The 288,358-nt window shown below is 44.1% G+C and overlaps 1 protein-coding gene across 2 annotated transcripts; it reads right to left on the bottom strand.

The window, feature by feature from the left end:
* Positions 1 to 74,775: 74,775 nt before the first annotated feature.
* Positions 74,776 to 257,980, bottom strand: LOC122542971 (leucine-rich repeat transmembrane neuronal protein 4-like). 2 transcript variants are annotated; one of them, XM_087984191.1, is made up of 3 exons: positions 257,882 to 257,980; positions 255,634 to 257,162; positions 74,776 to 75,297 (listed from the first exon to the last, which is right to left on the bottom strand). In XM_087984191.1, the coding sequence occupies exons 1-3, from the start codon at positions 257,883 to 257,885 to the stop codon at positions 75,073 to 75,075; spliced, it is 1,758 nt and encodes a 585-aa protein (XP_087840317.1). In that variant the 5' UTR covers positions 257,886 to 257,980; the 3' UTR covers positions 74,776 to 75,072. The 2 variants fall into 2 exon arrangements, with proteins under 2 accessions (XP_087840317.1, XP_087840318.1); XM_087984192.1 differs by lacking the exon at positions 74,776 to 75,297 and adding an exon at positions 249,112 to 249,839.
* Positions 257,981 to 288,358: the final 30,378 nt, after the last annotated feature.

The following is a 288,358-nucleotide window of genomic DNA, read 5'->3' as shown; positions in this document are numbered from 1 at the left end:
ATGGGTTTTTCACAACAATTGACCACGGTTTGACATGGTCATCGTGAGGCACTTAATTCCAGATTTTGATTGAACTCAAATTCCACCATCTGCCTTGGTGGATTCAAATCCAGATCTTCAGGTTATAACTTGGGTCTCTGCATTAACAGACGAGCGAAAGTATCATTGGGCCATCACCTTCAGCAACTGTGAATAATTTGCTCTCCTCAGTATATGCTTAAAAAGTGATGGCCCCTTCTCAAACCCATCTTTCACCTGAGAAATGTGGAGCTCATCCCCCCCACTTGGTCCTCTCCCCTCAGTACAGGCACCTAGCTTTCAGAACCCCAGATTTGGTGTTAATTGATTGCTGCTACATGGTGATCCAGCCCATCTTCTGTCCTTGGGTGTGCCCCACTCTGCAGCCCTTGGAATTTCACTCTGACCCTTCAAAAGTTGCCAAGAAACAGGGTTGAAGTGAAGCATCTTGAGTTTAATGGCTTTGAGCACAATTTAATGCCCCCTCTGTGGATTCTGTAGGGGGTGGGAAATGTGAATTACCCATAAAATGAGCCACCTTCTTGGTTCACCTTCATTACTTATGGGGCAGGAAGTCCTGAGCTAATTGAAATCCTGATGGACAATACACTGGAAAGGATTGAGCTCCTCTGTTTTCATCAAGAATTTTCATCAGCATGTGAGGATCTAAAATTTTAATTTAGGCAACAATTATATGGAGATTTTTATTTACTCAAAATGGTTTCTCAATTTAAAACAATACAATGAAATGGCCTGTGAACCTGTACTGCTGATTTGCAGAACTAAGCTGAAATTCAAAGGTAAGAGGACAATAGAGTTTTCAAAAGCTGAAAACTGACACATGAATTGACCATTTGAACTAACCTTGAACCAGTACATGGCACACAATTTACGTAAATAAGATATCTTTTAGCATAGAATACCATTGGATTAGTCTGTCTTCAATCATGTCACCTTATTATAGTTGATTAGACTTTTCTTGTAATTAAGAACCCTTTCCCAGGAAATATCATTGGATTAACTTCCTGTAAATCATCGAGGAGAAAGTGAGGACTGCAGATGCTGGAGATCAGAGCTGGAATGTGTTGCTGGAAAAGCGCAGCAGGTCAGGCAGCATCCAAGGAGCAGGAGAATCGACGTTTTGGGCATGAGCCCTTCTTCAGGAATGGGGAAAGTGTGTCCAGCAGGCTAAGATAAAAGGTAAGGAGGAGGGACTTGGGGGAGGGGCGTTGGAAATGCGATAGGTGGAAGGAGGTTAAGGTGAGGGTGATAGGCCGGAATGGGGGTGGGGGCGGAGAGGTCAGGAAGAAGATTGTAGGTTAGGAAGGTGGTGCTGAGTTCAAGGGTTGGGACTGAGACAAGGTGGGGGGAGGGGAAATGAGGAAACTGGAGAAATCTGAGTTCATTCCTTGTGGTTGGAGGGTTCCCAGGCGGAAGATGAGGCGCTCTTCCTCCAGCCGTCGTGTTGCTATGGTCTGGCGATGGAGGAGTCCAAGGACCTGCATGTCCTTGGTGGAGTAGGAGGGGGAGTTGAAGTGTTGAGCCACGGGGTGGTTGGGTTGGTTGGTCCGGGAGTCCCTAAGGTGTTCTCTGAAACGTTCCGCAAGTAGGCGGCCTGTCTCCCCAATATAGAGGAGGCCACATCGTGTGCAGCGGATGCAGTAAATGATGTGTGTGGAGGTGCAGGTGAATTTGTGGCAGATATGGAAGGATCCCTTGGGGCCTTGGAGGGAAGTAAGGGGGGAGGTGTGGGCGCAAGTTTTGCATTTCTTGCGGTTGCAGGGGAAGGTGCCGGGAGTGGAGGTTGGGTTGGTGGGGGGTGTGGACCTGACGAGGGAGTCACGGAGGGAGTGGTCTTTTCGGAACGCTGATAGGGGAGGGGAGGTAAATATATCCCTGGTGGTGGGGTCCGTTTGGAGGTGGCGGAAATGACGATGGATGATACAGTGTATATGGAGGTTGGTGGGGTGGTAGGTGAGGACCAGTGGGGTTCTGTCCTGGTGGCGATTGGAGGGGCAGGGCTCAAGGGCGGAGGAGTGGGAAGTGGAGGAGAGCATCGTCAACCACGTCTGGGGGGAAAATTGCAGAGTTTGAAGAAGGAGGCCATCTGGGTTGTACGGTTTTGGAACTGGTCTTCCTGGGAGCAGATGCGGCGGAGACGAAGGAATTTTGGGCATATGGGATGGCGTTTTTACGGGGGGCAGGGTGGGAGGAGGTGTAGTCTAGGTAGCTGGGGGAGTCGGTCGGTTTATAGTAAATGTCCATGTTGATTCGATCGTCCGAGATAGAAATGGAGAGGTCTCGGAAGGGGAGGGAGGAGTCTGAGATGGAAAGTGAGGGCTGCAGATGCTGGAGATCAGAGCTGAAAATGTAAAAGTGAGGACTGCAGATGCTGCATCACGAAGGACTCAAAGCCCTCCGCTTCTTCCTTTCCCGCCGTACCAACCAGTACCCATCCACTGACACCCTCCTTCGACTGACTGAACTGGTCTTCATCCTGAACAACTTCTCTTTCCAATCCTCCCACTTCCTCCAAACCAAAGGAGTAGCCATGGGCACATGCATGGGCCCCAACTATGCCTGCCTCTTCGTAGGATATGTGGAACAGTCCATCTTCCGCAGCTACACGGGCACCACCCCCCACCTTTTCCTCCATTACATCGATGACTATATCGGTGCTGCCTCGTGCTCCCACGAGAAGGTTGAACAGTTCATCCACTTTACCAACACCTTCCACCCCTACCTCAAATTTACCTGGACCATATCACACTCCTCCCTCCCCTTCCTAGACCTCTCCATTTCTATCTCGGGCGATCGAATCAACATGGACATTTACTATAAACCGACCGACTCCCCCAGCTACCTAGACTACACCTCCTCCCACCCTACCCCTTGTAAAAACGCCATCCCATATTCCCAATTCCTTCGTCTCCGCCGCAACTGCTCCCAGGAGGAGCAGTTCCAATACCGTACAACCCAGATGGCCTCCTTCTTCAAAGACTGCAATTTTCCCCCCAGACGTGGTTGACGATGCTCTCCACCGCATCTCCTCCACTTCCCACTCCTCCGCCCTTGAGCCCCGCCCCTCCAATCGCCACCAGGACAGAACTCCACTGGTCCTCACCTACCACTCCACCAACCTCCATATACACCGTATCATCCGTCGTCATTTCCGCCACCTCCAAACGGACCCCACCACCAGGGATATATTTACCTCCCCTCCCCTATCAGTGTTCCGAAAAGACCACTCCCTCCGTGACTCCCTCATCAGGTCCACACCCCCCACCAACCCAACCTCCACTCCCGGCACCTTCCCCTGCAACCGCAAGAAATGCAAAACTTGCACCCACACCTCCCCCCTTACTTCCCTCCAAGGCCCCAAGGGATCCTTCCATATCCGTCACAAATTCACCTGCACCTCCAAACACATCATTTACTGCATCCGCTGCACCCAATGTGGCCTCCTCTATATTGGGGAGACAGGCCGCCTACTTGCGGAACGTTTCAGAGAACATCTCTGGGACACCTGCATCAACCAACCCAACCACCCCGTGGCTCAACACTTCAACTCCCCCTCCCACTCCACCAAGGACATGCAGGTCCTTGGACTCCTCCATCGCCAGACCATAGCAACACGACGGCTGGAGGAAGAGCACCTCATTTTCCGCCTATGAACCCTCCAACCACAAGGGATGAACTCAGATTTCTCCAGTTTCCTCATTTCCCCTCCCCCCACCTTGTCTCAGTCCCAACCCTTGAACTCAGCACCACCTTCCTAACCTGCAATCTTCTTCCTGACCTCTCCGCCCCCACCCCCACTCCGGCCTATCACCCTCACCTTAACCTCCTTCCACCTATCGCATTTCCAGTGCCCCTTCCCCAAGTCCCTCCTCCCTACCTTTTATTTTAGCCTGCTGGACACACTTTCCTCATTCCAGAAGAAGGGCTCATGCCCGAAATGTGTATTCTCCTGCTCCTTGGATGCGGCCTGACCTGCTGCGCTTTTCCAGCAACACATTTTCAGCTTGCTGTAAATCATGTCAACTTATTATATATGATTGGTCTTTCTTGTAATTGAGGCTGTACTATTTCTTAAAAAACATATAAATAATGTGTAATTTTCAAATGTAATTGCGCAACTTCACCACGGAACACAGAAGTTTCAATCTTTGTGTTGCTGGATAGAATTGCGTCAAGGTATCTTAATTCAATAAACTAATGACCCTTGCTTTTTGAATTCTTTGACTGATCTTGAACCAAGAGGCCCCTCTTGAGAGGTCTTAGATCTTCACATGGTCTCTTCTTAATTAGCTTAAGCAAATTCCCCGGCGTTGAAAATTTATTTTTACAAGTGTGGAGGTGCATTCCTTCAGGTTGCAGTTGTTGGATAATATTTTCAAATTAGGAAGTTAAAACTATTCTCCTTTTCTTTTTATGTCTCTGAATCCTGGGCTTAAAATCACCACTTTCACTACCATCTACACAAACATTGACACTCCGCCAAAGCTGTCAAATATCAACAACAAAAACAGAAATTGCAGCAGGTCCAGCAGCATCTGCAGAGAGAAATCAGAGTTAACGTTTCTGGTTGATTGACCCTTCCTCAAAATTGTGAAATACCAATATACAGTAGAAGGCATGAAGAAATAGATTAATAGAATGTTTGCACAGAGCTCTAATGGTGATGCAAATTGCTTCACACCACACTGTGCTTGCATGAAGCTTAACTATTTCACCCATGATAGAGTTAAACACAATTAAAGCTGACTATAAATGCTCTGAGTTTAATATCAAGTCTCTATTCGATTGCAGCAATTTCCCCTGATCAGTATTTAATTACAATTAAAGATGAAAAACATTTAAAAAATTCCAATTGCAGTGTTTTCTTAGTTGGAATGATCCAATATATATCTGTTACATGCACCATCTCCTGAAAATAATTGGATTTGCCTGTTATCAGATGCTTATTTCAAAACTCTAATTTAACAGGGAAGCAATTTTTGAAAGCAGGAATATCAGGCAATAAATGCAAAGAGCTTATTCAACCATTGGCTGGCATCTGTTGCAATATGGAAAACCCTGTAATGACTGTGAATATTGAAGGTTTACAGAAACACTGATCTGCTATTGCAAGTAGTACCTTCCTATATAATCATATGTAGAAGAAAATAACAAGCCTCAGCTTATTTCCAGTCCTACGGTACAGCCTGTAAGACTCTGAGTGTTTGATCAGTGTATTTGTGAGTTTGGAGCAGGGAAGGGTCAGGTGCTGCAATCTCATGTACCTCAGGATGACAAAGTGCAGGGAATCATTCGATCCATTGTTTGTGAACCAGCTTTCTAGTAGAGGGATCTAATTAATCCTGTACCCTTGCTGTTTGCCCACCACCTTGCAATTTTCCCTTTCAGGCGTCGAATTGATTCTCTGTTGAACTCTGCTGTTCAATGTGCTTTTACAAGAAGGTGGACATTGTCAGTCAAACCAACTGTTGTGTACGTTTTTATTCCTGGAATTCCTGGTTAAGATCATTTACTATGAGCCTGTGCCTTTTGGTTCTGACTTTTCATTGAATAAAAAGTTTCTACATATTGATTTCATTGAAGCATTTCAGAGTTTTGACCACTTGCATCAAATCTTCTCTTCATCCTCTTTGAATCTCCAGGCTTTGTGAAGGCTTAAATCATTCTAAATTAAAGACTTCGACCTTTATTCATGAGAGTTTAAAAGATTGAGAGGTGATCTTGCTAAAAGGGGGAGGCAGTGGACTGCTGGTATTGTCAATTAATCCAGAAATTCAGCTAATGTTCTGGGAACCCACCATGGTACATTTTGGAGTTTGAATTCAACGAAGAACCTGGAATTAATGGTCTAGCTGTGACCATGAAACCATTGTTGATTGACAGAAAACTCATCTGGTTCACCAATGTCCTTTCGGGAAGGAAATCTGTTATCCTTACCTGGTCTGGACTACATGTGACTCCAGACCCACAGCAATGTGGTTGAACTCTTAACTGCCCTCTGGGCAATTAGGGATGGGCAATATATGCTGGCTTAGCCAGTGAGATGTTTCTAGTAGTGGGGAGATGTCTAACTTGGGGGCATAGTAACAGAATATGGAGAAACTCAATTCAAACTGAGATGCAAAAGAATGTCTTCTCCCAAAGAATAGTGAATGCCTATAATCCTCGACCCCAGAGAGTTGTGGAGACGAGATCACTGAAAGTATTGATCAAGTTGAAAATGAAAGGAATGGGAAGATGTGGACTAAGGGCAGGTCGAGGGGATCAGTTTAATTTGGCCTCATCTTCGGCAGAACATCGTGAACCGATGGGTCCGTTCCTCTGCCGCACTGTTCTATATTCTAAGTTTGGAAATATCGGGAGTTTGAGAGATAAAAGGAGCTAGCGCAAAAGAACAGATGAGACAAACAAGAAGGCCAACATGACCTTGTTCAAAAGCAAGCCCATGTCAGAGACTGAGAGAAGAAGCATAGAGGGACATTCTGAGGCCAGGAGGTCATCCAGAATCCTATTAATTGTCTAAAGCATCCTGTCCTACTTGGAACAGAACGTTAAAGGTTCAGATTAACCTTAGCATTCACTGATATACCCACCTGAACCTGTGGGGATCAGCATTATAAAAAATATCAAAAACAAATGCTTGCAGTTGCAAAAGTGTTCAGCAAAATAAATTATCCCTTTGATGATAATATTGAAGCAAATGGAGCTGCAACATTTATTTCCCACTCAAGGGCAGCACAGCGGCTCAGTGGTGAGCACTGCCACCTCACAGCATCAATTCTACTCTGGAGCATCTGTTTGTGTGGAGTATGCGCATTTTCACTGTGTCTGAATGGGTTTCCTCTGGGTGCCCTGGTTAACTTCTGCAGTCCAATGATGTGCAGGTTAGGCAGATTGGCCATACTAAATTGGCCATCGTGTCCAGGGCTGTGCAGGCGAGGTGGATTAGCTGTGTGGAATGCAGGCTTACAGGGATTGGATAGAGTAGGGTTGGGTCAGGGTGTGATGCTCTTCAGAGGGGCGGTGTGGACTCGATGGGTCAAATTGCCTGCTATCCACACTATAGGGATTCTCTGAGGATTGTACGATCAATAAGGGTTAGGCTTGGTCTCTGGTTTGTGACGTGAAATATCACACACATGCACATATATATATCTCAATATCCTTTGCTTCTGATTTTAAATATTTGAATTTTGAACTAGTGGCATATGTGTTACTGTGCGTTTGAAAGGATTTCATTAATAACTGGGAAGTGTTTATGCATGAACAAAGATTTCTTTCAAAAAACAAAACTTCCCGGAGAGTAATTTTTATTTTTGTTTCCATTTGGAGAATTTTACCAACAAACAATGTAAGTAGCTCTGCTTGAGGCATCAGGTTAGAAGGCCTGTGATTTACTTTTTTAAAATTATTAATGAGGGATAATACTTACAGCTTGAAACAAAGAAGTGTTTGTGTTTCAGTTGAATAGCTTTACAAGGTCATGATTGAATGGCTGAAGCTGAGTGTGTGAGTAATTCATCCTGAAAAAGGGATATCATTAAGAAAGAGAAACCTTGGTGTTTGCTTAAATGTTTCAGACCAGAAACATTATTTGTAAACCCCAGCTGAAAGCTGAAAATATCTTGGCTCAGATAATCACAGCTGGGAATAAAATTACTGCCTCATCAGTCTCCTCCCAATCATCAGTAAACTGATGGAAGACGATATCTATAGTGCTATCAAGCAGTATCTGCTTAACAACAACCTGCTCAGTGATGTCCAGTTTGGGTTCCACCAGGATCACTCAGCTCCTGAACAAATCATAACCTTTATTCAAACATGAACAAAAGAGCTTAATTCCAGAAGCAAGGTGAGAGTGACAACTTTTGACATCAAGGCTGCCTTCAACCATGTGGTATCAAGGAACCCTAGCAAAACTGGAATGACTGGGTGTCAGGGGAAAAGTCTCAACTGGTTGGAACATAGGAAGGTGATTATGATTGTTAGAGATCAGTCATCTCAGCTCCAGGACATCTCTGCAGGAATTCCTCAGGGTCATGTCCAAAGCCCAACCATCTTCAGTTGTTTCATCAATGACCTTCCCTCCATCACAAGGTCAGAAGTGAGGATGTTCACCGATGATTGCACAATGTTCAGCACCATTTGCGACTTCTCAGCTCCCGAAGCAGTCCATGTTCAAATACAACAAGATCTGGACAATATCCAGGCTTGGGCTAACAAGTGATAATTAATATTTGTGCCACACAAATGTCAGGCAATGACCATATCCAAGAAGAGACAATCTAATCACTGCCCCTTGTCATTTAATGATGTTACCATCACTGAATTCTGCACTATGAACATCTTGGGGGGGAGGGGCCTCCATTGACCAGAAGCTGACCTGGACTCGCCACATAAATACAGTGTTGACAATGCAGGTCAGATGCTCGGAATATTGCAGTGAATCTCCTGACTCCCCAACATCTGTCCACCATCAACAAAGCATGAGCCATGAGCATGATGGAATATTTCCCACTTGCCTGGGTATAAGTGCAGCTCGACATCAGAAAGCTTGATACTATTCTCTACCACTGAAACCTGTCAGCAGCAGTGTGCATTATCTGCCACATGCACTGTGGAAATTTATCAATGATCCTCGGGCAGCACCTTCCAAACCCATGGCAACCTCCATCTAAAAGGACAGGGTCAGCAGATGTATGGGAGCACCTGTGCTTGCAGGTCCCTGTCACCATCCTGACTTGGAAATACATTGCCATTTCTTCACTGTCACTGGGTCAAAATTCTGGAATTCCCTCTGTGAGGGCATTGTGGGTTAACCTACAGCATGTGAACTGCAGCAATTTGAGAAGGCAGTTCGCCACCACCTTCTCAAGGGTGACTCAGGACAGTCGATTAATGCTGGCCCAGCCAGCAATGCCCATGTCCTATGAATGAATGAGAAAAAAATGGACGTCACACCTAAGTCAAAGCTTAAATGGTATCCAGAAGGGAATTCTATGTGCTGTTTGAGGAGTACATTGAAATCCTGTTGTGATTAATAGGATTAATATTGTTGTCATGTATTGCAAAATCGTTAAATGGGTGTTATTAGAATGTAAGAAATAGGAGATAAGAAATTAAAAAATGTTATCTGTAAATGGAGTCATAGAGTCATAGAGATGTACAGCATGGAAACAGACCCTTCGGTCCAACCCGTCCATGCCGACCAGATGCCGACCCAATCTAGTCCCACCTGCCAGCACCCGCCCCATATCCCTCCAAACCCTTCCTATTCATATACCCATCCAAATGCCTCTTACATGTTGCAATTGTACCAGCCTCCACCACATCCTCTGGCAGCTCATTCCATACACGTACCACCCTCTGCATGAAAAAGTTGCCCCTTAGGTCTCTTTTATATCTTTCCCCTCTCACTCTAAACCTATGCCCTCTAGTTCTGGACTCCCCCACCCCAGGGAAAAGACTTTGCCTATTTATCCTATCCATGCCCCTCATAATTTTGTAAACCTCTATAAGGTCACCCCTCAGCCTCCGACGCTCCAGGGAAAACAGCCCCAGCCTGTTCAGCCGCTCCCTGTAGCTCAGATCCTCCAACCCTGGCAACATCCTTGTAAAACTTTGCTGAACCCTTTCAAGTTTCACAACATCTTTCCGATAGGAAGGAGACCAGAATTGCACATAATATTCCAACAGTGGCCTAACCAATGTCCTGTACAGCCGCAACATGACCTCCCAACTCCTGTACTCAATACTCTGACCAATCAAAGAAAGCATACCAAACGCCTTCTTCACTATCCTATCCACCTGCGACTCCACATTCAAGGAGCTGTGAACCTGCACTCCAAGGTCTCTTTATTCAGCAACACTCCCTAGGACCTTACCATTAAGTGTATAAGTCCTGCTAAGATTTGCTTTCCCAAAATGCAGCACCTCTCATTTATCTAAATTAAACTCCATCTGCCACTTCTCAGCCCATTGGCCCATCTGGTCCAGATCCTGTTGTAATCTGAGGTAACCCTCTTCGCTGTCCACTACACCTCTAATTTTGGTGTTTTGTTCGTTCTATTTTATCTTTTTTGCATAAAATACTTCAGGTTTCTTGTTAGAAGCAAATCTGGCACATTGAATGTTTGTGTTTCAATAAATGACTGTCTCATTAAAACGAAAAAAAAAACCAAAACGGAACACGACCTATCAAACCACACTTCAGTCTGGGATCCTACTTGTGTGATAAAATATGAACTGGAATGGTAACAATGCTTGCTTGACTCACTGAGTCATTGAGAAAAGCTGTCGTACTGTGTGCTAATCAGGTGAAGGTGCCTTGACCTAATTTGGTGAGGATGATTTGTGAGCTTGGCTATTGACGTCAGTTCACACAGACATTGAAGCTCATTACTGCTGTTTTATTGAGTTGAGAGGGGTAAAGTCCTATTGTGGTGTAAGATAATGAGAGGAAAAGTGAAGTAAATCAATGGGTCTCATCCTTGGCTTTTAATTGTGTTGAAGTTCCAGGAAGAAATGAAGGTAAAGAGTGCGTGGGAGGTTTATATGAATTTGGACAGTTCAGAAATCCTTGAAAGCCCTGTGACCAGTGGTGTACCACAAGGATCGGTGCTGGGTGCACTGCTTTATGTCATTTATAGAAATCATTTGGTTGTGAACGTAGGAGGTACAGTTAGTAAGTTTGCAGAAGACACCCAAATTGGAGGTGTAATGGACAGTGAAGAAGATTACTTCTGATTCCAATGGGACCTTGATCAGATGGCTCAATAGGCCGAGAAGTGGCAGATGGAGTTTAATTTAGATAAATGTAAGGTGCTGCATTTTGGAAAAGCAAATCAGAGCAAGACTGATACATTTAATGGTAAGGTCCTTTTGAGTGTTGCTAAACAATGAGACCTGGAGTGCAGGTTCATCGTTCCTTGAAAGTAGAGTCGCAGGTAGATAGGATAGTGAGGAAGACGTTATGGTCAGAGCATTGACTATGGGAGTTGGAAGATCATGTTGCGGCTATACAGGACACTAGTTCGGCCACTTTTGGAATATTGTGTGCAATTCTGGTCTCCTTCCTTTCGGAAGGATGTTGTGAAACTTGAAAGGGTTCAGAAAAGATTTACAAGGATGTTGCCAGTGTTGGAGGGTTTGAACTTTCGGGAGAGGCTGAACAGGCTGGGACTGTTTTCCCTGGAGCATCGGAGGCTGAGGGGTGACCTTATAGAAGTTTATATAATCATGGGGGACATCGATAGGATAAATAGGCAAAGTCTTTTCCTTGGGGTGGGGGAGTCCAGAACTAGAGGGCATAGGTTTAGGGTGAGAGGTGAAAGATTTACAAGGGACTTAAGGAGCTATTCTTTCACACAGAGGGTGGTACGTGTATGGAATGAGCTACCAGAGGAAGTGCTGGAAGCTGGTTCAATTACAGCATTTAAAAGGCATCTGGATGGGTATATGAATAGGAAGTGTTTAGAGGGATATGCTGGCAAATGGGACGAAATTGGGTTGGGATATCTGGTCGGCATGGATGAGTTGGACCGAAGGGTCTGTTTCCATGTGACTCTATGACTCCAAGACTGAACTATTTATTTTGCCTTAAAAACATTCAACGAGGTTGCCTCAGCTACTTGACTGGACAGGGAAATCCGGATTCACAACTCTTTGGATGAAGAAGTTCCTTCTCACCTCTATCCTAAGTCTGCCTCGCTTTATTTTGAGGTTATGCCCCCTGAACTCTAATGTCACCTGCCAGTGGAAACAACCCTCCCCCCACACCCCTGCTTCTACCTTAGCTATATCCTTCATAATTTTATATGTTTTTACAAAATCCCTCCTCAGTGTTCTAAATTCCAATGAGTACAGTCCCAGTTTACTCAACTGAGCCCAGTATGAACATGCACTTTTATCTCAACTGACCTGAGACGGTTCCATGCAAATAGCAAACGTGTGTTCACTCCCCATTACTGATGTTGACATGTGCATGCAAGATCAGTGCAGGTCAGTTTGCGTGTTTGATTATGTCCTGTGCATGAATCTTTTATGGTGCCTCAAGAGAGTGTGACTCAAAGAATTGTTGAGAATTTATTTACCATTTCTCAACCTGTGCACATAAAATTCATTCAAGAGCCATGGAAGCGTGGGTTTTGTGACAGAGGAGTTAGAAGTCAGCAGTCCTGCAGGTTCAGAGGCAAATCTTCATCATGCACTGATTTGAACAAGGGGCACAATTTCACAGGTCAATGGGATCTGTATTTTGGCAATTATAATGCTCCGTAGTGTACAAAGTTTAGCCAGCTGAAATGTTGTTCAGCCTGATTCTTAGTTCCTGGTGTTTTCTGAATGTCAAAATTTATTCCAGTCATCTGAGGGTGTCACCAAGGATGTGATCTTTCGATTCTCAGCTATTTGTGATTCCTAGATTAGGTTCTGAGACCTTGGAGGAACGGAAGAGAAATGGAAACACTTGCCGAAGTATTTTACCACTCAGAGATGCTTATGTTGTTCAATGGCACTTTTTCCTTTCTGCTCCTCAAGTCAACTGCGGTAGTACATTATTATCGTGTGTTTGTGGAGAGAGTGGTTGAGATGATCACCTTTGGTAGGGATCATCAGTTGTATGTTCAATCATGGTCAGTAATGGGGTAATCAACTATGGGTCATCCATTGACAGTCAGGATGGGTCATCCATGATGAATAGATCCAAGCCAGACAGTGAAGAAAAGAATGAATCACAAATTTTTCTGCTTGTTCATTGGATGCAGCATTTTCCATGTTAGCTGTTATGTGACCAACACACTGTCATAACTGGCTCTCTTCAGTATATTGATTAAATCAAATTAAAGCACTCGGTAACAGAGCACAGTAACAATGCTCAAATATCGAATTGCTATTGTGTGGAAGCAGGTCATTTGCCCCTACTGACCCTCCAAAAAGCATCCAACCCAGACCTACCCCTATAACCTGCACTTCTCATGTCTCACTCACCTCGCTTGCATATCCCTGTGCATTATAGGCAATTTAGTATGGCCAATTCACCTAACCTGCACATATTTGGACTGTGGGAGGAAACCCACGCAGACACGGGGAGAATGTACAAACTCCACACAGACAGTCGCCTGAAGGTGGAATCCAACCTGGATCCCTGGTGCTGTGAGGCAGCAGTGCTAACCACTGAGGCACTGTGCAGCTTTGAATTAAATTCAGTAATTTAAATTGCAGTGTCAGTTCTTGGACTGGTGATGGGCTCCAGCTCCTGCGGACCCTTTGATCACCTCAACCATGCCAGTGGACTCTGGGTGTTCCCTCTACAAGATGAAACAGTGGAAAAAGAGGCAGCACGGTGGCTCAGTGGTTAGCACTGCTGCCTCACAGTGCCAGGGACCCAGGTTTGATTCTCAGCCTTGGGTGCCTATCTGCGTGGAGTTTGCACATTATCCCCATGTCTGCATGGGTTTCTTCTGGGTGCTCTGGTTTCCTCCCACAATTCAAAGATGTGCAGGTCAGGTGAGTTGGCCGTGTTAAATTGTCCCACAGTGGTCAGGGATGTGTAGGGTGGGTGCATTAGTCTGGGGGAAACGTAGGAGAATGGGTCTGCGTGTGTCACTCTTCGGAGGATTGGTGTGGACTTGTTGGGCCAAAGGGCCTGCTTCCATATTGTAGGGATCCTGAAAAAAAGTCATGTGGAAATATCCTCTCTGTGACATGCTGCTTGACCTGTTAATAGACACCTTGGGGCAGGCTGATCATCATTCTACTGCTTAGTTGAACCAATGAAAACAATGGACCTAAACGGATTACATTGAAAACCAAATAAGCAATTCAAGTTGATCTGTGATTTTGAGCAGAGTCCCTCTCCAAGGACACTTGCATGTGGACATAACCACGGAAGGTGGGTAGCCAGTCAGGTGTAAAGTCTAAACCATGGCCCATTGTCTGGGCCTGTTCTGAGTTCCTTCATAAATTTCAGTTGACCTGTTCAAATGTGTCATGTCACATCATTATTTGCTACAGTTGGACTTGAAACTGGGACTTGAGGTGTCTCTGAGATATTTTCTAATCAGTCTGTTCAGTCTGGAGCAGGTGGAACTTGAACCTGCGACTCCTAGTCCAGACAGAGGGACATGACAAGTGCACCACAAGACCTCCTGAGGTTAATCTGATTCTTTTATCAAACAATGTCCACCTCCTCTGTATCTTTAACAACATCAACCAACCATTAGCAATCCAGCGATATCTGTCTTGTCAGAGATTTCTGTTGATGCACTGGTAATGTCCCTATGTCTGGATCAGGAGGCCTAGATTCAAGCCTCACTTGCTCCGAGATGTGTGCTAACAGGTCTGAATGGGTCGATTAGAAAATGTCCATCTGTTGTCAGTCACAGGACCAGTCCATTCGCAATTATGCAGTGATTTCAATCTGGCCAGTAATCAGGGCCATCCAAGAGTAATCATTGATTGGGATCAGACAGTAACCTTTGTCTGTAATGTGGTTGTCCAGTACAGGTCATTCTGTGACCTCAGCCTGGTCAGCAGTGGTGGTCAGTCAGTGCCTTGTCGCCAGTCAGCCTTTGGGATTTGGAGTCGGATTTGCTGCCTCAGAGTTTGGGATGACATTGTCATTTGTGCCCATCAGGCAGCGACATCACTAGGAAGCCTGCAGATGGTCAAAACTTTGCTGAGAATGGGAGTGGAGCAGGGCAGGGTTTGCCTTGATGCCACCAGTTGAATGTCAAGCTTCCAGGCACTGTCTTGCTCATTGCACACCACCGTGTACAGTTGGGTGAGTTAACAGGTGGGCATCTGACATCGTTGAATGTAAGTCAGTGCTTTCAGAAAATGGTGAAGGCAAGATTGAAATTGAATAAAAATGTCCTGTATCATCAGAGTCTAAAACATAGGGTGGGGTCTACCAAGTTGGGCAAATAAACAGTGGTAAAATTTAAACATGTGACATTTCTTGGGTTTCAGACAGCAATCCGATGGTCAAATTGCCTGCAATTGAGATGAAACCAAAAATGCCACCCTTTCATGTTTATGGAGTAATACAAAACCATGTTCACCTTCTGATTGTTGACTCTTTATTCTAAATGCACACTTAGCACTGAATAAACTGATTTTACATTCCCAACGGTTCAATCTGCAGCCCAGGTGAATTATCTAGAAATTTTACTTTCTATTGTGTTGTGCTGTACTCAGCATGGTTGATTGTAATTCCACACCAGCAACCGAGGAAATAAAAGCAATTGGTGCAGTATCGGTCAGAACAGAATTGAGAAAAGATTTTTTTCAGTTTGGTATGATATGTTAACAGGGAATCTTCTGTTGTATGCAATCACACAGAATTTACGACATTGAATCAGGCCGATCTGCCCAGCTGATCTGTGCTCACATTTGCCCCATTTCACCCTTCTCCAACCTACTTTGTTTCATCCCCTAAACATGCCTTTTTCCTTTCTCCCTCAATTACTGAGCTAGCATCCAGTTAAATACATTGTTGTCAGTCACTTGAACTTGCAACTTGGTAGCAGATTTTACATTCTGTTCAATATTTGGGTGAAGAAGAGTCTTTTCAGTTCTTTGTTGGAAGTAAGACAATATGAAGAAGGTTGAGAACCTAATAGAGGTATATAAAACCATTAGGGGTATAGATAAAGTGAATGGCAGGTATCATTTCCTTAGAATGGAGGATTTCAAGACGAGGAGGCATATTTGAAAGGTGAGAGGAGAAAGCTTTAACAAAGTCATGAAGGGCAATGTTTTTTCTATAGAGAGTGGTTCATGTGTGAAATGACAATCTTATTTCTATGGACATGAGTCTTTGACTTCCCAACAAGTGGACTTATCGTCTTACCTTATGTACCTTCAAATATTTTTTAAAAAACTTTTGCATCCCTCTATTCTGTAATCTTTCATCCTATTAAGCTGTAGTCATACAGCACAGAAATGAACCATTCAGTCCAACCAATCCATGCTGACCATAATCCCAAACTAAGCTAGCCTCACCTGCCTGCGTTTGACCCATATCCCTCCAAACATTTCCAATTTATACTTATCCAGATGTCTTTTAAACATTGTAACTGTACACGCATCCACCACTTCCTTTGGAAGCTCATTCCACACAACAACTACTCCCTGTAGAAAAACCTTTGCCCCTCATGATTTTGTTAAATCTTTCTCCTCTCACCTTAAAAATATGCCTCCTAGTCTTGAAATCCCCCACCCTAGGGAAAAGACACCTGCATTCACCTTATCTATACCCCTAATGGATTTATAAACCTCTATAAGGTTCTCAATCTTCTTCATATTGTTTTACTCCTGGATTTAGTTTGTTCTTCCTCGTCTTTTTGCTTCAGTTTGTTGTACGTCTCTTTCCCTTGTCTTATTCTTCACATCTCTATCAATAACCACCCAGGCTTGACAATCCACTCCCCCAAGTCCTCAGCTCTTAATTTCCTTCTCCTTTTTTTTGGAACCTCTTGAAAAGCCACATCTTCAACCACATCACAGTCGCCCTTTCAAATATTCCCCTTTGGTTGGTATCTCATCGTGAAGCACCCTTGGGCGATTGTGCTTCCTTGAAGGACATATACAGTTGTTGACTCAGGAAGACATTTTTTTCCAAAGAAAATTTTTTTCCTAGGAATGGCAAAAATTCATTACTGAATATTTTGACTTGAAGATACAGAATGGACAATAAAATTCAAATTCTCAGAATGCAGAATGCTCCATTCTTAGGTCCTCCCATACATTTGCGTGGCTTAATATTTTCAGAATGCCTTCCACACCAGGCATGTAGCCTAAGGGCAAATCCTTTCACTTGGAACTACAGCAAGTACAGTAGGGTTATATTTGACCACAATGCAATTGGCTGTGTGGAAAAAAGTTTAATGCAGTGTTGATTGGTGATTAGAAGAAGGAAGACCAATAGATGAAACAAAGTACAGGTGTATGAATTGCTGTGATGAGGACATGACTGGGCTTAATACCTGAAAACTGATTATTAGAAGTTACAAAGAGCTAAGCAATGAATCAAGATTATCTCAGTCAGTTCACATTTTCCAATTTTGAATGCTCCTGACATGTCCCCAACTGGTCGCTTGTTCATTTCCTTTAGTGTGAAGAAGTTCATTCTGAAAGATCCCTTTGAAATTCATTTCTCATTGTTTCATATTAGTGACCCCATGCCCTGTGATCTGGGTTTTAATTTGTCTGTGATGGTCACTAATTTGAAAAAATGAGATGGGACCTCTCTTCATTTGGCTCAAGTTGTTGATTGAGCTAATTGTTGTCTTTCTGAACAGATTAAACCCTTCACAGTAGGAATTATTATTCCATGGAATAATATTCATGGAGAGGCATGTGCACCACCAAATCAGCACCAGGTGCACAAATGTGACTCCACTTTATCAACCTCATCCACAAGATCTTGAACATCGACCGTGACTCCGTGTGTAGTTAACTCGTCTCCGTGTCACAGAGTCACAGGCTCAAGTCCCGTGTTGAAGTCTTGAGCACAGAACACAGGCTAACACTGGGACAGACCTGCATTGTCTGAGACAGTGGCCTCAGATGACACCTTGAAACGAGACCTGTTTAAGAGAGAGATCATGTTTTCAATGCACTTTGGTGACACAACATCACAAGTTGTGCTGCAGGCTACTGGAGAGCAGTGCGCTGCTCATGGAGATTGGCTCGTGGTATATTTCTTGGTCAAAGGTGCAAATGAAAGACTGAATGCTTTCTCGGGTAGACTTGAATATTTGAGAGGTCTGTTCCAATGTCTGATAACTAAGGGGAAGAGGCTGTTCTTGAATCCATTCATTCTGGGTGAACAAGTTTTTCTAAACCTCTCCTCTAAACCTCTCTCCCTTCCCATTGAAAATACTCTCCCTCGTCACTGACCTTTCAACTAAAGGGAACATTGTGTATTTTTTTCAAACTCTGGAACAGTACGATGGTGCTCGACAACTTTAATGACCGGGCAATGTGTTTAATATTTTCTCCAGTGGAAGTAGTTGAAAAGCATGCCTTTAAGAGAGAGATCATGTTGAATGCACTTTGGTGACACAACATCACAAGTTGTGCTGCAGGCTGCTGGTGAGCAGTGCGCTGCTCATGGAGATCGGCTCATGTGGTATATTTCTTGGTCAAAGGTGCAAATGAAAGACTGAATGCTTTTACATCGAGGGGAAATTGTTTAAAATGAGCGTTGCCTGCACTTGGTACGGGTGGGATGCAGACAGAAAGCAATGTGAAGTTTCATTTTGTCCTTATGATTTGTTTTAATTGAAAATCCAGTTCTAAAAGTAATTATTTTTCTTCTGGGAGTGATATTTAAATCGCAAGAATTTTTGTACTTAGAAATAGGCATCACAGTTGGGATGTTATGAGCAGAGTGTGCAATTTTCAATTTAGACTTTGTATCCACCTCCTAATCCTCAGTGTAACGTAGGTGGAGTATTGACATAAAATGCATCATTGTAATTAAAGTAATTACCATAACATGCCCATTGTACCACTTCCTAACTTTACGGAACCTAGGGCTACCTGCTGATAACAGCTACAAGGAGACTGCCTCTGCAGTGAACACATTTTATATCCCAGGCCTTTTACATTATTTGCTTCAGCAACAGAGCTACAAGACAGTTGGTTGATGCTTGTTGACCACTGACCGGAGCATTCTCCACCCTCCAACATCTCTCTGTCGACTGGATCCCACAGTCTGCCAAGCACACTCACCTCCAACCCCCATCCTGCACACACCCCACCTCCTACACACCTCCCTTCCCTTACCCTTGGGTCCTGCCAATGTCCCTTAGCTCCCGACCTCATTACAGCCTTGGTTCAAGCATTGACAAAAGAGCTGAATTCCAGAGGTGAGGTGAGAGTGACAGCCCTTGATGTCAGGGTCACATTCGAACGAATGTGGCATCAAGGAGCTCTTGACAAACTGAAGACAGTGTGATAAATCTTTCTGCTGGTTGGAATTATCTGACACGTCAGAAGATTCTTCTGGTTATTGGAGGTTAGTCATCTCAGCTCCAGGACATCACTGCAGGGATTCATGAAAGTGGTGTCCTCGGACCAACCAACTTCAGCTACTTCATCAATGATCTTCATTATAAGGTCAGAAGTGGGGATGTTTGCTTCTAATTGAAATGTACAGTCCCATTCACAATTCCTCAAATACTGCATCAGTCAGTGTCCAATGTGACAAGTCCAGGTTTGGGCTGCTAAGTGACAAGAAACATTTGAATCACACATGTGTCACACATGGACCATCTCAGCTTGCTACACTGTGTAACTGACTGACTGAAGTGTTGGTCCTGAATGTATCATACTTGGACAGTCGGAGTCTGAATTTCAAACTTTTCTTCCTCATGTTGCTGAAATGAAGAGTTCTTTGACGCAAAGTCGAAATGTACATGGGCTTGGTAACTCCAACTAAATAATCCTTGGTCTCAGAGATGCCTCTCAAGTAATGTGGGTGCAGCAGAGACAATGTTGAGCTTTGCTGAGATTTTCCAAGGAAAAGCAATGAGTGGATAATCTCGTCAGAAAGTCCTTTCTCTTGGAAGGAGGAAACAGGCAGAATATAATGTCCAGTCATATTTGTCAAACCAGAATTTGAAAGTTTGCAACAATTTGTATGTGATGAGTGACCACCCCATCTTTTTCTTGTAGTGTCATGGATTTGGTTATTTTTGAAGACAGTACCTGCAAGATCGTGGAAATGTCATTATTCGCTTTGTCATTTTTGCCTTTTTAATACTTCTTTAGAACCCATGTTGGTCTTTCAGTACTTTGTTGGTCATCCATCTCATAAATCAATTCCCTGTTGTGGGTGTTTTCCTCCTGCATCAGTGTGAGTTGATTTTGGTGATATCCCTCCCAGGGGTATCATACAGCAGCTCCATTTCACTGTGTGCAGTGAATGCTTTGGGTTAGACTAGAAGACGAAGTCATCAGGACCTGAGTTGATAAGTGTGAGTGATTTTCTTTCTTTACAACAAAGTTCCTGATTGGCAATTATTGTGAAAGGTTAAAATGAAACTGGCATTTCTGTAGAAAAGATTAGGATAATGTTAGATCTGGTAGCAGACTTGGAGGTGATAAACACGGTAGATATGAAAAAGATCTTTATCATTTTTTTGCAGTGGAAGCTGAAATGGGTGCTGTAATGTAAATATATATAATATTAATAAATAAAAGGAAATAAAGAAGACTTGCATTTCAAGCACACTTTGCCCGACCATCAGCATCTCAAAGAACTTAACACTCAATGAGTGTTTCTGAAGTGTAGTCAGTGTTTCTATGTCAGAATCCAGGAGGTGGTGGTGTCATGGTAATGTCACTGGAACAGTAATCCAGAAAATCAGACTAATGCTCTAAAGACATGGTTTTAAATCCTCAGAAGGAAATGGTTAAAATTTAGCTTCACCAAAACAGATCTGGCCAAATGGTGAGCTAATGTGACCACTGTTGATTGTTGCATAAACCCATGTGGTTCACTAGGGAAGGAAAGCTGCTATTCTTACATGGTCTAACCCGTGCGGCTCCAGATCCACTACAATGTGACTGACCTTCAACTGGGAATGGGCAATGAATGCTTGTCCACTCAACGCTTCCCACATCCCACAAATGAATAAAAAATATCCAACAGGGAAGTTTGAAAATGCCTGTGCCAAGTGAATGGGTCCAATGTGGGACTCAACTCTGAGGCAAACAGAGCGGATTTGATGGGTTACTCTTTCTTGATTAAATCTGCTGTTGAAGAATTTTCATAAAGGCAAAGAGTTTTGGGAACAATAAGGATCATAGCTGTTTCAATATTGATGTTGAGTGTGTTCACAGAAAAGGCTTCAATCCCTTAGATGCAGGACAGTTTGGCTCCTGGCTTAATTTCTGCTCTTATCCATCAGAACTCTTAACAGGAGCTGATGAATGAACAAAGACATGCACTTAGTGACTAATGATATTAGTTGCAAAGAAATAGTCTTCATACATAATTTAATTAAGGTTAGATTTCTGTGACACAGTGACAGTTTCTCTGTTATTGTTTAATAACTTGTAGCTTTTCATGAATGTGCAAAGTACCTGAGGTGAATTTCCATTTGGCATTTTCTATGTTGACGGTCATGGGAAAGAACACTTTGTTGGAGTTATGTGAAATAGGCCAGAAGAGGCTGTCAAATATTGGCATGTTTCTGTGCCATAAATACGATGTAAAGATTTTAAGGGATGTGGAAGGCTGAGTGAGGTAATAATTTTCCTAGAGGTCTGGAGTTGGTAAAATTTTGTGACGTAAATGAGGAACTGTGTGTGGTAGACAGGCCGAGTTAAATAATTAAAAGTTGGTGATGGAGGGATGAAGATGAGAGAAAGGCTGACCACAGTGGTGCAGAATAGACCAGAACAGGTATGATGGTGGGTGATTGGTCACCTTAAGAAAGAGCGTCCTGTTGGCAAGAGTTGTTTCGTTTCTAAAAACGATAGAACACTTTTTTTGTGATATGCACAACACATTGCCTTTATTTGAAAATATCCAGAAGGTAATGCTGATTTGAGCAGGCGTAATTCTCACATATGTTAATCGGCTGATGTTCCTGCTCCTTTGTGCTGTGTGCATTTAGTGTGACTGTTGTGACATCACTGGGAATTGTACTTGTTTATTTTTGTCAGTTCAGCAGAATATCGTTAAATTAGCTATTTCTGCACCAGCTGAAGTCACTGTATTTCCTCTGCTGTTGTTGAGCAGAACATTCTTCCCCAAGTGTGGTGTTGTCTGCAAGCTGAGAATTTTAATGATTGCAACCAAATCTTTGTTTGCAGAACTTGTCAGTTGCAATGTGTTTGAGTTTATAACGTCTCCCATTTGTTTTGCATTTCTTTTGTTTCCTATAAATGTCTCCTGGGTTCTTGAAGATTAATTTTCTCCTGTCATGTGTGAGGCTGTTTCTTGTTCCAATCAATTTTCCTCTCCACTTTCCTTTAGGGCTTTGACACTTGATGAGGCTGAACTTCAGGGACATTGGACACCTCTGGTACCTTGTCTAATCTTATGGCTTTAGTTTTCAAAGCAGAACAGTTCATCTCAAGCAATTAAAACATCATCAACTGATTATACATGAAACTTACTACCTTGTGTTACTAGACCGCTTTATGATCTCAGCTAGCATTGCAACAAGACAAATCAGACCCAAGACTAAAATCTTAGAGTCATAGAGATGTACAGCGTGGAAACAGACCCTTCAGTCCAACCCGTCCATGCCGACCAGCTATCCCAACCCAATCTAGTCCCACCTGCCAGCACCCGGCCCATATCTCTCCAAACCCTTCCTATTCATATACCCATCCAAATGCCTCTTAAATGTTGCAATTGTACTAGCCTCCATCACTTCCTCCGGCAGCTCATTCCATACACGTAGCACCCTCTGCGTGAAAAAGTTGCCCCTTAGGTCCCTTTTATATCTTTCTCCTATCACCCTAAACCTATGCCCTCTAGTTCTGGACTCTCCCACCCCAGGGAAAAGACTTTGCCTATTTATCCTATCCATGCCCCTCATAATTTTGTAAACCTCTATAAGGTCACCCCTCAGCCTCCGACGCTCCAGGGAAAACAGTCCCAGCCTGTTCAGCCTCTCCCCATCGCTGAAATCCTCCAACCCTAGCAACATCCTTGTAAATCTTTTATGAACCCTTTCAGATTTCATGACATCTTTCTGATAGGAAGGAGACCAGAATTGCACATAATATTCCAACAGTGGCCTAACCAATGTCCTGTACAGCCGCAACATGACCTCCCAACTCCTGTACTTAATACTCTGACCAATCAAAGAAAGCATACCAAATGCCTTCTTCACTATCTGATCTGCCTGCGACTCCACTTTCAAGGAGCTATGAACTTGTACTCCAAGGTCTCTTTGTTCAGCAACATTCTCTAGGACCTTACCATTAAGTGTATAAGTCCTGCTAAGATTTGCTTTCCCAAAATACAGCACCTCTCATTTATCTGAATTAAACTCCACCTGCCACTCCTCGCTCCACTGACCTTTCTGATCAAAATCTTGTTGTAATCTGAGGTAACCCTCTTCGCTGTCCACTACACCTCCAATTTTGGTGTCATCTGCAAACTTACTAACTGTACCTGTTATGCTCACATCCAAATCATTTATGTAAATGACAAAAAGTAGAGGACCTACCACTTGTGGCACTCCACTGGTCATAGGCCTCTAGTCTGAAAAACAACCCTCCACCACTACCCTCTGTCCTCTACCTTTGAGCCAGTTCTGTATCCAAATGGCTAGTTCTCCCTTTATTCTGTGAGATCTAACCTTGCTAACCAGTCTCCCAATGCCTTACTGAAGTCCATATAAATCACATCTACTGCTCTGCCCTCATCAATCCTCTTTGTTACTTCTTCAAAAAACTCAATCAAGTTTCTGAGACATTATTTCCCACGCACAAAGCCATGTTGACTGTACCTAATCAGTCCTTGCCTTTCCAAATACATGTACATCCTGTCCCTCAGGATTCCCTCCAACAACATGCCTACCACCGACGTCAGGCTCACTGGTCTATAGTTCCCTGGCTTGTTCTTACTACCCTTCTTAAAGAGTGATCGATGATGCTTTGTATTTTGTTCCTAATTTAAGATTTCAGGACACAATACTGCATATTTGGTTTTAACAATAAACCTGAAATTTGTTAAATTAAAGGAGTGAAGATAAAATCGATCAAACCAAACACTTTACAGATAACACAAGTTGAAGGGTGAGCAAGACTTGGTAAAATTAAATCCTATTTAGTGCCACACAATCACTAAGAACAAACAAATGCCTTTTAATGATTACTGTCTCTAAACTAAAATTCTCACAATACAAACAGTCACATTTTCACTCCAGGAGGGCCTTCAGCTGCTTTCTGACATGCGCTGGTTTAAAATCATAGTTCTAGAAAGGCAACTAAATTAATTATTAAACCCTGTCATACACAGAGACATGAACTCACATGCCACTAGTTCAAAATCCAAAACCCTAAAATAACTGACCTTTACATGGATATAAATCAAGCGGCTTATGCTAGAGATGGGAATACTGACTCATTAGTTGTAATTGAATGAAGACATTCTCCAGTTTTGGACTTGACTGCTGGCTGTAGGTGAAGCTCAGAAATGGGCAGCATGGGAGTTTGATGCTACAACTGCCTGCCTTGTTGATCTGCAAATTCTGAAGCCAAATTAGCTCTTCAAAATGCTTTGATGGGCAGGGTGAAGAGAGCATTTTATTTCTAGGCTAATTTCCCCCATCCCCATTTGCCCCAGCCCACAAAACCTTGCCTGATGAACTGCTTTATGCAACTGCACAGATTCGAGAATAAAGCCAAGAACGTTGAGAAGCATCCCTCCAAAACGTTACGCTCATCTCGTACCATATAGTTATCTTGTCATCTTTTTAAAGAGGAATATTTTGGGAAATTTCCCTCCATCAGATTGTGTGCTTGATTATCTGTTTCCCAACTCGAGCTGCCTGCGAAAAGGTGGTGGTAGACTTTTTTCTTGAACAGCTGCAGTCCATGTGCTCCCATATTGGTGTTTGGAGTTGGACCATGTGAAGATGAACGAATGGTGACATTTATCTCATTGGTGTGACCTGGACATGGCATTTAGTGGTGCTATTTGCAAGCTCCCCTTTGACGTTTGAGGACGTAAATAAACCACGGTGAAACGAATGCTGCTGAATAAACCATGGCGGCTTGCAGCAGAAGCCCAGGACATTAGTAATGGAGTGGCTGAATGTCTGAGATGATTCATGAGGAGTTGATCAAATGGTGATAGGGAAGCTGAGGCTTTCTTGTCCTGGATGGTGTTGAGCTTCAGGAGGTGTGGAGATGCCTTCATCCAGGCATATGGGGACAGTATGATCAGATTTACAGATTTCTGTTTTGTTTGTGATGGAGATGTTTTGGGAAATAAGGGAGCAGCTGCTTGGTATCTCCTGACTAACTCTGAATGCTACACACGTCTGTGGCTTGTTAAGTTGGATTCATAATCCACGATTATTCCCAGGATGTTGACGGTGTGTTGCTTGGCGAACGTTATGATGTTAAATGTCATGGGGAGTTAGTTGCTCTCTCTCTCTCTCTTGAATTGGAGAAGACCATAATCTGGCATTTTGAAGGTAGAATGTCACTCACCTCTGAGCATTGCAATGCTGTGATTACTAAGACTAATGCTTGTTGTCTTTCTTATGGAAGTCGAGGTGAACACCATTGGCTCTGTCAGACCTCATCCAGATTGGGATGAGGGAAACTGAGGCATAAATGTTGTTTGGTCATATAAAGCTTGACTTGTCATCCTTTGCAGGAGAAATAGAGTTCTGAGAAAGGGGCCAGGAAAACAATGAAATGTTGATGTTGCTTTAAAGATTGGTGGAAGAGGGAGTTTTTAAACAGTACACGTCAGGACAAAATACAGGTAGATGGGAGACAGAAAAGCTTTGCGGAGTCTTGGTCTCCTTCTTTCAGGAAGGAGGTCAGAGTGTCAGAGGTGGTTTGGAGGTGGGATATGAGATTAATACTGGGGATGGATCTGTTGTCTAGTGAAGATAGGATAGATAGGCTATTATTTCCAGTCGAGTTTCAAAGAGGGGTTGACTTCTTTGAAATTTGTAAGATCCTGAACAGTCTTGACAAAATGGATGTGGGGAAGCTGTTTTGTCATGTGGGCCAGACCAGAATCAAACAAAACTGATAATTTGCCATTGTCCTTTGAGAACAGAATTGTGGCGATGGCATTTCTCTGAGCAAGTTGTGCAACCTGGGAATTCTTTGCCTCAGAAGTTGGCTGAGCTTTTGGAGTCGGAGAGATGTACAGCACAGAAATGAATCCTTCAGTCCAACATGGCCATGTCTGCCAAATATCCTAAACTAATGTGGTCCCACTTGTCAGTACTTGGCCATTATCCCTCTAAACCCTTCCTTTTAAATGTTGTAATTGCTCCAATGTCCACCACTTCCTCAGACAGCTCATTCCATACACACATCACCATCTGCATGAAAAGGTTGCCCCTTAGGTCCCTTTTATATCTTTCCCCTCTCACCTGAAACCTATGCCCTCCAGTTCTGGACTCCCGACCCTAGGGAAAATACCTTGTCTATTTATCCTATCCATGCCCATCATGATTTTATAAACCTCTATAAGGTTGCCCCTTAGCTTCGGACGGTACACGGAAAACAGCCCCAGCCTATTCAGCCTCTTCCTGTAGCTCAACTCCTCCAACCTTGGCAACATCCTTATAAATCTTTTCTGAACCGTTTCAAGTTTTGCTGCATCTTTCCGATAAGAAGGAGACTAGAACTGCACATAATATTCCAAAAGTGGCCTAACCAATGTACTGTACAGCTGCAACATGACATCCCAACTTATATATTCACTGCTCAGACCAATAAAGGAAAGCATACCAAACACCTTCTTCACTATCCATCTACCTGTGGCTCCACTTTCAAGGAGTTATGACCCTGCACTCAAAGGTGTCTTTGTTCAGCAACATGCCCCAGAATCGTACAATGAAGTGCATAAGTCCTGCCCTGATTTGCCTTTTCAAAATGCAGCACCTCACATATATCTAAATTAAACTCATCTCCACTCCTTAGCCCATTGGCTCATCTGATCAAGATTCTGTTGTACTCTGAGGCAACCTTCTTTGCTGTTCTCTACACTTCCAATTTTGGTGTCATCTGCAAACTTACTAACTATGCCTCCTATGTTCAAATCCAAATCATTGATATAAATGACAAAAAGCAGTGGACCCAGCACTGATCCTTGGCACACTGCTGGTCACAGACCTCCAGTCTGAAAAGCAATGCTTCACCACAACCCTCTGTCTTTTACCTTTGAGCCAGTTCTGTCTCAAAATGGCTCGTTCTCCCTGTATTCCATGTGATCTAATCTTGCTAACCAGTCTACCATGAGGAATCTTGTTGAACGCCTTATTGATGTCCACATAAATCACATCCACCGTTCTCCCCTCATCAATCCTCTTTGTTACTTCTTCAAAAACTCAATCAAGTTCGTGAGACATGATTTCCCATGCACAAAGCCATGTTGACTATCCCTAATCAGTCCTTGCCTTTCCAAACACATGTAAATCCTGTCCCTCAGGATTCCTCCAACAACTTGCCCACCACCGACGTCAGGCTCGCTTGTCTAAAGTTCCCTGGCTTTTCCTTACTACCTTTCTTAAATAGTGGTACCCATGTTAGCCAACCTCCAGTCTTCTGCCACCTCACTTGTGGCTATCTTTGAACCGAAATCTTTGAGGAGAAAGTGAGGTCTGCAGATGCTGGAGATCAGAGCTGAAAATGTGTTGCTGGAAAAGCGCAGCAGGTCAGGCAGCATCCAGGGAACAGGAGAATCGACGTTTCGGGCATAAGCCCTTCTTCAGGAATGAGGAAAGTTTGTCCAGCAGGCTAAGATAAAAGGTAGGGAGGAGGGACTTGGGGGAGGGGCGTCGGAAATGTGATAGGTGGAAAGAGATCGAATTCAGCACCGCCTTCCTAACCTGCAATCTTCTTCCCGACCTCTCCGCCTCCACCCCAGTCTGACCTATCACCCTCACCTTGACCTCTTATCACATTTCCGATGCCCCTCCCCCCAAGTCCCTCCTCCCTACCTTTTATCTTAGCCTGCTGGACAAACTTTCCTCATTCCTGAAGAAGGGCTTATGCCCGAAATGTCGATTCTCCTGTTCCCTGGATGCTGCCTGACCTGCTGCACTTTTCCAGCAACACATTTTCAGCTATCTTTGAACCATATATCTCAGCAAGGGGTCCAGCAATCACATCCATAGCCTCCCTCAGAGTTCTAGGGTACATGTCATCAGGTCCTGGGGATTCCTGATGAAGGGCTTATGCCCGAAATGTCAATTCTCCTGCTCCTCGGATGCTACCTGACCTGCTGTGCTTTCCCAGCAACACACTCTCGACTCTGGTCTCCAGCATCTGCAGTCCTCACTTTCTCCTAGATCCTGGGGATTTATCCACTTTATACATTTTAAGACATCCAGCATCTCCTCCTCTGAATTATGGACATTTTTCAAGATGTCACCATCTATTTCCCTACATTCTGTATCTTCCATGTCCTTTTCCACAGTAAACCCTGATGCGAAATATTCATTTACTATCTCCCCCATCTCCTGCGGTTCCACAAATAGGCTGCCTTGCTGATCTTTGAGGGGCCCTATTCTTTCCTTCGTTACCTTTTTGTCCTTAATGTATTTATAAAATCTCTTTCGATTCTTCTTAACCCTATTTGCCAAAGCTATCTCATGTCCCCTTTTTGCCCTCCTGATTTCTCTCTTAAGTATACTTCTACTGCCTTTATACTCTTTTGAGGATTCACTCGATCTCTGCTGTCAATACCTGACATCTGCTTCCTTCTTTTTCTTCACGAAGACATCAATTTCTCTTGTCATCCAGCATCCCCTACACCTATCAGCCTTGCCTTTCACCCTAGCAGGAATACATATTTGTGGACTCTCATAATCTCATTTTGGAAGGCTTCACATTTTCTAGCCTTCCCTTTACCTGCGAACATCCGCCCCAATCAACGTTTGAAAGTTCTCGCCTAATACCATCAAAATTGGCCTTCCTCCAATTTAGAACTCTAACTATTAGATCCTGTCTATCCATCACTATTTTAAAACTAATAGAATTATGGTCGCTGGCCCCAAAGTGCTCCCCCACTGACACTTCAGCCACCTGCTCTGCCTTATTTCCCAAGAGGAGGTGAAGTTTTGCACTTTCTCCATTAGGTATATCCACATACTGAATCAGAAAAATTTCTTGTACGCATTTGACAAATTCCTCTCCATCTAAACCCTTATCAGTTTGGCAGTCCTAGTCTCTGTTTGGAAAGTCAAAATCCACCCTATTATTCTTACAGATAATGGAAATTTCCTTACAAATTTACTTCTCAATTTCCTGCTGATATCGTGGGGTCTGTAGTGCAATCCTAATAAGATGATCATCCCTTTCTTATTTCTCAGTTCCACTCAAATAACTTCCCTGGACGTATTCCCAGGAATATGCTCCCTAAGTACAGCTGTAATGTTATTCCTTGTCAAAAATGCCACTCTCCTCCTCGCTTGCCCCCCCCCCCCGCCTTTCTATCCTTTTTATAGCATTGGGTTAGGTCTGAATGTTCTTAAAGCACAGGCAGATAGATTCTTGTTGGGCAAAGGCATCAATGATGTCAGGGGGCTGCAGTGGCAAATGGGAATGTAAAATTCGAAAGACACACAGATCATCCATGATTGGTAGAGCATGCTCGAGGAGGAATCGAATGACTTAATCTCCTGTTATTGTGCTGCGTTCAGATATGGAGAGACAGAGATGTTTCCAAACAGGAGTTGCCCTGCACTTGTATGGTACTGCTCAGGTTAGTGTGAGTCAACACTGAATTCAGACTATTACAAACAGACAGGCAAGAATAAGGGTAGAGCTAGACAGTCATTGTGACACAGAAGCAGACCATTCCGCCCCTTGATTCCATGCTGGCCCTACTCTGATGTATTTCTTTGGTTAGTCTTGAGTCTGCTTGTTGACTTAACACCGAAGACTCCTTTGTGCAGCTTTTTCTGGTACAGGCACATTTTGATTCAGTTGCAGATGCTCATTCTGCAAAGAACAAAGACATATACGAGGTTTTGCCCCAGTGAACAAAAACTTAGTCCTCAAATAACCAAATAAGTCTGTTATACCTGACCTTTTCTCATAACCCCTGGTTCCACTGCGCCAGTGATGTAATTTCTCCTTGTTAACTCCGGGCTACTCTCTTATTGTTACACGTCATGGATCTCCATGGGCTGTGGGCTGTGCATCTATGCAGGGCTCATCATCAAAGACACAGCATCCTGAGGAGCAGAAATAAGGTATATCAACACTGGGGCAGGAAACTTTATAAAGAGGAATTGCTGTGTTGAACACTTCGATTCAGTCCACAGTGGTAATTTTGAACTTCCAGTTGCCTGTCATTTTAATTTTGTTTTCCAATCCAGCTGTCTGTCCTCAGAGAGTCCTAACCTGTTCCAGTGAATGTAAGTTCCAGGGACAGCTTCCTATCTTAACTTGATGTACTATAGCCTTCTGGACTCAACAAACAGTTCAACAATTTCGTGCCAGACTCATTGTTTCTGTTTTATCTGATCACAAGTGCTGTTAATGATCTTGGGAAAGTGAGGACTGCAGATGCTGGAGATCAGAGTTGAAGAGTATGGTGCTCCTCAAATGCTACCTGACTGGCTGTGCTTTTCCAGCACCATACTCTTCGACTCTGCTGATGATCTTACTTTGCATTTAACTTTCTTAGCTATCAAAAGGTCAGCTCTGTTTTACTTCCACAGCTGCTGCCTGATTTGTTGAGGAGTTTCAGAATTTTATGTCAGTGTTATTAAGCTTCTTTTGCAAGCCTGTCAGTGCATTCCAGTATCAGTCAACCCTCTTTCTCAACTGCAAGGATGTTGGTCATCAGATGGTAGCAGACTTCAGTTTGGAGTGTTCGGTGATTTAATTGATCTGTGTTTGATTAAATCTGTCGTCTCTCTGATCGACCTTCACCAGACTATGTTGTTCAGGCTGGGACTCAAGGAACAGACAGCACACAGATAGTTCTGAAAGGATCAGAGCTTAAATAACTTGCCTGTGTGGTTTAGAAAATCATTTCAGCTTTGAAATATTTTTAAGTACTCTAAATGAATCATTTGTAGATTTCGAACTGGTGGCATCTCTCTACAACTAGGAAATAGTTTGGACATCTCAGCAATACAATAAACTAGTGCTTCCAGAAGACATGAAACAGGCAGCGAGACAGAGGGAAGTTGAAGAGAAATACTTAAACGATGAAAGGTTCGTGGTCTTCGGTTCGATGTTGACTTGCAAAAGGGAATTGACTAATAAATAGAAGGGGAAGAATTGCTGGATAATTGGGACCACACAGAGGGGGAAGTGAGCATAACCTACGGCTCTTTCAAAAATCCAGCACAGAAATGAGGGACCGATGACTCCTCTTTCTAATTCTGCCTGTTAGTAAATTTAAAAATGATGGCTACCTGTCTAACCTCTCAGTAAGACGCAAAGTTGATCCCCTGTCACTGTAACAGATATTGCTCCCACGACTTCTGACCAAACACAGGTCCCTGAGAGGTGGAAATATTTACGAAGCTCAAAGGAGGTTAATCCATGTTTTTTATAACTGTTCAGTCACCCGTATATTTTAGTGTCAGCAAGGCACATTATGATATGATAAATTATTCTGAAAGGATCTTGCTCCCCATTAATGGACAGAACATTACCCAGATGGGAACAGAAGAAAAGGCCATGACATTGCAGTTATCATTTCGCTGGAAGAAACAGCCCTTCTGTAATTGAGGTTTTAGTAATTAACTTGTAAAGGTTAAAGTGTGCAACAATCCTGATTTTTAGGTATGAAGTACAGACTCATTTTGAAGCATTACATATTGAACATTTTAATGTGAAACACTGCTGTGTTCTGTGAACATATGCTTTCTTCATGAAATACAGAAAGCACTTTCTTGCTCTTTCCCCTTAATCAACTCCAACAACTGCATAAATTTTATCTCCAATTTTATTTTTAACGTCAAGTATCCAATTTGCCACATGATTGAGAAGGGAGGACAAATCTCTCAAGCATAAAATCTGATGGTTTTATGATCTGTTGACCTACATAAGGCTGTGGAGTCAGTATGTCACAGGAACAGGCTATTCAGATCATCATAATCCCTCTCTGCAGTCATTGCGGGCTCCCATTGCTGTGGCAAATTTATTCCCCTCAAGTCCCCATCAGTTTTCCTTTGGAATCATTCATTATGTCAGTTTCCACCACCCTCAAAAACACTGCATTCCAGTTTGCTACTTACTGGGTAAAACAAAAGTTCTTCCTCACATTCTCCTCATGTATCCCTCGCTCAGACCTCTCAATCCATGTCCCTTCATTCCTGTGTTATAAATGAACTGGAACAATTGTTCTCTCTCTGCTGTCACTAATAAATCTATCAGACCCTTCCTGTAAGTTTCTCCTCAGTCTCCCGTGTTCCAAGGAACACTGCCCGGGATTCTCCAGCCTAATTTTGTAGCCAAAATCCCTCATCTTGGAGCCATTCTGCTAAATGTTCTCTGCAAACTGTCAAGGTACTACGCATCCTTGTTTGGTGACGAGAATTGGTTGTAGACCGAGCAGAGCTTTGTTGAAACCACCTTGTGTGCTTCGTGCCTCTATTTATAAAGCCTATTGTCCCTTAGGCTTCAACCACTGTCTTCTCATGTATCCTTCTGCCTTCAAAGATTGATGCAAAAGAATCCCTCGTCCCCTTGTCCTTCCGCACTCTTGGATCTTGTGACATTCAGCACTTCTGACCTCACTTACCATCGCCTCTATCAAAATGCATCAGATCTCACTGAGATGCCTGCAAATCTTTAGATTGTGGGAGGAAATCGGAGCACCTGGGGGAAACCCTCGCAGACACATTTTGTGCAAACTCCACTCCAAATTCCAACTCGAGTCCCTGGCACTGTGAGGCAGACTGTTAACCACTGAGCCAACGTATGGCGCCATAAGTGGAGACTTGTAAACTTTTCACTGTATTCATGTGAGGATGTGTGATAATAAAGCTAATTCTAATGTTTTGACCTGTCTGTCTTGTAGCTGTAAACTGTGATCATTGTCATTGTTTGCCTCAGCTACATCATCTGCTCATTCTAAAATTAAGTTTGTATTCTGATATCCAGATCACATTCTTGCATTTTGTATTTGCATGTATAATTTGTGGTCCTTGGGGAATGCAGGTATATCCCATTGTCCAGTCTAAAGAGGAAAAAAAAAACATTTGAAATGCCTCACTATTTGCTGTGACTCAACATATGTTTTTTTTGGATCCAAGTTGACAGTGACGCTTGTTCTGCAGTACTTTCAACATGATGTTGTTGAATACTTTCTTAAGATTCACATGGACAATTTCCATTACACTCTCTTCATCAATCTTCTCCGTCACTTGATCACAAAAAGATACTTAGTTAAACACAGTGGATATTTTGTGAATTAATGCTGTCGCTTTAATTAGTATAAACTTCTCCAAGTCCTGGTTAAGATTCTCTCACGTGATTTCAGTTTGAATTGCATGCGATGCACAGCACAGAGGGTAGAGCAGCGGCAGTGCCTAGAAGAGTTGGTTTCAAGTCTCACCCGGTCCAGAGGTGTGCCATAACTGTACTGAACTGGCTGATTAGGAAATATCTGAGACCAGACAGTGACACTGTTTAACGCGGTGTTGTAATGTCAGATATCACTTCTGATCTCCAACATGTCATAAATCACATCCTCAAATTAATCTGAAATGAGTCCATTTCACATTGATGTGATAGAGTCCCTGTGTACGGGCTAGTAGACCCAAATTCTGAAGAGCTTTTGCCCGAAACATCAATTCTCCTGCTCCTCAGATGCTGCCTGACCTGCTGTGCTTTTCTAGCACAGCGCTCTTGACTCCAGATTGAAGTCCCACCTATTTAAGAGGTGTGCAATTGCTTCTCTGAATAGGTTGATGAAAAGAATTATCTGCACAGCACAGAGGGGCTTATGTGTTACAGTGGAAATGTTGTATTACCACTGAGGCAGGAGTCATGGATTTAGGTTCTGCCTGCTCCAAGGCATGTAGTACTTTCTCTAAGCCAGTTGATTAGAAAATATCTACAGTGGACAACTGTTCACAAGTGGATCAAATGCACAGCACAGAAAGAAGTGTTCGGTCTCAAATTGACTGTGTCCCACCCAAATGGACAGCACACTGGCTCAGTGGTTAGCACTGCATTGGTTCCTAATGGAGAATGGGAAACCTGAATGTGATTATCTCTGATGTTCAGTTTGCCTAAGCTGTGACCATACTATTGGCTCTAAGAGGTATATTTTGACTTGGGTTTGAAACTGAGGTGCTGAGTGTTCTGCTGCAAAGCCAATTAAATAAACATTTTGTGGGGCCTGGGTTTTTTTTTAAGTTGGAAAGACACAAGCAGCCTGAAAGGTTGGGATCAAGCTTCCACGGAATCAGGTTTTTAGTTTTTGCTTTCTGCAGTTGCTGGGGTCTAGAAGCTGGTTGTGGAAGCTCTCATTCCTCTCTCTGTTACAGCTAAAAGCTGGAGTTCTCTTCCTGCTGCTAGAATTGCATGTGAGACAATCTATTTTGCTGAATTTGCCTTTGCCAAGGATGTGTTTATGGGATATCACTGTATTGAAACAGTTAATTAGTAGTAATTAATATATTACTTTGTTAAGCGTTTCAATCATTACAGTTAAGCCAATTCTTTTCTTTTCTATTTTTACCTGTAGTGTGAAAATAAAATGTGATGTGCTTAAATTTGAATAATTTGACCAATCAAATTGCACCTGACCTGTAATATCTTACACTTTCCTTTAAAATAATAAAATGCTAGGGTCAAGACTACCTTCTTCATATATTTTGGTGGGGTTTCGTCTGATCTGTAACGATCCCTACTGACGTTAGGAGACCAAAACTGTACACAATACTCAAGATGTGGATACTTGCAGCAAGATTTAAGTATTTTTATCTTGCATTCTTCTTGGCTCTGAGGTTCAATGCTGCCCTCACATCTGCAGAGGGTGTTGCAAACCAGTTACAGCTTCATCCCAGTCTGAATGGATGTCTTGAACAAACAATTATAAGAAAATCTAGAAAAGGCTGTAAGTTCTCAGCAAGCCTGGCAGTGGAGGCAGACAAACTGAGTTAACATTTCAGGTCAGTGGTCTTTCATCATTCCTCATGGAAGGTGAATCCGTTCAGGTAAAATGCTTATGCACCTGGCAGAGTTCCAGTTGAAGCATCACGGAACTAACTGTGAGGTCCACGGGACTTTAAGGTCCAGTTCAGATTGGCAAGAGCAGTCTCAGAGTTACTGTCAAACAATTGACGCGATCTGAAGAACACTGCGTAGTTCAGGAATGCAAAGAATTGGAGCTCAGACAGAATGCATGTCGGGCATTTGAAAGGGCCATATTCTCTGCGTGGCTGAGTTTCGTGTGACAGCAGAATTGATTGCAACAGAATCAAACCCGTGACCGGAATGAAACAAATGGGAAAACTTTAGTTAAAGGTTGTGTCTTGGCTTTCCTCAGGAACAATGAATCTCTGGTGACATTTTGAAAACTATGTTAAATGTGAGGTGAAACTTGTAAAGGTCATGCAGACTCATATGTAAATGTCTTAGAAGCTATGACATGTAACTATGTAACTGCTGCGCCACAGTTTTCACCAAGGTTGGACCAACAGATTCTGTTCAAGTCGATAAATGTACCGAAGGTTGAGGTGGTATGGAAGTGGTGGACCTCAAACAGATTGTAAATTAAGGAGTATAACTTTCTTTCGAACAAGAAATGGACCTTTTAATATCGCTCCATCTGACTGGGATATTCGTGCTTTCCCATCGTCAGCTTTTGTTCAGTGACTTACACTCCAGCCTCTGGGCCAGAAGGTGGTAGATTATCTCCCCAAAGAGTTGTGCTCCAAACCAAAGTTGCCATCCAAACACAGCAGTGGGTGAGTGCTGCATTGTCAGACACACTGTCTTTCAGCTGAGACATTAAGCCAGGGTGCCTTCGATGGCAGATGCTAACGATCCTAATGCTGCCTTTGTGAAGAGGAGCAGGGAACTTCACCATGCCTGGAGTTTTGTTCAGTATTTTTACATCAAGTGGCATCAGTTAACAGGAACAGATGCAACAACAGAACAGATTGGCTACACTCTGCAGGTCTGTTAGCCTCTGTGGGAAGAAACATTTCCACCCTTTCGAATTGAATACGACTTGTTCAGAAGTGAACTGAGAAATGTGATGGGCTTTGTGACACTGAAGTGGGGAAGGAGTCACATGGAAGAATGAACATAAATGATGCTTTGAGAAAAGAGAGAAGGTGGAAAAGATACAAGGAAGCAGAGGCAAAGGGAGCAGCAATGGTTGTTGTAAAGGAACAAAGCATTTGTCAAGAGTGAGTGGGAAGAGCAGCTTGAGAAACTCTAAAACATGAAAACCAAGATTAAAAATGGCACGTGGAAAACATAAATCATAATAGACAGACAGGATTCTGGATGAAATTAGTGTCTCATTGAGCTGCCCTTCTTTGCAGAGCTTCCTACTTTTTCAAATTTCAAATTTCAAATTTGCTGGTGACAGAAAGATATTCTCTCGTTGTTATTACATTGCTGTTTGTGGAACCTTTCAGTAAATTGGACTGCCTTGATTTCTACATTACAGCAATGACTATCATTCAAAAGCACTTCAGTAACTGTCAAGTGCTTTAGGATGTCCTTTAAGTTGTGATGATTGCTAATGCTACCTTGGGTTTGGCCTGGAATAAAGGGTTGAAAAGACTGTAGAACTCTTTGGTGTTGGTAAATACTAACTTCTACTTAAACATGCTAACCACACACAGGTCAAGATTTCACCTGTGTCACAGGTTGGCACAAGAAATCCCTATCTTGGGGTGTCATGCCACCTTAAAGCATGGCCCAAAGATGATATAGACCACTCTATTTGCAAAGTCTTGTGAAATCTTCATACTGCTTCACCCCCAAGTCTTTAACTCTACTCATTACCTTGCACCTTTTTATTTCTAGCTTTTCATCTGCGTAGAGAATACTATTATTGATGTATTTCTTTCTTTCCCTCCACATGCTCTTTTCTTTTCTGTTTCTTGTTTCTTTTGAGGAGTCAGTAAGTCACCACATTGAAATGTCGAAGGATTTGCATGGGTTGTGGATTAGAGGCAGAGGGGCAGCTGCGTTTGGCAGGGTGGAACCCAGACACTCAATCTCTGGTCTGAAACATGGTGAAAGTCCTTCAATCAAAGTGTAGTGAATTTCTGGAATTCTATTGTTGAGTATATTCAAAGACTGCCAATTTTAGACTTTTGGACTCAGAGGGTATCAAGTTATGTGGAAGCCAGAAAGTGCAGCTTCGGTCCACGGCCAGCTATGATTTCATGCAATGGGCTGTACATCTGGGCAGTCTGTGTGACTTACTGTTGCACAGATTCTGTTCTAAGGTTCTTTCACCTTTCTCCACCTCTCTTTTGATTGTGTTCCATCCCATCTACAAAACACCAGCTTGTATTTTTTTTGATGGCAGGCTCTTCAAATGTGCTGGCTGAGCTGAGTTGTGATAAGAAAGCCCACTGTGCCGGGAGTGGTTTTGACAAATCTGAATTTTTTTTGTGTTTGGATGCTGAAGTTTCTCTGCCGTTTGTTTTTTGCATAATTTGCAAAAGGTGAATGTGCTGTTATGCAGCATTTCGTTGTGCCACCCTGCGACTCCTGTTTAATGTTGGCAATTTTTGAGTGCATGTGTGAGATCCAGAAATAATCATCAAATCCCTACAGCGTGAAAGCAGGCCATTCAGCCCATTGAGTCCACATTGAATTTCCAAAAAGCATCCCACCCAGACCCATCTTCTCCCTTGTCCCTGTAACCCTGCATTTCCTGCAAGCTTATTCCCATAGCTAATCCATCTAACCTACACATCCATGGACGCTACGGGCAGTTTAGCATGGCCAAATCACTGACTCACACATCTTTGGACCGTGGTAGGAAACTGGAGCACCTGGAGGAAATCCAGTCAAACAATTTGCTTTAAATTTGGTCAAACAACTTGCCTTTAATGCTGCCCGTTGAAAGAGGAGTTTTGGTCAAAGCATTCGTTTCCTGCTGTTCCCTCAAAACAATCATGAGATGTTACTATCCTCTTAATATCAAGATAATGGTAAAACAAGTTTCAGTGTAATATGTTACTGATACAGCAACGTGTCTCACAATATGGCACACCAGCAAGAGTAGAAAACTATCATCATGACGTTAGTGCTTTTGGTTGTCAGAAGTGCTGGTATTTTCAATGTCACTTTGGCTCTGTCAATCCCTTGACCCTTGCACCCAATTTAAATGTAGAATTTACTGGAGTTTGAAACAAAGCCTCAGAAATAAATATTTTAGTGTTCTTGCGAATCACTTTTAGTCTGAATGTCATGAAACTTGAATTTCTACTTTGCTTGGCATGTATTGTTTGCACGCACTACTCCCACTCGTGACAGGGTGTATCTCTGTTTGATCATCATTCACAATGTTTATTCATCTGTATTTCAGGAAATTGTTTTGAGGCATTATTGTCACATTTCAGTCTCCCAGACCTTTGCACATCTGATCAAAATTGTGAACTTGTGCTGAACTTGATTGTACCCAAAAAGGCTCTTTCATTCATTTGCAAGGTCCTTACAGTGCACTGATGGTGCACAGAAGACAATTGTCTCTGTGTCCAGGACAACAGTTCTCTCTCCATCAGCATCAACAACAAGATTGCATGACCATTTACGTTGCATTTTGTCATAAGCATCTGCAAATTAAATTGGCTGCGGTGCTTCCCTCAAGAACAGGTCCCTGCGTTCATAGATAATTGCAGGTGAATGTGTTGTGAGACTTTCTGTGGGGAGTGATGATGCCTTTATATGGAAGTGAGTTTGGCTCTTTCCTGTCTTCGGAGCAGGTTTCAGTTGGATCTTTGTAGCACTGCAGGTTTCTCTTTGCTCAGCATGTGCGGAAGTTGAATAACGTCCAATTTCAAGTTACTTGGTACCTCAGGGAGAATATTGAGTGAAGTTTTTTTGTGAAATGCAATGCAGCAATGAAAGCTATTTTTCCACTTGCTGCTTTTTTTCTGTCTGCAGGCACAGTCTGACATTATGAGGCAACCATTGGGGAGAACATGGGAAATACATATTTCAGAATAATAAACCACTTAACAGAGTGCTCTACTCTGCCACACAACCCAGTCACTCTGTCCATGTATTCAGTTATTCAGCACATCACCCTGGTCACTTAATCCATCTAACTGATGACTCAATTGATTAACTTGGTCACTCAATCCATCTACCCAACTGCCCAATCCATGTCCCTGGTCACTTTGTCAATTGACTCGATTTTCCCAACCCTTCACTTTTGTCACTCTATCTGTCTGCCCAGCCATGCAACTCTTCTGCCTACTGTGTGCATTTATGTTCTCTGTATTGTGGAAAAAGATATTGAGGTACTGGTGAGGGTGCAGAAACAGAGATTCACAAGACTGATAGTAGAACTGAGATGTGAGACCTATAGGAAAACAGGAAAAAGGATTGGATCTCTTACAAGGTATTTGAATCTTTTAGCAAGATCTGTCTCTGAATACCTTTGCTGAGATTTCATTGCTTATTTATGAAACATTTAATTAGGTCACTGTTAATTTGTCTTTTTGGAGAGGTAGCAACTCCTTAAACATTGTGTCATTGCTGATATTGAGAGAAGCCTGAATCATTATTCTCATCTTCGTTGAGAATGTGCTTTCACATTCTGATCGATGAATGTTTGTGGGGTCTGTGCCTGGGGTGCAGTCTTCAGCAGCAGAAACTGGTTACGTTCATGCGTGCCACTGTTTTATTTGGACCATTGTGTTGTGGAGTAAACTGAATCTTCATTCAGAGCACATGGCAGAGTTCTTGTGGAGGGTGTGTGGAAATCTCCAATAATCTGAAGTCAACGTTTGAGTTGAACCTGAAATAAGCTTTGCTGTGAGCTAGTGTGGGTGACAATGATTATAATTTAAGGCACCAGGATTGTTCTGCTAGGAGTCGAGATTGGCTTTGTTTTCGGTGAAAAAACAAGAATGAGGATTGTGAGTTTTTCTCGTGTCAGCTCAGGTCAGACAGTGATTCGAACAGCCCTGACAACTGATTCATGACTTGTACAGATGAGAGTTATGTACACTTAGAATTCATATTGCTGAGATAAGATATATTCTGGCAAATATGAATTTAGATGCGATTCAGGTAATTCATTCTTTTAATATAAATGCTGGTTTCTTGACAGCTCTGTGAATAAGATGCCCACTATCGCATTAAACCTTCAGAATTGAAGTATACAGCTTAATTTCCCTGCTGGTGTTGAATTCTTTGCTATGTGTCTGTAAGGCACCACAATTGGCCTCAGTATCCCCTGGATAAGGGCGGGGTTAATTGGTTCCTGCTCTTATTTCCTTTCCAGCTCCATTTGCCTGAAATAATGCACACCGACACTTGTCATTATACGTAATTCACAAGAATGGCCATTTGAACGATTGAGTGGGAACTTTCTGATGAATGAAGACCAGACGAACGAAAAGCGGGTAATGTGCAATATCATATGCATTGATCAGGATTTTAAAGCAAAGAACTGTGGATGTAGGAAGTCTGAAACAAAAGCAGAAATTGCTTGAGAAACTCAACAGGTCTGGCACCATCTGTGGAGAGAAAGCAGAGTTAACGTTTGGAGTCCAGTGACCCGCATTCAGAACTCAGATGCTGTCAGACCAGCTTTTCCTGCAGCATTTTCTATTTTTGATCAGGAATTTGCTTGCTTTGTAACTTGGAATTTAACTTAATTTATTTTTCAGTGCTAACATTCCTCATTTGTGTTCAATTCTTGCCAGAGCAGAACTAATTGTCTGTTGTGGTCCCACATGCCCTGGTTGTTGTGTCGTGCCCAGTGGACTTTTCACTCGCTGTGTGTGGCAGCAGACAGGTGGGTCTTGGCAAGGTGTGTCACACTGATCAATTTGAAAAGAACAAGGTTCAGAACATTCCTCGGCTCCACTCCCCCAGAATTAGACACTCTCGCTCAGCACCTCTATTTAAAGACTCAACCCTGGCTATTTGTCTGTCCTGAGGTGGCTTGCACAATATTTTATTTGCCCTTTGATTTGCGTGAACACAAACTGAAGTTTAAATATCCTTCCCTTGAAAGGCCACATCCATCTCCTGAACTCTCAAGTGGACTTAGGTGAGGCAGAGGGTGTCCATATGGAACAGATTGTATGGACAAGTACATTTGTTACAGATTGGGCATCATCTTCTGAGGCAAGAATTTTAGAACAATGTAGAGCAACCTCGAGTCTGCACCTCACCTGATGCTTGGATGTGCTTGATGGGACAGCGCAGGGTCTGTTGATCCATGGTTAGCTCAATCAGCTGAACGGCTGGTTCGAGATGCACAGTGATTCCCAACAGTGTGGGTTCAATTGCTGCACCAACTGAAGTCACCATGAAGATCTCACCTTCTCAAATTTGTCCCTTGCGTGAGGGCATGGTATCCCTCAGGTTAAACACATGACCAGTTGTATTTCTCTGATGAGAGACAGCCATCTGGGACATTGCTGACATTACTTTTCAGTCTGGCATTGCTTGATGGGTGGTCAAGAGGGAGCATGACTTAGTGTCTGATTTTGCAGTAAGGATAGTCTGGAGGGATGATCATTCTACATTTAACTGTGATACAGCTAGTCTGAGAGTGCTGATACTCAAGGCTTGAGGTTTGAAGCATTCTATTTCTGGGCACTAACATGCTTCAACACAAACACAAAATGTGCAGAGACAAGATCAAGTACCTGCAAAACAGTTATGATTTATTGCGTTGCTGTAATTTTTTTTCCCCTTGCTGAGGATTCTTTTCAGAAAGTTGCTGCTTGAGCAGTGAATGCTGATGGATCTCCCGGGCGAAGTGGCTGAAAGGCCCTTTCAGGAAATTGTGCAAGGCAATGAGATTAACATCTGCTCACAATGTCACCCAGAATGCTTCACTGTCTGAAATACACCTTGATCTGTTCCCTCGCCATACATCCACCTCCAAGCTGGAATCTCAAGGGAGTACTTAAGCCTTGCAAAAGGGATAAAAGGCTGAATGTCAATGGGCCATGAAAATACTGACCAGAAAGGGGTGATTCCAACATGATACCTTAGGGAAAGGAGTTGGAGCAAATCCTTAGGTCATCTGAAAATAAAAGCACAGAACTGCTGGAAATGTAAAACGACTGAGTTCACAGCTGTGAAAGAAACATTTGGTTCATGAATGTGGGCAATCCCCTATCTGAACAGTTCTGATGACATGAGACTTATGTATCAATTTCAGGGTTGGGATTTCTCCAACAAAGTGCAACATTAATCACCTTCGGTTGACTTTATGATGGCCTTGCCGCCTTCAAGAAGTACAATGCCAGAAGCAAAGATGAGTATTTTGATAATGTCAGCAAATTCACTGGGAATAATCGACAATGCACCTTCCTTTCCCACCGTGGTAACTAATTGGTTATTGAGAGTCTTTCGCCACTCCCTTCTCCAGGCATCAATCATTGAATCTCAGAATCTTGAAACACATTGTTGCTGTCCTGGCTTTCTGAAAGAGCTGCCCATGTTAATCGTACAAACCAGTGTTGTGGTGGATAATTTTCCAAAATAATCTCTCAGGGAGCTCGAGGTATAGGTCAATGATCGTTTCTTGAACCAACATTGGGAGAGTCTGCCCCAGAAGAGATTCCGAGGTAGCACTCTAACTCAACAAGTATTCATCTGATATTGATATATTGTAAGTCAGGTAGATGATATATTTCTCGGACTCTGGAACGGTCTGTTTCAGACAAACACCTTGTTTTTCACATATTCCGCAAGGTGCCTGTTAACCTTGGTCTCACCACTCCCTATTTCCCCCAGATGCCATTCTACCTTCTCTCTGAAACCTGTATGGCATTCCCATCCTTGACTAAACCCCACTGCCTTTGCCTTTCTTGATGTGGTATGGAATCATCTTGACATTACATTTAAACATAGGTTCTCAGGGTTAATAATGATTCAGGCACCTTGCATTTTCACAGAAATTCTGTCTGCTGCTCACCATCCGAGTGTATTTGTGCAATACTCTTGAATAAGAATAAATTAGAATGAATCTTAAATGATTCATATGATTATTGCTAATGAAGTTAACTAAAATTGTTTACCTCATTCTAAGCCCAGCTTGAGCTTCATGTGGATTTGTGTGTTAAATCATGTCATGTCCACATTTCCCCTGAACAGTACCACTTTCTCAACATCTATAAACAAATTCCGTTCATATTCATTGATTGACTTAGCATTTCTGTCAGGTCATGCAATCCTCCTCTTCATGTGTGAAAAAAATGTTGCTCATTTTTTCAAAGATGTTTTTCAACAGCAAATTAACATGAGAGCACCTCTCTCAATTACCAAATCCCACATCATCTGTGAATAGATTCCAAACCCCATTGAGAAATAGAGACATCGAAAATAGGAGCAGGCCATTCAGCTCTTTGGGCCTGTTCTGTACTTCAGTTTGATCATGGCTTTATCATCTCACTCAGTATCCATTTCTGGCTTTCTCCACGGTACTCTTTAATCCTTTTAGTCCTACGAGCTATCTCTAAATAGGATTCTGTCTGTTCCTGATCCATAAAGGCACGAGCTAACTTTTCTCACTGATCACTAACGGAAAAAAACCAAAACTTTTCCCAGCTGCTTTGATGACATTTGGGCTGCTCAACAGCACATCTGGTGAGATGAATATTTTCTCCCAAACCGAATCTGCTTCTGACCTCTGACCTTTCTTTCCATGAACCACACAAGCTCAACTTCCTAAACGCTTCAGCAGTTACCTCACCGGGATACCTTACCTATTAATTTAGTTCAAGTCACATCTCTCTGAGTTACCTTAGCCAGATGCAATAAAAGGAGTTTCTGACCCTTAAAGAGAAACTGACTTCACAGAACAAAAAGCCATTTGCCTTTAATTTAGAAGCCAAGTTTCCAAATAGTAAGATATTGCAAGCTTTCATCACACTTGCTGGGTAGGTAATCTAAAGATACTTCTCAAGGAAAGTTTAATCAGGCCTTACTTAAATCCAAAATCTCTCCTTTAATTAATATTTCAGGTAGGCTGTGCTTTCTACATGCTCTTGAGTTTAATGTCTGTGGAAACCTTAATTTGTATTCAAGCTCTGGATTGGTTGCGAAATGAAGTCTGAAAGAACTGTGGATACTGTAAGTCAGGGACAAAAACAAATTGCTGGAAAAGCTCCAGGTCTGGCAACATCTGTGGAGAGAAATCAGTCAACATTTCTGGTCGAGCTCAGAGGAAGAGTCACGTGATCTGAAAAGTTAATTCTGATTCCTCTTCACAGATGCTGTCAGGACTGCTGACATTTTCCAGCAATTTCTATTTTCGTCTCGAGGATGGTTGGTTTGCCTCAGTTGTTTTGGTTTCCTTGAAGTCTGAAACTTTGGGGCTTCGAACGTAAGTCTAGGGTGACATTTCAGTGCAGTACGTCAGTGAGGACTGCCATCTTTCTGATTAAAACAAGGTCACACCATCCCAGTACAGTGGAGTGAAAGATTTACTGGCACAGTCTGAACAGAATTGTGTAAGTTTACTCTTGCCCTAGCCAGTTTACCACACTTCATGGGCACAATCCAAATTAAGCACCTCATCCAGTGAGGTTAGCATGGCCCAAACCCTTGCAAACTGCCTTGCTCCAACATCCTTCACCTCTGAGTCCCATCCGCCCCTCCCTCCCTCCAGGTAAACCCCAGCCAAGACCAAGTTTGTACCTCAGTAACTGGAATAGCATTTGACACTACCCGGCATGTGAGCACTTTCTGGCACACATAGCAGTGATGGAGATTTGTATTTACCATGCAAGTGGGTGATGGTAGCACCCACTCCTCTGAACCAGGAGGTCCAGGTTTAAGTTTCACCTGGTCCAGAGTTGTCTGAGGAGATTGATGATGAAATATCTATCCGAGCTGAAGCCTCTGACATTGAGCCCTTGACACAATAATGGAATAGGCGGTGAGCAGGTTGTGGGATGAGGGAGGGGCAGGGTCATGCTTTGTTACATGATTGGTACGGGTACCGTTGTTCCATTCACCTTGTTGCTGCTTGCACCCACTTCCTGTTAAATCTCCACACAAAATAGAGGTCATGCAATTGGAAGGGCAATTCATGTGAGCCACCTTTCGGCGTGCGTGCAGCATAACTGCGACATTTCTTCATTTTGACATCTTTCTGATGCAGAAAAACCCCAAACTAAAAATGAGACTTTTGTTTCTACCTGGCAAGTAAAGTAATGACAAGTGCTGGTGCTCGGGGATTCAACAACAAGCCTGAAAGCTGTTTATTCATAAAGTCTCGGTGAATTTGTTTTCCAATTTTCATGGCTTAGTGGATTGATTGAGGTGCAGGTGATTTACTTAGACGTGGGGAATTTCAGTTTCTTCACACAATGAACCAGCTGATTTTGGCTGAATTAATTTGAGGCAGGAGATTGATAGACTGCGATTCCGCTGAATAAGTTGCAAACAAAGCTGCTTTGGGGAGGTTCAGCAACAAGACCAAATGCAAATGCATTTACTGCTTATGTGACATTCGGGCAAAGAGTTGTGCAGTGCTCAGTTTTTGTTTTCCAAGACAAATAGTGACGGCACCAGCAGTTGGTTGAGATGGTGGCACAGTTACAATGCCACCTGACATAGAATCCAATCTGCAGAGGTGGCTTCACATTCATCTACAACAACTGGTGGAATTAAAATGCAACTTGTTGGATTGATTAAGGTGTAAGCGACTTATTGCAGTGTAGCCGACCAAAGCTAGTCTAATCATGGTGACCACATGAAGACTCAAAGATTGTTCTGAAAAATCCATCTGGCTTCATGGCTGACCTTCCAGGAAGGAAATCTGCTGTCCTTTCCTGGTCTGGCCACCACATGACTATGTGTCCACAGCCGTGGGACTGACTCACTCAGTCCTCTCAGAGGGCCCTAAGACACCATTCCATTCAGGAACACTTGGGGCTGGGCAACAGTTGCTGGTCCAGCCAGATACATCCAGGTTCCTTGAAAGAACACCAGAAGTGTTGTGTTTATTTATTCATGTTGAACTGCAGTTGATGTATATGCATTTAACATGAACCTCTTGGGACACCTTCAGCCAGTGCTTGCTGACAGTTGTGATTGTGCACGAGTGGCAGTTGGAAAACCCAAGCCCTCAGTCCCTGAGCCACTACGTCATCCTACGGAACTCTGCAAACATCATGCTTCAAGGAAATGCACAGGCGCAGCAAGGAAACACAACATTGAAAAAGTTTGAACAAGTTGGGAGTTTGGCACTGAGGGCAGTATGTCTGTGTAAGGACACAGTAAGGATATGAGGGCACAGGGAGGAGGAATGAAAAGGTAGTGAGGGAGTGAAGAAGCTATGGGGTGGAGGCAAAGACCGGGAGACTCTTCCACTCTTTCCCTTCTCACCCCCTTCTCTCCCTCTATCTCTCCTGCCCTTTCTCTATTGTTCACATCAGCCCATCTTTGGCCTGAGGAACTCTGGTTCCAACCTTTTGGTCTGGTCACTGATTCTGATGTCATTTTAATGTCGCAGCAAACCCAGTCTCGACATTTCCTCATCAATCTCCTCTCAATTAAGGTTGTGACTACTAGACGTAGCCTCCTTAAAATATGGCTGGCATTAATCTCCAAGCTACTGCAGGGTTCAACAATATAATGGACAGCTGTTAACCATTTCCTACAAAATTTTGTAACCTTGACTTTTAAGTGCTTGAGGTACAATTGATAGTCTATCTTGTTATAAGCCTTGAAGATTTTGGTAAATATCGCAGGTGGTTCAACAGAGAAGATATTCACATGCACTGTGTGTTTCTTGGTTTTTGAAGTGATTTATGATTGTCACATGTATCGAGGTACAGTGAAAAGGTTTGATTTGCCAGCAGTACAAGGAGATCATAATATACAAAGATCATAGAGTGATTGAAGAGAGTGAGGAATATGAAATTCCAACTGCAAAGAAGGTGTACTAAAAGCAAGATCAACATAAGATTTGAAACTTGAGAGGTCCACCCATCAGGGCAAAAGTGAGGACTGCAGATGCTGGAGATAAGAGTCTAGATTAGAATGGTTCCTGAAAAGCACAGCAGGTCAGTCTGCAACCAAGGAGCAGGAAAATTGACGTTTCGGCAAAAACCCTTCATCAGGAATGATTCCAGCACTACTCTAATCTAGTCCCTCCATCAGTCTAATAACAACGGGAAAGGAGCTGTTCTTGAACCTGGTCATACACGTGTTTCAGCTTTTGTATCTTCTGCTGATAGAAGAGGTTGGAAGAGATTAAAACCGGGCTGGGAGGAGTCTTTGCTGTTGGTGCCTTTCTGAGGCAGTGAGAAATGCAGATGGAGTCATTGGATTGAAGGTTGGCCTGTGTGATGGACTGGGCTGCATTCACAACTCTCTGTAACTTGTTACAGTCCTGGGCAGAGTAGTTCCCGTACCAAGCCGTGATGCCTCCAGACAGAATGCTTTGTCTGGTGCATCTATAAAAGCTTCGTACAGAAACTCAGAAGAATGCTTCCTTGTGTGAATGCCTGATGTCCTAACTTGTAAAAATAAGAGAGCAGGAGATAGTCTCATTGAGGTTCGGCAGCTGTTCCTCAAGAAAATACTAAAAAATGCTTGCCAGCGAAGGTGTCAGCCAGGGCTCAGTGGGAAGCACTCCTACCTCTGAGTCACAAGCTGCTGGGTTCAAATCCAACAGCAGGCTTGAACACAAAAGCCAAGGCTGCCACCCAGTGCAGTTCTGAAGGGATAAGGTTTTGCATTAAGTACTGTCCTTCAGGTAAAACTGAGGTTTTTGCAGGGGTGACAGATCCATTGGCACCAATTCTAAGAAAGGTTGTTCAGAAGAAGTCCTCCTGGACTTAAAACTTCAACTCTGTTTCTCTCCCTACAGCTGCCACCAAACCTGCTGAGTTTCTGCAGCATTTGGGTGAAGGATACTGCTCGTTCAGAAAACTGGTGCAGGGCTGAATGGCCTGATCTGACTTTTTAACAATTCTGTGACGTGTCAGTTGATTTGTCCGGACAATTAGCTCTGGCTGTCAGACACTGTGATGTCTGAAATGAGCAGAAGAATAAAGTTTGTGGACCAACTATATTGCAACCAAGTATTAGTCTTTCATTGTGTTTTCCACACCCGTTTTTCCTGTGCTATCCAATCTAGCGTCTGAGCAGCAAGTTCTGCAAGAGATATGGAATATTCAGCTTCAAGTTTTTCTTAATTAGCTGTTGAGTTGAAACCAGAGAGTAGTCTCCCTTTGTGTGTAACATTTCAGTGATTCTTACCATCACTTCTTTGAATCTTTGATTTAGTTAATAGTTTGTGACTTGAAGTGGTGAGGTCATCAGCACGGTTATAGATTACCATTCAAGACTAGACTTCATAAAGGTAGCTGTTAGCTGGGGGCCAGTTTCAAGTTACTAATCACTGAAAGATTCTGAAGGCTAAATGAACTTGAATGGCTTTTAAATACGAGGAGAATTACTTAAACTATTATCTTAAATTTGCAAATCATTAATCTTTATAATGGACTGCACCAATTTTTCATCTAAAGTGCATTTCGGGTAACATTTGGAATCATTAAGATGAAAGTTACTGCAAGTGGAGAACAGGCCTTTTGCATTGTCTCTCATTCTGGTCACGTTTGTGCTGGTCTCAATACAGAGCCAATCTATCCTTGCATTGTCCCTTTATACACAGCATGTGTTTGATAGGCAATGATGCTCCCTTTATGTTGATCCCCTAATGAATTTCACCATCTGTTTTGTCACCTTGTTGAAACTTAAGAGCTCTCGTTTGCAACTTCAATAGGTGACGCCAAGAAATATTATCCAAAGGTTCAGTGTGCATGTCAGTCTGCAGTGGGAAGATTTGAGCTCTGAGTTTAGGTGCCTCCTCTGAGTTGTCAATTCTTTACCTGAGAGCAAGCAGCAGGTTCCTGACTGTTTCTGAATGTTCTCCGGTGTTGCTTCAAAAGACCAGGAGGCCACACTGAGAGAAGAGGCTTTGCTGTAAAATTATCAAGTAAGTTTCCTGCAAACTTGGAGGACATGTATTTTATAGTGAAATAGCCAACAGAAGCTTCAGCATGAACACTTGGATTTCCTCTCCCCATTGGCTGTTGACTTTGCTGGGTTATTGTTCTTCGGATGTTGGCAGCACTTTGTTGTATCAGTGAGCCTCCTCTGCTTTATGGTTTTGAACTCTGACTTTGTCAGATTTGCACCAGTCTTGAGCCCAATTCTATCCATCTTAAATGCCCTCCAACTGTCCGACAAGAGTGGGAAAATTTGCATGGCCCCTGGCTAATTATTCCCCTCCATGCTCAAGAGCTAGCGTAAGCACGAAAACTGTGAGACCCTTCTCACATCCTCAGTTTGTGGTGGTTCATCCAACTGTCCGTCCACAGAGGGGACATCCCCTCAGCAATATGAACCATTGTTTGTCTTTCCACATGTATCAGGAGTTTTAACTGAGGTCCCAGAGGTGGAGGTGGGTTTTCCAGGGATGTGAATGAATCAGATCTGTGTTTCTTTTTAACATTCTTGGTATGGAATGAGAAAAGGGTCACTGGCCAGTTAATCCTGGACAGATTAAAGATTTCACGGATCTTATCCTCTCTTCATTGCAGTGCCTATCTGAACACCCAGATGAATGAACATTAAGTTTGTCATCCTACCCCTCCCTGAAATAATGGTCATTTGCTCATTAATGTTTCTGAGCATTTTATCCTCTTCTGCGGGATCTGAAGAAGTAACTACCTGCTCCTGGAATCTGTTTGGCTTGTTTGGTCTCTGGTTGGAAGGTGAAATGTCACATTGGCTTGAACTTTATTTTTTATTCCAATTGCCCAAGTTACAACTGTCTGTCAATTTGAACCCATGTCTCGTGCTGAAGACCTTAATCACTTTTGACTCTGAATCTGATGAAGCTTTTATCAGGGACGGTGCAACCCAGTTAATTCGTACGAGCTTCCGAGAATTTTCTGCTTCGATGAGCAGTTGTGCCTTTTCAATCAGAACAGAATTTGGACCAACAAAAAGTGTGAAGAAAAATCTTCAGTTGGTTAATCGGTTAACTTCTGACAGAGAATTGGATGTTATTTTTCCTTTAAAGGTTAAAATGTAGGGTTAGAGCTGAGATGAACAAGTTAATGTCCCAGAGTCTGATCCCTGCACTGATGACTACGCTTTCAATTCGCGGGAAGCTTTAATCTCTTGCTCCAAGCAACGGATCAATGGGTTTGTTGATCAAATGTGCTGGAATATTAAAGGTGGAATCTGTCACCTCAAGGAGAACTCAAAGTGTTGTTGTCCTGAGAAGCTGCTGAACTTCTCCATGCCTTTGACTGTGATGGTACCGACATGTGCTCAGTTCAGGCTGCAAAAGTATTTGAACCGTTGAATCTTTTATGCATGAATGAAAACTCCAGGTTGAACAGAATGCAGTCCCATCGCAGCAGGAACTTGGCAAGCTGGGCCCACTTAATTTTGGGACAGAGCCCCCTGTCAGTCTAAGGCAACCAGTTTGCACACAGCAAGGTCTCACAGGCAGCACTGTGACAGCGACCCAGTCTTTGTTCCAGGCATGCTGTTTGAAGGGATGCTTAGCCATGACAGTGGGGAGAGCCCTCCTTTTCTTCTTAGAAATAGATGGAAGCATGAGGTGCTATTTAGCGCTTGTCAGCACCACCGGCGGTGTGGCACTCCTTCAGTCCTGAGCTGAAGTGCCTACCTAGATATGTGAGCTTAACCTAATTTGGTTGGAACTGTTCAGCTGCAGAAATAGGGCAAGGTTGATATTATATTCTTGCTCTGTGCTGCACTCACTCATATGAGCTGAGGCAATCATCAAACCCCACAAGCAGCTTCAGTGTAGCTCCTGATGGATTGAGGATGAGGCCAGATAATGCTATTGTTAAGCCAGGCTGGAATTAATCAGCATGTTCCAGGATTCAGCAGGACAAAAGAACATCTGATGACATCTGACATTCTCTCTTTGAAACTTGAATAATACTAGTTGGGTAAGGCATTGGCTGATGACATATGCCTTCAAATGGTTAAGCACTTTCAGGAGCAAAGGGCTGGTATGTGGAAAACTTAGTAACAGGTCCAGAGAGTTCTGTGTGTAGCATTTATTTAGACCTTGATTCAAGGATGACTAGACTATCAGTTTTCCCAAGCATTACCCAAGGATTGATGAACCATGTGCCACAATGATGTCACATTCATAGAGTCATAGAACTGTGCAGCAGGTAAACAGACCCTTCGGTCGAACTCGTCCATGCTGACCAGATATCCTAACCTAATGTAGTCCCATTTGCCAATGCTTGGCCAATATCCCTCTTAACCCTTCCTATTCATTTATCAATCCAACTGCCTTTTAAATGCTGTAATTTTACCAGCCTCCTCAACTTCCTCTGACAGCTCATTCCATAGTCGCAGCACCCACTGTGTGAAGAAGTTGCCCCTTGAGGTCCCTTTTATATATTTCCCCTCTCACCCTAAACCTATGCCCTCTAGCTTTGGACTCCCCCCAATCCAGGGAAAAGGCTTTGTATATTTACCCTATCCATGCCCCTCATGATTTTTATAAACCTCAATAGGGTCACCCCTTAGCCTCCGACACTCCAGCAAAAACAGCCCCACCCTATTCAGCCTCTCCCTGTAACTCAAATCCTCCAACCCTGGCAACATCCTTGTAAATCTTTTCTGAACACTTTCAGGTTTCACAACATCCTTCCGATAAGAAAGGGATCAGAATTGCACACAATATTCTAAAAGTAGCCTTACCAATGCTCTGTACAACAACAACATGACCTCCCAACTCCTATACTCATTGCACTGACTAATTAGGGAAAGCATACCAAGCACCTTCTTCACTGTTGCTATCTACCTGTGACTACTTTCAAGGAATGATGAACCTGCACTCCAAGGTCTCTTTGTTCAGCAACACTCCTGAGGACCTTACCATTAAGTGTATTGGTCCTGCTAAGATTTGCTTCGACTCGCACTGGCCCTAGCTTTGGCTAGACTGATTGGACATAGCCACCTGTTGCATTTGCTGCACTTCATACATTTGTTTATTCAGATCAGGTGCGTGCATTGCATGCCAACTGAGAGGGTACGATGGCACAACAGTCCATCAGCCAAACAAGACTCTCGAGGTTACTGCAGTACAATTGATATTCCTCTATATTGCTCTGAGGCACATGTGGAGCTCGTGCAAGCCTTGAAATTCCCTGCCGCAATTAGGATTCGATCTCGTGGAGCAAGTCAGCAGCAGTCTGCATCGCTGTTGAATTCCTTCTCTCCCTCAGCGATGATTCATACAAAGGGGATTCGTTGGCCCAGTGGTATTATCACTAGACTGTTAATCCAGAAGCCCAGGCAATGTCCTGGGCACCTGGGAATTTGAATTCAATAAATATCTGGATAAGGATCTAGTGACTACTATAAATCCACTGCCAATTGTCAGAAAAACCAATCTGGTTCACTAATGTCCTTTAGGGAAGAAAACAGCCATCCTTACCTGGTCTGGCCTCCATGCGATCCCAGACCTACAACAATGGGGTTGACTCTCAACTGCCCTCTGGGCAATTAGGCATGGGCAATAAATGCTGGCCTAGCCAGCGATGCTCTCAGCCTGTTAAAAGAATTTTAAAAAACACGCAACATAGATCTGCACACACTTACACAAGAGCCATACTTGTCATGGAGCAAAAGCATCCTAGTGACTACGCGGGAGTATTACCTGACAAGAACTGAGCCTGAGAAAGACACATCAAAGCAGATGGTCTTAAGCTTGGCCAGAGTTTTTAAAGGGTACTTTAGAGTCAGGGGAGGGCAGGGACAGAGACATTTAACTGGAGAGTTCTGGAGAGTTCAGGGCTGAGGCAGCAGGAGGGTTGGTGGTGGGAGTGGGTGTCAATTCAAATAAAGGTATACACAAGAGACCACACTGGAGGAATGGAAGGATCCCTGTTGAATATCAGACTGAACAGGTGTTACTTGATTGAGTTCAGTGCCCACCATAATGAAAATAATGTTTGTGAGACTTGTTGGGAGTAAAGAAGGACCTGGTGGGAGGTTCAGCTGCATCCAGAATGCTCCAAACAGTCTCTGTCATAATATACAGGTCATATTCACCTGCAAATCAATGGTTTTCAATCAGTGTGCCATCAGAGGTGTCCAAGTTCGCCATGAAATTTTGCACAAAGGAATGAACATCCACCTAAAGCAGACATTCATCAAAAACAAAATTCAACCCAAGCAATAGCATGACTCATGAAACTCGTGAAAATTCATCATCCAATTGAAAGCAAGATGTCGGCCTTTTTATCCTGTACGCCCTGTGGTTGCAAACCTCTCTGGTCAGACCATCGTCATCCGTGTACGTGATGTTTCTGAGCGAGCAATGCAGCCAAGAAACGTGATCATGGCATGGAGTTGTCCGGCTCATTGAGGTGTGCTGTGTCACTGAAAAGGTTGGGAACAACTGCTGGAAATAATGATGAAACAGTCATCCTGTTGTTTATTCCAGGAGGTTCTTCTCGTTAGACCAGAAAGGTGGCTATCCTCATCCAATTCACTTTTGATGACCTTGGGCTTAAAGGATCCTGAGCACAGATATTTCCATAGGTTGTTGGGAGGGAAGGGATGATGGACATAAAGGAAGGGGAAAGTGATGGTGGAAATTCCTGATGAAGGGTTTATGCCCGAAACGTCGATTCTCCTGCTCCTCGGATGTTGCCTGACTGGCTGTGCTTTTCCAGCACTATACATAAAGGAAGGGGAGGCAAGGGCTCTTGCAGGAATTTGAACTCAAGAATAAGAATTTTAAATTTGAGGTTTTGATTGACCAGGTGCCAGTCTGGCTCAGTGAGGACAAGATTGCAGATTGAATAGAACGACAACCAGTGAAATGAAACCCATTTTGTTGGTCTGAAGTTTGAGTGATGGGAGGGTAAGTGTTTACCAGCCATAGAGTCAATCAACAGGCACGAGTTTATTAAAAACCCAGCTTGCTTCAAATGTAATTTTGTTCTGAAAGGTTTAAGAGGAGGGATACACAGGTCCAGAGATGCATTGCTGATATCAGCAATGATGTTATCTGACAGGAATAATAGGGCAGGGCATTAATAGAGAATTTTAGCTGAATTTGGTCTGGTATCTCAGATTTTATCCAATTTACTGCATTGTGATATAGCTAAATAAAAACAGCATGAAAATGATGATCTGTTTCTCCACTTAAAAATTAATCATGTATAATACTCAAATATTAGCATCTGCAATCACGTTAAGAATACCAATATAGTTTGAAAACTGCTTTAAATGTGCAGATACAGAGAGAGAGAGAGAGAGAGGGAGAGAGAGAGAGGAAAAGGGAGAGAGAGAGAATGAAGAAGTGAGAGGAGGCCAGAGAGAGGAGCTGACAGACAAAGATCAGGAGAAGGAAAGACAGAGACAGATGAAGAGGAACAAAGAGTGAGAGCGAGAAAGACACGAGAGCAGAACAGAGAGCAACAGAGAGGGGGTGAGGGGAAAAACAGTGCATAGCAATTGGATTGGAACGGAAAGAATCTTCCTCAACAGGTAAATCTTGAAGACAAATAGGAGTGTGATCAATTCAGAATATTCCAGCTTTCAACATCCAAACTTAAAAATTATTTATTAAAACTCTGTTCCACTTAACTTGGCTTTGGGTCAGTTGAACGTTTCTTGGTGCCAAAGGAAAAAAAAACCAAGGTTAACTTGACAGAATTGGCAACATAAGAAGATATGAATATTTAAAAAAAGGGAGCTGGAGGAGGCTATTCAACCCCTCACGTCTGTTCTGCCATTTAACAAGATCACGGTTAATGTGATTTGAAGCCCAAGTCCACATTCTCAGCTATCCCTGATAACCTGTCACCCCCTCTTCTATCAACAATATGTCCACTCTCCCTTAGTACTATTCAAAGACTCTGCATTCACCATTTTTCGGGAAGAATGGTTCAGAGACTTGGGGAGAGAAAATTTCACCTCCACTATGTTTTAAAGGGGTGACTGACAATGTCTGTATGTGGGATTTCCCTGAGGTAGGAAGTTGACTCGGAAGTGAATACTGCAGATGAAGAACACTTGGTCTGTTGAGTATGTGCTGGACATAGAAACTTGAAAAGACCAGGTTCCCTTGCTGCTCCCAGCCAGGTCGGTGATCTCTAATCTCCTGGTGGGAATGTGGGCAGTGGTTCAGATAAATACAGAAAGTGGGAAGTAAGAAATATTTGCTGGTAAGGTAGATACAGAATTTGAAACAGAGGAGGCAGAGTATGCACATGGCATGGCAAATACACCTATACACTAGAAAGAAATTCAATGTCATAAAATACTGAACATCATATAGGCAGTGCAGAGAAGGAGACAGCAGTGGAGCTATTGAGCTCTTTGCAGTCAGTGTGGTATCTGGGTTTGAGACGGTTCATGTTTGGACTATGCAAGTAGTATCTCTAATGACTGTTAAAGAGAACATGCAGAGAAGATATTAAGTGGGAGATTGATGGTGGTTATGGCATTTAAAGTCTTAGACACAGGTGCATTGTTCATTAGTAAATTATAAATCAGTTGGCGTTTGGACATAGCAAAGATTCCGATCCTATACTCACCAACTTGCAACAGTCAGCAGCTGAATCAGCAAATTAGAATGTTGCAGCTTGAATAACGTTTAATGTTGTTACTTTGGAACAAAGGAGGGGAAATAATCAGCAAGGATGCTGATGATGATCCTGTGATTCTGACTGTAAAATGCCTAATTAGGACTGAGACTGAGCTCAGCTGTCAAAAACCTGTTGTCACTGCAGTTAAATAAACCATTGATGTTTTTTGCTTTCTTTTCAAGCTATGCTTCAAACGTTTGGTTGTTCAACAAGGCCCGAAGATCTCTTCTCTCTAATCTGGTCAAGAGTACTATCATCCATCAATGCCTCCCCACACTTGTTGGACCATCAGCACTCATCTCCATGGGCACACCTCCTTTCCCTTACACACACAGGATCATCTCCCACCTACATCCTGTCTATCAGTTCTGAGGAAGGGTCACCAGATCCGAACCGTTAACTCTGATTTCTCTCCACAGCTGCTGCCACACCTGATGAGCTTTTCCAGCAATTTCTACTTTTGTGCACCATGTGCAGCATTTTGTAACTCCTGCACTGTCTCAGTGCCGTCTGGCATTTACTTTGGCCTTTCAGTCTAAAGTGAGCCAAAGTATTTACCAGTTAAACACCAGCTAAATATTCTCCACTGTGACTGGATAAATAGATAAATAAATGGATATCACATATACCTGAATAAATCATTGTCCTTGACTTATCAGAATGAATGGAAAAGGCATGTTATTGAATTACTCCCATCTGTTTGTCTGTTTCTATTATCTCAAAGATAGTCTCTCCTTCACAAGTAAAAACGAGCTGTTGAAAATAGTCTTGTGCTTGCACATGAGCCTCAAATGTTTTGAAATACATTATCTTGGAATCACTGGCTGACAATGCAAGCATGCAGAATGGGAGCAGATGTAGACTACTCGTCCCGCTGCAACACCTGATGAAGGAGCAGCGCTCCGAAAGCGAGTGCTTCCAAATAAACCCTGTTGGACTCTAACCCGGTGTTGTTTGATTTTTAACTTTGTACACCCTGGTCCAACACCGGCATCCCCAAGTCATTCACCTGGGCATCTGCATTATCAGCCCAGTGACAATACCACGATGCTACGGCCACCTTTCATTTATCTGCTTCTGTCTCAGCACAGGAATGCCTTGCCGCGTCATTTCACCACTCACAATTTTCGAGGTATCAACTCATGTTTGTTGTTGTGTGTGGCCAGATGAACCTCAGCGCGCTGGAGGGGGGAAAGACCAACCTTCCTTAAGGATTGGAATTGGTACTTGAGCGGCCTTGTTGGAAACTGCTGGAATCATAGACAGCCCAGGTCACATTGCTCAGCACCGGTGTGTTGAGCGCACTGGGGTTGTGTTGATGATATATCTTCATGCTGTTAGTGATACTAGAAACATGACTGAAGTATCGGAATGTGACATGTTGCTCTTCCGTCAGCAGGGCGCCTCCCCTGTGTGTGGGAACTGTTCTTCAGATTACTGGATTTCAGAAACCAAGCAACAAGTGCAAAATGGAAAATAAGCAGAGTTTCAGGACCCCTGAGAGTGGAGAGGGTTAACCAATTGTTTAGGTATCGGGAATTACGATTTTGAGGAGCATGCCAGGATTTTAACCCGCTACTTTTAGACTGCGTCCACTTGTGCAGATGGAGAACACGAAGTAAGAAAGGCGATTGGCCATTCAGCCCATCATAAGTGCTGCACATTTTATAGAATCTCTAAAATGCAGACAGAGGCCATTCAGCTCATTGAGTCTGTACTGACCTCCCGAAGAGCATCCCTCACAGACCCACCCCTGTATGGGTTGCCTTTTTAAAACTTTGGCTCACCCCCCACGCATTACAGGGAAATTTCACGTGGCTGGTCCACCTAATCTTCTCAGCTTTGGACTGTGGGAGGAAACCTGAACACAAGGAGGAAGTCCACGCAGACATGACGGTGAATGTGCAAGCTGCACCCAGATGGATACCTGAGGCTGGAACCGAACCAGCATCCCTGGCACTGTGAGGCAGCAGTGCTAACCACTGAGCCACCATGCCCTGTGCTTGTTCTTCCACCTCAGCACCCTTTTTCCTCATCAACTAGTATCCGGAAATCTCTTGATCCCTGTCCTGAAGAAATACTTAATGTGAATGAAATGCCACAGCCCTGAGAATTTCAAAGATTCACTGCCACCAGTTCATTCCCACCAGTTACGATGGAGGATAGAATTGAGGTTTTCAAAGCTGACGCAAGGTATTGCTGAGGTAAATGTTGCCACATCGTTCACAATGGTAAACAAGCCAAGCAACATAACGGTCACAAGGTGGTGAAGTATTGGCAGTAGAGGCAGAGAGCGTTGAACCCAATAGCTCTGTGCACCAGTGTTCGTGCTTCTCAGGACTCGTTCTACCTTTCACCAGCAACAGCAGAGAAATTCCGAGGATCTTCCACATGATTGGAGCTCAGTGAAGCAGTTTTCTGGAGTTTTGGGCAGGAAAGGTGGTATGTGGAGGCTGTTGGGTGAGGAGGTTCTGCAAAAAGGGTCAAGTGATTCAAACATGCCCAGCTGCAGAGGGAGAGTGTAAGAGTTCAGCTGTAGTTTTGTCACTGTGCTTTTTGTCCTTTGTAACCCACATCCGAATGACTGTGGAAAAATAATCAGGCTTCCATAGGAACATGCTTCCTTAGCACCGGATCTTCTTAATTTACAGATTTTCTCTTTCACATGCACTCGAGAGCTAATAGAAGCAGTTGCTGATTTGCAATGCTAATGTAACACTTAGGAGTGCAATGAGAATAACTAAGTTGTCAACACAGAGTCTAAGTGGGCTCAAGGGACAAATAGATATCGTTTCTAGAGGACCAGTGTGTGGACTTGGGATAGAGGCTTGTGGTCAGGAAGCTGCATTGATACTGAATGGTGTTCAACGTTTTCATGTGCTCTGCATGTCATTCTGTCTGTCTGTCCAACTGTTAAAAGTTCAACGATGGTAATTTTGTGAGTGTTCCTGACCGTCCATTTGTCTGTCCATGTGAGTCTATCCAACTGTCTATCCATGTCAGTCTGGCCATCCAGCTATATACCAATCTGTGCATCCGTGTTTGTATGCCTGTTTGTCGACTTACCTGTCAGTTTCTTCCTGTATCTCACATGCTTTTATGTGTTGTTCTTTGTGTGTCACATCACACTTGAAAGCTTTCAAAATTGTGAGTCTGGAATATTGGGCCAACAAATGTTGCATTTGAACCTACGAGTAATTAAGAATAGGACTGGATGAATTTGAACCAGAAACTGAGAAGTCCAGTGATAATTTCTTTCAGATGAGCCTTATGACCAGAAAACTTCTGATATTGATGTACCCAGGTGAATGATACCATATTCCACATTCCAAACCTTTTGATGTTATCATTTGATGCATTAACTCGAAATGTGAATTTTGCAAGGCTTCCTTTGTGGTCTCCAGGTAAACTGAAGCCTGGATCAAAAACAGAAGTTGCCCGAAAAACTCAGCAGGTCTGGCAGCATCTGTTACCATTTCAAATCCGGTGACCCTTCCTCAGAACTGCTTGAACTCAGAACTGAAGCCTGGGTTTGACTTGATCAGTAAAAGTAGTGCAATTTATAAGGGGTCGGTTTGTATGGATTTGTACAAAAAATGCAATAAACTCTCTACTTTAAGAAAAAATTGCTTGGATCTGCAGTGTGTTTCAGGATGCCATAACATTCTGAACCACTTCACTATCCATGTCATTTCAGAGTCTAGATTAGAGTGGTGCTGGAAAAGCGCAGCAGGTCAGGCAGCATCCGAGGAGCAGGAAAATTCCTGATGAAGGGCTTTTGCCCGAAACATCGATTTTCCTGCTCCTCGGATGCTGCATGATTTACTGTGCTTTTCCAGCACCACTCTAATCTAGACTCTGATTTCCAGAATCTGCAGTCCTCACTTTTGCCATGTAATTTCAGAAACAAGGCAGCCAACCTGTGCACAGTAAGAACTCACAAACAGCAAGTCACCATCATCCTTCCAGACTAGAGGGCTACTCTTTCATTAGAGACAGACAACTGGTGGTGATTTAACCTGAGGCCTCCATCTGTTAGGTGAGGGGATACTTTAAGAAGGAAAGTGTTTCAAGGTAACGTTAGCCAGTATTGGCATTACACTACTTTGCAAACCAACAGTCCAGCCAACTGAGCTCTGACCAGACAGTCTGTTTCAGTGAAGTTAGTTGAGAGACATTTGGCTGTGATACCAATGGGCTAGGACCTCTGTGTTGGTCTTGAAATTAGGTGGATGTGTGAAAAGCTATGGTCCTTGTGTCTCATGTGAAAGAGTGGTGCAGCACTGGGAGTGTCTGAGCAGGTTTCTACACTTGAGATTCTAGCTCCCATGCTGGGCAGCACAGTGGTTAGCACTGCTGCCTCATCGCATCAAGGGCCTGGGTTTGATTCCAGCCTCGGCCAACCGTCTGTGTGGAGTTTGCACATTCTCCCTGAGTCTGTGTGGTGTTCCTCTGGATGCTCCAGTTTCCTCCCAAAGTCCAAAGCTGTGCAGGTTAGATGGGTTGGCCATTCGAAATTGCCCAGAGTGTGTAGGCTGGCTGGATGTAGTAAATGCAGGGTATCAGAGATAGAGTAAGCAGGGGTAAGGTGGGTATGGGTAGGATGCTCTTTGGAACATTGGTGTGGACTTGATGGGCTGATTGGCCTGCTTCCACACTGCAGGGATTGCTATGAAATCCTGTTGTACATATGAATGAGGAGTAACATCATGGCTGATCTGTTTATGTTCCGAATTCCACAATCATACTCTCCCTGGAAACCTTTTATTTCCTTTGGTGACAAGAATCTCTCTACCTTTACCTCAAATGTACTCATTGACATCCCCTCCTCTGTCTGATGCAGAGATGTCCAAAACCCCGTGTCCTCATTTGTCCTGAAAGGGTGATTCCGAATTTTAAAAGTCCATCGGGACTCACTCATTAAAGGAAATATTCTTTCCACCTTGTCTCCACCATTCAGGCTCTTAAGAACTTCAGAGTCGAGAGTGTGGTGCTGGAAAAACACAGCAGGTCAGGCAGCATTCGAGGAGCAGGAGAGTTGACATTTTGGACATAAGCCCTTCATCAGGAATGTGTGTGTGGGGGCGTGGGGAGGGGGGTTAGTGTAAGGGGGATGAGAGATAATTAAGGGAGTTGGGAAGGCGATAGGTGAATGCACGTGGGGAGGAACAGTGATAGATTTGTGAGGAGGGTGGAAGGAAGATGGACAAGTCAAGGGAGCAGTGCCAGGTTGGATCTGGCACGAGGTGAGATAAGGAAACTGGTGAAGTCGACATTGATGCCATGTGGCTGAAGGGTCCAGAAGTGGGAGACGAGGTATTCTTCCTCCAGTCAAGTTATTCATCTCTCAACTCCAGTGAAGCCAAACCTGGACTGCCCAATCATTTCTCAGAAGGCAATTTGCTCACGTTAGGTATCATTCAATGAGATTAGATTCCCTACAGTGTGGACACAGGCCATTCAGCCCAATGAGTCCACAATGACCCTCTGAAGAGTAACCCAAACAGACCCATTCCCCAAACCTGTTCATACGCCTGACTATGGGCAATTTAGCATGGCCAATTCACCTGACCTGCACATCTTTGGATTGTTGGAGGAAACCCACACAGACACAGGGAGAATGTGCAAACTCCACATAGAGCGCCACCTGAGGTAGGAATTGAACCCAGGTCCCTGGTGCTGTGAGGTAGCAGTGCTAACCACTGAGCTACCGTGCTGCTTAAGCTGTCTCCATCCCAATTCCAATATATTCAAATCCTTCATTTAGTGAGGAGATTAAAACAGCACCCAGCATGCAAGATGTTATTGAGTAAAGGAGTTGGGATGTCATGTTGCAGCTGGGCAGTACAGTGGTTAGGCCACTTTTAAAAGATTACGTTCAGTTCAGGTCTCACTGTTATAAAATCAGAGAATCATAGAATTCCCATATGGAAACAAGCCATTCAGCCCAACACGTCCACACTGACCCTTTGAAGAGCATTATATCCAGACACATCCCCTCCCCTATCCCGATAACCTTGCATTTCCCGTGGATAATGTAATTCACCTAAATATCCTTTAAAACTATGGGTAATTTAGCATGGCCAATCCACCTCAGTTGCATATTTTTGGATTGTGACAGGAAACTGGCGCACCTAGCAGAAATCCATGCTGATGTGAAAAGATGTAAAACTTGAAAGAGTGCGAAAACGATTTGCAAGGAAATTGCCAAGGTTGGATGGTCTGAGCTTTACGCAGAGACTGAATAGGGTGGGACTATTTTCCCTGCAGCGTCAGAGGCTGAGGGTGTCCTTATAGTGGTTTATAAAATCATGGATCGGAAAAATAGACAAGATCTATTTCCCAGGGTAGGAGAATTGAAAACTGGGGGGCATCGGTATAGGGTGAGAGGGGAAAGAATTAAAAGGGACCTAAGGGGCAGCTTTTTCACAGAGTGTGTGTGTCTATGGAATGAGCTGCCAGAGGAAGTAGTGGAGGCTAGTACAATTATAGCATTTGAATGGTATCTGAATGGGTTCATGAATAGGAAGGGTTTAGAGGGAAATGGGCCAAATGGGACTAGGTTAATTTTGGATGTCTAGTCGGCATGGATGAGTTGGATAGAAGAGTCTGTTTCTGTGCTGTACATCTCTATGATTTTATAACACCAATGCACAGCATAACTGAAGCATCACATTGTTGCTTTTATCAAAGAACGAACTGTGGATGTTGGGGAGATCTGAAACAAGAACAGAAACTGCTGGTGAAACTCAGCAGGTCTGGCAACATCTGGGAAGAGAAAACAGTTAACGTTTTGAATCTGGTGACTGTTCATCACAACTGAGTCACTGGACTGGAAACATTATTCCTTACTTTTATGCTCAGTTCCTTTCATTGTAAAGGATCGCATCTCAATTCTCAATCACCTGCTGCACCTGCATTCTCACGTCTTGTGACTCATGCTCTGGAACATCTAGATCCCTCCAGGAATAAATGTCTCTCATTTGAGGGTGTTCATATATTCTCCCATCTGGACAGGATGCAAGGTAGAGGTTGACAATTCACTTAGCCATAGAACCCTGCGGACTCTGAGTGGTGTCTCATGAAGTAATGAAAAACTCAGGCTTCATTGACTTGGTTCCTGATGTGGTCATTAAATAAAGGGCCCAGATTGTCCATATGAGGCTGTGGACTACCACTCCTGATCGTGGAAATGATCTCAACAGTCACAACATTTGCTGAACAGACCACTGGTACATGTGGCATGCACTGGCTCAACTGAGCATGTGATGAGGGGGGAGTTGGGATTTGTCAGGTCACCCCAGAACCTGCTACGCCTCAGTGCAAGCAGTCTCCTGATAACTCAAGCTTGTTTGTTAGAAGAATTCCCAAATTGAAAAATTCCGGAAGAAAGGAGTAGAGGTTGGGGAATGAACCATTGCAACATGGAGTCATACAGCCCAGAAGGCGACACCCCGATGTCTTTTCTGATCCCAGCTTCCTGCACGTGGCCCATAGCCCTGCAGCTTACAGCACTTCAGGTTCAGATCCAGGTACTTCTGAGAAGAGTTTTCGATCTCTGCCTCCACCACCCCCTGCAGAGTAAAAGTTTTTCCTCACATCTCTAATCTTTCTGCCACTTAGCTTGAATCTATGATCTCTGCCAAGGGAAACAGGTTCCTCCTGTCGACTTCATCTATCGCCCTCACAATTTTGTAGACCTCAATCCTGTCACCTCTCAGCCTTTGCTGTTAAAAGAAAAACAGCCCCAACCCCCCCCCCCCCCCCCCCCCATCAATAAATCCCCATGGCTACAATTCTCCAGCCCCAGCAACATTCTCATTAACTCTGTCTGCACTTTGTCCAGAGCAGTTCTGCCCTTCCTGTTCTGTGGTGACCAGAACTGAAACACAATAGTTCAGGTGTGGCCTCATCATCTTGGGAGGATATGTTCAGAAAAAAGTCAATAAAACTGTTTTAGTCTTGATTTTTGTTTTTGCTGTGGCCTTATTGCCTACTCAACATTGGAGAAATTGGGATTGTTGAAGAGAAGGTTGACAGGGCTTTGGATGGAAGTTAAATCATGAAGGAATTGGGCACAGTTGATGTGAGAAAAATTGTTCCCATTTACGGAAGGGTTGGGAACAATAGAACACAGATTTAATGCAATTGGTGAAAGAAGCAATGGAGACATAGAGAGAATTTCTTTTGCAATCTGGATTTCACTGTTTCTGAGTGTGGTGGAAGCAAGTTCAATTGAGAGAGAATTGGATTATCATCTCCAAAGGATGAGCGATGAGGATAAGGCCATGGAAACGCCATTGCTTGTTCCTTCGGAGAGCTTGCACAGACACCTTGGAATGAATGGCCTCGTACTGTGTGCTATCACAATTCTGCAAATCGGTAATGGCGGTTAATTTGGATTGGGTGACAGTGATTTGAAGAGTAGGTTTCGCAAGTCCATGACTCACGAGCAATTTCACAGAGCAATCTCCACAATGTGGAAGCAGGCCATTTGCCCCATCGTGTGTACACCGATCCTCCGAAGAGCATCCCACCCAGACCCACCCTGTCCCTGTAACCATGCATTTCCCCATGACCAATCTACCTAACCTGCACATCTTTGGACTGTGGGAGGAAACCGGAGCACCCAGAGGAGACTCATGGAGACGCCGAGAGAATGTGCAAACTGTACACACACAATTGCCTGCAGCTGGAATTGAACCCGGGTCCCTGGCACTGTGTTAATCACTGAGGCACCTTGCTGTCCTTTGCACCATGCTGTCCTGTGAATGAATGAGGAAGTGATTTGTTCTGGAAAGTGGGGACTTTCCAGATTTCGTTCCGTTGTCCATGAGGAGTATTGAGAAACCTCCAAACGTCTTTCTTAACCCCTCACACCCTGAAATTGATTGCGGTATACTTTTTATTCGACTGCACCCCGCAGGGCACCAGCAATATCCCCTGGTTGAGCATGTGACCTTTTTGCCCCTCATTTCTTACCCCTCTTGCCCTTAGTGTTTCTTTCTTCAGTGATGAGATTTTTTGTGGATTGATGCAGATGGTCAATAATGTTGTGCAGTTTTCTGCTGTCCCTTGTTTCTTTATTTTTCCTGTGGGGCCCAAATTTACACACATTGATTTTTCAAGTTCCATTGCGGTACATAATTCAAAGACCTGGAAGAGCTGCTGCCCATGAAGTTTTTTTTTAATGCCAGATTTGTTAATCACTCATGTCACCTCACTGTCACCAGTGCACGCATACATGGCTGATAGATTTCTAGGTCAAGGTATCCAATCTGTAGGTGGTTATTGATCAGACATGGGGATCTCCAGGGGCATGCCAATAAATTCTGTATTCCTTCTGCATTCATCTGGGGAAGCAGAACGATGGTCATGCATGCTGAAATGTTTCCTGTTTTTAGAGCTAGAAATTAAAGTTCTTGGATTGTCACTGAGGCTATGACGTCAAATGACATTGGCCCAGCTGAGCTTAGTTTCAGGAACTCAATTAACTATGAGCGTCGTAAACCATTCCCCCTAGGGTTACTCAAGAGTGTTTGAAGGCAAGAGATAAATTGCCATTTCATTTTGAAACATGATGTGCAGAGTGTTGCTTTATTGGGCAAACGTTGCCAACTAAATTTGGAAGATGACACTCATCTGCTGTCCCCCCCACACCCACCCCGTTACTTCCATCACCACAGAATTCACAGTGTGATACACATTACAAGTTTTATACATGGGCTGCTCAGGCAGGAACAACACAATCTGTTGGCACTGTGAAGGGATGCATCACAGAAAACATGATTATGCCACATTACTGTCTGCTCTTGGAAGTACCTTTCACAACTTCCCCAAGTCCCCATCATTTGCCAAGTACTTGTCAACCTCTATCCTAAAAGGGACTCTGCTTTCACTGCCCTTTGGGGAAGAGAATTCCAAAGACTCAGGACTCTTAGTCAGAAAAAATATTCTCCCTCTGTCTTTGTCTCTCTCTCTCTCTCTCTCTGTCTCTCTCTTGAATGAGTGGCCCTTAATGTTTAAATAGCAACCCCTCATTCAAGATTCTCTCACAGAAGGAAACATCCTCTACTCCCACTTTAAAAATGGGTTCAGGCAGTGGCACTGGATAAACTACTCCACCCCAGGAAGCAATTCTCCATTTAAATATTTTCGGGGAGTGTGTGCCTCAGATTTGGTTGATGGCTGGCCAATCTGGAGAATTCTGTCAGCTAAAAGGTGGGGAGGGTGGAGTGGTGGGGACTGTACAGAAGAGATTCGTGCTATTTTGTTCCAGCATTGCGAGTGAATCAAGCGCAGCAGGAGTGCTCCTCATTCTCCACACCGTGTCCCAACACCCCCCAACATCCTCATTTCTCCACCCACCCAACCCATCCCAAACTAATGTGCTTCTTGATTCCCAAAGCTGAGATGAGGCATATTCCTCATCTCTCACTGCATTGCAGTCTGATGTGCTCCTCAATCTCTGACCTCCTCCCGCCACCTTTGTGATCTTTCTTCTCTCCGTCCCATCTCAAGGTGCTCTCTCCCCTCCATTGGCAACTCCCTCCGTAACCCTCGGCCCATCTGACTGCAAGCTGTGCCCAATACCACCCTGCTTCCCTCCTATAAACACTGCAGCCTAGTGTATATGGCAGGGAATCAAAGAGCATGTCTCTGTTCTGGAGACCAGTGGGAACAAGCTGGTTTTGTGTGTAGGTAAAAACAATGACTGCAGATGCTGGAAACCAGATTCTGGATTAGTGGTGCTGGAAGAGCACAGCAGTTCAGGCAGCATCCGAGGAGCAGTAAAATCGACGTTTCGGGCAAAAGCCCTTCATCAGGTTTTGTGTGTATTTAGGGGTTAACACTGTTTATATAATTTATCAGTGTGGCAGAACTTCGATGCATTGTTTTCTTTTTGGCTATGATGCATGGCCTATGAAAAATGCTGCAAAGAATATCTCACTATGAAAACTCTTCAATCAGCCTGTGGGGAAATTGTAAGCAAAGACGTCCATTAAGGTGTCAAATTGCTGTATCCAGCTACTGATAAAAGCAAAGTGATTCTGAATAACTCCCTTCAATCTATAAAACTGAACGCCTACAAGCAATTTATAATCCATTAAGTTGAACTGTCCCGGAAAGCCAGTGAATAGCTTGAACAGGTCAGTTCAGGTAATGTAGGAAAATTGTGTGTTTAACTCAGTTTCTCAACTCCCCCCCGCCACCACCCCTCCTCACACTGAGCAAACTCTCAATTTTCCTGACGATTGCAAGAGGCAGTGAGCATGCAGAAATGTGACTAGGAATCTGGTAGGAGGCTGATGAAGAGGTTGATAATTACTGTTCTGTGAGGATTGGCCTCACCAACCCCACAGGCACTCTGAGTATGGCTACCGTGAATCGGTGGGAAGCTCCCAGGATCTCGCTTCTGGATTTCACCAGCTTGTCAGACACGTATCTTCAGAGATGGTTGCTGTGCACATGAGGTAGCATGCACAGTTGGCTTGACATGCTTACAACAAATAAGGCTCCTATTCATTATGGCCCCACTCCAACTGGCATTTTAATTACGACTGAACAAGCCATCAGCCCCAGTGTTGTTGATGGAAGTGTAATGGAGCTGCTGTGTGGCCATTATCCATCTGGGCTTTCTGTTCTCTTCAGTAAAGTAGTACCATTGTAGTTCCAGATCATTGCCCTGGAACTTTATGACCTCTGAAACTGTAGCATCTGCAATGGCTTGATTCTGTCGTTTAAACGATTGTGTACCTCATCACCACAGCCACTCTGTTGAAGAAAGAAGGGAAGACTTTAAATAAAAAGCAAAGTTGTAATGTAGACACATTTCACAGATGATTTGGACACAGCAAGATCCCAGTATTGCCAAATGAATTAATAAATGTGGATGGAGCGAGGAATGCTGCTCAGGCCAGCAGGGGACCAGCTTGGTGTGTATTGCAATCTATACCACCTCCCTGAACTGAGTCAGCATCGTGTATGCAATGTGGCTTCCATGATAGTGCAGGCCCTGCTCGCCTCGTCTGCCAACATTGACTGACGTCTTCTGCATCACGGTCTACGTTGCACTTCCGTGTGACACTACTGCAAGAAAGATACAGCACTTGGAGTCTGAAATTGGAAAGGCAATCCGTAGATCAGGAACACAGAGTCCGTGACAATCCTTTTCAGTTTCGAGGAAGCAAGTCTTCTGATTGTAAGTCAGGGATGTTCTCTCCTTCCTTCCTTTTGACTCTCCTTTAGTCAAAAGCATTTGTGATGAAGAGTAACGTCACTGGCTGAGGTCACCATGAAGATCCCACTCTCTTGACTTCACCAATTGTCTGAGGCCTGATGGTCCTCAGGTTAAACTCACCACCAGCTGTCTCTCTCTCTGATGAGAGCGCAGCCCGTACGATGACTTTACCTCATCAAAAATAATCTGTGTTTTTCAAAAATGGAATCTTTCATGGCTTTTGGGCAGCTCCAAAGAGCTCCGGAGCTGTTGCCATTTGTGATGCGGATGTGATAGTAATGGAGGAAATACGTCTTGTTAAACTGTTCACAGGAAGCTTTCACAGACAGGTGACCAAATAATCAGTTTTAGTGATGGCTCATTGAGGAATGTACCTTTTCTGAGACAAGTATCTGTGTGGATATATTTGATAGATGTGTGTGTACAGTCACTGTGTACACCAACATTTAAGTTATTAACAGTCAAAATATTTGGTAACATGAAACCAATTGACAGTGATCCTCATTGCTTATCCTGACACTTGCTTTTTAATTGCGTACATGGTCTGTGCAAAGTTTTGAAAGCATTGGAAAAATGAATGCTCCTCTCAGCACTGTTCCATTTCCTGCTGCCCTTCACCGTCACTCAAGCAGGCTTTCCAATGTGCCAATCTCCTGTCAATGGTTCCGATTCTGGAGCCACACTATTTACGGTCGTCATTTGACCCTTACAAGTATTTAATGGGTGATGCAGAACCATTATTGAAGGTTTATTTCTGAGTGCAGTAACTGTGAATGCACCGGAGCCTCAGCAAAATACAGAGAGCAAAGCTGTGTGAAGCTGCAAGTACTTTAGCAAAAGAGAAGGTAGTAAAAATGGATGAATCAATGATGCACTCGATCAATCACACCTTTAGTGACAGAGGCTGAGTAATTAAATGATGAGAATGATCCAGTGCAGTGATCAATGAGTGTGTCATTTCCTTCCTGGAGCCATTGACCAAGATAATGTGACTGGGCTCTGTGAGGTTTAAGACTGGAGAGAGAGAGAGAGAGACTCCATAATCTCAGGGCATTAAAACTGGAAGTATTGGGGAAACAAAGTAGAACGCGTCCTTTGGTTTTCACATTTATGATGTCCCGTGCTCTAATTCAAGTTACAATAAGGAGAAAAAAAGTACTGTTTTTTCATCTTTCAGAAGTTCCAATTTGGTGTACAATAGTGTTCAAAGCCCTTAATTAATTGATTGTGGGTTCAGACCTCCAGCACTTGGACTAATGCTGAGAGTGTTTTTTTATTGGTCCATGTGATCAGGGTGTCGCTGGCTAGGCCAGCATTTATTGCACATCCCTAATTACCAAGAGGAGACAAGAGTCAACCACATTGTAGATCTGGAGTCACTTGTAGCCAGACCATGTAAGGACGGCAGTTTCCTTCCCTGAAGGGCATTAGTAAACCAGATTTTTTTTTCAAACAATCATCACTGGATTCATGATCATCATTAAATTCTTAATGCCATTGTAGGATTCAACCCCAAGTCCCCACAACATTACCTGGGTCCCTGGAATAATAATTGTGCGATAATACCACGAGCCTAGTGTCTCCCCTAAATATTTGAGAGAGTGTTGCATTGATAAGGGTGTCTTCAATCAAATGAAATTTAAGCCAAACCCTCGCCAATCTATTTGGGTGGCTTTTATGAGAGAGAGAAATCATTGATCTTCACAATTCTTCTATACCCAAGCCCCTTGCCCTGCTAACCACCTCCTCCTCCTCCCCCTGACATCATCATCTGACTCTGAAGCGATTGTAATATGGCTATAGGTCCAATGAAACATAATAAAGCGTCCCAGAAGAAGGCCGTTCAGCCAATCATTTGCAGTATTTCTTTCCAAGGAAAATCCAGTTCAGTCCTACCACTGCCCTCCCACCCAATTTATCCAATTTCTTGTTAGGGAGGAAGTGCATCTCAAATTCTATTTGCTTATTGACCAGTTTTTCCTTGAGTCATCTCTGGTTCATTTTCCATTCAACTTAAATCAGGTTAAGTTGGTGCTGTCTGATCAAAGGTCCTTAATTTCTATTCATTCTTCATAAACCATCCATAATTTTATACATATTGCTCAAAGATGCTCAGCTGCCTTAGCTGTTGGAGATTCTGCTTTTGCTTCCCTGTAGTCTCTCATCCCTGGAGCTGTTCCAATGAATGCCTGCACTCTTTGCAAAGCCTTCTAGTTTTCAAAATATAAAACAAGGGTCACCGTGCAGTCAAATCGCTTCAGCTAGTTCGAACAAATCATCATCTTTGCTTTTGTACTCCATGCCTCACTTAATAAATCTTATCAGAATCTCAGGTTTCACTATGTTACAGCTGGCATGTAAGGATGTCAACCAACTGCACACAACTTGGTGTTCATATTCAGAAACCTGTTCCGTTTCTTCAATCTCACCCCAATGTCAATATGATTTTTTTTGACAGCCCTTTCCTTTTCCTTCAGAGTCTCCCTCCAAGGCATGGATTGTTCCAAAGTAGAACTTAATCACTGTTCCTTCACTGTCACCAGGTGAAATTGCTGCAGCTCTTAGCACTGTGTGCTAAGCTGACACAACATGAATTGTAATAACTCTTGTAGGTGGCTCATCACCACCTTGACAAGGACAATGAGGGATGGACAATAATTGTTAGCCCAGAAAGCATTGCCCACATCCTGTGAAAGGATTTGCAAGCAGATGATTGGACATGGACTCAAAAAGGAAAATTGAAGACTCCCAGGAAGGAGCAGGCAATGCTGTCCCAAGGGTTGCTGTGTCCCAAGGGTTAGCACAAGGCAGAATGGGCTGAACAGCTGCCTCCTGTGCACATTTGTCCGTCATGGAAGAGGTGTTGATAATTCACAATGCATCACTGAGGTTGGGATTTGGAAGGCTGTGGTGGAGAGCAAATGCAGAAAGAGCCAAACACTTGACAGTATTTTGTTGATTTGGACTGCAGCAAGTGGCTGAACAGGATGAGTGACCAAATGTCCCTGTCTTGTCCCTGTCACGTGTCTGTTCATATAAGTTATTGCATTGTGCCACTTGAGACCTCAGGTTGGTCTGGATGGCCTGTTATGAAAGGTGTTCTGCACCTTCCTGAATGCTGTGAATCGAAATTGTTTTCTTGGATGTGGCCCTCAAGTCAGGTTGATGAACAGTCCCGGAGCAAATAAAATTCTCAAATACGAGATGTTTCAAACCTTGTGTTCCTATTCATAACCTATTTATTGCAGACACAAGTAAACCATGACTTTATTTATGACTTATTATAATTATGGAACAGTTTCAAATCTATTCATTTTCTTTGGTTTAACAGTATCGTACTTGGCAACAAAACATCGAATCAAAACTGTGATCTCCAACAGCAGTGGTCAAATTAAATAATAATCAGCATCTCCACTTCAAAAGCACTTTGTTGGCTGTGAAGGCAGCCTGAGGTAATGAAAACACTATTTGAATGCAATTCTTCCATTTATTTTTAAGCAGTGGCTTTTCTTCCATTATAACCCTCACATCTCGTGCTGGCTGAGCAACCAGAAAAGCAATTGGCGTGTGAGCTTTCGTAACGAAGGGACTGTGGGATAAGATTGAGGAACGTCCATTGCAATTGTTTGGGGGGGAGGGGGTGGTGGGTGCTTGCTGAGACCACAGCTGGGTAACAGCACCATTCTTTTACTGTCGCTAGGCCAGAATCGACAAACTCCCTTCTGAAGAGGACTGTGGGTGTCCCAAAACTGCAGTTCAGGAAGGCAGCTCACGACCACCATCTCAAGGACGATTCTGGGGAGTGACGGAGGGTGCAATCAAAACTGGCCTGGCTAGCACTGTCCACGTTCTATGAACGAATTAAGCGCAAGTGGTCAGTTGTGAGATGATTGCAAAGGTGATTGCGGTACAGCAGGTGGGATTGGGGAGAGTGCATTTGCTGCTTCAGGTGGGAGTGTTCTCACCTCCTGTATGGTATGGATGAGGTTCTGCAAGTGCAAGAGGAAACTGTCCAATCCATTTTGACAGCATTGGCTTTTGGAAGAGCCCTCAGCCATTCATGTCTCTGGTGTTTGACAGATGAAATCGGAGTGGAGAACCCTAACCCAAATTTCCAGATTTTTGTCCCTGTTAGCATGGTGCAAATATTCTGGGCATCTTGTCCTGCCCTGACCCAGTTGGGGAGCGTTACGTTCGGTGGCAATGACTTTGGTGATGTCTTCATTTGCCATAGATTTTTCCCACAGTGCTGTAAGGTTGACAAAAGAGAAATGCCCAGAATGCAATGGGTGCTACAGTTTGCAACCAAATATCCCAGACATGGAGTTCATGAAGGCAGCTAAATACAAACTCTAGCAACCTGTGGATTGAAATTTTGAGTAGAGGGGAGGAGCTAAACCCAGGCTGCTATCTTTGATTGGGATGGGTTGCATATGTTGACCTGACTTCGGTGCTCAACAATGGGGCCAGTTTTGCACTTGCTTGCAATTTTAGGCTGTGTGACTCGCTAAACCCCAAATCCATCTGCCTTTCCCAATTGTCCCTTTGAGCAGGTAGCAAAGATGTTCTCCACCCATCAGCCCATGATGGAGGAAGAGGAAAGGAAGTGGGATTGGACCCAATTGGGTTTCTGATTTGTCCCGTGTTGAATGGTGTTCGCAGTGATTTCAAACCTCATTATGTTGGATAGAGGCACTGTGACATATCAGGTGAACCTCATGTCAGTGATGTGGATTCCTGGGTGGATCAGCCAAAGCCACATTGTGAAAAAAAGCTATCTTCCTGAAAACGTCAGCTGGAGAGCTTTGATGTAGCAGAACAGGCCGAATCGAAACCACTGTAATCAACAGCACTGATCACATTCACTAACTGTTCCTCATTGCAGTAGCTGTCAAGTGTAGACTAGGTGCTTTTCCACCAGATGAGCCAGGTTAGATGGAGTGAATGGATTCTGATCATTGTTTTAAATTGGTCAGATTCTCACTGGGAGTAAGAAAGGGATATGATTGCACATTCTAGAATTCCAAGGGGACTTGTGAATGTCAGCATGTTGGACCTTCTCCAGAATCTGGGCTTCGCTTGTAGGGGAACTTGCTTAAAATTGGTCAGCTGAAATTAAATTTCCTTCAAGTTTTCACCGGGTGGAGTAGGATCCTTTGAGGGAAAGTGAAAGTAGTTGGATTGATTCGTGCAAATGAAAATGTAATTGCTTCATTCCACAATGTTAAATAAGCAGTTTGAGGTAACATTGGAGTGTATTTGGCATTGTCTGGGAGGAAAAGCTAACATTGATGGCAAAAGCTCTCCACCAATGCAGATGTTCAATTTTCACTTCTGGGTCTGCGACAACCGGGTGGTTGGTTATTGATTTCTCCAAATTGTCAATCAGTCCATTATCATTGGATGGTGTAACAGTCATCAGCCTTTCCATCATTTAATCCCACCTGCCTTCCAGCCTAAGGACAAAACTTTGCTGGGGTCCATTCTTCCCCTTTCCCCTGTTTCTGTTCTTTCTCAAAGCAGGTCTAACTTTTTTGATGATAAGTCACTGCCAGATCTGCTGAGTACTCGGGACATCTTTGGTTTATCTGCTTGGTACATATCAGGGAGTGGGGGTATGATTAGCTCAGTTGGCTGGCTGACTGTTTTGTGACACCAACAGCATGGGTTCAAATCCTGTCCTGACCAAGGTCAACATGAAGTTGCACCTTCCCATTGTTGCCCCTTGCGTGATGGGTGGTGACCCTCAGGTGAAGCGTACCACCTCTCATCTCTTTCCAATGAGGGGATAGCCCAGTAGTCCTAGGGGTGAATGGTGATCTTACCTGCTCGATAGAGAGTGTTTGTTGTTAAGTATTCTCCAAATGGTAATTGGGTGTAAAGCAATTTGTGATTCAACGCACACAAGTCACTCAGGCACATCACCCATTTGCTCCCTTCCCACAATCCAAAATAGCAATTTATAAATCAATCTGGGGGGATTAAATTAAGAGAAAGTGAGAACTGCAGATGCTGGAGATCAGAGTCAAAGACTGCGGTGCTGGAAAAGCACAGCAGGTCAGGCAGCATCTGAGGAGCAGGAGAATCGATGTTTCAGGCATAAGCCCTTCATCAGGAATCAAAAAAAATTAGCACAAGATATCTTGACCTCGTTGTTGCTTTGAAAAGTCAGCCAAAAGAAAAATTACAGGTCTGCAACTCTTCTTCACAGTCAAGGATAAAGCACTTGTCTGATTCAGCCAGTAATTAATGCCAAAATATGGGTCAAGTGACCACCCTCCCATGAGACGGCCAATCCATTAAAACCACCTCCTTTGAAATGAACATCCGATATACCTCCCAGGTGTTTGAACTGACCATGAGGAGGAAGGAATCACCTTCCTCACTGGATGGCATGGTTTATTGCTGAACCTTGCTGGGTTGGTCAAAGAGTTCTACAGCATGGAAACAGACCCATCGGTCCAACCGGTCCATGCTGGACAGAATCCCAAACTCAACTAGTCCCACCTGCCTGCACCTGGCCCACATCCCTCCAAACCTTTCCAGTTCACCTACTTATCAAAGTGTCTTCTAAATGTTGTAACTGTGCCCACGTGCAAAAAAAAAGTTGTAAATTTTTCCAGTTGAGATGCATATCACGTTCTTTCACATGCAACAAGCCACACACCATATTCGGCCTCATCTAACTTGACGCACTACACGAGAATCTGAGACAATCTGACTCCCGCACCTCCACACCCCCCTTGGTCACCTTTATTCTGAAGTTGGCCACTAGGTCATTCACTAGACATATGTGTGTCACAGACAGATGACAACTTGCATGATCTCCAACCTGACCGACAGCACTTCAGCTTTTGTTTGGGCTAAAATCAATGATATTCCAAGCAACCCTCGCCATTACTGCTTTGGTGAAACACAGCCCAACTCAAATCTTGAAAATTAGACTTCTGGTTTTCCAACTCAAGTCCCCTTGTTGGGGAAAGCATGACAACGAAAATAGTTGACCCATCCTTTACAGTTTTTAGTTTATTTTCTTAAGAACATCATGAGCAGAGTCTTATATTTACATCATCAAATACCAAAGCACAGAAAATCAGGAGGATGTCAAATCTCTGAAGTTTAGCAGTTGTGATTTATTTTAATGGCCACAGATAGTTCAGAGTTGTATGTTTTTAGTTAAAACTCAGCGAGGACCATTTGTCTTAAACTTCCTTTGTCTCTTTGTTCTTCCAGACTGGAGCATTTCACCCCCAAGAGTCAATCAACCAACAAGGTCTCTTTCTATGGTGAGTGAGGTGGTTCAAGATGTATGTTCGGTATAGCCGAGCGAGCCACTGTGCTAATGACGTTCCGACTCATAGCTGGTTCCAAGTTGCTGGACTCCGGTTCCTCCTGTCGGGGGGTCTCGTACCGCTTGTGTATATGAAGAGTCTGATGTGCTTTGCAGTACCCAACCAGTGGCTGATCGTAGTTGTAAAAGGCTGTGATGTTCATGGGCAGTGCAGTCTGTTAGAGAAGAGAACACAAGAGCATGTTAGTTTCATCACATTCCACCTTAGGCACAGAGGTGAGATGTTGTTTCATGCTTCAGATTATTTCTGTATCTGTAACCGGGGGAGGAGAATGAGACAGAAGAGAAGGAGGCCATTTGGCCCATCACATTTGTGTCAGTCCTCCGATAGGATGACCCAGTTAATATAATTCTTCTGATCATTCAAGACCAACAATATCCACGGGGTGACAATCCCAATTTTTTTAACTCTCTGATCACTGCTAGTTCCAAACTTTTGAAGAAAGGAGACATGCTAACCTTCAAGTGCTTAGTATTATGAAAATTTCTGTACCCAGTGAGCACAAATTTTAGTTCAGGAGAGTGGACAGGTTGTTTCGAATGAATGAATTCACGCAGATAGTTTGTGAATGTACCTGCCCAAGGAGACTGAAAGTGCTCAGAAATGGGATTTATAAATGAGCAGTGAACTACAAGAAAAGGCTTGCATTTTTGTCACACCTTTCATGAAGTACGTCTGAAGCCTGGTCACTGTTCTAAAATCGGGGTTGTGGCAGCCAATTTGCGCCCACAGTGAATTTTACCCAGCAACAGCCAACGCTGTGCTGCCAGAAAACATCGATGGAACAGATTATGTGGTCTAACCCTGACCTCATGGCTTTTTATGGGCTTGCTGTGCACATCACAACAGTGAATTTCACTTCAAAAACATTTCATTGTCACTGAAGTTCTTCAGATTGTCCTGAGGCTGTGATGTTAGAGTCAGACAGCACAGACACAGACTCTTCTGTCCAATCAGTCCATGCTGAACATAATCCCAAACTAAACTAGTTCCATCTGCCTGCTTTCTTATTCATGTACTTATCTCCATGACGTTTCAACGTTGTAACCATATCCGCACGCACTACTGCCTCTGGAAGTTGATTCCACACATGAACCACTCTCTGGAAAAAGAAAATTGCCCCTCGTGTCTTTTTTAAATCTTTCTCCTTTCACCTTAAGATATATCCCCTCGTCTTGATATCCCCCATGCTAGGGAACAGACAGCTGCCATTCACCTTATCTATACCCCCCATGATTTTATAAAACTCTATAAGGTGCATCGTTGGAAATTGTTATTAAATTGTTTTCTTCAGTATTGGAGAGGTTTCACTCAGAAACTTTAGAACACTTGGGTCAACAGTAAATTGAAGGCAGGTCAGGGCTATGGAGGGAGAAGGAGTATGCTTATAGTGCTCATTGCTAGGGGCAACAGGTCATCATCCAAGGAGGATATGAAATGGCTCTAATTGGGCAGATGTCTCATGTCAAATTCCTTTGTCCCAACTTTATTACTCGCCTTGTGTGTTGACTGGTAGAGTGAAATGATTAAACCTTGAGTGCCTCCTCAGGTCTAACCTCTCCTTTCACAAAATCCTCCCTCAAGGGTGTGTGCTGTTGGCCAGGCCATTCCAAACTGACCTCCTCTCAGTCTCCCCCTCAATGGTCTCCCATGGCTAATGGCTCCACATTGCCCACATCTATCTCCCCCTTCCTGCCCAAACACTCCCTTTCTCTAACCATTTCCTCCACTCTCCTCTTTGTTATGGACCGGACCAAATCCCCTCAAAATGTATTAAGAAGGTAGCCTAGATCCTAACTTTTCTTCATTTGAAGGTAAATGTAAGGTGTTGTGTTCCAGATACAATTTGATTGGTCAAACTACTCAACGTTAAACCAAACACAATTTATACAACAAAATACAACAAAAAAAAGAACTTGTTTAGCTGTAACTCGATTGGAAAACTTAACACAATAATAGATGAGTTATCTACTAAACAGTAACTGTTCCAAAATAACATCCCATAAATACACCCTTGGCAAAAGGCAAATTTAAAAAAACAAATTGTCTCAAATGCAACTCCAACAACTCAGGAGGGAAAATACATCAAGAGGAAACTCTGGGAGAGAGTGTAGCAGGTAGAGGTGCATTGCAACAACAGATCCAGCAAGAACTACTACTGAAAACTAAAAAAACTAAAAATCCTCGTTCTTTGAGATTTGACCACACCCATTCAGGCTGCCTCTATTGTTCCAACTTCAAAGAAATCCAAGAACTCACAAACTGAGGGCGGCACGGTGGCACAGTGGTTAGCACTGCTGCCTCACAGCGCCAGAGACCTGGGTTCAATTCCCGACTCAGGCGATTGACTGTGTGGAGTTTGCACATTTTCCCCGTGACTGCGGGCTTTCCTCCGGGTGCTCCGGTTTCCTCCCACAGTCCAAAGATTTGCAGGTCAGGTGAATTGGCCATGCTAAATTGCCCGTAGTGTTAGGTAAGGGGTAAATGTAGGGGTATGGGTGGGTTGCGCTTCGGCGGGTCGGTGTGGACTTGTTGGGCCGAAGGGCCTGTTTCCACACTGTAAGTAATCTAATCTAATCAAACTGTTTACTTTCACACAAATTGCTCGGCACCTCTGCTTCAATGTTTATCTGAAAAGATACAGGAAAAAATGGCCCCTTTAAGTCATAGTATCATCACACCTTCTCCCCCCCCCCCCCCCCCCCCCCCCCCAACCCTATCTCCAAGCACCTTGGTGTTTTCTATTCAACCAGAATCTTTTTATGCTGTTTGTTGAATCCAGAAAGGGGGCAGAAAATAACAGGCATGATTGTTGGGGGGAGGGTTGAGGTGTTGACAGGGAGCGTGTTTGATTGGGTAGCAGTGGTCTGGAAAGGGGCCAGGAAACATAAGAACGGCCCATAACTTACTTTCTCTCTGTCTCCCTCTCTGTCTGGCCCGGGGCACACACTGAGGCGAAGGGGCTATTGATGTAATCTTATAAGCAAACCCGTGACAATATTTCAAAACAGTTCACCTTTTGATTTTCATTTTCTTAGTTCTGTCATGGAATTTATGAGTAGGGGCAAGTCCATCATTAACTGCCTGTCTGTAATTTCCACCGTGAACTGAGAGACTTGTTTCAGAGGGATTGATATGTCATTAACATTGCTGTGGTTCTGGAGTCATGTGCAGGCTAGACCGGATCAAGGTAGCAGATTTCCTTCCCTGAAGGGCATTACTGGAGCTAAGTCTGTCAGACGATCAGCCATGGTCTTATTGAATGGTGGAGCAGGCTTGAGTGGCCAGATGGCTGACACCTGCTCTCAGTTCTTATGTTCTTCTGTATAACAAACAACAGTCACCATTCCTGAATCGAGCTTCATATTCCAGAATCATTGATAATTTATAATCAATAATTATAGTTATTGATTGAACACAAGTTCTACCAGCTGCCATTTTATCAATTTAACCATAACAGGAGATGATATTAACTGCTTTAAAGCCCTGCTTAACTCTGTCGAAAAAAAACAAGATGTGGAGGTGCTGGTGTTCGACTCCCTGTTGAACTATAACTTGGTGTTGTGTGAAACAAAAAGCAAGTGTTTGTGATCTCTACCAGCTGCCATGGTGGGATTTCAACGCGTTCCTGAGCTGCTGGTGTGCGAGCCCAGTGATGTTCCCATTATACCTCCATATTGCCTTCCCACCCACCCCCACTCACCCACCTCACCCTTTATTTCTGGGTGTGAATGTGATAACTGGGTCAGAGGGAGAGGTCTGGCATTCTACTGTGCTGAAAAAAGGCTTCAGAGGCTGCAATTGCACAACACATTCCAGACGGGACAGGGAGCCACGAGAATTTTATCCCATGTCGGGGTGGGGTGGGGGCGTTGATGGGTTGGGGAGTCAGTGGGTGGAGGAGAGGAGGGACATGCGGATTTTTATTGTGGTCCTTGACAAGAGGTGATGGCAAGAACAGAAGAAGGTTTCCATGGGAGGTTATGACAGGACGAATGACAAGACAACAAGGCTTGGGACAGTGGAGAGACTCAGCAGGTCTGTGAAACAAAGTACAGAGTTAACATTTCAGGTCTGCTATGACTTGTCAGCTGGCGAGTCAGGTCAAGACATACCCAAATGGTGCCTTTTATATACCCAGCATCCTTCACTGCAAAGTGCTTTGGGTTTTGATTTTTAAAAAAATTAAACTTCTAAGTATCTCTCTCGGAATCACTGAATTACACTTCAATAACAATATACTCCTTCAGCGTAATCTGGCAATTAATGGTGTTTTATGAGCTATTAATCTTTTATTGCTAATCTAAGCATTCATGCTTATCATCTAGTGTCTGTCATCTTTAATTAGACATGCCAACTGATTTTTCAATTAAAATATAATTGACGTTTGAGTTTTAATTGCATTTTTACTTTGTTTATCAATTTAAGCGTAACAGGAGATAAAAGAATCAGACCTTGTTGTATTCAAAGAGAGAATACGCATGATATGAACAGCTTAAAAGTCTTATTTAGCTCTGTTGAGAAAAAAGGAGCCAAGTGTTTCTGTGGTCTCACCCATCCCTATCTGTGAAACCTACTCCATCCCTTCACTCTGATGACGTGCTCTAATTCTGCTTTTTCGGACCATCCTCTGCAAGTTTAGTTGCAACTCCACTTTTGTCTTGTTCTGCCTTGAGTTGCCAACATCACAAACTTTGCAATGTTCTCTGACTGTTGACCTCGCACCCTCCTCCTTGAAGATGCACCTTGAAAGCTAACTCTTCCGGCAAACGCTGACACCTCCTAATGTGGTTTGACGTCAAATTCTGTTTAACAATGTGCCCGCAAAGCCCCTTGGGATGTTTTCCTGCATTGTGTTGGTTCCACATAAATGCAGTTTATTGTGGTAGGTGCACTCTGTCTTGGATAGTACTAAAAGCAGGCGGACTTAATCTAACAAAACAAAATAAAAACTACGGATGCTGGAAATGAGAAACAAAAGCAGAAATCACTGGAAAAGCTCAGCGATGGTGAAACCATTTGTGGAGAGAGAGATCAGAGTTGAAGTTTCGGGTCCTGTGACCCTCCCTCAGAACTGAATTTAATCTCACAGTCGTTCTGTTTCCCTGTCCAGACTTCAGATGCGTTCCAGTAATTAGATTACTTAGAGTGGAAATAGGCCCTTCGGCCCAACAAGTCCACACCGACCCTCCGAAGAGCAACCCACCCAGACCCATTTCCCTACTTTTACCCCTTCACCTAACACTACGGGCAATTTAGCATGGCCAGTTCACCTAACCTGCACATTTTTGGATTGTGGGAGGAAACCGGAGCACCCGGAGGAAACCCACACAGACACTGGGAGAATGTGCAAACTCCACACACACAGTTGCCCGAGGCTGGAATTGAACCCAGGTCTCTGGCGCTGTGAGGCAGCAGTGCTAACCACTGAGCCACCGTGCCACCCATAATGGGAATCAAATATCAGGCAGATTGGATAGCAGGAAGTTTCCTTCTCCCCAGAAGACTCTCCTTGTTCCTCTTCCCCTTACTCCATCGTTGTAACCTTATGGCCTGGAAAAATATGGATTTTATTTAAAAAATTTTCAAAGAACATCTCCTTCTTGAGTGCATCTGTCTGAGCTCATTGCACTTGATTAGAATGACATTTGCTGAACAATTCTCTGCATTGTTGGAAGCAGACCAGGCAATTAGGAAGGCAGATGGCACATTTGCAACTATTACAATCTGTTGGAGTTGAGGCTTGAGGGAGTTGTGCTGAAACTGAATAGGGATTTGATAAGACCACACCTGGGTTGGAGGGATGGAGATAGACCAAATTTGATTTGAGTTGATGTATTGTTGTCACCTGCACCTCAGTACGGTGAAAAGTTTTGTTTTGCTGTGCAGTGTAAGCAGATCATCACGTGAAAAGATCATAGAATGACAGAACAGAGTGAGGAATACCAAGGTATGGCTGTAGAGAAGGTGCACAAAAAGCAAGATCAACATTAGATTTGAAATTTGAGAGGTCCATTCAGAAGTCAGTATTTTTAAGAAGTTACAAATGATCTTATTAGAGCAAAAATCTCTTCGTGTTGGTCATGACAAGCCTCTGACGGGGTGTTTACCTCGGCTTGGGAGTCCCAAAACAAGGGTCATCATCTCAGAATAAGGGCTCATCCATTCCAGATTGAGGTGAAAAGAATCTTTTTCACTCAGAGGGTTATGAATCTAAGGTATTCTCTATCCCTAACAGCAGTGGATGCCCAGTCATTGAGTACATTCAAGACGGAGATTAATGGATTTTTGCGCACCAAAGAAATCAAGGAATCAAGATTGGGTGGACAAGTGGAGTTGAGATAAAAGATCAGTCATTGTCGTATTGATTGGTAGAGCAGGTTGGAATGGCTGCATCATGTGCTCCCACTTGTATTTTCCAGGTTGTCAGCATTTATACAGCTCCCCTTGGAAATGGTGCAATTGATTCAACTTCAATCACTGCTCGTGGTCATATCATTACTGTTCTAATTACCCTTTATGTCTTCTCCTCTCCCTCCAATATTGCTTTACATCGAGCCTCTGTAAGGCTCTCAACAATGACCCTTCAGTAACAATGAACTGATCAGTGTCAGTCCGTCAACTGTGCAGAAGTTGTGTGCAACTCCAAAAATATCATTCTCCACATGGTGGGCGGCATAGTGACTCAGTGGTTAGCACTGCTGTCTCACAGTGCCAGGGACCCGGGTTCAATTCCCGCCTCGGGCAACTCCCTGTGTGGAGTTTGCACATTCTCCCCGTGTCTGCGTGGGTTTCCTCCGAGTGCTCCGGTTTCCTCCCACAGGAGGAAAGATTGTGCAGGTCAGGTGAATTAGCCATGCTAAATTGTCCATAGTGTTAGATGTAGGGGAATGGGTCTGGGTGGGTTGCATCTTTGGAGGGTCGGTGTGGACTTGTTGGGCCGAAGGGCCTGTTTTCACACTGTAGGGAATCTAATCTAATCATAGCTCCACAGATGCTGATAGACCTGTTCAGTCCCACAAACAGCTTCTGTTCCTAAAACAGTGATAACAAACTTTTTGCTCTTTATTCTCTCAACCTTTTCAAAATTTTCAATCCTCTCCTTAGCTTTCCCTGCCTCAGATGTTTGTTAAAATCTAATTATGGTGACACTTTCCAATCTTTAATTTCACCCCAGTGAATCCACAGCCGCAGTTCTGATATCCCCTCTGACGATAGGCTTCACACACTCCCACCCCACCAAACTGCGCACAGTTTTTTCACTGTTCTTGTGGGCTGTGGAATAAGGTTTTCATTATGTACTTGAACAGGTATCGATGCTTCAAACTGCACCAGAACGATATTTGCACGAGTTAACAAAAGTTGAGATTTGCTAACATTTTGAAAAAAGAGGTAGCCAAACACTAATTTTGTTTGTCCTTACCACAAACTCTGTCACAAAAAGTTAAGTGGAAGCTCAATAAAGTTCAAAAGAGATGTGAGGGGTAGGCTTTTTAACACTGGAACGCACTGCAGAGGTGGTGGAAGAGGCAGATACGATAGGATGTCCAAGAGACTTTTAGGTAAACACATGAATATATATGGAATGGAAGGATATGGACTAAGGGCAGGCAGAAGGGATTAGTTTAATGTGGTGTCATGTTTGGCATAACATCGTGGACTAAAGGACCCATTCCTGTGCTATATCGTTCTATGTTGTATGTTTCATGTTCTAAGATAGGAGTTGTGAAGGATTAATGGCCATGACAATGGATTGTGCTGGCAAATTGGATCTTGCAGGATCTGGGTTGCTAAGCAAGCATTTCTTGCTCATGCCTAATTATTAAGAGTCAGCCACATTGCTGTGGGTCTGGAGTTCCATGTAGTCCAGACCAGGTAATGATCGAGGAATTCCTTCCCCTAAGCTAATGACCGAGTTAGGTTTTTACAACAATTAACACTGGTTACATGATTAACATTAGATTTGCTTTCACTCCAGATTTTTACAGAATTCAAATTTCCCCACCTACCACAGTGGGATTCTGACCCAGTCTCCAGGATGTGAACTCAGGGTTGTGGATTATTAATCCATGACATTCCCACCATGCCATTATCTCCCCTCGCGTGATAGCATAGTGGTGCTGAGGCAGAGCTGTATTTTGGATGTGATGCTTCGCCGAGATGTGGACTGCGTTCTCAGCCAATGAGAAACAAGGTGCTTGTCCTGATGCCGTGTGTTAGGTCACCTCCCACCCAAGGGAACACAAACAGTCCTGTCATGCAGGTCAAAGTTGTTTGTGGGATCTTGCTGTGCACACAATTTCCCCAAATTCCAACACTGCTCAAGTGGGTTGATTTGTCACAAAGCTGGTTCCTTTTTTCTAAAAGCTGATCCTTTTCTCAAGGATACTGTGTCCTTGTTTTTTTTTCAGAGGGGACGTGAACCACTCAGGCTCTGAATCAACTGGTTTGGTACAGAGATGGAAGGGTATTAGGAGGCCTTTTTGATTATACGTAAACAGATGAGACTTTTGGCCAAAGCTTTTATGTTTTAGGAGTGACCTGTATAATGAAAGGGGAGTGGTCAGTCTTAAAAACTGAAGTCTTGCTAGTCAGCCAGTGCAGCAGGAGTTGTGTTTGAAACAGGCTGCTGAACTCTCTCTCCTTCTGCCCTTCTAACTTCAACCTGTAAGCCTTTGTTTAATTTTTACTGTGTTTAAGGGGTTTGTTTATTGGCACTGTTGTGTGTTTTCAGAACAGCATGATAAGTCTAGTTTGGATAGACTGAGTTCTGGGGGTATTCTGTATTCTGTTCTTTGCGTTTCATTCAGTGAATTTTGTGAATAAATTTTTGTCTGTTTTAAAACCCAGTAGTCAACCTCACTAACTTACTCCGGGTAACTTTCACTGTACACCGACCGAAACAAATTGCAAAGTTACAGTCTGGGCTGCCTGCTTGAGAATGTTTTGAGTGGTTTGGCCTAGTCCATAACAAACCGGTGCCACTGCACTTTTGAGAAGCCTGGTTGTTTGCAAAAGCTCCACGTGAATATAATGACAGTGACAACAATTTCAAGGTCCTTCGCCTGAAGTCAAGCAGTCTGCGACACTTGGTTACTCATCAAAGGTGTTGCAAGTCCTACTTTATTGGAAGTCAGTCTGTACAATTTCCCTGCCATGTCCTCTGTTCAAGCCAAGACGACTCCAACCAGGAGAAACATTAAGCTGCTCATTGCCTCTGATGTTACATAACGTTGCATCGAGGCGCTAGAGTCTTTCTGCAGTGGCTGAGTTTCTCTATTCGGCTGCAGTGTGTAAACTGGAGAAGCACTGGTCGGCAAGTGGCGATAAGTCACCTTCACTTCCTGAGTCTGCAACATCCGAAATACATTGCACGACAAGACTGAAAAGGTTACAGAAGCAGAAACAGCTCTTATTTTAAAGTAAATCCTGTTTTGATCCATTCAGCATTGCTGCAGGATTTACAGTATGCTCCGTGGGACTCCTTGGTTACCATTTCAAAAAAATATCATAAATCAAACTATGTTCCTCAGGGACATGTGGATGTGAAATATTGTGAAGATGCTCAATTTCAATTAGCTGCGAGTCAGCACGTTAAGCTGAATATGACAGCACTCTAAAATTGGTTATGTTCTTCACAAGTGTATTTTAATAATTGGTTTAAGAGTATAAGAAATGCTCACTTGGGAATGGAAATGAATGCTGAAATAATTCAATTAAGTCAGGTCTCTCTTACAGTTTAAAATATTCCTGTAAAGATGAATTCCAATCCACAAATCAAGCACAATTCCAGGTGAATTTGCTGTACAAAGCTTCAGTGTTAGACTATGACAGCAAGTCACTGCAGTGTTATGGACCAAACCAACACTCCTCAAAATAAATCAAGGAGATAACCCAGCCCCTTTTAATTCAGCTTAAAGTCAAATGTAAGATGCTGTGTTCCATTTGTGATTTGATTGGTCCACCACTAGACTTTAAGCAAAGCGTACTTTATCCTTAGAACACAGTAGTAATACAAACGAAGAAAGAAGAAATAGCATAACTTAAACTCTATTGAAATAATTAATAACTTAATTTAACTACTACTCATCGACTGTTCCCCATTAGAGCAACATTCCACTGGACGCACCCTTGGTAAAGGCAAATTCAGCAAAACAGAGCTTTCTCACATGCTATCTCTGCTCCAGACCAGAAGAAAGGAACACCGTAACAAACAATCCAGCAGCAGAGAGCTTCTTTACTGCAGTAAAGAGAGAGCTGTATCCATCAGCTTCAACAGCCAAGTCCAAATCGCAACTGAAAGCATAACTAATACCCTGGCTCTGTGTGAGCCTGACTGCACTCCACTCCAAACACTCAGGGATCTCAAAGTTACTGACTGCTTCTGAAGCAGATGTTCTGGTACCACAATGGAAAACCTCGCTCTAAGAGATACAGCACAGAACAAATCTCTGTTAAAGACGCAGTACCATTACAGCTGTGATAAGTTTTGTTGGAAAAGCTCAGTGCTGTCTCAGGCATTCCCAGATGTGCCATCTCAGAGAGGAGAAGATGCACTCCTCCCTCAGACAGTTCCCATGCTATTGTCCAAATGGACTTTGATTCAAAATATTATCAGTGGTTTGGCCACACAGAACTTAAGTATAGCTGAAGAAAGACATGTTTGCCAAGGTTCTGCGTCATTTTCTCATTTTGCACTCATTTAATGCAATGTTTCAATGACCAGGAATCCAGGACAGTCTCGCGATAAAGGCTAGGCCTTTAAGGACAGAGATGAGGAGAAATCTCTTCATCCAGGGACTGGTGAGCCTGTGGAAATCTCTGCCACAGAAAGCGTTTGAGGCCAAAACATTGATGGAGTTCCAGCAGGATGTGGATGTAGTTCCCAGGACTAAAGGAATCAAAGGTTATGGAATGAAAGTGTGACTAGGGTATTGCGTAGGGTAATTGACCAAGATCATAATGAATAGTGGAGCAGGCTCAGAGGGACAAATGCCCTAATGCTGCCCTTCGTTTCGATGTTTCTAATGAACAGTTTTGATCTCCTCATTGAGTGAAGAAACGTAAATATGTTGGAGGTGATTCAAGAGGAGGTTTACTGGATTGACACCTGGAATGGAGAAAGAGAGGACTGCAGATGCTGAAGAGTCAAAGTCGAAAAGTGTTGTGCGCTGGAAAAGCACAACGGGTTAGGCAGCATCAGAGGAGCAGGAGAGATGACGTTGTGTGCATAAGTCCTTCATCAGGAAATCAGGGTGTTATGCCTGAAACGTGGACTCTGCTGCTCCTTGGAGGGGTTGCCTGACCTGCTGTCCTTTTCCAGTGCCACACTTTTCAACTCTGACACCGGGAATGAGCAAGTGATCTGGGAGGAGAGATGAGTCAGGCTAGGCTTGTTTCCAACAATTGAGAGGTGATCTTGTTGAAACATTGAAGATCCTGAGGAGAGTTGAGGGGCATGGATGCTAAGATGGTGTTTCCTCCTTAAGAGAGATTCGAACAAGAGGACTCAGTTCAAAAATAAGGGTGTTCCAGTTAGGATGGAGATGTGGAGGTCTCTTTTTGTTTTCCTTTTAAAGGGCCCTTGGTCTGTAGAACACTTGCTCAAAGAGCAGCAGAGGCTGGGCTGCTGAATACATTTAAGTCCGAGTTTGATTGAGATTGACAGGGGAATCAAAGGGTTCGGGGGAATGGGATAGACAGGAGAGTGGGAGTTGAAGCTGCAATTAAATCAGGCATGATCTTATCAAAGGACAGAGCATATTTGAGGGGCTGAACATCCGACTGCTGCTCAGAATTTGTACATTCTCATGGACAAGGGATTTGCAACACTCCTGACATGCTGACACTGAGAATTTGAAACGTAAGAAGGGTTTTAATTTGTTCAGGCTGGAATTGGGCTCCCCCCCACCCCCACCCCCCAGAGGATTTGAATGCCTTGAAAATAAGGTTCCAATGCCTTTTAATTGTGTTGCCTCACCTTCTTTGGAGAATCTGGGCTCGACCTTGTTCTTTTCAAACTGGGGCTGTCATTGCTATTTTCCGAATTCTGATTATGTTATTCACTGCTGGGACATATTTCTTCAGCTTTTAGCAGTTATCGCTCACTCCTGAAAATGACTTGAACCCAAGGGCAGACATCAAAAAATATGTCTTGGACAAAATTCATGACTTTTAACACATTGGTGTGTCTGAGTTGATGCGGACAACGATGTGAATTTTATTTTTCACACGAGGTAAAGTGTATTAGGCCTCAGGGAAAGACTATCCTTGCAGTCGATGGAGAGTTCTTCAGAAATCGCCTGCCCCATGTTGATAGTTATCATATCATATGAATATTATTGGCTAATTATGTGGGTTTTCATGCTGATAGTTTGTAAATTTTCTGATTACAAATACTATTTGGAGAAACACGGGAGTCAAAATGGCACCACATCTTTTTTTCATCTTAATTTGTACTACTTTTCCAAATATAAACAAATAGGTTAAATTTTGAATGCTGTAATTATCACCAAGATTTTTATTCTTGTTGTTAGCAACTAAAACATTGTTCACAGTTTCAAGGTACTGTTCAGAAATGCCCAAGTTTAATGCTTCATAAACACTGGCTGCTGGATCGGAAATGTTGATTTGGGTTTCTCTCTCCACAGATGCTGCCAGACCTGCTGAGTTTCTCCAGCAAATTTCTATTTCCATTTGCAAAGCTGTTGGGGCACGGATTTATGATCTCTACCATGTGCCCTTCTTTATCTCGAGACAGGACTTTGTCCCCAGATTGGGTCAGCCCAATGAGTTCGAACTTGCATTCCTCCCTCCAAGAGAGCCGCAGATTTCAGGTCAGGGACCCCCAACAAAAGGGCAGCCATGGTGGCTCAGTGGTTAGCACTGCTCCCTCACAATACCAGGGACCCGGGTTCGATTCCACCCTCAGGCGACTGTCTGTGTGGAGTTTGCACATTCTCCCCGTGTCTGTGTGGGTTTCCTCCGGGTGCTCGTTTTCCTCCCACAGTCCAAAGATGTGCAGGCTCGGTGGATTTGCCATGTTAAATTGCCTATAATGTTGTGGGGTGTGCAGACTAGGTAGGTTAGCCTTGAGAAATACAGGGTTACTGGAATAGGATATGGAGTGTGGGTCACTCTAAGGTAGGTCGGTGTGGACTCAATGGGCCAAATGGCTTGTTTCCACATTGCAGGGATTCTATGATTCCGTGATTAATCACCTGGTTTTTATCCCTGTTCCTATCACCCTCAAGCCATGAGCAACAACGCATTTCGCATTCCAGATCAGAGCTTCCATTTCTCTTCTGTCTTCGTGACATCACTTGGTCTCATTGCTCAACCAGCTCCCTGTGTTGAGCACAGTAAAATCACCGTTGTTCTTGCAGACAATAGGGCTGCTCTCTCCTTGTAGAGTGAGAGGCAGAGAGAGAGAGAGAGAGATGAGTGATTAGATTACATGATTAGATTACATTACAGTGTGGAAACAGGCCCTTCGGCCCAACAAGTCCACACCGACCCGCCGAAGCGAAACCCACCCATACCCCTACATTTACCCCCTACCTAACACTACGGGCAATTTAGCATGGCCAATTCACCTGACCCTGCACATCTTTTGGACTGTGGGAGGAAACCGGAGCACCCGGAGGAAACCCACGCAGACACGGGGAGAATGTGCAAACTCCACACAGTCAGTCGCCTGAGGCGGGAATTGAACCCGGGTCTCAGGCGCTGTGAGGCAGCAGTGCTAACCACTGGGCCACCGTGGTGGTTTAACTTGAGGGAGAAGTTGAGAAAGAGGTGACCTTCATGGTCACCTCAGCCAGTGTGGGAATTGAACCTTCCCTGTTGACGTCACTCAGCTTCGCAACCCAGCTGTCCAGCCAACTGAGCTAACTGACCCTCCCCCCCCCCCCCCCCCCCCCCCGCATCCTTCACAAAGTAGCAGAATGTCAAAATTAGTACCCTCTAGGTCCATGACCCTATTAAATCTCTGAGCACTGTAATTCTGGCCTCTTGAAGCCATGTCTGCCATCCTTACTGTCAAGCTGAGAGAGGTCCATGTTGCAAGCTGGAGATACTTGCCTACTCTGAGCCAAGATCTGAACCGTCCTTTGAGAGGCAGTGGAAAATTTCTCAGCTTTTAAGTTCCCTCCCCAAAACTCTCTATCTCACTATCCCTCTCTCTCACGCCATTTCGGGTGCTCTTAAAACTCTCTCTCTTTGACCATGCTTTCGGTCATCTGCTTGGGAATTTCCTTCTGAGGCTCAGTCTCAGACTTTGCTTGATATTGGTCCTGCCAAGGATGTGAAGGGCAAGGGGATGTTTCATTGTGTGAGTGACGCTATTTAAATGCAAGTTGTTGTTTGGACAAAAGGGTGAAATATTTGGAAACTGAAATACACCTCAGAAGATGAGCAGACAACTAAGATCTCATCATTGGCCAAGAAAGAAGCCACAATAATCAGGATTCCTGAAGAAGGGCTTATGCCCGAAACGTTGATTCTCCTGCTCCTTGGAGGCTGCCTGACCTGCTGCGCTTTTCCAGCAACACATTTTTCAGCTCTGATCTCCAGCATCAGTGGGCGGCACGGTGGCACAGTGGTTAGCACTGCTGCCTCGCAGCGCCAGAGATCCGGGTTCAATTCCCGACTCAGGCGACTGACTGTGTGGAGTTTGCACGTTCTCCCCGTGTCTGCGTGGGTTTCCTCCGGGGGCTCCGGTTTCCTCCCACAGTCCAAAGATGTGCAAGTCAGGTGAATTGGCCATGCTAAATTGCCCGTAGTGTTAGGTAAAGGGGTAAATGTAGGGGTATGGGTGGGTTACGCTTCGGCGGGTCGGTGTGGACTTGTTGGGCCGAAGGGCCTGTTTCCACACTGTAAGTCATCTAATCTGCAGTCCTCACTTTCTCCTCCAATGTCCATCATCCCTCATCTTAAGCTAGTCTGGATTCTTATCCTTCTTGTGAAGCTGAGATAGTTCCTTGGCCACTCTGAGCAAGCAAAGGTTTGAGAGCTGTTGTCAAAAGCAGTTGGAAACTTTATCCTTGCATGAGTAACACTGGATCAGATTAAATTCAAACACAGTTTCTAAACACAAAAGAACTCTATGCATTCACCTCTCTCTTTCTTTTTTGGGCTTTCCTATTCTCCTTGGCACTTCCCTTATCCTGTTGGTCCATCATTGATAACAGTGCTTGCAATCACTTGGACTCTTGTAAGTGACCTTTTTCACTTTATTTTTTTTTGAAATTCTCCTCAACATCCTCTCATTTCTTTGACCATGCCTTGGTTCACATCATCTCGCCACATTCTCCATTCTCAGACCATAAGATCACAACACAGAGGAGTAGGAAAAGGCCATTCAGCCCTTTAAGTCTGCACCTCCATTCAAGAGCGTCATGGCTGATCTGACACTCCTCATGTCTACCCATGATTCCCTGACTGTTAAAGAATCTATCTCAGCCCTAAACATATACAAGGACTCTGCCCCCAGAGCTCTCTGGTAAGGAGTTCCAAAGACTCTCAAACTTCTGAGAGATGAAATTCCTTCTCTTTTCAATTTTACATTGGCTCCCCTTTATTCTGAGACTATACCCTCTGGTCCTTGACTCTCCCAAGAGAAACATTCTCTCCGCATTTACCCTGTCAAGCCCCTTTCTTTCATTCATGGGACTTGGGTGACACCAGCTGGGCCAGCATTTATTGCCCTGTAAGAAGGTGGGGGTGGCGGGGGGATGGTGAGCTCCCTTATTGAAACACTGCAGTCCATATGCTGTAGATAGATGCAGAATGTGCTGAGGGAGGGAATTCCAGGATTTTGATCCAGCAGCAGTGAATGAATGGTGATATATTTCCAAACCGGGATGGCGAGTGGATTGAATGAGAATTTGCAGGGGGTTGTGTTCCAATGTATCTGATGCCCTTGTCCTTCGAAGTACAAGTGGTCGTGGGTTTAGAAGGTGCTGTCTAAGGATCTTTGTACAGTTGCACTCAGACTTTCCGACCTTTAAACTCCAAACCCCTTGAATTCAGGCCCAGTATTCCATTAACCTTTCTGATTACCTGCTGTATCTGTGCACCGGCTTTCTGTGTTTTGTAGGCCCCAAGTCCCTTTGTTTTGTAGCTTTCTGCACTTTTCTCCAGTTAGATAGTTTTGTTTTCTCTTCATATTATACTCCATTTGCCAACCTTTTGTCCACTTAACCTATTAATAGCTCACTTTAAGTTGTTAGTATCTCTTTCACAACCTATCTTTCCATCTACTTTTGCAAATTTGGCTGCAATACATTCACTTATTTCTGCCAGGTCATGAGTAAACATTGTAAACTGTTGTGGTCCCAGCACAGATTCCTGTGGATTTCCTTTGGTCACAGGTTGCCAACCTGAAAAAGCATCCCTTATCCCCACACGCTGTATCCTGCCCATGAGCCAATTCTCTATCCATGCCAATACATTACCTTGAAGAGTACGGACTCTTATCTTATGACTTAACCTTTAGAAGTCCCAATGCCACACTCCTATAGGTTTAAAAACAGAAATTGCTGGAAAAGCTCAGCAGGTCTGGCAGCACCTGTGGAGAGAAATCAGAGCTAAGAGTTACCCTTCCTCTGGTTCACTTCTGTTCATTCCAGTTAAGACTTCCTTGAAAAACTAACAAATCAGTCAGACACTCCTTACCTTTCATGAAAACATACTGTGTCTGCTTGTTTTGATTGTGATTTTCCTTGTGTTCTGCTATTACCTCGATCAAAATTGACTCCAGTACTTTTCCAACAATAGACTTTAGGCTAATCAGCCAATAGTTACCTAAGTTTTACTCCCTCCCTTTTTGAGTCAGAGTGTCACTTTTGCAGCTTTCCAATCCAGAGTCCAAGGACTTTTGGAAAATGACAAACAATGCATCAACGATGTCTGTAGCCATCTCTTTTCAGAGGCAAGCCTTCACGGCCAAGAGATTTATCTTCCATCAGTTCCATTAGTTTGTCCATTACTACATGTCTCGTGATTGTAATGGTACTTAAGTCCTCCCTGTATTCTTTCACATTAGTGGGATGTTTGAAGTATTTTCTAACAAAAAGACTGATGTGAAATATCTCTTTAATCCTTCTGTTAGTTCCTTATTCCCCAAATCGGTCTCCCCAGATTCATCTGCAAGGGGCTTCTCTCCACTTTGATCTCTCTCTTTCTTTTTATACAGCGGAAGAAGCTCTGATTGTTAGTTTTTATATTCCTTGCTGGTTTCCCTCTCAGTTTACTTTCTTTGTCTTTGTTACTTTTTTTGTCCTCTGTTGGGCTCTGAATTTATCCCAGTTTTCAGGGTTATCACTGACTTTTGTCTCCTTTTATGCTTTTTCTTTTGATTCTCTGATTTTTTTTCTCCTGACTTTTAAATCTCAGTGAAGTGCTTCAGGGTGTCTTGCTTCACACATTAAAGGAGAAGAACTGAGTGGAAATTGTTGTTCCATCACCCAATCTCTGCCAGACATCTTCGACTCTACCTTAGCCCCATTGATCTGTTTTGCTCAACTTCAGTGAAAACAGCGCAGGTGATGTAAAACTAAACAGCGGTCAGGGAGCCAAAGGTGCTAACTTGTGCTTTGTGGGCTCGGTGCTGGAGTTAGAACAAATTCAATTCAATTCAATTCATTTCAATAGAGCATGGGAACAATCTGTTTGGCACATTACGCCTACACTGATCCTAGTCCTTATTTAGACCAGTTACTTATTGCTCATGCACGGTTTCTTAGTCCTTATTTATTGCTACTTATTGCTCATGCACGGTTTCTATCCATCTGTTTGCCTACCGTTCATGTGTCTCTTAAAAAATACCTTAAATGTTGCTGATGTGCCTGCTTCCACCACCTCCACTGGCAGTACTTCTTACGCCCACCAACCGCTGTGTGAAAACTTGTTCCTGCACTTCTCCTGTAAGCGTTCCCCCTCTCACCTTGATACTGTGTCCTCTTCTGTTGGCCATTCCACAGGGAGAAAAAAAAACCTCTGACTGTCCTTCCTATTCATGCCCCTCACAATTTTGTAGACCTCTGCCAGGTCACACCTCTTTTCAGTGAAAACAATCCGAGTCCATCCAACTGTTCCTCATAACTGAAACCCTTCAGATGAGTCAACATCCTGGTAAATCTTCTCTGTGCTCTCTCAAAGCATCCACCTCCTTCTGATAGCGTGGTGACCAGAACTGCCAGCAATATTCCAAATGTGGCACAACTGAAGTTTCGTACAGATGTAATATAACTTGCCATTCCACGTCCCAGCCAATGAAGATGAGCGTACAGCATACAGCAGTATGCCTTCTTGACTACCTTATCCACCTGTGTTGCCACTCTCAGGGACCTATAGACCTGTATACCCTGATCCCTCTGTATTTCAATGCTGTTAAGGGCTCTGCAATTTGTTGTATAATTCGCACCTGAATTTGATTTTTCAAAATGCGTCACCTTGCATTTGTCCAGATTAAACTCCGTCTACTATTTCTCAGCCCAAATCTGCAATCTATCTATGTCCTGCTGTACATCCCCTTGACAAATGACTAGAAGACAACTTCAAATGTAGTATGTAATTTAATAGCAACCTTGCAGCCTCTGTGAACCTTAATTTTGAATAGCCTGAACTATTATCAACACTGTAGGTTGTTATCTGTGAATGAGAGTGGGGACTAATCACAATGTGTGACATCCACATGCTTTTTACAAATGATTTGTGGTTGCGTAGTTGTGGGTGCAGTGAGAGTGAGTGTGGGGGGGGTGCTGACCAGACTGTTTTGACGAGAGTGTTAAAGAGCAACAACATTATATTGTTGGCCCCTGATGGTTCTCAGCATCTTCCGCCTCGGGACCCTCCGAAATGACTTGGAAGATCTCACATGAGGCAGTAGATGGACTATTTACTGACTTGCACGTCACTGTGCAGTGTCTGGTCACAGCTGCTGAAATGCCTCAAGTTCATATTCTTCTTAACTCCCCTGTAATGCGAGCCAGAAAGCTCAGAGGCATGTTGGAGGCAGAAAGGATTGTGTGTTCACACAAGACACCCTCAATAGTGAACAGACTCTGCAACCTGGTGTTTGGGCTTGTCTATTGGGATCACTTGGGTTAATTACTGGAGTAGAGTCACCACATGTGGCCTTCACCTCTAAAAGTATCTACCTTCAGGGGCTTTCCTTTCTTGTACTCAAAGACTCAGTGGATAGACACTCTCCCCCTCTTGATCAGAAAGGCTCAAGTCCCACTCCAAGAATTTGAGTGCAGGAGTATATGTGGCACTCCAAACGAACAGATTACCTGGTCGTTTTTGTGTTGCTGGTTGTGGAAACTTGTTGTGTGTCAGTTGGCTATTCTATTTCCAACAATGACTACATTTCACAAATACTTCATGTTGTCATCATTGTGGGTCTTAGTTGAGGTTGTGCACTTACATAGGATCGATACAAGACTCTCTGGGTGAATAATTTGTTAGTGAACCTTGTCATTACTGAAACATTGACTTGCAACTTTATGCGGGATGAGGCTTTGCACGTTCAACCATCACATGAACTCAGTCATGTGATCTTACATCACTGATGGTGCAGACTGTCAATTTACATATTTAACATTTACCCTTTACACTACATCTCCCTCCATGTTCATTGATTAATCCTTTATGCTGCATCCCCTTCTATATTAGGGCATGATCTACATTCATCGAATCATAGAATCCCTACAGTGTGGAAACATTCGGCCCATCAAGTCCACACTGACTCTCTGAAGAGCATTCCACCCAGACCCACACCTGACTCTATCCCTACAACCCTGCATTTCCCATGTCTAATCCACCTAGCCTGCACATCCCTGGATACAATGGGCAACTTAGCGTGGTGTATCCACCGAACTTGCACATCTTTGGATTTTTAGCCTGTGCATTCTCCTAAGCAAAGTGCTGAGGCGGGTCCTTGAGGTGCTGTATAAATGCAAGTACGTTATTTCTTCCTCATTTCACTTGTAGGTTTATATTATTTAGGGAGCACCTTACTTGGATATTCCAGCTCTTTTGGAGATTTGGCGGAGTCTAAATTTGATTTTAAACAATTTACTTCTTCATCTCCCGCCATCATCTCCAACTTCGGAGGTGGCTTGACCTGAAGACATGACTGTTTCTCCGGCGTTCTTGAATGACAATAATTCAGACGTATGAATATCTGAATTAATTCAACTTATCTATTAACTTTTATCTCCACTGGGACCTGCCTCTGACTAGAATGGTTAAATACCCATTAATAACCTTCCACGTCAAACACAAGCAGCTAAGCTACACAGATCTAGCGGCACTGATTGATCTATGATATTTTTGGGAGCTCAAGCTGCTCCACCACAAAATGGAATTGCGGTGCATGGATAGAATAATGTTAAGAAAAACAGAGACTCAGAAAAAGCATCAACCGTGAAATCTCTCCTGACATAAAATGTGTTCTTCAAACCAGGCAAGTAATTGACTTTAGGACACAACATGAACACACTGACCTGATTGTTGCTTGCATGTTAAGTACTTAAACATCACAAAAAAAAGAAATGTCTGTCAGGAGAAAAAAATGCTGTTGGACGCTGGGGAAATATCGCTTGGTTAAATGACTGCCTTCCCATCGAATGCTGGTAACAGTAATGTTACAATGAATGAAATTGCTTTTATCTTGAAAAGTGAAATGTGAGGGGGCCAGATGATGGCCCCTCAAGAAAATGATTCATGTTCTCAGATGCAGAATTGCCCAAGTGTGTCGCTCCACATTATAGGTTGTGGGTGTCACTGCGGTGCAGTGGCATCGTCCCTGCCTCTTGGTCAGAAGTCCCCGGATACAAGTCCCACCTGCTCCAGCGGTGGGTCACAACACATGGAAATAGGTTGATCAACAGTATCTATGTCATGGCATGGGAATATTTGCGACAGAGATGCACACAGCTCATGTAGCATAGACAACAAGAATAGAAATTGCTGGAAAAGATCAGCAGGTTTGGCAGTGTCTGTGGTGAGAAATTAGAGTTAACATTTCGAGTTGAGTGACCCTCCTTCAGAACACATGGCATAGAATCAGGTCATTTGGCCCGACCAATCCATTTATACTGTAGTGGTTGGTATTAGGTGGAGCTGTTTGATTACAAGGTTCTTGATTGGGGTTGTTGTTAACCTGGGTCACTTCGGAAGCCCTGGCCAAACAATATAACTACGGGATTACGTTCGAGCCAGAGTGTCCCTGGAGAGGGAGCACATGGTGTCCACCAACACCCTTGAGCTGTTCAGGGAGAGGTGGGCACCGCAGGGAGTGGAGTGCATTATTTCCCCCTCCAACTCTATTTTGATTTAATCCCTGACCTCCCCTTCACTGTTTGATTACACACCATCGCCCTTTGATGTGAAGGGCACTGCTTGTCACTGGCCACTCGGTTGTTTCCTTTCTTCCTGCTGGTGGAAATTGAATAAAGATTCGTGCACCTTGTGTCTTTCACTGCGTCTCACACCTGCACACACACAACATGGGTGCTGGGGAAAATATAAGCGCTATCGCAGTTCAGCGGGTAGTATGGGGGTAAAGTAAAAGAATATATAACCAGGAGATTTACAGTCTCCTCAGTTTAGGGTACTGACTCTGTGAAAAAAATATATATAACCAGGGGATTTAGAATCTCCTCAGTTGAGGGCAGTGACTCTGAGCTGGCTGTCTACAGCCAGTGTACTGTGCACAATCACCTGATGAAGGAGCGTCGCTCCGAAAGCTAGTGTGCTTCCAATTAAACCTGTTGGACTATAACCTGGTGATGTGTGATTTTTAACCAAGTAAATAAAGGGGGGCTCGGTGATGGGAGACTGACCTCTGTGCAGTTATTTCAGTACTGCAGTCAAGTGTCCTCCCAATATGCTCACCTGAATCTATCAGTGTAACTCTCCATCCTTTTCTGCTGATTTCCTCCAGCCAGCAATGCCTCACATACCATGAAAAAAAACAAGAAAAAGTATCACTGGATGTGATTATTTTCATCACCACATTGTTGTTTGTGGGAGCATGATATGAAAAGTGTTTGTGACGCTGCAGGAGCGACTACATTTCAAAAAGAAAGGGGAACTGTCTCTAAGCTCATGCAAGGTGCCACGCCAATGCAAATCTTCCTTGCCTAAACCTCGCAGTCCAGATTTCCTGCTCCTGTCAACACCTGTCAGCGCTGGTGATGCAGGAACACTTGCAGAGTGAGTTTGGATGACCCTGAGGATCTGAACCATCGGCAGCTGTCAGGATAACGTTAGGATGAAGAATCCCATCCTGTTAAGTTCTGCAATTGTTGGGAGGCTCCCTAAAAAGAGCAGAGAATAATTCATGCTAATAGGAAGTGGAGATAACATTTCAGTTGCTGGGCACTGCACTTACAAGTTTCAAAGGTTACACTTTGCATTCATTTGTACACCCACTGACTGAATTATTTTGATTGAGTCTATGTAACAGTGGCTCGTTTCCAAGGCGACTAACGTACTGGTGCTGTTAATGTTGAGTTGCACATCAGCCAATTTGTGTTTTATTGTGCCACCTCCCCCATCCCGATCGTCCATGAAAACAGTGCAGGTTAACTTGCAGTGAATCCAGCTGCACTGTGGTCTGCCTGCATTCTGTCTTCCATTTACTTCGTTGGCCTTTCGAAGGAGTAGGGCAGCAGCTCCTCCAAAATGCACGGTCCCCGACAAAGATAAATGGTGCGCTAAATGCCTTGCTCTTGTAAATATTGACTACGCATTCCTATCAAGTTCCCTGGCAGAAAGGCGCAACACTTTTGACCCTGCATTAATTAATATAATCGAGGAGATAATGTTCCCTGACCTTCTATGTCAGCTATGATTTTGTTTGTGTACTGCTTTGGTTTATTGTGGCAAATAGTGATAATGAGGCTGATTGGCAAATCTTTCACAGAGGTCAGAAAATTCTTCATTTTTTTGTTCATTAGTCTGCCCTGCTGTTTTTCGGACATTCTGGAAGCCTCCTTTACTGTTTTATCTGCGTCCACAAGAGTTTATGGTGAGATTGGAAACCATCTGGGCGGGATTACTCTAACCCAAAATCACTGTTGTCTGACTCCACCACAAGACTGCTGTCTCATTAGAGGGATTAGATTAGATTCCCTACAGTGTGGAAACAGGCACTTCGGCCCAGCAAGTCCACACTGGCCCTCTGAAGATTAACCCACCCAGACCCATTTCCCTACTGCACCTAACACCATGGGCAATTTAGTATGACCAATTCACCTGACCTGCACATCTTTTGGAATGTGGGAGGAAACCCACACAGACACAGGGAGAATATGCAAACTCCACTCAGACAGTCGCCCGAAGCGGGAATTGAACCCGGGTCCTTGGTGCTGTAAGGCAGTAGTACTAACCCCTAAGCCACCGTGCCACCCTAAGAAAGAGAGAGGGAGAGACAGTTGGTGGTTGTTGAACCTGAGGGTCACCACGTCTCAGGGAGGGGAAGAGGTTGAGAAGGAGAGTCCTTCACATGCTGTTGCCGTCACCATGGATCGCAAAAGGGCTGTCCAGCCAACTGAGCGAAACCCACCCCAATTCCAACACAAATGGAACATGGAAGTGAACGTAGAGTTGTGGAGATGTACAGCATGAAAACAGAACCTTCGGTCCAACTCATGCATGCCGATCAGATATCCTAACCTAATCTCGTCCCATTTGCCAGCAATTGACCCATGTCCTCTAAAACTCTTCCTATTCATGTACCCATCCAGATGTCTTTCAAATGTTGTAATTGGACCAGCGTCCATCACTTCCTCTGGCAGCCCATTCCACACACACACCACCCTCTGGTGAAAAAATTAGATCCTTAGGTCCTTTTTAAATCTTGCCCCTGTCACCTTAAAACTATTCCCTCTAGCTCGACACTCCCCCACTCAGGGAAAATACCTTGTCTATTTACCCTATCCATGCCTCTCATGATTTTACAAATCTCTATAAGGTCACCCCCCTAGCCTCTGATACTCTAGAAACTCACTGACCCAGTCTGTCCAGTCTTAGAGCCAGAGGCACCGGCCCTGTGAGGCTCAGCAGTTTTATTTTCAGTTTGTAAATTTGGTTTCAGGTTGTTATTCACGCAGAAATGTTTCAATTTGAAATGCTTTCTTGAGGGGATTAATGCAAGAGGGAAGAAGTGTTCACAGATCTCTTGTGTTGTCTCAATCTGATTTCTGTCAGAAGTGTTGCAAACAAGGCAAAATTTGAAATGCTCCACTTGTTTTGGTATCACTGCAGCTGTGGATAAAACATATAAATCATTTTGAATTACTTGTTTCCGGAGAGGATGCGCTTTGGCGTGGTGTTGATGGGTCGAGCCAAATTTTGAAAGATTTTGTGAACTACTTCAGTTGCGACTGGACAGGATTGATAGCTCTCCATTCTGATATTGAAAAGGTTTGTTTTTGTGAAGTTTTTTTCTTCCCAAGGTGAAAGTATTTTTATTGCTGGAGAATGACACAGGTGACGCGACCAATTTATTCTCTGTTGGCATTGAATGAGGAGCTGAATACAGATTGGCAAAATTTGTTTTGCCTTGGACAGAAGGGTCCGTTGGTTAAAAGTTTTTATTTCACCTGTTACGCTCCCTGACATTGGCTGCTGTCCTTGCAGCGTCACACTTTGGGGGCATACTGAGGCAGTCTGCATTTTTACCTTAGCCTCTTTTTTCTCATTCATCAGGCAGGTTTTGTGATGTGCTGTGTACAGTCGGTCTGCAGCATGGGAACAGGCAATATATCCCCATTGGTAGCTCCTCTCCTCCTCCTCTTCACGCCACCCTATCAGATTCTCCTACTCCAAAAAGAATCCTCGTGTGTTTGAGAGATCACCTCGTCTATAAGCACCCTGGGTAGGGTCACTTCCACAAGTGGAAGGATTTATGCCACTTCAACCTGGCAAATCTTTTGATTGTTTTAACAGATATTCATTTTATTTTCAAGTAATTTTCTCATAGGATCATGCAGCATGGAAACAAACCCTTTTGGTTCAACCAATCCATGCCGACCACGTCCCCAAACTAAACTGGTCAAACCTGTCTGCATTTGGACCATATCCCTGCAAACCTTTCCTATTGATCGACTTATCCAAATGTCTTTTAAACATTTAAACTCTACCTGCATCCACCACTTTCTCTGGCAATTCATTCCACACAAAAATGACTGTCTTTTTTTAAAAAAAAAATTGCCCTTCACATCTGTTTTAAATCTTCTCCTCTCACCTTAAAAATATGGCCTCTCGTCTTGAACCTTTCCACCTTCGGGAAAAGCCCTTTGCTCTACACATGATCTATGCTCCTCATTATTTAATAAACATCTGTGAGGTCACCCCTCAGCCTCCTATACTCCAACTAATAATGTCTCAGCTAAGCCAGCCTATTCTTATAACTCAGTCCCTCCATTCCTGACAACATCTTGGTAAATCTTTTCAGTTTAACAATATCTTTCCTATAACAGGGCTCCCTAACCTTAACCTTAACCCTAACCTAACCCTAATCCTAACACTTTGTGGGCGGCACGGTGGCACAGTGGTTAGCACTGCTGCCTCACAGTGCCAGAGACCCAGATTCAATTCCCGCCTCAGGCGACTGACTGTGTGGAGTTTGCACATTCTCCGGGTGCTCCGGTTTCCTCCCACAGTCCAAACCTGTGCAGGTCAGGTGAATTGGCCATGCTAAATTGTCCGTAGTGTTAGGTAAGGGGTAAATGTAGTGGTATGGGTGGTTTGCGCTTCGGCGGGTCGGTGTGGACTTGTTGGGCCAAAGGGCCTGTTTCCACTCTGTAAAGTAATCTAATCTAATCTACTCTAATCTTATCACACACAATACTCCAGAAGAGGTCTTACCAACCCCAACATGACATCCCAACTCAAAGATCTGATCAATGAAGGCTCAACAGTTTCTTCACCACCCTGTCTCCTTATGACACAAATTTCAAAGAATGATGTGCTGGACCCCAAGGTCCCTTTGTTCTCCTTCGCTACCCAGAGCCTGGCCATTAATTGTACAGTCCTGCCGTTGTTTGTTTTCTGAAACTGTAATACCTCACATTTATCTATCTAACACTCCTCAGCTCATAGACCCAATTGATCAAGATCTCTTTGTAACCTTTTATAACGACTGTCTGCTATAACACCAATTTTGGTGTCATCCCCAAACCTAGTAAGTATGCCTCCTATATTCTCATCCAAATCACAGGTATAAATGACAAACAAAAGTGGACCCAGTACCAATGACTGCGGAACATCATTGGTCACAGGCTTCCAGTACGAAAAATAACCTTCCAGCATCACCCTCTGTCTCCTGCCGTAAAGCCAATTTTGTATCCAATTAGCATCCTGAATGCCATGTCATCTAACTTTACTAATTAGTCTACCACGTGGAACATTATCACAGGCTTTCGTGAAATCCAAGTAGGCAGGTTAAACATCTTCTTTCGAATCTGGTTTGAGATGCACTTAATGGTGCTTTCTCGGTGGGTTTTGTGTGTTGAAGACTTCTCTGTAACTGCTGCTGTGTCCCCGCAATGAAAAGCCACACCCAGTGTGATAACAGGTCCATGTTAGACCAGCGTCAGTCAACTTGTGCCAAAAGTAATGTGGTTAGGTGCCTCACAAGTTGTTGGGATATCGCATGTATCTCCAATCAGACAAGGATGACCAATTCTAGAGATTGCGGTGGTGATGTCAATGCTACATCACATCTGTTGCTTTTCTTCAATAAACCTATCAGCTCCATCTTGAACATCTGTTGTTACACTTGGATAATCCAAGGGAAAACTCAACCAGCCTGAGTCCAGGCAACACCAATATCTGTGATAGATTTGCAATAACATTTTGTTGCTGTGTCAATCATGGTTTCAATAAGAGCCCAGACTCAGCGTTCATGTTGTGACAGTTAAAATGATTGACAAGCCCAGAGAACACATCAAAATAGCAGACTGAATTTTAAACAAAGCTAATCAAGTGAGATCAGGGAAGGAGTTGGAACATTATGGTTGGGTTTGGAACCTGGAACTGAGTACCACAGCGGCAAGCAATAAGAGGAGAAAGTGAGGACTGCAGATGCTGGAGATCAGAATCGAGAGTGTGGTTTTGGAAAAGCACAGCAGGTCAGGCAACATCCGAGGAGCGGGAGAATCGACCCATCGCGCATAAGCCGTTCCTGATGAAGGTGCTTTTCTCGTACCACACTCTCGACACTGCAAGCAATAACAACAAGAATTGGGTATTTAAGCCCTTGGCCTGCACCACCATTTGTTAAGATCACAGCTGACCCGATTGTGATGTTAACTCCACTTCTGTATCAATCTTTGCCCTTGTAGATTCAAAATCTGAATACAGACATCTCTGTATTCAACAACCCGGCTTCCTCTGCTATCCATGCTTAAGAATTCAAACGATTCATTGTCCGCGGAAGAAATTTATCCGCATCTCCCTCTTAAATGGGAGACCCCTTGTCCTGAAACTGTGGCTCACCTGATCCAAATTTCCCCAGACAGGAAACTTCCTTTCAGTATCTAATCTGTCAACCCCATTTGGATTAGTCAACCCCTCACATTCATAAACTCCAATGGGCATCCTGCTCAAACTTGCCCTGCAACATAACTGCTTCATTGCAGAAATCAACCTGTTCCACTTAATTTGAAAGAAAGTTTGAGTCCTACTTAACTTCCATTTCTTCAGATGATTCCATCTGTCCCCGACGCACTGAAAATTTGCAACAACCTGGCACCCCAGCGAACTTGAAAATGAAATAATTTTGTTTGCGATTGTGGCATCTCCTTTTCATTGGATTTTCTTGACTTATTGTCACCACTGGTACGCCGACATTAACAATCTGAGTGATTTAGACTAAGGGTTAAATAGGGAAAACATGAAGAGCAGGCTTCAATTAAAGGACCTTGTATGAGCTGAACCTTATGATTCCAAGAGGATGGTGCCAGCAGGAATCTATCAACAATAGTTAGCGCGATCAAAATGCTCTTGACAGATCTTGCAGAGAGTTTGACAGACAGGAGGTGCCAGGCACTGACAGGGGAAATGACAAAGCAGCAAGAACATCTATGATAAGATTAATTGTCCCCTGACTGGGTGACAGAAAACACAATGATAGTATAAGCCTATGACCTAGAATAGATATTGTTTCCTTTTTTTAATGAAGTAAGGTTGGAATTTGGATAATGAGAGCAACCTTTGGACAAGATCCCGCCTTTTCCTGTGTTCCTCAAAGTTATTTGGATTAGCCCTCAAATATGTTCCCTGTACTTGAATAATTGATCAAAGACCTGTCTTCGAGGCTCTGCTGGTAGATTATAAGAAGTAAATGCAATGCAACAACCACCCACAGTTGATTACTTGTGTCCAAGCTAAAACCAAGAATGTCTGTGGCTGAGTTCGTAGAAATCTGAGGGCAGAGACTGAGAGAAAGTATTATTGGGTTGGTGAGAGATGTGGGCCAATATTGTAGGATGTGGGATCAAATATAACGTTAAAAATCGCACAACACCAGGTTATAGTCCAACAGGTTTATTTGGAAGCACTAGCTTTAGGAACGCTGTTTCTTCATCAGGTGATTGTGAACTATAAGATAATAAGACCAGAATTTATAGCAAACATCTACAATGTGATACAACTGAAATTCTATATTGAAAAAGACCTAGATTGTTTGTTACATCTCTCATCTTTTCGAATGACCATGTCTGGTTTCAGTTCTTTAATATGTAAATCCCAGAACTTTTTTAAAAAGTTACATTCGCAAGTGCACTTTAACAATATGGTGTCATGTTAAAGTTCACTTAAAAAGTGTCATTTACATATGAAAGAACTGAAACCAACATGGTCATTCAAAAAGATGAGAGACTTAACAAACAATCCAGGTCTTTATCAGCATGTAATTTTAGTTGCATCACACTGTAAACATTTGCGATAAATTCTGTGTCTTACAATCTTATACTTCAGAATCACCTGATGAAGGAGAGGCACTCCAAAAGCTAGTGCTTCCAAATAAACCTGCTGGACAATACCCTAGTGTTGTGTGATTTTTAACTTTGTACACCCAAATTTGCACCCAAATTGGGAGTAAACATGACCTTTTTGTTGAAATGTGGAATGCATAACCCATGTGCAAATCAACTCTGATAGAATCGTCCTCCACTCTTCACATGATCCTACATCACTGCATGATGATGAGGTGCATAATTTTATTTACATGCTCACATTAATCCATTCACACACCAAAAATTACGTTCATCAGTGGAACAGATCTACATCAAATGCAGCTGTAGATCTCTCTGAAGCCATTAAATTGTGGGTTCATTTACCACTCAAGGCACTTTGACCCCAAGATCTTAGCTGACACCCCACTACTGTACTGGACTTTCATGGTAACCCCAAAGGATATCCATCTCTGACACTGATTCATGGCAATTTGGAACAAGTCCCTGCATTTTGACAGCTCCTGTTTTTGGACAGCCTGGTTTTCAGTCACTGTGCATGACTTCCATTCTGTTGTGTTCTTTGAACTCATCTACAAATATATAACTGCATTGTACCCCTTTATGCACCCTGACTGTTAGCATAAGGTGCAACTGCTGCTGCCTTTACGCGACAAATATTATCATTATGAAATCACACCACTTTGTTCTGACCTGGACCATTTCCTTTCTGCTGCACATTATTCACTCTGTGAATGGATCACTGACTTGTACCAATCTGAGCCACGACTACTGCATTTTCCATACTATGTACATAATAGTCCATTTTTGTGCATGTGTACACAAAGCTAGCTGAGTCAGGGGAGAGTATCTGCATTTTCTATCAGGGCTGATGCACAGGAAATATGGAATGTTTCTACATCCAATTTGTAAGAAGCCTGGATAAGTGGGTCAAAGCCGAACTCTCTCATTGTGAGTGATCGATTGCAGGTTGCTATTGCGAGGCAGAGGTATTATGCCTAAGAAACCTTGTGCAGTAGAAAGCTCAGCTGCAAAGTTCACAGACAGAGAAGCTAGCAGAACTGAAATTGCACGCTTGATGATGGCTGCTTTCTGCTATGCTTCCTGCTCCTTGGCCTGCAATTACATGGGCGGAGAAAGGAACAAAGCATTTATTTTTGTAATGATAAACTTTTATTTCAATTCCCCACACACTCCTTGCACTTTGCAGCACTGAGGGTGCAGCTCACCAAGAAGCTCATACTGACCCACAGATTTCCAGCGATGTGAACTGACAATGACTGGCCTCTTTCCCTTCCCACCCATTGTCAATTCCCCACAATGCGAAACAGTGGAATGATGAAGAGTGGAGAGAAACAGGAGATAACAAGGAGTGCTGAAAGTCTCAGGGGGAGAAACTTGTACCATAGTTCTGGCAATGTCCCATTGAATATTGACCTGTTCCTCAGTTTCATACAACAAATGACTGTATGCTTCAATGGTTTCTGTTCAGACTCCAGATAAGCTCATCTGCAGGTAATCCTGTACAGGAAAGCAAACTGGGTCTCTTTTCATTGGGAAGAGAAGTCCATCAGGTTTATCTTTCATGGTTTAACCCAGCATTCATTGCCCCAGAGAATGGATAAGAGTCAACCACGCAGCTGTGGGTCTGGAGTCACAAGTCGACCGGACCAGGCAAGGACGGTAGATTTCCTGTCCTGAAGGACTTTAGTGCATTGGATGGGTTTTTACAACAATCTAAGGGAAGGCGACGACATCATGGTGTTACTGGTGGACTATTAATCCAGGGAGGTAAAAACAATGACTGCAGATGCTGGAAACCAGATTCTGGATTAGTGGTGCTGGAAGAGCACAGCAGTTCAGGCAGCATCCAAGGAGCTTTGAAATTGACGTTTCGGGCAAAAGCCCTTCATCAGAAATGGACCCAGAACTGCTCTGGCTGATGTGCCACTGGCTGCCATTACGCCAAATTTTTATTCAATTCACATTTGACCGTCTGGCAAGGTGAGATTCAAGACCGTGTCTTCAGAATATTAACCTGGGGTTCCACTTGTCTGCTTTCTGTTCCTGAATAATTGATGCCTATTCAAGTGATGAAAGAACTAGATAAAGTAGAGAGAAAGAGAGAAAAAAAAAACATGTCTCCATTTATGGAAAAGATCAAAACTAGGGTCTGTTCATCTAAATTAGCCACCACAAAATCAGGAAAGCAGGAGCAGTTTCTTCATACAGATATGTGGTGGTGAGAACGTGGAACCTCCAGAAACAATAGGATTGAATTAACACTGTTACGTTTCAGGCAGGGCTGGATCATTACATGGGGGAGAAGGTGTAGGTTTATGACTAGAAGTGAAATGAGGAGGGCTGAGAGATGGCTGGAATGGAGGGCAAGCATCAAGAGGGAGTAGGTTGTGACGAATGGTCTGGTTTTAACCTGCGCAGACTGTGTAGATTGCAACAAGTCTGGCTCCAAGTGCTGACCTCCTAAGCAAGAGCACCCAATATCAGGTGGAAGATTCACGTGCAGCACCCGCCTCTCAAGAACTGACCTTCACAAGCAGCAGTGAAGGAGGAAAGTATAACCTCCATCAATTGTCCCCTATTTCTTGTGGATGGATTGATGCCAGCAACAGGCTTCGTAACAAATGTGCCTGGGAGAAGGTGAATGGGAATTTTCCAGGCTTTAAGGGGATCTGTTATGAAATAACACCAAGCAACAAAACTTGAATAAAACCAAGAACTGCAGGTGCTGGAAATCTGAAACAAAAACAGATATTGATTGAGAAACTCAGCAGGTCTGGCAGCATCTGTGGAGAGAAAGCAAGGCAGAGTTTAATGTTTCGGGTCCAGTGACCCTCTATAAAATTTACTTTTGATGATTTACTTTCAAACTAAATAAAAGGTGCAGATGGGTGTAAGAACAACGGAATCTGACATGTATCTTTGGGTTGAAGCATTTTGTGAGTTCAGTGCAAGTTTCTCACACCAGCTCCCAGCAGTCAGTGTGCAGAGCCAAAGGGATACAATACTTCTTCATCTGGGGATGTACCTTTCACTGAGGTATCATTGCTACAGATGATTAGACTGTTTATCATTAAGCATGTCACGAAGTCCCATTGTCCCATCTCCTTATCTCACATCTGATGTGACACTCCAGTTTCATATTGTGACAAGGAAATACACACCAGTCATCAGTCTTGCGTCTCTAAAGACATGGAGCAGTGTAGTCCACTCAATGATAAGCTTAGAGCAGAAACTATAAAGCATCAAACTGTTCATTATTTCTAGCTGAGCAACAAACCCACAAGCCAAGAGAGCAAAAAGACCAGAGTTATGATATGAAGCCAAATCCTCATGTCGTATATGCATAGAGCATGTTACATAGCCAATGTTAGACAAGGTTAGAGAAAACAAACCACTTAACTTTGACAATTAGCATAGCACTGACCATCCCCTGACCCAACTTCCAGCGCTCTCTCCCTGCCCCCTCGCCCCCAACCTCAAACTTATCCTAAGCTCCCTTTGCATCTCAGAACAACCAATTTTCCCCCTAGTTGCACTCAGTTAACACAATAGAAACTAGGGAAGGAATCTCTTCCATAATCTCACAGTAGTTGGTGAGGAGGTGAAACATAGGTCTTGCGTTTCTAATGGGCCTTTCATGATTTCCTAAAGTGCTTTGCAGGCAGCTTTGTCCTTGAAATGTCATCAGTAGTGAAGGGTTTGAGCTACAGGGAGAGACTGAATAGTCTGGGGCTGTTGTCATAGAGGAGAGAGTCAAAGAGATGTACAGAACGGAAACAGACTCTTCCATCCAACTTATCCATGCAGACCACATACCCCAACCCAATCTTGTCCCACTTGCCAGCACATGGCTCATATCCCTCCAAACCCTTCCTATTCACATACCCATCCAGATGCCTTTTAAATGTTGCAATTGTACTCGTCTCCACCAATTCCTCTGGCAGCTCATTCCACACATGCACCACCCTCTGCGTGAAAAAGATGCCCCTTAGGTATCTTTTATATCTTTCCCCTCTCATCTTAAACCTATGCCCTCTAGTTCTGGGCTCCCTGCAGCGTCAGAGAATGATGGCTGACCTTGTGGAGGTTTACAAAATCATGAATATGGTGAATAGCCAAGGTCTTTTTGCCAGAGTAGGGGAGCCCAAAACAAGAGAGCATCAGTTTCAGGTGGGAGGGGAAAGATATAAGTGGGACCTAAAAGGGGCAACGTTTTCCCCAGAGGGTGGTGCGTGTATGGATTGAGCTGCCAGAGGAAGTGGGTGGAGGCTAGTACAATTGCAACATTTAAAAGGCATCTGGATGGGTGTATGAACAGGAAGGGTTTAGAGTGGTATGGGTCAAATGCTGGCAAATGGGACAGGATTAATTTAAGATATCTGGTTGGCATGGACGAGTTGGGCTGAAGGGTTTGTTTTCGTGCTGTACATCTCTGTGTCTCAGTCGGAGACCTTAGTTTCCACCTGGCAAGATGCGAAGAGTGGATGAATGTGACCTGGTCATTTGATGGCTGGTCAGTCATGTGAATCAGAAGAGAACAGTTGCCAAAATCAGGAAGCAACCTTGTGCTCAATCAATCAACCGGGGAATTGCATGCAGAGGCATTAAAACACACCAGCAGAGTTGGGGAAGGAAATAAAATTGCTGCAATCCTCAACTTGTTTTTGCCGCAGCCTCCAAACGCAAACCCACTTTGCAATCGCACACCCATAATTTTACTGACGTGCTCAGAGGCAAGTGGCAATGATTGAGGGAAGATTGCTTTTAAGCTAAAATTGACTATGTATGAAACAAACTGAAGCCAACTGTTTAAATCATGCAGGATAATGTCATTCAGGTCTTGTCATTGATTGTGATGCCCTTTCAACACACTCCTATCTCTGTCAGTACAAAAAGGTTAACCGTGAAAGTATTGTGGTTTCGCGTGTGTGGTGTGACTGGCTTGGATCTACTGTTACCGTCCTCATTTTTAACTCTTCCCCGTTTTGATAAGCTGTACAGAGCGTGCTACGCAGTTGTGATAATTCTGTTGGCAAAAGGGTTGCATGGAGATGATAAAGTTTGTAAGTCTGTTGCCACGGGCTGCGCTGAAAACAAAACTGTGCATGAAGTCATATCACAACTGATAACCTTGGACTGTACTGACGAGACATCAGAATAACCTGTGACATCTTTATTAAGATTTAGTGCTGTGATACACCTCCAAGTTGTGTCAAGTGAATGCTTGTCTGCCTGCAGGTGCGGGTATCAGAGAATAAAACATGACAACTCAAATCATTTGTCATTCTTGTTCCTCACTGGATGCACTGACTCACCAGGCCACACCAGCCTGTCTTCAAACTCCTTTCTTTCTTTCCTTCATAAGATTCCTCCACAATTCTGCATTGATATGGAGAATCTCCCTGGGATTCACATTTAGAACCCCTATTGTACAGATAGAGGCCATTTGGCCCGTCGAGTCTGCACTGACCTGCCAAACAGCGTCCCACCCACACCCACCCTGTCCCCATAACTCTGCGTATACTATGGCTAATCCACTGAGCCTGCACATCTGGTTGACACCAAACCTCCAAAGAACATCCCATCTAGACCCAGTCCCCTACCCGATCCGTGTAACCCCACATTTACTGTAGCTAACCAACCTAGCCTGCAGATTCATGGACACCACGAGGCAATTTCCCATGGCCATTCCACCTGACCTGCACATCTTTGGACTGTGGGAGGAAACCAGAACACCCAGAGGAAGCCCACGCAAACCCGGGGAAAATGTTCAAACTCCACGGAGGCAGACAGCCACCCGAGGTTGGAATCGAACCCAGGTCCCTGGTGCTGTGAGGCAGCTGTGCTAACCACTGAGCCATAGTGCCATCAAATATCATATTTCTGCATTACATCCAAAGCTCCATTCCATTCAGCTGCTCCACATGACAAGCCCAAATGACCTATGTCCCTTATCAGACACCCAGCCCTGTCAGCTTTCTTCTTTAAAACATGCCACCATCCCTCGCAAAACAAGAAAATGAACTCTCCAGCACTCACTTCCCTCCAGTACTTCCTTCATGCTCAGCCTCATCTACACCTCCACTGTGATACTGCTTGGAGAAACAGACATAGTGGAGACCCAGTCGTGGTTCAGACCACAAAATTCATTCTGAGCTGAGCCAGAAATACAAATTACTGGGGTTGAGGGAACACAGCGGGTGGAATTGGATGACACCACAAGCCAAGCTGTTTTGTGTGGACTCTTGCTGTGCCGTATCATGCTCTGATGCCCATTCCAAAACAATTTTGTGATTTTGTTTAAATGAGGAAGCCAGTTTTGGATTTGGAACTGAAAATTGCCAAGTTGTTAACATTGGCATAATTTTACTCTGCAATTTATGGGATTGAATGATTCAGGGCAGTGACCTGAAAGATACAAACAGGTCACGTTATTTACTGAATGCCACAGCCACACTCGCGACCAGATAAAACCCATAAACAATGCCACAAGAGTTATTGACCATGTCTAATTGACTCATTCAATTAACTAACCCTCATGTCTATGTATGGGATAGATTGGGAGAAAATGTTCCCAGTGACAGGAGGCTCAGTAGCTGGACGATAAAGATATAAGATAATTGGCAGAAAAGCCATGAAGAAAATGACAAGAAATTGTTTTGCGCTCTGAGTTGTAATGGTCTGGAATGTACAGTGGTGCCTTTGAGAAAGAAGTTGCACAGTTCTTTGTAAAGAAAACATGTGCGGACAAATAAGTGAAGGACATGGGAATCAACTGAATTGGAAAGCTCTGTCAATGAGTTGTTACAGGCACAATGCTCTTAAGTGGCTTTGTGCAATTCACTTGGAACTGAGGTGAGAAGTAATGTCTTCAGGTTGAGAAGAGATTTAGAGAATAGATTGAGAAGAATGAGGGGGATCCTGCAGAAACACATAAATTGACAAAGGGAATCGATAAGGTAGAAGCAGAAGGGTTGTTTTCACTGGCTGGTGAAATTAGAACTGGGGGGGGGGCATAGCTTCAAAATAAGAGGGCGCAGATTTAAGAGTGAGTCAAGGAGGAAATTCTTCATCTAAAGGGTTGTGAATCCCTGCCCATTGAAGAAGTTGAGGCTACCTCGTTGAATGTTCTTAAGGCAAAGATATGTCGATTTTTGAACAGCAAAGGAATTGAGGGTTATGGTGAGTGGGTGGGTAAGTGGAGCTGAGTCCATGAAAAGGTCAGCGATGATCTTATTGTATGGTGGACCAGGATCGATGGGCCAGATGGCCTACTCCTGCTCCTGTTTCTTATGTTCTTATGCTTTTATGGTACGTTGAAGGGTAGGATTCTCTACCACAAACGGTTGTGGTTGGTCTGGCATTCAGAGTTCAATTGTAATTGAAAATATTTGGACGGGAACAAAATCGAAGAATGTGGGGATACTACAGGAATGTGGTGCTGAGGTGAAAAAGCAGCCATGAACGTACTGACCAGTGAACAAAACCAAAAAGGTTTCAGGTAGTAAACCATGTGAAGGGCTTGTCATATGAGGGGCTGTTGAGGATTCTGGGTCTGTATTCGTTGAGTTCAGAAGGATCGGGGGGATTTCATTGTATCTTAAGAGGCTTGGAGAGAGTGGACGTGGAGAAGATATTTCTACTAGTAGGATAGACTCATACACAAGGGAACAGCCTCAGAGTGAAGGGACGATCTTTTAGAAGTGAAATGAGATAGAATTTCTTCAGCCAGAGGATGGTTAATCTGTGGAACTCATTGACACAGAGGGCTGTGTGGGCCAAGTTATTGAGTGTATTTAAGACCAAGACTGATAGGTTTTTAATAGTTAGGGGATCATGGGTTACAAGGAGAACTCAGGAGAATGGGATTGAGAAACATATCAGCCATGATTGAATAGTGGAACAAACTTGATGGACCGAATGGCCTAATTTTGCTCTTCTGGTAAATCCGACTCTTATATCATGTACTGTCATTTACAAATACGCATTATTTTATGTCTCTTCACTTTGCTGAAGGTGTCACAAATAGTTTGGATGAATCTCCAGGGACAGTTGTACCTATAAGAGCAGCTACCTTCTGGACCAACACCATTGAGTTACACCAGAGACACTGAGACTTAGAGGTTGGTACTGGATCACATTCACCTCCCATCAGACCTGAACAGGAGCTTGTTGTAAAAGGGCCTTGGGACCCTGGAGCAAAAGTGTGATGATGTCACAGAGCTGTTCTGAACTCGGCATAAGTAGTGCAGAATTGGTGGAGTTAAGAAAAGGAGAGAACAACATATGGACATCCTGGCAGAAGCCTGAGATCTAGCCCGGTGGTTGTTAGATTGCTGCTCAGAGACCCGTGTGGAGTAGATCAGTAAACAATGGATGGTGGAGTTCATGAACTATTTTCTGAGAATGTAGCATTAAAAATAGAAGCCTGGTATGTTTCTGAATGCCAGAGGTGTTGCAATGTTTAGTCTGAAGACATAATAAACAATGCTTCAAAGGAGCCCAAGCCAAAAGGCAATTCTTGAGCTTGCCTTCTCCTCAACCATTCAGTGTTGAACCCAAACACATGTACCTGGGCAGAAGATCACACAGCAAATGGGAGAAGGATTAGCAAATATGACAGCCATTTCCATGACTCACAAGAAGATGCATCTCAGCTGAAACTGCAGCCATATAAATAAGTTAATAAGATATCGGAGCAGAATTAGGCCATTCAGCCCATTGAGTTCCTCCACTCAAACATGGCTGATATGCTCCTCCCTCCCATTTTCCTGCCATCTCTCCATATCCCTTCAACCCATTCCCAATTATAAATCTCTCTAACTCCTCCTTAAATTTCCTCACAGTCCCAGCATCTACTGCACTCTGGGGTAACAAATTCTACAGATTCACAACCCTCTGTGCGAATTTGTTTCTGCCCAACTCTTGTAACCTTTTAAACTTGTAACCCTTATCCTAAGACTATGACCTCTCGTCCTAAAATGCTTCACAAGAGGAGGCATCCGCTCCACGTCTGCTTTTTGCAGCACCTTTTATCATATTGAATGCTTCGGTTTGATCTCCCCTCATTCTTTGAAATTCCAGAGAGGAGAGGTCTAAGCTGTTCAATCTCTCCTCATACGACAAACCCCTCATCTCTGGAATCAATTGAGTGAACCTCGTCTCAACTGCCTCCGATGCCACTACATCTTTCCTCAAATAAGGGAACCAAGATTGTGCACAGTACTCCATGTGCGGTCTCACTAATACCTTCTATTGTTGCCGCAATACTTTCTTACCTGTATGTTCTATTCCCTTAGCTATAACATTCCATTCCACTCATCACCCAGGACAGCTTCACTTAGATTGTTTAAAACCACTTCAAGGAGAAAATCAGTGAATAGACTGCAATCCAAACATGAATCCTTCCAGAACCACTGCTGAATTTGGCAAACAGAGGTTCATCCTTAAACAACCCTCCTCACAGTGGCTGTCACTGTAGTGGAGTCTGGAATTAGTAAATGCTTTTTGCAACAACAGGAACAATTTCATTATTCCCTTCAGGGTGACTCCCACTGTATGTCCTGGTCTGCCTTCTATTTTGTCTTGATTAAATTTGACAAGTTCCAAATTTGCATTGTTCCAAAACCAGAGGGTTGTACTGTGCTTGTATTTTGTTTTGCAAAAAAAAAAGATTTCTCGCTGTGTCCTTGTGAGGGGCAAAAAGAATGTTGTAACTTTGTTTATTGTTGAGTTGCTGACGGGAGTGAAGTTACTAATGTCAACTCATGGACCAAGTAACCTTTGGTGATGGAAGGTTTGATTGCAGGCTCCCCAGCTTGATGACTTGAACCTTGTTTTATTCAGCTTTGTCACTTTTTCTGTGATGATGATGTCACTTTAAAAGGTTATTTTGTCCTTTTTCTTTGAGGAGAGGTTGTAAGGCAGAAGTTCAGAGCTGTCTGCTGAAAACACCACTTGAGGAAACAGCCTGGGAGGCCTGGGATTATTTTAATGTAGCCTGAATGAGTGTGGCCAGCAGATCAGGGTTTCTGAGCAGCAGCAACAGAGTTAGAAGCTTCAGTGAATGTCTCCTGGTTGCTACTCTCTTTGAATTTTCTCGATTTCTTTTTCCCTCCTGGATTGGAGAACTGCATGTGAGAATCTGTGTCTAAATTTTCCTTTCTTTTCCCCAAGGGGTGCCTGTATGGGTTGTTGCTATATTGGAACAGTTAATTAGTAATAGTTACTATACCTATTATTCTGTTAAATTTCCAATAAAGCTACGTTGTTCTAAATTCCTTTTTCTTTGTTTGTGTTTTAACTACAGTGTTTAAACAAATTGTATTTTGCTTCATTTTCAGTTGTTTAAGCAGTGACTTTGCACTGGGAACTTCATATCTGTCTTGAAACTAAGAAAAAGTTAGGGTCTCAGCTACCTTAGTGTGAATATTTTGAGGAGGTCTGGTCTGGTCTGGTCCATAATATCTTCTAAAAGTCTATATTGAAAATTACTTATTTTAAAATATTAAAACATTAACATCAGCAAACCCATCACTTGTTCCTTCAAGGTGGCTGGGTCAAAATCCTGGAAATCCCTCTCTCAGGACATTGTACATTTACGCACACTAAATGAGCAGCAGTGGTTCAAAAAGGTAGCTGACCACCACCTTATCAAGGGCACTTCGAGATAGGCAGCACATGCTGGCCTGGCCAGCAACCCTTATGTCCCCTGAATGAATAAAATTCCTTTTGCACTTCCAACACGAGCATAGTTTCAATTCTACGTGCTCCATCTTTGATAGCAGTTCCTTCAGTGGCAATCCTCCTCCTGCCTGTCAGCTATCATCAGCCGTCTGCTTAACCCCTGGAAAAGAGCCTCAGCCAGTCCGTAAACCCTTTCATGTTCAATGACTGTGCATTATCCACCCTATCTTTACAGCTTCTCTGTCAATGCAATGAAAGTTGTCGGGTCTGATGATTGCAGCTCTAAAGCAATTTCTAAAACGTTGGGTGGTGTCATCAGTCTGCAGAGCCATGACATATAATTTAGCTAAAGTAGATTTCAAACCAGACCTTACAGTGCATTTCAAAATACATTATTGTAATTAAGCACTTGGGTTGACAGTTGCAGCCTTCACGCATTTGGATCTTGAAGTAGAGAGTTCCGAGACCTTTATGTGTGGGATGATGATTTTTAAAATTTAAGGAAGGATGGCGCAATGAATGAGCATTTCTCAACGTCTGAACAGAAAATGCATTTGTTTGAGCCACTGTTCCAAATGAAAATCTCTGCCAACTTGGCTCAGTGCTGGTTGACCTTTCAGCCTGTTTGGTGACACTTACTGAGGTTGGGCGCTGGGGTGGTGGGGGAGCGGGTTTGTCCAGTGTGTTCTGCAGCATTTCCTTCCGCATGTCTCAGGATGGAAAGTGGACTCACTCGTCAGAACTGACATCAGGACCTCCCCTGGTTTCATCAACACAGGTGCACGGTGCAATTCCCCGAGGCACTGCAGCTTAATCACGTGACACAAAACCCACATCGGACCCACACACCTGAAGCGATGGTTCAGTCCCCTGTGTCAAGCCGTTTTCATGGTTCCCCTGAAACAAAACTGCTCGTTTATTAGCATTGCTCTGATCTGTCAATTTGTTGCAAGGGCCTTTTCCTGACTGTCAGAGTTCCTTCAGAAACCTCCGGGATTCTGTCGTGGCTTGATTAGTTCGAGGACGTTTCCCCTGATGGGAGAATGTAGAACAAGGGAGCACAAATTAAAGAGAATGGGTATTGGAGTTGAGAAGGAATTTCCTCTCTCAGAAGATCATTAATTTTTACTCAGTTCCGACTAGATTTTCTTAACAGCCTATTGGAATCGTTGAATTTTAAGAACAGTACCAGCTCCCAAAAGAGCTACCCAGCTCGCCCCATTCTCCAGTCCTATCTTTGCCATCTTCTCACTTCATCGCTTTCATATATTTATGCAGCTCTCTTTTGAAACCTCATCTGGAATCCAATTCCATCACTATGCCAGGCAGAGCATTCCAAACCCTAACAACTCTGAATGAAGAAGTTTCTCCTCATCTCACTCCTCACTCTCTTGCTGACAATGTTGAAATTGTGACACGTCGTCACTAATGCAAATTTCACTGCTGTAGCCCAAGTGTGAAATTTCAAAAGAAAATCATTTACTTGAAAATTGATGTTGCTGTAGCTCCATTCGCTACTCTCTGATCAGAGAGGGATGACTGGTGGTGAATTAATTGGATTAGATTCCCTACACTATGGAAGCAGGCCCTTCAGCCCAACAAGTCCACACCGACCCTCCAAAGAGTAACCCATTCTCCTACATTTACCCCTGACTAATGCACCTAACACTATGGGCAATTTAGCCTGGCTAATGCACCTGATCCGCACATCTTTGGATTGTGGGAGGAAACCCACACAGATAGGGGGAGAACGTGCAAACTCCACACAGCAAGTCGCCCGACACGGGAATTGAACCCTGGTCTCTTGTGCTGTGAGGCAGCAGTACTAACCACTGAGCCACCATACTGCCCCAGTCAGCAGTGACTTACTCACCAGCACATTTATTGAGGTTAAGCATGAGAAGTAGGGACTTCACAGTGACGTGAGCCAGTAGGGGAACTGAACCCACATTTGTTGGCATTACAAACCAGCATCCAGCCACCTGGGCTCACGTATTTGTTCCCAGGAAGACCAGGGCACAGTCCAGAAGCAACATGTACCAACCATGCCCAAGTTGCATTGAAGAATGAATAAAACTCTATGATGACAGCTGCGTGGCAACTTTGACAGGATCACAAGAATTGGATGTGTTTCCACAGAGTATCACAGAAAGAAGTGGATGCTAGGTTGTTGAGTAATGCAATTCAAGGTTGAATTGTGCAGTCGTTTTACTCACGGTGAAGTCAAAGGTTCGAGGTAGGCCTAGAGGCCGGGGGTGTGGGGGAGGGCAGATGTGGGGGAATTGGGGGAGGGCAGATGTGGGGGGAGTGGGGGAGGAGGTTGGTGGCAAGCAGGAAAACAAAGTTAAGATTCCTAGTGAGATTTGTCTTGATCTGACGGGATGGTGGATCAGCCACAAGGAACAGATGACTGATTCCTGTTTCTTCTTCTCTAATATTCTGGCCAATGTTTATCGTTCCAACTGTTGCACCAGACTCAAGCCAAGTTGAAAGGGATCGTAGGTCAAGGCATAAAACTACAGATCTTCCCAGTTCCTTGGAAGACCATTACTAAAGTCTGTTTATCAGCAGTTGGAAGTCAGCAGCTCTGCCTGAAGTTATCTGTTTGACCTCACCATCTTGCTCAATGAGTGACTGGACTTTTAAAATAAAATATCGTCTGTAGGAAGCACTGTGAAACGTGAATAGGATGGAAAAGCAGCTTGATGACCAGCATGGACGCAATGGGCTGAAGGTCCATTTTCCACACTGTAGAAACTCTACAATTTGATGCTGTGGGTATTGCTGGCTAGGCCAATGTTCATTATCCCAAGTCTAATTGTCTTGGAGAAGGTAGTGGTGAGTTGCCACTTTGCACTGCTGTGGTGTAAGTGCTCTCTGGGAGGGAAGGAAGGAGTTTGATCCAGCAAAAGTGAAGGAACTGTCATTTCCTATTGAGTCAGTACAGCGTGTGGCCTGGTAGTATGCCCAGGCATCTGCTGGCCTTGTCCTACAAGATGGTGGAGGTGGTCTATTGATGGGATCAGCATTAGCCATGTGTGTACTGATGGTCTCAGGGTCAAATGATTAAATAGACAGAGCTGGAACAGAGCAAAAGGTCTTAATCAGCTGAGAGGACGTATGTATCTGTGAAACTTAAGATCTTTCTGCAAGTTCCAAGGATTCCACCCATGTTTCTTTGGGACATCAGAGAGAGCAAAGCATAGGTTGTGTGTTCTGCTAAAGGAGCATTGGGAGTTTGCTGAACAGCATGTGCTAATTGTACATGTTTCTGTCACTGGGCAGAAGGAGCAAATGGTGGAGGTCGTTCCACATATCAGCCTTGTCAAGCTGCACCCATTGGAGAGTATCCTATCACACTCCTGACTTGTGCCTTGCAGATGGTGGACAGGCTTTGGGGGGGATGAGTTCCTCACCATGGAAATCACAGCCTCTGTCCAACTCTTGCAGCCTTGGAATTTGTTGGCCATTCCACTCAAACCCAGTCCACTTGGACAGCGTAAGCATGTGGCCAGTTAATTAGACATGCTTCCCGCCTGAACCATTCCAGTGCTTCTCATCTAGGATATTCAACCTGTGTTGTAATGTCATGAGTGCAGATATCCATGTGGAACAATACGCAAAGAGTCATTCTGGCTGAGCAATCTTGGATCGATGGTTTAGAGACTCAGCATGTCCCCAGTTGAGAAAGTACATCGACACAGTTTGTTGAGTTGTCATGAAATACTGTGTGCTGCAATTTGAGTCAGAACAGTCTGCTGATTTTATTGAAGTGGGCAAGGTTAAAAGGGTTCAGGATGCGAGTGCTTATGCCTGTGGGCAGTTGCAGCACCTGTTGAGTGCACAGCAAGATCTCACAAATAGCAGTGAAGCAAGTGACCAGTTAATCTACTTTTGGGTCTGCACTTTGAGCGCGAGTTCTGAATTGTCCTACAGAGCTGACAGGCCGTATGAGCTGAATGCCCATCACCTGTGTTATTAAATGTTGGAGTGGACTTTGTGCTTTGGCCAATGTCAGCAAATGGGATGTAAATTGCATGATTTTAGCCCAGATGACATTGATTTGAGGTGAATTTACTGAAGACCAGTGCATATGAGCAACATTTCTCTCGTCATACAGCTGTCACAGTTTTAGAAAAAGTTTGCATTTGGTCACTGTCCGTCTTTGTTCCAACTGGATTGCTGCGTTTCTTGACCATGTAGGTCTCAAGTGATAAAGATCTTCAGCACAGACAAAACTCCTTCAGTCCATAGAGTCTACACCAGTCAAAAACAGCCACCCAAGTATTCTAATCCCAGTTTCCAGCACATAGTCCACAGCATCATCTGCCTTGTCACTATAAATATACTTTAAAATAGTTCATCAATGTTTTGAAGGTTTCTGCCTCCACGACCTTTACTGCCAGTGAGTTGCAGATGCCCACCATTCCCTGGGTGAAAAATAATTCCTAACATCTACTTTAAACCTTCTGCCGCCTCACCTTCAATGTATGCTTCCCTGTGCATTCATCCTTCCATCAGAGGAGAAGTTTCTACCTGTCAACTCTGTGCCCCTCAATTTTATTCACCTCAGTCATGTACCCTCTCAATCTCCTCTCCACTGAGGAAAACAACTTTGGTCTGTCCGATCTCTCTTTGTAACTGAACCTCCCCCAGCTCAGGCAACATTCTGGAAAATCTCCTCTGCACACTCTGTAGTGCAGTCACACCCCTCCAGTGACACAGATTCCAGAATGCACACAATTTTCTTGCTGTGGAATAACCAATGCCTTATACATTTCCAGAATAACCTGCCTGCTTTAAAACTCTCTGTCTCTCCTCATAAAGACAAGTATCCCAGGCGCCTTTTTAATCACTTCATAAACTTGTCCCATTACCTTTGGGTGACAGTGGACATGCACACCAAGGGTCCCTCTGATCCTTAGTGGTTCCCAGGGACCCTCTGTTCACCATGTATTCTCTTGCCTTGTGTGTCCTGTCTAAGTGAACCACCTCATAATTATGTGGATTGAATTCCCTCTTTGCCATTGAATGACTCCTAAATCAGCCATTCCTCTGTCCTCACTCTCTCCAGGAAGTGCGACCTGACAGGTAACAGCAAGAAATGGAAAACTTTCAAGCCCAGTGCAAACTTGATTTTGGGGAGCTCTTGTCTGGGTGAATCAGCAAACCGGGGACAAGTTGATGTGCAGCCCAGGCACACTGAAGGACTAAGTGGTCTTGGTTAGATGGCCATTTCTATTGTAAGACGTTATATTTTCATAAGTTTACAGTGCAGTGGTCACTGCTGTCTATTTTGCAAATGTTATTGGAAAAAGAACAATATTTGCATTACAGGACCATGGAATGTCACAAAATGGTCTATACCCACTTGCATAAGCAAACTGCTAATTTGCATCCATTACTCTGCAAAATGAATATGAGTCCTGAATCATATGTCCTGATGGGCCAAATGTATCTCTTAAGGCTACCAAGACCTCACAGGTATGAACTGCCTTTGACAACAGAAAAGTCAACTGAATGACTCAGACAGGAATGCAAGCGACCAGGCCATGATGAAAAACAATCAAAGATTTAAGTGAGATTACACTGTTGTGAAATTCGATCTGAAGTGGTGCTCTGAAACTTTGCTGGTGAATTAAAACTTTCATGGTCAGAGAATGCTGAGAGTTGGGCTCATAGATCTCCACACTCTGGTTCTCAGGATTGATTCGGGGAGTACGCGGTGCTGCACTTGCCGTGCTAAAGGTCAAATGTATCCCTCAGTATGCAATGGACCTTGGCAGGTAGCCCGTTCAGAATTGGGAGCTTTATCCCATCGCAAGGCTAACTCCATGAATAATATCAGAAAATGCAGGCAGTTGGAATCATTGCTCACTCATTCATGCTTTGTGGAGGACTCAGGTTTTGACGAAATGTCTACAGGTGTAATGTGACGCTATTTCTTTTTTCTTGCCACCTTTTGTAATCTGAAAATGTGTTGCTGGAAAAGTGCAGCAGGTCAGGCAGCATCCAAGGAACAGGAGAATCAACATTTCGGGCATAAGCCCTTCTTCAGGAAACATCACCTGGGGTGCTGTGCTTTCCAACTCAACTGCAGCCTCTGACATTTGACCTGGGGCTGCAGGCAGAACAGCTCTCTGTGTATAAATGTACTGTGTGAGAGCTTATAAAATCATGGGGGATAATGGATAGGGTGAATAGCCAAGGTCTTTTTCCCAGGGTGGGGCAGTCCAAAACTAGAGGGCATAGGTCTAAGGTGAAAGGGGAAAGACTGACAAGGGACCTTAGGGGCAACGTTTTCACACCTCAGGTGGTGTGTGTCTGGAATGAGCTGCCAGAGGAAATGGTGGAGGCTGGTACAATTACAGCATTTAAAAGGCATCTGGATGGGTGTAAGAGTGTGTCAGAGAGAGAGATGTGTGTATGAGAGAAAGACATAGGGTGTATGTGAAAGAGGGGGAGAGATGTGTGTGCAAATGTGAGAGTATGAATCTATGTGAGAGGGAGATTTTGTTTGTGTGTTTGTGTGTGTGTGTGTGAGGGAGAAATGTTTGACATCAAGAGACAGAGGTGTGTGTCCGCACTTGAGAGAGTGAGAGTTGTGTGTCTGTGAGAGTGTGTATCTCAGAGTGAGAGTGTGTGCACGTGAGACTATTTTATTCCATTTCCAATTTCTTGCTCTCCTCTTTTGAAATAAAAGCTTTGCTGTCTTGTCGTTTCACAGGGACAACAGACACTCCCCTTTGACTGTCAATCCATTTGTACCAGTCTTTCTCCTGACTATTATTGTGACCCCTTTGTAATCTGCTTGTTTTGAGTGTTCGCTGTTCTATTCTCAGCAAAAGAAAAGCAAGTGTGTTTGCAAGCTCCCTGTGTGACAAATGCTTTATCCCTGGTGGCAGTTGTTTCTTTAAATGAAAACAATTATTATGTGCTGGGAGATGATAAATAAACTGTATCGCTACTGCTGTCGTCAAGCAGGGTCAGGGAGATACTTGTTTTCAGCTGTAAATGACTGGGCATTCTGTGTGGAGGCAGAGAGGTCTGTGGAGATGTTCCTGCAGGAGATTCAAAACTCCATCCTCCTAGTGGCATTTGGTTCTGTCGTTGAGAGTGCAAACATCACAGATGTCTGGTGGACTCTGAGCTAAATTCTGTAACTTAACATCACCTGGGGCGCTGTGCTTTCCAACTCAACTGCAGCCTCTGACATTTGACCTGGGGCTGCAGGCAGAACTGCTCTCTGTGTATAAATGTACTGTGTGAGAGCTTATAAAATCATGGGGGATAATGGATAGGGTGAATAGCCAAGGTCTTTTTCCCAGGGTGGGGCAGTCCAAAACTAGAGGGCATAGGTCTAAGGTGAAAGGGGAAAGACTGACAAGGGACCTTAGGGGCAACGTTTTCACACCTCAGGTGGTGTGTGTCTGGAATGAGCTGCCAGAGGAAATGGTGGAGGCTGGTACAATTACAGCATTTAAAAGGCATCTGGAAGGGTGTAAGAGTGTGTCAGAGAGAGAGATGTGTGTATGAGAGAAAGACATAGGGTGTATGTGAAAGAGGGGGAGAGATGTGTGTGCAAATGTGAGAGTATGAATCTATGTGAGAGGGAGATTTTGTTTGTGTGTGTGAGGGAGAAATGTTTGACATCAAGAGACAAAGGTGTGTGTCCGCACTTGAGAGAGTGAGAGTTGTGTGTCTGTGAGAGTGTGTATCTCAGAGTGAGAGTGTGTGCACGTGAGACTATTTTATTCCATTTCCAATTTCTTGCTCTCCTCTTTTGAAATAAAAGCTTTGCTGTCTTGTAGTTTCACAGGGACAACAGACACTCCCCTTTGACTGTCAATCCATTTGTACCAGTCTTTCTCCTGAATATTATTGTGACCCAGTCACTACTGGACTAAGGCAAACTACAGATGAAGGCCGAAATAAGGGCACTTTGTTTTGAAAGGCTCAATACCATATTGGGCAAAGTATTTATCTATTGAAACAATCCAAAAATGTATTGCATGGCTCAGTACAGGTGACACACAAGTACCATGTTTCTGAATTCTGAATGGGAGTTAGGACAACGAAAGGAGACTGAGAGAAAAAAACTGAGCATGTTCTTAAATTTTGAATGGGCTGTGGGCACTTGAAGAAATAGTACTTGATGAACTCTGACAATGGCAAAACATGAGACAGCGACAAAGATCATTTGTTTATGAGATGGTGAATCAACAATTCAACTTCCCATGGACAATCCCACAACAGGTCAAGTTGACAAAGGAAATACCCATAAGGCTATCACTTGGAATCTTCAAGGTGCATCTTCAGATTATTTCCTATTCAAACTTTTCATTATCAGGGTGACCATCTCAAGAGATCACACCTGGTTTATGAGCACTACCCTTTAAAATGTTGGTAGATGATGGCATTGGTATAATTCAACACAACTAAAGCATTACTAATCCACAGGAATGCACCGTGATTGTCAGAAAATCTAATTTTACCTGTGTGAAATTAGACCCACCACCTTATCGGTTATAACGCAATATAAGGAACATCCAAAATCGCCACTGAGGAGGAAAAATATTCAAATCTCTTTCGATGATCACAAGCTCTTCATTCTTACAGTACCTGTTACAGATTCCTCAGCCACCTGGATGTCCCATTGCTATGATGCTTCCCATTCACTCAATATCCCATTGTCTTTGATCATGCTCTTCCATCCCTCCCTTAAATTCCCACAATTCCTCTTCAGCTCACTTTATGTGGTCCAGTCAAGTGCATGTTGGGAATGCATGCAAAGAACAGTTCAACAAAGCAAAATGTTGCACAAATCTAGTTTTGGTTCGATTAAAGAGACATTGAGGACTGCACCACAGCTGCTGTTATCTCCAACACATGTGCCTGAACCCAGTACTCTGTTCACAAATCATTACAGCACTGAAGGAGGCCATTTGGCCCCTTTACCTGCAATGGTTCTATCTAACCTGCTGTTATGTTATATTGCCAAAAGTATGTTGACTTGCCTGTCTTCCAGCAGCCCTGCTATTTTTCTTGGTGAATGGTTCCCAGAAGATAGTCACTCTTGGCTTTGCCATGACGCAAAGACCAGGTTAACATCCCCAAGCCCAAGACAGTTGGTATTTTCAAACAACCAGCCAGCCCATCTCCCCCTTCTCTCTCCCTTCAGTGAAAGATAAAACACAAAATGCTTGACGCCCTGTACAGACCAGCTGTAGTGGTAGTGTGTGAAACCGAGTTAATCAGTCAGATGGGTGACTGATGGAAGGTCACTGAACTGCAATGTTCACTCTGCTTCTCTCTCCATGGGAGCTGACAGACCTGCAGAGTACCCACCTCTCCACCATCTGCCTATGACTTATCTTTTGTGCCCTTTGCAGGTCAAGGCCATCAGTCACCTGCAGTTTCGAAAACTCGATGATCCTTTCTCATGCTTAAGTCCAGACAATGAGTGTTGGACCAGCTGCTCAACAAAAGGAGATTATGAAACTTTTATCTGCTTCTGTCCACATTCTTGGATTTCCCCTGAATGGGTTGCTGGGAGTGATCTGGAGTGACAACGTCGGCTGAACTTTCTATTTTTTATTTATCAATCTGATCAGTGGCAGTGGCTGAGATTGGCACAGACCTAGGAATCATTCCCTCGCAATTGAGAAAATATAGGAGAGATGAGTGAGCAAATTTAACATTTTATGATTATTTGTGAGCATGTTATTTTCTTAATTGCTGTTAATAAATACAAATCCAACAGCTGGGATGTTAAAACTGCTCATATTAATGTTGTACTCTAAAATGACACATTAACACACTGGATGAGGATCAATTCTGTTTTGCTTTTCCCAGCTTGTTGAATATTTTTCTGTTTGTCTGCCAATGCACAGGAGCTAATGAGGATCGCCGAGAGAGTTGAGGAGCTCCACTATCTAGGGCAGAGAAGTTGAAAGGAAGGATAATTATATATGATAGTATATATATCTATATCAGTGGCATCTTAAACTCAATGCACACTCTTTGTTCGGATACCATGATTGTTGTCGTTTTGGAAATGCACTGGCCAGCAGGAGTCCCCTTTTATCAATTTTACTGAAACTTCCCTCTTCACTTTTCAACATGCACCACCATGAGCCTTGGTCTCAAAGCTGAACAAAAAAAAGGTTGCAAATAATCAAGAAATGAGATAAAAAGCTATGCGACAACAAAGCAGGAACAAAGTATTGAATGAGATGATCAACCGTAACCATGATTAGTCATTGTGGGTGGCACAGTGTCTCAGTGGTTGGCCCTGCTACTTCACAGCACTAGGAACCTGGGTTTGATTCTAGCCTCAGGTGATGTCTGTGTGGAGTCTGCACATTCTCCCCATGTTTTTCTGAGTTTCCTCCCGCAGTCCAACGATGTGCAGGTTAGATGAATTGGCTGAGCTAAATTGCCCATAGAGTTCAGGGGTGTGTAGATTGGGCACATTAGCCAGGGGAAATGTTGGGTAGTGTGTCTGGATGGGATACTCTTCAGAGGGTCAGTGTGGACTTGTTGGGCTGAGGGCCTGTTTCTACATTGTAGGGATTCTAATTATTGAATGGCAGAGCAGGGCTGAATGGCCGCCTCCTGTTCCTATTTTCCATTTTTATCCAAAATATACAGGACCTTCCCTGGTATATCCCAGTGTACATCGCAAAGTGGGAAACACACCAATTTGCACATAGGCAGCTCCCACACACACAGCGACAGGATAATGACAAGTTAAGTTCTGCTCTTCTAAATATTAATGTGGGATGTTTTAAATGTCCATAACCAGGCACACAACATCTCAGTCAGAAAGCAGCACTGTGGACAGGACATCAGTCTTTCAGGAATTAGAGAGTTTCTTTGATGCTGACAACTTCTCAACTGTATGTGTGGTCCTATTGGACAAAAACAACAATAGGCTGTCTTTGAGCAAAGCTACCCTGAACACACATCTATTCATGGGTGCAGCCAATCCTCTTCCACTGTTTGAACAAGGAAACAGCGTAAATACTACATAAAATGAGCTTCTGTAACTTGATTTAAAACTGCAGCATCTCTTTCTACATCTTCCTTTGGTCTAATTTGGTGTTCTCTTCCCAATTTCCTGGAATTTGTAGAAAGACAGAACTGTAGCAAACACAGCATTGGACAAACAAGCAAAAAAACTCGCCACCAGGATGCACGAACATCAACTAGCCACAAAATGACCCAACCCAAGGAAACTCAAACATATAAATAGAAAGTGGGCCACACCGTCAGTGCTTCATTCAGAGGCTCACTGAAGATGTTACCTAGTATGGTGACAGAATGTCTGAAAATGGAACCTTCCAGCTCAGCAAGCCAACCTACATCCAGAACCTCAACCTGAGCTACAAATCTTCTCAAAGCTTGCTAAAGACAGAGCCGTCAGAAATTCACACCAAGTGTGCAGGTTCAATTAGGCAGGGTCTCCAAAGCAATCAATCTGGGGAAACGTTTCAGGGAACAACCTCCAAAAGGCTCATGGATCTGTGCCTGTGGATATGAGACACTGGTGGTTGAAGTGCTTCTCTTGTGAGAAGATTGATCAAAAACTGCTGGAAGCTGAGTTCATGGAAAATCCACATGTTTGCTCTGAAATTCTTAGAAGTCAGGAAGAAGAGAGCTTCAAACACCACTTGCATCAATGCCAACAAAACAAGCAACTTTAAAGTGGAGATGACATGTCCCTTCACGTGGGCTTGAGTATCTGTGAGGTTGTTGTTGGGGGTGGAAGCATTGAAACACGATTTGTGTGAAGACAGTTTCAAATGTAGACCAGGTATAATTACTGTTTTTTTTCCCTTTTTATGTGCGAAAATCTTTGTGTTCTTTTGTGAAACGTATATTGGCACCATCTTGTGAATGTGACTGACCTTCATGGTAAACAGAAGAAAGAAAACATGGTCAATTAAGTCAGGTTTCTCTCTCAGATCTGACTTGGTCGGGATTGCTATCTGCTGGGAAGATAACAATGAACATCATCACATTTTGGGAGCACAATTTGCCTGGTGTATTTCCTAGTTTACAACAGCGAATTTATTAGTATTTCTTGGCTTTCCTACTTTGAGGCATATGGTGGTTGTGAAAAACATACTATAAATGCAAATCTTTATTTCTCCATCTGATAGAAAACAACTCATAGATGATAAGCATACATTTAAGATGAATTTTATGAACAATTAAGAACCATAAGAAGCACATCAGTGGATGCACTTTTATCTTACTGTCACTAACATGGGAAAAGAAATGACGCTGGGTGTCTTGGGAGAGGGTGGCATAACAGCAGTGTCATTGGGCTTGCAGTGCAGAGATTGGAGCAAGTACTTCTTTAAAAAATCATTTGCAGGGTGAGGGCATTTCTGGCCAGGCCAGCATTTATTGCCCACAGGGCTATTTAAGAGTCAACCACATTGCTGTGGGTCTGTAAGCTAGATCAAGAAAAGATGGCAGTTTCCTTCTCTGAAGGACTCCAGTGAACCAGATGGATTTTTCCAACAATTTACAATGGATTCATAGTCATGATTAGTCTCTTAATTCTTTTTCCATTGAATTTAAATTCTACAATCTGCTGCAATGGGATTCAAACCCAGATCTCCGTCCCTGGATTAATAGTCTAGTGATAATACCACTGGGCCATCACTTCCCCCATAAAGCAGCATGCAATTGAGACATGAGTTCAAATTCCATCACAGCAGCTGCTGGGGTTGAAAGCTCTTCTTCTCCAAAGTGACCATGAAACTATCACTACTATTCTAAAGTCTTCATCAAGTCCACTCGCATCCCTTTGGAAAGGAAATCTGCTGTCCTTACTTGATCGGGACGACAGGTGATTCCAGATCCATTATATCATGGCTGATTTTTAACTGAGCTCTTCTCAATTAAAGATGGCAAGTGCATTCTAGTCTAGGCAGTGAAACAAACTTCACCCCCCAAAAAACATGCTGACCTACTTAATATCACACAGCAGAAATGCAACTGGTGGGACAACGTACTGACACTGGCATTGCACCTGAGGTGAGTGTCCTTCAACTGTTGCTCATCTAATCCCATCGGGACTTCCTTCCCCCTTGTGCATTTATCCAGCTTCCCCTCAAGCCTGTCTGTGCTATTCATCTCAACCAACTCCTGATGTAGCAAGCACAATGTTTGAAACGCACCACATGCAAAGATGCTTCCCCTCAACACCAGATGAATGCCCATTGTTCATGGGACGGGAACAATGAAAATAAATTGCATTGCACCCAGTGTTCAAAAGGAGGGCTATCAATAAGCAATTGATCATGAGTAGAGTGCATTGCAAACCCATTTTAAAAAGATGGATCAGTTGATTTCTTCAATTAAAATCGATGTGAGCCTGGGATGCAATGCAATACAGAACTAAAAGCTAAAACTTATCTCGATTACAGTCAAGTTCACTCATAATACCTTGGTCACAGCACAATGATGTATCAGTAATCTTTATCCATAAAAGAAAGGTTTTGTTTGGCAAAGTCAATCCACTCAGCATTGAATTTGCTTCAAGCCCATGAAGTATTAGATTAAGAGGAATGAAGGAACGTAGGCAATAATCCTAGTTTTATCTTATTCTCTCTGCCTTTGATTGAGATGAGGACAGGAAGTAGGTTTAAAGAAAAAGGTTCCTTCGCAATTAATCAAAACTGTCAATCAGAATTGAGTTCACAGGCATAAAGTCAGGTTTTCTGCTTCAATTATCCTGCCTTTCACTCACAGCAGGAACAAATCTTGCACCACTGTTGGAATGGCCATTATAGATAATGTCTTGTCAGCTACAACCTGACAGCAGGTAGTTGATAGCGCAGTGATCAATATTTATTATTTCTCTCACCCAGCTTAGTTCTTTGTGACATGGACATTGACTTAAACACTCCAAAACTATTCTGTCTTGACAGATGACTGTTTTTATACCCTGTATGTGTGTTTCCTGGATGTGGTTTTGTGTTCCTCTCACCCCAAGGCAGAGAAACAGTGGCAGCTCCTGAGTGTCTTGGCCTAGGTTTACAACAGTTACGTCGAAAGGCTAGAGGTATCAATGCCTCAAAAAGATAGATATTGCAGAGGTCATTATCAGATGTAACAGGACACATTTCCAGCATGACAGCCATCACAATTCACAGTGCTCCGCTACAGTCTGAATAGACTCGGGATTGTGTGAATTGAAAGCATACACCTTGTTATTATTACATATCCATTTTCTTTGAGGATGCAAATGGCATAATTTCCATTCAGCTGCAGCACAATTAAATGAAGCAAATAGCTCCTTGAATCTGCTCGGATGTTGTGCCTGGTGCTCTGAAAACAACCTGATTTACTGCACTAATCGACCCGATTTTCTGCCAACTTAGTGCTTTATAGCCGTGCCCACTTGCAACTTTGTTCACGCTGACTGGGCTCAGCTCTTCATGGGAGCCTTACCCTCAAAAAGGAAAGGAGCCTTTCATCCCAGCGGCTGGATTTCAATAGGTGAAGTGCAGTTCTCCAGAGCACTTAATCATTCTTTTGGTTGTAGCGATCTCACGTGGGTTGCACATGACAATAACAATTGCTAAAAAATTCTGATACCATTGTATCGGAGGTGGTGTGGGGATGAAGTGAATGATTTTGCAAATTTCTGGTGCGGTCTAGTGTTCATTGGCATTGCATTTAAAGTAGAGGGTCAAATGGACTCAGACAAGACCAGCCTGGTCTTTGACCTCAAACACTGTTGATGTAGACTCCATTCTGTCAATGGGCACGTGGAGAAAATTCTGTCCAACCTCACAAAACCACTGGAGTTGGTGCACACTCCAATACAGCATTAGCACCATGTAGTGTGAAACTCGAAAGGGTTTGGGAAAGATTTACAAAGATGTTACCAGAGCTGGAGGGTTTGAGCTGTTGGGAGAGACTGAATAGGCTGGTGATATTTTCCCTGAAGTGTTGGAGGCTGAGGGGGTGATCTGGGAGATGTTCATAAAATCATGCGGGGAATGGATAGGGTGAATAGCCAAACGTCTTTTCCCAGGGTCAGGGAGTACAAAACGAGAGAGCATGGTGAGAGGGAAGAGATTTCAAAGGAAACTGAAGGGCAATGTCTTCGCACAGAGGGTGTATGGAATGAGTTGCCAGAGGAAATGGTGGAGGCTGATACAACTACAGTGTGTAAAAGGCGTCTTGATGGATATATGAAGAGGAAGGGTTGAGAGGGATATGGGCCAAATGTTGTCAAATGGGACTAGATTAATTTAGGAAATCTGATTGGCATGGACGAGTTGGGTTGAAGGGTCGATCTCTGCACTATGCAGCTCTATGACTCCTAAATTAACCCATGCAATGACCATGCTTTGGTTTATTTTGCATTTACTCTTGGTCAAGAAACCTTCCATGATTTCATCATCCATTTAGAAATGGCTGAATGGATTGACCATTCTGTGTGCCCCTCCTCGTGTGAGGGGAAAAGATGGGCTCCCCTACACTGGAAAAATAATCAACTGTTTTCGGCTGGGATGGCCAAATGCAAAAGCTGGCTTTAGCCTGCTCAGTATGTATGCTGTTGGAATCATTGCAAAAAAAAACCTTGCAGATCATTGCAATTGTTTGGTTATGATGCTCTGTTGCTCCTGTATTTCTTGCTGTTTGAATCCCATTCATCAAAATTATGTGCTCCATATCCATGCTCTCTGCTGAAATGAAGGCAATTTGTCAGCCAACAATCCTTGTCTGATAAAAGTCTTTGAACTCCGTCACCCGCTTCTCATTCTTCTTGCTGTTTCTTAAGCTTTTCTTTTCTGGAAGGATTAAACATGTTCAGTTTCCCTCCCACCCCATCAAGAAACTAGAAGCAATGGTTTCTGAGAGTCAGTGAGAGATGACTATTTTCTCTGAAAAATGGAACTCGGGTGAAAGTCCAAATGACAACTGATCAAAGGGATGAAGCGCAAAGGGAGCTGGAACAGTATCTTATGACTGGCACAATGTCAGCCTTCTCCCTGGATGGATTAGTTTCATGAACTGGTTCAGAAATGTTTTACCCAGTCCAGGATGTGTGGGACTAGAATCCAGACTTGTCTTGCAGAGAGGCCGAGATATGAGCCCTGTGCTATAGGATACCTGATAGCATAATTTTATTCTTAATTGATAACATCTGGAACTTGTCCAATGACTGACCCTCCAATGCGTACCTGGCCAGCTTCCCTCCATAAAATTAAGATCTTGGAACACTCTGTCACCCAGTCCTTATGAACACCAAAGCCTGCTACCCCTGTGTTTGTTGACCGAGGTTGGTCTGTGACTAACAATGCCCGATTTTACATGTCCCCATATCCCAAATCGCCAAAACTTCTTCCCCCAAAACTTTTCCTCTCTCGCTCTCTCTCCATCTCTCTCCACCATTAAGGCATTCCTCAAAACATACTGCCTTGAGCAAGCTTTTGTCCTAATGCCTCTTGATGTAGCTCTGTTTTCAAATTTTGCAGATTGTTGCTCAGTTGTTGAGCTGTTTAAAATGAAGGTGGTCATGGATTCACTTTAAATGTGTCTGCTGAGCTCTTGGTGCCAGTCCTGACCTCCAGGATTCTTGAAGCCAGAAGAGAGAACATTCAGCCAGTGTACCCAGTCCCACTTCCTAACTGGTGAAGCCCTGCTGAGGAACATAGAGAAACGGCAATCGTGATCTATTCGTTCACCTTCTGACATTGTGGCCATCATACCACGCAAGAATAAGGGAGTCCTGAGATAATGGAAGTCATGAGATGAGGTGGTGTCATTAATAGACATGTTACTGGATTCCAGGTGCGCAGATTGAGTACATGGGTTCAAAGTCAAAAAGTGTGGCATTGGAAAAGCACAGCAGGTCAGGCAGCATCCGAGGAGCAGGAGAGTAGATGTTTCAGGCATAAGCCCTTCCCGCATCCCTGATGAACGGCTTATGCCCGAAACGTCAACTTTCCTGCTCCTCGGATGCTGCCAGACATGCTGTGCTTTTCCAGCGCTGCACCTTTTGACTCTGACATTTCAACATCTGCAGTCCTCACTTTTTCCTACATGGGTTCAAATCCCACCAGAGGAGCTGAGGGTGGAATTTCAATGCAGCTCCAAAATCTGGAACACGAAGGTAGTCTCAGTCACCATGATGGCGAAACTATTTTCATTGTTGGAACAATCCATCTCGTTCACGCATGCCCTTGAAGGGAAGGAAGTTGACCATTCCATCTGAGTTTGGCTGACATGTGACTCCAGTCCCAAATTCATTTGGTTGATTTGAAACTATTAAGGGTAATGCCCATTGAATCCACTCAATACAAGGATAATTTCGGATGGGCAACACATTTTGGCCTTGCCTAGCAGAGCCCAGTACTCCTGAAAGAATGAAAATAACATCAATCTTCCTCAGCTCATTTGTCACAATAAAAGCAATGGTGAAGAACTTTGGGAACTGAAAGGAACTTTGGGAAATGAAAGAGAAACCTACAAAATTCCAACAGGACCAGGCAGGGTCAACACTGGAAGGACGTTCTCGATGAACGGGGAGTCCCCATCGCGAGGTCGTCTTCTAAGGATGTGGGGTAGGTCGTTCGGGACTGACGTGAGGAGAAACTTCCTTACCAGAGAGTGGTGAACCTGTGGAATTCTCTGCCACAGAGAGTGGTCAAGACCCGAAGCATGTTTCCAAGAGGAATGTTGGAAAATGTTCTGAAGGCTGAAGGGATCAATGAATTTTGGGAGAAAATGGGAACAGACAGGGTATGGGTTGGAGGAGCAGGAGTTGGCAATTCAGCCCTTGAGCCCGCGTTGCCATTCGATAAAACTGTGACCCTTATTTCAGCATTAACTCCACTTCACTGCCCGCTCCCCATAACCCTTCAACCCTTTCCTGACTCAAACCCTCTCCATCCCCTTAAATTCACTCAATGGCCCAGAGTCCATCTGCGGGCTGGTGCAGGGAATTTCCCTCTGAGGCAAATAATTCTTCCTCATCTCTGATATAAAGAAACCAGGAGTTGCAGGTGCTGTAAATCTAAAACAAACATCAATAGGAATTGCTGGTGAAACTCAGCAGGTCTGGAAGCGTCTACGGAAAGAAAGGCAACAGTGAACGTTTTGAGTCCAGCGAGTCTTCTTCAGGGTTCTGAGTACATCTGTATTTCACACCTGCCACCCCTTAGCCCAAATCTGTGACCTCCCATTTTTAGGGAAACATCCACCCTGCATCTACTTTGTCAATCCTTTTTCACCTCTTGTCTACCTTTTGTGTCAAGTGGCAGGGTAGGCTTGAAGGGGCAAATGGCCGCCCTCTGCTCTTACTTTCTGTGTGCCTACGTCGCCTGAACTTAGCTGTTCCTCCCAAACATACTGCCAAACAAGTCATTCCATTTTGTTGCTTAAAATTGCCCTTCTGCATTAACCCAGTATGTTAATCTGTGAGAAGCAAATGTATATGCATGTGACCACGTGTTGAACACGGAAAGGTCAGGGCTTTGCTGTAAATTAGCAGGAAACTCCTGTTAAATCATTAGCTTTGATGTATTTTCCCCTGGCAGAATCATTAAACAATTTCTTCGAGTGAACATTCTCAGTTGCCTTTGTGTGTGAGACAGCAGTAACTGGAAGTCAGATTAATTAAAAGAAAGAGGTGGATGATCATTTATTACAACCGGTTAAGTGGTCAGAAATGCAAGCCTGGATTCACAACACGTGCCAAGTGGCTGAAGCCATCTATCAGAAGAGTCAAGTTGTTTAGAGCAGGAAGAAAGAAATGACCAGCCAGTTCATAGGCGTTAATAAATAAGGTGTGCCATGAGCAGAGGAGGTTGGGAGAGATGACTTACTTGTGGTGTACAAGAGGGGTTTGGATAGGGTGGACAACGAAGACCTGTTTCCATTTCAGAGAGGTCGGTTACTAGGGGACACAAATTTATGATGACTGGTGGCGGTATGGAAGGGGAAAAAACCATTTCACCCAGTCGGTAGTTTGTCTTGAGTTTGCTGCCCACTTTGATGATTGAGGTGGAACCTGGATCTGCTCCTGAATTTCTGAGACCTGCAAAGATATGGACCAGGTGCTGAAGGTGGGCTTAGAATGCACAGTGTCCCTTAGGTTAAATCACTACCAGTCCTAAGGCAGCCCCACAATCCTCTGGGATGATGGTGACTTTACTCCATGGTCACCTTATATGTTTGATGTGGGCTTTGCTTCCTGCAGGGTGTATGCATGATGTGGACATGATTCCATTGTCGAAGTGTTGAAGAAGCCAACAGAGGTTGACTGAAACTTCAAATTATGTACAAACATAACAATCAGAGGGTGTGAGTGTTTGAGCTAATTTATGCTCTGAGTTTACAACAGAGGAGCATGTTTTCAGTAGAGTGTCATGTTTCAAGTGACCCTGGGGGAAAACATAGGATGATATCTTTATGTCCTTCGGTGACATGATATGATGTGGATGTAAGCATGTTTCTGCGAGGTATACTGGCACACTGTTGTTATGGACCAGATCAAACCCCCTCAAAACATATCAAGGAGATAGTCTAGACTCTAACTTCTATCTTATTTAGAGGCAAGTGTAAGGCGCTGACTTGACTGGTTAAACTACTTGGCTTTCACCACCAAAGCGCACTCCATTCTTACACCACAACTAAAATAATCAAATAAAAAAGAATTGGCATAAAGTTAACTCTGTTACAAGGTTTAATAAAATAGTGTATTATTTAACGAGTACTGATCAACTATTCTAATGTGGCAGCATCCCATAAACACACCTTTGGCAAAGGCAAATTCAGCAAAATGGATTTCTGTCACTGGTGATCTCCTCCAGACTAGGAGAAGGAACACTGACAGAATGAATCCAGTAGCAGAAAGAGAACTGTATCTAGCAGCTTCAACTTCAAAACTCCAGCTTCAGCAACTGAAAGCAAAACTAGAACCCTGCGTCTGTGTGAGCCTGACTCCTTTTGGCTTCTTTTGTCTGATTTTTGAAATCCCCAAATCTATTGACAGGCACATTAACACCAGGATAACAACGCACATGTTCAAGAGAACTGGAACAGACAAATCCTTCTTAAAGGCACATATCATCACACCATGAGACATTGCGCAACATTTTTTTATATCCCTTGACCTGTGTTCAGCTTAACACACATCTGATTTCTCTCCACCCAATGTTTTAATTGTCCTTCTTGCATCTGTGCTGTCAGCATTGATGACAAGGAGGACACCCTCCCTCACTTGAATTTTCTTCTCACTAATGGAGCAAAGTTAAACTTTTCAAGTCTTTCTGTGCAACTTCTGTGCCTATTTCGTTTACGTCACTGAAGAAGTATTTGCCACATTGATATTTCTAACTCACATGGATCACTTGAGGAAAATATATATTGTTTGGAAACCCAAATCCAAAACCGACCTATCGTAGTCTTCGAGAAACCTTTTCCACCTGCTGTCTTTGAACTCAAGCCCCTTGAGCGGCCCAGTTATAATTGTTCCTTTCAGTGCCTTCCATTGCCTCAATTCCAAGCTCATGAAAACCCCCAGTGTGCTTCTCTGTCTCTCTTTCCTCTTTCAGCACACTGCTAAAAATCTACTCCTTGGACCAATCTGACAGGCTTTTGCCTGAAACGTCAATTCTCCTGCTCCTCAGATGCTGCCTGACTGGCTGTGCTTTTCCAGTGCCACACTCTCAACTCTGATCTCCAGCATCTGCAGACCTCACTTTCTCCAATGTGACTGAAAGTCTCCTTGTGTGACCTGGCATCAGATTTTGTTCTGCACTGCCCTTGGGAAGCACCCTTGTGATGCTTATGGTCAAAGGCACCATATGAGTATAGACTTATGTCGTTTCAAGGCAGGACACCCAAAACTGTATGCTGTGTTCCACGTGTGATCACCAAAAATACTTGTAAACTCAGCGTTTTGTGTTAGGAATTGTACAAACTTTCCCTTGGGTTAATCAAATCTAATCTCATCTTCCCTAATCTAATTAACATAATATTGCCAATGATGGGCTTTGGGAGCACAGTGTAGTGCCCCTAGCTCTGAGCCAGAAGGGCCCAGGTTCAAGTCCCACTTGCTATACAAGTGTGTCATAACACACCTGAAAGTGTTGTGATTGCAACGAGGTTGGCCAGGTGGATCCAATTGACTATGAGATCCCCAACTGGGGCCATGAATCTGGTCCAATCCAGGATCCCTGGTTAAGGATAGAAACAGGAGTGTCAGGATTTCTGCTCACTCTTAGAGCTAGCTCTGAGCTAGCAGGGTCAGTGCAATGTACTGTGCATGTTTAAATATAGGGTGACGGGATACCAACCTCTGGGAAATTATTTCAGAAAGCATGAGCAGCATTCAAGAAGCACCTGGACGAGTATATAAAAGGACGGGAATAGAGGGATTTGGATCCTGAAAGTGAAGGCAGTTTTAGTGTGGAAGGGCAAAATGTGTTGGCGCAGGCTTGGAGGGCCAAAGGGTATGTTCCTGTGCTGTATTGTTCTTAGTTTGAAAGATTGATTTAAAAAGTAATGTAATCAATGATCACTTTGGTAGGGCAAGTTCAACCTGCATCTGCGCTCACCAGGGATGTAGACCAAAGAAATGGGCTGTTTGTAATATCACACATACCCGCCTCAGGCGACTGACTGTGTGGAGTTTGCACGTTCTCCCCGTGTCTGCGTGGGTTTCCTCCGGGTGCTCCGGTTTCCTCCCACAGTCCAAAGATGTGCAGGGTCAGGTGAATTGGCCATACTAAATTGCCCATAGTGTTAGGTAAGGGGTAAATGTAGGGGTATGGGTGGGTTTCGCTTCGGCGGGTCGGTGTGGACTTGTTGGGCCGAAGGGCCTGTTTCCACACTGTAATCTAATCTAATCTAATCTAATACTAAACATGATGTTCTCAGGACATTGGCGCCTGGGCTAACTTAAGCTATTAGTTCACAACTTAAGAGCATGTTTCTTCAATTGCTGGAAGTACTGACTCCTGGAAGAAGCAAGAAAATAGGATTAGTGGCTCAAAGGTGGGTATTTGAGGAAATCTTTGCCTTATTTCCCATGGGAACTAGCAAGGTTAGGAGCATTGCTAAGCCATGTTGCAGTTCTGCAACCAGTAAATGACACAGTTAAAAATCACACAACTAGCTTTTGGAGCGCTGCTCCTTCATCAGATGTTTGTCCATAACCACCTGATGAAGGAGCAGAACTCTGAAAGCTAGTGCTTCCAATTAAACCTGTTGGATTATAACCTAGTGTTATGTGATTTTTAACTTTGTACACCCCAGTCCAACACCGGCATCTCCAAATCATGAGTAAATGACACAGCATGGAAGGATGTGGACACTTCAGATGCTGGAGATTAGAGTGAAGATTAGAGTTGTGCTGGAAAAGCACAGCAGGTCAGGCAGCATCCGACATTCCTGACGAAGGGCTTTTGCCCAAAACGTCGATTTTCCTGCTCCTCGGATGCTGCCTGACCTGCTGTGCTTTTCCAGCAGCACTCTAATCTTGACAGCATGGAAGGAGTCCAGTCACCCATGATATCTGTGCTGATCCTTTGACAGAGCTAAATGTACTTGGAGCCCTCATTCCCCTCTACCACAAAAAAAATGCTGAAGTACTGAAGTGCACAAAGTACCTGTCGTGATAACGCCATTTTTTCTTGTCCAACCTAGACAACATCCACAGTTGACACAAAGACTCATTCCCTCGAGAAAGCACTTCCTGAACACCATTATTCACTGAACCACAGAGATTTCAAATCGCGATGAAACATTAACTTCTAACAAAATCAGATATGATCCTGAAATGCATGCCAAATTGGACCATAAAAATCAAGATGTGCCCCAGCAGCCCATAGCACAAGGGAAAACATTTTATTTGAGAGGTATTGTGGGCGGTACCTTGGCACAGTGGGTGGGCGGCACGGTGGCACAGTGGTTAGCACTGTTGCCTCACAGCGCCAGAGATCCGGGTTCAATTCCCGCTTCAGGCGACTGACTGTGTGGAGTTTGCACATTCTCCCCGTGTCTGCGTGGGTTTCCTCCGGGTGCTCCGGTTTCCTCCCACAATCCAAAAAATGTGCAGGTCAGGCGAATTGGCTATGCTAAGTTGCCCGTAGTGTTAGGTGAAGGGATAAATGTAGGGAAATGGGTCTGGGTCAGTTACGCTTCGGCGGTTCGGTGTGGACTTGTTGGGCCGAAGGGCCTGTTTCCACACTGTAAGTAATCTAATCTAATCTAATCTAAAAGATGTCCTTCAGGAAGTCTTAGAAACTTCAATTTATTTTCGAATGGCATTGGGCAACGTCCAATGGGGAAACAAACTGATTTACTGCCTATGACGTTTGTGTCAAGCCTTGGCACAGTTTCTCAAAAAAAAAGCAGTTCTCTTGCTGACGCCAACCACTTACCAGAAAACCAGCTCATAACAGCGGGGAGATGACTGGCCAGGTGTGTGGGGACAGTGTTGCCTGCGGGACGAATGTTGGCCAGAACACCGACAGACCTCTCTGCTGCTTTAGTTTTGCTGCACCTTCCATGCTGAATGTGGAAATTGCAGCCATAGCTTAATGCTCTCTCCCAAACAGTGGTGTCATTGATGGAGTGCCACTTCCTGGTTTACTGCACTTGAGGTCTATTTTTGACAGCAGCTGTCCCTTCTCTGCCTGACTTTGTTCTGTGCTGATGCCACACACCATGGGAGGCTGAGTGGCTGAAATGATGCACACTTGCCTACCTGCGATCTACTCGGAGAAAGTGAGGACTGCAGATGCTGGAGGTCAGAGTCATGAATGTTTGGTGCTGGAAAAGCACAGCAGGTCATGCAGCATCCGAGGACCAGGAGAATCGACATTTCAGGCAGGAGCCCTTCATCAGGAATGAGGCTGGCAACCTCGGGGATGGATAGATAAATAGAAGGGGGGATGGGGCTGGGGAGAAGGTAGCTGAGAGTGCAGTAGGTGGATGGAAGTGGGGTGAAGGTGATGGGTCAGAGAGGAGGTGGGAAGGAAAACTGACAGGTGGGATAGGCCATGGGGATGGTGCTGAGCTGTATGGTTGGAACTGGGGTAAGGTGGTGTAACCTGTGATTTACCCCTAGTCAGTGACAAGTTCGAGGTTAAGCAGAACCAGTGGGCAAATAGAGGGTGATGAGAGGGAGAGAGGGTTAGCGGGGAGTGGTCAAGGGGTTAGATTTAAGGAGGGCTAGTGTAGGCAGTGGGGAGTGAGGTAGGATAGTGGGGGGAATGAGGGAGTTTGATAGGGTAGAGCGAGGTGGAGGAGCCTTGCCTGTGTTGGAGAGTGTGGCGGTTCGTCTTCCAGACAGGACTCCTCAAAAAAGGGGGAAGGGTAGAGAGACACCAGCTGACAAAGGATGACTTACTAAAGCTTTTTTGGGTGGCACAGCGCCAGGGATCTGGATTTAATTCCCACCCCTGTGTGGAGTTTGCACATTCTCTCCGTGTCTGTGTGGGTTTCCTCCGGGTACTCGGGTTTGTCCCCCAACGCAAAGATGTGCAGGTTCGGTAAACTGGCCATGCTGAATTGCCCATAGTGTTCGGTGCATTAGTCGGGGGTAAGTATAGGGTAAGGGAATGGGTCTGGGTGGGTTACTCTTTGGAGGGTCAGTGTAGACCTGTTGGGCCAAATGGCTTGTTGCCATACGGTAGGGAATCTAATCTAAAAACCATTGCCTCCAAACCCTCGACTGGTGAATTGATGTCCGCACCACCAACACCAATGCCTTTAACTGCAGAATCCCTCCTGGTTGCGAAGCTCCTTGCCTCACGTGTTGTTGCTGTGGGTCATTTTGTTGGGCAAGGTGAACTTCAGGTGATTATGACCAACCTACAATGGCGTAGTGGTGTTATCGCGAGGCGATTAATCCAGAGACTCAGGATCAAATCTAAATTTGAGTTCAATTTTAAAACTTACAGCATTAAAAGTCTAATGATTATTGTCAATTGTCAGTAAAAACCCATTTGGTTCCCTCCAGGATAGGAAATTGTCATCCTTCCTTGGCCCGGCGTACATTTGACTCCAGACCCAGTACAATATGGTTGACTCTTTACTGGACAATCAGGAATGTGCATTAAATGCTAGCCCAGCCAGTGACATCCCCACATCATGTGAATGAGCAAAAAAAGCATCTCGAGAGCAGTTAGGATTTCTGATCCGGAGAAAACTAAAAGAACTGTGGATGCTGCAAATCAGACACCAAAACAGAAGATGCTGGAAAAGCTCAGCAGGTCTGGCAGCACCTGTGAAGAGAAATTCCTCAGAAGGTCATGGGACCCGAAATGTTAACTTTGATTTCTCTTCCCAAGTGCTGCCAGACCTGCTGAGCAGCAGAGTCAAAAAAAAAACTGCAGATGCTGGAATCCAAAGTAGACGAGCTGGAGGCTGGAAGGAAACAGCAGTCAGGTCATATTCACCTACTGTGTTGACCTGTCAACACTCGCTGTCTCCCCACCCATAACCTTCCCCCTCTCTTTATCTGCAGCTCTCCCTATCCCCACCTCCATTCCTGAAGAAGGGTTATACCTGAAACGTTGACTTTTTCACCTCCTGATGCTGCCTGTCTTGCTGTGTTCTTCCAGCCTCCTGTTTGTCTATTGCTGAGTTTTTCCAGCAACTTCTGTTTTTGCTTCTGCTCCAGCGGTAGGGATACTACCATTGCAAACACAAAAAGGCTTATGAAAGGCGAGATTTGGATGACAGGCACAAATCCATGCCATACCTGGTTGCCGTTTCCATCACTATCTCGTCCAACCTGTCACATCGGCAACGTCGCCCAGGCTCCTATCTCGTAAGTAGGTCTTTCTCAACAGACCTGAGTTGATGATTTGGGGGCTGTAGGGAGAAGAATCTCTATCCTTCACTTGCTGATCAATCCTCCGCCCTCCTGGTATAAATGTAACATCGCCATTGTCCCAGAGGACCATAGGATTGCTTTTTTTATGAGAGGCAGACTACTAGTGATATGTTCAACTTTGAATGTCACCATGCCTCAGGTGAGCGGTGAATTTGAGAAGGTGAGATCTTCATGGGGACCACAGCTGGTGTGGGAACCCGCATTGGAGGCATCATTCTGCTTCGCAAACCAGCCGTCCAGGCAAATGAGCTAACCAACTCCCACTCGAGCAGTTTAACCATGGATTAACCTGGCTGAGATGATAGAGAGCAAATGTTCGGAATCAGAGTGATCTCCTGGATTAATTCCCATTGCCAAAACCAGAGTATGTTCGGTAGGGGATGTTGGGAGTTTTCACTTGTTTTGGACAGGAATGCTTTCCCCAATTTGGAATGTTTTTTTAATCATGTGGTTTTGGGTGAGATGGTGAGATTATGTACTGTGACACACAAGGTGTGGCAGTCAGGTGTGGGACAGGATGGATTGTCAAGGAAGGTCATCAATGGCCCGTCATTGCATCTGTGTTGGCTGTATGACTTACAGAGCACTAACACTGAAGATAATACACACACAGAATTGGTGCCTGCTCACAGCATTGCCCAGATTCAGCTGTCAAACCAGAGCACATTTAGTTCCCAGAGCTGAACTGTGGGTCACAGTCTGCAGTGTAAACATGGGTTTTGTGTGGCTTGGATCCCCAAAGGCGAAATTCAACAGTGTTAGTGTGAATTCAAAATCAATCTTTATGTTCCATCCATTACGAGGTGACTGGTCACGGGGTTAGAATTTGCAATTACTTTCTGGAGCGAAAAGCAAATTCAACCAGCATGTCCAAAACATAGAGTCATCGAGATGAACAGCATGGAAACAGACCCTTCAGTCCAACTCGTCCAAGCTGATCAGATATCCTAAATCAATCTAGTCCCAGTTGTCAGCACGAGGCCCATATCCCTCTAAACCCTTGTTATTCATGTAGCCATCCAGAAGCCTTTTAAAGGTTGTTTATTACCAAACTGCACCACTTCCTCTGGTAACTCATTCCCGACACACACCATCTTCTGCATGAAAGAGTTGACCCTCAGGTCCCTTTTAAATCTTTCCCCTCTCACCTTAAACCTATACCTTTCAGTTTTGGACTCCCCTACCCTGGAAAAAAGATCTAATCTATTCATCGGATCTATGCCCCTCATGTCTTCAGCTTTATTTTGGATCTTGGTATTTTCTGTTGAAGTGTTGCCTCCAAAAAAACAGCAAACCTTGAGATGACCCTACCAAAAATATGTTGAAATTGTTTGTGGTTGCAACAATTTGAAAGATAACGCAACTCTCATTTGGCATCAAATGTTACTGTTTGGAGCAAATGAAATGGCAAGAGATGTTAAAGCGCTGGGTGCGATGTTAAATCATCAAAATGAAGTTCTCCAGTTGACATCAACACTCTCACATCGGCATCAACTGAAAGCTCTCCAGGGCATCAAAAGGGAGCTCCCATAGGCATGAAATTGACAACAAATGCAATCTGCAATTTATGAACTGACAAAATGCAGTAGAAAATTAATGGGAAGTAGGATTTGAATTCATTAATTTTGGTTTTGTGCAAAAAAAACTTTCTACTCATCATAAAGCCAATAATATCATAAGAAATTGTAAAAACAATAAACAATAAAAATGATGACAGCCATAAAAAAACTATGAGAACTATAAAAACTCAGATAACTATAAAATGAATGATAATCAGAAAAGCAGTGGTAACCGTAAAAATGACGATAACCATGAAAAATTGCAAAGCCAGATCCCCATTAATTCCTAATTGGCCGAACGCCTCTCATTAGGTGACCCCAGTTGTGCTGGGTGCGGCAACACTCATGAATTTGTGTGGCCCCTCATGATGGAGTGATTGAGCTCTGACTCTCATTTTCCAGGCACTCCAACTTTTGTTGTGCTGTTGCCTCATGAACTATCCAAAGATAACGTTTGTGATCAGTTCCGTACTTCAGCTTCCCTCCTGCTCTTCCACTGACTTGATATTCTCGGTCTGCTGTCCGCAGTTTCTCTGCAGCTCCCAGCATCAAAACCAGATTTTCTCCTAGGTTTAAACCTAACACCCCTTTGACACTACTTCCTGTCCTGAGCATGGTCTCAGAAAGCTTGGCCACAGCTGTGTTGGCATTTGGAGTAGGAGATCGGGACAGTGTATGGCAGGTGTGTCGAAGAACCAGGGAGATTTGGGAGGCGAAACCATGGAGACTTGGGAAAGAGACGAGGGAAACGTGAGGTTGTTGGGGTGGGGAGAGACCTGGGACAGGGGTAGACATCAGGAAAAATCGGGGAGTGAAACCAGGGTAGCTCAGGGGGAGAAAACTCAACAGAGAATCCAAGAAAAAGAGAGATGGGAGTCTGACGGAAAGAGATTGTGGGAGAGAGATAGAAATATGGTTGTGTGGGGAGGAGAGAGAAAAATGTAGGTGCCAATGTGGAGAGGGAAGACATGAATGGATTCTGGGTGTTGTGGGAGGTGAAAGAGTGGGTTGACAGATCCAGGAGACCTCAATCAGCTACGAACACTTGGTGAAGGGGATTGAGGCCTCAACTCAGTCAAGGTGGGAGGACATTTCACTTTAGTACCTACTGGTTGGTAATGTTGATGTCAACTTATAATTCCTATTTCTATAATTCCTGTAAATTCCTGTTGTGATTTCAGTCTCCATGCATTGAGAAGTTTGACCGGAATAAAGATAGTAGAATGATGTTTCATAATGGACATGGACAGGTGGATACCCACAGAACTGGACTGGAAAAACAGAAGTGTGCACATATATGTTTGCATCTGGACTACATGGCTGAAAGTGTGTTGCTGGAAAAGCGCAGCAGGTCAGGCAGCATCCAGGGAACAGGAGAATCGACGTTTCGGGCATAAGCCCTTCTTCAGGCTTATGACCAAAACGTCGATTCTCCTGTTCCCTGGATGCTGCCTGACCTACTGCGCTTTTCCAGCAACACACTTTCAGCTCTGATCTCCAGCATCTGCAGACCTCACTTTCTCCTCTGTACTACATGGTCAGTGTAGTGTCCATTAAACAGTCTGCTTTGTCGGTGGCATGTTTGTTGGGACAAAGAACAGTGCATGGTGTGAGATTGTTGATGTTACCTGGTGGAACGTAGTCAAATTTAGTCCTTGTGATTGTTGAGTTTTTCACATGATTGTTTTTGGTTGGCTTCTCTTTGCTGAAGGGAATTAAATGATGCAAGCCATAACTATTTGAGTGCTGTGAGATTCCACATCTTCTGAGTTGGTAACAGTGCTGCCATGTGATAAATTAGGAGAAAGTGAGGACTGCAGATGCTGGAGATCAGAGCTGAAAAATGTGTTGCTGGAAAAGCGCAGCAGGTCAGGCAGCATCAAAGGAGCAGGAGAATCGACGTTTCGGGCTTATGCCCTCAAAATAAGGTGGAGCAGAGTTAGGACTGAGGTGAGGAGGAACTTCTTCATCTAAAAGGTTACGAATCTGTGGAATTCCCTGTCCAGTGAAGCAGTTGAGGCTACCTCATTGAATGTTTTTAAGGCAAAGATAGATAAATATTTGAACAGTAAAGGAATTAAGGATTACAGGGAGTGGGCGGGTAAGTGCTGCTGAATCCATGAAAAGATCAGTCATGGTCTTGTTGAGTGGCAGAGCAGGCTCATTGGGCCAGATGCCCGACTCCGACTCTGATTTCTTATAGAACAAAGAATAGTGCAACAAAGGAACAGACTGTTCAGTCCTTCAATCCTGCGCTGACACATTTTGCCCTTCCATACTAAAACTGCCTTCACTTCCAGGATCCACATCCCTCTATTCCTTTCCTATTCATGTACACATTCGAGTGCTTCTTGAATGTCACTATTGTGTCTGCTTCCACCACCTCCTCTTGCAGCCCGTTACAGGAACTCATCTCCCTTTGTATGGAAAGACTTGCCTCCTATGTTCTTACGTTCTCATGAGCATTCTTCAGATCCCACTCCCATCAGCATTTGACATCATTTGCTTCAAACACCTGGACTCATAGAAAATCTTTTAGGGTCATATTTTCTGCTCAAACATAACCATTCGGCTATCAGTTGTCATCAACTGTACTCATGAGCAATTACATACTGTTAACATTGCAAGCCTTTATCACATGGCAGAAAAATGTGTTGTTGGAAGAGCGCAGCAGGTCAGGCAGCATCCAAGGAGCAGGAGAATCGACGTTTCGGGCATAAGCTCTTCTTAACATAACCTCACTGTATTTAAACTCCATCCCTCTAGCAAGAAAGGACAGTATTCTATTTGCCATCTTAATAAACCGCTGCATCTATAAACCAGTGTTTTGTGATTCATGCACTAGGACACCCAGGTCCCTCTGCACAGCAGTACGTTGCAATTTTTCACCATTTAAATAATAGTCCGTATTATTATTATTCCTACCAAAATGGATGACCTCATATTTCCCAACATTGTACACCATTTGCCAGACCCTTGCCCTCCCTTCAAGGGCTTATGCTCTCCTGCTCCTCAGATGCTGTCTGAATTGCAGTGCTTTTCCAGCGCCACACTTTCTGATCCTTGCCCACTCACTTAACCGATCTACTTCCCTCTGCAGTTTAGTGAGTTTTTGAGAATATTTGTAGCTCAGGTTGAGGTTCTGGATGTAGGTTTGCTCGCTGAGCTGGAAGGTTCGCTTTCAAACGTTTCATCATCATACTAGGTAACATCTTCAGTGAGCCTCGGATGAAGCACTGGTGGTGTAGCCCGCTTTCTATTATGTGTTTCAGTTTCCTTGGGTTGGCGATGTCATTTCCTGTGATGATGCAATTGCCTATGGTGATGTCATTTCCGGTTCTTTTTCTCAGGGGGTCGTAAATGGGATCCAAGTCAATGTGTTTGTTGATAGAGTTCCAGTTGGAATGCCATACTTCTAGGAATTCTCGTGCATGTCGCTGTTTGGCTTGTCCAAGGATAGATGTGTTGTCCCAGTCGAAGTGGTGTTCTTCCTCATCCGTATGAAAGGATACTAGTGAGAGTAGGTCAAGTCTTTTTATGATGAGTTGATGTACAGGTATGCTGGTGGCTAGTTTTCTGCCTGTTTGTCCAATGTAGTGTTTGTTACAGTCCTTGCAAGGTATTTTGCAAATGACATTAGTATTGCTTGTTATCTGTATAGGGTCTTTCAAGTTCATTAGCTGCTGTTATAGTTTGTTGGTAGGTTTGTGGGCTACCATGATGCAAAGGGGTCTGAGTCGTCTGGCAGTCATTTCCGAAATGTATCCTGCCAGATAACACAACCATACTGTCATTACTCCTTCTGATGGGATTCCCAGCTATGAGATGATCAATCATTTCTAACTTATTACATAGGACCATATTGAGAACAGCTTCCGCCCTCATGGGTTCCATTACATGCTGTTTGAGGAAACTACTGGGGATCCATTCTCTGAACCCGTCCTCAAGGCTACCTTAACTGACTTAGTTGGACCAATCAATATGTAGACTAAAATCCCCCATGACAATTGCAGTACCATTTCGACATGCATCAGTTATTTCTTTGTTTATTGACTGCCCCACCATGATGTTATTATTTGGTGGCCTACAGACTACGTCAATCAGTGTTTTTCTCCCTTACTATTTCAAATTTCCACCCAAATTGATTCAACCTTTTTCTCCATCGAACCGACGTCATTTCTCACTGCCGCCCCGATGTTGTCCTCAAATTATCAGAGCTACACCACCTCCCTTTCCTTTCTATCTGGCCTTCCAAATAGTCTGATGCCCCTGGATATTTAACTCCCAGTCGTGACCACCCTGCAGCTATGTCTCTGTAATGGGCATGAATTCATACTCATTCATGATGATTTGTGATGTCAACTAATTTACCAGGTAAAGTGCCCTCATGCTAGTTTTTAATGCTTTCTTCTTGAATTGTAACACCTTCACCAGAGGAACCTTTGTTTTCAAGCATTCTCGCTCTTTTCTGTGACTATGTGGTTTGCACTAATCTAAGTGCTGCACTGCTCAGCTGCTTCTTGCTTTTTATTTACTATCTTGATTCTCTTTTCCCTTAAGCCCTCACTGATTATAGCTAACTCAGATCCTCCACTTCAGTTCCCATCCCATTGCCAAACTAGTTTAAAGACCACCCAACAAAGCTAGCAAAATCACCCGCAAGAATGTTGGTGCCGTCGCTTTGGGTAAAGACTGTCCATCCTGAACAGGTCCTACCTTGCCCAGAAATGGTCCACATTATTCAGAAATCTAAGGCCCTCCCTCCCCAGCCACGTATCAAACTGCCTAGTCTGCCAGTTCCTAGCCTAAATAGCATGTGGCACAGGTAGTAATCTGAAGATGACTACCTTTTGAGATCCTGGTTTTCAATTTGGCTCCAAACTCCCCAAATTCAGCCTTCAGGACTCCATCCCTCTTCTCACCTATGCCATTGGTACCAACTTACCAAAGTTGTCGATTGTGGAAGATCTAAGAGTTCTCCCTGTATTAGACATTCTCCCACAGAAATAATGATCAAAACCACATTAACTGGCAAGTCAGTGTGGGATGTTTGCATTTGAAGTGGTTCCTACATTTATCCATGCGACAAGGAGTCACTACGTTTCAGAAATACTTTATTCTGAACAAATCAGGAAGGCCTCGTTACAGCGACACAACTTGTTACCTGTCTACACCACATGTGAAGCTTTTGAAATCCATATTAAGTGATGGAAATATTCCTTGTTATCTTTGAGCTATTGTTCTTGATGTAGCTCTGTTTAATTTTTAACATGAGCTTCAGTTAAGTGGTAGATGTGTTTCAGCTTCGTGGGGGCCTGGATGTCTACCAAGGGGTTGAAGAACATTAATTCGATTGAGGGATTCATAAAACCTCAATAAATAGGAACCAACTGAGCTGTTAGTGTTTTATATTCATTAACTGGATCCCAAAATTGAATTACACGCGCACATTGCTCTGCATCAATTTAATCTGGAATGTGAACGTTTGTTGCAAATTGACAGGAGTGCTTAGATTTTATAGCCTAAATTATTGTTAAGGTCAGCTTGGCCCAGCTGGTGTTATTATCCTCATTGAAGGTTGTGAAAGAAACCCATCACATTGGGGTGCTGATGATATTACTTAGGCCGATGCTTCAGTGTGCCGCTGAAGTGATATAACATTATCAGTGGTCCTGGTTTTTAAAGGAGAAAGTGAGGTCTGCAGATGCTGGAGATCAAAGTTGAAACTTTATTGCTGGAACAGCACAGCAGGTCAGGCAGCATCCAGGGCACAGGAGATTCGACGTTTCGGGCACAGGCCCTTCTTCAGGAATCCTGGTTTTTAAAGACATGAAACCAAGGTTCTTGTCTTGCTGTGTCATTGACTTGGATGATGTTCAATCTGATGGAGCCGATTTGAAGATGACCAAAGAGTTGTTCTCCTCTTTTCAGTCCCAATCTTCTTTAGATGAAGATGATAAGAAAAGAACTTAACTCGGAAAGTATTGCGGTGTGGTGGATGACTGCAGTGTGAATGCATTTCTCAGCATGGCAGTTAATATTCTTCAAACTGAAACATTATGAACATCACTTTTGCAATGTTTCCAGGTGCTCGGGTGTAATGTGGATGCAAATCTCAAACTTTACTTCCTGATTATTTTCTTTACCTCACTTTATGCCAGTGTGTTTATTCTTTGGGTAAATGTTTTGTTGAGAACTTTTTTCCAGTGAACGTGCCTGGATGAAGGTTCAAGCAATGAATCAGCGACAAGTGAGATTGAAACCAAGCTTGAGTTCCTCAACCTCACGGACAAAATTTAGAAATGCAGAAACTAGGAACAGGAATAGGCCATTCGGCCCCTCGAGTCTGCCCCACCAAAAGAATGATCATGGCTGATCATCCAACTGTCTGTCTCCTGTTCCTGCTTTATCCCCATACTATCTGATACCTTTAGCCCTCAGAACGAGCTACCAGAGGAAGTGGTGTAGGCTGGTACAATTACAACATTTAAAAGGCATCTGGATGATTATACGGATAGGAATGGCTGAGAGGGGTATGGTCCAAATGCTGGAAAATGGGACTAGATTAATTTAGGATATCTGGTCAGAATGGATGAGTTGGACTCAAGGATCTGTGTTCATGCTGTACAGGTCTATGTCTCTGTGACTCTATATGTGTGTTTGACCCATTCTTGAAAATGTTCTGTGCATTGTACTCAATCGCTTTCAGTTGCAGAGAATTCCACAGGCTCATCCCTGTTTGACTGAAGACATTTCCCTTCATGTCAGTCATAAATGGTCTACTTTGTATCTTTGAGACCCCTTGTTCTGGACTCCCCAGCACTTGGCAACATCCTTCCTGTGTTTATCCTGTTGAACCCGATTAGAATTTTATAGATTTTAATGAGATCCCTCCTCATTCTTCTGAACTCCAATGAATATAGTCCTCGGCGATCCAATCTCTTTTCAGATGTCAGTCTTGCTATTCCAGGAATCAATCTGTAGCACTCCCTCCACAGCCAGAACATCTTTCCTCAGGTAAATCTCACAGGTCTTATCCGAACCTTAGAGACCCAGCTGCCCAAATGCCAATACTTTCAAATCAAACTGTTGAGGGATGTTATAACACTACCACTGTGCCACAAGAGCGTCTCACTTTGTACTTGTACGGGCAAAAAGCTGATCAGAACCCAGCAGCTGGTTGTCTTAACCAAAACAACTATTGGAACAGACATTAACAATGTGATTGACTGGACATGAACACAACTCTCATCCTAGGGCATGCTGGGCAGAAAGATGGAACAGTTTGGACGGAACAGCAAGATAATGCAGGTTCTGAGTTCTGAATGCCTTTTGCCAAAGGGAATGCAGAAAGAACCGAGATTCTGACCTTCCCTTACGTGAAGCTTGCATGCAAAAGATCTTTTCGACATTTGCAGGCATTAGATTAGATTCCTTACAGTGTGGAAACAGGCCCTTCGGCCCAATCAGTCCACAACAACCCTCTGAAGAGTAACCCACCCAGACCCATTTCCCTCTGCCTAATGTACCGAACACTATGGGCAATTTAACATGGCCAATTTACCTGACCTGCACGCATCTTTGGACTGTGGGAGGAAACCGACACAGACACAAGGAAAATGTATAAACTCCACACAGACAGCGTCCTGAGGCTAGAATCGATCCTGGGACCCTGGCGCTGTGAGGCAGCAGTGCTAACCGATGTGCCATCATGCCGCTCCAAGATGAATATTTTGAGAAACATAAGATATGCACATGAATATAGGGTAAGGACACTGGGTCAACATGAGCAGTGATTGGTCCTTGAGTGTTTCTGGATGAGACATTAAACTAGAATCGGTCTCTGGCTTCACACATTGATGTAGATGTTCCTCCTTGTAATGTTTCAAAGCGGAGGTGGTGGATTTTTATGATGATGTGGATAATATTTGTCAACCAAACAGCATTCCCAAAAACATTAGCTCAGAGGTACTTATGTTGCTGCTGTGGGACATAGCTGTGCACACATTGACTTCCAAATTTCCTTGATTGCCATAGTAACTACACCTCAGATGTACTTAATTGTCTTCAAAACACTCAGGGATACTCTGAGGCTGTGGGAGGTGCGACAGAAATGCGATTTTAAAAGAAAGTGTATTTCTTGGCCCTTTGAGATCCCCGCACAGACTGAGAATAATGAAGTTATACAGCTTGGAAACAGACCCTTTGGTCCAACCGATCCACGCCAACTATAATCCCAGTATGTACTTGTCCCACCTACCAGTGCTTGGTCCATATCCCTCATGTACTTATCCAAATGTCTTTTAAATATTGTTACTGTACTTGCATCTACCACTTCCTCTGGAAGTTCATTTCACACATGAATCACTCACTGTCGAAAATTTACCCCTCGTGTCTTTCCCCTCTCAACTTAAAAATATGCCCCTCGTCTTGAAATCTCCCACCCAAGGGAAAACGCACCTGCCATTCACTTTATCTATATACCCGATTATTTTATAAACTTCTCTGAGGTCATCTCTCAAACTCTAAGCTCCAGTGAAAAAAAGTCGTAGCCTATCCAACCTCACATTAGAGCTCAATCTCTTCATTCCCGGCAACATCATGGTAAATCTCTTCTGAACCTCTCCAGCTGAATAATATCTTTTCTATTAAAGGGTGATTTGCACTCGACACAGTACTCCAGAAGTGGCCTCACCAACATCCTGTACAACTTCAACATAATGTCCCAATTCCTATATTCGGAGGTTTGAACAATGAAGGCCTCTGTCTGTTCTGCACCACTTACAGGTGTACAGTGAACCTTGGCTATTTTATCCCATGAAACAAGTTAATTGTCCAGTGTACCTGCCAAGATCCCCTCATTGTTAGTCAGGCAATCAAGACAGAAACATCAACTAATGTTCAATTCAACCTGTTGAGTTCCCTTAATTGGAACAGCTGAAACATTCTTCCTCCTGTTCCAGGTTACTTTCTATTAATATCAACAATTTAAACCTAATCTGTGCAGAACACATAGTGACTCTTATCTAATTAATGGGATTACATTTAATATGCACATTATTGAATTTGCAGTTCATTTGCTATAATTATGTATATTGTGGGAAAAAATATTTTTCAGGGAAGTAAAAGCATGGTCACGGCTTTTTTAAAAAAATTCTCAGGTTGTGGGCATCACTGACGGGGACAGCATTTGTTCCCCATTCCTAATTGCACTGGAGAAGATGGTGGCGAGCTGTCTTCTTGAACTGTTGTAGTTATTCTGTGTGAGACCAAAATGCTGGTATGGAAGAGAATTCCAGCATCACTCCCCAATGAAGGACTGGTTGAACAAGTCAGCATGGTATGGGCTTGGAAGGGAACTTGCGGGCAGTGGTATTCCCATGCCCTTGTCATGTAGATGGTTGATGGTTGCACATGTAAGTGTGGAAGGTTGTTGGTGAGGGAGTCTTGGTGAATTGCTTCAGTGAATCTTGTAGATAGTGCAGAGCCCTTCCCCTGCACATTGGTGATGGAAGGAGCAAGTGTTGAATGCGGTGGATGAGGTGCCAGTCAAGAAGGATGACTTTGTAAGTCTTGTTGGAGCAGTATTTATCCAAGGGTAAGTGGGAAGTATCCCCTCACATTCCTGACTTGTGTCTTGTAGATGGTGGAGAGGCTTTGGGGAGTCAGGTGGTAAGTTATTTGGTGCAGGATTCCTAGCCTTTCTTGTGCTCTTGTTGCCACAGTTTTTAAGTTGCTGGCCAGTTTCTCTCAGAGCCATACAGCACAGAAACAGATCTTCGATCCAACTCATCCATGCCAACCAGGTTTCCCAATCTAAGTTAGTTTCTTTTTGCCTGTGCTTGGCCCATATGCCTTTTTAGTGTTGTAGCTGTACCTGCATCTACTGCTTCCAAATTTCCTTGATTCCACATACGAACCACCCTCTGTGTGAAAACGTTGTCCTTCAGGTTCCTTTTAAATCTTTCTCGTCTCAACTTAAAAGTATGCCCTCTGGTTTGAACTCCCCTACCCTCGGGAAAAGACCTTGGCTTTTCAACTTATCTCTGCTCCTCGTGATTTTATCAGCCCCGATAAGGTCACACCTCAACCTGCGACACCCCAAGGAACAAAGCCCCAGCCTATCCTTACAATTCAGTCCCTCCAGTCCCAGTATTCTGGTCAAGGCTAATCCCCAGAAGGGTTTAGTGAAGGTAAAACCATTGAACGTCAAGGAGTGATTGTTAGTTTCTCTTTTGATCTCAACTGCTGGTACAACTGTTGGAGCTTATACCCTAATCTCTCAGTCCAAAGATGTACAGGTTGGATGGATTGGCCATGCTGAATTGCCCATAGTGTCCAGGGATGCTCAATTGTCCATTGTGTCAAGGGATGTGCAGGACAGATAGATTAGCCAGGGGAAGTGGAAGGTTACAGGGATAGGGCAGGGCTCTATGGGGGGGAGGGGGGAGGGGGTTAGTGTGGGTTTGATGAGCCGAATGGCCTGGTTCCGCACTGTAGGAATTCTATGATTCTAAGATTCAGCTTTGTTAAAACAAGAGAGCGCCAAGGGATGTGATGGGCAGGAACCAAATCTTAAAGCCCCACATAAAATGTTCACAAAATCAGAGGGCAGAGGGGTTCATGAGGCACTTATTTAAGTTCTGTAGTATAAATAAAATAAATCCCCAAGAACGACTCGCACATATTGCCAATTTGCCACTTGCTTTTGGAACCTCACCAAGCCCCTCCATTACATTATGGACTGTAATCTCTGCTGTCCTTTCCGAAAACATGCTCAGCAAAAACCCGCAAGCAACAAGACGATGAAACCAATTTTTTGGGTGCTAATCTTCTGAGGTGACAAAGGTGTTCCATGGAATCAGCAGCCGTCTGAAACGCCCAAAAGAGCCTTGTACTCAGGATTGCACCGTCAACAATACATCACACTCTTGACAGTCAGTGTTAATCCTGAGCTCAAATTTCTGGTCTGGATTAGAACTCATCTGACCCTAAAGCCAAGGGTTTCAATCACGTTCGAGTGCCAACACAAGGTACATTGAAAGAGACAGCACTCTTGAGGTCAGCAACACTCAAGGATTAAAATGATAATTGTTGAGTGTAAACAGGTGCTTGCTTTTGTTGAAAAGAGCATGTTTCCAATCGGGGCAATAAACATCGATCAGGCTTTGTCAGAAAGCATTGAAGTTTTCTTGAATATATTAACTCAGCATTTAGAATAATTTTAATTCTCAATTCTGTCTAGTACTCGATCCTCAGTGCAATTTAAATGGTAATTCTTTGTGGTGGAGTTTTGTGCAATAATTAACAAATTATGCCTATAAATGTGTTGCTTATGTAAAAAGTGTGGTGCTCATCCACAAATTTATGGTGCTCACAGTGTTTTTGGTTGAGAAAAGAATTATAACAATTACCTTTGTTGATTAGCATGCGAAACAATTATTGACACAGTGCTCTGTGCATAAAACAAATCGAATTTATTCCAAGGTTGGTTCAGATTTGACATGGTGCTTTCAGAATGCCAATCTTTACTTCTTTACATTTAATTGTGTCACAGTCATCTTGGTTACAACTGGACCCACTCGCAACCTACTGCAGCACCTGTTTTAATCCACAAATGATCTATGGCCCTGATATCCCAGTGCACCAGGTTTACTTTGTCCATCTTTGCATTACTTTTTAATCCGTTGGCGTCCCTTCAGAGGCATCAACTCTTGATGTGCAGGAGCTTGTCAAGTCGTTATGCTCTATTCCAATGAGGCACTGCCTGCAATAACGTTGCATCAGTGTATCAAAGGTGAAAAATGATCACGGGGGTCCCACGCAGCCTGGTTGAAGATGCAGGCTGAGGAAGTGAAGGAAGCTCCCGCCTCGCTTGGTACAAGACCCCCCCAAGATCGGCCGTCCAATCACACACTTGAGGCATTCGCGTTTTGAGTGAGTGCGTGAAAATGTTAACTGCTGCTCCTGACAGTTAGTAATGGAAGGATAGAACGTCGACTGAATTCGATGAAGTGGAGCTGCCAGCGTTGGACTGAGATGGACAAAGTCAGAAGTCACACAACACCAGGTTATAGTCCAGTAGGTTTATTTGAAATCACCAGCTTTCGGAGTGCTGCTCCTTCCCCTGGTGAATTTGAAGCAAGAGTATGTCCTTCAGCCCTTCAACTCTCCTCTGCCACTTATTAAGGGTATGGCAACTCTGATTTTGACCCCGACTTTGCAAATGTAATATTTGCAGTGTTTCGTCTATATATAGAGAACTAGATAGGTTTCTCTGTCTACAATATTCCTGGTGTTGTTAGACTCTTAGAAAATATTTAAGCAGGCTGCAGATGGATGTAGAACTGGAGCATTACTGGAACACATCTTACTTGCCTTAGTGATTGGAGCAAGGGCAAGGTGGATCTCATGGGCACTGAATTCCTTGATTGGGGTTGTTAACCTGATCCAATTCAGGAGCCCTGGCTGACACATAGAAACAGGAGTCTCAGAGAGTCTCCTCACTCTTGGGACTGGCTCTGAGCAAGTTAGTCAGAGCCGATGTACCATGCACTTTTAAACAAAGGGTGACTTGATGACGAGTACCATCCTCTGTGCCGTTATTTCACTAGGGTTAAATCTTCTGAGAGGCTGGATGGGATACAAAAGCACGTGATGTTTTGTCTCTGTGTGTAATGATGCACAAAGTCTGCGTTTAGCATGTGAAGCAAAGAGAATTAACAGACAGACTACCCAAAATCCAGTACAACAATTGACTCTCTAGACTACGCCTCAGTCAGCGTCAGACGAGGTGGTCATTGGCACATGGTTGTTAGTGGGAGCTCGCTGTGTGCACATTGTCTGACACCTTTCCAATACGCCAGAAGTGAGGACACTTACAAAAATAGATTGCCAGCTGGGAAGCAATTTGGGGGGGCCCTGAGGAGGTGCCATGAATTCCTCTTCCTCAGTAACATACAAAATTTTGGTTACTTTCATCAAGCGAAGGACCCATTGTCTTACTTGGGCAAATGACTTGTCCTGGGTGACAGCAGGCACTGGAGAAGCCAAATGTTCACTTGATGGCCAGTTGAACCTGGGTGTTAGATTCTGTCCAGCAGGTTGCTCTGCTGCCACTGATGAGATGACCCCAGTGGGCCAAATGTGTCAACCTTCTGCACATCTGCATATCTACTTCTATTTGTCATTGAACCTGGGACTAGTACCTGCCATCTTGTCATCTGTTTTGTGTTTCCACACAGCCTTCAATTGCCTTCTGTGTGTTTTATTCCTGCCTGGCACTTGAATTTGAGTTTGACTTTTTTTGTAAAGTGTACTGAGATACAGCGAAAAGTGTTGTTTTGCGTGCTTTACAGGTAGATTGCTGCACACACAGTGCACCAGGACAGCAGAACAGTGTGCAGAATTATAAGTCATTCTGGTACAACACATGTTTCATGAATACAAATTGGCTATAACGCAACTGACAAATTGCAGATGCTGTTTGGTTAACACGATCTTTCTACAGCGTGATTTTTTACAGTGTTTTTCCGTAACAAGATTTTATGTAGCATGATGTTGCAGAGGAACGCAATTGTCATGTTACAGCACAATGATCTGTGCAGAGTATTACAGCCACAGAGAAAGAGATCAAGGTTAACACACTTGAGAGTTTTCCTTGCATCTCTCAGGTTTTGCCAAGGTCATTTAAATGCAGAACCACCCCCCACCCCACCCCACCCCTGCCCAACCCCGACAGCATTATGGGTCTACCCCAGCACACGGGACTGCATTGGTTCAAGAGGAGAGCTCATCACCACCTTCCCAAGGGCAACGAGGGATGGGCAATAAATGCTGGGCCCAGCCAGAAATGCCAAGGTTCAATGGGAGAATGAAAGCAATAATATACAAGGCAATAAGATACCATTTGGTTCAAGTGGTCCATGCTGGTACTGATGTTCTGCACAAGCCTCCTCCTGCCCTCTTACTACCTCATTCCCTAAATTCTGAACCTTTCAAATATTTTCTCCTGCATGCAGGAGCTGGCACTCAGATGGGTATATCTCTTTAAAATCCCATGTATCTGGATGTAGAAGACCTTACCTACCACGGAAAATGACTCTGATCTCCACAGTCTAGTTTTGGCCTCTTTCTCATGCACCGGTCTCCCAGGTCCTAAGCTGGCTTGTTTTATGTGGCCGTAAGTTTAAACAGCACTAGACAGAGGGTAGTTCTGGTTGAAGAAAATCGTGCTTGCAATGAAAGTCACTGTTCATGAGATGTAACTGTGATTTAATTAATAGTGTGACAAGAATTTGGGGTCACTTACTGTTTTCAACATTGCTACGTTAGGTCTTTCCCAAATGCACATTCTGAGTGCCCTCTTGACATATCCCAAACACACAATCTTATCTTTTCAACTGTTCTTCTTCTCATGAGAATACATCCCCCAAAATCTGTTGATTTTCAAACAGAAGTGTTTGAAGATATCAATCCTGATGCCAAGTGGTATGACCCTTGAGCTTACTATTCCTCTTCAGTGGTCTATTTGGTCCCCTCCAGCAACATCATGATTTTTGGCCACTCAGTTCTATTGAGGAGTGCAGGAAGGATCAACCTTTGCATACTCATCCAGGGTTGAACTGGTGCTGGGACTGAACTGAAGCAGGGAGCTGTGATGAAATGAAAGCAAATTTAGGAAGTGCTGGAGGCTGGTACAGTTACAGCATTTAAAAGGCATCTGGATGGTTATATAAATAGGAAGGGTTTGGAGGGATATGGGCTGACAAGTGGGAGTAGATTAAGTTGGGATATCTGGTCAGCATGGACGAGTTGGGAACGAAGGGTCTGTTTCCGTGTTGTACATCTCTATGACTCTTGACTCTTGTGCTCTTAAGTACCCATAGATTGCAGGATGAAGGAATTAACCAGAAGAGCAGAAACGGAGCATTCAGCCCTACTAGTCAGTGTTGGTTTATGCTGGATGCGTGAACCCTGACACACCTTTTCATCTCGTCCAATCAGCGGAACCTTCTGTTCTGTTCTGTTCTCTCTTGTGTCATTACACCCTTTAATTTCCATTGGCTGATGGTTCTTTGGTGATCATTGCACGGCAGTGTGTGAGTGTGGGGGTCTTTCAGAGGAGTCATTCTTTGTGTGAGCACTGCCTAATACACACCAGCTTGAGTTCAGAAGGAGTGTGGCTGTCTCCTCCCTCTTCCTGCTTAAGGTGCTCCCTCACCATCAGGTGATTCAGGCCTCTGTACTGTCCACCACACATGAAGCAACGTTTGTATCTTTCCAAGTCAGGATGGTATGAGGTGGCTGCTTCCACGTGCTTGATACTTTCTACTTCTGTGCGTGTGGTTCAGGCCAGGGGTTCTGGGCAAATTGGGTTGCTGTCTACAAGAGGTAACTCCAGCCTGATGAGCCTTCTATTTTCTGTGATTCCTTGATAATGGTTCCACTACCAAATACAACACATACAGATTCTCAAATACAAAATAACAGTGCAAATAACAACACTCCTTCCATGAAGCTGGGCCTTCTGAGTGCAAATGCATTTTTTTCCAAGAGAGACGCAGTTTACTGGGACATGTCCAAATCTGATTAATGATACCTTGCTTTGAGCACGTTGGAATTATAGCTTTGTCAGCAATTCATCAGCAAAAGATGGAGCATACCTCTCAGAATCCACTTCTTTTAATATCAAGGATCAAAATAAGTGGGTGCCAAAAGATCATTTTGAATGGTTGATTGTTTTTGGGGGTGTGGGAAGAGCCATGAGAAAGGGAAAGGCAGTGCTTACTGATCTGCTCCTAATCAAAGAGCTTTCTTCATCTCACTCCTTCAAAGCAATGTATATCGGTCCTGCAGCTGAAGAACATGAACCAGAAAGTGAAGTTGTTGAACATTGATCTCTTGTCAAATGTCTCAGTGGATTTAAAGCTTGCTGTTTAAAGGGTTGTAGCAGGATTAACATTTCCACTGTTTGAATTCACTTGCTGACCAAAAGATCAATACAAATTGTCGTACAACGGAAATCGTCTGTGAAATGATATGAGAAGTGTGCAAAGATGGAGATGTGACATCTGCAGTCACATGCTGTTGATGCACTGAGAAGTGCATTACACTGGTGAGAGAACTAGAATCTGCATTCCGCATTTGAGCATTAAAATAGACGAGATTGTTGGAACACCAGAGAATCAGACAACAGATCCGTTTTGATAAGGCAGAGACAGAAATGCAGCAGACTCAGAGTCATCTCACTCTTGGCTGAAAGAATATATATCTATGGGCAGGACCAAATCCCAATACTAAGGCCACAGTATCCCCGAGGATAGAGCAACTTTGGGTTGTACCCATGGAGTTTGATCACGGGGTAGCTCAGTGGTCAGCACTGCTGCCTCACAGCTCCAGGGACTCTGGTTCGATTCCCCCGTGGGCGACTGTGTGGAGTTTGCACGTGCTCCCTGTGTCTGCGTGGGTTTCCTTCAGGTGCTCTGGTTTCCTCCCACAGTCTGAAGATATGCACGTTAGGTGAGTTAGCCATGGGAAATGTGGGTAGGGAAGGGGGTATGAGTCTGGGTAGGATGCTCTTTGGAGGGTTGTTGTGGACTTGCTGGGTTCAAAGGCCAGCTTCCGCATTGTAGGGAATCTAGGATGGGCAAGCAACATGTTGGCTTTGTCTGCTGGGGGTGGAATATCCTGAGCAGATTTCATACTGGCCTACATAAATCGGTCCCACGTGTAACTCATCCATTAGCAGCAGGAAATTCTAGAGTTGATCCACAAGACTGTGGTAAGAGGTTTGCCAGTCTCAGGTCTGCTCTGTGAGAGTGGTGTGCCCTGAAACCTGGAAGAATGGGAAACACTCGGCTGATCAAAAATAACTGCAAAGAGAAAAACTGAGTTAGCCTCTCAGGGCAGTGACAATTCTTTCAAAATTGAAAAATCTGGAGATACTACAGGTTTTAAGCTACTGCAGGGGTAGGGGAAAGAGGTAGCGAGTTGGGTTCTGAGTTGGGGGTGTAGTGTGTGGGAGAGAACCAAAGTGAAAGTCTGTCACAAAGCCCCATCACTGCTCACTTTGCAGGTTCTGATGTGCTGTCTGAAAGGTTAACTCCATCCCTGTCTCTCCACAGACACTGCCTCACCTGTAGAGCTTTCATTTCCGATTTCCGAATTCGCAGTTGAATCTAAGGTAAGCAGTTGATTTTCTTATCTTGATTCACCAATGGATAATGGGGCCTGGTGTCCCAGCCTCTTCGTGTGGGTGTGCACGCACCATCTGTCAATGAAGCTATGACTGAAGTTAACACAGCCTGTGACACTGACTGATAAAATGCTTGGAATTATTGTTGAAATTTGTGCACGAAGAGTGGGCACATGTGTGATCTTTTGCTGATTGAGCAACACTCACAGAACTGATTCCCAGCAAACGTCAACATCTTTGCAGAATTGAGAAGCCAAAAGCAACCAGTTTCCAATTTGAAATTTCCAATTTCCTTTCCAGTAGCAAGGAAAATGCACCATCAACTGGGTCATGGTGGGTCTTGGGTTGCAATGCACCTGTCAGCAAAGATTACTGAAAGAATAACAAGGGTCAAGGTTGATTAGCCTTCAAGTCCCTGATCACTATAAAGTTCTCTCTGCTGTTAAATGCACCTCTTAGAGAAGCAAGTACATGGGCTGTTTTTTTTGTGCAAGTGCACGTATGGTTATAACATACATGTATCATTTCTCTGATGTTTGAGCACTGCACAAGAAAAATGTAAATGTCATGTTTATGATCATGCTGACTAGAATTGTTACTTGGACGCAAGATGTTGTATTTAACATTTAAGCCCTTGATTTACATTGTGCGAATATCAGGGATCAAAGTACATTATCAGATCTGTTTGCAACTCAGTGGCGTCATGTAGTTGAAACAACATCTGTAGAATCTCATAAATTGCAACTTGTTATATCCTCACTTTTGGATTAATGTTCCTTTGAGAGATCAAAATGCAAATGAGTCAGTTCTCCACATATTATCACATGACCATTGGCCACAGGTTCCCTGCACTGTAACCCTCAAGGCACAGGCTGTGACTGGAGATTACTCTGCTGTGTGTTTGAGATAAGTTATAAGTAAAGCCACTAGAAATCTTAAATCCACAGACCTAATTTATGTTACATTAAAATGACAAAACAACATTATTACGCGCGTAACATTGGTATTTGTGTGGTGCCATTTTATAGCCTTAGTTGTTCCCAATGAGAAAATATGCAACTTAATTCTGGAAGATAGTGTGGAGCTAATGCAGAGAAGTGAGAACTTGAAGGAAACTGGAACAGTCAGTGGGGATGACCATTTTTGTATTGTGTTGGCAGAGTATAACCTGCATATTTGTGAATCATAATTGGTTTCTGTGTTGTGAACGTTCTGTCTGTTTTTAGTTGTGAGAATGGACACCCTTGCTAAACGATTCTCCTTCCGTACAACACAGAGTTATTGAAAAGCCTACTCCATTAATCTTTCCCGTCTAACTATCTGAAATGCTGTGTTCCACAGAAGTTATCTTGATGCTTGATAATATAGTCAGCCTACCAAGGTAAATGATAATGCTTTGCATTGCAAAGAAGGTAAGAAAACAAATGAGAAAGCCTCTTGCTGCTTTTTGAGGTGTGGTGACTCCGTTGTTTAGTTTCCCCTGGTGAAGTCTGAAGTAGGGCTATTTTTATGTGCCCTCGTTGCAGTATTCGTGCTGAAGTGAGATTATTCCTCAATTCAGCTGTTTTCCTTCTTCCCCCGCACACCTCCCCAACATCTCCCCAGTCCCCCAGCACAATGCTATCCACTCAGTTCACATTGCATATTTCATGGATGCTGGTAATCAACCATACAAGGTAAACATATAAGATGTTTAGAGGACTTGACAAAGTAAATGAGGAAAGCTTAGTTACCCTTGTGGGAGAGTCTAGGACCAGAGGGCATAATTTGTTGCACGCTAAAGACAGAGATTAATAGAAATTTCTTCTGTCAGAGGGCTGCGAATCTGTGGAATTGTTTGTTGAGGGTGCTTAGTTCAGTACAATGAAGGCTGAGACCAACAGATTTTCAATCAATTACACAATTGGGTTTTATGGGGAAAAGGTGGGAACATAGAGTTGAGGATTATCAAATCAGCCACAATCTCATTGAATGGAGAGCAGTGGACTGAATGACCTACCTCTATGTTGTCCGGTTTTGTGCAAACTCAAATGGATCTGCAGCTTTCAATAACCTATGATTCAGCCCTGTTTCCACAGTCCCTTCTGAACACGCTCACTGGTTGATGACAAGCATTAGATGGAAGAGGGGAAACGAGGGTTCTTAAGCAAACATTCTTCACTCACTGGAGGGTCTCATTGGGTGTCTGGGGGTTGGAGGGATGGGTGGGTATGAGATGGCCTAGACCTAACGTCAGTAGAGGCAGGAACTGAGTGAGGTCCATATCCTGCTTTGTGGAAGAACTCCAAAGCACACAATATTATCCACCCAGCGTTGAGCGCTAATGTTGAGATGCCCAACCGGAACTGGATGAGTGCAGAAGCCTTGAACAGCTTAAGGAGTTTACAAAGACAGGGAATGGTGAAACAGTTTCAAAGCAAGGAAGTTTAAACTCGAGGTATTGCCAGACCAGGAATCAGTGCAGATTAGCGAGCACAGAATTGATGTGTGAGTGGGACTTGAGGTGATTTAAGCAACAGGAGCATACAATTCAGAAAAGGTGGAACATTGCGGGGTTTGACATGACCAATAGCTGGATTGTGCAACTGTTTTGCAGGAAAAGGAAATTGCAAAGGAATTTTCTTTCTTTTAAAAAAAAGTTTATGTGAGCTATGGTGCCTCTCACAACCACTGGACGTCCTGAAATGCTTTACACTGAATCAGGTGCTTTCTTGAGGTTACCTGCAGCAGCCAATCAGCACACTACACACTCCTGCAAAGCAGCATTGTCATAATGAGCAGGTCCTACTCATCAATCAAGTTGGGTTCAGGATTAACTCAAGACCAGGGCGCTGGGGAAACCTGCACTGTTTTTATTTCAAAAGCATTGCAGACCATATTTTTTTAAAGTTCCGAGTTTACAGGATGGTGGCGTCGCTGGCAAGACCACCATTTATTGTCCAACTGTAATTGGAGGGCAATTAAGAGTAAACCATATTGGTGTGGGGCTGGAGTCACATGTAGGCCAGACCAAGGAGGATGGCTGTTTTGTTTTGGGAAGGATGTTAGTGAACCCAATGGGACATTTTTCCCAACAGTCAACAATGGGTTTCCTGCTCATCACCAGACTCAGTTTCAGATTTCTGAACCTTTTCTGTTCATGTACCCGTCCAGATGGCTCTTCAATGTTGTAATTGTACCAGCCTCCACCACCAACTCTGGCGGCTTGTTCCATACATGCACTACTCTCTGCCTGAAAACGTTGCACCTTATGTCCCTGTTAAACCTTTTCCCTCTCACCCGAAACTGATGCCCTCCAGTTTTGGACTCCTCCACCCCTGCGGAGAAAGGCCTTGGCTACTCACCCTATCCGTGCCCCTCGTGATTTTATAAACATCTATACAGTCACCCCTCAGCCTCTAACACTCCACTAGTCTGGCAATAATAACACTGGGCCATTGACTCCACTTACTTCCCACCTCCAAGAGCAGATGGCGCCGTGGTTTAATGTCTCATCTGAGCAGAATAGCCCTTGGCCAGCCCAGCCTCCCTCAGTCCACTGCCACTGGAACATGGACTGAGATTTTGTCCATGCCTGTCGTCTGGAGTTTTCACCCATAATGAGAGCACGACCAACAATCACTTCAAGCATCAACTGGACTTTTATGGGAAAACAAATATTTTCTACCTCAATGCACTTGATTGTGGACAAACAATTAAGAGTGCATCCAATGATTTGCAAAGAATGATGTCTGTCTGTACAGACAGGATTACTGCAGCTATAACTGCTGTTATCTCATGGTCCGCATTGATTCATAATTTTAGGAATGAAACACTGTCAGCCAGATTGCTAAATATTATATGCTTGAATACTTCAGATGAATACAGTTCTTGAATGAGCTTTCTACACAGAAGCATTTACGTGCCTATCAGAAATTTGATGATGGCTGCTGCCTTTATTATAATGCCACCAAGAACTTGTGCAAAGCGTAGAATCAAACTGCGCAGTCGAAGGCATTTCATCTTGTTATGTCTGTTTCAGCTCTCTGTAAAATCCATTCTGAGGTCATCTTGCTCTCTTGCCTATTTCCTGTTGCCTAGTAATTTATTTTCTCTTTGGGTGCTTACCCAATTCCCGTTTGAAAGCTGCGATTGAGTCTGTGTAATCACTTGGTCTCTGACAATAAAAGAAATTTCCCGAGTGCAAAGTTGGTTCTTTTCCCTATCTCTTTCCATCACTTGTCCTCTGGTTCTCCAACCCTTTTGCCTGTGTGAACCGTTTCTCTGTGAAGCCTGTCTGCATTCCTCATGATTTTGAACACCTCTGCAGTGTGAAGGGTTAATGTCAATTTGCAAATAAGATGATCTGTATCACTGGTAGTGCGGTGGAACAGAAAGACCTTGGGGTTCAGGTACACAATCTTTGAAGTTTGCATCACACATAGACAGGGTGGTTGAAAAGGCATTTCACATGCGTGCCTTCATTGCTTTGGATATACAAATTGGGATATCATGTTGAGCTTGTACAAGACTTTGGTGAGACCTCTTCTGGAGTACAGTGTCCAGTTCTGGTCACCCTGTTACAGGAAAGAAACTAGTAAGCTTTAGAAGATTCAGAAAAGATTTACCAGGATGTTGCCTGGAATGGAGGATTTGAGTTACAAGGAGAGGCTGGAAATTCTGGAATTTTTTTCACTTGAGTGTAAGAAGTTGAGAGCTGAGCTCACAGAGGTTTATAAAATCATGAGGAATATAGATAAGGTGAATGGCAGACAGGGGATTTCAGGACCAGAGGTGAGAGGACAAATACTTAAAAAAGACGTGAGGGTGGATTTTTTTACACAGAGAGTGGTTCGTGTTTAGAATGAATTTCCAGAGGAAGTTTTGGATTCGGAAATAATTACAAGCTTAAAATATGTTTAGATACGCACATGAATAAGGAATATTTGGAGGGATGGCGACCAAGCTCAGGCAGGTTGGACTGGTTTAGTTTGGAATTAGGGATGGCATGGACTGGTTGGGCTGAAGCGTCTGTTTCCATGATGTATGACTGATTCTCTGACACTCTGTTCCATGACAAAGAAAAATCTGAGTGAAAGGTTGGTTCTTTTTCCTAGCTCTTTCTGGTTCTCCAACCCTTCTGCCAATGGGAACCATTTCTCTGTGAAGTCTGTCTGCATTCCTCATGGTTTTGAACACCTCTGCAGTGTGAAGGGTTAATGTCAATTTATAAATAAAGTGGTCTGTATCACTGGTCTTGTTAGGTCACATGATAACCCAAACAAGAAACCTCGTCTAATAGCTTACCCTAAGCCTAGCCGGCAGACCTTAGATAATGTTTACTGTAAGTCTGACCTCTTCCACGTTGTGACAACTCCATTCCTGGACACAACCAGCTGACAGTCACAGAAAGTGATAATAGAACTTGTATCAATTCTGTCCAACTTCTCCAAGGACTTGACTAAAGTTCTTGTCACCCAAAGTCCTCCAACCCCAGAACGATATTGGTCAATCTCAAAAACCTTCAAATTCTTCCTCAAATGCAATGACCAAACAAAATTGGACTCAGTACTTCAGTTGAGGCCAAGCCAATGTTTCCTCAACATTCAGCATAACTTCGCTCCTTTCGGATTCTGTGCCTCTGCTCCAGAATGTCTTTTAGAATTAGAATCCCTACAGTGTGGAAACAGACCCTTCGGCCCAACAAGTGTACACGACCCTCCAAAGAGTAACCCACCCAGACCTGTTCCCCTGCCCTATATTTACCCCTTACTAATAACCTATACTGTGGGCAATTTTAGTATGGCCAATTCACCAAACCTGCACATTTTCAGATTGTGGGAGGAAACCCACACAGAAAAGGGTGAATGTGCAAACTCCACATAGACAGTCGCCTAAGGCAGGAATCAAACCTGGGTCCCTGGCACTGTGAGGCAGCAGTGCTAACCATGCTATCCCTAACCATAATGGCAGACCAGGCCCCAGGGGCTATCTGACTGACTCCTGCTCCCATTTCTAATGGAAATTTGGCAAGTGGGAGTGACACTGGTGCACAGAGGTCTGGTGATAATCATGGAAGACACAGCCTTAGAGTAAAGGGAAGGCCTTTTTGAATGGAGATAAGGAGAAATGCCTTTAGCCAGAGAGTGATGAATCTGTGGAATTCATTTCCACAGAAGGCTGTGGAGACCAGGTCATTGAGTGTATTTAAAACTGAGATAGATAGGTTCTTGATTGCCAAAGGGATCAAAGGTTACAGGGGAAAAGCAGGAAAATGGGGTTGAGAAATGTATCAGCCGTGATTGAATGGCGGAGCAGACTCAATGGGCCGAATGGCCTAATGTTTGCTTGTAGGTCTTATGGTCTTATGGATTTGAATGAAAAAGTGAAAATTTAAACCTCTGGTGTTGACAAATTGGGGCAGAGAAGGAAGGAGAAGAGAAGTCTAACAGCTCATACTTCTCATTTTCGGAATGGCAATTGTGAATGAACAGGACATTCTGCCAGCGATACCCACATCTTGAGACTGAATATATTATGATCACCTCTCTGTGACTGACTTAAAGTTTCCTCTGCTTTGTGTTTCATCACAGGTTGTTGTTTTATTTCGCCGAGGTGGGGTGTCCAATTGAGTTTAGTCTCCCAAGTACTGCAATCTAAGAAGCATTCCTTTAATCTCTTCATTGATATCAGAGTAAGCACATACATTCTCTTAGATTCTGGTAGATCCTTCTGACTCCTCCAAGATCTTTCAACATGATGAGGTGACAGCGGCATCGTTGTCACGTCAGACGATAAAGTCATTCTGTAGCATTATCATGACACACTCTGCTAATGTTTCAGTACTCTACTCATGTCTACTATGCTGTGGGGGCTTATAGGTCCATAACACTTGCCACTCCCAAAGATGGAAATAATCGGTTCATGAACAAAGCCTTCCGAGAAAGAGCACGAGGAAACCAAGAGAAAATGAAAAACAAGTGTGGAGTGAATGATGAAGATCGGCGTGAGAACAAAGCTTTAGCAGCACTGAACTGCCTTCCAAACAGCAAGGATGTCCTTGCACACATAGAACTTCAGTGTTTCAAGAAGCCAGTTCACCACTGCCTTGTCTAGGGTAATTAAGGATGATCAACAGACCCTGGCCAAGCCAGTGACACCCACATTCCATGAATAGATTGGCACAGAGTAACTGATGTGTCAGGAATCTGACTTGGGAACAACATTTGGAAGAGAAGGTGTACATCTTCTGAACCTCTGAGGTAATCTGTGACATCAATGATGTCCCCCATGACCTCAGTAGTCTCACGTTAGCATTTGTTTTGAAAAAAGTTGAGCCCTGGAAAGCTCAAAGTTTGTTGCTCCTCACTAGTCTTGCAAAGTGAGGCGTCGTTTTAAAGTAAACCTGGAACTTAACTTGGTCTGATGTGATGACAGAAAGAATACAAATGAGAACCCTTTCCAACCATGAGGGCTCCAAGTTAACCTTTTCAAGCACAGGCAGGTATAGCACTTAATTGCATAAGGTATTAGCACAAAATCTATCTGCAAACTATCTTCTTCCTATTGTCACTGGGAAGACAATCCTGTAAAAATGCATGTCACCTCAAAGCTAAGTGCAATCCAAATAGCCCCTAGCTTTCATCTCTAACAGCAATACAAGGTATCACTGCACTGATGAGCTGAATGTGTTATTCTTGGTGCAAAAAACGACAGAAGTTTTATTTATCACTGCAGGGGATAATGGAGGGAAAGAAGACTATTTTGTCTTGTTAAACCACTGAATCCAATCTCAAACAGCAGGGTAATGACTGAATATTAGTGTCATAGGCAATGACTTCTAAATCCACACTGAACTTTATTCGTCAAAGTGACTGGATAGCTCATCAGGAATCACAATGCAGTGGGAATCCAATGCTTTTGTGATGGAAGCAGATAAAAGTCACAGTATGAGGAGATTAAGCCTGTTCAGAGGGACTCTATGACATTGTTCCTGAATCCTTCATTGCATGCATTGTAATATTTTCATGGCTCACTTATTTGTTAATTCTGACATCCCTCCCTCTCTCTCTTCAAAGAACTGTGCTAATTCCACAAGCTCTGCTCAAATCCACTACATTGTAATCCTGTAAATTGGGAGTAGGTTTTGTCTAAATAGGCGAAGATCCCATTTCATGAGTCATGCATTTGTCTGTCATGTGCTCTCATCTGTTTATAAAACAAAGACATTCACTTAAATTGCATCTTTCACAACCTCAACCAACCAAGTACTTTGTCACTTTAACATTATAGTCATGTGTACTCAAGTAGAGTGATACGGGAGTACAAAGAAAAGTGTACAAAGACGCCATTCCTGGTACCATCTTAGGCACAAGGGTACCTAAGTACAAAATCTTGGGTACAAAGTTGAGAAAGAAAGAAATAAAGTTACAAGTTGTGCATTGCAATCCTTCTTCAGTGCTTAACAGTGCTGGCCTCGCAATCCCACAAGGATTTGATCTCTTCTGTGCTGGGCTCTTCCACTGTAATGTAGGAAAGACACTTGGCCAATTTACACACATGAAACTCCCACACTCTGCGAAGAGGGTGCAAATATTGGATGGGCTGTTTTACGTTGCAGGATAAATATTGGCCAAGAAACTCTTCTGATTTTGTTCTAAATATTATCATAGGATCCTGTGTAACTAATGGGTGTTGCCAGCTGGGGTTAAAATATTCTTGGAGATTTCATCACAGTATTGACTCCTGAAGGATAGGATTGATTTGATTTATTATTGTCACATGTACCAAGGTAGAGTGAAAAGTTTTTTTTTGCGTGCAGTACAGGCAAATCATATCACACAGGTGCAATAGAACAGAGCAAGGAATACAATGTTAAGGCTGCAGAGAAGGTGCACAAAAAGCAAGATCAGTGTTAACTTTGAAACTTGAGAGGTCCATTCAGAAGTCTAAAGACAGCGGGGAAGAAGCTGCTCTTGAACCTATTGGTACGTGTGTTTAAGCATCTGTTTCTTACGCCTGACTAATTGGATGTCAAACGACTGATGGATGGATATGAGCCATTTGATTTTTCATAAATATTGTTATCTTTTTCCTTACATTTTCCTTTCTGTTTTGAGGGTCTTTGCAAGAGTACAGGCCAAATGAGGGGAAGGGGGTGGATGGGGGTGGAAGGGAAGCTCTTTCTGGAAGGAGAAAGTGAGGACTGCAGATGCTGGAGATCAGAGCTGAAAATGTGTTGCTGGAAAAGCGCAGCAGGTCAGGCAGCATCCAAGGAACAGGAGAATCGACGTTTCAGGCATCAGCCCTTCTTCAGCCTGAAGAAGGGCTTATGCCCGAAACGTCGATTCTCCTGTTCCTTGGATGCTGCCTGACCTGCTGCGCTTTTCCAGCAACACATTTGCAGCAGGGAAGCTCTTTCTCCCAAGAATCTTATCCAGATGAACATCTTTCGTCCAGGAGTAAAGAAGTTGAGCAAAAACAGTCAAGTGATAAAAATGGAAATGGCTGCAAAAGCTCAGCACATCTGACAGCATCAGTGGAGAGAAATCAGAGTTAACATTTCAGGTTGAGTGAGCCTTCCTCAGAGCAGTCAAGTGATATTGGGGTCAGGCAGAAAGGTGGAACTGATGTTGTGCTAAATGACAAGAAAAGTTCAGAGGGCCCAATGACCTTCACCTGCTTCTCATCCTTTTCACTCATTGACAAGCTTAATCCAATTTTCGCATGGCCATCGTTGGACAATCATAATGAACCCTGACTAGTTTGACTCGTGAGTTCAGGGAGTGTGATAAATCTCCTCCTGCCAGTCAGGTTAGGAGTCAACAAATTAAATACAGGTAAGGGATGGAGCAGAGTACCTCTGTATGGTCCGCAAATGCAGCATGATGTGACTTTACCCACAGGATGATGCAATTTGCACTGTCTTATCCTTAGAGTCTCTCAAGATTCATAATTATTGCCAACATGCAGCTGGAACTCAGCGGGGAATTTCTCTGTGCTTGTAGCTTTTTTTTAAATTCCAATTCTTAATGTTTACTGCCTAATGAATATAAAACGCTTCTGTGATCTGCAAAATGGGGAAAAATATAAAGCAATTGTTTAAACAAAAAAAAATTCCAGGTGGGACACATTATGCAGTACACTGAGCTCTAAAATGCTGTTATGACAAAGTACTTTCAGTAATGGGACTATTATTCACCCGGAGTCTTGCATGTAATGATGCTGGGAGTGGGCAGTGAAAGAAAAAGCCTCTACAGTTGAGACAAATTGCCACGGTTCCAAATTGGAGACAATGGTAAAGGATCCACAACTTGGTTAAAAATCACACAACACCAGGTTATAGTCCAACAGGTTTAATTGGAAGCACTAGCTTTCGGTTGTCAACCACCTGATGAAGGAGTGGTGCTTTATACACCCCAGTCCAACACTGGCATCTCCAAATCATGATCCACAACTTGGAGTGAGGTTACTTTGGCTGTGGAGTGTGCAAGAAAGAATCAGGCCTTTTGGAACACTCAGTCCATGTGTGCTGATATCCCACCCAAAACCTCATCAAGTTCTTCCTCAGATGACCATCAGCATAACCCTCTGTTCCTTCCTCTCTTGTATGCCTATCCAGCTTCTCTACATGTATCAACACTGCTCACCTCAAACACTCCAGCGGGTAGTCAGTTCACATTCTTACCCCTCTCTGGGTTTTCCTGTTGGATTGACTTGTGACTGTCCCACCTTCATACCGAGACAGAGAAACTGAGTTTTCTCACCATTGTGTCAGAGAACTGTGGTTTCAAGCCTCACTCGATGATGCAAATTAAGACTTGAGCTCCAATTTGTTTCCTTTTAATCAGGCTAGAATTTGGATGACAGAAAGTAGTATCAATGGTTCAGTTTAGCAAGCAAGTTCCTAAAGTTAGATTTGAAGGAAACAAGGGTCCTTTGGATGGTCTTTCCAGCATTGTTTCCTCAACCACCAATGCCACCCAAGTAAATTAACCCATCAATGATCTACTTGCTCTTTTTTGAGGTTCGTGCTTTGTGCAAAATCTAATTGCACAATCTAATAACAAAAAATAATCGCTTTTCTACAAAAATAATTCACAAAGGATGCATTGTGAGTCGCTTCTGAGGCTCAATAGGGTGCGAATGGAATGTGATTCCTTCCTATTACATATTTTGCTTGGAGAACTGGTTTTAATATTGTACAATGCATCATGATTGTGTTTATGAAGTGAGGAAGGAAACTAGGTGAAGTATTAAATAGCTGAAATTAACTAAAAGAAATCTGGAAGTGCACAAATAAGACAGTACCTGCCAGACATGGTGGGGGTGGGGGGGGGGGGGGGGGGTTTGATGGTGTTGTTTTATTGACATGTCTCAAACATTCACTCACTTGAGTTTAGCTGATTGTTGGAAGGTGCAATCGGCCTTTTTAAGTCAGTTTCTACACAGTCTTTTGAAATTTATTTTGTCTTGCATTCTCCAGCAGCTGTTTTCTTTTGCTGCTGAAGCAGATTTTGAAGCTCACAGAATCGCAGCAGAGCAACATGCAGCAGGAGGTGGTTTGTGTTCTCACCTGGTCCTTTGGAATTTCATATAAGCTTAGTTTGGACTCCTGAGACCATACGTATTAAAGGGCGTCAGGCTCCATGGCAGCTTGCTCTGAGCTGTTGAGGTTCCAAACTCCTGGCACAGTCTTAGCACAGGATGACTGAGCACACAGTTACATTGTGGATTACCTCAGTGGTTTGTCTGACCCAATCTTGGCAATTTGGTCCATCCTGCCTCTGCCATTTCTGGTACATTCCTATCCTTGTCGACCTATCCTGTCCCCCCCACTGCGCCTTCTGTTCATCCAAGGGATGTAAGCATCTTGGGCAAGGCCAGCATTTCTTGCCCATCCCTAACTGCCCAGATAGCAGTTAAGAGTCAACCACATTGCTGTGCATCTGCAGTCACATGGAGGCCAGATCAGGTAAGGATAGCAATTTTTATCCCAAAAAGACGTGAATGAACCAGATGGGTTTTTCTCAGCAACAGCAATGGATTCGTGGTTATCAATGGACTCTTAATTCCAGTTTTGTTTACTGAATTCAAATTCCACCATCTACCATGGCAGGATTCGAACCCGGGCCCCCAGAACATTTTTCCAATAAATAGCAGCTCTCAATGCTATTTATTTATGCTTGCTATGTTTATCTTCATTCACCCAGGCACTCAAGTTCTCAAATTATGCGGCTGGTGGTTTAGAGTGTGTCATGTACCAAAGACGTACACTGCCATATACCGTGGAGAACTCAACACTTCAGGGGTCATATTCAGCCATGGACCTTCTCATGTGTGTTTCAGCAGAAAGTCACCAACTTAATTCAAATTATTATCAACACATGCTTCAATCTATTGCTTGAGATTCAGCTTTATATTTTTAGTCCGAAGCACCATCTCATGAAAACATTCTGTTTTTAGTCAACAGGTTTCTTAATTAAAGTTTGCAGCTTAGTAGCATTGCTGTCCAGTGTTTTTGATAAAATTGGGAAGAATAAATATTTTATATAATAGCATGAGAACACTTCAGTTTTATTGTCACATACTGTGTTGATTCTCTGCATTCATAATATTTTAATATCCCCTGTCTTCTTTCTTGAATGCTCAGAGGGCTCCTTGAAGTTCTGACACACTTCAGATATCATAATTTCATAAATTCAGCTCTCTGCGAATCATAAATCGCATCTTTATTTTCTCAAAACTCGAGTTCCTGTGTTGTTACGTGGCCAGACTTTGCTGTGGAAATAATGATGAGGCAAACTGCGCTCAAATTGGACAGTATTCCTCAGTGAACGTGCGTCAGAACGGAAGACATTTAAGCTTGTTCTGTCATTCACTGGCAGGTTGGCTGAGCTGTCTCTCAGTTCCATCCATCTGCCTTGCCTAATCTCCCTTCTATGCACGAAACTCTCAGATATCTTTTGCTCTATGATTTAAGATTCTCGAGTAGGCTGGTGTTTTGTGCCAGAGTTTGACACAACTCCAATCTTTCATCCAGATTTTGAGAGCATGAGGGGTGGCAGATTTAAAAGTGAGGTGAGGAGAATTTAATTCAAAGAGTTACCGAGTCATACAACATGGAATCAGACCCTTCGGTCCAACCAATCCATGCCATCCATAATCCCAAACTAAACTAGTCCCACCTGCCTGTGCTTGGCCCATATCCCCCCCCCCCACCCCCCCCCCCCCCCCGCCCAAACATTTCTTCTTCATGTACTTATCTAAAACTACAAAAAATCTCAACTGAAATGTATAAATAAGTCTGAATCTCAGGAGCAGCTGCAAGATCCATGTGACTCTTATTCCACTATTTTAAAATTCAGAATTTTCTCAAAGGATCGTGAATATGTGGAATTCTCAGCAGGATGCTGAGTAAATTTAAGGAAAAGGTTGATTTTTAATCAGTAATGGTTTGAGGGGTTATGAAGAATGGGAGGGAAAGTGAAAATTGAGGCTCAGATGAGATCGGCCTTGGTCATATTGAATGACAGAGCAGACATAAGAGGCTGAATTTGCGTATTGCTCTGAGTTATTTTGTTGTTGTGTGAAGAAATCTCTTCTGTCCCTGTATGTCCAAACTCTAATTTTATGTTTACCTCTGCTTGGCAGACATTACCCCCATAGGATCAAAATATTTTTGTCCCCCTACTTATTCAATTGCTTTCAAAATCCAAACCCCCCCTCCCTCACCATTTAACCTTTCATATCCCGGGAACCTTGGAAATCATCAAATCCCTCGACTGTAGAAGCAGGCCATTCAGCCCAGCTGACCCTCTGAAGAGCCTCCCACGCAGACCCACTCCATCTCTGTAATTCTGCATTTCACGTAGCTAATCCACGTGGGCAATTTAGTATGGACAGTCCAACTAACCTGTACCTCTTTGGATGTCTGGGGGGAAAGCGGAGCACTCGGAGGAAACACACGCAGACACAGAGAGAATGTGCAGACTCCACACAGACAATCACCCGAGGCTGGAATCGAACCATGGTCTCTGCTGAGGCAGCAGTGCTAATGATAGAGTCACTGTGCCACCCTCAGTTAATGCACTCCAAATGTTTTGGGTTCAAGGAAACATGTTGCAATTTGTTGAACATGAAATCTGCCTTGAAACCTGCTGTGATTGGCCAGCATGTTGAAATGTTGCTTTTTTGAAAAATTGCCTGAAAATATATTCCTTGCATTTTGATTGCAACAGTTGAAAGTGGGTTCATCAGAAAAAAAAAGTAAACTTTGAAAATGAGTGTCCATCTGCCAACTGTGATGATGCAGTGCCTTTCAGAGATTGTTCTATCTTGTTTCTCTTGCAGAGGGATGTTGACACAGTGGTGCCAAAATGTCTCCTTCACACAGGGTGTTAGTAATCAGATTTGAGTTCTCCCTGGGAAGAATCATGAGTGGATGGGGTCAGGCTCACACAGACCCAAAAGGATTTTAGTTTTGCTTTTCAGTTAGTTGGTAATTTTTGCTTGCTGTCGGAATTGAAAGCTTGAGTTCTCTGCTGCTAGAGTGAAGTCTTAGACAGAGAGGCTTCCTCTTAAAAATCAAAGGGGCAGATTGTTCCTTTCAGTTTTCTGGACCGGAGAGAGACAGCACATGAGACTAATAACTCTGTTGCTGAATTGCCTTTGTCAAGGGTGTGTTTATGTGATGCTGCCTATATTGGAACGGTTGATGATTAGTAGTGAAATAACACATTATCTTGTTAAGTGTTTCAGTCGAGTAACGGTATGCAACGTCTTCTTATTGTTGTATTTTAAGTGTCTTGTAGGAATGAAGCATGTTTTGATTAACGATTCCTGCTGGACCAATTGGCTCACATCTGCATCTTATGCTTGCCTTTTAAAAGCAAGTATGATAGTTAGGGTCAAGCAAAGTCGTCTGGAATATGTTGAGGTTGGAGACGCACAACGTAAATGTGGGTTTTTCTCTTTCGGGCAGTATTACTTGTTTGTGTCTGGATTGCATACATCTCTGGACACAAAGTTGAGGCAACATTGTGCAAGCGCGCAGATTCGGAGCAGAAGTAGGCCTTTCTGCCCCTCGTGCCTGCTCTCCCATTCAATAAGAATGTGGCTTCAACTCCACATTCCCCCAATTCCCCTGGAAAACCTTGTTCGTGAAGAATCTGTACACAGCTCGCCTTAAAAATATTTGGTGATGACACCTCCACCACACCCTGGGGGAGCAGAGTTTCTCAGAAGAGCTTGGGTGGAGGACTCCAGAGAGAGAGAAGGAAAAGGTGGCGCTCATCAGTTTGTTGCTGTCCAGTGGCCAGTGAGCAAGCAGAGAGATTTGAATATGGGGCTTAGATGTTCTGAAGGTGCTGTGTCCACTGGGGACAGGATTGTCGGATGCAGAGAAAAAGGACCATCTCAAGAAGTCAAGCCCTGAAGTGGCGAACACATCGATTAGCTTTTTGACAGCAGTGAGGGATTGAATTATGAGAACCTTCAGAAGTGAAGGAAAACAACTTTACTGGTTGAAAATACATTGTGAAGGTCTTAGGGTTCAGAGAAGATTCAACGTGGTTGCAGGTGTGGTGGTTGATTGAAGTCCCGTGTTATGGACCAGACCAGACTCTCTCAAAATACTTTAAGAAGATAGCCTAGACCCTAACTCTTTTGAGACAAATGTGAAGTCCATGTTCCAGATGCAATACAACTGGTCAGACTACTCAATGTGAAGTCAAGCACAATTTATTTAAACACTATAATTAAAATACAACCAAAGAAAGATGCATTTGGAATAACTGAAGTCTACTGGAAAACCTGACAGACTAATAGATATAGTAACCAATTAGCTATTCCAATATCGTAACATCTCATAAAAACACCCCTTGGCAAAAAGGAAAATTAAGATTCTCGCATGCAGTTCTCCAATCCAGGAGGCAAAAAAAATCAAGAGAAAATTCAGAGAGAGTGGCAGCTAGGAGACATTCACTGAAGCTTCCAACTCTGTTGAGACCCCAAAGGCTTCTACTGAAAGCTCAACCTAAAAACTCAGAAATCCTGATCTGTGCCACATCCAGATCATGCTCTGCCTGAGTTCACCTACCCTACCTCAATTCCCTGTCTCTCCTCCCCCACCCCCTTTATCTGCAGCTCACCTTAAACCCACCCCGAGTCCTGAAGAAGGGTTACACTTGAAATGTTGACTTCACCACCTCCTGATGCTGCCTGGCTTGCTGTGTTCTCCCAGCCTTCTGCTTGTCCACACCCACTAAAGCTGTTTTTTAAAAAAAACCAAGACCTCCCAAACCATTTTCTCTCGTGGTTCTGATAGACGAGTTGGCGTCTCTACCTTATAACCTCCCTTCGAAAACAAAAACAAGGACAAAATAACTTCTTAAAGTGACAGCATCATGACACCGGCCGGAGGTTTGAAAACAGTGGCAAGAGGTCAAGAAAATGACCTTCATTTCTCCAACATTGAGCTGGGAGAAATTTCAGCTCTTTGCATTGAGGTAGTCAGTCACTGAGCTTGGAGCTGCATCCTGAACAGGCGTTTGGAGTCAGTAATCCATCAAACATCCGTCTGTTGACACAGTAATCATCTTGCCACAGGCACCTCATTCCAATTGAATTAATTTGTTCAATTTCCACTCTTTGTGCAGATGTTGACAGGAAATGTAAATATATTTTTTTAACTGGAGTTCAAGGTAATTGCCCTTTCTTTCCACCAAAAGAGAGATGGCAATACATTGTACATCCTCATAATTTGTGTCTGTTTTACATAAAACAATGTATCTTGCAACGCTGTGCATTCAATTGTTCCCATCATATGACAAGAAGGTACATGTAACATCCTACAACTGTCATGCACATAAAAAGGTGTCAAGCCATTGACTGCATAATGATACAGCCTTTCTCCCCAGCAATGAATTTAATAGGTACTTGTATTGTTTTGAAACGCAGAAATCCAGTTTATGCATTCTGGAAAAACTTTTATATTTGCTTCCAACTTGTTACAGGTTCTGATGGGATTCATTGTAAACTGCGTTTTTTTTTAATGCGTTAGCAAACAGTCTTTCCTCATTATTTTGACAATCTCAGCATGTCATATTGGAGATAAGGGCATGAAAGGTCCATGATCAGACATCCATCATGAAACCCTTGCAGTTTCCTTGTGCCATACCAGTCATTGAATGAATGGTAATGTTGCAAGCCAGTTGGTTGGGTAGAAACCAAGACGTGTGGCTTTTCTTCATAGGAAGAGTTTACCGACTTCCTCAGTCTTCCAGCTCCCGTACAAGAGCAAGTGTCCTAGCTGTTCCCTGTTTATATGCACACAAGTCAATGAATGCCCTCCACCTATTTCTCTTTACCTGAGCAACATTACTGACCAGACATGAAGTGGTTTGCACTGCTTCCATAGATTTAACTGAGTGTTATTCTGTCTTCATGGATTCTGCCTACCATGACACACGGATATTTGAGAACGAAATTACTGCAGATGCTTGAATCTAAATTGGAAACAAAAAGTGCTAAAGATCATAGCGGGTCAGGCAGCATCCATAGAGAGTAAGCAAGCTTACATTTTGAGTCTAGATGACTCCTTATCAGAGCTGGATATCACCTGGACAATGGTGTCTATACAGCACACTCGAGACTGCACTGCTCAGCTACCATGTCCCTGCTTTGAGACTGCTGCATCTCTGTCTCCAGCTCTTAAAGGAGTGATGACTGTCTGACTCTTGAGAGTTCCAGAGGCCTCTTTGTTTATATTTGTGTCTGTGGCCATATTCATTTCCATGATACAACATGAACAACATTGGACATGAATCGAATCAAGATCTCAAAACAAATTTACCTTCTAGCATTTGGATCATGCATGTTTTGAAATGGCATCAGTGAGTCAGGTTATGGAGTGAGGAAGACTGAACTCCAGGTTAAAAATTATGCCTCTTATAAGATTGAAACTGTGATTTGATGAAAGACTTGCATTTGACAGTGATTTTCATGAAAACAGGATGTCGCAAAACTCTTTACAGCCAGTGAAGTGCTATTAAAGCAAAAACTAAAATTGCTGGAGAAACTCTTCTGAAGAAGGTCACCGGACTTGACTCGTTAACATTGCTTTCTGTCTGCAGGTGCTGCCAGACCTGCTGAGTTTCTCCAATAGTTTCTGTTTTGTTTCAGATCTTCAGCATCCGCACTTGTTTGTTTTATTTAAGTGCGTCACTGAGGGAAAAAAAGGACCGATATTTTTAAAATCATTTTTGCTGCTTATGTTTTCTAAATTGCCTCCTGCATGTACTTTGTTTTATGTGTGTGACAAACTTGCTTTCTTTTGTTGAAAGAACACTGGCAGCCTCATGTGAATATGTTCACTGACAGCACCATTGTAAACAAACTGCAAAACTGAAACGTGCGACTGAGTTAGCCGGGTTTCTCTCTCAGATCTGATTTGAAAGCTTTGACCATTAGCTGGGATCATTCTTATCCCATCTTGTTTTTTGAAGCACTGCTCTTGCAAATGACAAGCAACAGCAGAGGTTGAGTAGTTTTAGTACTGGAAAAAAACGAAATCGAGAGAAAGCCAGCGAATCCAGCCATTGTGTCGGCGTGAATTCTTAGAAAGAGCTGCCCACTCCCCTGCAGTATTCCCTCCCTTCCTTCGTATTTCCATTATGTCCTTTTGGAAGCTGCTGCTGAAATTCCTTTCAGACCACGTGCTCCAGATCACAAAACGAACCACAGTGTAAAACAAAACTCCCATAAGTTGGTTCTTGTCAGTTCTTTTCCTAATTGTTTTCAAGCTTTCACGAGCCTAAGTTTTTCTAAAACTTTGTGCAAGGCAGACACTGCTGAAGGAACAAAGCTGACCCACAGAAAAACCATGATGGCAAGTGTCATGATTAAATTCAACTTGAAATCACCCGGATGTAACCATAGGGATTATCACCAATGGTGGGAGCACCCGGAGTGCTGTGAGTGTTTCAGAGTCCAAAATGACTCAATGAGTGATATTTTGTGTCAAATCAAGATTGAAAACTGGCCTCAAAACCTGCTCCGTTGATGGCGACAAGAAACAGGAGATGCCAGAAAGCACACAATTTTAAATAATGCCACGGAGGTCAGTATCCCTACACCAAGTCACCCTTTTTTTTCACATGGATTGTACATGACACTGACCCAGATGGCACAGAACCAGCTCTGAGAGTGAGCAGAAATCCTGACACTCCTGTTTCTAGCTGTCAGTCAGGGCTCCCAGATTGGACTAGATTCACGGCTCCAATCGGGGATCCCATAGTCAATCAGGTCCACCTGGCCAACCTTGTTCTACTCACTGCACCATTACTCTGGGAAGAACAGATCATGTATATACACTGGTAGGAAATTCCATGCAGCATACATTTGGGAATGTCTTGACTGCTTCTGCAACCCTTTCCAGTCTGGTACACGTCAACCTTTTGATGGGATTTACTGGCTTTAAAAATCCGTCTTGCAAGCCTTTATTTTCCTTTCTCAGTGGAATCACGGAGGTGTAGTGGGGCCAGAATGAGACCATTCAGCCCATCACTCCTGTATCAGGTCTTTATTTGAGAATCATTAACTTCAGCCCATCTCCTGCTTCATGCCCATACTCCTGCACATTTTTGCAGATCATCATCCACTACCCTCAACTGAACCTGCCTTCACCACACTTTCAGGCAGTGCTTCCCATACCTGAACTACTCGCCATGTGGAAACACTATTTCTCCCCAACCCACATCTTGTTTGCACCTTTTGCAAATCAGTCTGTCCCCACTGGTTCTTAATCCTTTGACGAGCAGATGGTACAGTCAATGTTGGACACAATTCATGGGTGTAGAATTGAGTCTGCAAGTGATTCCTTAAACTGCTGCATGGAAACCTTTGTGTGAAAACAGCACAGCAACAGTGCCCGGGAAAGGCTAAAGACTGATTTCTGAGTTGAGATGTTCTGAAAATTCACCCCCCACTCCTGTAAATATTCAGAGCAACATCCCTGACAATAGACTGAATGGAGTAAAAGCAAATTACTGCAGATGCTGGAATCTGAAACCAAAAGAGAAAATGCTGGAAAATCTCAGCAGGTCTGGCAGCATCTGTAAGGAGAGAAAAGAGCTGACGTTTCAAGTCTAACTGACAAAGCTTTGACAAAGAGTCAGTTAGACTCGAAACATCAGCTCTTTTCTCTCCTTACAGATGCTGCCAGACCTGCTGAGATTTTCCAGCATTTTCTATTCAGACTGAATGGAGTGTTCAGTCCACCCAGAACTCTGGGTCATGAAACCTTATAATGCTGGTGGCCAGCAGTGAGAAAGCAGGTTAGAAATGTGACCCTGTTTTCTGTTTCAAATGAAATTATATAAATGTCAAATGCAGGACTTGTAGAAATAGCAGGTTCTTTCCACTGACCTGGACAAGCCACTTGATACATGAAGACATTGCTGGACAGTTGTTTGTTGGGGATTGAACTGTGGAAAATGAATAGTGCTTTTATAAAATGGTTGTTAGAATCTCTACAGTGGATTCAGAGGCAGTGCTAATTCGTCAAAACCAAAAGTTGAATCGGAGTGCATCATCGTTTGCCGCCAATAAAGATGCAACAATGTCCAATTAAATTTTCTTTTGAACATCTTTATTGGGCAGGGAATTGAGTGTAGAAGTTGCCATGTTGCAGCTGTACAGGACATTGGTTTGGCCACTTTTGGAGTATTGCGTTCACTTCTGGCTTCCCTGCTATAGGAAACATATTGTTAAACTTGAGAGGTGCAGAAAAGATTTACAAGGATGTTGCTGGGTTTGGAGGGTTTGAGCCATAGGGAGAGGCTGAACAGACTGGAGCCAGTAATCTTGGACCATTGTAGGCTCAGGGGTGACCTTGTAGATGTTTATAAAATCATGAGGGGCATAGATAGAGTAAATAGACAAGGTCTTTTCCCCGGGATGGGTGAGTCTAAAACTAGAGGGTGCAGGTTTAAGGGGAGGAGGTAAAGATTTAAAAGGGACCTGAGGGACAACATTTTCATGCAGAGCATGGTGCGTGTATGGAATGAGCTGTTGGTGGAAGTGGCGGAAGCTGGTACAATTATAACATTTAAGTAATTTGGATGGGTACATGAATAGTGAGGGTTTTGAGGGATTTGGCCAAGTGCTGGATAATGGGACTAGATTAATTTAGAATATCTAGTCAGCACAGACTAGTTGGACTGAAGGGTCTGTTTCCGTGCTCTATGACTCTATCTGGCAATATCAACCATGTCAGCTGTGTCTCAGTTGGTTGCACCCAAGAGACTTGAGCACAAAGACTTGGCTGATCTTCTAGTGTTGGTAACAACAGGATTGTTGCACTGATGGTGACAGTGTCTTCCAAATGATGTCACATTGATGTCCTGTGTGCCCTCTCAGATTAATGAAAAATATTCCAGCAGTACTATTGCAAGAGGAGGAGGAGCAGCATTTTTACCAGTTTGATGCTTAAGCATCAACCATTAAAACACATGAACCAGGCAACATCCATCACTTTGATGCCATTGGGATCTCGCTGTGCACAAATTGGCTGCCGCATTTCCTACCTCTCAGCAGTGACAAAAGTAATTGGCTCGCTTCAAAGCGTTCTGGAGGTGCTCATTACTTTTTGGTGGAAATATGCTGATCAGATCAATAGTGTTCTGTGCTCGAGAGGTCCAGAGCTATAATTTAATCGAGGAGTTCATGCAGTTTATATCCAACGGTGGCAGCTACCTGAGACTGTCTTGTGAGGTGGAATCTAATTGAAAAGTTTGCATGTTTGCTTTATGGAATAACTGGCACCAGGAGTGAGTTGCAGATGGCAGTCTAATTAAGGGATTTAGATTGTTTGTTTCCAGCATAATGGATGCCCAGGAGTGAGCTGCGAGCTGGAAGTGAGCAGAGAGGTTCATATGGTTTGTGTACAGAATGGCTGGAATCCAAGAACAAGGATTAAGAACCTTCCCATCCCCTTTCATTCTATTGTGGAGCTAACAATAACAGCATAAGAAATAGGAGCAGGAATAGGCCATTTAGTCCATCGAACCTGCCCGCCCATTCAGGGAGGCCAGATGTAATATGCCACCTCAAATTTAACTTGACCCCCCATGTCTGTCTTGATGCCCTTTCTGCCCAATCACTTTATTGATGGCAGTCTTGAATGTGGTCAACAACTAAGCACCCACAGGCTTCTCATTGAAAAGATATCTCTTCATTACATCCAAAAACCCTTGCCCTCAAACTCCGTGTGGTCTCTAGTTCAAGTCACATCAGAATTAAACCAGAGGATCAGATATGACAACTGCTATTGCTACTTTCTCATTGTATTTATCAATGACAGCTAAGACCAATTATGTCCCTTATCTAAACCTATCGTTCATCTTTCAAGTTGTGTTTTCTCTCCTTGCTGCTTGTCCCGGAGCACTTAATTCACATCCAGGTATAATTCAATTGGTGCTGAGTTCCTTGACCACAGTTTCATTCTTCATGTACCAATGTCACCACTCTACTGAACTGTGTGGAACATGACCCCCAGCTAACATGTGCACATGTACTTTACAGTGGCTGTACCCATGTCTTATTTTCCCATACTGGTAGAATCCAATTACATTACCATCTATTACATTTTGATGCCCTCAGCTCTGGTAAATCATGGCTTGAGTTTGTGCGTCAATGTGGTGGACACCCTTTGGGTATCGTCTTCACTGGAATAAAGTGCATCCAAGTGGAGCACAGGGTATCTGGGCAAGTTACTGCAGGATTCTGGTTAATGTTTGATTAAGTATGGTTGACATATCTGTTATCCTGTGGTCATTCGGGCAGGAAACAGCACATGGGAAGATTTCTTGCTCACTGCACACTGGGCTGATGAAATACATGTTTCAGCCTCAGTGTTACTAAATTAATCAGTGACTAATTTTTGCTCAAGTTTATGCTCATTAAGTTCAGGTGTATTAGTGCTGGAAAATTGAATAATTTTTATTTCAAGAGCTCTTCATGCATATGTTAAGTGCTTGACCGGTACTGTGCAGAAGAAGTTTTGTCCTACCTCTGATGCACCCTGTGACTGACACGGGCAGCTCTGACCAACAGAGCAAAAAACCTCACACGAAAATTGTGTGGTTTTGTGAACCAGCTGAGACGTTTGCACGTACAATTTGGCTGTTTGCCAGAAAGGCCTATTTGCTAAGTTATGATTTGTGTACAGCGCCTCGTGTTAGAAAAGAAGGTAAGAATGGTATTTCTGTTGCACCTTTGTGAATCATTGAGAAACAACTCAAAAGCCCTGAAGTACTATCAGTCAGCTTGAAGTTCAGGAATTGTATTTAGAAAATTGCAGAGCAGCAGTCGTACACACACGTCCGTGCACAGTAGCTGTGTTAAGAATCAGCTGTTATTCTGCTTCTACTGGTGTTATTTTCCCTGGACCATCAGACGCTGAGGGGTGACTTTACAGAGGTTTATAAAATCATGAGGGGCACGGATGGGGTGAATAGCTAAGGTCTTTTCCCCAGGGTAGGGAAGTCCAAAACTAGAGGGCAAAGGTTTAAGGCAAGAAGGGAAAGATTTAAAAGGGACCGAAGGGGCAATTTTTTCATACAGAGGATGGTGCATGCATGGAAACAGCTGCCGGAGGAAGTGGTGGAGGCTGGTACACTTACAACATTTAAAAGGCATCAGAATGGGTATATGAATGGGAATGGTTTAGAGGTATATGGGCCAAGTACTGGCAAATGGCACTGGATTAACTTTGGATATCTGGCCGGCATGAATGAGTTGGACTGAAGGGTCTGTTTCTGTGCTGTATGACTCTATGACTCTATTTGAGGGATCTGTCTTGTTCGAGCCACAGAGGGCATTCCCCATAACTCCTGTCAGTCTTGTTTCTGGTCTGAATCACCAGATTTTTTGTCCCATGTCTCATCTGAGGTATGGTCCTCGGCAATGCTGCACCCGCACAGCACAACACCAGATTGCTCCTGGTTATCAATGTACAACACCTTCAGGAGAAGGGTGATAACAGCAACTGAGTTGCACAGCTGCAATCCTGGGAATTTATTAACCTCAGAACAGGCTCCAGAGGTTTTGCTAGCATCAGCACAGCTCCTGAGATGCAGCTGAAAGCCTTCATCTTGCTTCCACCAATCAGATGTGAAGTATGTTTAACAATTCATTATTTTCATGGATGTGCAAGTGTTTGTTAAGTGATTGCAAAGTCTGATAGAAGAGAGAAAGGCAGGCAGAATAAAGCCAGCACTCCATGGCAATGACCCTTACTCTGGGTCAGCTCATGCACTGTTGAAGCACTCACTTGTGTCATGGTTCCCTATGCACATGACCAATGCATACATTGCACCTTCCATAAACCTGAGGTCATCCAAAACTCAAACCCCATGTCTTAACTGAAATGTTGTTCACCCCTGTGCTCGCTGGCCAACATTGGCTCTTGGTCAGGAACTATCCAAATGTTAAAATTCTCATCCTCCTTTAATAAATTGCCCCATGGCCTCGCTCCCGCCCCATCTCTGCAATCTTGTCCTTCTCTAACTTTGGCTTCTTGTGTTCTCCCAGTCATAATGGCTCCACCACTGGTGGCCATGCATCAGTTGCATGGGACCCAAAGCTCTGTCATTCCTTTTCTCACCCTTTTTACCTTGCTTTCCTCCTTCAGCGTACTTATCAAAAGCTTTCAGATCACAGAGTCCTGGAGCTCAGAAGAGACCCTTTGGTCCATCAAGTTGATGTTCACCTATTTTGTTCTGTGGCTCAGTCCTACACTTGGTTTTGAAAAGCTCATTCGACACATCCTGGGATGTTTCATTGCACTCAAGATATGTGTGAATGTAAATTAATTTTTGGTGGATGTGGTGATTGGAATGAGGTTGGCCAGGTGGATCTCATAGAACATGAGTTCCCAGACTGGGGCTGTTGACCTGTCCCAATCAGGGAGTCCTGGCTGACAGATAGAAACAGGAGCATCAGGGATTCTCTTCATACTTGGGACTGACTCTGATTGAGCTGGTCAGAGTCCATGTGCTGTGCACATGTAAATAAAGAGTGACTTGGTGACAGGATACCAGCCTCTGTGGAGTTATCAGTGCAGGCTTTGATACATTCTGAAAGATATATTAAGGTGCTCTGAAAATGAAAGTCTGCTTTGTCCCCCACAATGCATCAACACTTTTCTTTTGAGTAGTCAGAACATAGTTAGATTGAGTTCATTTTCATTTTGCCTTCCTTTCTGATTAGCATGAGGGATATAGAAAGCACAGGGATATACCTTGAAGTCTGCTTGATAAACAGTTCCCGCCCATACATCAACAGCCCTAATCCTCTCCCAGATTAGGTTCTTTCCTTTGCACTTTTGTTTTGTTTTATTAGCTGTATTAAACTTCACGCAGAAGATACTTGTGCAAACACGTTGCCAAGGTAACGCTCGAATTTGTTTTCCAGCTCCTCAACCAAGCTTAATCAGCCGAACCACTCACCACAGGTGGCCGAACGCCCCGCAGCAAGCAACCTTTGAAAGGCTGCACATGCACAGAAATCAACAAGGTTTGGAGGTAGTCTCTAATTTGGACGTCATTGTGTGGGAGGATTTGTCAGATAGAGTGAAAAAACTGCTGTCTCCGCAGGACTCAGCGTCTGCTGGCCTTGTGATTCCTCTCACCGGGTCCTGAATCTACTGGATAGGGATGTCCCTGGTCTGTCAAGGGGGTACTGTTTGTCAATCAGCCAGGGGTCACTGCTGGGCACCTACAGTGAGTGGTGGGTCTGAGAATCATCGAAAGACAAGCCACAGATAAATGCCATTGAGCTCAAAGGTCCGGGGCTCATTCCTTCGTGCACATGCCTTGCTCTTTCCCCCATTGTCTGACAAATTCTTATCTGTCACTATTTATCCAGTTTCCTTTTGAGATGTACAACTGAATATGCTTCTTGTGTCCTTTGTTGTGGACCAGAGCAAATCCCCTCAAAATATCAAGAAGATAGTTTAGCCCCTAACTTTTTCTTAATTTCAAGGTGAGTGTTATGTGCTGCATTCCAGATGCACTTTGATTGGTCAACTCCCAGATTTCAAGCAAAACACACTTTATCCATACACTCTACTTAAAATGCAAGTAAAGATAAGAATTGGCTTATATGCAACTCGATTAGAAAATCTAACAGAATAATAGCTTTGATAATGACTACTAATTAACTGTTCCAATATAATAACATCCTATAATCACACTCTTGGCAAAGGCAAATTCAGAAGACAGATTGTCTCACGTGCAACTCCAGCAGCAGGAAGGGAATTCTCAGCTTTTAACTGTAATCGAGAGAATGAAAAAATAGCTTCAAATTCTTTAAGACCACAGCAACAATTGCCACTGAAAATTAAGAAACTAGAAATTCTGGTTTTCTGGGAGCTTGACCACACCCATTCAGGCTGCTTCTATTGTTCCAACTTTTACAAAAACACAAGCTATTTCCTTCATGAGTTTTCAGTAGACATCTCATCACCTTTGTTTTGAAACCTTTCTTTAAAAACTAAAGGATGAAATAACCGCTCAAAAATATGGTATCATCACACCTTACAGGTGTTGTATTCCAGATTTGGACTTATAGCTGCAAAGAAAGACATGTTCTTCCTGGCCTTAACTCTGCTTTCTTTCATTGTCACTTGTCTTGAGTCTGTGTCCTTTGCTTACTGACCCTCTGTCATCGGAAATTGTGTCTCCTTATTAACTCTGTCAAAGCTCTTGATGTTTTTTGAAGCTCTGGTAACAATCCCAGTTTTTCTGGTCAATCTCCATTCTGTATCCCTCAACTCAGAGATAACACACGTACAAACACAACACACATGCATACTATTTGCAGTGAAACTCTCCCCAAGCTTGAATATTCTTTCCTTCAAAGTTGTATGTGACAGATGCTAAATTTCCAGGTTTTGGATCTTGCTGAATAGCTGCTATTTTGGGGGAGGTGGTGGTGTCGTGGTCAGGTCACTGGACTGGTCAGCTAGAACCTTAGCCTAATATTCTGAGATACATGGGTTCTTGTCCCACAGTGGCAAGTGGTGAAATTTGAGTTAACTCAAAAAGTGTGGAATAAGAAAAGGCAGCTATGTAATTGCTGCCAATTGTCATAAAATCCCAAATGATTCACTCGCGTCCTTTGGAGAAGGAAACCTATCATCCACAAACATCCACTCCCTGCACCACCGAAGCTCAGTAGCAGTAGCGTGTACTATCTATAAGATGCACTGTGGAAATTCACCAAAGATCCTCAGCAACTCCCAACCCATCGCTACCTCCCCCTAGAAGAGCAAGGCCACAGATACATGGGGACACCACCACCCGCAAGTCCCCTCCAAACTATTCACCTTCCTGTCTTGGAAATAGATCAGTGTTCCTTCACTGTCACCTGCGTCAAAAATCCTGGAATTCCTTCCGTAGTTACATTGTGGATTAACCCACAGCAAGTGGACTGCAGCAGTTCAAGCAGACAATTCACCACCACATTCTCAAGGGGCAACTCAGCTCCCAAAAACCTCGCTTTAATTGAAGTTTTGGTCAACGTCATCCTGATCTCTCCTCATGTGGTTTTGGTGTGCAACATTGCTCGGCAACCCTCCTCTGTGGCACACTTTGGGACCGGGACAAAAGGCGCTAGAGAAATATAACTATCATGATACTGAGAGTGGGATGACAAAAAAGACTTGAATTTAAATAGCGCAGCCACTGCAGCTGGGTGGGTGGATGGTTGAGTGCATGGGGAATTGTGGGTGCACAGGAAGATTTCACAAGTGTTGAGTTCAGGTATTATATTTCCCAGGGAGCGATGGGGTAAAGGCTCTTTTTTCTGACCAGTGCAGGATTTCACAAACCTGGTGTTGTGTGGCTTCTGAAAACCCCCAGTCGTATTTACCATCACTGTGGCATTGCTTAAACTTTGATGTAACTCTCCACTGCCATTGCCAAATGCTGGACGAACAGCTAACACAAGCACAATTATTGGGGAGCTCTGAAAATCCAGATTCCTCACTCTGACTGCTGGCATTGGTTGAGGGTGAATGTCTGGGGAATGGGGTACCTTGTCAATTGGAGCTGTGCACACCAAGGCAGTGGATTTGAGTGCGGGTCTCAGTTACCTTCGGAAGGGAACAGCGCTGCATCTTAGGCACAACAACTGCTGTGGAGACCATGGCTGGTATCAGTCACACTGCTGTCTGAGGGTTAAACATAACCTGTTCTAAAACGTACTCAGATGGTGTGGATTCCTACTATTGTCACAATGGATGGAGATGTCTTGGAGGAGAAGGACACAAATTGGGTGCCTGAAATGAGCTCCTGGAATCTAAGTGCTGACTAAGATTCAAGCAATAACAAAGTTCCGATGCACATGACTTTAATTTACCAAAATTTGACGTTTAATGAGATGCCAACAGGAAGGTTTTTAAAATAATTGCGATGTTTCAACAAACCATCTGCGACTGGCAAATAAGGCACAAATGGCCCAGTGATTTTTATTTAAAATATTCAGACTGTGATCTATTTTTAGACAGGAATCTGCAAGGTCGCAAAAGGACCAACAGCATCGTGGAGAGGATTGGGTGCGTCATGGGAGCGAGATTATTTTATCATCAGCCTGTTCAGAGATGTTAAGACACTCGTCTGAGACAGGTGGGACTTGAACCTGGGCTTAGCTGGATCAGAGGTCACTGCACCAGAAGACCTCTACAATGGTGACTAGAATGTGGGGACCAGAATTTAACCCCCACCATGGTTTGCAAGGTTAAATGAATTGACCACCTCAATATGTGTTGCCACACATTCAGTCCAAACTTGTAGTTTAATGAATTGTTGACATGATCCACACATGGAAAACTGCTTTGGTTGCATTCCATTTGGCTTTAAGGGGACACCAAACAGTTTTGGTCTCCTTATCCAAGGAAAGATGTGTTGGCATTGGAAGCAGGACTGGGAAGATTCACTCAGCTGGTCCAAGGTATGGGGACCAAAGTTTGAGTGCACCGGGCCTGTACCCATTGAAGTTTACAAGAATCAGAGGTGACCTTATTGAAAGATACAAGATTGTTTGGAGATTTAACAGGGTAGAAATTGTTTCCCTAGTTGAGAGAGTTTAGATTGGAGATCATAATCTCAGAATAAGGGGTCGCACATGTAAAACAGAAATAAAGAGGTATTTCTCTCACGGAGGTTAGTGAATTTGTGGAATTCTTTACCCTAGAGGGCTGTCGAGTCTGGATATTAAAGGATGAGATAGACAGATTTTTAGTCATTGAGGGAATCAAGGGTCATGAAGAAAAGGCAGGAATCTGGAGTACAGGTGTGTCATGATCTCACTGAATGGCAGAATAGACGTGATGGGCTGATTGGCCTACTCCTGCAGTAATGGATTAAATGAACAATTTCTGAAAGGAATCCACAGAGACCTTTCATAACAAGTGATGGAAATGAGGCGAGGCAATGGCCCAGTGGTATTATCGCTAGACTATTAATCCAGAAACTCAGCTCATGCTCTGGAGACCCAGGTTCAGTAACAATCTGGAATTGAGAGTCTATTGATGACCATGAAACCATTGTCAGAAAAACTCATCTGGTTCACTCATGTCCTTCAAGGGAAGGAAATCTGCCGGCCTCACCTTGTCGGGCCTACATCTGACTCTAGACCCACAGTAATGCAGTTGACTCTTAACTGCCATCTGAAATGATCTAGCAAGCCATTCAGTTCACAGTTCAATGAATGCTGGCCAGCCAGTGATGCCCATGTCACACAAGTCAACAAAAAAAAACGACTTCATAGAAAATCAGCTCTCCTTTGTAGTTTTGTAATGCTTTGACCAACATTGTCCCACATCTCTTTCTGTTTCTCTCACTTGTTCCCTTTCAGAGGTTACAGCCTAAGAATTATGATTTAATTTCTTCACTACTTCAAAGCCGAGTTATCCCCGACGCCCTGGCTCATACTTATCCCTCAATTAACGTGACAAAAATCAATTGTCTGGTCATCACATTACTGTTTGTTGAGTGCAGACTGTTCACCGTGTGTCTGCTGTTGCCTTTCAAAAGGTGCTTTCCCTAGTTGTCTCAAATCACTTGTCGACAGGGGGGACACAGAGAATGCTGGAGAAACTCAGCAGGTCTGGCAATATCTGTGGAAAGAGGAAAGGTCCTATTTGACTCCTCCTCAGAACAGTACAGTGTTGGAACAAATGTCTTTTGCATCATGTATGTACACCATCTACCCTCTTGCGCCTCCTCTGCCTCTATCAAAAATGTTAGTCAGAACCGATTTTAGCAATCAAAGGGATTGGACTTGTATTGCTCCCTGGAGTAATATTCATACTCACTCTGGTGACTCTCAATTTTTATTTTTGACTCTTTCACATTCCAAACCTCATTCGTTACTCTTTGCATCCTATTGAGTCTCACTTTACCTCATCTGAACTTTCAACTTCTTCACCTTGCTCTTTGACTTTGATCTGAAAATGTGTTGCTGGAAAAGCGCAGCAGGTCAGGCAGCATCCAAGGAGCAGGAGAATCGACGTTTCGGGCATGAGCCCTTCTTCAGGAATCAGCCCTTCTTCAGGAGCCCTTCTCCTGCTCCTTGGATGCTGCCTGACCTGCTGCGCTTTTTCAGCTCTGATCTCCAGTATCTGCAGTCCTCACTTTCTCCTCTTTGACTTTGATGGCTTCCGAGATATTATCACGAGATTATTCAGCTGGAGACCTCAGTAATGTTCCAGAGACTCAAGGTTGAATCCTGTCACTACAGACGTTGAAATCAATAAAGATCTGAAATTAAGAGTCTAATGACGATGATGAATCTGTTGCTGGTGGCCAGGAAAAGCCTATCTGGTTCACTGATGCCCTACAGGGAAGGAAACTGCCATCCTAACCTGGTCTGGACTACATGCAACTCCAGACCCATAGCAATGTGGTTCCCTCTCAACTGTCCTCTGGGCAATTAGGGATGGGCAATAAATGTTGGTTTAGCCAGCAAGCCCAGATCCTGTGACTGAGTATCTCTCTCTCTCTTTCCATTTACCTTCTGATCTTACGCCAGGCCTAAGTTGCCTACACTTTCCCAAGCTCTGGAATTGACTTCTTCAGCCCAACTATCTCCCACGCATTGCCTTGATTAGATTCCCTACCGCATGGAAACAGGCCCTTCGGCCCAACAAGTCCACACCAACCCTCCGAAGAGTAACCCACCCAGACCCATATTTACCCCTGACTGATGCACCTAACACTATGGGCAATTCAGCATGGCCAATTCACCTGACTTGCACATCTTTGGATTGTGTGGAGGAAACTGGAGCACCCGGAAGAAACCTGCACAGACACGGGGAGAATGTGCAAACTCCACGCAGACAGGCACCCGAGGTTGGAATTGAACCCAGGTCCCTGGTCCAAGAGACAGCGGTGCTAACTGCTAAGCCGTCGTTGAGTTCCTCTTCTAGCGACCGGCTCTTAGCAAATAAAACAAGGGACACTTTTGGACTAGGTTGAGTGGGTAGGCAGTGAAGATGGGTTGGTGGGGGTGAAAGCGACCATCGGGGAGAGCAAGTGGTGGTCGGGTGGCGTGTGGAGGCAGATGAGGTGGGAGAAGGGGTGGGAGTTGGGGGGGGGGGGTGGTGGGTTGAAGGAAAGGGTAGTGGGGAAGTGTTACTGACCATGCATGAGTTGGGTGGTGGCAAGGCGCTCGGAGAACCAAATCACGTTGGTGGGGGGAGTGGGAGGAAAGGACTCACTCTTTACCAGTTTCCAACACAGTGCTGCACCAACCACGAAAGCGTACACAATGAATGTCTGCACCTTTCTAGTTTGCAAAACACTTATTACTTCAGATACTTCGGTTGATTTTCCCCATACTTTCTGCACAAGTCCAGTCTCCTGTGTGGCCCATGAATTTGGCAGAAAGCACTCCTGCTGCTGTATATTGTCCCTGCACCCCTCCCCCTACAAAGACGGTGGCTGCAGAGTTGCTTCTCTGGGGGTCTTCAATCCAACGTTACACTGGTGGCTCAGTGGTTAGCACAGCTGCCTCACAGTGCCAAGGACCCAGGTTCAATTCCAGCCTTGAGTGACTGTCTCTGTGGAGTTTGCACGTTCTCCCCACGTCTGTGTGGGTTTCCTCTGGATGTTCTGGTTTCCTTCCACAATCCAAAAATGTGCAGGTTGGGTGGATTGGCCATGCTATGTTGCCCCATGGTGTTCAGGGATGTATAGGTCAGGGGTAAATGTAGAGTAATAGGGTAGGGGAATGGGTCTGGGTGGGATACTGTTTGGAGGGTTAGTGTGGACTTGTTGGGCCAAATGGCTTGTTTCCACACTGTAGGGTTTCAATGATTCTCAACCCTCCTTTAAACCAACCTGGCATATGACCCACTCCCTATGATTTGGACCTGAATTTCACCTGCTTTTGATTTGGGTTTGGATGCACTTGTTTATATTACTAATCATAGCCCATATGTTTCAGTTAGAGCCGAATAAAATACAGACAGGACCACTACAGCAGAATTTAAAGTTGTATTGATTCAGCCTGAGCATTTATTAGCAGGCCCAAGAGCACTATTACGCGCCGTTGTCTCTCAGTTGTCTTAAAAGAGATAAAAAGAAGCAAAAACCTTGCATTTATACGGCTTCTTTCATGGCCTCAGGATAACCCAAAGCACTTTACAGCCAATTAAGCTCTTCTCAAAAGGTAGTCACTGTTGTAGCGGAGGGTACGTATTGGCAAACATCCAGCCACATCCCACAAACAGCACTGAAATAAATGCATGGATAAGCTGGAAGCTGTAAAAAGATCCTTGACGCTGAACCACTTTGTCTGGCATCTTCAGGACACGTGCATGAAAGCCAGTTTTGAGAGGGCATAGCAACATATATTGTCTGAGACGCAGGGTACATGGAACATAGAACATTACAGTGCAGTACAGGCCCTTTGGCCCTTGATGTTGCGCCGACCTGTGAAACCAATCTGAAGCCCTTCTCACCTACACCATTCCATTTTAATCCGTATGTTTATCCAATGACGTTTTAAATGCCCTTAAAGTTGACGTGTCTACTACTGTGATCAAAGTCACTTGGCACCCACCCAGCACCAGGTTGACGGATAAGTAACAGCTGGGGGAACTGACGACAACTTCACACCTTGCAACGAAGTACCGTGTGCAGCTGAGGGGGTCAACATTTCACCAGAAACACAGCACCTCTGACAGTGTGGCATACTCTCGGTGCTGCACGGAAATTGTCAGCTCAAGTCTTTGAAGTGAGATTTGGAACCCACCCACTGCTTTCTGACTGAGCAGCAAGACAATGGACACTGCCTGAATTTTCTCAAAAATGTGTTGTCAAGGAATTCAACTTCATCTTGTTGAGTCTAAGTGATGCTTATCATAGATTCTGACTTGCAACGTTTGGGGAAATTAGCAAGTGAAATACTGCAGAGGCTAACAAACGTGGAATTAAAATGGTAAATTCAGCAGTGTCCGCAATGACCAAACGGTCTGATGTTAAAGTCATAGACTTCTTACACAAACTGGTTTTGATGCAACGTCTTTGACCTGAAACATTAACATAACATTTTCTTTTCTCCCTGTACCATTGGCCTGACCTGATTCACTTTGGACTTGTTCCAGGGAGAGTAGTGTTGTCACATTAAAACAGAAAGTATTTTGGAAGAATGTTTATAGACCTGTACAGCACAGAAACAGTCTCTTCGGAACAACTCGTCCATGTCAACCAAACATCCAAAGCTAATCTAGTCCCATTTGCCAGCACTTAGTCCATATCCCTCTAAACCCTTCCTATTCATGCACCCATATAGGTGCCTTCTAAATGTTCTAATTGTACCAGCCTCCGCCACTTCATCTGGCAGATGTTTCCATGCACGCACCACCCTCTGACACCTCACCTGTTGAATACCTTATTGAGTGTGGGGCTGAACTTATAAATGCCCCCATGTTCTTGCTGGTTTAAGCACTGAATGGTTTGTGCTGGTGCTGCTAACAGCAAGGATTGTGCTGCCTTCCTGAATCTCAGCCTGCACTGCTGTTAGCTCACTGATGGTGTTGGGTATCTGCACCCGCACTCTTAAGAATACTATGGTCAGCAAGTTTCTTCTGATTCTGAGTCTGCTGCCTCTCTCATCTTCACCTGAACAGCGAATGGCTGTTGTCTAACTCAATAAAAAATGAAAGTAAACGTGCTTATTACCCCATTGTAAAGTGAAATGAAAGGGACTGCTATTTCAGAACCGTAGAAAGACTATGGCACAGAAAGAGACCACTCAGATCTCTGTGGTCAAGCAAGCAAGGACCACACTGCCGACAGTAACCAGGAGCTGTAGGGAATTAGGAAACTCTGTTTTTATGTCTGTGTATAGGAAAATGAGTCATTCAGTAATTGGTGCACAGTTTTGTGTACATCCTGTTTTACAAGGCTGAAGATTTGATATGTGCCCTTCCAGAGTTCAATAATGGGAGGATTATCAGCAGCTTGTTGAGCAAGAGTCTTGAACAATAGTGTGGATTATATGTGAGCCACAGTTGGGAATTTGAGGCACGATTGCCTGGAAGCTTTTGTGGGCTCTTCACGAAGGCAGATCTAATTTTAGAAAAAAAAAACTGCTGAATTCTTAATTATCTTCACACAAGCGGCCAGCAGCCTTGCTCTCCCTTCGCTGCTCAAGTAACTTCTTTTAAACCATGTCCGCCGCACGGACTCGGTCAAACTGCGTATTACCTGAACTCTGCACAGGCTGCTCGTCGCTTTGACTTGTGGTAAGGTGTCCTGACAGTGGAGAGAGGTTAGACAAGCTGCTGTTCTGTCCTGTGCGCAGTTTAAAGTGTTAAATGAAGTATTACAATCCAAGGGAGGAGTGGGTGATGAGTGTGACGGAAACAGGATGTGATGATGAACACCCTTGCGTCCATGTGTTTCCACTTGAGGCCAGTTTCTAAAAAGCACCCACATCCCTGTTATCACTATCACCAGCAGAAGGGCATAAAGTGGAGAGAATGTCATCCCATTGAGTCTCAACTGGCTTCCATTTAAGAAGATCATGGTTGATCTTCATTCTTAAATCCACATCGCTGTCCTGATCCCATGTCCCTCGATTCATAAAGTCAGACACCAAAGAAGAGGCCCTTTGGCCCAAACCATTCTCACTCAACTTCGGCAAAACTAGAGAACTGATCTTTGACTTTCATAAGAAAGGAGGAGAACTGTATCTGTTGCTCCCGATGCGGTCTCCTCTACATTGGGGAGACAGGATGCCTCCTCAGAGAGTGCTTCAGAGAACATCTCCAGGACACCCGCACCAATCTACCCCACTGCCCGTGGCCGAACACTTTAACTCCCCCTCCCACTCTGCCATGGACATGCAGGTCCTGGATCTCCTCCATTGCCATTCCCTAACCACCCGACGTCTGGAGGAAGAATGCCTCATCTTCTGCCTCAGGACCTTCCAACCCCATGGTACCAATGTGGATTTCACCAGTTTCCTCATTTCCCCTCCCCCCACCTTACCCCAGTTCCAACCTTCCAGCTCAGCACCACCTTCATGACCCGTCCCATCTGTCTATCTTCCTTCCCATCTATCTGGTCCACCCCCCCCCAACTATCACCTTTACCCCCATCTCCATCTTGCGCAGTCAGCTACCTCCACTCCCGAGGCTCCCAGCCTAATTCCTGATGAAGGGCTTTTGCCCAAAACATCAATTTTCCTGCTCCTTGGATGCTGCCTGACCTGCTGTGCTTTTCCAGCACCACACACTTGACTGAAAATCTCATGGTGTCTATCCTGAGTACTGTCCATCACTGAACCTCTAAAGTTCTGTGTCCTAGAAAGTTACAGAGCTTCACAAGCCTTTGAGTCGAAACATTTGGCTTCATCTCAGCTCTAAATATCTGATTCCTGAACCTCAGACCATAACCCTTGGTTCTCGACTCCCCATTTCAGGAGGTACAGCATCCAACTTCACAAGGCTTTGAAGAATTGTGTATTCCAATCCAATCACCTTCCTTCTTCCTTTGTGTTGGTGGTGATGGCTCGGCCAGCATTTATCCCAACTCACGTTTCCCTTGAGAAGGTGATGGCGAGCTGTCTCCTTGTATCACTGTGGTCACCCTGGTGTGGGGAGAGCCACAAGGCAGTAGATGAGGGATTTCCAGGACTTTGGCCTCTCAACAGTGAAGGAACAATTATATATTTCCAAGTCAAGAAGGATGTGGAAGCATTGGAAAAGGTGCAGAGGAGATTTACCAGGATATTGCCTGGTCTGGGGGGAAGGTCTTATGAGGAAAGGCTGAGAGACTTGGGTCTGTTCTCATTGGAGAGAAGAAGGCTAAGGGAAGATTTGATAGAGACATACAAGATGATCAGAGGATTAGATAGGGTAGACAGTGAAAGTCTAGGATGATGACGTCAGCTTGTCCGAGGGATTGAGGGATGATAGGTTTAAGACAGATGTCAGAGACAGGTTCTTTACTCAGAGAGTGGTAAGGGTGTGGAATGCCCTACCTGCTGATGTAGTCAACTCAGCCGCATTAGGGAGATTTAAACAATCCTTGGATAAGCACACGGATGATGGTGGGATAGTGAAGGGGGGTGGGCTTAGATTAGTTCACAGGTTGGCGCAACATCGAGGGCTGAAGGGCCTGTTCTGCGCTGTATTGTTCTATGTTCTATGTGTGTGGCTTGCAGGTGGTTGCCGTTCCCAAGCACCAGCTGCCCCTGTTCCTGCATTTTGTAGAGGTGTGTAACATGCTGTCGAAGAGTGTTGGCAGGTCGCTGCCCATAAGACCCTAAGATGTAGAAGCAGAATTTGGCCATTTTGCGCATTGAATCTGCTCTGTCATTCGTTCATGGCTGTTAGGTTTCTCAACCCATTCTTGTGCCTTCTCCCCGTAACCCTTGACACCCCCTCCTTTCTAATCAAGAACCTGCCTATCTCTGTCCTAAATATACTCAATGACATGGCCTCCACAGAATCACCACCCTCTGGCTGAAAGAGTTCCTCCTCATCTCAGTTCTAAAGGGTCATCCCCTCACTCTGAGGCTGTGCCCTCTGGTCCTACGAGTGGAAATATCTTCTCCATGCCCACTCCATCCAGGCCTCTCAATATTCTGTAGGTTTCAGTTAGATCCCTCCCTCATCCTTCTAAAATCCATCAATTTCACACCCAGACTCCTCAACCGCTCCTCATATAACAAGTCCTTCATCCTCAGGATCGGGTCGTACATGTGTACAACTGTTGCTACTGTGCAGTGCTGGTTTAAAATTCATGGATGTGGGGTGTCGTCATCATCTCTGAGCTCCACACAATCTAGGATCATTCTGTTCAATGTAAGTCTTGCCTGTATTCAGTTTCAGCAGCCTTCGCAACTTCCCAGTGGCTTTTCAATGTGAGCAACTTCACATTGTGTTCACACAATGTGTTCACACAGACACCTCAGTAACTTTCCCTGACCCATTTCCCAGCAGAAGATCAAATATTACTTCTTCTCGAGTAGGTACATCCACATATTGAATGAGAATGTTTTCTTGTACTCACTTAACAAATTTCTCTCCATCCAAGCCCTTAACACTATGAGAGTCCCAGTCTATGTTTGGAAAGTTAAAATCCCCGACCATTACAACCCTATTATTCATACAATTATCTAAGATCGCTTGATATATTTCCTTCTTAATTTCCTGCTGACTATTGGGGGGTGGGGTGGGGCGATAATACACTCCCAACAAGCTGATCATTACTTTCGTATTTCTCAGTTCCACCCATTAAACTTCACTGGGTGATCTCCCAGGAATATCCTCCCTGAGTACAGCCTTAATGTTATCCCTTATCAAAAACGCCACTCCCCTTCCTCTCTTGCCTCCCTGACCATCCTTCCTATAGCATCTACACCCTGGAACATTAAGCTGCCAGTCCTGTCCATCCCTGAGCCATGTTTCTGTAATAGCTATGATACCCCAGTCCCATGTTTCTAACCATCCCCTGAATTCATCTGCCTGAGCTGTCAGGCCTTTTGCAATGAAGTAAACGCAGTTTAATTTATCAGTCTTATCTCGTTCTCTGTCAAGCTCTTGTCTGCCTTAACTGTTTGACTTGCTCCTCTTATCTACTGTACCAGCCTTGACCTTTTCTCTTTTCTCACTATCGCTTTGGTTCCCACCTCCCCCACTTACCAGTTTAAAATCTACGGAGTAGCACTAACAAATCTCCTCGCAGGGATATTGGTCCCCTTGCAATTCATGTGCAACCTGTCCCTCTTACGCAGGTCACATCTACCCCTGAATTGATCCCAATGGTCCAAGGATGTGAATCCTTCCCCCTATCCACACATTCATCTGCTCTTTCCTCCTATTTGTACACCCATGAGCACATAACGCTGGGAGTAGACCAGACATTACTACCCTCCAGGACATACATTTTAACCTCCTGCCTAGCTTCCAATATGTTCTCTGCAGAATCTTGTCCCTTTCCCTCCCTATTTCGTTGGTACATGCACAGTGCACAGTGACCTTGTGCTGGTCATTCACTCCTTAGAAAATACTCTGCACTCTCTCCGAGACATCCTTGACCCTGGCACCATGGAGGCAACACACCATCATGATGTCTTGCTGACAGCGCAGAAAGGTTTGTCTGTGCCCCAGGCTAGAGTGTTCCCGATTGCAAATCGATCACTTGGAACCTGACTTAGCCCTCACTAGAGCAGATCCAGTCACAGTACCAGAAACCTGGCTGTCACTCCCCTGAGAGACTATTCTGCTACAGTGTCCCAAAACGGAGTACCTGTTCGAGATGGGGATAGCAACGGATGTGTTGATGTTAGGAGGTATATCTAGGATTTTGTATCCCAGCTGTTAAAATCCAAAGAGTAATCAGCAGTCCCTTTCCAGCTGCTACTGGGAAGGAATCAAAAGCAGAATATTTTCTACAGCTCTGTATGAACTTGGCACTTAAACCCATCTGGAGGCAATATGACATGAGGAATAAAGTTCAGTGTTGAGGACAGAGATCTCAAACTGGGGTTCAGGTACAATGGGTCGCATTTATGCCTCCTCATACAACAAAAAGATCATGGAAGGTTCTCCAAATACATTAGCAAACTCCTTGAGTCAAAGGACCATGAGAGAGAGAGACAGAGTGAACATTTTATGTTCAGTTTGATTCCTCTTCTGCAGGAGCAGCTCGTTTGCCTCGCAGCGCCAGGGACCTGGGTTCGATTCTACCCTCAGTGACTGTCTGCGTGGAGTTTGCACATTGTCCTCCTTTTCTGCATGGGTTTCCTCCGGGTGCTCCGGTTTCCTCCCACAGTCCAAAGATGAGCAGGATAGGTGTAATGGCCATGAGAAATTTCCCATAGTGTTCAGGGATGTGCAGGCTGGGTGGGTTAACCAATGGAAATGCAGGGTTACATGAATAGGGTTGTCTCTGGGTGGGATGCTCCTCAGAGGGTCGGTACAGACTCGATGGGCAAAAAAACTGCAGATGCTGAAATCCGAGTGAGGCGAGCAGGAGGCTGGAAGAACACAGCAAGCCAGGCAGCATTAGGGAGTGGAGAAGTCAACGATTCTGGTGTAACCCTTCTTCAGGACTGGCGGTGGGTGTAAAAGAAGCTGCAGACAATGGGTGGAGGAGGGTTTTGGGTGTGGAAAGGAGCGGACTGGTGAGATCGGGATAGATGAAGACTGGTAGAGAGTAATAGGAAGAGGTCATCCCATACTCGAAATATGAACTCAGTTTCTCTGTCCAATGATGCTGCCAGACCCTGTGAGTTTCTCCAGCATTCTGTTTGTTTTTTTGAGATTTCCAGCATCTGCAGTATTTTGCCCCAATTGAAGGAGCTCACAGACGGCCTCCATCGAAGCCTTTGAACCCTTGCTGAGGATGTCACCTCATTACCAGGATCTTTTAGCCTCAAGCGCTCAAAACCTGCCTGTGCCAGTGCTCCTCAGACACTCCTCAAACAAGTTAATGAGCTATTATCTCGAAGAATATTAAGAAAAAAAAATGTAGGTCCAGTGTTTCCTTTTGTCATCAGACTTGGTCCAGTGCCACGAGTAAAAAGATGTTTTATGGACCAGACTGCAGTGATGTTGGCTAACTCTGCAGCAGAACAGGTGGTAAGCAAAAAGCCTGCAGCTATGTAACATTTTTCACTGCCACTGCATATCTCAAAGAGTTTTACAGCCAATGAACTCCCTTTGGAGTGCTGTCACTGTTGCAAATGCTGCAGCCAATTTATAGGCACCAAGCTCCCAAATGCAGCACTGTGACCACATCGTAACCAGGTAATCTATATACAATCCCGAGAGTCTTGAGCCCATCGATTCCATGCTGACCCTCCGAAGAGCAGACAAACATCACCCTGCATTTCCCGTGGCCAGTCCCCCCTAACCTGGGTATCTTAGGACTGCGGGAGGAGACCCACACAGGCACAGGGAGGAGATGCAAGCTCCACACAGACAGTCACCCAAATGTGGAATCGAACCCAGGTCCTTGGCATTGTAAGGCAGCAGTGCTAAGCATTGTGCCGCCCCTTTGATTGTGGTGTTGACTGGGGAAGAGTAGACATTGGCCAGGAAACCTGGTGATAGCAGCTATTCTTCGAAATAGTGCAGTGGGACCTTTCACATCAATCTGAGCCTGTACACAGGCTCTGATGATGAGTCACAGGACTCTATGGGTGCTGCCAGAGCTGTTGACTTTGTCTATTTTTCCTGAGGTGGACAGTCCCTGACTTTGTGCCTCATGTGCAAGACAGCACCCTCTTTGGGAATATGGCACTCCCCCAGTTCTTCAGCCGAGTGTCAGCATAGAATTATTTTTGTGTGTCCAATGAGACTTGGAAGATGGAACTTTGCTTCATGCCGAACCTCCACAGTCACCTGACCTGGACATGTTTGTTCGCACATCCGTCACATTTTCAGCAGCTTTGGAGGCCAAAGGGTACAGCAACAGCAGGAGGCTTTAGCATATGAGGTGCTCACTCTACAGGGCAACAAGGTTTTACTGAGCTGTTTATGTCCAAAATGATGCCATCATGGTGTTGTCATAATCTGACTTCTTAAAGACTGTGTTTCTTACAGTCCAAAATATCACCCTCAAGACTTAACAGCATGCGTATCAGAAAGAGCTCTAATCATTATTTCCACATTTGCCACACCTGATCTGGGATTACTTTATACTCATGTGACAGGTTTGAAACAACTCACATACAAAAGCCTCCATAACCTAAAAGACACGATTGGAGAGTTGACTGATATGCAAAAGTGAGCTCTGAAGATGTCTTTGAGTCCTCATGTTATTGACAAGATGGCTGTGTGCTATAATTAAGCAGGACAATCTGTATGTTTCATTGTCTGGGCAATTTTATACTCTTGGGAGGACTAAAATAAATTTTTTCCACGGCTCTTTGTCATTTTCACCCATGTTGCTAGCAAATTAAGTTGGAAGTGCTTGCAAAACTGTGGTTGAAGTTGATATATTCCCTTCTAAGCTCTGGAACCTGATTTCAAATCGAGCCAGGAGTGGCTGTCCTTCTGTCTCTCTGTCTGATTCTGATGGCGTGAAGTTTGGACGAAGTGAGGTCAAGTTGATAAGTTGCCAAGGTCACTCACTGAAGTCCAAGTGGGCCCCAGGGACAATCAGGTACTGTACAAGAGTACAAAGGGTTTGCGACAGAGTGAGAACGTAGTGGCTTGGTGATTGATGGAAAAGTGCACCAGTTATACGAGGTGATCAAAGATGAAACATGCAGAGCAAAACATTTGAAATAATTCCTGTACATTGTGCATACTGCGCAGAAAAGATGATTCCCTGAATCCATGAGGATTGTGATTGATGTGCGTAAAGCAATGATTATAAATCAGAATTAAAGAAATGTTTAAACCCGCACATCAATAACACAATTAAATTACTCTTCATAAATTTGATATCGATGGATGCTGAAGCATCTAAAAACATTACAAGGCCACCAGGGGCAGAGAGCAAGTGCATAATGGACACAAGGCAATACCGCAGCACTGTTACAGACTGGTAGTTTCAGCTTCATAAATCAGTATTGCAAGTGTCATCATTGCTGAGGAGAAAAAATGCTTCCCTTCATCCTGAGTCAGTGCAGAAACCGTGACTTTGGCATTGACCTTCCTGCTCGGTGGGTTTCTGAGTTTCATGTTTGTATATACCCGTGCATTTTAGAATATCAATTAGCTTTCTGCAAGGGAGACTATAAAAGCTGGCATGATTTATATTTTGCCAGATGGCTTGAGTGTTCTGTTAGTTTTGTTGTGTCTAACTTCAATGAAGAAGAAATTAGGAGCTTCCTCCGACGGTAATTGAAGAGAGGCCTCGCTTCAAACAAATCACAAGTGACCGTAACTGCTTGTCATTTAAAAAGCAGAAAGCATTTTGCCCTTGAAATGACAGATTCCAACATACAAGCCCAGCTGTGTGTGAGTGTATTTATGCTACAACAGTGACCTGCATTTATTTAGCACCTTAATCGAGAAAAAAAAGCAACCTGAAGTTTCACACCCATCAAATACAAATCAACGTGGAGACAAGACAGGAGATATTAGGAGAGAAGAATAAGGGCTTGGGGTAATTTTAAGGCAATAAGGAGGTGAGGAAAGGGCAGAATTTAAGAAAGACTTGCCTTCATCATGTTGGACGGGTGGGGTAAGGAGGAGGGTGAACAGTGGAAGTGCCCCTCCTCTGGACTGGAAGGTTTGGGTTTGAGGCCCTTTTGAGTTTGAACCAGTCTGAACACAGAAGTCAAGAGACTCAAGACATAGAAATTGGTGCTCGATTGGAACACAAATGCCAGAGATTTCAATAAGCTGAAGTTTGTGGTGGATGAGACACAAAGAGGGAATTGGGAGAGTCAGTGATGCTCTTGGCATCGGATGTGCTGAGGTTAGAGTGAAAGAGGCCAATTTGAGGCTGGATGACAGAGAGGAAATGAATGGTGCAGTTCAAGTGTGCATGAAGCAGTGTGGATATGAGCACCGATGCATTGTCCAAGTATTAACATAATTAAGCAGCTGGAATTTTGTAAAATTACTGTCTGAAAATTTGCAGACGTATGCCTATCAACATTGGTAGAATTATGTAACGGTGCTTTCAGCATCCAAACACTGTATGGTTCTGACTGAAACTCCATTTCCCACCCACTGTTGTAACTATGTTATTATCTTAAAAAAGATTAGAATAATTTTAATGAAAAATCTTTCAATTACTGTTCAAGGAGCGACATGAAGATATTCACAAACTATCATTCACAGTTTGCAACTTTAAGACTAATAATGCAGGGCCTCTTGGCTTGGAGATGTTTTTTTTGAAAGGATGAAACTTTTTAATTCCTCCTCTTCATTTGGCATCAGACTGACAGGAGTGGAGCTATTTAGCTTTCTTGTTGAAAGAATGAAGTCTTTTTTTGGTCATGACAGAGATGTCCTATTGTTGAGAACTGACATAAGTGACATAACACTGACGCAATTCATATCAAAACACGTCATTCAATGGAACTGTCAGCTTGCCTTGTTGATTCCCTTCAATGAATGTAACAGTATCTTAGTGACTGATGTAAGGTCCAATTAAGTTGGAGTCAGATTGATTCCTGATGAGAAGATGTCACCTCGCCTTAGAGAACTTTACACATAGTACCTTGGACATCTCAAATCCTCGCTCTGAATTTTCGCCTGCTTTTCATCTTTTGACATTATGTTTCTCTGCAGTCTTCCCCTCTCCACCACAGTCTTTTAGTATAGGTGTCTCTCATCTATCTCCTTCCCTCTCTCTTCCTGTTTATCTTTTGTCTGTTCTTCATCCTGTCTGGGTCTGTCTGTCCCCATCTCTCTCAGTGTCTCTCTGCTTTTGGTTTACTCCTCTATCTGTCTGTTGTTACTTGTCACTGTTTCTCCAGTCTATTTTTCAATCTCTCGCTGTCTGCATGCAATTTAATTCTACCTAATTTTATTTCTCCTTTCTCTCAGTTACTCAAGCCTTGTTTCTCCCCTGACCTCAGTTTTCTTGTTTCATTCTCTTAAATCATCTCCTTTTCCCTTCCTATTTGAGATTCCTCCCTTTGAGTTCCTCTGCTCTTCTTGTCCACTAACCTGTCTTGCTTTGTTTTGTTTTCCCTTTACTCACAGAATTCCTGAGTCACAGAGATGTACAGTAGGGAAACAGACCCTTCGATCCAACTTGTCCATGCTGACCAGATATCCTCACTTAATCTAATCCCATTTGCCAGCACTTGGCCCAAATACCTCTCAACTCTTCCTATTCATATACCATCCAAGTGCCTTTTAAGTGTTGCAATTGTACCAACCTCCACCACTTCCTCTGACGGCTCATTCCATACGTGTACCATCTTCTGCATGAAAAAGTTGCCCCTTAGGTCCCTTTCAAATCTCTCCCCTCTCACCCTAAACCTATGCCCTGCAGTTCTGGACTCCCCCATCTTAGGAAAAAGGCAGTGTCTATTTATCCTATCCATGCCCCTCATAATTTTATAAACTTCTGTAAGGTCACCCCTCAGCCTCCAACGCTCCAGGAAAAACAGCCCCAGCCTATTCAGCCTCTGCCGGGAGCTCAAATCCTGGCAACATCCTTGTAAATCCTTTCTGAACACTGACAAGTTTCACAACATCCTTCTTATCGGAAGGAGACCAGAACTGCATGCAAGCAATATTCCAAAAGTGGCCTAACCAATGTCCTTACAGCTGCAACATTACCCCCCAACTCCTATTTTCAATACTCTGTCCAATAAAAGAAAGCATACCAAACATGTTCTTCACTATCCTACCTACCGAAGACTCCACTTTCAAGGAGCTATGAACCCGCACTCAAAGGTCTCTTTGTTCAGCAAATGCCCAAAGACCTTATCATTAAGTGTATAATTCCTGCCCTGATTTTGCTTTTCTCAATGAAACTTCATCTGCCACTCCTCAGCCCATTGGCCCATCTGATCAAGATCCCGTTGTAATCTGAGGTAACCTTAATTGTCCACTGCCCTTCCAATTTTGGTGTCATTTGCAAACTTACTAACTATATCTCCTATGTCCACATCCAAATCATTTATATACATGATGAAAAGTAGTGGACCCAGCACTGATCCTTGTGGCGCACCAGTGGTCACAGGTGTCCAGTCTGGAAGGCAACCCTCCACCACCAGCCTCTGTCTTCTCCCTTCAAACCACTTTTGTATTTTTTGTTCCTTCTTTAAAACTTTCTTCAATCAGTTTTACTGATCGTGACAGCAATACATTCAATAGCGATCCCCTCCAATCCTCATTTGAAAAGCGCACAAATCACTATCGTCCTGTTGAGCAATGATTACACCACACACAGCGGGGAAGAACAAAAGGTGCAATGAAGGTTTAAATATTTAGTTTGCTTCAGCTTCAGTAACCTTTGACAAAACTGAACTAGCTTTTGAGAGAGCATGCACAATCCAGTTTTCGTGAACAGTATGAGAAAGGCCGGACAGGAAACAAAGGAATGAATAGCTCAGAGTCACAAAGACTGAGTGGGAGATAAGTGAAGGTATTATTGGGAGTTACCTCTAAGTCAGAAGGTCCACCTCAAACCATGACCTCAGCATAAGTTTAGACTGACACCAGTGCACAAGTCGAGAGTGTGGTGCTGAAAAAGCACAGCTAGTCAGGCAGCATCTGAGGAGCAGGAGAATTGACGTTTCGGGCATAAGTCCCTCATCAGGAATGAGTCTTGTGGGCCGAGGGAGCTGAGAGATAAATGGGAGGGGGTGGGCATGGGGGGAAGGGTAGCTGGGAAAGTGATAGGTAGATGAAGGTGGGGGTAAAAGTGATAAGTCAGAGAGGAGGGTGGAGTGGATGTATGGGAGGGAAGATGGACAGGTCAGACCGTTGAAGGTGGTGTCGAGTTGGGAGGTTGGGACTGGGATAAGCTGATGGGAGGGAAAATGGGGAAACTGGTGAAATTCACATTGATCCAGTCTGGCAAAGTGTGGCCCTGAGCTGATGCAGGGTTGACTGCAGGAAGAGTAGGTGGCGGCGCATGGCTATGAGTGTGGAGCAGAGGGAGAACCATTTCTGGAAGCTTTGGATTTGCTGTAGGTAGAAGTTGTCCTGTTCAGGTCCAAATTGTGACGGTCTGAATGTGGTCCGGAATCCGTGCAGGAATGTCTTCACATGGAAGAGTCATACTGGACTCTGCAAGACAAAGGGGTGTGGTGCTGGAAAAGCACAGCCGGTCAGGCAGCATCTGAGGAGCAGGAGAGTTGATGTTTCGGGCATAAGCTCAATGAAGAGCTGATGAAGAGCTTATACTTGAAACGTCGACTCTCCTGTTCCCTGGATTCTGCCTGACCGGCTGCGCATTTCCAGCACCACACTTTCTACTCTGACCTCCAGCATCTGTGGTCCTCACTTTCTCCAAGACAGGAATTAGTCTTCTCAAAGCATTGGAATCCAAGACTCCAAAATGTGGGACACTCAATACACTTAAGGTGCAGATTGGTTTTTAATTAGTGTTGGGTTAAGGTGTTTTGGGAATGAGTATTAAAATGGATTTGAGGCCAAAAGGAAATCAACCATGATAATTTTAAATGACAGAACAGGCTCCAGAGACTGAATTGCCAACATTTGCTACCAGTTTTGATGTTTTTCAATGTTGCCTGTATTTCTCTCTCCACAGATGCAGCCAGACCTGCTGAGTTTCTCCAGCAACTTTTTGTTTTGGATTCCCAAAGCAGGCCATTCATTCCAACAAGTCCACACCAATCCTTGGAAGGGCATCCCACCCAGACTCTGCAACTCTATGTTTGCCATGCACCTAACCTACACATCCCTGAACACTGTGGGTAATTTATCATGGTTAATTCACCAAACCTGCACATCCTTGAACCGCCGGAGGAAACCGGAGCACCTGGAGGAAACCCACGCAGACATGGGGAGAAAATGTAAATTCCACACAGATGAAGCTGGAATCAAATCTGGTGCTGTGAGGCAGCAGTACAATCCACTGAGCCACTTGTGTGTGTTCATTTCAGATTTCTAGCATCAGTGATATTTTAGTTTCAGTGTTGAAGTTCTTGCGTGTCCTTGCCATCCTTCAGCATTCCCTTCCCCCTCTTTCTCTCTGCCTTTGGCATTTGTCTCTCAATTTCCTTTCTCTCACTCCTTTGCATTACTCACCGTGTTTCCTTGCCTCTTTGTACCTCTTTGAGGGGAAAGTGAGGTCTGCAGATGCTGGAGATCAGAGCTGAAAATGTGTTGCTGGAGAAGCGCAGCAGGTCAGGCAGCATCCAGGGAACAGGAGAATCGACGTTTCGGGCATAAGCCCTTCTTCAGGAATGAGGAAAGTTTGTCCAGCAGGCTAAGATAAAAGGTAGGGAGGAGGGACTTGGGGGAGGGGCGTCGGAAATGTGATAGGTGGAAAGAGGTCAAGGTGAGGGTGATAGGTCAGACTGGGGTGGGGGCGGAGAGGTCAGGAAGAAGATTGCAGGTTAGGAAGGCGGTGCTGAATTTGATGGATTTGACTGAGACAAGGTGGGGGGAGGGGAAATGAGGAAACTGGTGAAATCCGAGTTCATCCCTTGTGGTTGGAGGGTTCCTAGGCGGAAGATGAGGCGCTCTTCCTCCAACCGTCGTGTTGTTGTGGTCTGGTGATGGAGGAGTCCAAAGACCTGCATATCCTTGGTGGAATGGGAGGGGGAGTTGAAGTGTTGAGCCACAGGATGGTTGGGTTGGTTGGTCCGGGTGTCCCAGAGGTGTTCTCTGAAACGCTCCGCAAGTAGCTGGCCTGTCTCCCCAATATAGAGGAGGCCACATCGGGTGCAGAGGATGCCATAGATGATGTGTGTGGAGGTGCAGGTGAATCTGTGGCGGATATGGAAGTTTCCTTTGGGGCCCTGGAGGGAGGTGAGGGGGGAGGTGTGGGCGCAAGTCTTGCACCTCCTGCGGTTGCAGGGGAAGGTGCCGGGAGTGGAGGTTGGGTTGGTGGGGGGTGTGGATCTGACGAGGGAGTCACGGAGGGAGTGGTCTTTACGGAATGCTGATAGGGGAGGGGAGGGAAATATATCCTTGGTGGTGGGGTCCGTTTGGAGGTGGCAGAAATGACGGCGGATGATGCGCTGTCCATGGAAATTGGTGGGGTGGTAGGTGAGGACCAGTGGGGTTCTGTCCTGGTGGCGGTTGGAGGGGCGGGGCTCAAGGGTGGAGGAGCGGGAAGTGGAAGAGATGCGGTGGAGGGCATCGTCGACCACATCGGGGGGGGAAATTGTGGTCCTTGAAGAAGGAGGCCATCTGGGTTGTACCTTTTTGGAACTGGTCCTCCTGGGAGCAGATGCAGCGGAGTCGAAGGAATTGGGAGAATGGGATGGCGTTTTTACAGGGGGCAGGGTGGGAGGAGGTGTAGTCCAGGTAGCTGTGGGAGTCGGTCGGTTTGTAGTAGATGTCCGTGTTGATTCGGTCGCCTGAGATAGAAATAGAGAGGTCGAGGAAGGGGAGGGAGGAATCTGAGACTGTCCAGGTGAATTTGAGGTCGGGGTGGAAGGCTCCGCAAGTAGCCGGCCTGTCTCCCCAATATAGAGGAGGCCACATCGGGTCTCAGATTCCTCCCTCCCCTTCCTCGACCTCTCTATTTCTATCTCAGGCGACCGAATCAACTCGGACATCTACTACAAACCGACCGACTCCCACAGCTACCTGGACTACACCTCCTCCCACCCTGCCCCTGTAAAAACGCCATCCCATTCTCCCAATTCCTTCGACTCCGCCGTATCTGCTCCCAGGAGGACCAGTTCCAAAAACGTACAACGCAGATGGCCTCCTTCTTCAAGGACCGCAATTTCCCCCCCGACGTGGTTGACGATGCCCTCCACCGCATCTCTTCCACTTCCCACTCCTCCGCCCTTGAGCCCCGCCCCTCCAACCGTCACCAGGACAGAACCCCACTGGTCCTCACCTACCACCCCACCAATCTCCATGTACAGCGCATCATCCGCCGTCATTTCCACCACCTCCAAACGGACCCCACCACCAAGGATATATTTCCCTCCCCTCCCCTATCAGCATTCCGTAAAGACCATTCCCTCCGTGACTCCCTCGTCAGATCCACACCCCCCACCAACCCAACCTCCACTCCCGGCACCTTCCCCTGCAACTGCAGGAGGTGCAAGACTTGCGCCCACACCTCCCCCCTCACCTCCCTCCAAAGCCCCAAAGGAAACTTCCATATCCGCCACAGATTCACCTGCACCTCCACACACATCATCTATTGCATCCTTTGCACCCGATGTGGCCTCCTCTATATTGGGGAGACGGGCCGCCTACTTGCGGAGCGTTTCAGGGAACACCTCTGGGACACCCGGACCAACCAACCCAACCACCCTGTGGCTCAACACTTCAACTCCCCCTCCCACTCCACCAAGGATATGCAGGTCTTTGGACTCCTCCATCGCCAGACCACAACAACACGACGGTTGGAGGAAGAGCGCCTCATCTTCCGCCTAGGAACCCTCCAACCACAAGGGATGAACTCGGATTTCACCAGTTTCCTCATTTCCCCTCCCCCCACCTTGTCTCAGTCAAATCCATCAAATTCAGCACCGCCTTCCTAACCTGCAATCTTCTTCCCGACCTCTCCGCCCCCACCCCAGTCTGACCTATCACCCTCCCCTTGACCTCTTTCCACCTATCACATTTCCGACGCCCCTCCCCCAAGTCCCTCCTCCCTACCTTTTATCTTAGCCTGCTGGACAAACTTTCCTCATTCCTGAAGAAGGGCTTATGCCCGAAACGTCGATTCTCCTGTTCCCTGGATGCTGCCTGACCTGCTGCGCTTCTCCAGCAACACATTTTCAGCTCTTTGTACCTCTTGTCTCTCTCGCTCCTCAGTCTGTCCCCCATCATGCTTTCATTTCCTTCTCTGTCTCTCTTGTCCCTTTGTTTCTTTCGTCTTTTACTGCCTTTTTCATATCCTGCATGGAAACTGAATTGTGTGTGCTCTCTGGGAAGCCATTATAGCCTTGTAAACGATGGTGGGAGCCAAAACAAACTGAATGTTTCCACTCTTGTTGCAGCTGTGCGCGGTTTATCTGTTGCTGAACAGGGCAATATCGGGTTTTGCACTTGCCAAATGATGATGGAGAGAATCACTGTTGTATCAGACAGGCCTGATGCAGATTCCTAGCTTTGACTCAGGGTTTCTAAGGTTATCGAGGGAGAAGTAATTTTCGAGCAGACATCTCTCAGTTACAAGACAAGCAATCTACTTCAAGCTCATTTGTCTTAACTATACATTTGCCAAATCATGACGTGCTCTGTTAAAAGGTAGATGATCAGATTTTCAATGAGTTTTCAGAATACAATTTCTGCTTCAATTTGTGAAGTTAACAATAATTGAGTGCACTCATTCTTGCAACTTGAAAAACAAATTCCACAAGGTATCCTGCCACCAAGTCATTCTTTATTTACAAATGAACAGCCTTTGACTATCATACTGCCTCTCACTGAAACAGGATTCAGGTGCCCAATATCCCTGACATTCAGATATTTTCCTGTGACCTTTTTTGTTAGGAAGTAAAAGGGATCAGTTCAAACTTAAATGTGCAATTATGATGATGAAATGAATGAAAAACCGGCAATAATGAAAAATAGGCAACCACTGTATCTTGAGCTATCTATCTTTAGCCACCATCCCTCCTGACTTGTTCACGCAGATTCGAAAGGCACATGCAGAGGGGACAAAGGTCTCTTCACAGCTACTGCATGCTTGCTGCTAGTTTGAGTTCAAGCCCCACTCCACAAGTTAACAGGAAGCTAAAACTGAGGTTGGGATGCAGGAACACAATTCATCCCATTGGAGATAGTTCTGCCATTCCATTGCAAACCGGCTGATCTGTGCTGAAATATCTCTGCAGCACTAAGTCTGTAACCCACCGCTAAGTCACCCTCAAGGTAAACTTAAAGGTTGAGTCAGCAGTTCGGAAGGCAAATGCAAGGGCGGCATTTATTTTGAGAGGAGTTGAATATAAAAGCAGGAATGTACTTCTGAGGCTCTGTAAGGCTCTGGTTGGACCACATTTGGAGTATTGTGCCCAGTTTTGGGCCCCATATCTCAGGAAGGATATACTGGCCCTGGAGCGTGTTCAGAGGACATTCTTGAGAATGGTCCCAAGAATGAAAACCTTAGCATATGAGGAACTTTTGAGGACGCAAGGTTTATACTCAATGGAGTTTAGAAGGATGAAGGGGGATCTGATTGAAACATACAGAATACTGAATAGCCTGGACAGAGTAGATGTTGGGAAGATGTTTCCATCGGTAGGAGAGACTAGGACCTGAGGGCACAGCCTTAGAGTAAAGGGAAGACCTTTAGAAAGGAGATAAGGAGAAATTTCTTCAGCCAAGGAGTGGTGAATCTATGCAATTCATTGCCACAGAAGGCTGTAGAGGCCAGGTCATTCAGTATATTTAAGACTAAGATAGATAGGTTCTTGAGTATCAAGGGGATCGAAGGTTACGGGGTCAAAGCGGGAAAATGGGACTGAGAAACTTATCAGCCATGATTGAATGGCGGAGCAGACTTGATGGGCTGAATGGCCTGATTTCTGCTCCTATGTCTCATAGTCTTCTGGTCTTATACAGTCGTTGACTGCAGTGCTGCCTACAACTTAATCAGATCTTCAGGGGCCCAAAATCCATAACGTTTATCCTTTTATGTCAGCCAGGGCTCTCTGATAGGACCAGATTCACAGCCCCAATCAGGGAACTCATACTCTTTGAAGTCTAGCTGGCTGAGCTTGTTGTAATCACTATATATGTCTTCGTTGCAAAAATTTGCATTTGTTCCTCACTAAAGATGTGCAGTCTCAATTTTCAAAACATTTAATTGGCTCTGTTAGCAAAAGCAAGTAATTGTTGTATTATATCAGAAACATAACAAAGGAGCAGTAGCTGTGAAAGTCTGTCACTGAGACACATAAAGTGGGGTAAGAGAGTTAGGTTTTTATCGAGGAGGAGAACTTTGCGAAGGGAGTGCTGCACTTTTCAAGATTTTGATAAAACATTGAACCCCACTCCCCTACATTTTGACATGGACGTTCCCAAGGGAGCGTCCGACAAAGAGCAGGTGATTCTGCTGGTGTCCTGCTCAGCATTTCAGCGCCCTGAAAAATACACTAAGTGGTCACTCATCACTTGGCAGTTCGTGGGATCTTGCTGTGCATCACCAGGCAGTCATGCTTTGCTTGCATAAACGAGCATAATTGCTTATCAACGCAGTTCATTGAAAGCAAAGTGCTTTTAAGACATTTCTGATGGACAGGATAATAACGCAAAGTATAAATGCAAGTGTTTCATTTTTCTCCATCTTTGCTTGGACCTACCTCCTCAACACTGAGCTAATTATTAGGTTATTCGTATAAAGGCTGCAAAAGGCCAACCATAATCACCTCGAGAGTAGAACACCTCTCTTGAATGCATCCACCCACTCCCTGCCTGAAGTGCTCTGAAGGAAAATGATGGAATTTGATGAATATTTACAAATGCACTCTTATGTTTATCAAGATGAGTGCAATCACTTATGTGCGGACAAGCCCAAAATTCAGTAATCCTCAGACCTTCCACCCTCAGCCTGCCTCACAAACATGGGGCATCATTAAACAGAGGCATGAGTTTGAGATGGAGGAGGGAAATCATACATTAACGGAGAGTCTCTGCTGGGCCCATGCCTCAGACACACTTGTGACAAGGGATTGGCAATTTGTCAAAAAGGGCGTCAAACTTGGAAAGAAAAGTGGAGGGGCTTGAGGGGACGTTGCCATCCAAGTGGTTGAAGCCTTGACTGCACGCTGTCTGGTGCGGATGAGGTATGGGAAGGGCCAAAGTTAGAGAAATGTGCTGGAGAGAGGTTGGCGTGGGTGAAGAGCTTTTTAATCGGTAAGGCAATCAGGGCTGATGGGGAAATGGCAGGAAAGTGGAGTTTTGGATTATCAGATCAGGCATGATCTCATTGAATGGCAGAACAAACTCAATTGGCTGAATGGATTCATCAGAAGGGCTTTTGCCTGAAACATCGATTTTCCTGCTCCTCGGATGCTACCCGACCTGCTGTGCCTTTCAAGCACCACTCTAATCTTGACTCTATTCTCCAGCATCTGCAGTACCCACTTCCACTTCGATGGGCTGAATGGCCTGCCTCTGTGTCCTATGGTTTCATCTCAGGATTGCTGCAACTGGAGGAGGAGTTGGAGACATTTGACAACAAAGGAACTTAACTTGAGGACAGGAATTTTAACCTTGGTAGAGGGTGGAGCCCCCATAGATATCACTAAAGGCAGGCAGGGATCAGATTTGTGGCGATGTTTGGCTGGGTTGGAGATGTTCAGCAAAGCATTGGCTGGGGATGTCCTGCTCCTTGGATGCTGCCTGACGCTCTCAACTTTGATCTCCAGCATCTTCATTCCTCACTTTCTTCCGGAGCATTGGAATTGCCAAGCAAGGAGGTGACAAAGTCTTGGCTGAGGGTCTCAACAACAGATGGGTTGAACTTGGAGCAGAGATGGAGGTGGTTCACGTTTGGGAGTGAAACTCAGCTCATTAACTAAGTTGCGTTCAATTTAAGTGTCAAAATGCAGCATGGGCTGTAAGCTCCTGGATTATCTATCCAAAGGAATCTCTTTTCAGGCCCATGGTAGGAAACAAATGTAAATGGTCAACTGTATTCCAAGGTGACCCCCCTTGTTCAGGGAATCACTGGCTTCAGTTTAAAAGCAAAAGCCAAATACTTCTGAGTCAGTGTGTGGATATACCTACAAGAGAAGGTGCAAAACTTGACCTACTCTTGGGAAATAAGGCAGAGCAGGTGAGTGAGGTGTCAGTGGGGGAGTATTTTCGGGCCAGCGACCATAATTCTATTAGTTTTAAAATAGTGATGGAAACGGACAGACCGGATCTAAAAGTTGAAGTTCTGAATTGGAAGAAGGCCAATTTTGACAGTATTAGGCAATAACTTTCAAAAGCTGATTGTGGACAGCGAGAAAGTGGGAAAGTGTTCAAAAATGAGATAATGAGGGTCCAGAGACAGTATGTTCCTGTTAGGGTGAAAGGCAAGGCTGGTAGGCATGGAGAATGCTGGATGACAAGAGAAATTGAGGTGTTGGTCCAGAGATAGAAGGGAGCATTTGTCAGGCATAGACAGCAGGTATCGAGTGAATCCCTCGATGAGTATAAAGGCAGTAGGAGTATACTTAAGAGGGAAAAAGAGGATATGAGATAGCTTTGGCAAATAGGGTTAAGGAAAATCCAAAGGGATTCTATAAATAGATTAAGGGCAAAAGAGTAACTATGGAGAGAATATAGCCCCTTAAAGACCAGCAAGGCTGCCAATGTATGGAATAGCAGAGATAGGTAGAAACAAATTTAGTATTTGTATCAGTTGAGAAGCACAGGGAAGCTGGAGAACTTGAAGAAAAAATTGTGATATCTTGAAAATGTCCATATTACAGGGGACAAGGTGCCAGAAGACTTAAAACACATAAAGGTGGATAAATCCCCAGGACCTGATCAGGTGTACCCTAGAACTCTGTGGGAAGCTAGGGAAGTGATTGCTGGGCCCATTGCTGAGATATTAGTGCCATTGATAGTCATGCCTGAGGTGCCAGAAGTCTGGAGCTTGGTTAACGTGGTGCCACTATTTAAGTAAGATGGTAAGGAGAAGCCAGAGAACTATAGGCCAGTGAGCCTGACATTGATGGTGGGCAAGTTGTTGGAGGATGTCCTGAGGGATAACATTTACATGTATTTGGAGAGGCAAGGACCAGTTTGGGATAGTTAGCATGACTTTGTGCGTAGGAAATCATGTCTCACTAACTTGATTCAGTTTTTTGAAGAAGTAACAAAGGGTGTTGATGGAGGCAGAGAGATGTACGTAATCTAAATGGATTTCAGTCAGGAATTCGACAAGGTTCCTCGTGGTAGACAAGGTTAGATCACATGGAATACACAGAGAACAAGCCATGTGGATACAAAACTGGCTCAAAGATGGAAGATAGAGGGTGGTAGTGGAGGGTTGCTTTTCAGACTGGAGGCCTGTGATCAGTGGTATGCCACAAGGATTGGTGCTGGGTACACTGCTTTTCATTATTTATATCAATGATTTAGATGTTAGTAAATTTGCAGATGATACCAAAATTGGAGGTGTAGTGGTCAGTGAAGGAGGTTACCTCAGATTATAATGGGATCTTGAGCAAATGAACCAATGGTGCGAGGAGTGGCAGATGGAGTTTAATCTAGATAAATGTGAGGTGCTGCATTTTGGAAAGGCAAATCAGGGCAGGACTTATTCACTTAATGGTACGCTTCTGGGGAGTATCGCTGAACAAAGAGACCTTGGAGTGCGGATTCATACTTCCTTGAAAGTGGATTCACAGGTGTTTAGGATAGTGAAGAAAGCATTTGCTGTGCTTGCCTTTATTGGTCAATGCATTGAGTATCGGAGTTGGAAGGTCATGTTACAGTTGTACAGGACATTGGTTCGGCCACTTTTGGAATATTGCGTGCAATTCTGGTCTCTAAGAAAATAGGAGGAGATGAGAGGAAGATGAAAATGTGGGATTTGAAAACAGCAAACAGCTGAGACATGATTATTAAATGACAGAGGGAGTGTCCAGGAATAAAATGGCTGATGTCTGCTTCTAATCAATGTGTTTGAATGTGACAGGAGCATGAATCAGAATTGACACAAAGCAGAAATCTGAATTCAGAGCAGGATCAGACAGTGTATGGGTGATGGGGGTCAGGGAGTGTCTGGGTGATGGGGGTCAGGGAGTGTCTGGGAGATGGTGGTCAGAGATCATCTGGGACATGGGGGTAGAGAGTGTCTGGAAGAGAGTCACGCTGAAGACCAGGAATCAGAGAGAAGGGATGAGTTGGTCAGGACTGCATGAGAGTAACAACTGAGACTGAGACTGAGAAAAACGCTGGGATTATCAGTGGAAACTGGATGTGACCCAAAACTGCTCACAATGTTCCAGATGTGGACTGACCAGAGCCTTATACAGCCTCTTGAAGCGAATGCGAACATTTACCTTCCGAACTGAACCTTCATGTCAGTCTGAACTATGACTTCCAAATCCCTTTATCCTTAACTCTTTTGATGCCTTTCCCCATTTAGAAAGTCATATACACTTCTATTCTTCAACCATAACCATGCACTTCCCCACATTGTAGTCCATCTTTCACTGGTTTGAACCTATCCCTCCCCATCTTCTCCACACCCAGCCCTGCTGATCAGCCCTGTCCTGATCTCCAGCCGATGGACACCTTGAAAGTAACGTTCCATGTTTTATTCTCTCATTCTTTATACCTCGGGCAAGGCTTCTATTGGGACTGAAGATCCCCGTCCAGCCCCTGTGAAGTATGTCAGTTTGCTGCCTGATTTACAGGGAAGGGAAGAGTCACTTATTTATGAAGGCCATCTCAAGTTGCTTTGATAAATGTTTGGTTAATTTGCTGAATCCTTGCAATGTTTGAAGTCACAGGATTTTTTTCTCTCTCTCTCTCTGATGTTACAAATGGATCTTTGTGACTTTTTGAGAGACCACAGTTCAGAACCAGATGAGTCAGCCGTCAAACACGAGAAATGTGATCACTCATCTCACCCCAAAGGTCAGTGCTGCCTTTGGCTGTGCAGATGAACCTGTTGCCAGGGAGTCTGTGCATGGCATTACACAAGGCTTTTCTGGGCAGACAGAGAGAGTCTAACTGGTGAGCGGTCACGTTTTGGGTTAATGTATGCTCATGCTCAGGCTCACAGCATTTATGGAATCCCTACAGTGTGGAAGCAGGCCATTCAGCCCATCTTGTCCACACTGACTCTCCAAACAGCATCCAAAGCAGACCCCCCCCCCCCCCCCCCGCCCCCCACTGTCCCCCACACTCTCTCCCTGCATTTCCCAGGGCCAACCCACCTGAACTGCACACCTTTGGAAGGAACCCAAGGATACCCACACAGACCCGGGGAGATTCCACACAGACAGTCGCCCAAGGATGGAATTGAATCGATGTTCCCAGAATTTGGCCCTTCAGCCCATCGATCCTAGCAGCAGTTCTACTGCCTCGAGCCAACCTCCTCCCTTTCTCCTGTCCAAATAATCATCTCGCGCTGTCTTAAATGCCGCTATCCCATTTCCAGGCAGTGCTTTCCATACCCTAACTACTCGCTGTGTGAAAACCATTGTAATTCCCAGTGACCATGTCTGTCGTGAATGTTGGTTGCTGGGAAAATTTCAACTCCGAGTCGATGCACTGGAGTCTGAGCTTCAAACATTGCGACACATCAGAGAGGGGGAGAGTTACCCGGTACCATTCAAGATCGGAGACGATCACAAAGGCCAACCTCCCATCTATAGGATCCATCTACCAGGCCTGCTGTCAAGGAAAGGCCACCAGCATTCGCAAAGATCCATCCCACCCTGGTAATGTTTTTCTACAACCTCTACCATCGGGGATAAGGGATAGAAGCCTGAACACACGCACCAGCCAGTTTCAAAACAGTTTTACCCAACTGTTGTTAGAATACTGAATGGACTCATAAAATCTTAGCATTCACCTGTACCTATGTTTTGTTTTTTGCCACTGTTTGTCTATTATTTCTTTATCTACACTATTTAGCGATGTGATCTGCCTGTATTGCTCACAAGACAAAGCTTTTCGCTGTGCCTCGGTGGTACGTGACAGTACATTCAATTCAATTCAATTCAATTTGTTGGACTGACTAACACAAATTCGGCCATTGGTCAGGAACAGCAGGGTGTGGCTGTGGGTGAGGCAGGCAGACGGATCCAGGAGATGGAGTTGCAGCAGCCACAGCCCCTGTCCTTAACCAACAGGTTCAAGAGCTTTGTTCCCTGTGTGGACGCGAACAGGGACTGCAGGGATGATGAGCTGACTGACCGCAGCACCATGGTGAAGGGAGCCATTCAAGTGGAGGGAGAGAAGAGAAATATTGTTGTAATTGGGGACAGTATAGTTAGAGGCATGGACACTGTTCCCTGTGACCAGGATCAAGAGTCCTGAAGGTTGCATTGCCTGCCTGGTGCTCAGATTTGGGATAGCTCATCGAGGCTGCAGAGGAACGTGGAGTGGGACAGTAAATATCTAATGGTCGTGGTCCATGTAGGTACAAACAATATAGATAAAACTAGGGCAGAGAATCTGCTAAGGGAGCATGAACAGCTAGGAGCTAAATTAGAAAGTAGAACTAAAAAGGTAATAATCTCTGGATTACCACCTAAGCCCTGAGCTAATTTGCACAGGGTCAATTAGATTAAGCAGGTAAACACTGGCTCAAAGATTGGTGTGGGAGAAATGGATTTGAATTCATGGGACATTGGCACAAGCACTGGGCAAAAAGGGACTTGTTCTGATGAGAGGGTCTTCACCTGAACCTTTCTGGGACCAGAGTCATAGTGAAAAACATAACTAGGACTGTAGACAGAGCTTCAAACTAAATGGGGGTTCAGTTAAAGGGGAAATTAGAAAACCCCGAATTAAAAAAGGAGGTAAGAGTGCAGAACTCAGGAGAGGTTATTAAAATCTTTAACACAGACACAAATAGGACCGAGTATGGAAAGGGTCAGCAGTCAAACTAAGCACACTGGAGAATTGGATGACAGTGAGAAGGGGGATGGTTAATATAGGACAGAAGGTGCTATATCTGAATGCATGCAGTATAGGAATAAGGTAAATGAGCCTGTGGCGCAGACTGAAATTGGCAGGTATGACATGGTGGGCATCACGGAGATGTGGCAGCAAAGGGGTTAGGACTGGGAGCAGAATATTCAAGGATGTACATCCTATCGAAAAGGCAGGCTGGTGGGCAGAGGGGGTGGGGTTGTCCTATTAGTAAGGAATGAAATTAAATCGATAGTAAGGAACGATGTAGGGTCAGGTGGTGTAGAATCTGTGTGGCTAGAATTGTTGAAACTTTATTGCTGGAACAGCACAGCAGGTCAGGCAGCATCCAGGGAACAGGAGATTCGACGTTTCGGGCACAGGCCCTTCTTCAGGAAAGTGGCTAGAATTGAGGAAACACAAGTGGTGACAAAACTATAGTTGGAGTTCTGTACAGGCCTCCAAACAGTAGTCAGGAGCTGGGGTGCAAGATACACCAGAAGAAAGAAAGAAATGTGTGGGAAAGGCAAAGTTACAGTGATCATGGGGGATTACAATATGCAGATGGACTGGGAAAATCAGTTTGATAGTGGATTGCAAGAAAAGGAATTTGTGGAATGTCTATGGGATAGCTTTTTCGGAGCAGCTTTACCCACGAGGGAACAGACAATACTAGATTTAATGTTATGCAATGAGGCAGACTTGTTAAGGGAGCTTAAGGTGAAGGAATCCTTTGGAGGTCGTAATCATAACACGATTGAAATTACTCTGCAATTTGAGAGGAGAAGATAGAACCAGAAGTAATGGTACCGTAGCTGAATAAAGGCAATTACAGAGGCATGAGGGAGGAGCTGGGTAGAATTGGCTGGGAGAGGAGCCTCGCAGGAAAGACAGTGGAACAGCAATGGCAGAATTTCTGGGAGTAATTCAGGAGACACATCAGGGATTCATCCCTCGGAGAAAGAAGCATGGTACAGGGAGGATGAGGCAACCATGACTGACTCAGGAAACCATGGAAGTCAGGGACAGCACGAAAGCAAAAGAGAAAGCATATAATGTGGTGAAGAACAGTGGGAAACCAGAAGATTGGGACGCTTACAAAGACCAACAGACAGCAACAAAAATGAAGTAAGGAGGGAGAAGTTTGAGTATGAGGGTAAACTAGCTGGAAAATGACGCTGAAGAGATAGTAGTTGGAAGGAAGGAAATGGCTGAGGAACTGAGTAATTAATTTGTCAGTCTTTATAGTGTGAGACACAAGTAATATCCCCAAAGTTCAAGATAGTGAGGGGCAGATCTGAGTATGGTGGCCATCACCGGGGAGAAAGTGCGAGAAAAACTAAATGGCCTGAAGGTGGATAATTAACCTGGAACAGATGGACTACATCCCAGATTTCTAAGGGTAGATAGCTGAATAAATAGTGGATGTGTTAGTGATAATCTTTCAGGATTTGCTAGAATCAGGGACGGTCCCAGAGGACTGGAAAATCACTAATGTGATACCCATGTTTAAAAAAGGAGTAAGGCAGAAGACGGAAAATTACAGATCAATTAGCCTAATCTCGGTTGTGGGTAAGATCCTGGAATCCATTGTGAAGGATAAGATTTTTGAACACTTGGAAGTGTATGGTGAAATAGGGCAAAGTCAGCGTGCATTCATCAGGGGGAGTCCTGCCTGATAAATCTACTAGAATTCTTTAAGGAAATAATAAGCAGGTTAGACCAAGGAGAACCAATAGACTTCAAGAACGTCTTTGACAAGGTGCCGCACAGGAGACTACTGAGTAAGGTAAGGGCCCATGGTGTTAGAAGCAAGGTACTGGCATGGATAGACACCTGGCTGTCTGGCAGAAAGCAGATAGTGGAGATAAAAGGGTCTTTCTCAGCGTAGCAGCTGGTGACAGGTGGTGTTCTGCAAGGGTCAGTGTTGGGACCCCAACTTTTCATGTTATACATTAACAATCAAGATGAAGGAAGTGGGGGCATTCTAGCTATGCTTGCAGATGATACAAAGATAGGTAGAGGGACTGGTAGCATTAAGGAGGCGGGTAGGCTGCAGAAGGACTTGGACAGGTTAGGAGAGTGGGCAAAGAAGTGGCGGATGGAGTACAGCGTGGGAAAGTGTGAGGTCATGCACTTAGGTGGGAAGAATAGAGGCATGGATTATTTTCTGAATGGGGAGAAAGTTCAGAAGTCTGAAGTGCAAAGAGACTTTGGAGTATTATTACAGGATTCCCTCAAGGTAAACTTGCATGTTGAGTCAGTAGTTCGGAAGGCAAATACAATGATGGCATTTATTTTGAGAGGGTTTGAATATAAGAGCAGGGAAGACCTATTAGAACGGAGATAATGAGAAACTTCTTCAGCCGAGAGAGAGTGGTAAATCTGTGGAATTCATTGCCATAGAAGGCTATGGAGGCCAGGGCCATTGAGTATATTTAAGACTAGGATAGATAGGTTCTTGAGTAACAAGGGGGATCAAGGGTTACGGGGAGAAAGTGGGAGAATGGGGTTGAGAAACCTGTCAGCCATGATTGAATGGCGGAGCAGACTCGATGGGCTGAATGGCCTGAGTTCTGCTCCTATGTCTTGTGGTCCTTTTTTGCATCAACCTTGCTTCATTTGTACATCACTTTAAATTTATGCCTTGTTTTATTTTCTTAAATGAATAGCTTTTTCCCTGTCTATCGAGCCTGCTCAGGAATTTGAAAGTCCCAGTCAAATTTCCTCTCAGCCTTCTTCTCTCCAGGGAGAATAGTCCCAACCTCTTCTGCCTCTCCTCATCACTGAAGTTCTACATTCCTGGAAGGGTGGGAGGGAGGGTGGTGGGCAGAAGCTGGGGTGGAGATGAAGGGGATATGACATTTTCCCCCTTCAGGCCAGCCGCAGCATCCAAAAACCAGCAGCCTTAAAGGGTACACCACTCCTTCTGACTAATGACATGGCGTCCCACAGTATCCTGACTTGGAAATAATGCTCTCTTTCTTTTCACTGTCACTGGGTGGGAGTCTGTGGCCTAACACTACTTTTGGAGCACTTCCATCACCCAAGAAGGTTATAGAGATGCATGGAGGATGCCTCACCAACTCAAGGGAAGTATTTACCAAACAAGATGGTGCATCAGACACCTCTGTCGCAGGTGGGACTTGAACCCGTGCCTCCTGGCTTAGAGGTAGGGGCATGACCACTGCACTCTAAGCACCCCCTCACCATCTCAAGCGAAACTTGCGATGGGCATCAGGAACAGGTCTTGGCAATGGCACCCACATCCCATCAAGAAATGACTCAAAAAGGAACATGAGCACTGGGGGAGCTTGGAGACATTATGGGTCAGGTGGCACGGTGGCTCAGTGGTTAGCACTGCTGCCTCACAGCGCCAGGGACCCGAGTTCGATTCTATCTTCGGGTGACTGTCTGTGTGGAGTTTGCACATTCTGCCCATGTCTGCGTGGGTCTCCTCCCACTGTCTAAACATGTGCAGGTTAGGTTGATTGGCCATTTTAATTGCCCGTAGTGTTCAGGGATGGGCAGGCTTTGTAGGTTAGCCATGTGAAATGCAGGGGGGCGGGGGAACATGCTGGGTCTGGGTTGGATACTCTTCAGAGGGTCAATGCTGCTTTCCACACTTTAGGGATTTGGTGATTTGATGAGGCCTGCTGTGGTGTGAACCAGCAAAGGTTGCAGTACTGCCTTTGGTGAGAGAAATTGACGAGATCTTTTTGCTAAAAAAAATGTCAGCTTGAAAATTAAATCATTGGAACTGCAACAGTGCAGCCCAGGATGAGTCACTGCAGCCTTATGTAACCAGATGATTGACTAATCTACATAAAAACTCATTGCAAATTTCTGATCTCTTCACTCTCTCACAGTGAGCACCAACATTTCTTTCTTTGCATTATCACCTCCTCCTCACACAAGTTGGATGAAATCACTGAACTATAATCTTGAGTCAGTGTGATGGGCTCAGATTCAGTTCATTACAATTTTTGCTGTCTTCAGTCCCATGATTTAACAGTTTTCAATTTGCCCGTCCTAATCTTTCCTGGAAGGCCAATGTCACCTCTACCGTTTAACTGTCATCTCGCTTCTCTTTTAGTTCCTGCCTCCAGCATTTCCCCCATCCAGTCCCCCAGCACCTCTGCCCCCAGCAAGAGTTGTGAATCTCAGAGGAGACCAAATCAATGGTTTGCCAAGCTCATTGTCACACATGAAAAATGCATATTTCCAGGTGTTTGCAATGTGCAACCAATGTTGGGCAGGTCAAGATCAGTGATATAGTTATGTGGGTTATCTATCAATGATTTCATGGTTTGGGTTATCTATCTTGGATGTAATGATGTGGTGTATGTATCGGTTATGTAGAGGATCGCATTTGAATTCTCACCTTTTGTGGACTCATGCACGATAACAGCTAAATTCCTCAACTCATGCCATTTCTGCAGTCTGTCTCTGTTTTGATAATATTTTGCTGTTTGACTCTTCCTGTCATTGTTATCAACTTCTAATGACCCCACATCTGCCCAATTTCTGCCCACTTTCGCAAGGTGTCTGTGTCATTCTGCAAGCTCCTTGTGTCTTCTTCACCAGATGCTTCCCTGTGATTGTGTTGTCCACACAAATGTAGCTACCATGGTTTCACTCTCCAGCTCTAAGCTTGATTGGTCTAAGTTGTAAAAGATTGACCTGCGCTGAAAATGTGTTGCTGGAAAAGTGCAGCAGGTCAGGCAGCATCCAAGGAGCAGGAGAATCGACGTTTCGGGCATGAGCCCTTCTTCAGGAATCTCCAGCATCTGCAGTCCTCACCTTCTCCTAAAAGATTGACCTGCGCCTCATTCTCAAACTGTTGTGGTTATGGTGTGAGGCGTGCTTGGGTGAATTGCAGGGTTGTCTCAAAGCACCTTGGAGTGAGTTGTTTCAGTTGAGTGTTTAGTTCCATTATTCAAGTAACTTGACTTCAGTGCATCATAAAAACCTTCCTGTGCGCTGCTTGAGTTCCAGGCGAAAGTGAGGACTGCAGATGCTGGAGATCAGGGTCTTGATTAGAGTGGTGCTGGAAAAGCACAGCAGGTCAGGCAGCATCCGAGGAGCAGGAAAATCGATGTTTCGGGCAAAAGCTCTTCATCAGCCCTTCCTGATGAAGGGCTTTAGATCGAAACGTAGATTTTTCTGCTCCTCAGATGCTGCCTGACCTGCTGTGCTTTTCCAGCGCTGCTCGGGTTCTGTCAACATCACAGACCAACATGCCAGCATTTTTATGATTTGCGCTGTTTAACCAGACATTATCCACTGAAATGACAGTCTTAAGAATGAATTAGAATCCCTACAGTGTGGAAACAGGCCCTTCAGCCCAACAAGGATTTAAACTAAGAAAGGTGGGGGGGTGGGACCCAGGGAGATAGTGAGGAAAGAGATTGATCTGAGACGGGTACAGCTGAGAGCAGAAGTGAGTCAAACAGTCAGGGCAGGCAGGGACAAGGTAGGACGAATTAATTAAACTGCATTTATTTCAATGCAAGGGGCCTAACAGGGAAAGCAGATGAACTCAGGGCATGGTTAGGAACATGGGATTGGGATATCATAGCAATTACAGAAACATGGCTCAGGGATGGGCAGGACTGGGAGCTTAATGTTCCAGGATACAAATGTTACAGGAAGGATAGAAAGGGAGGCAAGAGAGGAGAGGGAGTGGCATTTTTGATAAGGGATAGTATTACAGCTGTGCTGAGGGAAGATATTCCTGGAAATACATCCAGGGAAGTTATTTGGGTGGAACTGAGAAATAAGAAAGGGATGATCACCTTCTTGGGATTGTATTATAGACCCCTCAATAGTCAGAGGGAAATTGAGAAAGAAACTTGTAAGGAGATCTCAGCTATCTGTAAGAGTAATAGGGTGGTTATGGTAGGGGATTTTAAACTTTACAAACATAGGCTGGGACTGCCCTAGTGTTAAAGGTTTAGATGGAGAGGAATTTCTTAAGTGTGTATAAGATAATTTTCTGATTCAGTATGTGGATGTACCTAGTAGAGAAGGTGCAAAACTAGACCTACTCTTGGGAAATAAGGCAGGGCAGGTGACTGAGGTGTCAGTGGGGGAGCACTTTGGGGCCATCGACCATAATTTTATTCGTTTTAAAATAGCGAGAGAAAAGGATAGACCAGATCTAAAAGTTGAAGTTCTAAATTGGAGAAAGGCCAATTTTGACGGTATTAGGCAAGAACTTTCGAAAGCTGATTGGAATCAGATGTTCGCAGGTAAAGGGACGGCTGGAAAATGGGAAGCCTTCAGAAATGAGATAACAAGAATCCAGAGAAAGTATATTCCTGTCAGAGTGAAAGGAAAGGCTGGTAGGTATAGGGAATGCTGGATGACTAAAGAAATTGAGGGTTTGGTTAAGGAAAAGAAGGAAGCATATGTCAGGTATAGACAGGATAGATCGAGTGAATCCTTAGAAGAGTATAAAGAAAGTAGGAATATACTTAAGAGGGAAATCAGGAGGGCGAAACGGGGACATGAGATAGCTTTGGCAAATAGAATTAAGGAGAATCCAAAGGGTTTTTACAAATATATTAAGGACAAAAGGGTAACTAGGGAGAGAACAGGGCCCCTCAAAGATCAGCAAGGCAGCCTTTGTGTGGAGCTACAGAAAATGGGGGAGATACTAAATGAATATTTTGCATCAGTATTTACTGTGGAAAAGGATATGGAAGATATAGACTGTAGGGAAATAGATGGTGACATCTTGCAAAATGTCCAGATTACAGAGGAGGAAGTGCTGGATGTCTTGAAACAGTTAAAAGTGGATAAATCCCCAGGACCCGATCAGGTGTACCCGAGAACTCTGTGGGAAGCTAGAGAAGTGATTGTTGGGCCTCTTGCTGAGATGTTTGTAGCATCGATAGTCATAGGTGAGGTGCCGGAAGACTGGAGGTTGGCAAACATAGTTCCACTGTTTAAGAAGGGCGGTAAAGACAAGCCAGGGAACTATAAACTGGTGAGCCTGACCTCGGTGGTGGGCAAGTTGTTGGAGGGAATCCTGAGGGACAGGATGTACATATATTTGGAAAGGCAAGGACTGATTCGAGAGAGTCAACATGACTTTGTGCGTGGGAAATCATGTCTCACAAACTTGATTGAGTTTTTGAAGAAGTAACAAAGAAGATTGATGAGGGCAGAGCAGTAGATGTGATCTATATGGACTTCAGTAAAGGCGTTCGACAAGGATCCCCATGGGACACTGATTAGCAAGGTTAGATCTATGGAATACAGGGAGAACTAGCCATTTGGATACAGAACTGGCTCAAAGGTAGAAGACAGAGGGTGATAGTGGAGGGTTGTTTTTCAGACTGGAGGCCTGTGAGCAGTCGAGTGCTGCAAGGATTGGTGCTGGGCCCTCTCCTTTTTGTCATTTACATAAATGATTTGGATGCGAGCATAAGAGGTACAGTTAGTAAGTTTGCAGATGACACCAAAATTAGAGGTGTAGTGGACAGCGAAGAGGGTTACCTCAGATTACAACAGAATCTGGACCAGATGAGCCAATGGGCTGAGAAGTGGCAGATGGAGTTTAATTCAGATAAATGCGAGGTGCTGCATTTTGGGAAAGGAAAGCTTAGCAGAACTTATACACTTAATGGTAAGGTCCTAGGGAGTGTTGCTGAACAAAGAGACCTTGGAATGCAGGTTCATAGCTCCTTGAAAGTGGAGTTGCAGGTAGATAGGATAGTGAAGAAGGCGTTTGGTATGCTTTCCTTTATTGGTCAGAGTATTGAGTACAGGAGTTGGGAGGTCAAGTTGCGGCTGTACAGGACACTGGTTAGGCCACTGTTGGAATATTGCATGCAATTCTGGTCTCCTTCCTATCGGAAAGATGTTGTGAAACTTGAAAGGGTTCAGCAAGGTTTTACAAGGATGTTGCTAGGGTTGGAGGATCTGCGCTACAGGGAGAGGCTAAACAGGCTGGGGCTGTTTTCCCTGGAGCGTCGGAGGCTGAGGGGTGATCTTCTAGATGTTTACAAAATTATGAGGGTCATGGATAGGATAAATAGACAAAGTCTTTTCCCTGGGGTCAGGGAGTCCAGAACTAGAGGGCATAGGTTTAGGGTGAGAGGGGGAAGATATAAAAGAGACCTAAGGGGCGACGTTTTCATGCAATGGGTGGTACATGTATGGAATGAGCTGCCAGAGGATGTGGTGGAGGTTGGAACGATTGCAACATTTAAGAGGCATTTATGAATGGGCTGGATGCTGGCAGGTGGGACTAGATTGGGTTGGGATATCTGGTTGGGTTGGACCGAAGAGTCTGTTTCCATGCTGTAAATCTCTATGACTCTAAGTCCACACTGATCCTGTGAAGAGCAACTCACCTAAACCCATTGCCTTACCTATGTTTATCCCTGACTATCTCTGACTAAGTGGGCGGCACGGTGGCACAGTGGTTAGCACTGCTGCCTCACAGCACCAGAGACCCGGGTTCAATTCGTGCCTCAGGCAACTGACTGTGTGGAGTTTGCACATTCTCCCTGTGTCGCGTGGATTTCCTCCGGGTGCTCCGGTTTCCTCCCACAGTCCAAAAAAGGTTAGGTGAATTGGCCATGCTAAATTGCCCGAAGTGTTAGATGAAGGGGTAAATGTAGGGGATTGGGTCTGGGTGGATTGCGCTTCGGTGGCTCGGTGTGGACTTGTTGGGCTGAAGGGCCTGTTTCCACACTGTAAGTAATCTCATCTAATACACCAAATTTCCACATCCCTGAACACTGGGGTCAATTTAGCATGGCTAATTCACCCAACCTACACATCTTCCGGCTGTGGTAGGAAACCAGAGCACCCGGAGAAAACCCACTCAGACGCAGGGAGAATGTGCAAACTCCACACAGACAGTCATCCAAGGCTGGAATCGAGCCTGGGTCCCTGGCACTGTGAGGCAGCAGTGCTAACCACTGACCCACTGTGCCATCCCACCTGCCTCACAGCACCAGGGACCCGGACTCGATTCCAGCCTCGGATGACTGTCTGTGTGAAGTTTGAACAGTCTCCCTGTGTCTGCGTAGGTTTCCTCCAGGTGGTCCGCTTCCCTCCCACAGTCCAAAGATGTGCAGGTTAGGTGAATTGACCATGCTAAATTGACCATAGTGTTCAGGAATGTGTTGGTCAGGTGCATTGGTCAGGGGGAAAATGTAGGGTGGGGGAATGGGTCTGGGTGGATTATACTCTTTGGTGATTCGGTGTGGACTTGTTGGGCTGACGGTCCTGTTTCCTCACTTTAGGGATTCTATAATAATGAAATGGAAATGAGGAAATAATGCTCAGCCCGTGTTCAACTGCAGTAGGAGCATCAATGCAAATAGAGTGAGCTGTGGGGAGGATCTATTCAGACGGCGGGTTGGTGAGAGCGATGATGAGAAAAGGTGACCTGTGTTTTTTTCCTCTGTCTACTGAGGGCATTGAACCGTTACTGGGGCATTTCCCCAGCACAACGTTGCTAAACTTGTGTCATTGTTGTGCATGAATCTGAAGATACAAACACTGGCTCACAGGTTTGCACTTACCCACGAATTGTCACATCACAATTCCAGGCGAAATGATTTGCAGAATGTCATTCCCCCGTCAATCAGATATCAAGGACTGGGGTGAATCACATGTAAGTGAGGTTAATTTGCCAGCAATAAGGGGATGAACCCACATCAGGTGAGTACAGAAATTGATCAGCCCTCATGTTGTGGGCTCAAGGATCTGAATTGCCTCTCAACAGTGCTCTCTGACGCTGATTATTCACTGGATTTTGCAGGAGAAATCGCCATGTTTGTATCGGGGAACCATCGCTTTAGAGTTCTGAGAGGTGAAGTTGGCTAGGACAGACAAACCCTGTTTGCTGAGCAGTTAGACTGTAAGTCCAGCCACGGATTTCTCCCCCAACCAAAAAAACTCAGCGGCTGACATGCTACTGTCAACAGAATGCTCCATATAAGTCACTGCTGTGCTGGGCAGTGCCTTCGTTCTGCAGGCGATTAGCAAAGGTGGTATCCCAGTGGTGTTTCACAAAGCAATGTACCAACTGAACAGATTACTTTTATAGATAGTGGCATGACCTTCAGCAAATTACTTTCTAGTACAATAATTGCTTTTCCTTGTTTTTGAAGCATTGCAAGGTGAGCGATCTCCTGTAAGGTTTTAATCGTGAAAGTCTGTGCTGGTTCTCCAAACATGGAGCATTCAAATTAATTAAAATCGCTTTTTTTCTTGCAATTACTTAAAGACTGGCTGGAGTCCCAAATGAGACAGGCAGAGAGAATGGAAAGCACATCTTATTTTGTGTTACTGATGCCTTTTGCCTGACTGTATGATGAAAGCTTTTAAAGAATTACTTCTGTGGAATTGCAGTTCTCATTATAGAGTAATGGGGACAATCTTATCTCATCCCGATAGTGGAGGAGCACAGGATGTCAACCATATGTGTTCTACAAGACAGGAAAGTGCAATTTGTCAGGTGGTCAGGGGCTGACAGTTACCACATGTAACTGCAGCATATCAGTTCTCCATTCGCCCAGATCCCCCAGTCATGCCATCCTTTTAATATGTTAGGGCTTTCTCTCTCAATTGGATCTCCTCGGTTTACACACAATAATAGAACCAAGGGAAGAATTATTCCCTGCCTGTGCGTACAGAATGCAGTCAGTATTCCTGCTGAGTAGAATTAGTGTATTAATTGAATTGAGCATGCAGTGTCAATCTTCTGCCTTGTTGGAGGTACAGTTTTCTCAGTGTGGCACTTATATCCAAGGTTATGTACTTGCCTGTTGTGACATTTTTGACGGGACAGTAAATGTCCCAAGCTTTTGGACTTGAAGGAAAGCAGGATGGGTTCCCAGAGTCTTGGCTCCATGACCAGTGTCCCTCCAAAATATCCACATCAGCTCATGATTCTTCACACTGTGTTTTACTGTGTGCTGTACAGCTGCCCATTACATGAGCAACACACTACAAAAACAATCCCTTGCAAAGCATTTGGGGACGTTTCTGGGAGACAGGAGTACAGGCTTTGTAAATGTTGCCTTTCTTTTAATTGAACCCTGGAGGAGATGAAGAATCTTGCATTAAACCACTTTTTTTTTGCACGTGCACATCCTTGTCCACTTTAGAAATTTACGCAGTCGTGACTGCTGTGCTGCGATTTGACTGAAATGCCAGGCATAGGCAGTATTTCTGTGATAAAATGGTACATACACAAATTCTTTAGTGGATAGGAATGTTCCGGGTCTCTCGTACACAAGTCTTGTTCCTTAATAAAAAAGGAATTGTTCAAAATTGGAAGACCATGAGAGTAATCGAGTTTAACTCCGGTTGAAAGCCAAGTCCCATTTTTTAAACTTGTTGTTAAATTCCTCTTTTAACTTTTCAGAAATGTACACATTTGCTTCATGAACCTGTGTTTTGTCTTTACTGCTTCAATCCTCTGTTTGATCAACCTTTAGGTGAAAAGATTCAGCCTCTTTTCAACTTTAACTTTTTCACTGCTACCATCAGTCCTTGATTTTTCAACATTTCGTCAAAGAAAATGATTTGCCTTAGTAGACTTGGAGCTTCAAGCAAGGAAATCATTGGCTAAAGAATTCTGCAAACTGCTGTTAACATCCACTTCCAATTAAATTGCATCGCAAATTGGCTTCCTGTTATTGACATGGGCATACAAAGCTGTTCTGCCTTATCCAATACCAGAAGACCAAAATAATTAGGAACAGGGGTAGACCACTCGTTCCCTCTAGCCTTCTCCTCCATTTGGTAGGATCATGTCTGATCCAGCATTCCTCATGTCTATTTTCCTGCCCTTAGCCTGGAACCCTTGATTGCCCATCTGATCAATACCTTTCCTCATCATTGCTTCCACCGTGCAGTTCCACAGGTGTCACTTAGACATCCTCCTGAATGTCCACTTTTCATCCATAAGTCAAAAACAGTGAGCATGAAAAGGTCAGTCAGCAAGTGGATTGGGTTTTCATCTGGGTTTTGCCTCCATTCGCATATTTTAGCTCTTGTGGCGATGCTTAAGTTGTCCCTTGTAACATAAGAAAGTGTGGATAATGTTGGGGTATTGAAGGATCCACCACATTTCTATCACTGCTGGCTGTCTTCTACGATTATGACATTTAGAGACACATCAGTGTCTGGACTAGTATTAGGCTGATTGGTGAACAGCACAAGAGCTTGCCTCTTATGCTCTGTGATGCTTCAGGTAAGATGGTATCTGAGACCTTTATATCTTCAAGTCATATGCTGTAACACAGCAATGTTATCATAAGAATGTGTATTTAAGATATATTGATGCTGAGACATTACATCCAAGGCCATGTTTCTTCCACAAAGGATAGGGTGGGTGCGGTGATCAGCACCTCATAATAAAGAGCAGGAATCTGGCTGCATATCTATCTCATTCCTCATTTCAGGAATGCTGAGACAGAGTAAGGTTCAGAGCAGGGATAGGACAAGGAATTTCAGAAGACATAGCTTTATGCTGCAAGGAGCAATGCATCGAACCAGGTACAGCCTGCAGTACCATCTTACTGTGATGGCGACAGCCTCTCATTTAATTCACCTTGACTTGCAGTCCAGGGGCGGGATTGATTTGCAAGCTCAGGTTGAAACAGGGATATGATTCAGGGGCAACTGATGCCCCTGTGTCTCCAGTGTGGAAACTGACCAGCAGATAGACATGGAACAGAGAGAGTGGTGCTGGAAAAGCACAGCAGGTCGGGCAGCATCCGAGGAGCAGGAAAATCGACTTTTTGGGCAAAAGCCCTCCTGGTGAAGGCTGCCTGACCTGCTGTGCTTTTCCAGCACCACTCTGATCTAAAATCTGGTTTCCAGCATCTGCAGTCCTCACTTTTGCCTATGGAACAAAGAGACATGAGGAGGAAAAGATGGAAAAGGTGTAGGATCTCTGGGTCTTTTAAAGACAGTGATGGATGTCACAAGACGTCAGTGCTGAGATCAAGTTCTGGATGACAGTTGTAGAAGCTGAAGATACTATCAGCTACAATGGAACAATAATGGTACTGGAGCAATTTGCAGATCAAGATCTGGAAGAGAATTCTGCTGTGACACAACCTGGCCTTGCGGGTATTTGCAGAAAAAAAAACAATCTGGGGCAGATTTGGAAAAGAGATGGCAAAGCTGAGCCTCTGTTCATGAAGCTTTGGTGATCATTATTGACTTTTTCATTGTGTTGTGGTTGGAAATAATTGAAGAGAATTTTCTGGGGCAAATGAATTTTTGTGAAGGGCCGGCTCAATGCATTCAAGTACCACCTACAGTTTCGGTGAAGAGGAGGTTGCCTCTTCAACTTGCAGCCCAGGGACCAGAGCTTAAAAATGTGTTGCTGGAAAAGCGCAGCAGGTCAGGCAGCATCAGAGGAGCAGGAGAATCGACGTTTCGGGCATAAGCCCTTCTTCAGGAATGAGGAGGGTGTGCCAAGCGGGCTAAGATAAAAGGTAGGGAGGAGGGAATTGTGGGGGGAGAGGTGCTGGGAATACAATAGGTGGAAGGAGGTTAAGGTGAGGGTGATAGGCCGGAGAGGGGGTGGGGGCGGAGAGGTCGGGAAGAAGATTGCAGGCCCAGGGACCAGAGCACAGAAACCTCTGCTAACGTTTGATGCCAGTACTGAGTGGCTGCTGTCCTGTCAATGATGCCAACCTTTGAATGAGACATGAAACTCAAGACCTGCCTGCTCTGGGGCACGTAAACAGTTTGATGCCAATATTTTGAGCAAAAGTGGAAAGGATCCTGCGTGGTGTTCTGGTAAGGAATTATTCTTCATTCAATGCCACTGAAAATCATATCAAGTAGTCAACATTTACAGCATTCGCGGTTCTTTCGGTTTTTATTTAATTGCTATTTGCAAGAGCTTGCTGTGCATAAACTGGCCGTCACATTTCCTAACTACAACAGTGAAATCGCTTTGCGGGTGGTAAAAGACTGACTGGAATCCCTGACGCTAAAGAAAGGTGCTGTATAAATGCAAGTCTTCCATATTTTCCGAACTATATCTTCCATATTTTCAGAATATAGAGTGACGTTGGCATGTAATTCTCACAGCGCAGACAAGGCAATGGCAGTTCATGCTGAAACTAGATCCCCCATTTGAATTGGACCAGGGGATAAATTTGATAGTGGCAGAAATTTCTCTTCTTGGAATGCAAACACTGATACGGGGTGGATGAATCCCATGGGAAAATGATGGAACCCATTGCCCTAGTTTTACACATGCAAAATTAGGGGCAGGGAAATTGAGAGGAGGTGTAATTACCATACCTCACAGCATAATTGCAGGTGGATTGGAACTGATTGCGTTAATGTAGTATTCGTTTGAAGCAGATTTGAGCACGTTGGAATGAGTGCAACTGAATTTATAAAAGATGACATTGTTGTTGGATCACAAGGAAGTTGCTGAGACATCCACTCAGAGAATGGAATTTCTCTAAGCCTTGTTCCAAGATCCACTTCAGTTGGGATCTAGAATCTTGAGATTCATGGAAAGCTACAGAATAGCACAGTATTATTGACACTTCGGATGTCAGCTCTCCATCTTCAAATTGCTCCAGTCCGGTCAGCCAAGTATCAAGGGAGGACACAAGGTTATTCATCAGTACTGTGAGTGTTTGTATTCCTGTCCCAGCTGGGAAAAGTTTGTGAGGTCACAGTTGACATCTGATTTCCACATCAGTTCCAATTTGTGCATGTTAGACCCTCAAGGTTTAGTTCGATTTTAGCTAAGACGGGTGAATTGAAGATAGGTGATGCTGCAGAATCTGATGCCATTGCCAGGCACCTCAGAGAGAAGTGCAACTTGGACTTAAGCCATCAAACCAGGCATTCAGCACTTCGATTGTCTCCACAGATCAGATGTGGTTCGCAAGATCCCATAATTAAGGAAGGTAAATACTTAGGTCCTGGAAATCATAGAATCCCTACAGTGTGGAAGCATGCAATTTGGCCCTTCACACTGACCCTCTGAAGAGCATCCCAACCAGACCCACACCCCGTCCTATCCCTTTAACTCTGCATTTCCCATGATGATTCCACCTAGCCTGCACATCCCCGGGCACCACAGGGCAATTTAGCATGGCCAATCCACCTAACTTTTGGCCTGTGGAAGGAAACTGGAGCACCCGGAGGAAACCCACGCAGACGCGGGGAGAATGTGCGAACTCCACGCAGACAGTCACCTGAGGTTTGGATCAATCCCTGGTCCCTGGCGCTGTGAGCCAGCTGTGCTCACCACTGAGCCTCCGTGCTGCCCACAATACTCATATTATGAGCTTATGATTCTGTTAAGAAGAGAGCTGCTGCAAATGTGATGAGAATTTGGGCATACTTTCAGAGACGTCCCACTTGAATTCTGGAAACATTGACTCTGTCGATTCAACTTGATGACTTTCCTTAAGGAAGTGTTTTCACTTCCTTAAGAAAGGTCATCAAGATAATCCTGTTGATGTTTTGACTTCCAAAAAAAAAATTGATTGAGTAACACAGAGGTGGAGCTTAAGAAAAATGATATTGGATGGGATTTTGTAGTTGGATTAGAGAGGGAACACATTAAAATCAAGCCAGCTGAAGTGTTACTAATGGAATCGGACATGATTGGAGTCTGGTTAGGAGCAGAGTTCCACAAAGCATCTGTGTTTGCAAACTGTGGGCAAGTGAGGAATCCATTTCATATTTAGCCCTGAGCTTAAAAGCTTGCAAAGATGCAGTTTTCACACAGATCACCAACAGCCTGCTCATGAGGTTAAACAGCACATTGATTGTGCTTAATTCTGAAGTTTCAGACAGTTTATGCATGCCTGGAGACCAACTTGTCTGTGGTACAACTATAATTGGCTACTTTCTCTGCTTTGCTTGAAGCTTGAGCACTTACAGCTTTTGCTAGCCTCTGGGAGAACAAATGATGGATGTTCATATCACCTCGATCTTCTTTAAAAATAAAGACAGATATTAGCTGTGCTGAGTATATGGGGCAATGGAATGCACACAAAGTATCGCGGTGAGAAAGATATGAAGGGTGAGAATGTGAAGCCAAGTGACAAAAAGAGGAAGAAACAGATTTTTGAATGTTGATAGTGGATGGCCTTCCACAGCAAAACATCACTCAGTATTCTGGCTGTCATTTCCAAATGCACTCAGTTCACCATTAATAAACCAGCAAATGATGGAATTTTCTCATTCCTGATCCATAGGAATTCTTGTAATTTCTTCTACAGGAATTGCTGCAACTCCTTTGATAGGGATTGCAACTGAATGTTTTATGCAGGCTCTGTTGCTGTTATGTGTTCACAGCAATGAGCTTGGAAAAGTCTCCATCAGAATGGAATGCAGCACAGGAACAGGCCTTTCAGCCTATCAGATTAGTGCTGACCATGGTGCCACTCTACACTGATCACATCTGCCTACACATGGTCCACATCTCTCTGTTCGTGTATCTGTCAAAGTGCCTCTCAAAAATTGTTATTGTATTTGCTTCTCCCACCTCCTCTGTCTGTGCCTTCCAGAAACTGCCACTTTGTGTAAAACACTTTCCTCGCACATCTTCTTTAAACCTTCCCCCTTTCACCTTCAACCTATGCCCTCTAGCACTTGACATTTCCACCCTATGAAAGAGACTCCAACAAGCCACCCTATCCATGCCTATCATAACTTTACATATTTCTATCAGATTGCCCCTCAGTCTCTGAGGCTTTAACAAAAACGATCCAAGTTTGTCCAACCTCTCCTTCTCGTCTTTCCATTTTGAAATTTCAGGAAGTTCAATCAGAATATCTCTGAATGTTTGTCATCCACAACAAATTAGTGGATTTCAGGCTGATTGAGATCAATTAGTTGCATTATGTGTGTAGAAATGTATGTATTGGAAATGCAGTGGATGATATTTAGGATAGAAAAATTCACTGTCTCTCTATACCACACGGGGGTCCTCAGTGAGGAATTGTGGAGCTTCTGAGTTCATCCTCACAAAGGAATTGGTGCCAGTGGATTTCTGCAATTGGGGGTCTCCTAAAAGTGAAAATCCCTGTCCTTCCTGAAACAGAGATCACTCATCATCTTCTGAAATGTCCAGAGCCTCCAAAGAAAGAGCTAACAAGGGCAACACCCGAAAAAGCCACTTGTCAACCACCAATCACTGATTGCAGATCTGCAACATAACACCGGCCTTCAATCTCAGGTGAATCACTCTTTGTATGCTCTGGTGCGTGTGTTGTACTTCAATGTTTCTGTTGGGATTGAATGTCAGAGTTCCTTTCTGTGTTTTCTTTTAAACTCTGTAAAGGTTAAGATGTTCTTTTCGTTGAGAGTAAAGATATAATGTGAATTGCAGATTGGGTGCTGGGGGGTGTTGTTGTGACTCATCGGATGATTCACTTGCTCCCTTCTGAGGTTACGTGTTGGTGTACAACAAGATACAATCACCCCGAGACACTGGGTGTGCATTTCACTTGTTACTGTTTGAAGTTGTTCCTTTAATGCTTCGCACAATGATGACAGTCTTGATAGTACATCAAGGTTACATTTTCTATTTTAAATAAAGAGGTATTATGCACAAAAGGAGGCTTTGGGGGACAGCTGTTGCTCAGTTGTTAAATACACACAAGCATTTAGTGTTTTTTGGAGCATGTGATGCCAGCATCATTGGGGACAGTTCGAATGTTAAATTGTTAAATTTAACTTTTAAAAATTTGTTAAACGTGTTCAAGAAAATTTTCTTTTCAATATGGAAATATTCCGATGGGAGAAAGAGTAAAATTTTACCTTCTCACAGGGCACTTGACTTAAGTGATAGGAGGGGACCTTGTGTCTTGTGATCATGATTCTATTTGATTATAAAATAGTTATGGAAAAGGATATGCCTTCCATTAAAAAAAATGAATATTTTAATTAGAGTAAAGCAAATTTTAATGGTCTGAGACAAGAACTTTCAAAAGTTGATTGAAGTCGACTGTTCAGAGGTAAAGGGATGTCTCATTTCTAAATTCTTGGAAGAGCAGAGTCGGATTAGAACAAGTCAACATAGATTGAGTAAGGGGAGGTCGTGCCTGACAAACCTGTTGGAATTCTTTGAAGAGGTGACAAGTAGGTTAGACCAGCGAAACCCAGTGGATGTGGTCTATCTAGACTTCCAAAAGGCCTTTGATAAGGTGCCACACGGGAGGCTGCTTAGCAAGGTGAGGGCCCATGGTGTTCAAGGTGAGCTACTGGTATGGATTGAGGATTGGCTGTCTGACAGAAGGCAGAGAGTTGGGATAAAAGGTTCTTTTTCGGAATGGCAGACGGTGACAAGTGGTGTCCCGCAGGGTTCAGTGTTGGGGCAGCAGCTGTTCATGTTATATATTAATGATCTGGATGAAGGGACTGGGGGCATTCTAGCGAAGTTTGCCGATGATACAAAGTTAGGTGGACAGGCAGGTAGTACTGAGGAAGTGGGGAGGCTGCAGAAGGATCTAGACAGTTTGGAAGAGTGGTCCAGGAAATGGCTGATGGAATTCAATGTGAGCAAATGTGAGGTCTTGCACATTGGAAAAAAGAATACAAGCATGGACTACTTTCTAAACGGTGAGAAAATTCGTAAAGCCAAAGTACAGAGGGATCTGGGAGTGCGAGTCGAGGATTCTCTAAAGGTAAACATGCAGGTTGAGTCCGTGATTAAGAAAGCGAATGCAATGTTGTCATTTATCTCAAGAGGGTTGGAATATAAAAGCACCATTGTGCGACTGAGACTTTATACAGCTCTAGTTAGGCCCTATTTGGAGTACTGTGTCCAGTTTTGGTCCCCACACTTCAGGAAGGACATACCGGTACTGGAGCGTGTCCAGCGGAGATTCACACGGATGATCCCTGGAATGGTAGGTCTAATATACGAGGAACGGCTGAGGATCCTGGGATTGTATTCATTGGAGTTTAGAAGATTAAGGGGAGATCTAATAGAAACTTACAAGATAATACATGGCTTGGAAAGGGTGGACGCTAGGAAATTGTTTCCGTTAGGCGAGGAGATTAGGACCCATGGACACAGCTTTAGAATTAGAAGGGCTAAATTCAGAACAGAATTGCGGAGACATTTCTTCAGCCAGAGAGTGGTGGGCCTGTGGAATTCGTTGCCACAGAGTGCAGTGGAGGCCGGGACGCTAAATGTCTTCAAGGCAGAGATTGATAAATTCTTGATGTCACAAGGAATTAAGGGCTACGGGGAGAATGCGGGTAAGTGGAGTTGAAATGCCCATCAGCCATGGTTGAATGGCGGATGGAATCGATGGGCCGAATGGCCTTACTTCCACTCCTATCTCTTATGGTCTTGTGGTCTTATGGTCATAGGTGGGAAGCTTTCAGACATGTGATAATGCGTTCAGACTCGTTATGCTCCTATTAGAGTGAAAGGTAAGGTCAGTAGGTTTAGAAGACTTTTAATGATTAAACATATTGAGGTTCTAGTCGAGAATAAAAAAGAATCATATATTAGATGTGGACAACTGGGTTTAAATGAACCTCTTGAAGAGTATAAAAATGTAGGAGCATTCTTAAGAGGGAGATCAGGAAGGCAAAGAGAGGATATGAGATAGCCTTGGCAAGTAGGGTTAAGGATAATCCAAACAGATTTTACAAGTACATTAACAGCAAGAGAGCATCTAGAGAATAGGACCTCTTAAAGATCAAGAAGTCATCTTTGTGTTGAACTGCAGGAGATGAAAGTGATGTTCAATGAATATTTCACATCAGATTTTACTACAGAGAAAGAAATAAAGGCTAGAGAACTCAGGGAAGTAATATTGATGTTTAGGGAACAGTTCAGAAGAGTAAGTGCTACAGGTCTTACAAAATATTAAGGTGGATAATTTCCGGTACCTGATCTAGTGTATCCCAGGACTTTGTGGGAAGTTATGGAGGAAATTGCGGAGCCTTTGCAGAAATATTTGTGCCATCCATAACTACAGATGAGGTGCCGGGTGACTGGAGAAGGGCAAATGTTGTTTCTTTGTTTATGAGGGGATGTAAGGCGAAGTCTAGACTGTAGACCTGTGAGTCTAACTTTGGTGGTGGGTACTTTGTTGGAGGTGATTCTGAAAGAGAAACCTCATATGCATTTGGAGAGACAAGAATTGATTAGGACAGTCAGCAGTTTTGTGAGAGGGAAATTGAGTCTCACAAGCTTGATTGAGTTTTTTTGAGGAAGGGACCAAGGAGTTTGATGAGGTCAGAGCAGCATATGTTGTTTCCTTGGACTTTAGTGAAGCCTTAGACAAGGTTCCACATGGTAGACTATTAGTAACATTAGATCACATGGGATTCAGGATGAGCTTGTCAATTGTATACAAAATTGGCTTAATGGCAGGAGACAGAGTGATGGTGGAAGCTTGTCTTTTGAACTGGAGGCCTGTGACCAGTGGTGTTCCACAGGGATCGGAGCTGGGTCCACTGTTGTTTGTCATTTATATAAATGATTTAGATGAGAATATAGAAGGCACGATTAGTAGGTTTGTGGATGACGCCAAAATTGGTGGCATAGTGGACAATTTAAGATTACAAATAGATCTTAACCAAGCATTGAATGTCAGAGTTGAAAGGTCATGTTGCGACTGTACAGGACATTGGTTAGGCCACTTTTGGAATGTTGTGTGCAATTCTGATCTCCCTCCTATTGGAAGGATGTTGTGAAACTTGAAAGGGTTCAGAAAAGATTGACAAGGATATTTCCAGCATTGAAGGGTTTGAGATATAGGGAGAGGCTGAATAGATCGCGATTGTTTTCCCTGGAGCATCAGAGGCTGAGTGGTGACCTTATAGAGGTTTATAAAATCATGAGGGGCATGGACAGGGTAAACAGACAAGGTCCTTTCCCTGGGGTGAGGGAGACCAGAACTAGAGGGCATAGGTTTAAGGTGAGAGGGGCAAGATATAGAAGGGACCTAAGGTACAACCTTTTCACACAGAGGGTGGTGCATGTATGGAATGAGCTGCCAGAGGAAGTGGTGGAGGCTGGTACAATTACAACATTTAAAAGGCATCTGGATGGGTACATGAATATGAAGAGTTTAGAGGGATATGAACCAATTGCTGGCAGATGGGACTAGATTAGGTTGGGATATCTGGTCGGCATGGACGAGTTGGACTGAAGGGTCTGTTTCCGTGCTATACATCTCTGTGACTTGATGATTCTAATTGGGTCAATGGGCTAAAGAGTGGCAGATGGAGTTTAACTTGGATAAATGCAAGGTATTGTAGTTTGGTAAAACAAACAAGGGCAGGCTTTATAAAATTAAGAGAAGGGCCTTGGGGAGTGTTGTTAAACAGAGATACCTAGGGCTTCGGGTGTATAACTCTTTGAAGTTTGCATCGCATGGAGATCGGGTGGTTTAAAAAGTGTTTAGCACGCTTGTCTTCATTGCTCAGACCTTTGAGTACAGGAGTTGGGAAGTTGTGCTGAGATTGTACACGACGTTGGTGAGGCCTCTTCTGGAGTACTGTGTGCAGTGCTGGTCACCTGCTTTCGGAAGGAAATTATTAAGCTGGAGAGGTTCACAAAATGTTTACCAGAATGTTGCTGGGAATGGAGGGTTTGATTTATAAGGAAAATCTAGATGTGCTGGGATCTTTTGCAACCTTTTGGTTGAAGAGTGACCTAATGGAGGTTTATAAAATCATGAGGGGCATAAGTAAGGTGTATGGCAGGTGTCTTTTCCCGAGAGTGTGTGATTTCAAAATTACGGAGCATATTGTTAACGTGAGAGGGGAAATATTTAAAAAGACACGAGGGGTTATTTTGTTTTACACAAATGGTTCATGTATGGAATGAAGTTCCAGAGGAAGTGGTGGATGCAGGTACAGTTACAATGTTTAAAAGACATTTGGATAGGTCCATGAATAAGTAAAGTTTGGAGGGATGCGGGCAAGTGTAGGCAGGTGGACTAGTTCACTTTGGGATTATGGTCAGCATGGAGTTGTTGGAACAAAGGGTCTGTTTCCATGCTCTATGACTCGATGACTCTATGAAGCTATTCTTCAGTGACACAGGGCTTTTGTGACACTGGCATGTGTCCAATGTTGGACATCAGGAAAGGTATCAAGGGTCCTGACAGACTTGCAAGGGAACTTAGTCAGAATAATGGAACATTTTTGAGCTCTTCAACACCAAGAAAGGCTGCTAGAATCCTGGTTGATTAGTTGGGCATGGTGAGAGCTTGTTTGGAGTTTCCCAAATGGATTTGGTTTTGTGAGATGTGTCATCCAAAACAGACTGGGCAAATAAGACGACCTCTCATCTGAGAAGAAAAACAATTCTTCAGACCCCAAATTGACTCAATGTCAGCAATGATTTGTTTTCAGAAATGCATCAGCCTCTGGAGTGAATTTCTCCCAAGACAAGATGAGTATCGCTTTCCTGCGGTCTTTAGAAGTGAACTTTTAAGGTGGATGGGTAGTCGAGGGGGTGTTTGTGAGAGGGAGGGTGAATGTGGGTAGTGGTTTCTATTTAGTTGAGATTTTGCTGAGTCATGGGGAGCCACAGTCTCCAAAGCTTGCTTGACTTCCCGAGGGAATTGGAGAAACATGGCGCAGGGTTTTTATTTTGGGTGTGATTTGGCTGGTGCATCTTCCTGTATTCTCTTGGAGATGCTGCTGCCCGGGGCTTGTGGATGGTTTATGCAAGTGGCAGAATGAGCCTGACGTTCCTTTCTTGTGGTTTCCCTTTATTTCTCCCGCACACATCTCCTTCAGGTGTGAGGAAGCAAGCCAGGAGAGTCAGGCAGGATATTCTGGGTGACTGATGGTCAGTGTCCAGAGGGGGTCAATTTCGCTCAGTCAGGCATACGGCTGGTTTACAATGCAGAGTGATGCCAACAGCGTGGGTTCAATCCCTGCACCTGCTGCGGTTACAGTGCAGGGTTCTCCTTCTCAACATTTTCTCCTCACCTAAGGTGTGGTAACCCTCAGGTCAATGACAGAGCATCTCTCGTCTTGTAAGACAGTGACAAGTTGACCTAGCCATTGTTTATTGCAGACTCCGCCAGTGGACAGACACCAGGGCGAATCTGTTCTGTCAGCCTGTTCCTTTCTGAACCCAAAGCTCATCAACTTCCAAAGATGTACAATGTGTCATTCAAAAACAAGCTGAACAGTTTAAGTCTTTACTCCTATTCCTTTGTCCATCACATGGGAATGCTACACTGGCCAATCAACCTGTTCAGAGATGCTAATACACACCTCTGGAACATGTGGGACTTGAACCCAGGCCTCCTGGCTCAGCGGTAGGGGCACTACCACTGCACCACAAGTGCTCTCTACATCATATGTTTACCTAATTTTCTCTTCAGTGGCTTCTTTACGTTAATCCACTAAGAGCCCAACTGAGGTAACGATAAAGTTAAAAATCACACAACACAAGGTTATCGTCCAATAGGATTATATGGAAGTAAAGCTTTGTCAGGTAGCTAGTGGGACAGGATCATTGGACACAGAGTTAATGGTAAAAGATCAAAGTGTCAGACAACTGATGCGATGTATTGAACAAACCTAGATTGCTGTTAAGTCTTTAATCACTTAGAATGGGTTGCAGGTTTCAATTCATTAATATGTAAATCCCAGAACCTCTTTCAAGTCACATTCCCAATATAATTTAAGGATTTGTAAAAAGAAGTGTCATCTCAGCTCAGATAGTGCATTAAAGGTGTGAGGGGGTTTGCCTGTTTTCCGACCTTGAGTCAGACCGATACTCCTGTAACTCAGCCAAAGTTGTCTATCCCATACGCTGCTGGCAAGGATGCCCCGAGGCATGGTACATGGGTGAGACCAAGCAGACACTAAGACAACAGATGAATGGACACTGCGCAACAATTGGCAAGCAGGGAGGTTCCCTCCCAGTTGGAGAACACTTCAGGGGTCAAGGACTTTCAGCCTCGGATCTTCAGTTGACCGCCCTCCAAGGTGGTCGGGATACGCAACAATGCAGAGTCACCGAGCAGAGACTGATAGCCAAGTTCAGTACCTATGAGGATGGCCGCAACTGGGATCTTGGCTTTGTGTCACACGACCGGTGACCCCACTACACTGTACACACACATGCACACACACTCTTACACATGATCACACTCACGCAGACCCTCTGTCATACGCACAATCTCTCAGACACACACACACACACTCACAATCATGTGCACACCCTCTCACATGCATATACTCCATCACACTTGCGTATACACACACACACACTCACCCCCACACGCATGCACACACATGTAAGTCTACGGGGTGAATTTGCATTGGCAGACTTGTATTTGCAGATACATTCTACTTTGTTCGAAAAACACACAATCTGTAGGCAATCAGTCCATGTGACATTTTATAAATTTCTACTTTGGGAATAGAACTGGTCTGACTCAAGATTGGAATACAGACAGACTCTAACCTCACACCTTTAGTGCATTGTCTGAGCTGAGATATCACCTTTTTTTTAATGAAACTTTAAGTTATTTCAGGAATGTGATTTGAAAGAAGTTCTGGGACTTAGATATTAATGAATTGAAACCTGTAACCTATTCTAAGTGATTAAAGACTTAACAGCAATCTAGGTTTGTTCAACACATCGCATCAGTTGTCTGACACTTTGATCTTTTGCTATAAATTCTGTGTCCTATGATCCTGCCCCACTAGCTACCTGACGAAGGAGCAGCACTGCAAAAGCTTGTACTTCCAAATAAACCTGTTGGACTGTAACTTGGTGTGTGATTTTTAACTTTGTCCACCCCAGTCCAACACTGGCACCTCCACATCAGAGGTAAAGTTATGCAGTGTTATAATGTATGTTGAGTACACATGATTGAGGAGTGATTGATCAAGGTGTTTATAATATTTGATGCTTTTGAAAGCTAAATACGGAGGCCATTTCCCAGAAAATATACAATTAGAGCTCAGGTCACTTGGCATGTTACTCAGGAAACACTTGGTCCAAGGAAATGCTGTAGGAGGATGTCAACAATGGAGGAACCCCTGGAAGTGTGCAATATAAAGATTCATGGTTGGCTAATGAAAAGCAAATTACTGTGTATGCTGGAGGTCAAAGACTCATAGAGTTAGACAGCACGAAAACAGACCTTTTGGATCAACTCGTCCAGGCCGACTAGATATCCTAAATTAACCTAGTTTCATTTGCCAGCATTTAGCCCATGCCCCTCTCAACCCTTCCTGTTCACATACTCATCCAGATATCTTTTAAATGTTGTACCACCTCCAGCACATTCTCTGCTAGCTCATTCCATACATGCATAAAAAAGTTGCCCCTCAGGTCCCTTTTAAATCTTTGCCCTCTTACCTCAAAACATTTCATTTTGCTCTCTGCCACCCTTAGAATCTGGGATTAAAAAATTACATGCTGGGGAAACTCAGCAGGTTTGGCATCATCTGTGCAGGAAGAAACAGTGCTCATGTTGAGTGCAACATGACTCTTCGGAATAAGTTCATCTACCAATTGATTGCACTTGAGGTACAAATCAGTCAAAATTGAATTGAATCAAAGAGGTTCAAGAGGCTGAATCCCCAAATGCTGTCACAGGACAACACATCAGCAACTTGCCACCACCTTCTTCAGTTCATTGATGTTTGCATCACATAAAGACAGGTGGTTAAAAAGGCATTCAGCATGTTTGCCTTCATTGCACACACCGTTGAATATATGAGTTGGGATGTTATGTTGAGGTTGTACTGGACCTTGGTGAGGCCTTTTCTGGACTACTATGTCCACTTTTTGTCATCCTGTTAGAGGAAGCAAATTATCAAGTGAAGAGAGTTCAAAAAGGTTGATAAATTCTTGACGTCACAAGGAATTAAGGGCTATGGGGAGAATGCGGGTAAGTGGAGTTGAAATGCCCATCAGCCATGATTGAATGGCGGAGTGGACTCGATGGGCCGAATGGCCTTACTTCCACTCCTATGTCTTATGGTCTTATGGTCTTAAAAAGGATTTGCCAGGATGTTGCTGGGAATGGAGGGTTTGAGTTATAAGAAGAGGCTGGATAGGCTGGGTGAGGGGGCATATTTTTAAGGTGAGAGGAGAAAGATTTTAAAAAGACATGAAGGGTAATTGTTTTTTTCACAGAGAGCGGTTTGTGTGTGGAATGAACTGCCAGAGGAAGTAGTGGATGTGGGTACAGTCACAACATTTAAAAGACATTTGGATGAGTACATGAATAAGAAGTGTTTGGGCCAAGCACAGGCAGGTGGGACTAGTTTAGTTTGGGATTGTAGTCAGCATGGACTGGTTGGACTGAAGGGTCCGTTTCCATGCTGTCATACAACAGCTAGAGATGGGTAATAAACTATTAGCCAACAATGCCCACATCTCATGCGAGAATGTTTAAAAAAAAGAATATGTAGATGCCATGTGTGAAAATTATCCTGAGGGTCAGGCTTAATTGGTAAATTGCCGTTAATTCACAATGGCAATGGAGAAAAAGAGTAGATGTGGCAAGTGACAGAACCATCACCTTCATCAGTATCCTGGCTGTTTGACAGCCCAACCTGCTCTCTCCAGGTAGAAGTGGCAGGCTGGATGGGAAATATCTACTGCTGCAGAGTTCAATTTGCACCTGCTGCCCTGATTTAAAATCCAAGTGAGGAAACTGCATTTGGTTCATCAATGCCATGAGTGAATAAGACTCACGGGGCTGGTCGAGCTGTTGTCAGTGCCATCAACAACAAGTTCCTTTCCTGTTTCAAAAGTGGTTGCTGACTGATATTTGCTATTCCGAAGCTTGAAAATGATAGGAGATCATAATCTGCTTGTTTTTTACTCTCGTTCTGTCATTTTGTGTTGATAGTGTGCTCGGTGTTTACTGCGGAGGGAAATGCAGGGCCAGCTCCTGATCTGATCACACAGAATAGCTGCTGCACAGGATGATTCAGTATCAGAGATAAACAGTTTCATTTCACAACACGTTCCAGTGCAGATTATGAACAAACAGCAGTCTCTGTATATATGGGAGAATAATTCCACTTTTTTAAATGGAATAACTGTCCCTGAAATCCGAGAAATAAAAACAGCCCCCTTGCATGCTGTAAAGAACAAGTCTCTATCTATACTATGAAGAACAATAACCCCTGTGTGTATTATATAGAATAACAGCCCTAGTGTACATTGTATAGAATCAGAGCCCCTGTGTCTATTGTGAAGAATAACAGCTCCTGTTTATATTGGGCAGAATAGCAGTCCTTGGGTATATGATAGCGGGAAGCAGAATTTATGCATCAGAAATGAGAAGAGCATTCTCTGTTGTTAATGAGTAAAGACATTGAACAATCAGCTCTATATGTTTAAACACCCATTTAATATATAGAAATGGAAATAAAATCCCATTGGATAAGTGACATGAAAAATTAAGTTATTTGTCAGAATACATTTATACAAGATTGTCCATGGGTCCTTCTGAATGTACCATGTCACTTTGCTTCCATTAACTGAGAGGAGATGGATTGCCTGACTAAAATAGATTTAGTTGATTACATTTATGGGGAAATAGTAATGGGAAGTGAAAACAGTCTATCTCACAAGCATACCAAATGAGACCTGGTCAATCATTTACTTTTGCAGATGAAAATTATTTGCTGAGCCAAAGCTCTGATTTCAGTTCTACTTTGTGCATTATTCAACGACCTCAGATTTTCTCTGCCTTTATCTCCCTCTTGTCAGGCAGTGATTGGCTCACTGCGATACAGAGCTGTTGCATTTTGTGCTTCATCTTACCGTGTGTGGGTCTCAACGGATTGATCGCTACTCTTCAAAACAGTTTCATTACTTCTAAAGTGCTTTGTTTGTTCATCCTGAGAATGTGAAATGCTTTGTATAAATGCATGCCTTCCTTTATCTGTGTCAACATGCACACATGACCACAGTGTTTGTTGAACAGTTATTGGGGACCAAGGCTATATTTGGTTTCCCAATCACCACCAGTTGAGGACGGCAGTCCAATTTCATGGACACCTCTCGCTTTAACTGGACTGAGTGATTCAGCTCATGAGGGTTAGGAGGCTAACCGATCATAAAGACGTTGGAAATACGATCTGTGAAAGGCAATTTGGCTGATTGAGCCTGCTCCGCCATTCAGTATAATCATGGCTGATCTTCCAACTCAGTGCCTTTGTTTCTACTTTCAACCCAACTCCTTTGAACCCTTGGGCCCCAAGAACTATATCGAACTCCTTCATGAGAACTGAGATTTCCCCATCTGCCATGGTCTGATTTGGTAACACATCAACCCCTTCTTCCCAAACGTTTGCCCAGCCCTGGTTTACTCGTCTAGTGATGTTCCCACTACACTGCTGTTTCCCTCATCAGCAGCACCTGATTTGGGTGAATACCCAGGGATACTTCCACTAGTTTTTAAGAAGTGCATCTCTCCAAGGTGATCAGGAAGATCACTGAGCGGAATCTTGTTCAGGCACCTGGGGTCTTGTCAGGAGATCAGGTGAGAGATCTGCACCTGCATGTCCTTCAGGTAAGGTAAAGTTAAAGTAATCAATCAGAAAAGTTTATCAAACGTATCTATATACAAGGCAGACTAAGAAAGGACATTCCTACAGATTCCATGTCTTTGCTCTGACACAGCCCCCAATGTACATTCCCAACAGGTAATCTGAGAGGCAAGGTACAATTAACCCCTTTACTTCACATTTTCCAGAGAACTCTCACTGAACTCTACATCAGTCAGGCACTGGTGAGATGACTGATTGGTCTTTCTCTGGAACCAATACCAGAGGAGGCGGATATCCTACCCAGCTTGAACGGCCAACCCGGTAGAGGTCATGAGCTGTTACACTCAATAATGTCACTGAGTAGGTCCTTATCTGCTGCCTCAAGAGCAACATCAGAACATCAGGTGTCCAGAAGACCCCCAGGACTAGTGGAGAAAACCGATTCATGGTCACGGGTTTCTGGGGTTGAGGGTGGCTCCCAACAGACATCCTCAGACGTGATATTGAGTCAGTCAGTCAAGCACTGATGGACTTTGATTGAGGAAACCCCACCCCTGAGGGTGGCCAGCTGACCATACAGGTTGACCCCATTTAGACACTGGTGACAGCTGGGCTAGTGCCAGTAGCACTGTGATCAGGCCCCAAAGTGGTCATTCATTGACCATTTGAACATCAGCTGACAGGGGGGAGGTTAACCTTGGGCCTTCTCTCCCAGGACATAATTCTAATGGAGGTGTACACCATCGCCCCTCCTTATTCAGTGGCCCCCTGACCTCCAAGCTCACCCCCTCCAGGAATCAAGGATTTCGCCAATCCTAGTTTTGACTCTGGCTGTAACAGGTGAACATGGAGGCACCAAATTAGCAGTTCAGTCTTCCTCAATGGATAAATGCACCGTCATTGAGGTGTGTGGGGAGGGGAAGGAGAAGGATCTTACAATCTCCAACCTTGCTCAAGGCACATTTCAGTAGTGGTTGTCCTCAGCTTCAAGCTCGTAGTCCAAGTCCCATCACCTGCCAACACCTGCATCACACATTAATCTTCAAGTATAAATCATTGTGTGACGGTACAAAGTTTAAACATTGCTCAAAGCAGACATGATGGCGTGGCCTTTCCTCTTGTATTCAGCAAGATTGAAGCATAAGATAACTCCCAGATCTGATTAAGAGTCATCAGAACATGAGCTTGCTCTCTCTCCAGCTCTGAATTCTAGTATTTTTTCTTTTCCTTGCAATAAAACGTGCTGCCTGTCTTGGTTGGTTTTCTTGTGATTCAGTCCTGATGAGTGCACGCGGAAGAGCTTTGTCTTTGTGTCTCCTGTTATTCAAACTCAAAAAACCCTGAGTTTTGCTTCCTGGCAATCTTCTTGATTCTTTTAGTCTTTCACTAATCGTAACAATTAGGGTTCCGGAAGCCAAGATTGCTGCCTTTTCCATGACAATGACCTACTTCCTGTGGAGCTGTCACCAACCAACAAGACTCCCTAATTGCAGGAAACGGTCAAGAAGCCAGTCTATCCTGGCTCCCCACAAACTTAACTTGCCCGCCTCCACTTCCCGGAGGCCAGTGAAATTCTGTCAGTGCAATCTATCAAGGGCATCCTCTGGAGCAAGTGTGCAAATGGATTGTGCATCGCCCTGTCTTTTGACCTCTGGGCTTGGCGATCAAATCCAGAGGCGAGTTAAGAGGTGAGCCCTGCAAAAAAACCCTCACTGAGATGAATTTGTTCAGCCCAGTTTCAGAACAGTGCCAGTCTCCATTATGGAGCTACCTCGAATTAATCTCGTCCTTGCCTCCTTCAATCCACAATCTTGCAAAATCCAGATTTGGTGTCACTTCTCTGTGATGTAAATTGGTTGGAGCTCCTCAATCTTTACAGTCTTGGCATCTTTGATTTCAGTGATGTTTTGGATATGTCACTGGACTAGCCCTGCAGTTGTCCAGGCTGATGCTTTGGGGGTCTGCATTGAGATCTCACCATGGAAGTTTTTGGAATTTCCTATTCAATTCTTAAAACCTGAAATTAAAAGCTAGTTTCAGATTTGGGTGGCATGGCGGCTCAGTGATTAGTACTACAGCCTCACATTGTCAAGGACTGGGGTTCGATTCCTACCTTGGGCGACGATCTGTGTGGAGTTTGCGCATTCTCCCTGTGTCTGTGTGGGTTTCATCTGGATGCTCTGGATTCATTCCACAATTGGATGTTAGGTGAATTGACCGTGGCCAATTGCCCATAGTGTCCAGGGATGTGCAAGCTTGGTGGCTGAGCCATGGGAAATGCAGGGTTATTAGGTAGAGCAGTGGATCTGGGTGGGATGCCCTTTGGAGGGTCGGTGTAGACTCAATGGGCAGAATGGCCTGCTTACACACTATAGGGATCCTGTGAAATTTTATAGTGACCATGAAACTACCATCAACAGTCACTCGGTCTCATCTGTGCTAGTTTAGGGCAAGAAATCTGCCGTCCACACCTGATCTGGTCTACATGTGACTCCAGACACACAGCAATGTGATTAACTCTTAACAGCTCTGGTTTCTCCTCAGGTTTAGGGATTTGAAACTTTAACTGCTGTCAACATCTCATGAAGGTTTAAGGGAACAGAAATGTTTCTTAGCTGAGAAGTGAACACCTTATTCTGAGCCACAAAGTGGGAAATAGATGGTGCTTTCTCCCCTCCCAAAATAAAAAGAACCGTGGATTCTGGAAATCAGAAACAAACTTAAAAATTGCTGGAAGAAACAGAGATGCTGCCAGACCTGCTGAGATTTTTCAGCAATTTCTGCTTTTGTTGCTGCTTTTCCCAGCCTGGAATAAAAATAAAACCTTTCGGCAGAATAATGAAACTTGTCAATGAAATCCCAAAATGCCAATTAATTTTTTCGAACCTATTCATAAAAACTTGCAACAGGGACACTGCGGAAGAAACATGAGGAACCTAATATTTAAACTTGCCACAATCAATTTCAGAGTGGTCTTCATTCATACTTGCTTCATTTCAGGGAATCTCAGATGAATCTTCAAAGTTAAATTTCCCTCCAGTCTTCCCTTTTTTCATTCTGGAGAGATTCCATTGAAGTTATGTCCAGCCGCAGAACCCCTCCCTCAAAAATTGATCAGTCGCAAATTAGGAATTGCATCCTAAAATGCTTCGATAAACCTGTAACGATATTGGCAGTGAGTCAAAGTGCTTATTTGGGCAACCAGTCATGACGGGCTGAAGGCCCTCATTCTGCAGCACAGAAATTGAGTTATTCTGTAAAGGGCACAGGTTTTGACGGGGTTGGGGCTGGAAGTATGCTGCGGGTTTGTGGGAGCAGGTGGGGGGTGGATCTGGTGTTCGCATTGTTTCATCGAATGTATCAAAGCATCATTTCTTGGCTTGTAGGCATCCAGCACAAGACGACCCAGGAGCATGGTAAATTTGTGTGCTCTTCAACCCAGCAGGGAAATCTCTCACCACCTTGTCATGAAATCCTTGCTGAGTTGTCTGAAGGTGACAATACAATTGTGATGTGTGGCCCACCATCCCTCAGCTAATTGAGCACCGAACAATTCTTTATACCTCCTTCATAAGTAATGCTTTGCTCAATAGTGAAACCCACACCCCCGACCCCCAGTACGCCTTTTCAAAGGTACTTTTCTTTCTACTTGCATGTTGCTTTCTCCTGATTGAATAATCAGGAAGCAATCTCGTGCGCGGCTCAGTGGAGAGGAACCTCAGCATGCTAACAACAGAAAGCCCATTTGCAGCAGCAAAGATATTCAGTTTGGGAAAAAAAAGCTCGCTTGTTAAAGACCATTTTATGTGGGAGCATGGACTGTGTTCAGTCACAAGAGCCTTTTGTATGAACACAAGGAATAATATGTACAAATAAAGGTTTAAAATGTAAAATTACTCCCAGCTTTGGTGGTTCTGGTGCAGCTTATCATGATGCAGCATAATATACCAAGGGAATAATACGAATTAACCAAGGAGTTCAATATTTAAACAGCATATTAAAGGGGATGCAGTTGCAATTGGGTTAAGCATCACCAAGAATCAGAATAATTCAAAGCACTGAATAAACATGACTTGTTGGAATGCCTCATTGCTGACATTTCAACTTTGATTTTCTCTTGGCAGAATTATCTCTGGCCTTTCCTCTCCTTATCTCAGCCCATTCTTTTTGAGTCTGGCTGACATATCAATCACTGGCTCCTGACCATTTCGCCCAGGTGTTCATTCTTCATGAGTGAGCTGAAACAAGTGGCATTGGTCAGTTCTTCTGCCATGGGAGGGGTTGTAGCTGTGTCTAAGTTTCAGCCAGGATCCAGAGTCATCAGCCTCTCAATAAAAGGCAGAAGCCACATGAGGATGCCCCTGGGCTCATTTGACCCTGGTGAATGCAAGGCCAATTTTAACACCTGCATTCCTGTTCTGGCAAATAGCAAGTAACTCGGGCTAGTTTGTGGGAATTTCTGCTGTGTACCACACCATGCATACTGAGTGGTAGCTGTGTACACCGAGCCCTGTGCAGAGTAACCCAATTTTCCTGTACTAGACTTACCATGGAATTACTGGATTGAAATTGTGCCTCCTTCTGGAAGCTTTGGGCAGCTGAATTGAAGATGGGCTGACTGAGTTTCCTGATGGCAAATGTCAGAAGTTCTCTGTAAATTTTCATCAACAGTGTGCTGTCCTATGGCATTGCTGAGGGATTAGCTGGTATATGGTTCTGAATTTGAGATACAGCAATGACATTGTGATAGCTCTAAAGCTATTTCTTAGGTACTCCAGGACTGATTGATTTATTTATTATCAAGTGTACTGAAGACAGTGAAAAGCTTTGTTTACGAGCAGTACAGGCGGATCACAGTATGCAAGAATGCACAGACCAAAACATTGAGACACAGGCATACAGGTACCATTGCACAGGGCTGAAAAGGGAGGGAACGTGATTAACCTGCAACACTTAGAGTCAAAAGTGGGAATAATAGTTGATTGACAGATGCTTGTAAATTATAGGCATCTTGCTGTTGAGAGTGGGAAATAACCATCTTTCTGTAAAGTTATTCACACATTTTCAGCTATAAATATATTCAATGTACTTGAATTCAAGGTTTTCACTGAGCTCAGACTGATGAAGCCAAAATAGCCAGGCATTGTTCAAATGATCAACCACATTTTCTTTATGAAGGAATGTGTGTATTAACAGAATAAATATTTGTCCAATTGATTCACTGTCATAAGCACAAAGCACGGAATATTTACCAGCCAAAAGACTGAACAAATTTGAGATTATAATTGGTTATCTCAAACTTTAGGAAGACCTCTCAAATACCCGCAAATGAGAACCACAAATCCATTATTTTAGGAATAGTCAACTCAAACTACCTCCTTACCTCAGCCCTCAATCCCACCCCTTATAAAATACATGGAAATATCCTTTGAGCAGAGAATAGACTGCATGTGGTTAATAGGCAACTTATTTGTATCTGTTGGCTGACTGCATGGCATCTGAAATGGTCAAACAACCCACTCACACTCTGTAAGCAATCACAACTCGAGCAAGATGTCTATCTTTGACCCCTCTGATTCCACCTGCTTCAACATCTTTCCTGGGTTAGGGAGTTACTCTTAATAACTGAGTTGCTCTTCACTCGAAAACTTCTGAGTCCCTGGGGGTTACTGTTGACCGGAAGCTAAACCAGACCATCCCACATCAATACTGTGGCTACAAGGAAAGTTCTGGGGTTCATAATTATGCAGTATGTGACACGTTTCCTGCCTCCCTAAAGCCTGCCAAACATCTGCCAGGCACAAGGAAGGAGAACAATGGTAATACTCACTGTGTTTTCTTGGGTGAATGCAGCTCAAATGATACTCAAAGAGTTTGACAGAACAGCCTGCTTGATTGGCACCCAACCACCATTTTGAACATATACTTCCTCTGCCTCCAATGCACAGTGGCAGCAATGTATAGCATCTAAAAGGTGCACTGCAACAACTCATCACCATCCTTTTGATGACACTTTTCAATCCCATGACATCCACCATCTTGAAGGACAAGGGCAGCAGATCCATTGCAACACCACCATCTGCAAATTCCCCTCCAAGTTGTGCACCGTCCTGACTTAGAATTACCTCACTGTTCCTCCACTGTCACTCGTCAAAATTCAGCAACTAGCTCACTAGCGCCACAGTGAGTGTACTGAATCATATGGACTGCGGCAATTCAAGCTGACAGCTCATCATTACCTTCTCAAGGTCAATTCGGGATGGACATAGAGTGCTGCCTGAGCTAGCAATGCCTCCACATGTGAAACAAAAAGTTTTAGGAAAATTTTATTTCAGGCCGAATAAAATAGATAGATTATTGATCAGTCGGGGAATCAAGGGTCACAGAGAAAGGGCAGTAAAGTAGATGAGAAAAATGCCAAATCAGCCACAATAGTAGTAAATGTTGGAGCAGGCTTGAGGGGTTGGGTAGCCCACTCCTGTTCCTATTTCTTTTGATCTTAGAGTCTTGTGTCCTTCAAGGAAGCAAATCTGCCACACTTACTCAGTCTGGCATATGTCTGTCTCCAGAACCACAACATTGCTGTTGGTTGTTTTTATGACCTGTAAAATGGTACCATCAGCCACTCACTGTATGGTCCTGCTTTCAAAGTGTTAACAGAAAGAATGAAATTGGATGGACCGCAAGGGCATCAGGTGTGCGGGAACACCACGCACCTGTTTTGACTTGGTACAGCGACAAGTTTTGTTTTGCGTGAGGTTCCAGGCAGATCATGACATAGATCATCGGGTGCTACAACAGGGCAAGGAATACAAAGGTACAGCTGCAAAGAAGGTGCAAGATCAACATTAGGTTTGAAATTTGAGGGGTCCATTCAGAAGTCTAATAACAGCGGGGAAGAAACTACTCTTGAACGTGTTGGTAAACCTTTGTGTCTTCTGTCTGACGGAAGAGGTTGGAAGAGATTATAACCAGGGTTTGTGGGGTCTTTGACGATGTTAGCTGCCTTTCTGAGTCAGCGAGAAGTGTAGATGGAGTCAACGGGTGGAAGCTGTGGGGATTTCTGCTAGGCCACCATTTGTTGACCACCTCTGATTTCCTTCAAAAAGGGTGGGGAGAATCGCAGAAGTGTTACAGTTCAAAAAGAGGATACTCAGCCCATTTTATGCAACACAAAAGCAACCCACATGGCTCAACCAGTCGCTGTCGGCATTTATGCTTCATTCGGACCTTGTCTTGTGTGTTTATTCAGAAATGTTTAAAAGATACTGAGTGTATGAGGATCAGGAGATTGTCCTATTGCGTTGGTCAATATTCCTGACACATCTGATGATTGTAGCCCCTTTTATTTGTGATGTAAATGACATATGTCTTGCTTCCGGTGAGTGACTGTAAGGAGCTGCTGCTGGGGTGCTGCAGCCCTGGTGCTCGTGATGTTGCTACATTACTGCCGGGTCACTGATAATACCAAAAGGTGAATTGATCACTAAACCCTTCCTTTGGGAGAATGCTGAACACAAGTCAAGTTGATTGCTGTTAAACCATGGAGGACACTATTTGATTACACTGGACTCAACATTCACAACTGAGATTCTGTGTGTAGGGTCATTGGACAGTCATCAGAACCGGGAGGGGGGTGTGGGGAGGGGGTTGGTGGGGATAATGTTGATCACTTGAACTAAAGGGTCTGTTTCTGTGCTGTATGACTGTCTGACTTCTTCCCCTTCCCAGCTCAGGCAGACTAACTATAGCTGTTGTGTTAACCATGCTCTCATCGATCAGGGACTTAAACTGAGGACCCTTTTGATCTATTTTAAAACCGGGTAACACAACGAAGCCTCTGGGGCAGCCATTTTCTGCTCATTTTGCCATGCATCACCTCATATATGAGTTGATAAGGGAACAACACAAATACGCAGATGCAATGTCCAATCAATGACTTCCCTCATAAATCGGTGCAACTTGTCAGTGAATTACCTGAGTACCAAGCCTGGAGCAGTTGTCAGAGCACTGCATCTGTGGGAGACTGATCTAGTTGTCGTTAGAAAAGAAACATATAAAACAACAGGACGGGCTTGGTGAATTTAGTTCACCTCAATGAAACTGAACAAATGCATTTGCTCAACTTACTGGCTTATTTTAAAATAAAATCCTTCTGATACAGAATTGGCAAGTAAATGATCTGCATGAAAAGGATAAGGCTCTTTCCTTTTGATAATTGTTGTGGAAATACCATTGGAATGGCCCACTGCTGTAGTATATAATAAATGACTAATGAGGCAGGCAGGCTACTAATTGACAGACATGTGCCTGAAGAAAACTGTGAACATATTTTCAAGCGTAGGTCGATTGGAGAGGGGATGGAGTCATGCAGGGAGTGAGTTGTAGGATTCTGTGCAGATTCTGCCTGTGTGCAAACTCGGTCAAAACTGAAGCTTTTTAATGGAAGACTTGGGAAAGACACTAACCATGGGCTATTTCAGTTTTCCATGTTGGTGTGATATCCTCATTAGGAATGGTTGCAGTGGCCTATAGGTTGGATGTAAAGAGCTGTGGCCACTTTTTGAGAAGATGGTTGAGATGAATTTATAGTAATATCCCAAACAGTCTTTTCATTGGTTAATGCATCATTTCTGCTCTATTGCCCACCTGCAGAAAATGGTTAGCGCAGTTCTATTGAGACTATTCGTGAGAAATCACAAGTGCCGACTGTTTCTTGAATTACCTACCCTGACACTACACTGCCAACCGAATCCAGATGATACTTGCACCTTGCCATGTGCTACGTACATTTGAAAGGGCCTGATGCAGACTGGCAACCTGGTCCATTGTACTTTCAACAACAACAAGTTGGCAACAAAAGAACAGGCTCTGTACAAAATAGAGAAACAACATTGCCTTCTCCCCACCCACAGAGATAAAAATGGTCATAGGAGCACAAATACTTCGTACCTCACATTCCCTTGAGACGGGTCTGCTGTATGTGCACGCTGCTGTTCCATTCACCAGTACGTCCACGGTTTCTGAGTTAGTTGGCTTGTAGTCCACGTAATACTCCTGAAGGGGTGAGTTAATCTGCCTCTCACATTCCCTCTTCTTCCGACGCCTCCTCATGAGCGAACGCTGCTGCAGTTGTTTCATGCTGTCCGGGTACCTCTTCCAGGAGACGTAGATGACCAGCAGGATCATGGTGACCGAGAGGAAGAGGGCCACGCTGCCCGCGATTATCTTGTGCAAGGAGATGGGCTCCAGGTCGTGCTCTGATTCCGGGAGCGATTCATTGGTGGGGAGGCCAGTGGTGGTGGCCGTGGGTGGTGGTACACTGACGGCGCTGGTTGGTGGCGGGGCTGCCGTCTTGAGCGTGGTCCGGGTGCCAGACGGACTGCGGGTGGTGGGAGGCGGGGCCCCGGAGCAGATGGCATGGCGGTCGACTGCCTCCATGACATTCTCGCCCAGCAGTGGCTTGGGCCCTGCGCAGATCATGGCGCTGTCCACTCGGTAGCCTTGGAAGTCCTTGAGCCAGTTGACCAGCGGGCAGATGTTCCTGTTGCACTCCCAGATGTTGGACGAGAGGCTGATGGTGGTGAGTGAGGCCCATGAGCTGAGGGTCTCCTGGCTGACGGTGGTCAGCTTGTTGGAATCCAGGTGCAGGCTGTGCAGGTTGGGCACGCACTGGAAGACACCTGGCGCCACCGCCTGGATCTCGTTGCCGGACAGGTCCAGCTTCTGCAAGGAGCTCCACGTCCAGGAGATGCCCTGGCTGAAAACCCGGATCCGGTTCCACTGCAGGTAGAGGGTCCTCAGGCTGGCCAGGCGGGGGAAGTGCGCCAGGTTGACCTTGGAGAATTGGTTGTGCTCCAGGTGGAGCTCGGTGAGCTTCATGAGGCCGGCAAAGACGTTGCGTGCCAGGCTCCTCAGCCTGTTGTAGCCCAGGTCCAGGAACTCCAAGTTGCGGCAGTCCTGGAAGACCCTGACCGGGATGGCCTTGAGTGAGTTGGACCTGAGGTGGAGGCTCTGCAGCTTGCGGAGCCCCTTGAACTGGGGGGGCTGCAGGGCGTGCATCTTGTTGTAGGACAGGTCCAGGTTGCGGAGGTTGGGCACCGGGTGGAAGGTGGCGTTGGGCAGCCGGGTGATCTTGTTGGAGCTCAGGATGAGCTCCTTGAGGCGTCGGATCCCGCGGAAGGCGTCCGCGTCCACGCTGTGCACGTAGTTGTGGTCCAGGTAGAGCCAGGTGAGCTGGTTGAGGCCGGAGAACTGGTGGGCGCGCAGCGAGCGGACGCTGTTGTAGCGGAGGGACAGGCCGAGGGAGCCTGCGGAGATGTTCCGCGGGACCTGCTGCAGAGCCTGAGACTCGCAGTACACGATCTTGCCATCGCACCTGCACGTCCGGGGGCACACGCGTTCAGCACTGGACAGCGCTCCCAGCCACACCGCGGCCACACACAGCAAGGTGGCTCTCTGGCGTCTCTCCAGGTGGAAACCTGAGGGTGTGTGGGGGGAGGGGGGTGGGGAGGTGGGGAGAGGGGGGGGGGGGGGGTGGGGAAGGATGGGGGGGGGGGGGGGGAGGAAGGGGAATGGTGAAAAAGGAAAAAAAAAAGCCAGCGATTAGAGAGGGAAATTAACCAGTGAGTGACAGCGCATCAGCAGCAGAAATTGCTGGAGAAGCTCAGCAGGTCTGGCAGCCTGTGTGGAGGAAAAGCAGAGTTCCCACGGGGTGGGGGGTGGGGGGGGGGGGGGGGGGGCAATGACTGACCCTTCCTCTGCTCTTGTTTCTGATTTACAGGCGCCCGCAGTTCTCTCTCTCTCTCTCTAACCTTTTTCAAACAAAACAACAATCAGTTCAGTGGACAGTCTCCCGATTTAACCCTCCACCCCCCTCTCCCACCGACACAAACTCACCCCCAAAACCCCACCCCCGTGCGCCGCAGTCGGCCCGTTTCTTTTTCGGTGCAATAAAAACAACAGCAGCAGAACGGAAAACGTCTTGCGCTTCATTCAGGTAGCCTCCCGAACGTTCGACTGACACATTGCCTGACAGATGTCAGTGTTCATCAGTGCTCAGACCTGACGTTCAGATCCTGCCACTGGTGGCTGTGGGAGGGGTGGGGGGAGTGAAGTAGGGGGGTTTAGAGTGTGTTGGGAGGGTGGTGGGGAGGGAGAGGGAGGGTGGGCGGCGGTGAAATGAACTTAGCTTACTCACCCATCCTTTTCCTGGTCCTATTTTCCTTCCTTCTGCGTTTCCGCTTGACTCTCGCCGGTAATTCAAATGTTTACCCCCACACTCCCCCCACCCTCCCCCCCCCCAACCCAGCCAGCCACTCAAACTAAAACCCGGTTCTTCACCCCCCCCCCTCCTCCCTCCCTCCCTCCCCCCACCCCCTCCCCAACCCCCCACCCACCCAGACACACACACACACACGCGGTTCCTCAGACAGTACGCTGCATTCTAGCCTCCTGCCCGCCTCACACCAGGGGAAATCCGGGCAGACGTGAGTCCATGGCCCGACCGAAGAGCGGATGCGAGGCGGGGCGAGGCGAAGTGAGCTCCCTCTGCCTTCAAAGGTCTGGCCCGTAGCCGCCGGCCGCCCATTCCCGGCTCGGGGAAGGCTGAGCCGGGCTGCTTCCTTGGTCCATGTGAAATTACTGCTCCTCACGTTCAACCGCACTCCCCCCACCACCACCCCCAAACCCCTTCTCTCTCCCCCACCACCACCACCCCCCCCAACCCACAACCTGCCCCCCCCCCCCGTCTGTGTGTGTGCCTGTCTTCTGCTTCCAATTCCCCTCCCTCTACCCCCGTCCTCTCTCTCTCTCAGACACAGCAGTTTGTAAGTTCAGCAGTCAGGCGCGCACACATGCAGGCACACACACTCTCTCTCTTTCTCTCTCACACACACACACACGCACACACACTCACACACTCACCAACCAGTAGCCCTTCCCAAACACAGTGCGCCAACGTGTTCCAGGAGTCCGTCCTGACGCGCTGTTCTGAGACACCGTCCACCAGCCCCTCCACCCTCTCCCTCTCCCTCCCTCTCTCTCTCCGGATTTCGCAGACAGAAATGTGATCTGTGCACCACCCCAAATGTGTGTGTCTTCACAGCGCACTTTGTAGACAAGAACAGGAGCAGTGCTGGTGCTTGTGTGCGTGTGTGTTGTGGGGAGGGGTGAAAGATGTTGGTCGTGTCAGAAAAGTGACAGTTCTCGGAGTCATCTCTCACATTTCAAAGGACTATTTGTGTTTGCTGCATCCCTCCCTTTATTCAGTTTCCTGCAGAGATTTGGGGGGCCGGGGGGGGGGGGGGGAGGTCTCCTTTTGATTACGGGACCGGAGGGGAGGGGCACGGTTTATTTGTTGTCGTCCTGAGGGGGCGGTGGGGGTTTGAAAGGGTGTTCTGTGGAGTTTTGACCCAGAGAGACTCGGGGATGGGCTTTGAGGGTTGGGGGGGGGGGGGGGGTCGGGATTGTGCCTCGGGTCTGAGGAGGGAAGGGAAGATTTATAATCAGAGGAAGTGACAAGGGCGCTGAGCAAAAATCTTGTGTCTGACGGGTCTGGTGTTTTCTGGAGGCCGAGGTGTGCAAAAGACAGAAAGTGAGACAGAGAGAGAGAGAAAGACAGAGAGACATGGAGGGCGACAGGGAGAGAGGGAGGACCAAATATCATGTTTATCTTGCCGGTTCCAGTTTCCCTGATGACTTACGCTGGGGATACCACACGATCTGGGGCGACTGCTCTAGATAGGCGTACCTTGTGAACCAAATCTCCCCAGCATCCCTTCACCAAAATAAAACACCCCACCCACACCCCCGTCCCATCCCGCCCCGTCCCGCCTTCATCCCATTTATTTCAAAGAACAACTCAACCCACTTCCTTTCCAGCGCCGACACTCTTCGGATCTTAAAACTTTTTGAAAAACAAAACAAAAACAAATCTTTGATTTGTCCCTGCCTTGAGGATTATTCCATATAAATCATTTTTCACTGTAGCATTCTGTCGTTCAATTCAGCTCTTGTCTTCATTCATTTCGCAGTATGCACGCGGATGTATGATGTGTGCACTTGTGACTTTCCTATACTTTCGGGATAACTGTATGTTGTGTCTTCGAGAGTTTTAACCTGTTTCTATCCATTCATTGATCCTCAGTGCAAACTCATAAAGGGATGATAATTTAGTGGTTTTAATTATTTTTTAACCAACCGCCCCTCCTTATCGCCAATTGATCTTGAAGGTACATTAACCTCCTGGTCCCACACACACACTTATACCCAGTCCTCTCGGGTCTGGGTCCGGGTACATTACTCGTTGATCGAGCAGTTCAGGAGTTTCTGGGATGGGCGATATTGAAAGAATTGACCAGTTTTTTTTTCCCAACGAGTGATTTATTGGTTGTCCATTTCGGCGCTTCTGTCCTGGTGGTATGGCTTCAGACCCAGTGTTCACTTCTGTTGAAGGTGTGGGCAAGTTTGACGGAGAGAGAATCACGACGGTGGAGAGCAGGAGAGTTCTGATCCATGATTGTTGGGGCAAGTGGAAGGTCAGGATTATGGTTAACAGGAGGGCACTAGAACAGTGCCACCAATATCAGCCCTGGTCTGTTCCTGAGCAGATCCCCACGCCTCTATTCCGGAATTGCATTTGGAATTTTCCTCAGCGTTTATCAAAGATCACAGATTGCCCGGTAGACAGTCTATAGTGGTTGTCTTGTCTTTCCTGCCCTCACCTAGAACAGTAGTAGCACTTTATCGATACAGGCTCAGTGTTTTGGAACGTGCAGGAAAAAAGATATGTTGTTTGTTAAAAAAAAAGTCTCATATTTTTAATGTCTCAGTTGGATTCCGCAATGTTGGGAACAGGGCTGGAGCAATTTGGTTGACATCTGTTTTTTTTGGTGGGGGTGTTGTCAGGGAGATTATGAAGAAGGGAATCAATGGTAATTTAATCCTGGTAAGTGTGAGGTGTTGCAGTTTGGAAAAAGGAACAAAACAAGGGAGTACTCAGTGAATGGAAAGTGCACTACAGAAGCTCAGAAGAACAGAGGGATCTTGGGGTTCTGATTCAGAGATCACTGAAGGTGGCAGGACAGGTTAATAGGGGAGTTAAGACATAAAGGATTGCCTTTATCAGTCGTGGCACAGATTCTAAGAGCAAGGTGATCATGTTGGAGCTGTGCAGAACTTTGGTAAGGCCACAGTTGGAGTACTGCATACAATTCTTATCACTGCACTGTAGGAACCATGTGATTGCACCTGAGGGGGTGCAGAAGAAATTCATCAGCCTGTTCCCTGGGATGGAGCAGTTCAGCTGTGAACAGAGGCTGGATAAGCTCTGCTTGTTTTCTTTGGAGCAAAGTAGGCTGGAAAGGGGCTGGTGGGGAGGAACAGACAGAGGTGTGTAAGGTTATTGGGGGCGTGGACACAATGAACAGAAAGCAGCTGTTCCATCTGAGTCGTAGGGTCAAAAAGAAAGGGGTCCAGGGCATACTTCTGCAGTGCAAGGCAGGAGGCTTCAATGTGAAAATGTATTCACCCCAAGAGTAGTGGGCATCTGGAATGCAGTGGCTGGAATGGTACTTGAGGTGGGTAACCTCATAACCTTTAAAAGGTACTTGGATGAGCACTTGAAATGTTATAACATTCAAGGCTGGAAGGTGGGATGAGTGGAGGTAGGAGTGCATTTTTGGCAGAATAGAATCGATGGGCCGAGGGGCCATCAAGATTCTATTAAAATTCAACCTGCTCTTAGAGAGAGAAACAAAATGTCACTGGATGCAAGCTTTTAAGAATATAACAACCCAGAGCCTCATACCCCCAAAGCTTTCAACACACTGGACATGAATTCTCCAGCTGGCCTGTGAAAAAAAGGGGATATACAGTAATGCCCCTTTTCCTAAGTAACAACAACTATTCTGTTGCCATAGTCTTATCAGACCATCGGACTGCTGTCTCATTAGAGAGAGATAACTAATGGTGATTTAACCTGAGGGCCACCATACCTTAGGCGAGGGGAGAAGTTAAGAAAGACAGTCATTCATGGTAACCATTGAACCCACGCTGTCGGGATCACACTGCCTTGCAAACCAATTTTTTAAAAATTCATTCATGGGATATGGGTATGATTGGCTGAGCCAGCATTTATTGCCCATCCCTAATTGCAGTGGTGAGTCAACCGCATTGCTGTGGGTCGGCGGTCACCTGCAGGCCAGATCAGGTAAGGATGGCAATTTCCTTCCCTAAAGGACATTAGTGAACCAAATGGCTGTTTCTGACAATCAACATAGATTCATGGCCATCATTAGACTCTTAATTCCAGGTTTTTATTGCATTCATATTCCACCATCTGCCGTCATGTGATTTGAACCTGGGACCCCAGAACATTACTTGGGTCTCTAGATTAACGGTCCAGCGCGCATCCCCTGAATTGTTCCTCCAGCTGTGCTAAACCAATTACAACAACAATTATGGGCAATAGTCTGAGAAATCCAATTCACAAATGGAACGAGAAAGAAGGAGCAAGCTGGACACATTGGACATATGGTTACACCTTTTCACGTCTGGGAAGCAACTTGCTGCCCATTTATTAGCTGGAAATGCCAAAGGAAGGTGAGGAGTGGTGGATAGACATGACACAGTGATAACAATTTCAAATGGAGAGGCTCTCTGTGTCCTGCAAACTTTCAGGAGACAGGGAATCTCTTCCTGGCAGGGGTTCTCCAGCTCCCTAACCAGAAAATATCGGGGAGAAAAGTATGTCCTCCACAGGACTGCACTTGCCTCCAGTCCTTGGTTGCTGGAGATCAGAAAGAAGATTCATGGTTTACAAACAAGTGGAAACATACATTATGAATGTTATGGATACATTTAACAGGGGAATATTTTAATTTGTGAGTTATACAAGGAAATAAAACTGCACTGACACATGGACACCCTCGAGTACTGAAGCTCAACAGCAGCAGTGTGTGTCGCTTACAGATGCACTGTGGTAATTCTTACCCAGCACTTTCCAAACATCAGACCTCCACTATCTAGAAGGAAAAGGGCAGCAGATACATGGAAATACCACATCAGCATGCTCCCCCCTCAAGCACTCACCATCCTGACTTGGAAATAAATCACTGTTCCTTCAGTATTGCTCGGTTAAAATTCCAGAAATCCTTCTCTGCATCAAATGGACTGCATCAGTTCAAGAGGGCTATTCTCCTCTACCATCTCAAGGACAACTGGTAGAGAGGCAATAAGTGCTCACCCAGTCCGTGATGTCCACATCTCATGAGTGGATGAAAACAACATAATGGGTGCCATTTGGAATAGAAAATGTCTTAAAACAAGTAATTTCCACTGATTGAAACACTATCCCTCAATTTCTTGAGCCCTGATTCTTAAAGTTGTCACTTTGATAATAGTGGAGGTATCAAACGTTAGGAGCCTCTTGGAATTGAATGTCATCATCCTGTATCAGAAAAGAATGTCAAATTTATTCTTTTGGTGGAGACTGGAAAGAAACAAATCTATGAAGATTGGTCTAACCTAGAAACTCATTCTAAGCACCATGTTAATAAAGTTTAAGAGCATTGTGGCTATGGAACTTTGCAAGTAATTTCATTCACTGGACTGATTATTCAAAGAGTAGATGTTTTGTGCATAAGCCCTTCATCAGGATCTTATGCCTGAAACGTCAACACTCCTGCTCTTCGGATGCTGCCTGCCCTGATGTGCTTTTCCAGCACCACACTTTTCGACTCTGGTGTCCAGCATCTGCAGTACTCACTTTCTCCAGATCATTCAGAAACACAAATCAAATCCCATGATGATGACCAATGAATATAAGTTTATTCAAATCAACCTTAAAGCAGAACTTGCTGGAGAAACTCAGCAAGTCTGGCAGCATCTGTGGAAAGAAAGCGGAGTTAATGTTTCATGCCCAGTGACTGTCTTTATTTTAATTTTGGATGTTGTAGTGGGGACAAGAAGTGGTGGTTCGTGATCACAGTTACCTAATACAGGCAAGTGACAATTTGCTGAGGGGTGAGTGCACATAAATCTTTAAAATGATGAGGGTGAATAGACCAAAACTAGAGGGCATAGATTTAAGGTGAGAGGGGAAAGATTTGAAAGGGACCTGAGGGGCAACTTTGTCAGGCAGAGGGTGGTGTGTGTTGGTGGGAAGAGGGGGGGGGGGGGGGGTCGGTGGAGGTGGAGGTGGGGGAGTGGAATGAGCTGCCAGAGGAAGTGGTGGAGGATCATACAATTGCAACGCTTAAGAGGCATCCGGACAGGTATATGAATAGGAAGGGTGTAGAAGGATATGGGCCAAATGCTGGAAAATGAGATGGGATTTACATAGGATATGAGGTTGGCATGGAAAAGTTGGACCGAAGGCTCTGTTTCCATGCTGTATATCTCTACATCTCTACGATTCTATTGAGTTTGCTAAGAAGCACCAGTTTAGGAGCTCTTGTGCAATAGTAGTGACCCTACTTCTGGGCCAGGAGATCTGGTTTCAAGTCCCATCTGTTCTAGAGGTGTGCACCAACACTTTGATCACTTGGTTAGAAAATATAAAAAGAAACATATGTTCCAATGTGATACATTGGTTTATTTGGCAAATAAAAAGAATCTATGATCATTGACAGATGCAAACACTTTCGTGATTCTGAAGCTGATCTGTAGAATGAAGGAGCAGGTGCAGTGGACCCCTACGGTTTTGGAGTAGTGCATAGTACGCCCCTGATATCATGCAGTCTTTGGTGATAATAGACTTTATGTTTCCCCGAGACTGATGTTGGCGGACTCCTGGTCTTCTCCCAAGAAGGTGGTGGCTTGTTTCCATGGAATCCTCTTTCTCTTTCTCGCTCTCATTCCACCTGTCGCTTTTGATTTACCTGATGTTGGAGGCTAGTTGTCGAAACCCTCTCAACCAGTGCCCACACGCAGCTATTTATAATGCTCGGATGACCATTATCCCTCTTGCCCAACCCCTGTGAAGATTAGTCTTTGATCCTTCTAATAGCACAGAGCGCTTATTTTCCGAAACATTGCATTGATAACAGGGTAATGTGTCATCTATTATATCTTTGACATGAATTCTGACCTTGGTTATTCCTACAACCTTTACTTTGTTGCAGTGTACCAGAAATCTATTTATATTTGCAGAAGGCTTTTTACTGCTGTAACATTCAGGCTACACCGCAAAAAAAAACTAGGTGTGAAATACCAAAAGAATTTCAGCTTTAAGGAGGATCTCAACTTGGACTAAATCTAGAATATAAAAGAAAACTGGAGTTAGTCATGGAAATTATGTAACTACCAAATTTTCATTAAAAATCCCACCTGATTCACCAGTGTATGTCAGAAAGGAAATCTGCAGTTCTTACCTGTAGTGGCCAATGCATGACTCAAAACACATAGCAACATGTTTGCTCTCAAAGATATTTCTGTCAGCCTGAGGGACATTCAGGAAGGTAACTCTCCACTGCCTTCTCAAAGACATGTAGATATGGGCCACAAATGTTGGACTTTGCAGTGATGCCTGTTTCCTGTGAATGACACTGAAGGGAATGAGAAATGACCTGGATTGTTTCGTTTTACAAATTGTGTCACATTTCGTGTGAACCCATCTTTGTACCTAACCATACATGTCATAACAATGCAGCACCCAAACAGGTGCAGTCTGAGGTAGTCATGAATGCTCACTTTGTAGAACAACTCACAATCAGGCATCACCAACTCTACTTAACATAGTGGGAAATGGGGACAGCGTTAACTTTGATGAAGGTAAGGCACTTCTGAGGAAGTTGTGGCTCGGACTAAGGACTAAGCTGTTTACAGACAGGATGTCCACCATTCTGAATGCCCTTTTGTACGTCAGCTTGACTCCTGCATTGTTTTGATTTACCACACCAGGGATTAGTAAATCACAAATTAATCCTGTCCATAGTTAATTGTTTGTTGGAGAATTTGTTGAATAGCGATGGTATAAATAGTGGTAAATAATTACCTAATTTTTAGTGCTACAAACTATGGTCTGGACATACTGACAGGTACAGCTTAGAAAAAAAAATTAGTACAAACATCACATTTGCATGACTGCGGAAGAAATCTGCAATATTTATTAAACTTCCCTTCATAATTGTGCATCTAAGTCTCCAGAGATACAATTGTAACCTGCACTGACAGACCTATTGACAATCCGAGCAACAGAGTCAAAAAAACACAAATATATGCTTGAATTAGAATAATGTGATCCCTTGGAAGTTTAAACAAGTTTTTTGAAGATGGCATCACACATCCTCTTGAAAGCACCAAACAGCAATGTCAGCTCAATGCCTCTTTTTTTTTTCATTTGAATAATCTTGAAACATTTCTTTTCAGTCCTCTATCCCAGCTGTTTTATTCTCCACAAGTCATCTACTTTAACACTTTCATCTCTTAGATATCATCCTGCAGATGAGAAGCATAGTATAAGATGTTGCCCTACCATGTGACAATGACGCTAATCATCAGCCACAATTCACAATCAATCTCAACTCACTTGGAATGTACGGGATCAAGAAAATGTAGTCACCAGCAGTTAGCTTATATGTTCGCACATCCACCCATACACTGATATATGGAGACCTTCCAGTTGCAAGGCACATTTGCATTTAAAATACCACTTTGTTGTCAGGAATTATCTTCACTTGAACTATATTTGGATGAAGGCTTGCTAATACAAACAGTTTCTCAACCCACATTCAAGTTTATTTGTTTAAGTTCTGTTGAGGTTTGAATGAAGTTTTATTTCATTTTTGAAGACGCTGTTTTTTTTTAATCAATTTCCACATGTTTTGGGGGCACCTTTTGTGGACATGTTGTCATATATGAAAGGAGAGAAGCCGTGCAGTCAACCACTGAGAATGCACGACAGCATTGGTAGTTAAAGTGGAATGGCTAGGTATCCAAGTAAGAAAGTTACTGAGAAGGCAGTACTGTCCTGGTAATATCATGAGGCTCGCAATTCAGGACACCAGGTAAATGCTTTGGGTTTTGTTTTGGGATGGTATTCCGATGGTGGAGTGATAGTGTTCCTACGTCTGAGGCAGAAAGCCCAGGTTCAATTCCTATGTCCACCAGAGGTGTGTAATAACATTTCTGAATTTGATGATTAGAAAGTATCCACGAAAGTAAAGTTGAAAAAAATTGCATTTCTATAGCATCTTTGAGAATCTCAGGGTGTCTGACAGCGCTCTTCAGCCGATACAGGTATTTTTGATTTAGAATGATGACTGTCAGAAATGTGGCAACCCCTTTACACACAGCAAGAACCAACCAAAAGATAATGATGTGCAGACCAATTAATCCGATTCAGTGATGCTACTGAAGGGGAAAGAGTGGGCAGGACTCCTCACGTAAAAGTCCCCCAGCTCCCCTATGAATCTTCAGTGAAGAGTAGGTTGCCCTTAGAGGTCAGACTGAGCTATTGTCTGGACCGCTCCAATGAGATGCCAACTTTTGATTGTTTGCTCAAGGGCTCTTGATTGGGTGGGAGCCTGGACTTTCAGTTATGAGGAAGGATCACTGACCCGAAACGTTAACTGTGATTTCTCTGCATGGATGCTGCCGGACCTGCTGAGCTTTTCCAGCAACTTCTGTTTTTGCTTCTGATGTATAGCATCCGCAGTTCTTTTGGTTTATATTCTGTAAAATTTGGAAGGCTGCCGCTGGAATGGTTTCCAGAATTAGGGGTGGCAGTTGAGTGGAGAAACATGCATCATTGTCCTGTGATCACAAAAGGCTGGGGAGATTTGATGGAGATGTTTGCAACTATAAATCAGTTAAGCAGTGACCCTTCAACAACTTGTTCTAGAGCAGTTGGGGCTTGAACCCCATACACTTGGCTCAGAGGTAGGGACTGCCACTGTTCCAGAAGACACCTGTCTATGGGTTGGCTGTTGAATATTCCTTCTGACTCAATTTCCTTGGACAATGACCTCATCATGGTGGGATTTGAAACCATTGATCAGTAAATTAATGTGCATTCATATTTTATAACTAAGGTTGTTCCTACTTATTTAAAATGATACATCAGAGGCAAATAATTAATCCATGCCAAAACAAAACATAAATATTTTCATCTTACAAGCAGTCAATATGTAATGGAGGATTTGAGAAATAAAAAGTATACTGGATTATATTTCACTGGAGCAGAGCGGGTTGAGAGGTGAATGAGAAGGGTCTTTTCCCAAGGATAGGGGAGTTCAAAACTAGGAGGGGTGGGGGGTGGCATGTTTTTAAGATGAGAAGAATTTAAAAAGGACATGAGAGACAACTTGTTTTACACAGAGGGTGCTTCATGTGTGGAATGACTTGCCAGAGGAAGTGATGGGTGTGGGCACAGTTACAATGTTTAAAAGACATTTGGATAAGTTCATGAACAGGAAATGTTTGGAGAGATATGGGCCTAGTGCAGGCCTTTGGGACCAGTTCACTTTGGGATTATGGCTGAAAATGTGTTGCTGGAAAAGCGCAGTAGGTCAGGCAGCATCCAAGGAATTATGGTCAGCATGGACTGGTTGGACTGAACAGTCTGTTTCAGTTCTTCATAACTCTATGACAGGGGAGCACTTCTTTGAGACATTATGGCATGTTTGATTAAATTATTGCAATCATCTTTTGGGAAACTAATAATAGGTTGATCTGAAAGCAGTAACACAAATCATGCTTATCATGGATCAAGATGACACCAACACAAGATGGCTCTTAGTGAGCCCACTGCAGAATGTCTTATCTCCTTTTTCCTCTAATCGTTTTGCACTTTTAAACCTCAATTCTAAGTCTGTCACCTTTAGCAGCCATAACTTTGTATTCCTCGCACTGTTCTACCAGCCTATGATCTTTGTATGGCATGACCTGTCTGTACAGCATGCAGAACAAAACTTTTCATTGTCCCAAGGCATATGTGACAATAATAAATCAAACCAAAGCATGCTGCACCAAACCATGTTGCACTGTTCTGTGCAGATAAAATGTGTAGAGAGGTATCCCCCACTGTCAGAAGGATGTTGTGAAACTTGAGAGGGTTCAGAAAATATTGACTAGGATGTTGCCGGGGTTGGAGAATTTGAGCTATAGGGAGAGGCTGAATAGGCTGGGACTGTTTTCTCCGGAGGGTCGAAGCTGAGGGGTGACCTTCGAGAGATTTAGAAAATCATGAAGGGCATGGATAGAATAAATTGACAAGGTCTTTTCCCTGGGTTGGGAGAGTCCAGAACTAGAGGGCATAGGTTTGTGGTGAGAGGGGAAAGATTTTCAAGGGACCTAAGGGGCAACTTTTTCACACAGAGGGTGGTACATATATGGAATGAGCTGCCAGCGGAAGTGGCGGAGGCTGGTACAATTGCAACATTTAAAAGGCATCTATATGGGTATATGAATAGGAAGGGTTTGGAGGGATATGGGCCAAATGCTGACAAATGGGGCAAGATTAATTTAGGCTATCTGGTCAGCATGGACGACTTGGACTGAAGGGTCTGTTTCTGTGCTGTACATCTCTATGACTCTATGTCTCGTATCATGTGTGACATGACCCAGGTGATGGAGTTGGAGCCGTTTCACTGTGCAGATGTTGGCTGGGGTGAGAACCACTGGTTCAGACTGAAAGCCTTCCCCCCAATTTTCAGTGGGGTGGATGATGAGTTGGGAGATGATTAGCAACTCCAGGTGAGGACTGAGGAATTCATACAGAACCCAAAGGAGGGCAAGCTCAATTAATTATTCTTCAAAAGAACACGACTTGAGGGGCCGAATGTCCTCCCGCAGTTGTACTTTTTCGCCTGCTCTATTCTGCAGTCCTATCCGTTCCCTAGATTTAGTAAATGGTCCTGCGATGCATTGAATAATCAGAGGTCTGACTTTCTGTCGGGCCCTGATTTCCCTCTCTTGCCTCTGTCACTGCAGAATGATGGTCACTCAGATCGCTCTTGAGTGAAACAAAACAACACGGAAGAACTGCGGATGTTGTGCAAAATCAGAAACCCAGACCAGGAATTGTCGGTAAAGCTCAGCAAGGGGGAGAAATCAGAGTTCAGGGTTTCGGGTCGAGTGACCCTTCCTCAGAACTCTGAGCCGCCCCGAGGAGAGTGGGGACAGTGTTTGGGAACTCCCATGAGTTAAACAGGCCCCCTTCCATGTTCGGCAAGATGAGGAGAGACAAAATGCTGGTCCTGCCGATCACGTGGCTGATCAAAATTGAAGTGCTGGAGAATGGGGGAAGAGAAGCAAAAATAAAAAGTGGTCTGAGACTCAACTGACTTTGGGGGAGTTTTTTTTTGTGTGTGTGTGGAGGGGCCACGCTTGCTGGGGAAAGGTCTGTGCAGGGAGTTTTGTTCGCTGTCCGTTTGGGAGAAGATGGCACACACATAACACACACATGAGTAATTATCTCCCCGATTTTCAGCTTCTCCGGGGGAGCGTTGATTCTTGACAGCTCGTGTTTGCCTTGAAGTGAAAACTCCGTTTGCAACTTTGGTGGGCTGTGGCCGAGACTCAGCGCCCACCGTGCGCCACTCAGCTCACTGTCGCTGAAATGGACATACTGACGGGAAGCTGGTCAGCAAATGAATGATATCTGAATCAGTTAACTGGGCTAATGCTGGCGGCGAAACCATCTTTCTCTGGTCATACATAGCGGTGACAAAACGGACTGGCATGGTGTCGGATTCAGTGTCCGATGTCGCATTATGATACTGGCGCAGGAGCTGGGGTGGGTGGCCAGCGTGTTAGGGGTTAAAAATATTTACACGGCTCTTAACTTCGCGTTGGACTCGAGAGGTTCCTTTTCACCTTGATTTTCCCCCGACTTATTGATCCTGCTCCACAGCGTTTCCGCAGAAATGACGAGTTCATTTGGAAGAAGACGACGAGCGCATAACACAGGCGAGCAATTAATCTCGCCGATTTGTTAAAAACCATTTCCTCGCACACAGCAGAGGATGAGCCATACGCGGCAGTGACAATGAGTCTCCACGAATGTCACTTGGTGTCGCTTCAAATGGGGCATGAAATCACGGGGAATTTCTTAATGCGCGTTTTGGAAATTAAAAAGAAAATGATAAAAAGAGTTCATTGCCTCTGCTGTGTTGTGTGGGAGGAATGAGAAACTGAGTGCATGCGCAGTGTTACCCAACTCTCCTTTTTCAGTTCCTCCTTCTTCCCGTGTGTGTTGGGATTTGTGTGTTTGCTGGTCCCCTCCGCTAGGGCTCTGCGCCCACCTTCTGAATCAGGGCATTGACTTACACCAGGGAGTTGTGATTGGGTCAGTTTTGGTCGCCACCCAGTGTTCAGTTGCTCTGGTTTTCCAGCTGTATGGGTTGGTGAGGGTGGTGTGGTGGGTGACCAGTTTTGGGTGTTGCAGGGCAGTGTTTGACTCATCAGGTCAGTTGCTGCTGACCATCAACAGGAATGCTGACTGTTGATCCTTGACCAATGAGCCCTGAGATCTGACGACTTGGCACCAACAAGGAATTGAGGTGACCCTTAACTTGGCTCAGTGGACAGCGGTCTCTTACCACCCTCTGAGGAAAAGAGCAGGAAATAACTAATCGCCACAGGAAATGACACCACCGACCCCAGGAAACCTAAACATATAAATAGAAAGCGGGTCACTAGCACCAGTGCTTCACCAGAGGCTCACTGATGATGTTACCTGGTATGGTGACGAAACGTCTGAAAACAAACCTTCCAGCTCAGCGAGCAAAATTACATCCAGTGCTCTCACCCCTGAGTCAGAAGAGAAGATTTAAAGAAAAAAATGCCCAAGGCATGCGCATTATGGAAAGCAAGAGAGAATGTGTATTTGCTTGATGTCTTTCTGGATGCCACGACCAATGAAGTGCTTCTTGAACTGCAGTGGAAGCAGAAAGCACAGCAACCAAATTCAGAAAACCCCAAGAAATAGGAACCCAGTAGATGACATTGGCTGAAAGATCATTATTGACCAAGGACACTGGGTGGGGTGTGCCCTAACATCTTTGGAATAATGTCACAGAACAGATTACGCGTGCCTGAGAAGGCAGAGTCAGCCTCTGTTTAACAGAACAGCATCATGAACAAAGCAGCACACCCTAAGATTTGCCTGAGCATTTCACTGAACTGTACTGTCAGGGATTGTTGATGTCGCACTGAGAGATTGTTTTGCCATCTTTGGGAAGAAATGTCATGTTCAGGCTTTGTTTAATTTCAAGGGGGCATTGAAGACCCCAGTGACAGAAGTGCAGGTAGTTATACCAATGTAGCTACAGCATGTCTCCCTCAAGTAATATTCACTCCACCTCAAAATAAATAACAAATCAGCATGATGTGCTTTCCACATTGCATTGCTGGAAGCCTGTTGTGCACAAAATTTAGGTTTATTTGCTGAAATAATAACAGTCCCCACACTTTAGGCTCAAGTGGGATGTTTGGAATAGGCCTGACGTAACAGTATGAAATGCTTTGACTCTGTCTGGCTTATCAGGCTTGGGGTTACATCATAGAAATGTTTCCAACAGCCACCAGAGACTGACAGTAGTGTTCAATGCATTATAATACCTTATCTATGGTATTGAATATTTGTGCAGTTTCCTTTCCATCTTTGACTGTTGATCAAAAGTGTGGCACAAATCCAGAAAAATAATTTAGGATGCACTGAAGAATTACTATTTATCTTTATCTGTGCTGTCCCCCCTCCTTATGGCAAGGCTCTCACTATCCAGATTGGTTTGTAGTGCCAAGCAATTGGACATTGTAATGTGAGTGAATCAGAGTCATGACAGCTGTAGTAACATTTATGCACTTGTGTGCTATCAAGCTGCACAGAGAACAGAAATGTTTCCACTTTTTGTAGGTGTGGAAAGTGACAGTTTCTCATCTCCCTCTCCATTGCTCATGAGTCAGAATTAGTTTTACCGCATTAGTTTTTCAGCGCTCCCACTCACCACCACCCTTCCCACCCCCACCCACTTCTCTTTTAGTGAACCTATCAACATAATTCGCCCATCTTTCATGTGTGAGTCTGGGCAATGCAGAAAGATGATCTTTCCGTCTTGCTTTTATCCATCAATTGGCGTGATTTTCTGTGAACTTTTGGGGGCAGGAAAACTCCCTTTGCAATCCCAAGCTGCGAAGACCAGTTTGGGAGTCCCATTGCACATATCTGAGGTGAGATGATGTGACACACAACTGGTGTTTCACCTGCACACTTCTACATTTTCACTTTGGGATACCGAAATACGTAATGCCCATTACTACTGCTGAATTTGCTGAAATCATTGAGGACATCTTGGGTTGATTCGCTGCCAGCGTCTTCTTCCGAATATGAGTACGTTATTGGGAAAGAATACTCACAATACACATTGGGCAGAAGATAGGCTCAGTCTCAGTTAAAGATGTTAATTACCTATTACTTAATATCTAGTTACATTGATTATTGTATTCTTTGTTTCACTTTGCGATGGTGTGTATGGTCATTGTGTGATTTTCATGTTGAGCATGGAAAGAAGACCTATTGGAAACCTAAGGGATGAAGATGCCAACTTGGTTTGATTGATGTTTTGACTGCTCCTCAGTGTAAATATTTGGACTAACCATGATGAAGCCTGATGAAGAGCTCCGTCAGTTGGATACAGTTCACGTCAGGTGATAGTAGTTCCTATAAGAATGCAGGTTCATTTTGCAGACAGTCAACTAACACTAAATGTCCTGCTTTCCCATTGTGCAATACACTGACAAGAAAATTCACTTTCACTTTATTCTGAAAAATAATTAGAATTGATCACCAAGGACACTGGGGGGATGTACCCTAACATCTTTGGAATAATGTCATAGAACAGTTTACGTATGCCTGAGAAGGCAGAGTCAGCCTCTGTTTGACAGAACAGCATCATGAGCAAAGCAGCACACCCTAAGATTTGCCTGAGCATTTCACTGAATTTTGCTGTGAGACTTTGTCAATGTAGCACTGAGGGATTGTTTCGCCCATTCTTGGGAAGAAATGTCATGTTCTTACAGAAATAATTAGCAAAGCGGTAAAGCTGTATCGTGAGGATTCAAACATGCCAAAGTGTCATATCACAGTGGATGGAGGCTACCACATACAGGTAAAGAAAGGAATAGACATTTGTCCTCATGTTTCCAATTCTTTCAAGGGCAGTGGAACATTATAGGAGGAACATTTTTCTGTAGATACACTTAATGGTAAGGTCCTAGGGAGTGTTGCTGAACAAAGAGACCTTGGAGTGCAGGTTCATACCTCCTTGAAACTGGAGTCTCAAGTGGATAGGATAGTGAAAAAGACGTTTGGTATGCTTTCCTTTATTGGTCAGAGTATTGAGTACAGGAGTTGGGAGGTCATGTTGCGGCTGTACAGGACATTGGTTAAGCCACTTGGAATATTGCATGCAATTCTGGTCTCCTTCCTATTGGAAAGATGTTGTGAAACTTGAAAGGGTTCAGAAAAGATTTACAAGGATGTTGCCAGGGTTGGAGGATTTGAGCTATAGGAAGAGGCTGAACAGGTTGGGGCTGTTTTCCCTGGAGCGTCGGAGGCTGATGGGTGACCTTATAGAGGTTTACAAAATTATGAGGGGCCTGGATAGGGTAAATAGACAAAGTCTTTTCCCTGGGGTGGGGGAGTCCAGTACTAGAGGGCATAGGTTTAGGGTGAGAGGGGAAAGATATAAAAGGGACCGAAGCGGCAACTTTTTCACACAGAGGGTGGTACAGGTATGGAATGAGCTTCCAGAGGAAGTGGTGGAGGCTGGTACAATTGCAACATTTAAGAGGCATTTGGATGGGTATATGAATAGGAAGGGTTTGGAGGGATATGGGCCGGGTGCTGGCAGGTGGGACTAGATTGGGTTGGGATATCTGGTTGGCATGGACAGGTTGGACTGAAGGGTCTGTTTCCATGCTGTACATCTCTATGACTCAGTGACTCTTTGACTTAGAGCATTGGTGAGACTGCATCTGGGAGTTTGTATCATTTTGGTCACCTTGTATGATAAATTATATCATTGTTTCAGAATCAGTTCATAGGTGGTTTACTTGGTTCATTCCTGGAATGAAGTGCTTGTCTAACACACAAAAGGTCAAGGTTTGAGCAAGATCCATTGGAATTTAGAAAAATTGCAAATGATCTTACGGTAACTTAGAAAATTTCAAGAGGACTGGTTAAGCTTGATACCAGGGAAGATATTCCCTGGTGTGAGTGAGACTAAAACTAAGAGACCCAGTTTGAGAAGACAAGGTCTCCCTTTTAAGAAAAAGGTGAGGGGAATTTTTTGCATGTTGTTCACATTTGGAATTCTCAAGAGTTAGTGGAGGTTGCATCTTGATATTTCTTCAGGGCTGACTGAATGAGACAGATTTTTGATACACCAGGGAGAAAAGGGTTCAGGAGCATAGATAGGAAAGTGGAACTGAAACCCCTAGCAGTGTCAGTATGGATTTAAGCCAATTGGTGAGACAGAAACCAGCACAAGATTCTTTGTGATTCAGTTTAATGAACCACTCAGTCTCATGGCTCCATTTGGACTTGTTCCCCATTTGTAGACATTTTCAAATCAATCTGTTTGCATGTGTTTTTTTCTGGAGCAAATAGGACTTGAACCCAGGCCTCCTGGGTCAAAGGTAGGAACACCACCACAAGACCAAAAGAGTCCCTTATGTTCTTTTCTTTGTATCCGGAAGTGCTGTTCCACTGAACTGAACGTTTTTCTTTACCAGAAAATTCCCTGTTTTTGTTTTTTTCATCAGTTAACCACCACCAGTAAATTGCTGATGTTTTCCAACTTATGTGCAAAATCCATTCAGGGCAATGCAGATCATCATAAGGAGAGAGGGAGGGAGGGGGTTAATTTCCCCCTATGTCCCAAGATGCATAGGTTGAGTGGATTGGCCATGCTAAATTACCCACAGTGTCAAGGATATGCTGGCTAGGTGGATTTGCCCTGGGAAATCAGGGTAACAGGGATAGCTAGGGGGTTGGATCTGGGTGGGATGCTCTTTGGAGGGCCAGTGTGGACTTGATAGGCTGAATGGCCTGCTTCCACATGGTAGGGATTCTATTGTTCTATGGAATACAGACGATGAATTGATCATTTAACTACAAGCACCTGCTTAACTGCTCCTGACATTAACAACGAGATCCTATCATAATCTTATTAAATGGTGAGTCAAGTTTGATGGGCTAGATGACCTTGTCCCTTTCCAATAAAATGTTCATAATAAGAAAAATATAATTTTTTTTAAATGACCAGGAGATTTAGAATCTCCTCAGTGGAGGACTGACTCTGAGCTGACTGGCCACACTGCTAGTGTTACTGTGGGGAACAGTTCTCTTAGTTTTCCCTTTTTTTGTGTTTTTAAAAAAAGAGAGCAATAAAATGTTCATAATATGAGAGTCGGGTGAACCAAGGTTCAATCGAAACTTCTGAATGCATTTGCTGCTTTAAGTTTCTCCTTGCCCAGACATGTGACAAGTTTTACGACTTCACTAAACTATTATAAATGATGATGCCTTGACTATTTCTTCCCCTGCTCCTTTGAGTATATTAGGATGGAATCCATTCAAACGCAGAATCTTATCTTTTCCCAGTAATTATTCAATACTCATGCTGTCTCATTGTCATTGCCTGTACTTTAATCTTGTGTCTTCTTTAGTGCCCTGATAAAATTTCCTCTTATTACCAATATGTCTACAGAATAGCATTACTTCAGTGTCAATTCTTTGCTATTTCATTTCATAATTCCACTTCGCTTTCTGAATGTTTTGACTTCTTTCCCAGGCTCTTTGTATTTCATATTGTCATCCTTCAGTGCATATGTATTTAATGCTTCTCCCTTGCTTCAATTTCAATTTGCTTTTTATCTCTTTATCCATGATGCTATGTTTTTGAATAGTTAGCCTTGCTTAGTTATGGACTGTATTATTTTACATGACAGCTCGATTTTAAAATTACCGTCCTTGATTTTTTGGACTCCTCCATGGCTTAACCCCTCCCTATCTCACTTCATCATCCAGCCCCACAGCTCTTGAGAATTCTGCACCCTCCAATTATGGCCTCATCAGAAGTCCTAATTTGAAATGTTACACCATTGGTAGCCATACCTCAGCCTTTGCCGTCCTAACTTGTCAGTGTCTCGACGTCTCCCTCCTCATTTAACAAATTGTTCCACATGTTGTGAGCAGCAGTGGCTTGGTTAGCATTTATTGCCCATCTCTCGTTTCCCTTGAGAAGGTGGTGATGAGTTGCCTCCTTGAACCACTTCATCCCAAGGCAGGGATAGGTACACCCACAGTGCTGTTCAGAGGGGTATTCCAGCATTTTTATCCGTCGACGTCTAACGGACGGTATTGCAGTTCTGAGTCAGTTTGGTCTGTCATTTGGATGGGAATTTATAGACTGTGATGTCCTTGTCTATCTGTTGCCCTTTGCAGGTCCTTGATGTCTGATAAGCTGGACAAAAAGCATTGTCCTGGTCCTTGTAGATGGTAGAGGTTGTGGGTTTGAAAGGTGCCACTGCGTTGTTGCAGTGCCTCTTGTAGACAGTATACACTGTTGGCACTGATGGATGGGTTGTCAGTCAGGTGGACCGTTTTGTCCTGGACAATTTTTAGCTTCTTGATTGTTTCCTGCACTCATTCAGGCAAATGGATAGTATTCTTGGACACCCTGACTTGTGCCTTGTAGGTGGACAGGTTTTGAGCAAGAAGGAGGTGAGTTATTTGTCACTGAATGCCCAATCTCTGTCTTTCTCTTATCGCTACAAGTTCCTTAAAAGTCACATCTCTGACTCAGTCTTTGATCACCCATCCTGACACCTAATCATGTTCTTTGGGGTTATCTTTTGTCACAAAATACAGTGGCACATCTGATTATGTTAAACATGCTAAATAATTGCAAGTTGCTGTTACATGCCAGGGTGGCATCTGTTTCCTGAGTATTTTATTTTATCTTTGGACCTTTCCCTTGAAATCACATTTACCCTCCTGCCTTCTTTCTTTTCTCCTCAAGCACCTGTTATTTAAAAAGGATAACCCCTCCTCCCCCAGCTGTGCAGCCCGAAGTCTATCCATTTCCACTGTGCCCTTGGTCCCATTTTGACTGAGGGTGCATCCCTTCCCCAGTGGTCAGGCTGGGAAGAAATTTGATGGAGGTAAGTGCCAGAAATACTCGCCCATATTGAAAACCTCTCCTGGCTCTGCCTGCAATGAACCCACATCCATTTTAGTTCCACGTTGCCTTTTTGCATACCTAGAGAAACTTTTACTGTCAGCTTCTTTGTTGTTGGCCAGGTTGCATTCATATTCAATTCTCCCCTCATCAGTTTCATGGTCCCTCTTAATTACATTCTATAGTCCCCAATCCTCAGTGTGACTGTTATTTCTGGCAGCTTTATGGGCCTCATCCTTGATCACATACAATCCTGACAATCCTTTGTTAGTCAGCGTTGACTGACTGTTTCTGAGCTCTTGGATCTTGAAAGAATGCTTTGGTGCTACAAGTCCTTCAAAGACTAGCCTTTGCTTTTGTACAGTTGCCTTTCAATTTATTTTCCCAATACACCTCGGGCAAATTGTGTGTCATGGTTTCATAATTTCCCTCATTCGAGTTTAAAACCCTTGGTTCAGAATAAACATCTTCACTTTCTAACATCATGTAAAATTCTATCATGTTATGGTCACTCGTCCATAAATGTTGTTTTGCAATCAAATTGTTACAGAGTCCTTTTTAATGTTATAATAGTCAAATAACATGTCCTCTGATTGGCTCCTCAATGTGCTACATCATTAAACCATCTCTAAAGCACTCCAGGAATTAACTTCCAGGTTGTTTGTGCTCAGTTGGTTCACCAAATCTATATGCAGATTGAAGTCACCCACCATAACTGTATTCCCCATGTGACATGCTTCTCATCTCCTGGTTAAAACCATGCCCCGCAACACCATTCATGTTCGTGCCTGTTTCTGTAATTAGAATTAGCATTAGGCTTTATTGTGGTGTGTGCCCATGTACAGGGATACAGGAATGCAGTGAAAAGTGTACAATGTCACCATTTACGGTGCCATCTCAGGTGCAAGGTATCTACGTACAAAATCTTAAGTAAGGAGGAGAACAATAAATAAGTCAGAAGTTCAGCATTACAGTTCTTGTCAGTTTCAAGTTCGAAATAAGGAAGAAAGTTATAAGTTCCAAATTACAAATGACAATGTGATCGTACCTGTGTATCCCTCTTTGTGCCTTTTGATCATGTACATTGTTGCAAATGCTGTCTGCATTCAGATAGAGTTCCCCAAACTTTGCCTTTTTTATATCATCCTTCTTTGGAAGCAGTCTCGGTACTCAGTTTGGGTTCTCCTGTGGCCGAGTGTCCCGAGCATCTTTTCAACTTCCAGTTCCCAACTTTACTTCCTTCCAATTTGGGTTACCCATTAGGTCCCCAGTCCCCCTGACAGACTAGTTCAAACCTAGGAGAAAGTGAGGACTGCAGATGCTGGAGATCAGAGCTGAAAATGTGTTGCTAGAAAAGCGCAGCAGGTCAGGCAGCATCGAAGGAGCAGGAGAATCAACGTTTCGGGCATGAGCCCTTCTTCAGGAATGTTGGGGTAGTTCAAACCTACCCGAACAACATGAGCCAACCACTCTGTGAGCATATCAATTTCACTATGTAATCTGTTGGGCTTGTACACCTCCCACTTGCCCCAGAACCTATCCCAGTTCCCTCAGAAGTCAGGTGCTCTCCTTCCTACACCAGCTCCCAGCCACATATTCAGTTGATTAATTCTTCTGTTCTTATGCTGCCCAGCACGAGGCAAAGGGAGTAATTGCTGCGATTACTGCTTTTGAGGTCCCACTTCAACACAATGGGCTGAATGGCCTCCTCCTGTGCTGTGAGATACTAATGCAGAGCCCTCTGCCTCTCCATTGACTGAAACAAAACCTTGCCTGCTGTAAAGTTGATATCCATTTCAGATTCCACACATGATTTGGAGAGGCCGGTGTTGAACTGGGGTGTACAAAGTTAAAAAATCACACAACACCAGGTTATAGTCCAACAGGTTTATTTGGAAGCACACTAGCTGCTCCTTCATTAGGTGGTTGTCCACTTGATGAAGGAGCGGCACTCTGAAAGCTGGGTGTTGTGTGATTTTTAACTTAGATTCCACACAGTCCTCATTGTCTCACAATGAAGATATAGTCCTCTGACTGATAGTGTTCATTCATCCATTATTCCTGTATTTGTCCAGCTTTCTTCCTGCAGTGATTTCATTAGGTTCCACTCCATTCACATCAAGAATTAGGGGCAATACTCAAGGCTGAAAAATGTCAAAATATCAATCCACTCCACTTAATGCAATTTGTATCAACGACAGTGGGGAAACTATGTCGAAAGTTTCCTCCCAGACTCCTGTGGGCCCTCAGTTAACAAACTGAATGCACAGAGCCTCAACAGACACTGGTCCACGGATTCCCTTGCTACCAGTTTCCTCCTTTTCTCTTCTTGATTCACAACAGGGGACCCTCTTCCATTGTCACTGGGTGAGTTATTGCACTTCACTCAAGTTACCATTACTTATCACTTCAAGGACTAAAGAGGGTGCAGAGCCAATATATTGGAATGGTACCAGTGACCGAGGGACTTCAGTCACAGCGGCTCAATGGTTAGCACTGCTGCCTCACAGTGCCAGGGGACCCAGGGTCAATTCCAGCCTCGGGCAACAGTCTGTGTGGAATTTGCACATCCTCCCTGTATCTGGGTGGGTTTGCTCTGGTTTCCTCCCACAATTCAAAAATGTGCAGGTTGGATGAATTGGCCATGCTAAATTGCCCCGAGTGCATAGGGATGTGTAGGTTCGGAGGATGAGCCATTGGAAATACAGGGTTTAAGGGGGGTGGGTGTGGGTGGGATGCTGGTCGGTGGGGACTTGGTGGACCGAATGGCCTGCCTCCATACTGCAGGGATCCTGTGAGTCTAAGTGGAGAAGCTGGGGACTGCTATCTTTGGATGATGGAACTTAATTGAAAATTGAATAAAGCTATTCAAATGTCTGAGTGGTTTCCGATAGATTAAATAAAGAGAGATTGGCTCTGGTGACTGAAAGGTTAGCGATGACAGATTGAAGGAAACTGGCAGAAGAACCATAAGTGACCGAGCAGTATTTGTTTCTCCTCTGAGCTGAGATCCAGAGTATACTGTTTGACAGCATTGGTAGAAGCAGACTCATTTGGATCAGGGAATGGCTACAACAGAGAAGGAGGGCATTCGACCCATCATATTTGTACTGGCTCACAACAAGACCAACTCAGCTCATCTCCTTCCCCTCTCCCACCCTGGTTCGCTGCAGCAAATACTGGGATCCTCCTTCAGTTTTCTTTTCAAAGCCAAGGGTGAATCAGCCTCCACTACTCTCTCAGGCAGTCCACTCCAGATCCTGACCACTTGCTGCTCGTTAAGCTCTTTCCCCATGCTGCCGTTGCCATTGCTTCAGGTTTCTCACTCTCAGCAAGATCCCTCATTATTTGAGGACTTCCCATCTCTGTTCACCAGTCATGCTTTTCACCATCTCTCTCAAATCTCTCAACTTGAGCCCGACTCATGAATGTTTTCTGAATCCTCCACTTCCTTCGAGAGGGGCTGGGAGCAGAACTGGATACAGTGTTCTTGCCAAGGCTGGAGTATTGTTTTATCAAGTTGCATCAGGACAAAAGTAATTATCTACTTTATGCTTTTATTGATAAAGCTAAGCATCCTGTCTGCCTTTTCAACCGGTTCCTCCACCTCCCCTGCCACCTTCAATTATTTGATAATACCCCAAACCCCTTTAGAAGTCTGTTATTTATTTTGCATGTTGCCTCTCTCCACGCTTTTGATCAAAGTCTATCAGTTCACATTTCACTGTGTTAATTTCTATCTGTTGCATGTCCACTCTTTCCACTGTCCTAACATTGTGCTCTTGAAATCTACAATTATCTCCCTCCTCGACCAGGATATTTCCATCATAAGATTCAATGGTAAAATCAAAAGTAAATTGGTAAGAACTTTGAAGAAAAGATGATTACAGGGCTGTAGGGAAATTTCAGACAATTGGAAGTAATTAGATTGTTCTGTGAAGGAGGCAGCAATAAGCACAATGGGACAATGGCCTCCTTTCTGTTTTGTATCATTCTATGACTCAACAGTTTCTGTTCTGTTCCTGGATTCTTTCCAGGGTCCAGTTTGAAGAGACATTTGGACTGAACTCATTCTCTATCATATCATCAAGGGTCTGGTGATAATGCAGGAGACTCACATTTAGTGATGATGCTCGTTTGAAGATTCAATGGGCCAAATAGCCTCTTCCAAAACTTATCTGCTTCTGTGCACAAACTGTGTATTCTTTCGGGACAGTGTCATTGTCAATCTGTGTGCTATGCTGGAAAATTAATTTCAAGCCAGGGGTAATATGGATGAGATGAAGCATAAAACAACCTCTTCAATGCTGAGTTCTCCATGCTGAGATACAGCACGTGTCCTGCCCTGTCCAGCACACCATGCCTCATTTGATTAGATTCCCTACAGTGTAGAGACAGGTCCTTCGGCCCACCTAGTCCACACTGACCCTCTGAAGAATAACCCACCCAGACCCATTCCCCTGCCCTGTATTTACCCCTGACCGATGCACCTAACACTGCGGGCAATTTGGCATGGCACATCTTTGGATTATGGGAGGAAACCAGAGCACCCAGAGGAAACCTACGCAGACACGGGGAGAATGTGCAAACCCCACATAGACAGTTGCCTGAGGCTGGAATCGAACCCAGGTCCCTGGTAGCAGTGCTAACCACCGAGCCACTCATAGGGGCCAGAGGGATGGCCCACCATGCTCCATCTTCACAAAGTGTCCATGAATGCCTCTCAAATGTTGGCTTGCCACCATGGCAACGTATTGAGCACTAATTAGAGTTCCCAATATAAAGCCCTCTTTATTCTGCATTCATCCTTCTAGGGCCTTGGACACAAACAACTGGGCTTTAGATTCTGTAATTAAATTCACACCCTTAAGTGGTTAAAGTCCTAAATAATGAGCAGCCTGCAGACAAAGAGCCCCATTTCACAAGAGCCTCTTTGAGCATTCTGTGTCGTGCTTCCCCGTAGAGTGAGAATTTCAGATCAGTAGTACTAGCATTTTGTGTCTGTGTTATGGCTTGCTCAGTACACATTAGTTCATCTTGATTCATCATCCATTAAATTATTCCCTCTGCAGAAAATGGTCCCACTTAGGGAGACAATTTAATTCAAAATGCTGTAACTGGTTTCCCAGATAAAGGAGTCGGTAATTGTATTAAATTGTTTCTGAGAACGAGAGAGGGAGGACAAGAGGTGGGGGCAACTCATGTTAGCTTTTGGCTGGCTTTTCTCTGTAAAGAACACACACCAAGCCAAGTGAAATGAACATGGCTGTCTGTCCACACATGGGAATTCCAGTCCTATCCATGATGGAACTCCTTCAGCACAGCAACTCATTCAGCCTCTCCACTCTACATGTGCATCCCATCTTCCACACTGACTAATCTGTGGTCATCACTCCAATCCTTGTGAGAGCTCCAACATTGTAATGAATTTCTGTTTTGCAATGTGGAGGTGACATTTTCTTTTTCATCCTTTCACTGCCCTCCCCATTCTCCCCTCCACTGCCACCCCTGCCCTTGATGGGATTGTGGAACATGTTACACAGTTACCTGCTTACCCCAATGCCACTTGTTCAAATTCTTTGTAACCTGGACAATGCACGGCAGCAGTGTATTGCATGATTGAGGGAACAGAGACCAGCCTTACCTCATTACCAGCTATCCACTTCAAAGAAGTTGTTGATCTTGTCAGATGAGAATATCACCACACACTCATGGCCAACATCATATCTTCTAACCCTCGAGAAACCTGAGGGTGATACAAAAGCCTGCTGTGCATGTCTCAACTCAACTCAAGTTCTATCTGGGCTTTGGGGTTATCCATTTGGACAGGGAGGCAGAAGGGCACTTCAGACCTGAGGAACCAGTTTCGGCTCTTCCCCCATTAATGTATCAGGTTGTGACTGTTTTTTGACCCATCTCCATATGTGTGCCTGTTTCCCTGTCACTTCCTATGTTTAATTCACAAAAATGCAACTTGGTGGAACTTGAAAATGACAGCTGAAATCCCATTAACTGCTATTTTCAGAAGATTGTTCAAAACCTGTCCCATCCTTGACATGTGGATGTGTTTCAGAACCTAGCCTTGTGAAGATCTGGCTCCACATTATTCAGATCTGTCTCTCTGAGTTCTAAAATCCTCAGCCAGTTGAAACAGTTCCTCTCCATCTACTCTGTCAGTTCCCCTTAATAACTTGAAAACTTTCAATCAAGTTGCCCCTTAATTAAATTACTGAGTGCAATTCTAAACATAACACAAAGTCAGCACCATCTTCAAAATTGGATGGAATAGTGGCTATAAAGTCAGAAGCAGCCCTTTGGGAAAACTTTGCTGTTCTTCCGTCAGGCCTACAGCCATTCTATAAAATAAAAACATCTTGCTAATCTGGTTACATCTGTAGCTGTGCCATGGATCCATTCATCATTTTTGCTCTCACCTAAAACTTATTAGAGGAATAAATCTAACCACATTGTGTCCACAGAAGAATGCAGGTATAGCACCATTATTAAACACCCTGTTTGGCAGGCACATGTTCGGAGTTTTACTGTTCAGCTGAGTGGCTCATTTATTGAGCATTCATTTGGGGAATCAGCTGTTTGGATTTAGACTTGTCATGAGCATCTTGAAGACTTCTGCAGTTTCCAAAATGATAATTGGCTGTCCACAGAAGGGGCTTCTTGAGATTCAGTCTCTAAAAAAGTGTGTCAAACGCACAATGTAAAGCTCAATAATGTTATACCAGGTATGGTGGTATAATTCTTTGTCACTGGCAATCCGCGTACCTGAGTTCAGTATTGCTGGAATCTAATTCTAAATCCCACCATCCTCATTGTGACAATTTGGTTGCAGCTTTTGTTCGAAACAATTTGAAGCTTGTTGTCAGTGAAACGATGGTGACAATTTTGGTTTAAAATGAAGCTCAGTCAAATAAGTCAGGAACTGAAAGCTGGCCTCAGTAATGGGGAATCATGAAATTCTCATTGTGTGTCATAGAAAAACATCTGGTTCATTCGTGTTGTTTAGGGTAGGTCATCTGACAGCCTTCCTTGGTCTGTTCCAGATATAACAGCAGATGCACAGCGATGTGGTTGATTTTTCCCAGGTCTTTTCGTTGGAGTAGAGAAGTCCAAAACTAGAGGGCATTAAGGCATGAATTTAAAAGGGAACCGAGGGGTAATGTTTTCATACAGAAGCTGCATCGTATATGGAACCAGCTGCCAGAGGAAGGTCGAGGCAAGTACAATTACAACATTGAAAAGACATTTGGGCAGGTACATGCATGGGTAAGGTTTTGAGACATATGGACCAAATGCTGGCAAGTGGGGCTAGTTTGTTTTATTCATTCACAGAATGAGGGAATCACTGGATAGGCCAGCATTTATTGCCCATCCCTAATTGCCCAGAGGGTAGTTCAGAGTCAACCACATTGCTGTGGGTCTGGAGCCAGACAGGTAAGGATGCCAGTTTCCTTCTCTGAAGGATATTAGTGAACCAGATCGGTTTTTCTAACAGTTGTCTCCGGATTCATGATCATCATTAGACTCTTAATTCCACGTTTTCGTTGATTTCAAATTCCACCATCTGCCGTAGCAGGCATCAAACCCAAGTCCCCAGAACATTACCTGGGTCTCTGGGTTAACAGGCCAACTGGGCCTTCACCTCCCTGCAGGACGTAGTTCAGTTTAGGAAAGGTATGGATAAGTTGGGCCGAAGGGTCTCTTCCTGTGCTGTATGACTCTCTGACTCTAATTGTGCATTATATTTGAAGTGCCATAATGGGTGGGATGTTTGGTGCATCAACAACAGAGAGGGTCAAGCTTTTAGAGAATAGCCTTCTGTGAAGAAGGTTATGAACTGAAAGATTTGGTGCACAAATAGCTGCAGTATAATAGGAATGAATGTGTCAATGATGATGATGTACATGTGAATGGAACAGACACTTGTATTGACGCTGTGAGTAGAGAGGATTTGAAGAACTGTTCTCGAGAGCTGTTGTCAGTGTTCAGTATATCAGAATGGTCCATTCTGCAGGAGTGCTATACTAACTGAAGTGGATATCTTTCAGATGAGGCATTACACCAAGGCAGGTCTGCCCACGCAGGCCAGATGTGAAAGAGTAATATAGTTACCCACATGTACCTATGAAATTTAACCTTTGACAGGTTCTTGTCACATTTTGGTAGTGTTCCTACCTTTGGGCCAGTTGGTCAACATTCAAGTCCCATCGCAGGATGTAAAGACTGTGCAGGTATGCTGTAACCAGATCAGAGGGTTGGTTCAATAAAATGAGGAAACAGCTGACAAGAACTCCACAGTCGGACATTGGGAGCTTATACAATCCCTACAGTGTGGAAGCAGGCTGTTTAGCCTATCAAGTCCACCTAAACCCTCCAAGAGCACCCTACCCAGACCCATCTATCCCTGTAACCCTGCATTTCCCATGGCTAACCCACCTAACCTACACATCCTTGGGACACTGTCAGCAATTTCCCATGGCCAATGCTCCTTATCTTTGAACTGTGGATGGAAACCAGAGCACCCGAAGGGAACCCGCGCAGGCACAGGGAGAACGTGCAAACTCCACACAGACAGTAGCCTGAGGCTGCAATCAAACCTGGGTCCCTGGTGCTGCCCCAGATTTTATTGTTGAATGCAAATGCCACCAGTTGCTATGGCAGGATTGAACCTGGGTCTCCAGAACATGAGCTGGGTCTCTGGGTGAACAGTCCAGGGATAATACTACAAGGCTGTCACCTCCCCAAATCCCCAGCCAGCTGAATGAAATGTTTGAGCTAAAGATTTTGCCCAGATCCAAATGGGATGGAGGTGTAAACTGGGCATTAAAAGCTGATGTGTTCCCCTGGATTTTGTGTTCAAATTTGCATAATTATCGCAAACAGGTTACGAAGGGGTTTTGATAGTTCAGGTCTGGAAGCCACATGAACACAAACGCTAGTTAAACTGCTTTTTCAGACGTGTATCAATGATTAGAATTCACAAGTGCTCCAGAACCTTTAAGATTCCTTGGGGATACCCTGAAGTTGTAAAAAGGAGTTAAATCAAGTCAAGCTCTCTTTTCGTGGAAACATTTTTATGTAGACACACTTTAGACAAAAATCTTGTTAATGGCCCTCAATAATAAATCCACAGTGACTGTGTCTACATCTCTGCCTGTAAACAAGGCAGCAGCAATACTGAGTTACAATAGTTAATTGGAAAGTAGGGCATAACTGTAGAAGTCAAACAAAAAAGGTTCCCATAGCAGCACTTTAAATGTAAATGTAAATTTTTACTGTGCCGTTGAACAGTTTTTGAAAGAACCAAACATGTCAACATAATTTCACATGAAGAAATAAATGACTGTTTGTTGAACAACTTGCAATAGACTGCGCATACTGAATTCTGCCTGAGGGCTCCCTGAGAGTGGGAAATGAGCAGGAAAGTTGACTGTGCAGTCCCCTTGTACACCTGGACCCACAGCCACTCACCATTATTTGTCCTTGGATTAGTGGTGCTGGAAGAGCACAGCAGTTCAGGCAGCATCCAAGGAGCTTCGAAATCGACGTTTCGGGCAAAAGCCCTTCATCAGGAATAACACTCTAGTGCCCCATCCTGAGAAATCTTGGGATATGGATATTTCCTCATGTTACTGCAAGTATGACCTTATGACACGCTATTTGCAATTGCTGGCTGCATTGTTGGAGTGTCATCAGTTGATTAAAATTGGGGGTCATGACTGGTTAATTGGAAGGGTGTTGGACCATAATTATAAGTCTTGGATGACCAACGAATAGCAATTGGAATATCTTGTAGGTTTGCGGGAAGGAAATTGCGATGGGGGAGAGGGGAATGTTTGGGTTTCTTTCTCATTCATTCTTGGGGTATAGGCATTGCTGACTGGGCCCGCATTTACTTCCCGTCAATAATTTCTCTTGAGAAGATGGTGATGAACTGCCTTTTTGAACTGCAGTGGTCCATTTGTTGTAGATACATCTACAGTGCAGTTAGGAAGAGGTTGTTCCAGGGTTTTGAGCCAGTGACAGTGAAGGGGATTGGCAATGTTGGGATCATGTGTGATTTGGAGGGGGTCCTGCAGGTGGTGGTGTTGGTAATGATTGTGAGTTTGAAAGGTGCTGACAAAGAAACATTTGTCAATTTCTGCAGACTACCTATGTGGATGGTGTACTGTGAGTGTTGGTGGTGGAAGGAGCAGGCTGCTTTGTCATGGATGGTGTCAAATTTCATCCAAGCAGGTGGAGAGTATTCCATCATAATCCTGATTTGTACCTTGTAGATGGTGTACATGTTTTGGGAGGTCAGGATTTGAGACTTCTAACCCACTTCTGTAGTCCCTGCACTGATCTGGTAGTCCAATTCAGTTTGTGGCCAATGATAACCCCTCGTATATTGATAGTCGAGGATTCAGTGATGTCGAAATGATGGTTGGATTGTCTCTGATTGGAGATGGTCTTTACTTGGCAAGTAAATG

The sequence above is a fragment of the Chiloscyllium plagiosum genome, unplaced genomic scaffold, assembly GCF_037043375.1.
Source record: "Chiloscyllium plagiosum isolate Xiang-an unplaced genomic scaffold, Cpla_swu_hap1 HiC_scaffold_48, whole genome shotgun sequence".
NCBI classification, from domain to species: domain Eukaryota; kingdom Metazoa; phylum Chordata; class Chondrichthyes; order Orectolobiformes; family Hemiscylliidae; genus Chiloscyllium; species Chiloscyllium plagiosum.
Note: the sequence above shows the minus strand (reverse complement) of the source record. Positions and strands in the feature narration are given on the sequence as shown.

Excerpts from the sequence above, each read along its gene's own strand:
- LOC122542971 (XM_087984191.1), bottom strand. Across the intron at positions 75,298-255,633 it reads CCGTCTCAAGGGAATGTGAG|ACTGCACTGCCCATGAACAT; the intron begins GTACGAAGTATT and ends CTTCTCTAACAG.